Raw genomic sequence first — 281,483 nt, forward strand, 5'->3', positions numbered from 1 at the left:
GCCTCCCGAAAGGCGCTAATACTCTTATTCGCTTCAGCCTCCCACTCACATGGCCACTCTCTCCGGGCCTCACCCAAACTGCTCTATTCTGGAGATCGTAGACTCTAAGACCCCCAGAACCTCAGGCTCCCCCCGCCCGTGCCCCGCCCCCCCGCCACCAGAACTTTCTTTTGCTCTCAACCTCTTCCCCTCGTTCTCCTTATTCAGATTCTTGACACTTGGACCACTCGATAATGATTTCTGCACTGGCCTTCCCTCAACATCTCCACGGGCCCCGCCAGTCTTCTGCCTCCTGCTGAGTTCTGCTGGAGAATCCTCCAGCTACTTAGGACAGTGCTACTGAGAATCTGCAGCCAGTCACTAGTGTTGATCCCTTGAGCCACCCAGGCCCCGCCTTCGTCAAGACAGCTGAGACAGCCAAGAGTGACTCCTTCAATTTCCTGCCCCTAAAACTAAACTCATGATCTCTACCCAGAATCTCTTTCTCCCAAAGTTTTCCCCATCTTGGTAAACAGCAGTGAACCCGATAAACAGGAAACTGGGAGTTGTTGTTCATCCTTTCCCCTCTCTCACTTCCCACATCTACTCTGTTGGATCTCTCTTCAGACCATTTTGCAAACCCACCTTCTGCTCACTTCACTGCTACCACTTTAAGTCATCTTTGCTCCTTACCTGAGTGAGTATAAGCATCCCTGACTTGTTCCCGTTTCCACTCTATCTTCCACCAACACAGGCTTCACACAGTACCCAGAGAAAACTTTAAAAATTGTAAAGCAGATCCCATCACTCACTCCCTGCTTAAACTTTCCAGTGATTTTCCATCACATTTAGAATCAAATCCAAACGCCATCCCTTATAAGGTCACATCCCTCTGGCTTCGTCTATCTCCTCTCTCTCAGACTCAGCCTTACTGGGCTTCTTTCAATTTGTTGAGAACTCCAGACTCTCTTTTGACTCAGGGCCTTTGCACAGGTCCTTTGCCAGCTCGCCCTTCCCATAGCTCTTCACGTGGGCAGCTTCTTGTCTTCCTTTCAACATCAGCTTACATATCGTTTTGTTAGAAGGGCCTTTCCTGACCTCTCCATCTAGGTAGTGTCCCATCAGTCCATATCACAGCTGCTTTCGTGTTGTATTTGTAATTGCTTGCTCACTTGCTCCCCTACTAGACTCGAGTTTCTGGGGCTTGCATATGAAAGAGCCCCTTCTTCCTTTTACTAACCTTGCTCTCCCTGCATGATCTATTGCTAAGGTCACCAGTATCCTCCTAATCCCCAGGTTTTGTAACTCCTTTGTCTTCCTCCTTCTCTACCTGTGACTCTTGATCCCCTCCCTCCTCTCCTTCTTGAAATGCTTTTCTCTACTGTTCTGATTCCTGTTCCTTGTCCGTCTGCCTAGCTCTCCTCCTGGCCCTTAACTGTCGGCAAACCCAGAGTGATTCCTGTCCCTCTGCCTTCTCTTCAACTATGAGCTAATATAGATAAAAAGCACAATGTCCAATAGTAAGGAAAGTAACTGTGATGGTTAATTTTATATGTCCACTTGTCTAGGCCATTGTACAAACATCATCCTAGATATTTCTGTAAAGGCAAATCCTGAAATTAACATTTAAGTCAGTGGATTTTGAGGAAAGCAGATTACCCTTCATAATGTGAGTGGGCCTCATCCAATCAGTTGAAAGCCTTGATACAACAAAGACTGACTTCCCCCGAGCAAGACGAAATTCTGCCAGCAGATGGCCTTTGGACTCAAACTGCAACTACGGCTCTTCCCTAGGTCTTCAGCCTGCCAGCCTGCCCTGCAGATTTTGAACTTGCTAAGCCTCTACAATCATGTGAGCCAATTCCTTAATGCACACACATGCACACATACACGCACACACACACTGTTGGTCTTGTTTTTCTGGAGAACTCTGACTAATACAGTAAGTGTTAACTAAATGTTAACTAAAACTCTGCTAAACTCTCTTCCTTCATGATACTATTCTCAATGATCCAGTCATGCTTGGCCCAAGAGTCAAGACACCCACATTCTAGCCCCGGCCACTTGCTAGCTGCATGATCTTATTCAAGTTTCTTGCTAAGCTTGCTTCTCCCTGACTCTCCCCCATCTTAGTAAATAGCATCTTCAGCCACCTAACTGCTCAAGGTAAAACCCATGAGTTGTTAAACTAAGTTGGCATCTTTCTATTACTCCCTAGGTCTGATCCATCAGCATGTCATTTCACTTCTGCCTCCAGAAGGTCTCTGGATCCATGAACTGCATCCTATCTCCTGTACCATCATCCTGATCCAAATCCCATCATCACTGCCTGGAGATGCTGGTCTCCCAGCTTACCTTTTGCTCCCACAATTCAAGGCAGCCAGAAAGGTGACAATCATCATTCTCCATCTCTCCCTTATCACCGCTTCTGTTGATGCACCCGTGAAGACCAGCTTCTTCTGTGTCCACATGGCCACTTGTGCCTAACACAGCCTCAACTCTCTGTGACCTTACAGCATGGCTGCCCAGCATCTATTTCTGTCTCTCAGTGCCCCAGCCCATTCCAGGGAGAGAGCGTTCAATTGCCCCAAATTGAGTCCATTGTCGACCCCTGGTACAATCACCTATGGGCAAGATAATGAGGTCATGGGCTGCCTGGGTGATTAGAATTACCCCGATCCCCTCATTGTGGTATAATTTGTTCCTTCCAGGTATGCTATTTTACAACGATTATGCCACTCATCCCATAGAGTCTATATCAATTGTCATTTTGTTAGTATTGGGCTGTGTCATTAAAGATCTTTTAAAGTATCATTTCGAATGGCTTCTACATGTGACATGTGTGAATGTAACAACATATATGTTACATTGTTAGACACGTGGGTGGGTTTTCCCCCTATGATAAGTAATGCACAAAGGACATCACAGGTTCTGCCACTGACTGAGCAGTCACTCGAGATCTGGCGTTTTATACCTGTCATCTACTTAGCGCTAATGACAACTCTGTAAGCTGGATGTTACGATCCTCACTGTTCAGATCAGGAAACTGGTCTTGACTACTTAGGCAGCCCCCCACCCCTTGAGGTGTCAGAGCCACTAATGATAACTGGGTTTGGATCCACATCTGTGTGAACCACTACCTGGCTCAACCATGTCAGTTAGCACTGTAGACAAGACTTCTTGGAGCATTGCTGGCGTGAATGCTTTTAAGGCTCTGCATCTATATTGCCAACTGGCTTTCCAGCTCCCTAGAACAGTGCCTGGCACGAAGTGCATGTCTGAGAAATATTGAATTGATGAATGAAGGTGTTTGTGGTCTTCTTTTTCATTATAGTATTACCTACACGGGGCGTCCTCATTATGGAAATAAAAACGATGCTAATTTGATAGGCAGAAATGTTGTCATTGTTTTAAATTGTCTTTCTTTGATGGTTGATAAGATGAAATGTATTTTACAAATGTCTACTTTTCAATGTTTATAATTTCTCCCCTGTGAATTTTATATCCATATCATTTGCCCATTAAGCTACTGGGATCTCTGTCGGCTTCCCCACCTTAAGTTGCATAAAATTGTTATATGGCAAGAATTGTAATTATTTGTTTGTCATATACATTGCAACTATTTCCACCAGCCTGTTATTGGCCCTTTCCCTCAGATTACATAATTTTGTCCCACGGGGCTCCTGAATGTACATCCATTCTCCTCATTAGACCATGAGTCTCAAAAAGTAGGCAGCAATTGGACCTCGGACCTTCCTGTATCTCTCAGATCCTTGTCAGGAGCAGGTTATGAATAAATTGTTCTTCAGGGTCACATGACAGTGTGCTTGATGGGCACGCTCCCCTTTTTTTTTTTTTTTTTTTTTTACCAAAGTCTCCCCTGGAGGGAAGGAATTACCATTTCCAATTTTCTGATGAGGAAACCGATGCACAGAGAGGTTAAATGACTTGCCCATGAGCACACCAATCATAAGTGGTTGAGTCTGGATTTGAACTTGTCATCTGAGTCTATAACCCGCGCCTCCTCCATCAGACCAAGATGCTGGGGAAAGCCCCAGTCAGTAACTGGCAGCAAGTACCAGCCCCAAACTCCTTTATCCTGCGGGTTTGGACTGAGCCTCAGCTGAACTGTTGTTTTGCCCCATGCGCATGAGCGAGGGTGTGTGTGTGTGTGTGTGTGTGTGTGTGTGTGTGTGTGTGTGGTATGAGATGAGGCGAGGGAATGAAATAAAGAAGCATTTAGGGTTGAGACTGGATTATGAAAGGCTTTGAATGCCAAACCAGAGAGTCAGGCTTTGGTCTGTGGAATAAAGGATGCTCAGAACTCTATCAGCACACTCTGCCCCTCTCGGAAAATAAGGGCCCGGTCTCCCCAGACTGCAGGGACCACAACTGGGAAGCTTGAGACCCTGGGCACATGAAGTGGCAGAGTGGAAAGGGCCCTGGGAAGCAACCGGCCATCAGCTCTCCTCCACTTCACTGAGGAGGGAACCAGTCCCAGGGAGGACAGGTGACTTGCCAAGGTCACACTGCAACTTAGAGAACAGAACCCAGATGTCCCGATTCTAATCACCCAGCCTCTCCAAGCAAAACCAGGGTGTCTATAAGCAGACTATGCTGAAGCTCTCATTCGTTTACTCACTCATTTCATCTATTCCATTAGTATTGATTAAGCACTTACTACATATCAAGTTTTAAACTAAAACAACAATAACAAAAATAAAAAACAATGACAAACAAGATAGACTTGGTCTTTGCCCTTGAGACCAGCCCTTGAGGACAGAAGAGGAAAGAGACGAGTAATGCAGCAGTTAAAATCAGAGGAATGGTGCTCCCTTTGAGATGAATTGGAGGCAGTGGGGACCCTGAACAAAGGTGGAAAAGCCATCAAAATTCCTGGAGAAAGTGACTCTCAGCTGAGAATGGCACAAGTTGGTCAGGCCAGGAGTAGGAGGGAAAGATCCTGTATAAAGGCAAGGGCATACAGAAAGCCCTGGAGGATAAAGGTAAGTCATCGTCAGGGACCCAGAGGAAGTAGGAGATGGCAGGCTGTATACTGTGAGGTCGGCGCAATGAGAGATGGAGCTGGATAAGCAAGGCCGGTGGAAGAATATTCTCTTTTCCTGAGGGCAATTAGAAACTCCTTTTTTTAAAAAAAAAAAAATAGAGGTGTTACATAGTTAGGTTTCTATGACAGACAGACAATCCTCTGCAATGTGGAGGGCAGACCAGAGGGGGACAGCATGCAGGCAAGGAGGCAAGTTAGAGACAGGCACATGGACAGCAGAGGAGAAGGGGCGTGGCCGCGGTCCTCTGGAGACTGAGATGGAGAGGTGGCCTAGTGCCTGAGTTTGAGCACCTGTGCCAGTCCCTCTTCCTGCCAGCCTGCCTCAGACAAGAGTTACACAGAGCAGGCTGGATGGAAAGCCCCTCCCCCAACCTGCAGAGTGAACCCTCGGTTCAGCTCAGCCCAGGGCTGCAGAGCAGTTCAGGACCTAAGCGGGCTCAGATTTGATAGAGAATCATTATACGTGGAACAGGTATAGGAATCAGGCAGGAAGTCCTCTGATAAGACTGAATCTGTCTCTCGTGACATGTGTGTCCGTGGATCATCTGGGCCTGCTCAGGAGTAAAGTGGATAGAGCAAGGGCTTCACAGCCAGACAGGCTCAGCTCTGCTATTTACTTAACCTCTCTGAGCTCCAGGTGAAAATAATGCAACACGGAGATAATAATTATTCCTGCCTCATAAAGTTATGAGAGAATGACAGGTACAGGTCATTTAGTCTTTATATTTATTGAGTACATGCCATGTGCAAGGCACTGTGCTAGGCACTGGGGTTATAGCAGTGAACAAAACAGAAAAATCTCTCATGGGGTTACATTCTGGTACACACAGACTAACATGTAAATTGTCCTGATGCAATGCCTGGCACACAGGAGGTGCTCAAAAAATGTCTACTTCTTGATGATTAGACGAAGAAGCTGTGGTACATATGCACAATGGAATATTACTCAGCCATAAGAAGAGATGAAATACTGCCATTTGCGACAACGTGGATGGACCTCAAGATAATCATGCTAAGCGAAATAAGCCAGACAGAACAAGTTGAAAACCACATGATATCACTTATATGTGTGATATAAACCTAAAAACAACAAACAAACAGGACAAACAGTGACTCAGGGAAATGGACAATGGACTAGTAGTTACCAGAGGGTGGTGGGGGAGGGGGAAGGGGCGAGGTAGATGGGATAAAAGGGGTCAAATATGTAGTGACAGAAAGAAATCTAACTATGGATGGTGAACACACAATGCAGTGTGTGTGTGTGCGCGTGTGTGTGTGTGTGTGTGCCTAACTGTTGAATTGTACACCTGAAACTTACTAGATTCCATTAACCAATGTCACCATAAAAAAAAAATTGTCTACTTCTTACCCTCTCCTCCCACTTGACATTATTTCCTGGGTAAGGAGCAAGGCAAGAGTCCCTCTCTTCACCCCCTCTCCTCCTTCCACAGTTCTTAACTCCAATCCGAAAACCTACGGAAGTCTTCTTCAAAGGTAGGAACGGGTGGGTGCAGTAGTTAGAAGCACAGCAGTAGCAAGTGCTACCCTTGGCCTTGGGATGGGGAAGGAAGAAGACTTATGTTCTGACTGCCAACCTCATGGTTGGCAGGAGAGATTCCTACCAGAGGGCAGCGGACAGCTCCAAGTACCACCAGCACCACCTGCCACCAAGCAGCACCCTTCCTTCCCCAAGCGCCTGTGGTCTTTAGAATGTAGGAGATTTGACAGGAAAACTGGGAGAGCCAAGGGCAGCTCCCTGGGAGAAATGCTGCCCTCCTCATCCAGGAAAGGACCCTTCCTCCTGCCAGGGTGAAGGCCCAAATGCAAGTGTTTGCCAAAGAAGAGAATTCCCAAGGGTGCAGCCTGCCCTGGAGTGGGGACAGGTCACCTGACTCCAGCATTGAGCCAACATGTTTTCGCTGAGCAACTTCTCAGGGTCAGCTTCTTACTGGCCACGGTCTCCATGGGTCCTCGCCATAAAGCGTACATATCCTCTTATTTTACAGAGGAGCAAACCAAAGCTTGGAGAGGTTAAATACTTTGCCCCAAATCACAGAGCAAGTCAACACTGAGAGCATCTGAACTCAGGTCTGTCCTGACTCTAAGAACAGAGGAGAGAAGAAGGAGGCCCCAGTTTGCTTAATAGCCCAGGGCTCAAGCAGAGAATGAAGGGGAGCTGGGGAACTGGGCGGCCCTGGCAATGGGATTCTGACTCAGGCCCTCCAAAACACAAATGTACCAAGACAGCTGCTAGGCAAGAGGGTGCCCCACCTGCCCTGGCTCATGGAGCTCTTACAAGGAAAATCTCTCCTCCCACCTGCTTTGGGGTCTGGGTTAGGGGAGCAGGGGCTGTGGCTCATAGACACACTGTCATAGGCATAGACACTGGGGGGCAGTGCAGGGTGATAGCACATTGAACACCCTTCTCCTTGATCTCTGCTTCTCAGAGCTCCTCAGCCCCACAGCAGTCTACTGGGGGCTCGAGAGGCCTGGCGGAGGGGCTAGCTAAGCCCACTTGGAGCACCCCAGACAGGAGAGGTCTGGGGTTGGTCTGATGGAACCATAATGAAAGCCACATTTGGTTGGCAGGAACCGGGGCGGGGGTGGGGGGTGGGAGAGTTGGGCAGGATGTCCGAGAGAGAAGGGCTCTGATTTCCACATTCATGGCCCAGATCTGGGGGCTGAGGTTGGTGGACACAAGGTGCCAAGCAATGGACTATTTGGGTGAAGAAGTCATCACCCTGACCTTACTGATTCGCCTACCCCCACCTCAAACCTCTCTTTCACTCAGAGCTACTCGAGAGTTCTTCCAAAGGTGGGGTGTCTGGGGTGGACACTGCCAGGCATCGGGAGAGGTGCTTATTGTCCCCTCACCCTCCCCACCCCCCGGCTCCAGAGATGAGTGGGACTGGTCTCCCTGCAGTAAGCTGCGAGAGGTTGATTTTCTCCCTCAGTCCCCACCTCAGCAAATCCAGCCTTGGTCCCAGGAATCCAAACCTAACCCCGTCCCTGCTAATCCCCAGTCCCTCCCCTGGGCATTCCGGGGTATGGAGCTGGGTGTAAATGTGCAAAGGATATGAGAAAGGGATTATAAAGTGTACGTGTGCACTGTGGTGGCGTGCATGTGTTAAGGAGTGTGCAAGTGGGAGGTTTCGCTTCTGAGTACATGTACTTTTGTTTACATGCACGCATGCATGAGCGTGTGTGTGTGTTGGACTGGGTTGCTAAGCACACATGCATGTGCAACTGTGCACATCTGTTGGGGGGGGGGCATCATTATTACAGAATCTCAAGGTTCCCAGGGACCCTAGAGATCTTTTAACTCCACCCTGTGCCCATGTATTTAGTGCAGGAGCAAAACGTATGTGTGTGTGCATAGGGGAAGGGGAAATAGTGACAGTTACAATGACCAGGTGCTGGGCCAGGAGCACCAGCTGCCAGGCAGAAGGCCAGGTGCTTACACACAAGATTTTAACCAGCACGAGAGCCCCATGAGGTAAGGAAGGCGATGACCCCATTCCATAAACAAGGGAACTGAGGCTCAGAGAACTAGAATGAGGTCACACGACTCAGAGGGTCAGTGTCTCGATGAGAACCCAGTCTACAGGCCACCCTCTGGTGCCGTAAGGCTCACCTATAGCCTGTGAGGTGTGACAGCGGAGGACCTGGGGAAGGGGATGTGAGTCCCCTCAAGGGGACAGATGCAGGAGATGCACACACGAGGGCATGCACACTGCATTGCACTTGTCACCTGGAGTGATATTGCAGAAACATACCTCGGAGATACTGGAGGTTGGCTCCTAACCGCCACGACAGAGCAAGTATCGCAAGAAAGCGAGTTGTAATCTTTTGCTGATGGAGGGGCTTGTGAAAAACACATCTGTGAAATGCAGTAAAGCCGAAGTGCAACAAAGAGAGGTCTGCTCATGTTAGGGTTTGAGCACGTCTCTGGAAACCGAGGCAAGTTCGGGAGTGTGTGCGCCCGTGGACAGTGGAGTGAAAGCGAATGTGATCTGAGTGTGGGCGAAGATAACGGAGTGGATTGTGAGGGTCTGTTGGGGGGGGTGAATGTGGGGGGAGGGAGAAGGGGGGACTGGAACTTGCGAGTCCATGTGCATTTGAGTGAGGGGGTGCAAAATGCACCGAGTTGTCCTTTTTTCTTTCTCTTCTCTGACTTCAACCAGGAACAGATGTCTGAGCGGGCTAACGAATTGGAAACATCTGAAACAACTGTGTGAGCTAAAGTATAATAAATAGACCTTTCATCACATTCCCTGCAAGGGGGTCGCTGGGGACAGGCTCCAGGGAGCGTTGCGAGAGATTGAGGGTTAAGTGTGACCCGAGGATGGGTGGGTGGGTGGAAAGACAGACAGGCTGGCCTCCGCTCTCTCCGGAAGGACAGACTGCCGTGGGAGGATGGCCAGACAGACCTCCCCTAACCCCTCCTAGCATCCACAGGCCTCGGTTTTCCTATTTGTGTAGTGGGCTTGGTGTTCATTCTGGGGTCTGAGACCTGGCACCCTGAGGAAGAAGCATTTTTAACTTGGAAACAGACTGACAGTTGGCCAGACATGGTGGTGAGGACGATAAGCCAGGCAACCCCTTAGATACCAGTGTCCTTGCCCCCTGTTCTGCCCTCCTTGGGCTGGACCCCAGCACCTCCACAATCACATACAAGGCCTCCTTCTACTCTTCAGCTTTCTGAAGGGAGATATACTGTCCTTGCTGTTCCCGGATGTATCAGTTTGAAGAGTCTGGTAAGAAAATTACAGCTGGGCTGAAGGTGGCAGGCAGGGGCCTGGAGAGGGGTGTCGGACATCGGGTGTCCTGGCAGGCCTCAGCCCCAACCCTCATCATGGCCTCATCCCAGGCCACATCTGCCATAGCTGCAAACATGTGCTCCTGAGAACTGCCCAGGGAATGGAGGCCCAGAGTTCTCGCTGTGACAGAAGCCAGATGCAGCGCCCGGGGATTCCAAGGAGGGAGAGATGAGCGGAGGTGGGCCTGGCGAGCCAGGGTCTCCAGTTCAGCCACCAGGAAGGTGGGCACGGGAGGACGTCAGACCGCAGGCTCAGGATGGACAGGGTCTCCCAGAAATCTGGGCTCCAGAGATTTGGATCTCAGACACCTCAGGGGCTGTATCTCAAAGGAGAGGGCCTCGGGGGCCTGTCCCCAGCCTGCCAGTTCATACCTGGGTCTTTGTTCAGACCTACACGGTAGCAGCAAAGAAACATTCCTCCAATCCTCCAAAGCCAGATGAAAGAAAAGGTAGAGGATCCTGACTCTACCACTGGCCTAGCTGTGTGACCTTGGTCACCTGTGCAAGCTGCCGCGCCTCAGTGTCTCTCTCTGTGAAATGGGAGTACGTCAGCCCTCATCTCAGAAGGTTGCTTTAACATTTTTAAAGGCAACATTTACATGGCACGCACTTTGTGAGTTTCACATGTGAGAAATCATTTGATCTTACAGTTCTTAAGGAAGTTACTATTATTATCCATCTTTTAAAGAAGATAATTAACGGCCCCACATTATGCAGCTAGTAATGAATGGATGAGTGACATAAAATAGGGTCACCTAGTGATAGGGGCAGATAATTGGTTACAATAGAGACTAGTTGTAGTCCAAGAGCCATGGGAGCCTGGAGAAAGGCTCTAAGCTAGAAATGAATAAGGGGAGGAAAGTAATGGAGCCCGGGTGACCTGGGGCTCAGGCCCAGTGGAAGCCAGTCTTGTTCTAGCTGCTTCTCTAGGTGCTCCCTCTGGTCCTTCTGGCCGTGCACAGGGCGGGGCCTCTCCTTCTTCACATGACCCTTCTCCTTTCCCTCTCCCTTTCCCCCAAACCCAGAATACCCTTCTCCCCTCCAAACCACTCTGCCCAGACTAGGGGGGCTGGACCAGCCATCCTGCTCAGCTTTCCTGACCTGTCCCTGCCTTGGTCCCCACCCCTGCCTTTTTCTTCATCTGCTGAGGGCATCGCGGGGACAGAGGCCTGGGCCTCTTTTTCCTCCTCTTTTTGTTTAAGGAAACAAACCAAATGTTCTCATCTTGGACAGGACAAGGTGTCCTCCCTAATCGAAGTCAATGGTTCTCTTTGGCAGGGGCCCCCTGTGAATCTTCCTACCAGCTCACCCTTCCCCAGCACCCCTTTCCCTATGACTGCCTCGGGCTCCAGCATCTGAGGTTTTGAGTCACTGGAGGTTCTCAAAGGACCAGATCAACAAGGTCCATCTGACTAAAATCAGATGTCACGAGAACTCCTTGACCTTGGAGCCAGGACCAAGAGCTGGGTCTCTCTCCCTGGGTGATAGGGCAGCAGTTGCGAAGAGCTGGGGAGGGCCCACCAGGCAGGGACTAGATGAGGTGTCCCTTTCAAGGTCCCCTCAGCACGGGAACCCTAGGGTTCCTTACATGTCACCCTGCCCTGAACGAGAATGAGGACACACTTGTGTATGTCTGCAACAGGCCTCAGGGTGTGCGTCTGTGAGTGTGTGTGCCCCCAGAAGTGTGTTTGAGTGTGTACGTGACTCTAAGTGCCTACATTGGGTGGCTGTCTCTGTGCATGACCATGTGTGTTAGTACATGGCAGAGTCTGTGTGTGACTGTAAGTACAGATATCTGCGTGTCTGGGGAGAGTGCACCCGTGAGAGCATATGCATGTCAGTGACCGGCAACGAGGTTCCCAAGGGTCTCTGTGTGCCTAGGTGGCTGGAACAGGGCGTGTTTGTGTGGGAAGTGACAGGGAGCTTGGGCAGCTTGACATTCACACCGTGCTCTGTCCTGGGCAGCCCCTGCCTTGCCCCAGGCCTGGTTCTGCCTCTCAGAGGATTTTGGGACTTTTGAGAAGGCCGCATCCCAGCCCCTCGCAGTCACCCAGACAGGAAACCGGAGCCTTCCGAGGCTCCCGTGGGCCTAACTCAGTTACACGCTCATTACACAGCTTCTCCACTGGGAACCTAACACTGCAGCATGCCCCGCCCCAGCCCTGCAGCCCCGTGCTGCCCTTACCCTGTGTGTGGGGAAAGGCTGAGGGAGGGAGCCCAGTCCTGGAAGACTGGTCAGAGGAGCCCCGGTCAGAGAAGAGGTAACTAGAGGAGCCCAGGGCTGGGTGCTTCTTCCATCTCTGAATGGACTTACCAGTGCAGATGAAGGCAGTACGGCCTGGTCTCAGCTCCCACTGGACCCCCTGTCTAAGGGCTCCTCTGGGGAGGCCTATTCCGTGCCCCTCTGAGCTGGCACTCGCAAGGATAAGGGCACAACTGTCTCTAGTGTGCTGGGAGTCACCTGGGCAGTGGGAGAGGCCTGACTGCTTTCCCCCTCACACGAGATGCACAGTTACTCGCACCCCCAAACCTTTACAATTAGACGTGCGGTTTGACAAAACCCAACGCCAGCCTAATGTGAAGCACACTGTCTCCCAGAGGCAGCTGGGAGGAGAGGAGAGGGCAGCTCAGCACCCTGCCACCCTAGGGAGGGCCTCCGAGCAGCCTTCCTGAGGGAAGAAGGCCAGCCAGTCTCTCTGCACCCCCCCCCCCGCCCCCCTTCCCCTGCAGCAGTGTCCCTGGGGCTTTGGCCTTCCCTCCTGGTGTGTGCAGTGGGGGGGGGGGGGGAGGGTGGTCATTTGGGAGCCAGATGTGGAGCTCCAGCCTCTTCAAGGCAGGGGAGTGGAGGGAGAGTACGGCAGAGTGGCCTTTGGAATAGAACAGCTGCAGACACTGGCATTTAGGCTCCGCCACTTGCACACAAACTACTGATCTCTGACAAGTTTCCGAACCTCTCTGAGCTCTCCAGCCAATAGCCCCCGCGCTCAGGGCTTGCCCGAAGATGAAAGTGGGTCATGGACGCGACACCGGTGAAGCAGTGCCTGACACGGGCGCGTGGAGACACCGCAGCTGGAGTCTCCACGGGGAGATAGAGAAGGGGGAACTTTTTAGCTCATAGGGCAGCCGTTCCTGGGGTGGAGGCGTTCCCTGGGCGCTGGGAGCACAAGCCTTCGTGAATTCCAGCCAGTCCGCTGGGCAGTGCGCAGGTCTTGGCCCCTCTGCCCTGGCGAGAGGAGGAGAGAGGAGGAGAGGCTGCAGGGCTGGGCCCACTCCCCAGGCTCAGTACCAGCTCCACCCTTACTGGGAGTGACCGACGATAAACCAACCAGGCCCCTCTCCAAGTGGTGGTTTCCTCTTCCATAAAGTAGAGAGAATAATAGTCCTGCCCACCCCAGAGTGATGATACGAGAAATAAATTGCTATAAAGGGCCCCCAGCTGCGCCTGGCACTAGGCAAGCCTGCAAAAAATTTTCTCTCTTTCCTTCCTCCATTTAAAATTATCTGATATCCGCTGATCTAATCACTTTACATAGAGTATCTTATTTAACCCTTAAAATACCCTGTGAATACCCAAATGTCCATCAACTGGTGAACAAATAGGCTACATGCGATGCATTCATCAATGGGATACTACTCAGCAACGAAGAGAAACGAAGTACTAATACACGCTGTGACATGGAAGAACCTCGAAAATATTATGCTAAGTGAAAGAAGCCAGACACCGAAGACTACACGTTATACGATTCCACTCAAAGGAAATGTCCGGAAAAAGGCAGATTCGTAGACATAAGACAGATTGGCAGTTTCCTGGGGTTGAGGGTAGGAATGGGGAGTGACTGCAGCGAGGCGGGAGGGGTATTGTGGGGGTGATGGAAAGCTTCTAAAATCGGACTGTAATGTGGTCGCACAACTCTGTACATTTACCGAAGATCATCGAATTGTACGCTGAAAGCGGGTGGTTGTACCAGTGAATTTTATACCTCGAGAAGCCGATTTTTAAAAACAACCTAGGAGTTAAACTTTATTAGTTCTTTTACCCTTAAAAAATGTTTTATAGTAAATTTCTGGAATTCTACACCAGGTTTGTTTGCTTCCAAAGCCCATTGCTCGAGTCTTTTTCATTTGAGAGAGAAAACAAACAAACAAACAAACACTAAAAGTTTTGTTTACTACTCAGTAGCCAAAAATGGGCTCACAGAGTGATGTGAGGAACAGGGAGGGGGGCTGGACCCCAGAGACAGCCACTCCCCAGGAAGCCGGGGGGGGGGGGTCTCATGCACCACTGAGTTCTGGCTGCCGCTGTCTCCCACCCCTGTACACACACACACACAACATTTGCTGCATATAACGCCGTGTCGTGAACACCCATCGAGCTTCAGACTCGGCGCTCAGTATGGTACAGACGTTATTTCTACGCTTCACAGTGATACTATGAAGTAAGAATTAGTACTTCCATTTTGCAGATAAGGAAACTGAGGCTCAAGTTGATGAAGTAGCTTGCCCAAGGCCACACTACTATGGTCCAATGAGGCTGAAAGCTCCAGAGCCTCCTTTCTCCCTAGACTCTCTCCTCCATCGATTTTTCTCTGTGCCTCCTAGTGGCTCTGTCCACCTTCTGTCTCTGTCTTCCCAGCTCCCTCTTCTATCCACTGGTCTTTCTTTGTCTCTCTTTGCTCGCCTCTGTCTCTCAGCCTCTCTGTCTCTGTCTCTGTGTGTGTCTCTCTGTCTCTGGCTCATTTATTTTTTAATAACCACAATAATGAGAAAAGCTCCTTTCCAACCCTCCTGGAGAGGGAGACAAAAGGAGGGGAGCCCAGGGAAGAGGGGGAGGGATAACCTCCCCTCTTGCTCCTGAGAAATTTAATAAAGGGCCTGAGAAAGTGCTGGGCTCCACTGCTGGCCAGTACCCTGGGAAAGGGGGCGGCCCCCTCCCCCACTACAGACTCGGCTCTGCACGGGCCTGGGGTCAGGGGAGGGAATGTCTCCATGCTGGGCCCCCCTTCTCCAGCTCACAGGCTTTATCTCTCCCCTCCCTGCTGGTGGGAGAAGTTCCCCCAGCTAATCCGCCCCTGAATATGGTCCACACCAGACTCCCTCCCCTTGACCCAGACCTGCCAAGCTTTCCCAGGGGAGCTGCTCAGAGGAGAGAAGCACTCAGGAATTGCAGTCTCTGGGCTCACAGGAGGTCAGGCCATCCAGCCCCCTGCCTCCTGCCTGTTCAAGCCAGTTCCCCATGAGGCTGTGCCCAGCCCCCTGCCGATGTCTGGCAAGAGCGGGCTGGGCTTACCCACCCCATCTTGGCCTGCAAGGAACCTGATGTCCAAGTGCTTAGCTGGCCATAAACCCTCCCCAACCGCTCCCAGACCCTGGCCTGAGAGAGAGCCCAGGGTCTCCAGAGGGAGAGAGAAGGCTCCGGCCAATCCCCCACCTTCTTTCGCACTCCAGCGCCCTGGAGGACCAGCATTAGCCAAGACAGAGAGAGCAGATTAAGGTGTCTCTCAGCCATTCCCTAGTCCCACCTCACTTTCTGAGGGTGACTTGGAGAGAGGCTTAGCAGGTCTGAGGTGGGAGAATACCCTGGTCCAATCTCTTTATGAGACTTTTTGGGGGAACCACAGGGCTGAGAGCAGCTGGTTGACAGGTGAGAAGGGACTTTGCAGGCAAAGGGAAAGGAAGGCCAGGTGCTGCCACACAATAGACATGGACCCACAGCCAGGTTAGTAATGTGTGGCCACCTCATCAGACAGAACATCGAGCCCAAGTCCAATGGAGCAGGTGGGAACATCCGGCTCCCCACCCAGAATGTGCTCCAGGATCCTGTCTGCCCAGGGAGGCTGGGGGCCCTGAGGCTGCCCAGGCATAGTCATCCTGCTGTGCCCAGGTGTCTGGACAGCTTTGCCCATGTCGAGAAACCACACTCTGGCAGAGCTGACAGCATCTCTCACCTGGCGAGGCACTGAAAGGAGGGGCTGGGGAGCTGGGGCCGGGGGCCTGGGACTAAGCATGCATTCACCCACTCATCTGCTACACTCTACCAGGTCTGGTGCTGAGTTCCAGGGAGAGAGGGAGAGTAGTAACAGCTTATTCCTCAGAGGGCCTGCAAAGTGCCAAGCACTGTGTTAATGCATTATCTCATTAGACCCTCACCACAACACGATGTGTTATCTGCACTTTAACGATGAGAAAATTAGAGGTACAGAGAGATTGTGTCTCTCTGCACAGCCACTCAAGGTTGTACAGCCGATCAAGGAGAGAGCCACAATTCGAATTTGGCATTGAGCACACTGCTTAGAGAGTGGCTGACTCAACGGCCCAGGCAACACTGCTCATCCAGGGATAACAAAACACCTTTTCTGTCTCAAAAAGCTCAAAGTCAAGAGAAGAAGTGAAGTATGGCTGGGTGCTGGGAGGTACTGGGAGAGGCCCAAGGGTGGGAGCCAAGGGACAGAGGGTTTCAGAGATGGCCTGAGCTGGGGCTCAGTCCTACTTCATCAGAAGCAGGAAGGCAGAGCAGTGACCTCACAGGCATTGCTGACAGATCTTGGCTGCCGACAGGCTCTGCCCAGACTAATAGAGCAGCTGGTGCCCAATGGGCAGCCAGAAACAGCTCACATTCCAGCACACCTGGGCTGAAGGGCTGGCCTTGCCTTTCCCTTTGCCACGGGCAAAGGAAGGGAGAAGGGGCCAAGAGATGGAATGGAGAGACAAACACACCTGATCCTGTCTGTGCCAGGGCCTGCTCTAGGCTTTTGTGGGGTGTTAGATGAAGCAGCTGGGCAGCTCCCTACCTCACCTTGAGGAGCCGATTCTCTGGCTTCCCAGAACCTTCTCAGAGAGCTGTGGCCATGGGAAATGGAGTGAAGGCAGGCAGGACAACCCCAGAGCTTCCAAAGCCCCCTCTCCCATGTTGTAGGACAGAGTGGTGAGGGGAGGCCTGGCTTTCGCCTCTTCTAAGTCTGCAAGAGCAAAGACCAGAAAATCTATCCCAAGTACCTCACCCACCCTAGCTAAGCACTTCTGCCTTTTAAGACCCTTCCTTGTTCTCTCAGATTATTTTGATCCTCCAGTCCTTCAGGACAGGAAATAAAATCTCCATTTTTAAAAAGAACCTGAGGCTCAGAGAGGTAAAGAGCCTCACCTGAAGCCACACAGCCTGTAAGGATCAGTGTGCAGAAGTTGCGTCTCCCAGCTCCTCATCCAGTGGGTGGAGGCCCCTGGTATTTGCTAGAGTCGGTTGAATTCAAGGGTTCTGAACCCCTTGTTTCCCCATCAGGCAGCTGCAGGTGGATGGGCACAGCCTACCCCACCCCACCCCAGCCCACCTCTGCCCCATCCCCTGGAATTTAGCACCAGCTCCACGGTGGCTGGTGGGCAAGTGGAGGCTCTTCAGGACACGTGTTTCCACTTTCACTGGAGTTGGGAACTAATAGTAGAAAAACCTGTGAAGCTGCTAATGGGATAATGGAGAAAGTATTTATTTATTTTCCAAAGGAGGCCTGTGAGGATCTGGGGCAGGCTCAGTGTAAGGCCACGGAGGCGGGAGGTTAACGGGGATTAAAGCAGACACCGTGGAATGAGGGGGTTTCCGGAGCAGAGGCTGGAGGCAGGGTCTGGGCTGGTGCTCTCAAAGTCAGCTCTCCCTGGAGAGGGCAAGGCTGGGCCTGAAGACTCAAATTACTTCTAGGCAGGGGCATTCACACTCTGACTTTTCCTCCACACCTGCTTCCTGCCATCCCTACCCAAAATGCAGGCGTGTGTCCCCAACATCCTCCTGAGGAAAGCTTGGGTACCAGCCTCCCTCCACGTGAGGCTTCAGAAGGGAGGCGGTTCATACTGCTGCTTCAGCTGGAGCAAGACCCTCCCAGGAAGCTAGTTCTATTTGAGAAATATCTTTATGAGAAAAGACCACTGAGCTTCACCTCCCCCATCCCTACTATTGAACTTGACATCTTTCCAGCCAATAGCCCTGCCCTTGGATCTCCCAGTCCTAACCCACTTAAGAGTCCCATTGAACTTGAGAGCAACAAGTCCCTTAAAGGTCATGTGGTCCTATGGCTTTCTGCTACAGATTTGGGGGAGGTGCCCAAGGCTGAGCAGTTAGGACCCCTGGCCTCCGCCTCCCCCACTGCAACCAAAGCATATGGACATTCCACCTCAGATTTCTCTCCAAAATACTAAAGTGTCCACTACTGTAAAAAAAAATGAAAAGCATCTAAAAATCTTTGCCTTCGCCCACTCTGTGCAGGTGAAATAACTCGGAGCTCAGAGAAAAGAGACTTGCCCAGTCACACAAAGCTGGAACTTGACTGTGAGTCACCTGCCTCCTTACCTGGTCCCACTACCCTCTGATAGAATAAACAGCATGACTTCAGGAAACCAGAGAGAGACTAAAAACAGCTTCTTAGGGAGTAAGGACACGGGAAGGAGGGAGTGGGTTGGTGCTTCCTGGGGCCTAGTGAAGTCGGTTCATCTTTCAGGGCACAAGGCCTGCGCAGCAGAGGCAACAGTGAACACGAGTGGGGGTGGAGAGCATGGCTGTGGCTTATCTGCAGTCGGGCTGGGGCCTTTCAGCTGCCCTGGACTGGAGATGGGGCCCTTCCTTCCCGCAGAGGGCTCCTGCCAGCTCCCCCCGCCCCCCACTTATTGCCTAGTGGCGAGTAGTCCTGGCCCAGGTTCCGGGGTTCTCTATCCAGGCCAGGCTGTTTCTCCTTTCAGCGCCAGCCCAGCCCGGGAAGGATGAGGTTCTGGAAAGTCCCACACTGACTCCGCTTCCTCCACCACCACCTGGTAGGCATTGCAGGACTGGTTCCCACCGCCGCCGGGGAGGTCTCACTGCCCATGGCTTGCGAGCTCGCCCCTCTTCGGTGTCAATGCCCTTCCACCAGTAAAGCTCTTGAGATTCTGGGCAGACACAGGTCCACTTCGCAAAGCCCCACTCACCACATCTATGTTCTATTTCCTCGGGAACATGTGCTTGACATTTGTCAGTTGCACTTCAAACCTGCCCTCTACCCACACTCGCTTTGCTCTTCTGGTCCCTTGTGCAGGCTTTTCCTTGGGGAAGCAAGGAGAGGCATTCAGAGAGAACACCCATCTGCCTCCATGCTGTCTGGCTCTGGGACAACAGGCTTAAGTTATTCCTGGAGATTTAGGCAGACATTGGGAAGAACTTCCTGACCAACATGAGCTTAAGAACAGGAATAGGAGCCAGAAGAAGATGGTGAAATCATTGGCCCTGGAGACATTCCATGAGGGCTGGATTTGGATGGAGGCCTGATGGGCTGTCCAAGGGGGAAGTCAGTTACTCTTAGGGGCCCCAGTCCTACACCTGGCCACAGGCCCACAGTCTGTGCTTCACCCCTTTGTTTGACAAATATTAGTCGAGCATCTATTCCATGCTAGGCAGCTACTAGGTTCTGGAGAAGAGCAGAAAATAAGAGTCATAGTGCCTGCCCATTCTACATCAGTGGTAGACAAAGAATCAGGAGCTAAGGACAGGACACCTGACCCAGTCTAGGGGGGAGTTGGGAAGGGCTTCCTGGAGGAAGATGTTGGCTCAGCTAAGACTAGAATAAGAGGGAAAGCAGAAAACAGAAGATCCTAGAAAGAGGTCACCCAGGACTTGTGTCCCATTGAGATACACCCAGCAGCTGGGCTGGGTGGTAAGGAGCCTTCTCCCTTTCACTGGTGATTTTCAAAAACTGGATAGCCCAGTGAGGAGAAAAATAAAATCACCAGATCACACGAATGACCATAACCTGGGTGGATGTCCCTATCAACTCCCTATGTTTAGCCCAGCACTTGGCTAAACATACTATACAGTAGGACCTCAATAAACATTTGTTAAATGAACAAGACATTTGGTCAGTTGGGAACTCAGCCCTCCCCCTGGCTCTTCTCCTTCAAAACTGCAACATATCTCAGCTTAGAATCCCACTGAGGAAAAGATCAACCTCCAAAGCATCCCAAGTAGTGTTATTTACCAGCCCTTTTTCCTGTAACTATGCTCCTCAAAGAAATAAACAGTGATGGCTAATGTGCACCGAATGCTTACTACGTCGCAGGCACTTCTAATCACTTTACACAAGTTATCGCGTTTAGTCCTCACAACTGCCTTATGAGACGGACTCTACCATGGTCTCATTTCACAGATGAGGAAAACGAAGCACAGAGAAGTTATGTGTCTCACGCAAGGTCATAAAGCTAGTACATAATGAAAAGAAGCATTTTACGTTATCTGCAGGGTGTCAGGCATAGTCAAGAACTTTCATTCTTAGAATAATTAAGAAAAGCAGGTATTATCCCCTTTTACAAATGAGAAAACCAAAGCTCAGAGAGCTAAGTAACTTACCCAGCTGCTGGACGCTGCTCCTCTGGAATTTGGCTCCCAGTATAGTGCTCTCTCTCCCTTGTACCCCATCAGTTCCCTGGGGCCTTTCCCGAACTGGGGTGCAAACAGCTGTTCCTGGCAAGCTCTGGGAAGGAAGCAGCTCCAGGAGGAGAGCTGGCCTGGTGACTCGCCAGCAGGATTTATGTCCTGTCCAGGGTGGACAGTTTGGCTGCTGTATGAAAGGCTGAGCAGAGCTCAAAGATGGAACTTATTCCCATTAAATGATTGCAAATGTCAGGCAGCACGGCCTGGGAGCCCCTTGCGCACGCACCCAGATGGCTGGAGGCCAGGCCACCGTAATGAGCATGCCCGCTGACCTCATGGTCACTCCTAATGCAATTAGAGCCCACTGGGAGACAGTGGGTTCCATCACAGAGCCTGAACAACGTGCTCTCCAGGGGACCTGGGGCCCCTCCCGCCCAAGAGATGGCGCTGGGACAAAGGGTGTTGTTCTAATTAATTGAATGAGATCCGTTTCAATGCAGATGGATGCAGAAATTACCTGCAGATGTGACTATGCACAGCCATTTTAACTGTCTGGGCTGTCACGCAGGCGTGGGGAGCCAGGGCCTCCTGGAGCAGGATTCATTCCATGCAGCCCCCTGCCTCCAGGCGGGGCAGACTTGTGCCAGCCTGAGCTGAGGAGTGATTGCTACCTCTCTTGGGCCTCCTGGCCATCAGTGCCTCTTGGGGCTGGGTTGTTCAGAGGCCCCGCTGTCAGGGTGGGACTCCCAGGGGTCCTGGCTAATGCTTCCTGGAGGGCTTCTGCAGGAGCACCTCCGTGCAAGGTGCCAGAAGTCCCCTAGGCACACTCCGGAGGCTGGAGTCCTTTTCCATTCGCTCTGCAAAGGCCTCCTCCTTGGGTTTTCAAACCTTTGTGCATTTTCAGGTTGTGTAAAACCGGATAACATTTCTTTTGTAAAGATGGCTATAGCACTGGTTCCCACATTGATGACACAAGACGCATGAGAATACTGACTGATTCATTCATTCATTTCAGCACCTACGAAGCTCTAAACTGTTTCTTGCTGGGCCATAACAGAAGATCAGACCTGGCCTCTGGCCTACAGGAGCTCACAATTTAGGGAAAGGAAATGGATGTATTAATAGCCAGTTACCACAAAGTAGGATGGGCTGTCCTACTGAAGTACATGGTACTACAGGGCTCAGATGAGGAAGGTGCCTCAGTCTGAATGGTCAAGGCCAACTTCACAGAGGAAGTGATCTTTCAACTGAGTCATGAAAGGGGAACAGAACTCTCCCCAGGTAGATAAGAAGAGAAGGTAAAGAGTTTGGGTCTCTACTTAGACATGCCGGGAATCTTTGAAAGACCAGGAGTAAGAAGACAACACAGTCAGATTTATATTTTAGATCGATCCTCTTGGCACAGAATGGACTAGAAGGAGAGAAATGAGGGAACAGAGTTCCGCAATTGTCCTGGCAGTGGGAAAGGACGGATTAGTGAGAAGTGCGGACATTGCCGTAGTATTGGGGACTGGTATGCTGGAGGGAGGGGCAGAGTGGAATGAGGAAGCAGAAAAGAGGGAGGAGTCAGGTTGGGGAGCCTGGGTGGCCGAAGGGAGGGAGAGAGCCCTGGGGGCAGGAGGAGGGGGCTCCCCCAGGCTGTCCAGTGGGCCAGACTCAGGGAACAGAACCCCCACATGGTGATCCTTCTGCCTTCGGAAGTCTTGCAAGACCTTCTCTTCTATTTTGACACATACACCGGAATGTTAATTCCCAACTTTCTTCCATCCATTTCCTGCTTATATGAAGGAGATATTTGGGAAACATTTAGGGAAGGTATGAGGAGCTCTTTGAGGGGAAATTGCTGCCTAGAACCAGTTTATTTGGTGTGTTCTGAGTTCTCCAGTTCCATTCTGGGTGTGGGGACAGAGAAGTCCCAAGCCCTGGCTTGCCACTGAGCCTGGAACTTCCTCATCCAACGTCCTTAGTGGCTGCCTAAACCTTCCCCTCTATCTTTAAGCCTCCACCTGCCTGATGCCCCCTCAGCAAACCACACTGCCTCCTACCCGCCATCCAGATGACACCGCCTCCTTTTCCAATCCTCCCTTCAAACTCACTGTCTTACCCTCTCTGACATCGGCTTGGGCCATGTTATACAGGTTGAGTCCCCAGCAAAGTTCCTTCCATCTCCACTGCCATCACCCCGGTTTGGTCTTTTAGCTCACACCTGGACAGCCTCCCAGGCCTCCTCTGCCTGAAGCAGTCCTCCCTCCAGACGCATGCGTGCGTGCATGCCCGGTCTCTGCCCTCCCCGACCTGAGCCGCCACCGGCCCCCTCCCCTCTTCACTCTAGTCCCCTCACCCTTCCTGCTGTTTTCTGAACACACCAAGCTGGTTCCCACGTCAGGATCCTCTGGAAGGCTCTCCACCAGATCAGCAGTTTTCAAACTCTTTGGTCCCATGACTCCATTTCTCTCTTAAAAATTGAGGACGCCAAAGAATTTCTGCTTCTGTTCAGGTGGGTCATACCTATCAGCATTTGCCAAAATAGAAATTAAATCTGAGAATGTTTTAAAACACTAGAATACACAAGTACATGGCCTGTTAGCTGTCAGAACAATGATGTCACTTCACGGGGCAGACCCGCTGAAAGGGTCTGGAAGTCCCCAGACCACACTCTGAGAACTGCTGTACCAGAAGATACATGTCTCTCGCTTCGGTTATGTCTCAGTGCAAATTTCACCTCCTCAAAACGCCCTCTATGCCCCTTATCCAGTCCCCAAGTCACTCTATCCCATTACTACTTCCATGTTCTTCGTAGCACTTATTACCATCTGAAATTATCCATCTTCTTGCTTATTTTGTCTCTCCCCACTAGAATGCAAGCCCCAAGTAGGTAGAGATCCAGACCATCTGTTCACCTCGGAGCCCAACATAGCACCTGACACACAGAAGAAACTCAAGGAAAGATTCTTAAACCAAGTGTATAAAAGCAGTTGTTCTCAGCCTTTGCTGCATATTAAAGTCACTGTGGGGGGTGGGGGAATGTACTTTTAAAATTCCTGCATGCCGGCCAATTAAATCAGAATCTTGGGGTGGACACAAGCATTAGTGCTGTATAAAGCTCCCCAAGTGACTCTAATTTTAGCCGAGAATAAGAACCACTGGTCTAAATTCGTAAATCCTCATGATGGAGAGAGACTGTTCATTCCTCACTTAGTAGGAGTTACACAGGGTATAACTGATGGCAACTCCACCTCTTGCCTGTTTTGTGCTGGGCCAGGCTGCCAGGCCTAGGAATGCATGGTGGAGGAAGCTCTTAGGCTGAAGTCCTTCATGAGAGAGAAGCGCCCTCCCCAGATCCTGGGCCTTGGACCAAAGCGATGGGACCTGGAGCCTGCACAGGTGGTGCTGGTTATGCTCACAGACATCTGCGGGGTTTGCTGCACGGCTGCACGTTCTCCTGTGCAATCGTGTGGAGTTCTGGTGCTTCGGCGACTCAGGGAGAATGATGGTGATTTCAGTGGATAGAGATTGAAATGAGACAGGTCACCATATTGTCCTGGTCTCCACTGCAAGAGGGAGAAAACTGAGGCACACAGGGGTTTGGATGACTTGACTAAGCACACCTAGCCAGCTCGGTCTCAGACAACTGTGTAGTAGATTAGAGCGCTAGAGTTCACCAACATCTAGAATCTCAGAGCAGCTACATGACCTTAGAGAAGTCAACTGACCTTCCTAAATTAGTGTCCTTATCTGTAAAACCCTGAAAATAGTATCTGCCACACAGGGTTGTTGTAATGGATATAAAAGCACTAGACATAAGCATGAAACAGAGAAATGGCTTGATAAATAGTAATTATAGTATTATTCTTAGTGGCTCCCAAATCCTTCTTCTTTCCATTATACCCTGCTGCTTCTCAGAGGGAAATTACTTAAATTTGTACATGATTTAAGGTTCTTTCACGTGTGTGTATTAGCCCATTTAACTTTGGCAGTGGCCCTATGAAATTGAAACTTTTGTCTACCGTCCCACTTTGTTTTTGCCTTTTTGATGAAGACATGGTCCAGAGAGGTCAAGTCACCTGCTCAGGTCCCATAGGAGTGAGTGGTAGATGTCCTAGCTCCCTGTCCAGAACCCTCTCCACCACACAGCAGCAGCCACAAAGGCCCATGGCTGACCCCAGCCTCAAGCAGAGGCTACACCCTTAGTTCTCTGGGAAAGAGAGAGGCAGGGAAGCCTGAGGTGGGAGGGGGTGCAGAGAGGAGGGTGGAGCCGTGTCCTTGATGTGGTGGCTGGGCCCAGTTGGGGCTGTCACCACAGTCCTAGGGTTTGGCTGGGATAGCAACCGCGCTTCCGCTGGTGTGGCAATGCCGGGTGGCTCTGGGAACCCGAGCCGGGTGGAGTTGGAGAAGGGAGGGGGTGTCTTCTGCCCAGCTTGGCCTGGGGCTTTTTGTCATTGGAGTGGGAGTCCGCTCCTGCCCTATGTCACTTCTATCACCAGGCTCAGTTCCTAGGCCTTAGCCCCTCCATAGGAGCAGGTAGCTTCCTCCTGGTGGCGCAGGTTTAACTAGAAGTCTTTTCAGCAAGGTGATAAGAGGCCACACTTAATGGATTGGGAGTGGGAGGCACCTCTTTAGGGTGGTTAGAGATACTGTGTAATAGGGAAGGGCTGTAACCAGAAGACTGGGTAACAGGTTTTGGGAGTGGGGCAAGGCCAGATTCCTCATTAACAGGCAAGGAACCTGCTCTGTGCAGGTTTGGGTTTGGACTTGGACTTGGGAGGAGAGAGGGTCTGTCCACAGCTCTGGGGCAGCTACTTGCATAGGATTAGAGGGAAGCAGGGCTGGAACAGTGACATAATTTGCATAGGTAAGTGCAAAATGAAAATCTGGCCTCTTCTTCAAAAATCATTAAGAGTTTCAAGAGGGTGACAGCAGAGCATTAAGCCAAGCTGGGGGACCCTTGTAAGCACAGGTCACATGCCCATAGACCTATCCTGAAGGGGCGTCTACGGAAAATGAGCAAATGATGAGGCCACATGAAGGGCAGCCACAAGGGTCTTCTTCTGGCCTTGTGGTCTCCTGACCAAAACAAAGAGAACTTGTAAACACATAGGTGAATACTATGCACTCAGCTTTTCATAGATGGACAGCACATCTACTGAGGCATTTGTAGCTTTCCCAAGAAACCAGTCCATCCCAGCCAACCAGCATCCTCAGAGAGTCCAGGAGGAGGGGTGGCATTTAAATTTCATCTCCATCTTGGGGGAGTTCGAAATGCTGGGAAATGCTTGGAGCCCGTCTGAGAAAAAGGCCTTTGGAGCTGTTTCTTTAATTTACAGAACTGACAACCAAGGATAGGGACCTTTGGCGAGTACAAAGGGTGATGATCCAGAAAAGAATCAAAGTATTAATAACACGCTCGGCTGGCACTGCTCTCCAGTCCCCCACCGTGGGGTTCATGTGGCTGGGAAGCCTAATGTCTCCCTTCCACCAGAGGGATCAAAACCAGCTTTCAGAGCAACATAAGCCAGGGGTAATTTTTAGCACAGACATAACTTTCTAGTTCCTTTTTCCTACCCCTCATTTTTCAGTTGCCTTTAAAGAGGCCACAGAGAGCTGAAAAACAAATCCAAGTTTAAAGAGACAAGTGCAAAAAATGCAAACTGGGCAAGGGGACAGAGCCGCCAGCTGGACAAAATGTGCCTGGAAAACAGCATCTTCTGCTTGGCAGGTGCCGGGGATTTATGGTTAAGTTTTGCAGACGTTTCATCACGTTATAAGCCAGCTCAGGAGACCCTCATAAAACTCTCATATGAAAGAACAAACTAGCTGATAAAAGTCAGATGCTGCCTATAAATACGCTGTGGGGATTGCAATTGAGTAGTGGATTTATTAGTCTGGGCTCTCTGTGCAAATTAAGAACTACTGCACACATCTGAATCGGGAAGAGACGTGCCTGAGCGCAGAGGGTTGCTCCCTGCTCCCACGATGGCCAACGGGCCACGATGACCTGCTCCCCCATCACTTACTCCCTAAGAGACCAGAGGGAAGATTCTCTCTGTAATCAAATTGCTGGGGATCTGCTTTTTCATTCGCCTTTCTCACCTCCCACAAAAAGAATCAGTCATTCTCCATCCATTGCATTCCCTGTACATCCTTTATGATAGCACTTCTCACGATAGGCTTATGAATCTGCCTGGCCTGCTAAACTGTGCTTGTACTATCTATGACTTTAATGAGGATGATAAGGGCTTGCTACCATCTCCAACTTGTTTATAATTTCTCCTATGAGAATATAGGGAGAATGCACATTTGGAGGAGCAGGTTCATGGGAAGGTGGGAAAGGACTAGGGCATCGATAATCAACAGAAAGCTACGCAACTAGTTTAGAAAAAAGTTAAAGAAGCTCTTTATGTATTCATATTGAATGATCTCACAAGTAAAAAAAAAAAAAAAAAAACCAAGGTGTAAAACTGGATGTATAGTATGGCACTATCCATATAAAATTATGGAAAACACACAAAAACGTATCTGCTTGTTGCATTAGTTATCGATTGCTATGGAACAAATCACCCTACAACTTAATGACTTAAAACATTTACTATTTGTTTCCGCAGGTCGAGAATCTGGGCACAGCTTAACTAGATGCCTTTGGCTCAGGTCCTCAGGAGGTTGTACTCAGGCTGTTAGTTGGGGCTGTGGTCTCAACTTGGGGAGAGACAGTCTGCTTCCAAGCTCAACTCAGGTGGTCGTTGGCAGGCACTCGTCTCTCATAGGAGCACCCCACAGGGATGCCCCCTCAGCATCGCGGGGACTTCCCCCAGGATGAGCGATCCAAGAGAGGGAGCGACAGCACCCAAGATGGAAGCTGCAGTCTTTTTTTTTTATAACCTAGTTTTAGAAGTGGCATCCCACAACTTCTGCAGTGTTTTTTCCCCTAGAAGCAAATCTGTAAATCCAGCCCACACCAAAGGGGAAGAGATATACACCGGCGTGAAAACTAGAGGGGGGATTGCTGGGGGCTGTCCTACAGCATACCCAGCACTGTACTTATTTAGGCAAAGAAAATCTTTGAAAGAGTACACCAGAAACTTTTAACACTGGCTGCCTCCGGGAAAGGGAACTGAGAACTGGGGCCGGAGAACTTTTCATTGAACCTGCTCTTGTACCCTTCGAATTCTGTATAAAGCAATCAGTACAATGCCTGGCACACAGCAAACTTTTGATATGTGCTGCCTCCATCCTTCCTCAAACGCTGCCTTTACTTACACTGTCCCCTGCGCATGGATCGCCCTGCACTCTTCTCCTGGCCCCAAGTAAAATTAGCCTCAGGCCTAACTCAGATATCACTATCACTATGAAGTATTCTCACGAGCAGTTAGCTATCACCTCTGTTCTCCCAGAGCATTGTTTTAACCTCAAATATAACACTTTTATTACTGTATTACAACTTAAATCTCTTCAACTCAGTCTGGTCTTCGGATCATCAGCATCGACATTACCTGGAACCTCATTAGAGATGTAGGATCTAGGGCCCCAGACCTACCGAATCAGAATCTAAGTTTTAGCAAAATACCAGTGACTGAAAAACGCTGGTTAAGTCTTTCCCTGGTTCAACTATAAGCCTTTCTTTCTATAAGAACTATAAGGCTCTCTTTCATCTCTGTCCCCAAAACACATCATAAGACCTGACATTCAAATATTTTTTGAATGAAGTTTTATTTACAATTAATATGTAGGTAATAGAATAGATTTTTAAAAATACTTGTAAGGATACACATCATATTAAAAACATCTGGTAGGTGAACGATGTGCATTTTCACTTTCTGTAATACTTCAATTTTTTAGCATCAGAATGTATCTTTATAGGCAGGCAAACATGAAGATTCAGAAAAATATAGATAAAATGTAAGATATAATACATTCATAAAACGGTATACAATAATGTATATGATGGTACATAATTGTGTTGCTCTATATTCATTTACAACATGAAGAGACTATAACCAAACTATATTTTTTTTAAAAAAAGACATTTAAATAACAGTATATAGAAAGGATACATATCAAAATGTCTCTGATGAAGTTTGTTTTATACTTTTGTACATTAAAAATATTTTTTACAATTTTCCTGATTTTTAAAATATATATATCACTTTTGCTGTGAGAAAAAAAGGTCATTTTAATTTTGAAAAATATTTATATTCTTTATTAAGCCCCTTTACATCCAATAGCCCAGATTTTAACAACAGCCTAGGCAGTTGATGGGTCTGCAAGTACCACAACCAGTTCACAGATGAAGGCACTGAACCTCAGAAATACAACCCCCATTGCCTGACTCCAGGCTACCGTGTTCTCACTCACGCAGATACTCCATGATCAGAGGAATGTGGCAAGTCAGTTGCCCGCTTTGGTAAACAAACAAACCAACAAAAACCCTGTCATTTTAGGAGTCCCACTATCCCTGGTTACTTACTCCCAGATAGTAAGAGCAACAGGAGACACCTTCGAAGACAAAGCATTTAGAATCATTCACGCTGCACCACCTCCCCCATGTGGTAGGCTCTGGAAACTGAAACTGGCTTGATGAGGAGGAGCTATTGCAACTGGAAGGTAATCAGTTTTCCGTCAGAATTATTTCTTTTAATCATCAAAATCACTTTCTCTTTCTTCAAGGAGTCGGCCACTGACACAGATTCACAAAACCAGGACCAGGCTCAGAGCTCTGGATGATGCCAAGGGCGGTGTCACCCTCCACCCCGTCCTTTCGTTCCCTACCACTGCTGTAGCTGCTGTGTCTGCCGCCAGTGTTCTGCACTGCTTTTCCTCCATTCTCTCGGCCTCCGCCCACTTCCCTGAGCCTTAGGAAAGGGCGAGGGGTAGCCATGTACCCTCAGCCGTGACCTGGCAGAGAGAAGCCCCAGTGTCAGAAACATAAGGTATCATCCTCCCAAGAGCCAGTCCTTAGGCTGGCACTGATTTTTCAAATATGTCAGGGGGCAATACTGACATTTCTTCAGGAATACCAGAGCGCCACACTGTCTGTGCCCTCCGGTCTCCAGATAAACACACGGCTTCTTTATTCTTCCAGGAAGAAGGAAACATTCAAGAGGATATCTAGAATAGGAAGAGAAAGACTGTGACAAACCACCTCTCCAGAGAACATAAAACAGATTGATAAAAGATATAGAGGCACTGGGAGGGCATCTCTATGATGCTTCCAAAGAAGTGAGACACAGGTTAAGAAAGAAGCTGACGAGACTTGAAGGAATAAGCAAAAACCAGTACCTTGCACAAGGTCTTCATGTTCATCTTCTGAAATTCGGTCCCAGGCCTTGGGCAAAGCTTGGATGTTCGCCAAGTCTTCCCACTGGATCGAGGACAGGAGGTACTTCCTCTTCAGGTACCTTGCTGGAAGTTAAGGACTGCTTGAGAAGAAATTAAATATGCTGAAGGAAAGCAATACCCGGAGAGAGCTATGAGGGCCTAAAAGGGAGAGTGCAGCTATCATGATACTTTGCAGGTGGCAGGATCTGCCTGTACCGTGGATCTTTACTGAGTACCTCTTCACTCACACAGCTCTGTTCTACAGCGACAGAGGAACAGACGGAACACTGCAGCGCGATCTAGGCGAGGAAACACCCAGAAACTGAAAAGAAAGAATCGAAATGACATGCAAGATAAAACTCAGTGGAAGTTCAGAGACTGAATTCATCCAGTTTAGAGGGCAGCAGAAAGATTCCATCTGGCAGGAAAAGCGCAAGCAAAGGCACAGAAGTGGGAAGCCTGGAATGGATTCAGGGACAAGTAAATCTTCCAGTTTGGATGGCACGAAACAATGTAGAGAGTAGGCAGAAAGGTGGCTGAGAAGGCAGGCTGAGTCAGAACACAAAGAGCGCTACAGACCAACATGGGGATGCTACATCTTGCTTTCCTCCCAACAGAAGCTACTGAAAACTCCTATACAAGCAACATGATCAGAACTTGACCTCCTGAAGATCTATGGAGTGAGACTGCTCACTGGAGATACCTTAGAGGGAAAGAAGGTAGAGACAGAGAAACCTGACAAGAGGCTGCCTGTGATTAAAAGTCCAAGTGAGAGGTAAGAAACTATGGAAGAAGCAGTGGAGATTAAAAAAAAAAAAAAAATACAAAAAGCACCAGGGAAACAGAATCAAAGGACATGACAAGTGACTGTAAACATGCTTGGAACAGTACCTGGCACATAATAGGTGCTCAGTAATGTTAGCTGCAGCTACAGCTCTTACTGCCCGTGCTGCTGCTACCACCACCGCCGCCGCCGCCGCTGCTGCTGCTGCTGCTGCTACTATTGCTATTAAAAAGGAAAATAGGGAAACCGGGGAGATGCTGCTTAAGTTTCTAGACTGGGTGCTTGATTATACAGTGTTAATTCTACACCTAAAGGAAAAGTGTTGGAAGCAAGGGCTAGACAGAAGACTTCAATTCTAGATCTGAGTTTGCAGTGCCTTAAGCAATCCAGTTGGAGGCATCTCCAGGAAACTAAATATTAAGACTAGAGACAAGAATAAAGGTTGAAGTTATTCAGATAAAGGTAGAAACTTAAGTCAGTGGATAGATGCAGGTATCAGGCAAGATACATAAAACAGCCCGAACTCCAACTAACTGGTCTTTCCACTTCTACTTCTGTCCCATACCACCCCTAGTATTACCTTAGAACACAGCCAGGGTAAATCTGTTAAAAACATAGGTTTGATTATGTTAAAACCCTTTAATAGCTTTCTACCTTGCTCATAGTAAAAGCCAAAATCCAAAGACCTTCATGGTTTTCCTACAAGATCTAGCCCCGTCTCTCTGACCCACCCTCACCCCTCACTTTCCCTGCTTTATTTTTCTCTATAGCACTTATCGCCATCAGACATTCTGTTTTCCTCATTTATGGTCTATTTCCCAGCACCTAGCAATGCCTGGCAAGTAGAAGCTACTTAATAAATAAGTTAAGGAATGACTGTACAAGGGAATAACGGGAAGAACCCAAGTTCGGGAACCAAAGAGAATTGACCCATACTATAGTTTTGTGATCTTGTGAAAAATGAAATTCAAAAGCGTTCCTGGAACAGCTCTAGAAATTGAAACGTGAGCAAAGGATACGAACTTCGATAATGTCTCTCAATATCCTGCAACCATTCCAACATGTCAGCCACAGATGGGCTCACGACTGAAGCCTGCAGGACAGCATCAATGCTGATCGTGTCTGCATGTTGCTCATAGATCTGAAGCACTTGTTCCACGTGGCTGCTGACAGTGTCACGCACCTTGAGGAGGGTGGCTCTGGGGGAAAGGGTCTGATATTAGGCAATATCATGAGAAAGGCCTAAGGCAGAATTCCTCAACCTGGGCACACTGGCATTTTGCACCAGGTGATTCTTGGTGGTGGAGGGTCGCCCTGTGCACCGCAGGATCATCATCCCCGGCCTCCACCCACTAGATGACAGGAGCAACCATGCCCCGACTCTCCCCAAGTTGTGGCAATCTATAATGTCTCCAGATATTGTCAAGTGTCCTAATGGGAAAAAATGGCTCCAACTGAGACCCATTCATCTAAGGAGATTGGTTACAGTGGCTCAAGAATTAAGAATTGACTTAAAGATGGAGAGGCTGGAGAAATTACATAGCTTTCAAAGCTTTTTGATAAGCCCAGCTGCCAAAGAAAATAAAGAACAAGGGGCCTTTCTAAAGCTGCCATAAAGCTGCATAAGGAGAGTAACTGCTCATGCATAGGCCCATGCCATGTATGTAAAAGAGAATAATCAAGAATAAACTGAAGCAATAAATCAGCACTATCCACATGCTACCTAGCTCCATCTTGGTTAATTCTTAAAGTTCGCAAAGTTACCTATTCACAATCGTGTATAAAAATGGTCTGTTTTGCTCACTGCACATCCTAAGTACCTGGAATACTGAGTCTGGCAACAGAACAACAAACACTTGTTGAATGAACAAAAAGGGTTATTGTGAAGATTAAATACAATAATGCATATAAAGTGCTTAGGGAAGTGCCTAGCTTATGGTATCTTTATTATTCCATTGATGACTCCAAGAAGCCCAGCCCCCAAGACAAAGGCTGTAACTTTCCAAAGGGCAAGGCATTCCCTGGCTTAGAATCGTGGCTTTCAAAATGTTTGACCATGGCTCACAATTAAAAATAGACTTAATAACAGGCCAGTACCCACACACAAATGTGTAATTAATCAAAATCAAAGTTCACTACTTCCGTTAGTTCACTGATTGTCTCTCTTCTATTCAACTAAGAAACTAAGTCTGATTCATTGTTGTATTCCCAACACCTTGTGCTTGGCATCCCATAATAAATGTATTTTGTATAAATACAGAGAAGGTCCTCATTTTTGACAGTTTCCCATTAGTCTACAGTGCAGACTCTATACACCAGAACCTCCTTTTGTTCTGATCAAGAGAAAGGCCACATATGCCCTGTCTTTATCTTTGTAACTTATAAACTTATAACTCTGAAATAGAGAGTCTAACATTAGACATGGTAACAGCCAAGAGATGGGCTACCCCTGGGCAAAGAGGCACCAATGTACAGCAGCCCAAAGTGCTGGTTGAGAGCTCTGGCCTTGGTGCCAGGCACACCTGGGTTAGAGCCCTGGCTTTGCCATTGGCTGAGATGAGAGGCAATCTGTTTCCTTACCTGCAAAAAGGGATTAAGTGAGGTTAAGTCATAGAGGTGTTGAAAAGGTTTTATGAGATAATGGATTTAAAAACCCTTAGCTCTGGCACCCACCAAGTTTGCAGTATACAGCTGACCCTTAAACGATACAGGCTTGAACTCTGTGAGTCCACTCATAGGCAGAAGTTTTTTCAATTGACTCCCACAGCTCAAACCTGAGTTGTTCGAGAGTCAACTTCAAGGTTGCGAATGCACAAATGTAGAGGGCCCACTGCAGTTATACAAGGCTTTTCCACTGGAGGTCAGCACAGCTAACCAACCCCACCTTCATTGTTCAAGGATAAACTGTAGCTCCTCATTGCTTTTACCATAGAAAACTACAGAGGAGCTAATAAGCTTTCTCCACTGTTTTGTTTCACTTTCGAACCTTCTCCGAAGTCCACCACAGCCATGCCTAGCCTCTGGCAAGGGAAATGCCAGAAAAGGGCTTTCTGACAGAGGTCCCATTGCAACAGATGCAAAGGAAATAAGGCTAAGACACCTCCAAATGCCATGCTCTCAAGTAAAGAGAAAAACCCTCCTGACTGACAGATCCTAGCTATTTATAAACACTGGTTTTAAAATTTTCCGCCAAGAAAGGGCGCTGTAACGTCTCTTACAGGCTCTCCTCTAGCTTGTCCAGGACAGTGTCACCAGCCTCTAGCTGCTTGCGCCTCAGTCGTTCCTTTAAATCTGGAAAGGACCGGAGTGACGGCACATCCTCAAATCGCAGATTTTGCGCCGCCTGCAGCTGCTCAGCCAGATTGCTGAGGGAGGTCAAGAGGGGCTGGCAGTCCCTCAGTGTGCTCTGCCACAAGCCCTGCTGCTCCTCCACCACGGGAAAGCACTTCTTCAGGGCCTCCTGTACAGCAAGCAAAGGCTGGCCTTGAGTCATCTTCTGTTTGTATGTTTTTTAAAAAAGAAAGAAACAAACAAACAACAGTTTTTAGGGCCCATGTCTGTAGGGGAAGTACCGGGTCAAGGGTGACAGTCATTTCCGCTCTCGGTAAGTTTCACCTAAACCAGGGTTTCCTCTATCCCTTTTGACAGGAGCACCTGGAGCGAGGCGCTGTCTTACCTTTAGAGGGGTTCTCGAAAGGCAGGGCCCTCGTCCCTCACCTCGGGAAGGGTTTCCCGGCTATCCCTCGGAGGAGGCTCTTTGGGGGGCTAGGGCAGTCTCCTGCAGCAGACTGAGGATTCCCGGGGCCGAAGCCCAGTCTCGCCCGCGCCGGACCTGTGCTTCTGGAGCCAGAACCTTATCGCGTCTCCTCGAGACTGCCGGCCGCTTTCTTTAAACCAGCAGGGAATCTCAAAGATAAAGCCTAGTTTAAGGGCCCGCCAGAGCCTTCCCCCGCGCCCGCAGTGTTTCTGCGCATGCCCGAAGGCATCTAAGTCGCAAAAATTTGTCGTAAACCGCAATGCTTTCTGGGTGCTGCAGTCCCGAAAGTGAGCTAGCGGCCTAATTGCGGAGGTTCCTTGTGATTGGATGTTGTGGACCTTCTTATAAAACCGCGACTTCTCATTCGTCAGCCTGTGGCAGTTTGAATTTGGTGGCGGCCGCACGTCTTGTTAGCCACTGAGCCGCTCCCTTTCAGCCTGAGCTGCGAAGATTTTCTTAGCCCTTGTTTTGGGACCCGCAGGTACGTTCCTCGCCACTCGTTTAGCCCAGACCCCGCCCCCCCCACCTCTAACCCCCTGGGGCGTTCGTTCGCGCTCTCCCGCCTCTTCGCGGCCCCCTTACTTTCCCTCCCCAACCTCTGTCGCTGATCCCTTGTGGCTCGGTCCCCTGCTCCTGGCAGCCTTCACCGAAGCGTCATGGCTCCGGCTAGGAAGGGCGGCAGTCGAGTAACCAAGACCAATTCGTTACGGAGCCGGAAGCTGGCCTCCTTTCTTAAGGACTTCGATCGTGAAGGTATGGGGCGGATCTGGGTCGTCGCGACTACCTGGGGGGCAGTCGCGGGGTGCTGGCACATTGGGCCGCAGACCGCACGGATTCCAGGTCCCATTCACCCGCCGGGTGACCCATGTTCTGTTAACTTTGCCTTCTCGCAGTGCAAATACGATCAAAGCAAATTCAGTCAGACCGTCAGAACCTCCTCAAGGAAATGGATAACCTGTACAACATCGAGATCCTGAGGCTCCCCAAGGCGCTGCGCGAAATGAACTGGCTCGACTACTTCGGTAAGAGCTGCTAGAGTTTCCCCAGGCCGAGGCCTGGAGCCCCTCTGTAATCACCATGAGAGTCTTCACCTTATTTAGGTCTTCTATGATCACTATAGAAAATTGCTGCCCTACAGCTTCCCTCTCCCCGCCTCCCTGGCTCACTTTCTGCTTCCCGCCCCGCCCCCCTTAGCACTGTCATCTACCCCTCTGCTAGTCAAGTATTTTCTCTAAAAGACCATATAGTAAATATCTTAGGCTTTCTGGGCCAGAGAATTCTCTATCCTACTACTGAACTCTACTGTTACAGTTCCCAAACAGCTGTATGAATGGCCATGGCTGTTTTACAATAAAATTTATTTATAGACGCACTGAAATATGAGTTTCACATCAATTTCATGTGTCAGGACAGTTTTTTTTTTTTTTTTTTTTGATATTTTATCCAACCACTTAAAAGTGAATGAATGAATGAACAACTTGGTTTGTTACCAGAGCTTAGATGAAAGGATACGATGCTTTCTGCTCCTGTGGGGATTGCCAGTTTTAAATGGGCAAATCAAATTGTGAATTACAAGGACCCCAAGTGTTTCCCTGGCCAAAGAAAAGTCCCAGCGTGTACCCCAGGTCCTTGTTAAATGTCCAAGGAAATGCAAGAGACTGTTCTTCCTCTTGCGTTACCCTTTTTCTATTTTTATTATTAATTACCTTGTATTTAGCCTTCTTTCTGGGTAGAAATGCATATTCTGCTCCAATAGTAGACATTTTATGATCCTTTCTGCTTGCCCTTTTACTTATTAATCTGTTTGCACATTTCTACAAATATTCATTGAGCACATGTCAGTCCCAATCCTAGATCCTAAACATGGATTGGAAATAATGTAGACATTGTTCCTGCTCTCAGAAGCTTACAAGTTAGTAGAGAAAAAGCATTTAAAAAAATTCACACAAAGTTATAAATACTACAAAGGAGGTAGAATAGACTCGTAGTCAGTAGGCACATTCATATAGTGCTTCTTAAGCCAGACAGACATTGTACCAAGTGTTTTACATATACAGTATGTCCTCAGTGTTGTTGAATGGTTCTTGGAAATTGCACTTAAAGTGAAACAACGTATAACAAAACTAATTTTGCCATAGGCTGACTAAAGCAAGAGTTAAGCTTCTATGGCATATTTATTTCTTATCACAGAAACATCACCAAATTTCTAAACAAGGACCCGAAACACTTCCAATATTAAACACTGAAATAAGCTATACATACATTTAAGAAAAATTAATGAAAACAAGTAAAAGAATTATTTTCTAATCTATCCATTCCAGTTCATAGTCACAGGTGGCTAGAGCCTCTTCCAGCACAAGGCAGGAAACAACGCTGGATAAGATGCCCTTTCATCCAGAGAGCATTCACACACACACCCACACACACTCACTCAGAGTGGGACAATTCAGACACTCCAGTTTACCTCACATGCACATCTTTGAGAGGTGGGGCGAAACTGGAGTACCTGGAGAAAACCCATTCAGAGATGGGGAGGACATGCAATCTCCACACAGACAGTGGCTCCAGCCTGGAATTATATTTTTTTTCTAATCAACATTATAATGAAACCATGTTATTAACTAATTTTATCCTCATAATAACTGTGGGGATAATATTAATTATCCCTATTTTATAGATAATGAGATTAAGGTACAGAAAGATTGATTACTTTGCACAAGATCTCATGAGCTGGTTAGTGACAGAGCCTTTGAATGCAGGCATATTCTGGTTCCAAAGCTTGAATTCTTAACTCATATAAGATACTAAGAGAGTTTCTAGCAGGAGGGCCTAACCTAACTTTTTATTCTACATCTAACCTTGCACAGACCTCTTCATTCAACACATATTTACTGCATACCTACTATATGTCACATTTTTGCTAGCGACTATGGATGTTATCACTGTCCTCAAGGAATTTAGTTCAAGATGGGATGGACACTTAAACTGCTTTGAGTGGTTGTTGAGTATGGTAAGAGTGAACAACTAACTCAGCATTTTGCAGCAATCTATAATAGAACAATAAGCAGAATTTTGGGGTTGAGCTGAGTTTTAAAGGATGAATTAGAAGTTAGTGGGTGCAGAGAAGTATTTTGGACAAAAGAAATAATAAGTACCAGGATATTGAATCATGAGATACTGGCCATTTGGGGCGTAACAGGGACTTTGGTGTGGTAGAACAGAGACTAGGTCATGAGGGGGACAGGTCAAGCTTGGAGAAAGACTAGACGAGACGGTGAAGGGCCTTGAATGTTGGACCAAGTGGTTAATCTGGTCCAGTTTTAGAAAGATAACTGGTCTTATTAGGCAAGATGATTTATTGTTAAAAATCTGTTAGTAACTAAACAAAATGTTCTTTTTAAAGCCCTTGGAGGAAACAAGCAGGCCCTGGAAGAGGCAGCAACAGTAAGTGACATGTCCTATTTTGGAACTGTTGGTTAGTTTTTTTTAAGTCGAGTCTACTCTCAAAATCCAACTGGTGGGTGCTTACTGTTGGAAGAGGTTCCCTAAAGAACCTTTACCTGTCTGTGTCAACTGAAAAAAATCACACTTGTCAAGTGCTGAGTACATGAAGCCCAAATAGTTTTGAGCCCTATGAAGAGAGGCAGTTCTGTTTTTGGCAAGTTCTTTGCAACCCTTTGCCCTGACCTCTTCAGGAGAAGTAGAAAGCCTCAAGTCCAAGTTGTCATAATATGGCAACCTGCCCTCCTGCTAGGTGACAAAGAGACTATTGCTTTATAGTGTCATACTGTAGAAGCTGTACTCCTGTTTGGGACTCTTAGGATTCCCCACCCCCTCTCACCTCCTTCCCAGTGTCAGTATCAGGGCTAAAAGCAGTAAGATTGGAGGCAAAATGAAGAGTTAAATCTGTACTGTCCAAGGCAGTAGCCATCAGCCACTTGAAGCTATTTAAATTAATTAAAATGAGTAAAATTAAAAAACTCAGTTCTTTAGACACACTAGCCACATTTCAAATGTTTAGAAGCCACATGTGACTAGTGACTACCGTATTGGAACAGCTAGGAAACAGAACATTTCTACCCTTGCAGAAAGTTCTCATGGACAGTGTTGGGAGCTGGTCCACAAATGGGCTTCACAGAGACCCTAGACACTCTAACATCATGCATGAACAGTGTATGTGTCTCTATTCATTTGTGTATCTTTCTGGGGAGAAAGTTTATTATAGCTCTCATCAGATTTTCAAAACCCCAACATCTATATCCTCATAAGCTGTCTCTGAGCACTCTATGTAGTCCCTACCAATCCAGAGGTGAAACCTGTGTCATTTATCATCTAATAACTATTCTGATATTTACACATGCCCTACGAGGAAAGGCCTATGAATCATGCCTGTTCTTGGCTATTCCCATACATATGGGTAGTCACTGCTGAGAAGTTTAATTAGAATCGCCACTGGAAGCCTTTTTGAAGGGCCTAGGAGCACCTTATTGACCCTCTAGACTTAAAAAGAGAAAAATTAGAAGTCTAACACAGCACCAGGTATTGTAGAGAATGTGGGTTATTAGGAACTTATATTGTTTGCTGATAGGATGTAAACAAGTGCAACTACTTTGGAAAGTAATTTGGTATTATATCAATGCTGGATATTTGTATACCCTAAAACACTGTAACACCCTATCCTTAAGTATATAGCCAAGAGAAAATTTGGACATGTGCATCAGATATATGTATATGATGGTTCAAAGTAGTAGTGTTTGTAATAGCAAAAGACTGTGGACAGGAAATTGGACAAATCTACTGTGATGCAGTCACACAGTGGGATAGTATATAGCATTGAAAAGAGATTAACTACAACCACAAATAGTGGTCAGAAACAAAACCAAACAAAATATTATTTAAGCTCATATACATTTGTGAAGAATATGTATATGTACACACACATACTTTTTTTTCAAGCAATTGAAATAATGGTGTTTATCTCTGGAGAATGACAGAGTTAGGAGATTGGTCGGTCACCTTTTGGGAAGAGACAAGGAAATAGAATAGGGAAAAATAAGTAGCTAGGAGCAAGTTCTTGGCAATGTTTTGGGTCTTGGGTTGTATGGTGGGTTTGGGAGTTTATTACATTGTTTTAGAACTAACACGTAATAATCTTTTGTATGTATCAAATAATATATTATTTAAAGTAGTTGTTTTTCATCTTAAAATATTGTTCCTCATATTTGATGGAATATTCTTGGTGTTTTCTGGCTGTGTTTGCCCCAGGCTGACCTGGATATCACAGAAATAAACAAACTAACAGCAGAAGCTATTCAGACACCCCTGAAATCTACCAAAAGTAAGTACTTTTCAAAATCCCTTGTTGAACCGAGAGAGAGCTGAGGCCTAGGGTGGTTGGCCGGCTGCTCAGGGAGACCTCACTGATGGAGCCTCTTCTCTCTAATGTCTGCTCCTCGGTCTTACAAATCGAAAAATTTGATTTTGGCTGCCACATTCAGTTAATGGTATGCAAGACTAATGTGTGCGTGAAAGGGAAAGTGAAAGGAGAAAAGGTCTGGAAGGCCAGACTTGTTGCCTGCTTGCTTCCCCTGAGTTGGAGAGGTTAGCAAGAGTTGGGGAGCTGTTACAAGACATGGCCGCACTATCTGCGACTCCCTGAGTGATCACAGCATTGAGAGAGAATTATAGAAGGATTAACTTTCTTAGCATGTAATTCCACGTTACTTGATTCAGTGACCCATTCATGTAATATTCTCTCACATTCACACCCACACTCCAAGGAACACTGTTTACTAGGGAATGTTTGTGGGGGAATCCTGGTTATAATTAGTGAGCATGGATGGAATCAAGCCAGATGAGCTCTGTTACAGACTTGATGTCACTGGTATTATCTTTGGCAGTTCAGTGCAACCAACTCTTGTGAGGCCATCCTCAGCAACATCTTTAGAATTTGTTAGGTCCCTTTGGGCTATTTTTGCATTTTAGGTAATAGTTTCTGTTTTGAGTTCTACCAGTTTTGCTTCCTTAGTGTGTGTGTGTGTGGGGGGGGGGATCTCCTGATTTCACCCCCAGGAACTGAACACACCAGGACCAATGCCAAAGAACAGTAGCAATAGTTTTTATGCCCTCTTGATCGCAGCATTTGACTGCACTGTAAGCTATTTAAAAAAAAAAAAAAAAAAAAAAAAAAGCAAATGTATCTAATGTATCAAGGGGAAAGAAAGGTAAAATAATTTAGTCTGATCTCCCTCTCCCCTATGATTAAATGCAGAATTTTCTCTAGGGAATCCTTGCTCAGGGCTGTCTAGCTCCTAGCTATACATATTTAGCAGTGAGACACTTTCTAAGCCTCTTTGTGGTATCTATATAATGTTTTATTATAATAAATAATAATATATGTGTCCAGTATTGTCCAAGGGGCTTTACATTCATTCATCCATCCCACAAATACTTAAACATTTATCAGGACAATTCTGGGATTTAGGAATAGAGGAATAAAATAACAGACCCTGTTCTTTTGGAGCACACATTCCAGGTCTCACAGTATCCCTATTAAGTGACCACTCCCTTTTCTAGATGAAGAAACTAAGGTACCACCATGAAGCTATATGACCTAGTTAGTGTTAGGGCCAGGCCTCAAACTCGTGTCTGTTCAACTCCAGAGTCTACACCCTTAGTCAGAATTCTGGGCTGCCCATACAGAGTTTCTTAACCACTCTGGTTAGTTTCCTTTGTCTAAACCTTTTTTAAAAAAGTCACCTTTATATTGGGTCTAGTTCTTGATTACAGCCTAAGATTGCATAAGTGTTGTAAGAAATATGAATGCATGAAAGTTTATTCCCGTGAGAAATATCACTTTGTCAAACCATTTCTTATAGCACGAAAAGTAATACAAGTGGATGAAATGATAGTGGAAGAAGAAGAAGAAAATAAAAATAAGAAACTTCAAACTGCAAGAGTAAGTAGGTACTCAGATCTGTCGGCTGACAGATGAGGACATATAAAAATACTTAAAATACAGTGTTGCCTTCCCAGAGAAAAATCTCATTTAAATGGCTAATAAAAGCGATCACTAAAAGTATGTATAAAGTACATAGAACATAGAAGAGGAAGGTATTAAGTCTTAGCTACCCCCTTGGGACACAGCCAGGCCTTTAAGGTGAGTGAGACTTCATTAGCTGGAAAAGAAGGAAATTCCCAGAGGAGGTAAAAAAGTGTCCGTTTAAGGAACAGGAAGCAGTTTGGTATGGCTGGGATTTCAGCTGCAAGGGTAGGGGCCAGATAGTGAATGGCCTTGTGTGCCAAGCTTAGAAATTTTAGTTTCATCAGGTGGGCAACGGTAAGTGACATGACAAGATCAGTATTTCAGAATAGAATTCAGTATAAATGGAAGAGGGGAAGAACTAGAGACAAGAACACCAGTGGGAGGCTCTTAAAATTTTTGAATGGAGGCTCTGACTCTATAAAAACATTGTTTTGAGATAAGATTTAAAAGGGAGAATGGCAAGATCGGTGGAGGAAAGGAGGAACCAGAGATGACTAAATGGTTTCTAGCTTAGGCACCTGCCATCAGGTGGACTATGGGAAGAGCAGTGCTGAGTTAGAGCAAAGGGGAGCACTTTATGTGTCAATTGTTTGACCTGTCGAGTGTTTGATACTTTTCCAGGACGTCTAGCCTGGACAGAAATTTCAGCCTGGAGCTCAGGGAAGAGGAGGGTAATGAGAGAGACACCAACTCCCAGATCTTTAGGTGGTTGTCCCAGTGTGGGAATCGATGAGGTACAGGGAAAGCTGAGGGAAGAGAATGAAGACCTTGCGAGGCAGACTGCAGAAGGACAGCAGAGGAGCAGGGAAGGTGGGTCAGTCTTGGTAAGGGTGGAGAGGATTATCAGAAGATAAGGAGTGATTCTTGTCAGCTACCTCTGAGGACTCCTCCAAAAGGGTGAGAACTGCGGAGAATTCCTTGGATTGAGCACCTGGGACACTATTAGTGACCTTTGCAGTGCACTTTATGTAAAAGCATGGAGGGATAAGGTGACTAGCCAGGCTGCAATCAGTTCAAAAGACATGTATTCATAATCTTGGCCAGAATCCTCTATTTTGAAGACCAAGCCAGGTATAAGGACTTAGTTGATCAACTATGTTCTGAATTATTTAAGTCACTGAATTCTGTGGGACAACCCTTCTCACGTTCGATATTAGTTTTCTTTTCCAGAGCTGGTCCCCCTCTCTCTTACTTTTCCCCTTCGTGGGAAAGGCTTTTTGTAACCTCAGTTTTATTTGATTATGGCTTCAGGTCAAAAGATGTCCTCCATCCAAGAAGAGAACACAGTCCATACAAGGAAAAGGCAAAAGCAAAAGGTAATGGCTTTTCTAGATTCAGGTGTGTGTTGGTTTTTTTTAGAGAGCCATATTCATCATGGCAGTGAAAGGGGGTGAAGAGCTTTTGTGGCTCATGTTCTGGTAGAGCTTAAAGATGAATCCTTGAATATCTGAACTGAAGGGCTTCTAGCAATGACCTGACCTGACCCAGCACCTTCTCCAATTCTTCTGTCCACATTCTCTTTCCTCCTTCACTTTTTTAAAAGTGCACACAGAGAAGAATGAGGTCCAGAAACATATGGTAAGCACTGCATGTTTTGTTTAGTTGTGTAATGGTCCATGTGCAGGCTACCCCACGATCAGTCACAAAGTGCCCGTCACTTACCAGTAGTTAAGTTTATTGAAACGTTCTCCTGGTCCTGCTAAATAGAGAATCACCGTGAGCTTAACCTGATTCTGCTGGCCCCTACTAAACCGTTTGGGAGTAGTGGCTACATCTCAAACAAGCTTAGGAAAGTGGCCTGGGGGTGGAGGGTATCTGTGAGGGAGTGGACTCCTCTCAACTCTCCCCGAGCAGTGGTAACTGCGTAGCCAGAGGAGAACTCCAGCTGGGGGGCCTGCAGCTGTGGAGAGGCTGTCTCTGTCCTCTCATTCCATCAGCTGGATCGTGAAGTTGGATTCTAGAGGTTGACTACTTGGGTTCAAAGTTCTGGCTCTATCCTAATTGTCTGAGTGACCTTGAGCAAGTTATTTAAAGTCAGTAAGTTTCTGTGTCTGTAAATAAGGATAATAATGGGGCTTCTTGTAGGGTTGTTGGAAGGGTTTCACAAGTTTACATAAGTGCTCAGGACAGTATCTGACAAGGTCAGTGCTCTCCAAGTGTTACCTGCTTCTCCTACTGCTGTCATTGGACCTGAGCTGACGTACCTAATGGCTGTTTCTTACTTGTAGGTCAAGCAATTATAACACTATTACCCCAGCCATGGGCCGAATGGAATTGTCTATGGTCAAACCAACTCCAGGCCTGACACCCAGATTTGACTCAAGGTGAGTATGAAGAGCAGTGCTCAGATTTTGGTGGGAGCCCAACATTTAACATTAGTCAGAAAAGAAGGGTGTTTAAGAAAATACTCCTGACTCTTGGCCTGGGAAGCTGTCTCACTGTTTGCCTCTGGCATTCATTTATATGGAGCTTTTGACTTAAAATTTACATGGATAAGAATTGGCTTTTGCTTAATGTATGTTTGATAATTACAACCTCTTTTCTCCAGCTGTGTTTAGTCATTACTGCTTAGAAGATTTTTTTCCCTAAATTTAGAACTTGCCTTCTTAGAAATGTGTGATTTGGAAACTGCAGCTTGAGGCCAGATGGGGCTTGGAAGAGTTCATAGCACCTGGTGTCATTCAATCTGCCAAGCCATCTTTACAGAGATTTTCTCACTTTATAGGGTCTTCAAGACCCCAGGCCTCCGTACTCCAGCAGCCAGAGAGCGGATTTACAATATCTCAGTGAATGGCAGCCCTCTTGCCGACAGCAAAGAGATATTCCTCACTGTGCCAGTGGGAGGTGGAGAGGTAAGTGTTTCAGAACTCTGGAGGCCAGGCCACAGTGTGCTGCTTACTCAGCATTTTCCTCTGGTCTATTACCCACTCTCCCCGCCCCCCAAAGTCCTCTTAGTCGCATGGATCCTGATCTCCACACTTGTGTAGGACTCAGAACCCAGTTTCTTCTCCCAGGTTAGAGGCCCAGACTGCGAAGATCCTTGCCCAGCTCTGGGTTCCATTTGTTCATCAACTAATGCTTGCGCACCTGTCTTGTAGCAGGTCCAAGATGTAGAAGACATTCTTGCCCTTGAGAAGCAGTTCGGTAATCAAGATAGTCTCACAATGAAAGAGGAGTGTGAGCTGTCTCTTCAACTTTGTACAATTTTGAGGAGTTCTGAAGAAGGCTGAGCCCAGTTCCTCTGGGCTGAGTAGAGCAAGTTGCTGACCTCACCTTCAGGGAGGGAAGCGGAGTTTATCTCAGATGAGGTCTGCAGGGCATTTCATGCCCTGGTACCCAGGTGATCCAGCCATTGGCCCAGTGTTAAGCACCGATGTCACCGTATTCTGTGGCAGCCTGTGTCCCGCCTGCCTTCCCTCATCCCCCCTCCCCCATGTGCAAGACACCAAGGGGGCTCTCTGGGACACACTGGGCTGCTGGAGGGAAGTTCCTGCCCCAAGGGACATGCTGGTTTAACCCACTCTCCTGTCCGTACAGAGCATGCGGTTGTTGGCCAGTGACTTGCAGAGAGTCGATATCGCACAACTGGACCCAGAGGCCTTAGGAAATATAAAGCAGCTATCTGTAAGTCTCATGTTCACCTCCACACCTAGGGAACTTCCAATAGCTTTTGTCTTTTGGGTCTGGGCCAATGCTTTATACTTATACTTGTGTTGCCTTCGTTCCTTGGGGGACTTTGTTATCCTACCTACCTAGCAGCAATTCTGTCCCTAAATTGATACTGAGTTTCAGTCTATCCCAAAGCACCTGTCCCAGAAGTTTCATAACAGAATCAAAATTCTGCCTCATTCAGGCAGTTGGTGCCTGCGCATTAGGGCACAATTGACTTCCTTGACCTGAAGTTTCCTCCTAACAGTTCAGGAATGGGAGGAGGGGCTTGTTACGAGGAATCCCATGGAATCAAAGAAAGTGCTGAACAGCTGGGCCGGGGGTGGGGCCCGTCAGCTGCAGGAGTTTATGGAGCTGCACTCTGGTGCGCCAGCTCCTTCAGCTTGTCTTTGGAGCCTCATGCACTCATTTCTCTTGCACTTCTCCATCCCTCCCCCTCAGCAGATGACTTTCTCCACAGGGCTCTTAGTTCTGCCCTCCCTGAACATTGGGTTTTTTGTGGCTTTGAGTTGCCACACTTCCAACTCTAACTTCATTGCTCATTGCCCAACACTAACCATCCACTTTCTTTTCTTCATTTACATTCTCAAGAGGAAAAGTTTGATTGGCTCAGCTTTGGTCACATGAGCCTCCCTGGTCTAGTCATCATGGTCTTGGGTGGTGGGTGGGAGCACTTAGTGCCGTAGGCCTACCCTATGGGGGGGTCTGCGAAGGGTACAGCCAAGGGAAGGGAAAGGGGCAGGGCTGCTTTCTTAAACATGTCCTACTAAACACAGTCCCCGTAGTGAGATCACACACAGACCCAGCTACCCAAATCTGGAGACACTCATCACCTAACTGGACCTGCAGCATCACTCTTGCCAAATCATACCATCACTATCTCATTTGAGATGTTATTTTGCTCCTTTGTTCAGATGAGAAACAGATTCAGAAAGGTGAATTAGTTTGTGATATAAATAGAGAAGGGAGGGCTGAGATTCCCTCAGACCTGCCTGACCCTATGTCCAGTGCTCCCTGAGTAGTCTGTAAGTAGCTAACAGGGCAAGCATGCTCAGTGCCGTCTTCTCTAAATGACCTGTCTCCTATTCTTTTCAGAGCCGTCTTGCCCAAATCTGCAGCAGCATACGGACTCACAAATGAGGCTGCTATTCCAAGAAACCCAACTTGGCAGGATGGATCTTCAGTGGGCACTTCTGGGACCTTCTTCACTTAAAGTTTATTGTGTGTTTGAGTGTGAAGTTCCAGAGCAAGGAGCACTATTCCTCTTGGAGAATTCGGGAAGTGAGGAGACACTGTTCCCCCAGCATTTAGATAAAGCTTTGCTATTCACACCTCTTACTCCAGGTGACAGAGACACCGCCTGCTGCATCCATGCAATCGGAACTTCCTGTCATTCTCCCAGCTGAATTCTCCTTTCTGTTCTCAGAGCTGCAGCCTTCTGCCTCCTGTTACTCGGTGTCCTCTATGCCCTGCCCTAACTACAGTAGAGGTTGGCATGGCAGAACCTCATGTTCTTGGGAAGACTGCCTACTCACCCTCTTCAGAGAACACTCTGCATCTGGCATTTTCTGCTCTGTTTGTGCTTGAGGCTGGGAGTTTTGGGCTCAGAGAAGTGAGAGTGCCAGGCCATGAGAGGGCAGATCCAGAAAGCTGGACGGAACTGTACAAATGGGGCCAAGACAGCGGGACAGGACATTTCACAGCAGAACACCCCTCACCTCCCACGCCCATCCCCCTCTTCCTGTGGTGGGGACTCTGGGGCTTTGGAATCTCACTGCTATGCCCAGTAGTTTTTTTTTTCAGGCTGGCTTGCGGAACAGTGTCATGTATTTATCTCTCCTTACAGAAGACCAAAAATTGGTTTGGAGGCAGTTTCCATGTCTTGCTCTTCTACCTCTCCAGTTAGTGGGAATTGTAGGACTTAGATTAGTCTGGGTTTTTATGTGACTGGCAAAGAGGCGCTCTAAGCTCTCTGTGGTCCGGTGGTCCATGCCAGGTCCGTAGACTGCAGAGAGCACTTCTCTCATGGGTTTCATCAGGGCAATGGATATAACTTTGGTGATGGCCTCATTTTATGCATTTGGCCTGTGTCTACTAGTGTAAACTAGTTCTTTGGAGTCATCACTGAGATCCTTGTGTGCCAGCTGGCACCTCTGCCCCAAAGAATCATGGGATATGGTCCAAGAATATGGGAACTGAGAATTCCCACCCCAAGCTTAAGAGCACACAGTCTTCTTTATGTTTGGCTCTTTGCTGTACTTTGTAGTAGTTTGCTCTGTGACCGTTCTAGTAATCCAGTCCTGTTTAAGTTGTATTCTTTTCAAGTTGTATTCTCCCATTCCTGAGACTTTTGTACATATTATTTTCCTCAGTAATGGTATCGCTTAGCTGATTTCTTCTAATCAGCTATTGAAAAGTATGTGTTTTCAATAAACCGTGGGATTGTTTTAAATCAATATTCAGCCTGCCTGTTATCTTCAGTCTGTGCTACCTGGACTACAGGCAGTTTTGGAGCTGAAGCTATTGGAGTCAGGGATCTTTAAACAACTTTCTCACAAGATGCAAAAATATTTCAGGCAGAATCTCTCTGATGTCTGAAGAGAGGGCCCTCACCCCAAAATCTATGACATAGGTTACCTACCCCAAGTTTTCCCCCCAATATCTGTTCTGAGCTACAAATTTACATCTGGGAGGACAAAAGCTAGGGTATCTATATAGTTAACCTATATAGTCAAATCTCATTGGCCAGGAACAAAGCAGGGGCACAGATAATTCAGTGATATGCTTTTCATTTCCCAAAGTCCCAGGGCTTTGGCAGATCTGTCTTCCTGGAATTTACTACATTGAAAATGATTCATATGGAACTAATAGTGGAAGAGAAAACAATTTGGGATCACTATTTACCCATGTCATTTGACATTGACAGTTTATGGAGAAGGACCTTTTGGTCAATGATAGCATTTGGAATAAAGGTTATTCATTTCAAGTAACTAAGTCCCTAAACCTGAGGCTTCTACCTGTTCTTTCATCACCTGGTACAGTGTGAGGAGCCTGACATCAAGGAAACACTTAGGGTCCAACATGCTTTACCCAGAACTAGGCTTACCCTATTTCACCCCATTTGTTCCATTTCTCAAATGAACCCAATTATAGAAAGTGTGTAGTATGCAGCCAGTGCCTAACAAACACCAGTTGCATGACATAAGGTAGAGCAGTCTATTCCATTTAAGGGGCTGACTCGGAAGGTAATGAGTTCCCCATCCTAGGATTTAAAGCACGAACCAAACTATTACAAAGCTGGAATGTTGCAAAGAAAATTTAAATCTTACTGCCAGCCCACAGACAGACTTTCACTGGACTTTGTTTGTCTTCAGTTGCTAACGATGTTCAAATCATGGGGTTTCACAAAAATGATCGCTAGCCTCCAAAAAATAAGATCTGGCAACACAGGGGATAGTTTGGAGCTGAGTAGCAGCTTGGCCCTTACAGAAAATTCTTCCCATTGAAAGCAAAGAAGGAAGGATGGGGCCTGGAGTCTCCTTCACCAGGACCCCTGAGGCAGTTTCACAGAACCCTAGAATTTCAATAAACAGGTTCATTCTTTGCCCTACAAGCCCCCTGATCTTACCAAAAGCCCTGCTTGCAGCTTCCTATTGAAATAATTCCAAATATGTTGGCTTTAAAGAGATTATTCATAGGAAAAGCTAGTTCTTAGGGTGTTTGTGATAGGACAGCACCTAAACATCATTTATGTATGGCATCAGACATACCTTTTAACTCAAAGGAACTATTATCCCTGTCTCCACCAACGACTTTGCATTACCTCAATAATGTGTCTACTACACCCCTGAAAAACAAAGTATGTCTCAATGTCCACATGTGCACAAGCTCTGACAAGTATTTTCCTTTTTTAATTTTACACAATGACAATTGTTGACCCATACCTAAAATTCAGCATGACACATATATGCTGAAGATTTAAAGAAAATTCACGTGGCTTCAGAAATGGAAGGAGACGCTATGAGAGATCGGCACTGGGGCCTGCTTTGACCTCCCGCTTAATGGAGTCTGGAAGCCAATTTACCTTGGCTAAGGTGCCTTCTCCCTTTACAGGATTAAGCGTTTCTCCAGCCCTTCATCATCCCCACCTGCATCACTTTACCTATTGAACAAGTCCCCTCTCTCTCCAACTCCCTCCCCACCAGCTGTAACCCACGTGCCTTGCCTTCAATACTTTGCCATCAGCTTTCCCTTAGTTGATAGTAGCATCTATGTGGTTGGTGTTTTCTGATCCTCAAATGATGGATATGGTGGAGGACATAAAATACCCTTGGCACCGAGATACCAGGAGGAACTCAGCTCCCCATCTGCAAATCATCAGTGCCCACAGGCACATGCGGCATGTCACAATATGCTGAGAGCCATCAGGATGGAGGCACATGACAGCCTCCAAGGAAGCACCCGTTCAAAACTGATGCAAAGGTCACACTGGCAAATCTACTCATCTTAATTTTCCCAGCAAGTGCCCCTGCTGATTTTCATGAATGAGTGTGGCGGTGGAAGAAGGAGAAGGGGCAAATGGAGCCTAATTGGGAGGAATGTAAAGTGTTTACAATGGGGAAATAAATTTGTTTTTTTTAGTTTTTCTGTTAAATGTACACAAATGGTGTTGGTCAAAACACATTCCTGGGGCAAGGCTTGAGATACCCATGCTCTGCACGCAGGATGCTGGGAGGCATCATGAGCGCATCCGTGCACAGGAGTTTATGGCTTCTCTCTGACCCCAAGACCCCAAGACCTCAAGACCCCCGGGGACCCAGCTACTAACGTGGAGTAGGACACTTCCTGAGGAGACTAGCAGGGTTTTTTCAAGATACTGGCAGACACTCAAGTTCACATGGCAAAAGGTACAAAGAGATTTACAGTAAGGAGGTACACTCGCGTCCTGAGCAGTGTGATGTGGGTGATGTAAAGAGCCAAGACCAGAGCTCAGTCACTAAGGGCAGTGAACTCACTACCTGGGCTTCTCACACCTCCCCACCAAGTAAGACAAAGCCCTGCGCTGGACTCCACAACACCTGGGATTTACCCCTATTGCTGTGCCTGTTATGGTTTTTACTTAACTGACTCCCCATTAGGCGGTGAGGTCTTAACTCCCTAGTGCAGGCCACCCAGTAGGTGCTCCGTATGTGTTCACTAAATGAGCAAATAACCTTACCAAACCAGTCCGCAGCCTCACTGCCCAGGCAGGTTCAATTCCCAGCCATATAGCACAGCTACCTGGTCCTGACACCTTGCTAATACCATTCAGTGGGTGTTTACTGTGTGTCAGGCACTGTGTGAGTGCTGATGGGGGCCTCATTCTCTGGCTATGTGCCTCTGAGGGGACAGGCTTTAGCAGAGCCACACTCTTGACATCTTCACTCAACTCTCATTTATTCTTCCCTGTGGGCAAGGCCTATCTACTGGAATTGGGAGACAGAAGGAATAGCCTGCTTGCATTGGTGCCATCTGGCTTCCTGTAGGTCTGCCTGCCTGTAAGGGGGTGCACCTGGTCTGCTCCCCCATGATGCAGGAAGCTGGACGGGGCAGGCTTGTGAATCACTGGCTCAGCCTGGGCCTGGAAATCATGGGAAATGTACTTTGTCCCCAATTCACCACATCTCACTTACCAAAGATGTGTATTTTACATCTTTGTATATTTTAACATTTTTCAGAGATGTATATTTTAACATCTCTGAAATTGGGATGCATCTTCCAATCAGATGGCATGACATAGTTTAACTGGCTGTGATGTTTCTTTGTGGTACACCTTATACTCACTGGCATCTTAGATTCAAAGAAACACGGTGAGCAACATTCTTCAGGCTGCCTTATCAAAAAAACTGGCATCTTAATCTCCATCTGCCTCAGGGAATTATACAGTTGGTTCTGAACACAGGAGGGGAAAAAAGGGGTCTTATTTACTGCCACCCCTTCCACCCAATCCCCACCGCTAACGTGGACTAAATAGATGAATAAGATACCTTCTCCAGGCTATGAATACAAACGGCCCAGGTCAGGGAGAGCAGAAGCACTAGAGAGCCGACCAAGAAAAGCAAGGGATTATGTGGTACCAGTGTGTGTGCACGTATGTGATGTGTGTGTGATGTGTGTGTGTATGCATGAGTGCTCAGGCGGTGTCCCCACACTCTTTAGCTCACACCGCCACTCCACCCTGGTAATGGTCTCACTCCACCTTCCTCCCTTTGCAGCCCCCTCGAGAGATCCCCAAACACCACTTCTCAATCCTCTCATTTGGCTTCTGCTCCCTCAGTTACAATCACTGCTATGGGTTCAATAGTGTCCTCCCCCAAATTCATATGTTGAAGTCCTAACCCCCTGTATCTCAGAATGTGGCTATATTTGGAGACAGAGGTCATCAAGCTAAAATGAGGTTGTCGGGGTGAGCCAGTGGGGAGCAGTTCAGAATGACTGGTGTCCTTCTAAGGGGAAAGGAAATTTGGACCAAGAACCCACATAGAGGGAAGGCGGTGTAGAGAGAGGCGGGGAGAAGATGGACATCTACAAGCCAAGGAGAGAGGCCTGGGCCAGAGCCTCCCCTCCGCCGTCAGAAGGAACCGACCTGTCAGCACCTTGAACTCAGACTCCTAGGCTCCAGAACTCTGGGACAACGCGTTCCTGTTGTTTAACTCGTCTGTGGTACTTTGTCATGATACCCTGGGGGACAAATACCATCGCTGACGACATCCAAGCCCTCTTCCCTCTCACCTGGCTCCTCTGTATTTATTTAACATCAAAACTCGGCTTCCTCTGGCTCGACAGCATGACACGGTCCTGGCTCCTCTCCACTGCTCCCCCCAGGTTGTCTCTGCTCTCCATCATCCAGTCGCCTGAGTGTCAGTGTCCCCAGAGCCCCCTCTCCTCCACCTGCTGGCCTAGGGTGACCTTCTCACCATGGTTCCCACCCCGAGCTCTGCCTCTAGCCCACATCTGTGCCAAGTCCCAGGCACATACCTATGTGCCTCCTAGACACCTCTGCCTGCACGTCCCATGAGGTCTCAATCGTGTGTCCAAAACCAAGCTCGTCATTTCCTGCTCTCCCCCTATACCCCTGCCCAGCCCGCTTCCCCTCCCCATACACTGCCTGTTCCAAGGAACTGTTACCTCCTCTGGGAAGCCTTCTTCAGTTTGTTTACTGTTCCTGAGACCAGGCAACACCCTTCTCTACACTCCCAGGCCACCGAATGCTCTCCCCAGTGCACTGATTGCACTGTCCTGTCATGTTTCCTAAATGTGTCCCCTGCAGACTGGGGGATCTTTCAAGGCAGGGACAGTCTAATTCATCTCCAGGCAGAGAAACCTCAGACACATACTCTGGAGACCCTCCTCCACCCCCATGGGGCAGGGGTGGGTGGAACCCTCCCACACAAGCTACTTAATGATGAAGCAATTGTCACTGAAAGAGGCACCATATCACAGACAAGTTTTTATTACTTTGTCCTGCATATAGAACCCAAAAATTATAAAAACATCTCCAGAATTTAGTCAAAGAAACCACCTCCCCGACTGGCCCTTCCATCCCTGGGTGGGCTCAGAGAGGGGTGCTGGGGGGTTGCAGGCCACCTCCCTCTGTCCACCGAAGAAGTTTCATATAAAAATAGATTTCTAGAGGGCTCCCAGAGGGCCACCAGCCCACATCATACCAGCACCCGCGCAGGGCCGAGGCCTGGGACCCCTCAAAGTTCTGGGACCTCGCTCCTCGGTGGAGGGAGATCTACCCTGGACACCGAAGTCCTGCCAGCAGGGGCCCCTCTGCAGAACAGCTGGGGGAGGAGGAGGAGGCTTTGATCTTCAGTGGATGACTTTTGAAGCCAGAGCTGGAGATGAAGCCCCCTCCACCCAAGACTGGATTATGGTCCCCATGCCATGTCCACTCCAGGATTCTGGAGAGGGAGTGGGGGGTGGCACACAGAGCCTGAAGAGCACCTGGCATGGGACCCTCCAGCTCTGTCAAAGGTGGAAGCAGTATTTCAGTCTCCCTCAGTGCCCCCAAAATCACTGAGCTTGAGCAGGTGCCCAGGAGATGGGGAAGCAAGGGGGGTGGGGGGACTTTAAGGAGAGAAGAGCTGCTGCTGGCAGGGCCAGGCCAAAGGCACTGCTGTGAGACACTGTCCCCCACCAGGGGGTGCTCCTCAAAGATGCGCTGCATCTTCCAGCCTCCAGGTCCTTCTCTGGCTAGCCCCTCTGCTTGGACTCCTCTTGTCCAAGGCCCTCCATCTTGGCCTACTGAAAACTCCACCCACCCAAAGAAAGAACCCTCCCCCACCTTTAAGACCCTGGTCAACTTCCCCATCAGCCTCTCAGCCAAGAAGCCTTTGCAGACACCCCCTCCACACACAAGAATCAGCCCCTCTAGCCCCGCTGCCCATAGACCCAGGGTCTCCTGTGGGCCCTGCAGCATTACTGGAAGGCGCCTTTGTGGTGCTTCTTGGTGCCTGAGTTCATCTCCCCACCTGGTCTGAGCTCTCCAAAGGTCAGCTCTGTGTCTCATTCACCCCTTTCCTCTAGCCCTCGGGTCCTTTCCACCTCCTTCCCCCCCCCCCCCACACACACAGCCAAACCCAGAGCAGGCATGTCAGTGGTGGCCTGGGATGACTCAGCCCCATGGCCCTACCGGATCCAGCTGCCTTCCTGCCATTCTGTGAAAGCCTGGCCTCACAGTCACCACTGCTTCTGGGGAGCCCTCTGGATAAGGAACCCTGGAGTCGGCTCAGTGCACCCACTTCTCCCAGAGGCCTGCAGAAGCCAGAGGGAGGAGTCGCTCTACGGAGGCTGGGTGGTGGCCAGGGGATGAAGCTCCCAAGGCGGGTCACCTTGGAGTACCCCTGCTTGCCTCAGCGGAGATCCCTCTGGTCCGTAGGGCAGAAACCGGGCCTTTCCATCCAGAGCCGTTCCCACCCATGAACGGGGAGCTGGGTGAGCTGGGTCTAACCCAGGCTGGGCCCCAGCGCCTCACTGGGCCTTGGTTTTTCCCATCTGTGCAGTTAGAGTTGGACCAACTTATCAGAGAGAGGAGATCCATCTCTAAGGGTCTCTTTTTCGCCATCCCCCGAGGCTGACAGCAAAGTTCTTGGGTCTCCCTGGGGAGAAAACCTCTCCCCTCGTGCTCTTCCCACGTGTACTGGCCTGTGGGTTTATAAAAAGAATGCAAAAGGGAGGCTCGTGGGGCCTCAGGGGAGCACCAGGACCTTGAGTGGCCTAGCTGGGACCCTCACCCTCACCCTGGACTGTTGGCCTAAAGGCAGGGGAAGCAGAAACCAGCTCCTGAGTCTAGAACCCTCGGGGTCCAGCCCCTGAACTCAGCACCACCTCTGCTGCCTAGGCCCCGGGACTAATGCCCAGGCAAGGCTGAGCCCAAACCCAAGGAGCTGAGGACCCTGCCCCCCAGCGCCCATCAGGATGAGCTGCCAGGCCACTATGGTCACTGCCAGTTCTAACAGAAGCCCAGCAGGGACCCATGGTGCCTGCTGGCCAATGGTCTGTGGGTTGACGCAGGAGGCTCCAGCCCCCAGTGGGTGTGGAAGGCAGAAAGGCATGAGCCTGGTGATTTAAAGCTACGTCTTCCCTCCCCGCCCAACCTGACCTCAGTGTCTGAGACCTTGCATTTCCTCTGGCTGTTCTCTCAAGGGTCCTCTCCAGGGATCTGACCCTTTTTCCAGGGGACCGAGTCAGCCAAGGTGTGTCAGACTGGTGAAAATAGGAGGCGTAGGCAGTGAAACGGAGGGAAACTGGCCCCGGGTGGAGGAGAGCGCTCGCTGCCTGCTGCACAGCGGGGGCACCGCTTGCCAGGGCCGGGGCCTGGAGCCCCACTGGGGTCCTGGCCTGGAAGAGTGGGGGCTGCTCACACCTGCACCCCCTGGCCCTGCAGCTGGAGTACTCGTGCCCGCAGGGCGCTGATCCCACTGAGGAGAGCCTCCCGATGCTCCGCCGAAGAGATTCCCAGGCTCGCCAGGTCCCTGCGAAGAAGGGCTGGTCAGAGGGAGCTGGCTCAACCCCGCCTCCTACTCTCCAGCCCCTTTGCTGGACAGGGGAGGGCCCAGAGCCTGGACAGGCCCTCCACATAGGCAGGGGCAGTGGGTTCCTCAGACTCACTGGGCAGTCATGGTGGCCACAGCCTCCAGGCTCCCGTAGCCAGCTGCAGTGAAGCTGTCCTTGTAGCGACCCAGGTCCAGGGCCTCCAGCCACGCGCCCATGGAGCCAAAGGAGGGGAAGGTGGAGAAGGCACGGTCCTCCAGCGGGGTGGGAGGCCTGGAGGCAGACCACAGTGGTCAGGTGACAGTAGGGATCTGGTGCCCAGACCTGATCACTCTCCTGAGGAGAGGCCAGCTCGAGAGAACAGGAAAAGGGACAGCAACTGACCTGGCTCAGGTGCAACCCACTTTTCACCTGGCCAAATATGTCGAACCCTGAGAATGCCCAGCAGGGGCATCAAGTCACCCAAGGTGTTCAGACTGGGGAAAGTGGGAGGAGTAGGCAGTGAAACGGGAGGGAGCTGGCCCCAGGTGGAGGAGGACAGCGCTCACTTCCGCACAGGTGGACCCCAGCCCTGACGTCACCCTGGCAAGATGTGTTCCCCTCGTGTGGGAGTAAGTGTGCTCCTCTTCCACCTGGGGCCAGCTCCCTCCCGTTTCACAGCCTACTCCTCCCACTCTCCCCAGTCTGAACACCTTGGCTGACTTGGTGCCCCTGCTGGGCAGTCTCAGAGCAGGTCAGGGTTCGACATACTCGGGCAGGTGGAAAGCAGGTTGTACCTGAACCAGCTAAAGGTACTGGGAGTATCTGGAACAGTCTGGGGGGTAAGATATATCTAGGACAGTTTGGGAGGTGACTCATGGGGACAATTAATACTAACTTCACTAATTTTATTTACTGGAAATACATATTTGTTAGGGTTATTACCACATATATTTATCCAGTCAGTGGTCACTGTACATGGGATATGTGAAGCGAAATCCAGGACAAGTAGAAGTGACCAAGATGGATGAAAGATTACATGCATGTAAGGCAGGGGGACAGTAGATCTGACTTTGGCAGCTGAGTGAGCCGTCCTACCCGAACAGGTTGGGTAGGACAGATGGGGCAGCTGTACTTGGGGTACATGGGAGACCATTCATGGACAGTGAAAGGCCGGTTGAATCTGCTATGGTTAGGGATAGATGAGAATGTACCTGGGACAGGTGGTCGTGGCACACTTCGGGGGCTCTGGGTCGTGCACCATCTTGCTCAGGATGCTGTGGATCTGGGAGAACCTGGGCCGCTCACCTGGGTCCTTCTGCCAGCAATCGAGCATCAGTCGGTGCAGTGGGGAGGGGCAATTCCTGGGGGGTGGCAGCCGGAAGCCATCCTCTACAGCCTTGATTACCTGGGACATGGGGGTAGGGGAGAGCAGACAGGAGGCTTTAGGTTCCCAACACACACACACAAACACACACACACACACACACACACACACACTCATCCCTAGGAAGACTCGCGTGGTAGCCAGGAAGAACAAGAAGCAAGTAAACAGTGCAGAGGAGCTTGGGGCTGGGAGGTCAAGGGTCAGGGAACCGGGGTCTGAAGTCAGAGGGCAAGAGGATTGGAAGGGAAGGAGCTGGAGCCACAGTCACTCACGTCTTGGCCAGACATGTCCCAGTAGGGCCGCTCCCCAAAGGCCATCACCTCCCACATGACAACACCGAAACTCCACACATCGCTGGCAGAGCTGAAGTGGCCAAACTGAAGCGTCTCGGGGGCCGCCCACAGTGCTGGGCTCCGGCCACTCTGTGGGCAGGCGGGTGGGTCAGAGGCAGGAAGGAACTGGGTCAGACCCAGGTTCCCCACTGCACAGAGCCCCAGATCCCGCCCCACCTGCCATCCTCCCGGCTGCACATCTGGGGAAGGGACGCAAGCTGACCACAAGGTGATGTCCATCCTGGCAACTGGGTGGAGGGGAAGGGTCGGGGGGTGACCTTTATGCAGCAGGGAAGGGGGTGGAAGTGGGGAGATGGGGATTCCAGAGCAGTTTGACAGGAAACAGAGGAGCAGCCTTGCCTGGGGAAAGGAACCCCTCACCATGGTGGTGTAGACAGCCTCTGCTCGGTCCCGGGGTCCCCGCCCAAAGCCAGAGATCTTGCAGATGAGGCCACTGCTGACCAGCACACGGCGGGCGGCCAGGCCCCGGTGAACGTAGCCCATCTCCGACAGGTATTTCATGGCTGACGCCAGCCCAGGCAGCAGCCCCATCAGCTGCCCAGCCACCATCTGGCCCTCATGCCGCTGAGGGAGAGAAGGAGACTGAGGCCAGGGCTGCCCGCTCAGCTCCCCTGGTGCTCTGTGACCCAGGGAAGTTACGTGGCTCTCTCTGGGCTTCAGTCTGCCCTGTGACCCACCAGGTCAGCCTGGCCAGCAGGCACCTTCAGAGAATGATGCCAATTCCAAGTCCCACCAAAGGGAAAAGGAACCAAGAATAACATGGTCATCTCTACCCTCCAGGGCCCGGGCCACTTACCCTGAGGAAGCCGTCCAGGGCCCCATGGCTCATATACTCCGTGACAATCATCGAGGTGCTTCCTATGCCCAGGGAGAGGGAACACACATGAGCTAAGTTGTCTGCTCCTTTCTGCACACATGCTCCTCCCACCTGGGCCCTGACCTGGGCCAAGACAGCCAAACCAAGGCCACCCTCTTGCCCAGCCCAGGAGCCTCTATGATGAAGAACAAAAGAGGAGGCAGCTGTAGGGTGACAAAGGCCAAGGACAGAAGCTACAACGAGTTTTCTAAGATCGATCAAGGTCCAAGCAATCCACCTCACAAAGTGTCACCACAGTCAGAGAGGTCATTTAGGGTCAGAGTGGCCACCCTGAGTCAGTGAAAGAAAGCTGAGGCCTTCTCTCCATGCTGGGCATCTTAGGGGCTCCCTCTCACAGCTGAGGAAAGAGCCGGGAGGTACAGGAGCACCCCACCTCCCGCCTCACCATCTCTACTTCCCTTGCAGAGCATTGGGCCCCTACCTCGGGTGACGACACCTTCCAGCCGCACAATGTGGCTATGGTCAAACTGACCCAGGGTGAGGGCCTCGGCCAGGAAGCTGAGCCTCTGAGAGTCCGAGCAGCCTTCCCTCAGCGTGTGCACGGCCACAGGGAGCCCCTGGCGGCCAGGGAGCTGCAAGCAGCCACAGCACAGCTCCCCAAACCGCCCTGTGGGGAAACAGCACCTCAGACACCCCCCTGGAGGCCAGTCCCTGACTGACTCAAGCTGGGTGAGCTGAGGAGAGAGTAGTTTCTGGGTCAGGAGCTGTTTCTGGTCTGGGACTCAGAACTCCGGGGTTTAAATCCTGATAAACTGAGTACCAGCAGTGTGATGTGGGCTTCATCTCTCCCTCCCTGGGCCTGAGCTTTCTTCTGTGGGATATGGGGATTCCTCCCTGCCTGCTTCAGTGGGAGGTTTCAAAGCCTCAAAGAGAGGACTTTGTCTGTGTTGGTTCATCAAAAGCTATTACAGCCAGGTGTGACCGAGGAAGGATGACAGAGACAACCACGCTGCCACACTGCCTCTTTCTGACTTCTGCCCAGCGAGTCTGGCAAGTGTCAGGGCATATCGCGTCAGGCTCCTGGTGAAAGCGGCTGCCTTCTCTGCGCACAGGGTCTGATGGTTTGTAGACGGGAGGAAAGGAAGGCAGGAGACTGACCAACAGTTAGGGGGCGAGCACCCACCATCGGCTAGGCCTTGGGCTGAGCCTGTTAAGTCCTCACCTCGGCTCCACGTGAGGCAGCTATGATGCCCATTTTACAGATGAGAAACTGAGGCTTAGAGCAGAAGAGGGATGTGCCCTTGATCACACAGCTGGCCAGTGGGAGAGCCAGGACTAAAGCTCAGGTATGTCTGGCCCCTAAGCTTACAAAGTCCCCTCCGCACTGCCCCATAAAGGGCCGGACTAAACTTTTGCAGAGGGTGGCAGTCTGCAGGGGCTAGCCTCGAAAGAGCCTGAATGGAGAGATCTCAGGGACTTTGGGGACGGAGAAGGTAGGAAGGTAGGATCACAGACTCATCTGCCATCCCCTTACCCTGGAACCTGGCGGGTTCCACATAATGGTGGAGGTGGTGCTTCCTGGGGAGGGTAGGGGACTGGGTTGAAGACGGGACTTCCGGAAATGGGGGCGGGACTTGGGGTGGAGGCGGGCTTACAGGATTAAGGTGGGGCGAAGTGGAAGCGGGGCTTCCAGGGTGGGTGGGGCTAGGGCGGAGCCGGGGCTCCCCGATGGACAAAGGCTTCCTGGCCTCCCGGCTTGCCTGCTCCAAGGCTCTTCTCCAGAGTTACACTTTTCTCATCCAGCTCCTTGGCAAACAGGTGAACAGCCTGCAGGGGGTCCCCACAGCTCTGGGGGTCCACGAACGTGCGACGTGTCGGGACTTTGACTGGGAACGGAGAGAAAGAGATGAACCCAAGGAAAGGGGCCTCCGTGGCTAGAGGAGTGGGGGTTACACAATGGCAGCAGGGAAGAGGGTTGAGCGGTGAGGTGGGGTAGTGCCCGCTGTGACCTGGGCCAGGCTCGGACAACTCACAGTGGAAGTACAGCTCCTCCTCGTCATGGGCGTCCCGACCTCTTTTGCCGTAGGTGCAGGGCCTGGGGTGCAGAGTCATTCCTTGAGCCGGGCCGCCCCAGCCCTTCCCCTTTCACTGGCGACCCCCAGCAGCCCCTGTTTGTCCCTTCGGAAGCACTAGGTCTGTGCCCCAGGGGCGGCTTGAAAGCTCCTCCCCACAGCACACATGCGACCCCCCCCCCCCCTCAGCATTCCTATTTTCACTTTGAGACACGGTGCACCTTCTGGCCATTTCAGACAGGTCCAAATCCACACCCCTGACTCTAGGCCCAAGCTGCCCCCTTGCCTACAGGTGCACAAAACAGGCAGGCCTTGCACTCAGGGGCAGCTTCTGGTCTGGTCAGGAAAACGAATGCTGAGAGTCAACCACACGGCCCATTCCCAGGGCCAAGCAAAGGAGAAGGGCTGCACGCTGGGGGACGCGTAATGGATAGGCCTGACCCCCGACCCCTTCCAGGGCCGTTGGGGCCATCGGGGTGGCTTCCTGAGAGATAGAGGCAGCTATGTGACTGTACCACAATAACAAAGCCACAGGCTGGCATTTGGGGCCCCCTGAAGCAGAGCCTCGCTGGCCTGGCGATAGATAAAGACTTTGGCTTTTATTCTGGCAACAGAAGAGAGCCCCTAGGGGCTTTTGAGCAGGGGCATGCCACAATGCCATTTGCATTTTAGAAAGATCATCCTAGCTGCTGCCACTGTCCCTGCAGGAGATGCTGGTGGCTCAGGCTGTGAAGTGACCGGGAAGAGAAAAGTGAGAGGACTCAAGTGACATTTAGGTGATAGGGCCACAGGGATTGGAAATTGCTAGAAGGCAGAAAGGGAGAGAGAGAAAGCTTGCCCAGCAGTTTAAGGTGATGTCATTCACCAGCACAGGGAGACGACAAATTCATGTGCAGACACTTGAGTCTGCAGGGCCTACGGGATGAGCGGGGAGGATCCCTGAGTAGGGAGATATGTGTGAGTCTGGATCTGAAACAGAGGTTTGTTCTGGAGGTACAAATTCAGGAGCTGAGAGAAGTGTGACTAGGAACAAGTTCGAGGACCCCCGACATTTAGAGATTGGATAAGGGGGTGAGGAAGCTAAGGAGATCACAAAAGAACTGCCTGAGAAGTGGAAAGGAAATACAGGGAAATCGGGGGAGGGGGGGTGATGTCACGAGAAACAAGGAAAGGAAAAGTGAAGCAGGGGCAAGGCCACACGAAGATACGCGGAAGAGGGACTGAGGGGGGTTGGAGAGAGATGGTCACCGTTCTCTACCAATGGGAAAGAGGAGAAAGCCCCCCCCCGCCCCCGCCCAGTCAGAGAGGGCGAAATAGCCACACCGGGAAGTTCATAGCATAAGCTCTAAAATCTGACTGCACGAACTGACTTCGCAGTTCCTCCGCTTGGCGGCTGTGGGACTGGGATGGCTCAGCGTTCTTTTTGATTTAAAAAAAAAAAAAAAATCAAGATAAAGACAGCCCCACCTGATGGCTCTGTTGCAAAGAGCTTACTAAGAACTCGATAAATGTTAGCTGTTACACAGGGGAGAGAGGGACATTATAAATAGTAACGGGTTCCTGAGATGTAAGAGAGCGTGGGTTCGGGTCCTAGGTAGGAGGACTGATCCCGAGTAAGAGGAAGACACCTCCTCTGGAGCGAAAGGAGAGAGAGGAAGGGAGCGGAGAAGGCAGGCGGTGCGAAGGTACGGGGCTGATGATGTGGTTATAGAGCCGGTACAGCCGCAGTGGCTGAAGGAACAGGCTGCGAGGACAGGGAACCTGCGAGGCAAAGCAGAACTGGATCGGTAGTCGGGATGACGGCCAGGTCTTTGTCAGGATGTAGGAGCGAGGGGCAGAGGTGGAACAGAAGAGAGGGTCCTTGGGAATGAGGAAGTCAAAGAACTGAGAGGCCAAGGCCCGGGACTGGTCATCCAATGGCTACCGAAGTCACGCAGCGTGGTGATAGGACTTCCACGAATGAGGGAAACATCCCGGAGAGGTGTGGCAGAGGAAATGACAGGCGTCCAACTAACTGGACGACACCCTCTGGTGAGGAGTGGGGTGAGCCGTGGTCTCTAGGAGACTGCTGCACCGAGCAAGCACGGCAGCCGAGCCCTTTGGAGGGGAGGGCCGAGCGTGAGAGAAGTTACGGTCTGCAGAGTCGGGACGGGTCTGCTGCAGGAGCTCGCCTCCATGCCCAACAGCAGTAGACCAGCTGCTTCTCCCCATTTAACGGCCACTTGATTTTTGAGCACATTTTGAAATCCGCCCTTTGGCTTCCTCTGCCCGCCTGGTGCCTCTGTCTCCAAGCCACCCTGCAGCAGCTGCTCTGGGCCTTGTAGAGTCGTCCCAGAGACGTGCTCCTTATTCGCCTGTCTCCTCTCTCCTCTTTCTGCCTCTCTGAGCCCCTAAAGTCACAGCCAGGACAAGATGCTCTCAGCTCCTTTCCATGCCTGCTTTTCCAATAGGTCTAACGTCTGGTCCTTTCAGCTTTGTGAGGAAGGAGCTCCCGAGGTTGGTCCAGCGTTTCTGACTCACCTGGCCCAGGCAGAGCTGACTCCCAGACCCACAGGGCAAGTTCCTCCCCTCCTCATTCACTTTCAGTGCTTCCTTCAGGGCCAAGTAAACAGTGCCAAACGAATGTTCACTGGCCCTCCAGCCCGCAGGCAGTTCCAGGATGCTGAGATGGGGCTACCTGGCCAGCCCATTTCTCTCCTCCCCTCCCCACACTCCAGCCTTTTGCAAGCAGACTTTCCTTTACCTCTCAAGTCAGCTGACCTCAGCCCCACCCTAGTACCTGCCTGGGGTGGGTACTAGGGTGTAGCAGAGTGTGACCACGGGGAGAAGGGGGAAATCTATGCCAGGAGTTTCTGCTGTGCGCAAAGGGCCTGGGATCTTCCCTGAGGCGGACTCAAGCTCCACAGCTTTCCCCTCCTCCCACCCCCCACCCCCCACCCCCGTTCCTGCCCCGTCTCCTGCGAGCTTCCTTCTGATGGAGGGTGGGGGTTCTGGTTTATGAGTTCCCCCCCGTGTCATCTTCCCTCCCACACGCATACACACAATGCAATTTATGCCTTTCTTGCCTTTTCCTGTGTTCGAGGGCCTCAAGACCCCTTGGGGGCAGGGGCTGGGGGCCTCTGAGCGCCTCAGGAGAATCCTAATCACACTGGAACAGCCAGAGCTTGATTCCATCCTCAGTGATGCCTTCTGACATTTAACGAGTTAAGGAGCTAAATCCCCTTTATCCCAGAGCTGCTGAGCCAGCTGCAGTGCTGGCTGCGGGCAATGCAGTGAGTGGGGGGAGGGGCCAGGGCCGTACTAGCCACTCCTTATCTACAGAGCAGTGTGCTTATATGTGCGAATCCGCATGTGTGCAAAAGCTGGTACAGGTACAGGTGCCTGTGAGCATGTTAATGTGCATGAGGACACGACCCGCCAGGGGCCAGCCAGGCTGGGGCCAGCCACCTACCTCCTCCAAATGGCCAGCACGCTCATCACGGAGCCCAGGACAAGGAGGGCTGAGATGGTCACCACGGTGACGACAACTGCCGGGCTCTGGTCCCTGGACCCTGAGACAGCTGGGAGGAAAACCACAAGGCTGAGGCAGGTAGAGGACCAGGTTCCTGGGTAAGCCCCGGACTGACTCCTGTCTTCACCCCATAGCGGGCTTCCCGCAGCACCTCTGCACTTGCCAGGTCCGTCGTTCTGCGGCAGGGGACCAAGTCAGCCCCACCAACCGCAGTGGCACCTGGAGCTTCCTTCTCTCCAAGAGCAGGGCACCTCCACTGCAGCCCAGCTGTGAGAGAGAGGAGCAGGGGTCCAGAAGGGCAGGCCTGGGTCTCCCTTTTTGCCTTTCAGATGGGCGATGAGAGACAAGGTAGCTCCGCAGGGGGAATGGCCTTTCGTCTGGGTTCCCCAGCCCCAAACCAGACCATTCGCCAATAATAATGAGTTAACATTTAATGCACACTTACTCCCTTCCAGACACTGTGCCATGTGCCTTAACTAAATGATCCTGTTTCATCATCACGACAAGTCAGTAAAACGTTATCATCTCCATTTTATAGCTAAGGAAACTGAAAATGAGAAAAGTTGTGTAATTTGCCCAAGGTCACACAGCTAATAAATAATGAACCTAAGATTTGAACCTGATTCTAAAAGCCTCTACTTTGAACTATTTCACCAAGGGAGGGGCCTAGAGGACCCAGGTTCTCAGCCCTATCCATCTCTCCATCCATCCATCCGACTATGCATCCAACATGTGTGCCAGGCTGGCACTAGCAGTGAGGAGATAGCAATGAATGAGCCCGAATCCCTGCCCTGGAAGAGAATACAGACCAGTGGGAGAGAGAAAAACAAAAGCCTTAATTGTGGCATGAAAAAGAAACAGAGAAATGAACAGAGCTGAGCAGAGACACAATCATTTCTTCCCAAGCCAGTAAAGTGAGGAAGGCTTTGCGGAAGAGGTGTCATCGGCACTGGACCTGGGGGACTGACAGGGTTGTTGATGCTTAGATGCACATGCTGGGTCTGGAAAATGGCAAGTTGTCCCATATGGCTGGAAAGAGACCGTGTGGAGGCAGAGAGTGGCAGGATGTGAAGCTGGAGGGCAGGAGGATGTGAACCTGGAGGGCCTTGAATGCTAGGCCAAGGAGTGTGGACTTTATCCTGAGGGTCACAGGGAGCCAGGGGGCAATGGACAGAGCTCCTGCCCCATGGGAAAGGAAGGAGGGTATCTGCTGGAGCTGCGTGATGGAGGGGAGGTGCCTGTGAGAGGTGAGGTTCGAGGTAACTATCGAGAATGGGGAAAAATGCTGCACAGCCCTGAAGACTGAACTGAGATTAGAAAAATATACCTCCAGGGGCAGCGGTGGCGCAGGACAGAAGAGGATGGCCCAAGTCTGTAGACCAGCAGGGCCAGAGCAGCACAATGCCCAGGGGATGCGGGCTGGCAGAGCTGGTGAGTGTTCCTGCCAGGAGAATCTGCAGTGGCTGAGTAGAAATGGATGTGTAGCCTGGAGGGGCTGAGAGCCTGGGAAGTAAAGTCAGACCCAAGAGCTGTTATTAGGATGCCACAGAGCAAGTGAGGAGGGCCTTGAGAGGAAGGAAGCATTAGAGGCCAACAAGGCCAGGGTCAATGAGGGGATTTCAGAGCCCAGGGCTTCAGAGGTAGAGAACAGGGCCCGGGGTCTGGCCGGGGGCAAGGCAGTGATGTTGCTAAGAACTGTGTGACATGAGGTGCCCACGTGGACAGGAAAATGGAGAACGGAGGCGGGGCGGTTGTGGAAGGCGGCCTCTAAGATGGCCCTCCTGAATCCCCACCTCCTGGTAACCGTTCCCTTTGAGTGTGGGCTGGACCTAGTTACTCACTTCCGATGAAGAGACTATGATGGCAACCTGATGGGATGTCGTTCCAAGACTGCGGCTTCTATCTTGGGCACCCTTTTGCTCACCCACAGTCTCTCATAGAATCTAGTTGCTATGTTACAAGTACCCCCAGGAGGCCAGGAATTGCATGTCTCCAGCAAAGAGCCAGTGAGAACTCAAGTACAGGGGCAGGGTCTCCCCCAGTTAAGCCTTGAGATGACCGCAGCCCCAAAGGACACTTTGACTGTAGCCTTGTGAGAGGCCCTGAGCCAAGTGGTGCCTAGTTAAGCTACACTCACATTCCTGACCCACAGAAATCGTGAGATAACAAATGCTTGTCGTTGTTAGCTGCTAAGTTTTGAGGAAAATTTGCTATGCAGCAAGAGATAACTAATACAGTGGCGAAGCATGGTCTTTCATCATGATCCTGATTTGAGGTTCCAGCTCACTGGAAAAAGTACTCGGCAGATTGGGAGACCCAACACCCCACAGCCAGGGCCACAGCAGAGGAGGCTGGGGAGCTGCACAGTATCTACTAACTTAGAAGCGCCGAAAGAATGGAAGCCATCAGCCCCTTTCTGCTAAGAGCCCCAGCTCATGCCTCAGCCACACTCACTCCAGCCAACCCAGGACCCTCTGTTCAAATGGCTTCCTCTACCTAAAATTCCTTCCCTGCCCATCTCCAAACATTCACATGTTTCCCAGCCATCAAGACATGGCTCTAATCTCTTCTTGCCAGCACCTGGCTGAGGTCTGGCACACACAGGCATTTGAGCAAAAAGTGCTGTCTCCCTTCCCAGAACTCAAACTCCTTCAACATTTTATCTCTACCTCCCTTTGGGCTCAGAGCTCTTCCTAGCTTGGATTAGACTCATGTAGCAGGTTGGAAAGAATGATTATCTTGACAGCTGGTGCCAGAATGCCTCTTAGGGGGAATTGCCTTTGTCCAGGAAAATACTTTCATGAGCTGCTCAGGGTAGATAGAGGTGAGACCCCGAGGGGTGGGTTAGCAGCAGGTGAAACAACAAAAGAGGGAACTGAACGCTCCGGGTGCCTCCCGAAAGGGAGTTTGGGGGTGGGCGCGCGAGACAAAAGGAACCAGGATAGGAATGTGAAGGGGGGCAGTCGCGGCACAATGCGGTGGAGAAGCTGGAGCTGTTTTAGCATCGGGATTTCTAATGTTCAGCTTTCGTTTTCCTTTGTTTTGTTTTGTCTTGATATCATCAGCTCTATTGAGAAATTATTCACAGCACACACAATTCGCCATTGAAAGTGCACAATTCTCATTTTGCTTTGTTTTGTCGATTGCCGCAGTGCGACCCCCCTTCACGGCCCCGAACCTTTAGGGAGGTCTGCTCCACCACTCTAAGGCCAAGTGAGGAAAGGAACAGCATCCCGCAGTTGGGTCCACATCACGGCAGAGAGAAAGGAGCAAAATGGGAACAAGAATTTAGCAACGGGTGACCACGAGACCCAAACTGCTCTCATGGGGAGAGCAGAGGATGTTTCCACAAGACATGGGACAGGTCCTGGGAGGCAGGAGCCACCAGCTGAGACCTGCACTGTATGTGTTCATGGCTCCCTCTTCTGTGAGCTCCTCCAGGACAGCGACCCCATCTAATTCATGTCACTGATTGGCATCAATCAGTCAATGGCTTCCAAACTCATTAGTTAATTAGGTTGTAATTACACTGGTCTACAGACTCCCTTAATTGCACAGATAATGCCCCCCTCCAATTTATCTCATGCCCCAGCCCCGTGCCAGGTTCTCCCTGCCGGGCCCCTCTCACCCGGCATGCATCACTTACCCTCCCCTGGGGTCTGTACTTCAATGCTGGGGTTGAAGCTCTGGATCTCCCAAGAGGGCCCTGGGGAAGCGGCCCGGATCTGAAAGACGTAGCGGGTAGCCGGCTTCAGGTTGGTGACGGTGACCGCAGGTGCCCCCGTCTTCACCGTGGAGTAAATGTGCTCACTCTGGCCCTGAGGAGGATGGAGAAGTGAGGCCCAGACCCAGGGCCAGACCCATGCTTCTGGGAGAAGGACTAGAAAACGGAGAAGGGAGGTGGGAGAGTGCCCTTAGGCGAACGTGGGCCGCGTGGAAGAACCTGACTCCAGTCCTTTTGGGGGATTCCACAGGTCTCTTCCATAGGAGCCCCAACCCTTCTCCACCATGAGGTCCCACCCCACACTCAGCGAGCACAGCCCCACCTCAGAGTAAGAGAAACTTTAGAGAAGGTGCTAGATCATCCTTTTCGAGGGTGATAGGCTGATGAACATCAGGGCCTAGCAGTCCAGGGGGTGAGGTGGGCCTGATGCCTCAGAGAAAAGAATAAGGAAATGAGCCCTGACTCCTGCCTGGTCCTTGTCTGCTCGCAAAGCTTCTCCTTCCCCTTGTCATCTGATTTTCACACATGTCCTGCAAGGCACAGGACAGGAGGTATCTTTTTTGTTTGTTTGTCTTGTTTCACGGATAATTGAAATCGGGCCCAGAGAGGCAGAGAGGCTCATCAAAGGCCCCCACTGGAGAGTGGGGACAATGACAGCTGCCATGGAGTGAGGCCCTGCTCACTGCCAGTGGCTGTGCTAGACCCTTTAGATGCCCAACTTCCTGTGATGCTCGCGAAAGCATCTCTAACTTCTTTTTAGGTGAAGGTCACATCAAAGAAGGGTTAGGGTAACACCTTCCTTCCTTCAGATCTCATGCTTTGTGTTCTACATCCTGCTGCCCCCAACGCCTCTGATAATGGCATGTACCTGAGACACTCCCATCATTCTGTCTCTGCCCATACTCCATTACTAGAGCCCCTGCCACACCTGCAGTCCCCAGAAGGGCACCTTCCCAAGATCCTGTGGCCCCGGCCCCTTAGTCATGGTGCTCAGGAATTGAGGCAGACTCTGACCCAAATTGGGCCAATCAGAATCTCCCTTCCAGGCGTATGAACAATCCATTGAAACACAATGAGGCAATGGCGGCAGGACCTATGAGATGGGGCAGGCTGGCGACAGGGAGGAGGCGAGGAGCAAGGCTGCAACCCTGGCAACAGCATGCTGTGCTCTCAGTAAGCCCCTGTGCAGAGGAGGCCGGACCTGTGTGCAGAGAGAAGCCGAGATGAGGAGCACCGTGGCTCCAGCAATACTTCCCGTCACTGGGCTCCATGAGATGTTCCTGGAGACTTCAAATACAGTCCCTTTCGTACTACCTCCTCTTTTTGAGGGTTTTAGTTCCCAGCAAATTCGCACTAACTGAGGGCCTGGGAGCCTCCAGCTCAACTTCAGGACTCTGTCTATACTCTGATCCCCAAGTATCAGTTCAGTGAGCCTTTTCTAAGCAACTCCTGCATGCCGAGCTCCTTCCTAGAGTCGTTCACTGCTGTCTCCCAAACAGCAGGGTTCCTTAGAGCTCTGTCTTGGCCACTCTTCTGACTCATATTCCCCTCCTTGGTCATCTCTTCTGGTCCCTTGGCTTCAGTTACCATCTCCATGCTGAAAGCCCCCAACTCTCTTTCTCTAGCAAACACCTCTCCCTTGAGCTTCAGACCTGCAAGTCCCTTAGGGTGTCCCATGGGTCTCTTGAATGCCACACGGGCAAAACCAAGCTCATCATCATCTTACCCCAAATGTGCTCCTCCCCCTCAGTGGTTCTCAACCTCAGTCAGTGGCACCTCGTCCTTGAGGCTGCTCGGGAGTGACTCCTTTCTGTTCAATAGCCCCTGACCCCTGTCCCACTCATGACTCTTAATAGACAACTGATATTCAAAAACTATTATCTGATTCAGCAAAGAGCTCCCCTGAGTCACCGAGGAGTGAGTGAAGTTCTGACGCAAGTAGTGCTGAATTGAAAGCAAGGTTTTACTTTAACAAAATTTGCACTAAGGTGAGAAACAGTTCAACGGTAGATTACATATCAGATTAAAGACAATAAATTTATAGGGGGAAAAAAGAGAGTTGATCGGGATGTAACTCCATCTGTCAAATCATGGTTGAACCACAACCACAGATTGACAACAGATACAAGAGGTCAGCAAAACCAGCAAAAGTATCCTGCGAGAATCAATTGACTATATGGTGTTGACAGTAAGAAGCACTTTATTATTATTTTTTTTACTATTATTTGTAACTGATGCGTTACACGCCCTTTATGTCAGTATAATTATAATAATAATTCATGAATGCACTGTTCTGGAGAGCCAGTTGTCAAACACTTACCAGCACATCACTGGGCCCTAGCACACCACCTCCCCTAGCGACTACCCTGACAGTCACGCATTTTCGGAAAATTTGAAATGAATTTTTCTTTAAAAGGGCAACAAATTGTATGTATGTGATTTGGGCACACAGAATCTGGATCCGCCTCCAGGGAAAGCTTTTTGTCGACTGCAAACTGCAAACACCGGGCAAAGCGGTGAAAATGGAGATGATGCTCATTGATGAACAGAGACTGGAGGGAAAAAGGAAGAGCAGGGGACTCCACGCCGTGGAGGGAACGGGAAGAAACTCCAGCCTGGGAGGCTATTTAGGAGGCTAGTGCGTCTGTTTAGAAAGAAAGGACTTTTGCTGGGCGGAGGTTGTGAAGCAGAGGAAGTAGACTGGTGCGGGAGACAGACCACAGCCTGGCATGGAACCCCAGGTCCCTCCCAGACCCCAACTCACCTTCTCGTAGTAGCGGATCTCATACTCCGTGCTGTTGGCCCCTGGGGCGCCAGAGGCGATGGGCTCTCGCCACGACAGGGACACACTCTGGGGTTCCACTCGGTCCCTGCGAACCTCATCCTCCTCCCAGGGTCCTGAAAGTAAGTAATGTGGGATTCTCAGGCCAGATTTGACTGCAAGGCTAGGCCAGGGAGTTGGAAGGGTGGAGCATGCAGGGATTGGGGCAGGGTCAACAAGGCTGGGGGCGTGGTCTAAAGGGCTGTGTGTGGGACAATAGGCTCCTGAGGGACAGAGCCTGAGGGGTCAAGTCTGTGAGACCAGAGGGAAGATGGGCCCCTTGCACCCCACAGCTCCCCACTTCACTGGCTCCTAGCAGGGAAGGCACCAGGCATCCTGCTGCATACCCATCCCGTACATTCCAGCTCCCTTAGAGTGGTTGGTTCTAATACCCTGGGCTCCTTCTATACTTTCTAAAATTTAGAGATATTAGAGACTATAACAGGCAGAAATAACAGCTACTTAATTATTGTAATGATTGGTCAAGAGATAATATACTCAATATTCTAGAAATAGAAGGAAACTACCTCAACATAATAAAGCCATTATAAAAAGACCACAGCCTACATCTTACTCAAAGGCGAAAGGTTGAAAGCTTTCCCTCTAAGATCAAGAGCAAGACAAGGATGTCCGCTCCTATCACTTTGATTCAACATAGTACTGGAAGTCCTAGCCAGAGCAATTAGGCAAGAAAAAGAAATAAAAGGCAACCAGATTGGAAAGGAAGAAGTAAAATTATCTCTGTCCACAGGTGACATAATCCTAAATGTAGAAAACCCTAGAGATTCCACACATAAACACACACAAACCTATTAGAACTAATACACAAGTAGAGCAAAGTTGCAAGATACAAAATCGAGTGCCTTTCTATGCACTAACAATGAACAATCTGAAAAGGAAATTAAGGAAACAACCCCATTTACAACAGCAAAAAGAATAAAATATGCAGGAATTTTATAAACAAGCCTATGAAAAGATGCTTAATATCACTAATCATCAGAGAAATGCAAGTGAAAATCACAATGAGATATCACCTCACTCCATTAGGATGGCCACTATCAAAACAAACAAACAAACAAACAAAAACAAAAACAAAAAACACCAAAAACCAGAAAATAATTAGTGTTGGCAAGGATGTAAAGAAATTGGAACCCTTGTGCTCTGTTGGTGGGAGTGTAAAATAGTGCAGCTGCTAGGAAAATAGAATAGAAGTACCTCGAAGGATTAGAAATAGAACGACCAGAACAACTACCAGATTGAACTACCCAGGGACTTGGGGCAGGGGGAAAGGGAGTTATTCAATCGTTCAGTGAATTTGAGTTTTGCAAGATGAAAAAATTCTAGAGATCTGTTACACAACAGTGTGCATGCAGTTAACACTACTGCACCGTACACTTAAAATGGTTATGATGCTAAATTTTGTTAAGTATTTTTGCCACAATAAAATTAATATATTGATGCCCAAGTCACAACCCAAAGCAATGAAATCATGATCTCTGTGGGATGGGACTCAGGCATCCGTATATGTGTGCGTGTGTGTGCGTGCGTGTGTGTGTGTGTGTGTGTGCATGTGTGTGTGTGTGTGTGTATTTTAAGCTTCTCAGTAACTCCACCATGTAAACAAGCTGGAGAACCACTAGTCTAGATTATGTCGACGGACAGCACCAAAACAAAGAAACAAACAAGTACTAATACCTGAACTAAGGCAGGGACCACCAGGTCACTGGGAGGAAAGACCATGACTTCATTTCAGTGTGTTGAGCAGAGGGTTTTCCAAGAGAGGATGCTGGAAAGACAGCAGGGGTTCCAGGGCTCACAAAAGGTGTCTGGGAGGAAGATGGAGACCCAAGACCCATCAGAAAGTGATTGGGTAAAACTGTCCAGAAAGAGGGGAAGAAAAAAGTTTAGGAAATAAGCCCAAGAAACAACATTTAAGAGACAGACAAGGGAAAAAGGAGCTCGAAAAGGAGGAGCCAGAGTTAACAGGAGGACCAAGAGCAAACAAGGTCACGAAAGTCCTGAGGAGAGAAGATTTAAGGAGCGTCTCTCCTGACACTTCCAGGTATTAGCCCTGGGTCCATAAAGTAATAAATATGAAGAGCTTAAGCACAACACATGACACAGAGCAAGCGCTCAGTGCAAGTTTGCCCACAAGAGGGGCCGATGGCTGGCAGTGTCATATGCTGAGAAGAGACAGGGTAAGATGATGATTCAAAGTGCCCCTGGCTTTAACAATATGGAGGTACCTAATGACTCTGGGGGGTCAAGGGGAAGCTGATATCAGGTGGTGATGGGCCCAGGAAATGGAGACAGGGCATATGTGGCTCACTCTTTGAAAAGGGTGTGAATGTGGCTTCTAGTTTCAATGATATCCATCTAGCAGCCCCACCTCCGATCTTTCTCAAATTCCAATTAAAACATAGAGATATGGAAAGAGTTGAAAACCCATAACATCACCATAAATTAGTCTTGACAGCTGATTTCCAGAATGGGGGAGGGGGAGAAGCATTGGAGTGGCATGTTTCTACCTACGATAAAGCCAGTGGAACTAGGCTGAAAACCGCAATTGTAGTGAACCCCCGGGCTATGCTGCCCACAGAGTGGCATTGCCTCCTATCCTAAAAATAACTTGAAAGGTCCTTTATCCTTCCTCTCACTGTCTGACCCTTAAAAAATAGCAAGGTCTTTGTCAACTGGACAATGCGGAGCCAACATTCAACTGCATAGTTGCTTTTGAGGAAAAGTGTTCTTCCTTATCCCCAGGAGTGTCTCTCAGCCTAAAGCCACTTGGAGATGGCAGTTCCCAGAAAAAAAACAAGAGCACAAAGGGGAGAGGAGAGATGAAGTGTTCTAGGAGGTGGCATAGTCAGTCCCTCGTAGATGCACACAGAGGGTACACATAGGAAGGGCCTAGGAGCATCTTTTTTTTTTTTTTTTGAACTACATTTGTTGAAATCATCAGATGGCCAGAACATAGATTAAAAGAAAGTTCCATTTCAGGCCTGCAGATAAATATTAGATGAAAGCTTGATAAATGCTGAAAAGGGAGCTAAAAACAGAGAGGAAGGAAAATGAGGGAAGGGAAGGGAAGGATACTACACAATGAAAATGCTACACGTTGCTTTGAAGTAGTCTTAGAACAGTTAAAATGTTTACCATATATTAGACCACAAAGAAAACCTCAATAGTTACTTTAAAAAGTAAAAATAGCACAAACCTCTTTCTCGAATTATGGAGCAGTAAACTCAGGAGGCAAAAGATATAATAAAAGCAAGTCCTCCAGAAATTAAAACACAGTCTCTAAAATAATTTTTGTAGTCAAAACTACAATATTAGAAGAAAACACAGGTATAACTCTTTGTGATTTTGAATTAGGCAATGGTTTCTTAGATATGACACCAAAAGCACAAACAATCTAAGAAAAAAAGAGATAAATTGGACTTCATCAAAATTTAAAACTTTGAACTTCAAAGGACACTACCCAGAACGTGAAAGACAACCTACAAAATAGGGGAAAATATTTGCAAATCATATATCTGATAAGAGTTGTGAAAGGTTGAATTGTGTCCCCCGAAAAAGATAAGTTGAAGTCCTAACCCCTAGTACCTCTGAAATGTGACTTTATTTAGAAATAGGGTCTTCACAGAGGTAGTCAAATTAAAATGAGGTTATTTGAGTGGCCCTGACCCAATATGACCGATGTCTTTATGAAAAAGGGAAATCTGGACACAAAGACAGACACTCATATAGAGGGAAGATGATGTAAATATACATGTGGAGAAGATGGCCATGTGACTAGAGTGAGGCATCTACAAGCCAAGCAACGCCAAGGACTGCCAGCAAACACCAGAGGACAGAAGCAAGTTAGGATTATTCCCTGGAACAGTCAGAGGGAGCACTGCCCTGCACATGTATGTATGCATGTGTGTGTGTGTGTATGTATACACACACACATAATATATGCATATATATAATATATGCATATATATATATATATAATTCTTCAAACTTCAGCAGTTTCTCAGAAAGATTAAAAACTTACCATATGTATTAGTTAGCTTAGGCTGTCATAACAAGATACTCTAGGATGAAAGAACAAACATTTATTTTCTTACAGTTCTAGAGGCTAGAAATCCCGGATCAAGATGCTTGAAGACTCATAGTCATATTCCGATAAGGACTCTTTCTGACCTGCAGACAACGTGCCTGCTGTGTCCTCACCTGGCCTTTCCTCTGTGAACACTCAGAGAGACAGCAAGCAAGTTCTGGTGTCTCCTTCTCTTCTTATGATACCGGTCCCACCGGATTAGGGCCCCATCTTTAGGATCTCATTACTTTTAATTACTTCCTTAAAGCTCTTATCTCCAAATACAGTCACAATGGGGCTTAAGGGATCAGCATATAGAGTTGGTGGGTGGGGTGAAAATACAAGTCTGTCCGTAACACCATATGACCTAACCACCCCACTCCAAGATATATATGCAAGAGAACTGAAAACATATGATTGCACGACAGCTTGTATATAAATGGTCATAGCAGCATTATTCATAAGAGCCCAAATGTGGAAAAAGCCCAATGTCCATAAACTGATGAATGAATAAATGAAAGGGCGATATAACTACATAATGGAACATTAGCCATAAAAAAAAAAAAATGACATACCGATACATGCTACGACATGGATAAACCTTAGAAACGTTATGCTAAGTGAAACATGCCAGACACAAAAGTCCACATATTGTATAATTCCATGTATATGAAATGCCCAGAATAGGCAAATACATAGAGAGAGGAAGTAGAGTAGTGGTTACTAGGGACTGGAGGTATAGGGAGAATGGGGTGTGACTATTAACAGGATCCTTTTGGGGGTGACGAAAATGTTCTGGAAATAGTGCTGGTTGCATAACCTCAAGAACAGATGAAACACCACTGAATCGCGTACTTGAAAAGGTATGTGAAATTTTATAGTATGTGAATCATATATCAAAAGAATATTGACAATACTAACAATGCTATATATTAGGTATAAAAACATGTTAGATGTGCTCAAAACTATACTCAGAGGAAAACTTATAGGCTTAAAATATTACAACAAAAAAATAACTAAGGACTGAACTCACCTAGAAAAAGATTTCAGGAAAGCAGGAGAATAGTATCAATAAATGTAAGAATCATAACATAAGTAACAAAAGGGCAGTGAAATTTATAAATTCAAGAGCTGACTCTGTCATAATCAACAAAACTAACTTCTGGCAAGGGTAATTAAGAAAAAAAGAGAAATCACAAGTATACAACATGAAGGAAAACAGAGTTAACTCCAGATTCTGAAGAAAATTTTAAAATACACATTTTGAGGCTAATGAATTAAAAAAAGATTATCCAAAGATTTTCTATGCAAGTACAAATTACCAAAACTGATTCAAAAAGTTATGAAAAGATTGAGAATATCATCAAACTCCCCCCCCCCCCCCGCAAAAAGGTGCAGGTCCCAGAGAGTTTACCAGGCAGTTTTACATGCCTTCAAAGAATGTATAATTGTGCTCTTTAAACTATTCCAGAGCAGAAAAAAAGAAGACATTCTCTCTGATGCCTTTTCCAAAGCCAGAATTACCATAATGCCAAAACTTGACAAAGAACAATTAAAAAACACTAATCTCTCTTATAAATGCAGACAGAAAAAAAATTAACATTCAAGCAAATTAATTCAGCAAAATATTAAAAGAATAATACACACATATCCAGTAGGGTATAATCTGAGAATGCAAAGAGAGTTCACACTGAAAACTCCATTAACAGAATTTATCATACGAAAGAGTCAAAGGAAAAGAAAACGTGTGGCCGCCTTGAAATGCGCTTAGGTATTTTATAAAATTAACCTCCGTTCCTGATTCTTAAAAAATGTTCAGTAAAAAGTTAAAGCATTAGATGGCCAAGAGGCTTTGGTGGTAGACAGACCTGAGTTCAAAGATGGTTGTTAGCTAGCTGATTGACTTTGGACAATTCACTTGGCCTCTCAGGCCTCAGTTTCATCAGTTAAGAGATGATTATCACTCCGTTTAAATGAATGTAGAAAATCATATTGCACAGTGCCCAACAGAGCAACAATCAGTGGAAATTTAGTATTGTTATTAATAAATGGAAATAAGAGTATTTCCTTAACACAGTTTCTAAATCCATCTCTATCAAAACAACAGAATTGTTAATATGAAATATCAGATAAAAATTTATATTACATATAGTGTTATACAAAAGGGATTTTACAATAGATAGTTCTAGATATGACTATAGAGATAGAAAAAGGAAAAAATGTGGAAGCATATTAATAGTTGTTTGTCTCTGGGTAATAGAATTATGGGTGCTTTTTATTCTACGCTGAATTTTTAAAATGTAAATGTGACAGCAAATGTTAAATCACAACAGAGATAGTAAAAAGAAACAGAACTGTCATTACAGAAATCCAGACAAATGGGGCAATCTCTCCCCAAAGGCAGAGGAAATGGATTAAGAGCTAAAAATGATAAAGGAAGTGACAAGATTTGAGATTCAGAAAACAGATGTACAACCTAAGGCTTAGAGAGAGTCTTAAGAGAGATACTGGAGCTATCAGAAGTTCAAGTCAAAGCAATAACTGACAAAAATTTTTCCAGGACTAAGAAAAGATGTGCGAATTAAAAGTTTTACTATGTTTCAGTCAACCTCAATGAGAAGAAAGTGCTATTGGTTAAATTTTATTTTCATGAGTAGGTTAAAGAATTTTACACACATCTGTGTGTGTTTGTACATATATATGTATAAAAACAGAATACACACACACACACACACACGTTATTTAGAAAAGAATGACAATTATCCTGGCCTTAGTCTTTCTGCAATACAACTACCAGAAGACAGGGGAGCTAGTAACAACCAATTATATCTTCTCAGATATGAAAAAGACAGAAACCATACCACTCACTTATTCTCTTGTGAAAGAATATTTGAAGGTGTATTCCAGCTGAACGAGAGACGAATCACAAGTAATTTCAAGAATGGAGAGGGAGTGTAAAAGGGTGGTAGGTCTTCATTTATTCATCTCACTTCCAGACTCAGAAATGTGATTATTACGTATTGACCAGTGGATTCTATCGCCCCTACAGTCTGACCCTAGGTGCTTCCTTGGTCTTTTTCCAGAATCAGGAAAGAGGCTGACAGATGCAGCAAGGTTGAGGAGGCTGAAGAACAGAGGATCCCTCTTCTTAAACAGGAGAAGAGGAGGTATGATTCCGCTTCCTACTGAAATTTTTTTAATGGAGGACAAAAGATTGAGGGACTTTCTACCTCCTTGTCCCTGGGAAAGTAGAGGCAAGGCAACTGCAGAGTTGGGTGTAGGGCAAAATCTTTCTGCACTGTCAGAAGGGGGAGCGCCCACTGGCTCCTGCAGTCTCTCTTAAACGCTCCCATCCTTTCTGGTCCAGCGGCAAGGAGTCACCTGTATCCGCACCCCCTCCCGCTTGGCCTTCGGAAAGGGAGCCGAGACCCGGTGGGAGTCACCGGGGTTGGGGATTTTTGTGCTCTTTTCATCTCCTGAAGAGACGCCAGTTTGCTGCGGCGTTGGCAGCGATTGTGGTTTATGTGGAGTGGCTGCAGGGTATAGGGATGCTCTGGAGGGATGGAGTGGGGCAGCCCGGGGAGGGTGTGGGGGCGTGGAGGAGGCGGGAGCCTCTCTCCGGCACGGAGAGGTCCGGGCTCGCGGGGTGGCCTTACCCCCGGGCCCAGTGGAGACGGTGACCTGCGCGTAGGTGGCTCCCGCGGCGGCCGCTGGGCCCGAGACGCCGTTGAGCGCCGCCACGCGCACGGTGTAGCGCGCCCCGGGCCGCAGGTGGAGCAGCGTGGCGGCGCGCTCACGGAGCCCGGCCTGGCGCGGCACGAAGGCCACGCGCGGCCCGCACGGCTCGCAGGCGCCTGCCGGGCCCTCGCGGCCGCAGCGCAGGCACAGCAGCGAGTACGTGACGTCCGAGCGGCCGCCGGAGTCGGCCGGCGGCAGCCAGCGCAGCCTAAGTGCCAGCGGTGAGCGGCTCAGGCTGTACTGCAGGTCCCGCGGCGCCGACGGCGGCCCTGGGGCGGCACAGCGAGCGGGCGCCGTCAGCGGGCGGGTGGCGCTGCGGGGAACCGCTGCGCGGGGCAGCGAGGGGATGCGACGCGGAGCGTGGGGGCCAGCCGGGGGGCGGGACGGGCTGCGGGGCCAATGAGGGGGAGAGACGGCGACGAAGACCAGCTGAAACGGGATGACCCGCGTGGGGCCAGCGAGGGGGTACAGGGAAGGGCGTGGGAGCAGGGGAAGTGCGGAGGGGCAGGGGCGTGGGTGCCAGTGAGGGGGTGGGAGGAGGTTAGTGAGGGGATGAGGATGGGGGAGTTGGGACCCAGAACACAGTGTGAGGTGCTGGAGAGTAGAATGAGGTGAGGTGGGGTCGGTCCATTAGGTGATGTGTCTAGAAGCGCAGCCTCACCCCTCTGTCCCAACCCTCCCTGCTTTCCTGGTTCTTCCGACCCCAAACCCTGGCCCCCATTCCTACCCCCCCCAGGTTCTCCTCCCTCCACCCCGGGTCACTGACCCACTCTCCTCCTCCCCAGTGCGGAGCCCTCTGCCCTCACCAACACTTAGACCTCCCTTTATTGACCACCACCCACCCATCCACCCTCCGTGATGCGTGATGCGGTCGGGAGGGGAACTCACGGGTGCAGGAGGCCCAGGGCGGGTCAGTGGGCGAGCGCGCATAGCTGTCCTGGCACTCGCAGAACGTGGAGGCGTTTTCCAGGGCCAGACTGTGCTCTGGGCAGGGTGAGCAGAGGGGCCGCCTAGAGGACACCTTGTAAAACCCTGGGGGACAGGCTGTGAGGAGGAGCCATGTGAGAAGGAGGGTTATCCTCCATAGCTTCTCTCTCGCCCGCTTTCCTACAAGGCCTCATTAGGGTAGGGGTTATCTCCTCTAATTGTGGTGGGTAAAAGGAGGGGGATCTCAGCTACTACAGCACTGCCCTTTGGGGGGGCAGCTCCTGACTGAACAACCCCATACTCCCTAACCCTTAGTAAGCACTTAATGGGTGCCAAAACACTGGAGTGTTTTACTTCTAGTAATCCATTTAATCCTCACGACAACCTGTGAGGTATGTGCTTTATTCCCACTTAAAAAATGAGGACACTAAGGCTCAGAGAGGTTGGTGACTTGCCCAATATCCTACAGCTAGTAAATGATAGGATTCTGACCCAGCAGACTGGATGCAGAGCTCCAGTGCCCACTGGAAGAAAACGAACCAGAATGAGTCTTGATGTGAGAACAGAAGAGAGTTACCAAGGGACAGACACCCACTCCCAGTTACATAGAGACAAACACTCTGACACACACGTATTATTGCCAGCTCATCCTCTCACCACTATTTGGGGTTAATGGGTCATTGGTTCTCATCTCACACAGTTGGTCCCAGCCAGGTGGGAGGGAGTAGAGAGGGAACAGTGAAAGTTCCCTGGTTCCAGTCTTGACACCTTCTCAGTTACTTTGCTTCTCTCACCTCACTCAGAACATGGATTGTTGAGAGCACAGGCTTTTATAACTGAACCACCTGGGCTTACAGCTATTATACCACTTATTTGCTGTGTGGCCTTGGAAAAAAGGTGCTTGACCTCTGTGAGCCTTGTGTAGACTATCTACCTCAAATAGGTTGTTGGATAATTAACTGAGATAAGACCTGTAAACTGCTTAACCAAGTACAGAAAGCATTTACACACTAATGGAACTAATTACCGTTCCTCCATCACAAGCCTAAAGTGGAAACTGCTACACACTGCTAAGGAAGGAGGCAGTGGCTCCTGGCCCCTCTCACCTTCCTCCCTAGCCCCACCAGTACTTCTCTGTTCTTCCCCTGTAATTTAGCTGATTATAGAAAGCTGTCTGCTCTCCAGCCCCAAGAAGGCAGAGTACAAAGCAAGGGAAGCAGACTAGCCCTCAGGAAGGACTTTCAGCTTGCCTGGGAAAAGAGGGGAAGGGCTGAGGGTTTCCATCTTCTGGAAGGCTTAGGCTTGGGAGGGTCCATCTTGCCTAGAATCCTGGGAAACCCAACTTTGGGCAGGGCCTCAGGAGCCTTTGAAAGTCTCTGCCACAGAACAGTGCATAGCACCCACTAACATTGTGTGTGGTCTCATGGGCAGCAGTGACCTGGCTGGGACTCAGAAGGCCCAGATTCCAGTGTTAGCGCTGCCACTTCCTGTGCCTCTCGGGCCCCAAGAAACCCTCAGTCAAATGTAAATAACAACCATGGCCTGCCCACTTCTGTTGTGAAACAAAGGCGAGCCGTTTGTGGCGTCTCACAGCTATAGGGAAAGAATGCTGGAGGCTCCCTTTCTCTGTGTGTATGTGGGCATCTGTGTCCCAGAGATGGGTGGTCCCATCAGAAACAGCATTGGTTATATCTACTTTGAGAGGCTCTATTTAGAAGTTCGTGTTGAAGGGCAGACTCAGGAAGCAATTCCTGACTGCCAGCCCCTCCCTCTCTTCTTCCAGGTCAAAGTTTGAATTTCAGAGGTCATCTCGTTCCCAGCTGGCCCAGTCCTCCAGCAACTTCCCTAGCAGTAGTCTTTGCTCATATATTTTATAAAGAGGAGCTCACCCTCTTCTGAGCTGTCTCTGCTGAACAGCGTTAGAAAGGGCTACCTTATGTTGAGCCCCAATCAGCCTCCCTGTCTGTAATCCCCCTCGTGCCATCCCATTACAGGGTCTCATGGTGCCCTATGGAGCCTTAGAGGACACATTTGCTAGGGTCTCTCTGCCTCAATTTCTGTAGGCAGCCCTACAGAGATTTGAAGCCTTTTAATAATTCCTCTAGTGGCTGGGAGAGGGGGAACAAGAATCAAGATCATTAAAGAGAGAAACAAAAAGTAAAAACATTTTTGCTCCATCCCCTCAACATCCATCTACCTTTAGAGAGGGACCCGCACTTAGCTGCAGAAGGCACTTGGAAGGACTTCATTTCCTAAATACAAATCTGACCATTCCACTTCCCTTCTTAAAACCTTCCAACAGCTTCTCACTGCCATCACCCCACCCATGCCACACTGAACTCTCCTCCTTTACACCTCTGGGTCTTGTCCTATAGTGTCTCACACCTCTCCTCTTCTGGCAAACTCCTATACTTCTCCAAACCCCATTTCAAAATAATATTTCCCTGTGAAGCTTTCCCTGGCATCACCTCCAGCTCCCCAAAGCACAGCTGAAGCCATTGGAAATGGCCTTTGTCTCCACCTAAGGAGAGAGAGTTCAGCACAGCTCCGGAGTGGGATTAGGTTCCTGAGTGCATGTGTGTGTGATTACTCAGAGTGTAGATCCAAACCTCCTCCTCTAGCTGCTGACCCTTTCATTCAATAATTTTATTTTAATCTACTACAAGCCCGGCACTCCTCTAAGCTGTGGAGATACAGCAGTGAAGAAAACAGACCAGGATCCTACTGTTCACTGGTACCGATGCCCTCCCTCCCACTTATAGGAAGAAGAGAGGCCATCAGTTGGTAATTCCTTCAACATCTGGCCATCAAACCCACAAACACCTCCATCCACATCCATCTTCCCTCTCTTTCTTTCCAGGCCTAGTGGGGGGGAAGGAACAGCCTCCTATTGAAAACCAGCCCCTCCTCCTTCACTCTGGATCCTGCCCCTTCACTGCTTCCCAGCCTACGGCCCATCAGTCACCTAACTTACACTGCTCCTTCTCTACTGGCTCTTCCCAGCGACAGATCAAAGGAGTGGATCAGTAAAAGCAGCTCATTTAGGGTGTAGGCAGTAGGGCACTGTCTGTACAGTATCTAAAAACAATAAAACTGACTAAAACACGGCCTGCTTTTTTATTAGCAGCATGCGTCAGCAATTCTAACATCAGTCATAAAGCACTTCTTCCCCCTGAGGCAGACAGCTCCCACCACCCTCCACTTGGTACCCCACTGGCTCCTTCCCGCATAAGCAAGGCTCTCCCATCTGCAGTAAACACCCTCTTCCATCCCACCCAGTGTCCTCCTCAAGATACCACACCCTCTCCCCTTTCAAATCCCGCTTCTAGAGAGTCGTTTGCATTTCCCCAATTCTAGCTCTTCACCTTCCTTCACCCTTCAACCTATTGCAGCTGGTCTCTCTATGACTCAACTAAAATAACTCTCACCTGGGCCACTGAGCCGACATTGTCCAATCCTTGCCTTACCTGACTGCTCCCCAACACTGTAGGCCATTCCCTCTCAGACACCTCCGCCTCCCTTAACTGCCATGAAATCACGCTCTCCTCAATCTCCTCCAAACTCTGACCACTGCCTTTTTTATGGGCTCTGTTCCTTTTACTTCCCCTTAAATACTGCTGTTCTGTGAGTCTTCATCATTGGCCTTCTTGCTTCTTACCCCATACATTCTCCCTGGTCTGTCCCGTCCACACCCACGGCTTCAGGTAGCATCTCTTTCTGTCGCTGAGCTCCAGACCCACTTTCTAGCTACCACCACTTGAAAGCACCATGGACTCCATAAATCTAATATGTCTATCCATGTCCTGTGTTCTCTACAGCCAGAGAATGACCCTTTGTCCATTCAATCCTCCAGAAGCACAGGAGTCAAAAAAGACTCCTTTCTCCTCCTGTATCACATGGTCATCAAGTGCTGTGGATGCTGTCTCATTTCACATCCATCCTCAACTCTCAATGATCTCTCTCCCTCTGCCTTAGTTCAGACCTTGTGCTCTTTCTCCTGAGCTATTCTATCATCTTCCTTCTTCATCTTCTGGCATCTAATTTTTCCTTCTCCAATCCTTCCTTTATAATTCATATCCTCCCACGTGGTATAAAGCAGGGCCATCAAACCCCCAGGCCTTAGACTGGTACTGGTCCGCGGCCTGTTAGGAACTGGGTCACCCAGCAAGCGGTGAGTGGCGGGCAAGTGTGTGAAGCTTCATCTGTATCTGCAGCCACTCCCCACCACTAGCATCACCACCTCAGCCCCACCTCAGATCATCAGCCATTAGATTTTTATAGGAGGACCGGTCCCCAGCGCCAAAAAATATTGGATACCATTGGTCTAAAGCATAAACGCTTCTTTATCCCAATGTTCAAGGCCCTTCATGATTTGCCCCTGGCCCTCTCCAGTGTCATCACCCCTCACACCCCCAAATGCTCTCTGCTCTAGTCTCGCTGATTTGCCCAGCCCCTACCATGCTACATCTTCTCCTGCCTCCATGCTTCTGCACACAATCTCTTAGAATGCTCTCAGCTGCCTTGAAGAAAGGCTTTCTTGCTATCTCTCTCCACCCTTAGAACTGGGTTCTCCTTTCTCCAGGCTTCCTCAGCATTCTGTTGATAAAATACCACACCCTATCGTAACCACTCATTCACGGGTTACATTTCTACTGGTCACCTACCATATACCCTATTCTATTATGGGCACTGGGGCTGCTGAGACTCATTACCTGAGCTCAGAAGTTCCTAGACCAACAGTGGAAACGCACATAAGTAGAACACTGCATACCATGGGGTGAGTGCAGAAATAGAGGTTGCAACAGGTGCTGGAGAACAGAGGTGAATCCTTACCCTACCTGAAGAGCTCAGGGAGGTTCATTCCTCCAAATCCCTTACTAAGCCACAAGGTCCCCCATGGAAGAGATGGTGACGTATCATAAACCCTCAATATATGCAGATGTTCTCCGTTCATACTGAATGAATGAATGAACAAAGAACATTTCATCACTTCCTCCCCTATCTTCCTACCACTGTATTAATCCCTCTGTTAGAGCATGTGTCACCGTCTTGTGATTTTTAAATTTTTACATCTCTCATCTAGACTATGAGCTTAAAAGGTGAGACTATGCCTGATTCATTTCTGTCTCCCTACCACCCAGAAAAGGACATGGCTTAGAAAAAGCATCACTCGATCTTTCTCCATTAAGTGCACACATCCATACCCCACCCTTACCCTCTTCCCACAGATAGGGAAGGGAAGGAGAGGTCTGTTCCTGGTGCCTCCACAGACCTGAGAACCCATAGAAACCCCAACACGGAGGGTCTCCCCCAGGGGGTATGGTGACTCTAGTTGAGAGAGTTAGGTGAGACATTAGTAGTCATTTATTGCAAACTCCAATTTCTCTCGAATTCAAGAATCTCCCTGCTAGCCTCTGACTTGCATATTTTCGGTGACAGGGAGCTCACTCCCTAAAATGTAACCAACTCACTAGCCAATAGCTAGTAGAGTTGGGCTACTGTAGAAATCTTCCTTACGCATGGGGCGGGGGGGGGGGGGGGGGAGGTGCGGTTCACCATGGTGTAGTAGAACTTGAGAGTTGGGCACACCTGGATTCAAATCCTGGTTCCCCATTTCCTAACTTTGCAAGTGAGGTGTTAATCTCTCTGAGCCTCTGTTTCCTCATTTGCGAAACATAGATGATGACTTTATTGCCCTGAATAAATGAAAAGACCTGTGTGAGGTGCTTATCATAGTGCCTGAAATACAGGCCCCTAATGCCCCTTGTATGGGGTCGAATTCGCCTCCTAGTAATTTCACTCATCGGCCTAGTAACTTCACCCATCGGAAGCTCCACAAAAGCTCATGACTCAGGACTCCAGTCTCCACGCCCCTCCAGCCTCTTTCTTCTAGGGCACTCTCTCTTCCAATTGCCACAGGCGCGGGCTACGCTCCCGCACCACACACCCTAGTCCGCTGGATACCTTCACAGATGTCACCGCGCTCCTGGAATCCCGCACTGCAGCTGCAGCGGCCCACGGGCACCAACCACTCGCCATCCGCGCCGCAGTGCATGCGCGGGGGGCTGCCGGGCTCCCCTTCTGAGTGCGCCACGCATGTTCCGGTCACCTCCACCAGCGTGGAGAAGGCGCTCTCAGCCGCGGTGGCTGGGAATGCCGCCAGGCCCCGCACTGTGGCGCGGCACTGCTTGTAGTAGACGCGCACAGAGACCAGCGCCACGCATGCGCCCACATCCTGGAAGGCCAGGTGGAAACCCTGCCGGCTGAGCGGACCTATCTCGCGCACCTCGGTGTTCAGCTTCATCTTGCGTTCGCCCAGGTCGCCCTGAGTGAAGCTTTCGTCCGCTGCGATTGTGTCGATTTTGCGGGGCCGGCTGCCGCCAGGGATGGGACGCCCGCGGCCCAGGTCGGTCTCGGTTTCCAGGTAGTAGACGTTGAAAGTCTCCTTGCAGGTGCCCGCGGCGCCGGGGATGCTGCTGCAGTCACGCAGTGTGAACTGCAGCTCCACGAAGATGCGCTGTCCGCGGCCGCGGCTGATCCAGCCAGTCTGCAACCAGTTGTCCTGGTTGGGCTCCAGCACGTTGCACACTTGGTATGTACGGATGGGACGGTCGTGCTCGTCCACGCCGCTGATCTCCTCCCACTGAGGAGGAGAACGAAGATGTGGGCAGCTCGGAGCCAAGGCGCCCCCAGTAGCTCGAGCCCTCTCGATGACTCAGGCTGAACCCCTCCTGTCCCATCATTTAGCATTCTTCTCTCCCTCCTACCCCGCCTCCCCACACTACTCGACACACACACACCCCTGAAATTATAAGATGCAAACCCAGGAGAAACAATGAAGACAACCAAGTCCAATTCTTAATTTTTATAGAAGGGAAATTGAGGCTCCAGAGGGAGAGGGACTTGACTAGAGATACACACACGTGTGACTAGAAGAGGTAGGAATGGTGCCTGGAGTCTCCTAGCTCTCCACCCAGTGCCCTTTCCATGACACCAAGCTACTGTCACACTACTGCATCTCCACACCCCAACTCGGTTTCCGAGCCTCTTTTAGGATTCCAGGTCTTGCTTGTACTGACAATCCGTCAGTCAGCAACACTGCTTGGAGGAGGGTCTGCTGTGTGCAAGGCACTGTTCAGCTTTGGCTCCATCCAGAGGCCACATTTCTGTTCCTAGACACAGCCAGTTCTCTCCTCGCTTTTTACCATTATTTATTTATTTATTCATTCAGTCATCCATTTATTTATTTATTATTTTTGACTGACTGAAGAATCAACATTTTCTAAGAGGTGACTCTGGCTTGAAGCCAGGGCTGCTGCCATCCACAATGTTCCAGGGAGCATTTTGATCTGATGTAACCATGGGGAGCAAATGGGCCTGAGTCAGGACGACCATGGGATCCCTGGGACAGAGAGAGAGGTTTGCACTTACCCCATTACTTGGCAGTGCAGTCCAACCCAGCTCAGCCTGGGAGGCTTTGGAATCCAGGAGAATGACTAGGAAAAGGGAAAAACATGTCAGAAGCCAGGAAGGTGGACCCTTTAATGAATTCAGTGAATTTGCTAAGGGATGACAAATGTGACAAAGGACACAGACAAGTTTTTTCCACTTCATACATTTCCAGGAGGAGGTGTAAGTAGCTTAAGTCCAGAGAGGGGTAGACATATAATCAGGGTAGGAGCCTGTATTAGTTTCTTGTGGCTGCAGTAACAAATTACCACAACTCAGTGGGTGAAAACAATTCATTCTCTTACAGTTCTGGAGGTCAGAAGTTGGAAGTTAGTTTCACTGGTCTAAAGTGGGGGCGTAAGCAAGATTAGTTCTTTATGCAGGTTCAGAGGAGAAAATTCATTTGCTGAACTTCTTCAGCTTCTAGTGGCCACCTGGATCCCTTGATTTGTGGCCTTCTCTTCCATCTTCAAAACGCATCACTCCAATCTCTGTTTCTGTTATCACATCGTCTTCTCCTCTGACTCTGACTCCTTCTACCTCCTATTTATAAGGACCATTGCAATTACATCGGACCCATCCAAATAATTCAGGATGACCTCTCCATCTCAAGATCCTTAATCATATCTGAAAAGGCTTTTGCCACTTAGGATAACATTCACAGGTTGTAGGGATTAGGATGTGGACATATTGTGGGGGGGGAGTCATTATTCAGCCTGCCACAGAGTCCATGACAAGTACTCTAAGGCTGGCTCTAAAATGGAGGGGGGGGGGCGGGTTTGTCAGCGAAACTCCCCCCACGGCTTTCCTAGGTTTCCTAAATTATAACTAAGTGCCAAGAAGAGGGAGAAAGTGAGTGTATCAGAGGATTCCTGTATGTATCTCAGAATCCACTTAGACTGAGGGGCTTCTCTGAGGTCCAGAGTTACCAAAAATGGAGGAAACTTGAACCTTTTTACTTTGACTACCAAGGCCTCTGGGGAAAATGAAGTGGAGAGACCAGCCCAGTAGCAGAGGAAATAAAAATCTCTCATCTTCTCAGCCAGCCCCTTTCCCAGGGGCTGTCACCTCGACTGTCTTTGAAAGAATGTCAGTGGTCCTTTTATATGTATTAAAACCATGACCTCTCCTGCACCAAGGAGGCTTGGAGTCATTTTCTTCCCCCAGGAGGCATCAGCCCAGTGGTCTGAGCTCTGCTCTCAGTATTGGTCCCAGAGAAGCACAGGTTTGGACAGCACAGCAGCAGCTCAGAGACAGGGCCCCACGTCATCCCCAGATCTTGAAAGATTACTTAACTCATCTGGAGCTTAAGCGAGGGGATGAGGTTCCAGAGAGAGGGCTTCTCACATGATTGGCCCCAAAGGCATCAGTGACAGTGGGTAGGACCGCCAACAGCGTCCCGATTTCAGTATAACTGACGGGCATATTGAAATTGCATATCAGAAAGCTTCAGAAATCCAGCACCCTGACCAATCCTGCCTTCAAAACCTCAAATTCCAGCTCCTCGGGATTCTGCACCTGGGTATGACGCCTCTGGATTCAACCGAACGTACAGGTTCCCCAAATTCAGAATCAGAGGCAAGATTCGAGGCTCTGGTACCGGCGGGTAGCCCCAAACCCAGCAAAGCAGACCGCTCCGGGTCGTCTACGTTCCAAATCCAGCACTGCGGACAGATCCTGGACCAGCACATCGGGCAGCTCCTGGACCCAGCCCCCACTCCCTAACCCCACTCCCCGGCCCCAACATTCCACCTCTTATTGGCCGCACAGGGGTCCCCTAGCCACCGCTGTTCGGGCTCCCATCTCACCTGCGCACCTCTCTGTGCCCTCTGCTCTCTTCTCCCGCCCCCACGCCTCCAACCTCCAATCGCCTGTCCTCCTCACCGGCCCCTGGATTGCCGCCTCTGGCTCCCACAGTTCTCGGTCTCTTTCTTTCCCAGGCTTCCCGGTATCCAGCTCCCGAGCTCAATTCCCTTTTTCTCTGTCTCTCTAAGTCTTTGCTTCCCGCTGCCCGCTTGCTTCAAACCCCAATACAGACTCCAGTCTCTCCATAAGACTCCTTCCCAGCACCCCAGCGCTTCAGCCCCCTATCTTTTGGCATCCCAGCCTCCAAGAACAGCGACTAGTCTTCTCACCTTCCTCCGCGGTCCCGGGCCTCCCTGGTCCCAAAAGCAAAGAGAGACAGAGTGGCATCAGGCAAACGAACAGGCGCTGCGGATGTGGGCCGGCACTGGTCTCCATGGTCCGCAGACCGAGCTGTCAGTGCGGCGGCGGCTCAAGCCGCGCCAGCCCCAGCGCAGTTGAGCAGTGGCCCCCGTCCTCAGCTCCGCCTGGGGGCGGGATCTCGCCGGTTACTATCATCCATGGGGACCAATCACTAAGCACCGCTGCTGGAGCTCCACCAATCTCCGCCAGCAGAGGGTGGAGAGGAGGTGGAGTTTCATAGGCCAGGGGCGGAACAGCAAACTGGAGGGGGAAAGGAAGGGGTCCCGCCAATCTCCAAACCATGGGGGTGGGGCAGTTCCGAGCGCTGGCTGGACTCCTGGGGAGGGGAATGAACTGGCATCGGTGGTCCAGAGCGCTAAACCTTAGCCCCTCATTGCTGAGAAGTAGACGGTGTGGGCGTGGCTTAAGGAGGGGCAAACCTTGGGGAAGGCAACGACACTTGCAAGCCTCTCTGAGTTAGCCTGGAAGCTCCCTTGTTCCTAGGACTTGCAGGGGTTTTGATGTCTTGCCTCCAAGGTCCGGGGAGCTCCTTTATTTTCCAGCCCTTGGCTTCTTCCAGTGTCTGCGGCTCCTGGTGTCTCAGGGCTCAATCCCGCCCCCTTCTCTCCGTGTCCTCATCACACACACACACACACACACACACACACACACACACACACACACCGGCAGGATGAAGGGGCCAAGCCCGATCTCGGGAGCTGCTCAAGAAAGGAGAGCAAAGTGCGAAAGAGTACCACCCTACCAGCAACACAACATCTGGGAAACCATGTGAATGCCGGGATGGTGGTAGATTTTGCTTGAACGATCGCTGTCTCGGGTTCTTGCTCTAGCTGCCAGGACACAGGCAGCACTCTATACAACCACCCCTTTCCTCAGTCTGCTCAGAGCCTGGAGCTCTCCCCTTTTGATAATCCCTCTCCGCCCCCCCCCCCACCCCCAAGGGGACTGGCGAGGAGCACAGCTGCCGGAACAATCCTCGCAGAGTTCAACCAGCTCCGAAGAAGCCACAAGGAAACGTGGAACGCGACCTCTATCTAATGAAGGTCATTATGTGCAGGCTGAGGGTTTAAGGCGTTAGTGTAGGAAGGGTTGGGGCCCTCCAGGACGAGGGAGGCAGCTACTGAGCGCCACCAACTGGGCTAACTTGAATGCAGAAAGCTCCACCTACCCCGTGGCTTTTCAGAGCTCTTTTCTTGGGGGACCCAGCCCCGCTTCCTTTGGAGGCGATAGTAGCTGGAGAAGTCTTGAGAATAAATGTGAGTCCTGTTACCTGTTACCTGTCTGACCTGAGTGTCTACGTATTGTGTGTGTGTGTGTGTGTGTGTGTGTGTATTCCTCATCCCTCCAAAACAAATAACACTACTGGGCACCATGCTCCGTGCTGAGGATATGAGGATACCTGGTCAATAGCCCTGTCTCTGCCACAGTCCATACCTCTTTGAAAGCATGGAGGGCAATGAAATTTTCTGGCATTGTAGAACACTGGCTATTGACAAGCTGCTTTCATGTGTCATTTCTGTGTGTGCGCGTGCGCGCGCGCGCGTGTGTGTATATGTGCAAGCACATTTGCTTGCTCACAGATATATTTGCTGGACAGTAGCAATAAGAGTGGCTGGGAGGAATTGAGATCCTTTGCCTGTAGAAGAAAGATCATCGGGAGAAGCTGGGGGTTGGGCTGAAGCTTGCTGAGGAAGCAGAAGGAGACGTGGCATTTGGCCAGTCCTTGGATACTGATGGGGGCTTCTGAAATCAGATCTACCTGAAAAGGTCTCTTACATCTCCCACCTTCTTCCCATCTTCATTCTCCTCACGCTGGCTTTTCCCCCTCCCCCTTCCCCCAGCGCTGGGAGATGGTATTTTTAGAAGCTGCTTAGAGACCCAGGACTCCTTTCATTTCAAAACGAGTCTTCACTCCACTACCCCTCACCTCCCTCTCCAAAACCAGGTCTCATCCCCTTTGCAGTCTCTAAGGCGCCAGCTATAGCATCTTATCTGAGCTCCAGGGACCTCAGTGCAGAGGTTCTGATCCTATGTGCTAAAATAAAATGCAGACTCCCTATGAGCTTCGCAAGAATGGTTCTGAACCAAACCTATGGAGGAAATTGTCTGAGGAAACCGCTGACTGTCGAGAGTCTGGTTTCTACCCTCTCCCACCACACATACCTGCAGGCACCTGGGGGAAATCACGAGATCGAGACCATAGAAATGGAAGAAAGAAGAAAAGAAGTGAAATAAGCCTTCTCTTTCTTCCTCTGAACAATTCATTTATAACAAAAACAGAACGGTGTAGTCCCAGTTTATGCGGATATATGCACATCAGTCTGATCTTAATAAGAGTTGCTCCAAGGCAGACTCCACTCTACTAGGGGGCTGCAGCATAGACACTTCATGAAGAAATTCAGAAGTGTCTTAGAAAGAAACTAAGCCATGGTTTATTGAGATCTTAAGTGCTGGGGGCCATTCAGCGGAGAGCTAGGTTAGATTCCCCTAAAATAGCGAGCGCGGGGAGTGGGTTGGGGTGGGGATGAGGGGTGTGAAGGGGGGGGCTTGGTGAGTTTTCTGGCCGTGGTGAGGAACTATAGCAGCCCGTGGGCCAGCCTCGGGCTTGTTTCTGTCCGTGGTGCTGAACCTACCAGAGTCCATATCTTCCGCTTTCAACTAGACCTGAGACTTCTCTTATGGCGGTCTGATCCTTGGTCCAGGGCCCTCTGCCTACTTCTTTAGCCTATAACCAATATGCAGCGATTTGAGTCTCCAGGAGACAAATAGACTTACTTTCTAGGGTAAGAGTGGGGAGGGGAGCCTGGAACCCATCCAGAAACTCCACTTTTTTCCTTCTACTCCTCCAAGACCCCATCTGAGGTAGGATGAAAGGGATATTTCTCTTTATTTCTACCTCACTATCTCCAGGATAATGGAGAGAACACTAGATAATAAAAAAGATGCTTTCCGTGGAGCCGATTCAACTTTACTACAACCTCCATCTTCAAGTTACTGAAAGTTATGAATCCAGAAGGTGAAAATTTAGTCTCTTCCTTTTGCACAGATGCAGAAAGTACATTAAGCCTGGCTGGACAGGTAGAAGTTTCCTCCTCCATGTAGAAGATTAAGATTGTTCCAGGGAACTCAGGGCCAAGCCCTGCTCTTAGGAAAGAGAACAGAGAGGGACCAAAGGGCAATAGAAGCCCTACTGCTCCAAGGGACATCTCCAATTTGTCTCTTTACTCTTTCAGTCCATCTCCCACTTCTAGCCTAAGAAAGAAATATATACAAGGTGAATTCTTTTCTAGGTCAAGAGACTCACAGGCAAAAATAAGATGGAGGTTATAAATAAATGTTTAAACAGTATTTTTCTAAGATAAGGGAAACACAAAACATCTAACTTATTGACTTTGAAAATTAAGCAGAGGAAATCTTTAGATTATCAAACCCAACATAGCCTTTATGAGCCTCTACTTCCTCCTTTGTAAAATTGGAATGAAAACACTTTTCAGAGTTATCATGAGGTCAGAATATGATTTTAATACATGGCTCAGCACAGTGCTTGGCACATAGTTCTGGTACATTTCATTATTCAACTCCATGGTTAATTACAGTGAAAAACAGAAAGAAAAAAGGAAAGAATAAAGGAAGGTTAGGTGGTGAGGTAGGAAAAGAGAAAGAAAATTAGAGAAACAGTCATAGAGAAAAAGACAGAATGAAGAATAGAGACAGCTGGTTGAGATGAATATGGCTAGAAAGTAAGAAGCCTGAAGGAAATGTGTTTGAAGGGACAGAAATATTATCAGGGCAGGCTGGCTGGCCAGTTTCCAAGTGGCTTCAGAGGTGACATTTACCTGGCTAAATTCATCATGGTCCAAGCTCATAAACTTGACTTAACAGTTCTAAGAGAGAGCTTATATTTTGGGGGATCAGGAAGTAAATCATATTAACTCAGCTCTTATCCTGCTATCTGAGCCAAAGAACCATTGTTTTTAATATACTATAAGAAATTAAACAGCAAATAGGGCCAGAATGCTCACATTACCATGTCTAGCAGATTCTTCCCCTATAGGAAAATGTCCACAGGAAGCCAATTTATGAGGTGAGGGTTGCTTTGAGAATATGAGGAGAGGGAGTTAGATGGTTTAAATATTTGATGGCATCAGGCTCTGATAGCCTTCTGCCTTCAAATCCTCAGGAGGAATAAATCTGCTACTGGCACCTGAACAAATGTACTGGGGTCCAAGGCTAGGATGAGATGCACCAACATATGCTTCTCTGACTCTTAAAAAATTTTTAGTTCTATTTCTAGGAGCCCAATTAAGATTGAAGGAGCCCTTTTAAGTTTAAATTACTAAAGTAATATAAATTAATAAAAATTTCATAAAAAGTGAAAATATCCATTCATTCCATCCCACATAGTCCCACTTCAAAATTTAAACCAAGTTAATAGATTTGTATATACCTTTCATGGTATTTTACACACACACACACACACACACACACACACACACACAGACACTTTTACAGGAAAAAATACAGCTGTTGGCAAGGTGAAAACTGTTGATTACCCAATACTTCTCCCCTCTTATATTTTTTATTGCTGAGAAAGCCCCAATTTTATTTGGATGTTCATCTACCATAGACCTTTGCTCTGAGACGATGACCCTGTCCTCAAGTTCAAGGATGAATAAAGATTGTTACTAGCTAATTATTTTCCTCCTGTTCCATATTTCAGGGTTAGCTTAGGCATGGGTATGTGATACAATCCTGGCTTTCTGAATTGGGGATTCTAGAAAAGGTGCTTTCTCCTAAAAAAATAAAAGATGTACATCATGCAATATCCCAGTTCTTCTCTGTATGTCCTGTTTGCATTTGACACCTGGAGCTGCTGCAGCCATCTTGACATCATGAAGGGGGATTTCTCAACGCTCTTAGTTAAGATTTTTCAGTTGTATGTAACTGTACATCCAGCTAAAACTGGATTAAACAAAAATTAGATTTTATTGGTTCATGTAATCAAATGGGATAGTTCTGTTTAGAACAGTAAGATTCTTGCCTTGGAATTGTGTTAGAGTGCTAGCCAATCGCCAAACTTGGATATTCTGAACAGAAATGCAATTGAAATCCTAGGACTGAAAAATACAATAACTAAATTTAACACAATAGATGGATCTAACAACAGATTAGACCCAGCTAATTCTAGAATTAATGAGGCAAGAAGATAGGTCAATATAAAATATACATACTGAAGTATGTAGAGAGAGAGAAAAAATGGAAAATATAGATAAGAGAGTAAAAGACATATGGCTGTAGGGTAAAAAAAAGAAAGCCTAAATACCTGGAATTAGAGTCTTATAAAGAGAGGAGATATGAAATGGCAAAGAAGCAATATTTGAAGAGAGTTGAAAATTTTCTAAACTTGATGAAAGACACAAAAAAGTGCCATTAATCCTAAGCAAGATAAATGCAAAGAAAATCACACATAAGTACCTCATAGTAAAACTGCTGAAGACCAAAGACAAATAAAAGATATTAAAAACAATTAGAAAAAGAGAAAAAAGTCATATTATCTCCAAAGGAACAACACTAAGACTAACCACTGACTCACCAACATAAATGATAAAATCTAGAAGATGATGGAATGGCACAAATTGCTGAAAGAAAATAACAGTTAATCTAAAATTCTATACCTGGTGAAAATACCCTTTGAAAATTCAAGAAAAATACATGTGTTTTCAGACAATCAGAACCCAAGGAAACTTTTCATCCACAGACCCATGTTAAAAGAAATACTGAAGGGAATTTTTCAAGCAGAATGAAAATAAACCCCAAAGGGAGGATGAATATGTAGGAAGATATAAAGAGCAATGGAAAGGATAAATATATGGGTAAAAAGCAATAATATCTTGTAGAGTTTTAAACATATGTGGAATTAAACCACACCATAAAAATGGAACACAGTGTAGGAGCAGGTAAGTAGAGTTAAAGTATTTTAAGAACCTTGCATTGTACAGGGAGTGGTAAAAGAATTAATATATATTAAACTTTAACAAGTCAAAGATTCATGCTGCAATCACCATGGTAGTCATGGAAAAATAGTAAAAAAAGATATGCTACTAACAAGCTAATATAGGAAAATAGGAGAGAACAAAAACAATCTAAAAAACGTTTAAAAGAAGAGAGAAAAATGGGACATAGAACATATGGGAGAAAGAAATACTATGCTATCTTGAAACTCAAATATGTAAATAGCTATTTTAAATATAAGTGGACTAAATAGCCTTATTGAAAGACAAAGATGGTCAGGGTAATTTTTAAAAAGCAACTCTTCGTTGCTTTTAAAAATATCTTAAATATGTGGATACGAAGATGTTAAAGTAAAAAGTTGTAAAGGACATACTATACAAACAGCAACTAAAAGAAACTCAGTGAAGTTAAATTAATATTATACAAATTAAATTTTAAGGCAAGAAGCATTATTAGATACTGCATAATGAACAAAATGTCAATAAACTAGAAAGATATAACAATTCTAAATTTATATGCCCTTAATAACATAGACTCAAAGCATATTTAAAAACATCATATATACCATATCTCCATGTCTGCAGTATAAAGAGCAGTGACCTATGAGTCCTGGAGGTCCAGGAAAAGAGAAATTGTACAAAGGAATGAACATGGAAGACAGAGTGCATCCAGGGATATGAGTATAGCATACAAATATTAGTATAATTAACTGCTAGCCACTGCAACAGACAAGCTCCCACATTTCAGTGACTTAATTCAACAAATTTATTTCTAGCTTTCATTACATGTCCAATGTGAATTGGTAGTGACTCTGCTCCATTTGCAGTCCTCAGAGAAAGATGATTTGACACCTCGACCCTGCACCATCAGGAACATGTGACAGGATGAAGGGGATGGGTGAGACATTCGAAGTCTTTATTACCTCAACTGAGAAGTAACACTTCTGATCACAGGTTATTGGCTAGATCCAGTCACATGTCCCTATTCTAATTGCAAGGAGAGTGGGAAATATAGGGGAACACATGAAATATTTGGTGGGCACTCTGTCTCAGGAATGTCCCAAATCCTTAGAGAAAAATATGTTATTTCTTGGTATATGACACTATTTGAAAATTGTGTTAAATACCTTCCCAGTAATCTCTCAATTGGTCTGTCATCTGTCTTTAAAATAGCATCTATTGATACCTCTCTATCACTCTCTCTCTCTCCTACCTTCACGCTCTTCTTTTTTCCCTTCTTTCGCACATAACATCTTCTCTTAGACTGCTCAAAACTCCTAGGAGAGGTGCTACAGAGTTAAGAGAAACAGCTGTATCCTTTCACACAATGTGGCTTCAAGTACAGACCATAGACAACTGTTCAGACACAGCCCTTTCCTCACCCCACCACAAACATTAGTATCTATATTAACAAGGCCAGTAAAGAGGAGGTTGCACATTTGGTTCCACAGGACTGTGGCAAGACTGGAAGGTCAAACAATGAGTCAGGATTTACTCTCAGCTGCAGGCATTTATTTTGCTTTGGGGCCCTCTAAGCAGAGAAATGGAGTTGACATACGTCACCCCACAATAGGACAGTAGTCAGGAACAACATCCAGAACATTACAACTAAAAGGGACCTCAGAGCTCCACTAGTCCAAATGTCTAACTGCCCATTGTACAGATGAGTAAACTGAGAACCAGAGAGAGAAATATACTTACCTGGGTCTAAGAAAACTATTATTGCAAAGCTGAGACTAGAACCTTGGCTTCCTGACTAGAAATCTCAAGCCTATTTATTTAGTTAAACTTAGTTGGAATGGCAGTATATTAGTTTTCTATTTCAATGCTAACAAGTTACCACAAAATTAGCAGCCTAAGAGAATACACATTTATTATCTCATAGTTTCCATGGTCAGGTCTGGGCACAGCTTAAGGGGGTCCTCACAGGCTCTAATTAAGAATATGGCTAGGCTGCATTCTCATCAAAGGCTCAGCCAGGGAAGAACCTACCTGTTAGATTATTGGGGTTGTTGGCAGAGTTTGTTTCCTCTGGGGATTGAGGAGCCTGGCTTTTTGTTGGCTGTTGGGGGCTGCCCAAAGCTCCCTGCCAGGTGAACTTCCTAATATGACCAAGCTCACAACAGAGTCTCTCATTTCAGGGAGCCCAGTCCAACTTTTAAGGAGCTTTTCGTGATTAAGTCAGAATAATTTCCTTTTTAATTAACTCAGATTCAACTAATTTAGGACCTTAATTATATCTACAGAATGTTTCACCTTTGCCACATTCTATTGGTTAGAAGCAAGTCTCAGGTAGGTCCCACTCACACTCAGAGAGAGATTTCAGAAGGGCATCAACACCAAGGAACAGGACTCATGCGGACCACCCTACGGACTGTCTGCCACAGACAGAAATACTTAAACCTACTCAAGTGAAGAAGAGAGGAGTTATTGGGTGGATAGAAACCTCTTCAAAGAATGAACTGGAGAACCTGGCAGGCAATGGAGCTGGATCTAGACATTGTCAGGTACTGAGGCAGCTGCTCTATCCTTTTCTAAAAAGCCTTTTGCTTGTTCCCTTTTCCTCTTTTCTTCTGGGATCAAATATCTCTGATTTCTTCTTAGAGCAGAGTTGCTGCATTTTCTTCTTTGTGGACAGAGAACTCAGCTCAGCTTATAATAGCAACTTCCCCTTATAACTCTGGTTTGCCCATGATGTTGGCTTGTCATGGTGTCTACTCTGACTTCTGCTGTGGCTCTGATTGCATGATCTTTCAATTTACCTTCCCACGGCTAATTTTGGGAGAATCTTGGGGGAAGAATTTAATTGCCTAGCTTGGGTCAGATTGTTACTGGTCCAAAAAAGCTGTGGTCGGGGGTAAAGGATGACATGGCATAAAGATGGCCACTTAAGCAGGGAGCTGTGAATGAGGAGGTACCCAATTCATGTCTTATTTTGTTCCACTGCATTAAACAGGTCAGCAGCAAACAAAGGGGACTATTTTTGCCAGAAGCCTGCTTAAGTAGCTGCTCAGGTCACTGTGACATTGTATGTAAACTCCATGGAGACACAAAGCATATTTATCTTGTTTGTTGTTATATCTTCAGTACCTAGAACTATGCCTGGCACATTGCATGCACTCAATAAATATGTAATGAATGATTGAATGAGTGGGATTTTAATAACATGATTCAGTATTCCCTTATAAACTCCCTTTCCTAAAAACTTAAATGTCCCAGGAAAGTCAATTACTTTCCCCTCTGAACTACAAAATCTGACTGTAGATTTCACTGCTCCCTTTTCTCAGGGTTAAGGGTTGGGATGAAGTGGAAGCATAATGGGAAGAGGTATGATAAGGATGTGTGCAGAGGGGTTGGTGAGAATAATTGCTCTATTGGGTGGATTGGCTTGAAATTAAAATCTGGAGGAAGGGGTGAGAAGGATCAAAAGGGCCAGAGGAGAATTTAACATTGTTCTGCCTGGGTGGAGACCAGAGTAATCTCTAATTATTAAAGCCTGTCATTATAATGACGCCTCTCAGGTCTAATGAACCCATTGTGAACCTTTATCCCAAGTCCTGCTTCATGTTATAATAATTCTTGCAACTGGTTCTGTGCCGAACACATATTAAACGTCTTGTTTTACTTAATCCTTACTACAAACCTACAAAATGGCTGTTGTCATACATTTTCTTCTTCCCCCTACATCCAAGATTCTAAAAGGGTGGTAAATGATAAATGTTAATATTCATTAATCTACTTAATTTGTTTAAAGTCACTTTTATTTTAATCAAAGGAATATTGTATTTAATATTAAACATCAAATAGTACTACAAAGCTTACAATAAAAATAAAAATTCCCTGCCTCTCCAAGCCTCTATCCCCCATTCCTGAGTTTCAGTCCCCAGAGCCAACCACTTTCAACGCTCTGGGTATATCTCCTGGTATTTACTCAAACTTGCTGAATGAGGTACTGAGTTCACTGCCTCTCATAACTCTGGTCTGCCCATAACATTGGCTTCTCATGAACTTTCTGAAGGCGCAAGGTGGGCCTTTGTATGTGGGGTAATTTCTTGCTCTGACTGTGCTCTATAAGCTTCAGGGCATGGTCATTTGGGGTCATGAGGCCACTAACACATGTGATAGTTTATAAACAACTCAGTTAACATTTACTAGCACCTACTGTGTACCAGGAGAAAATATTACACAATAATTAAGAGCACAGGAAGATATAGGCTTGAATCCTAGCCCAGTGTCTTTCGACTCTGCTAAGCTTTTGTTCCTTTAACTGTAAAATGGGGAATGACAACACTCATGACACAAGACTGATGTGAAGATAAAGGTGTTGATGGGTGTGGGCAATCAAGTATCCTAAAACACGGCTTCTGCTCTACTCCACTAGATGGAGAAACCATGTCTCCAAGAGGCCTTGAAGGATGGGTGGAATCTGAACAGGAAGGAAAAAGAAAGGCTATTACAGAAAAAAGATGATTCGAAGTGTAGAGTTACAGGCAGAAATGAACGTGGTGTGTTTGAGGAACAGTGAAAGAAGACTGATGTATCTTGAATGTCAGGTTCTTTTTAGATATAGGAATTGTGTCAGATTGGCAGCTGAGGAAAGTCCTGCCGGGACAGACCAAAGAGTGTTACTGCAGGACGGGTTGGGGAGGAATGAGGCAGTGTGTGAGGAGCACGTTTGTGAGCAGCAGGCAAATGGACTGGATTCTGGCAAGGGGCAGACTAGATGTCTTGTAATCAAGCTTTGCCTGGTGCCCCAGAGACTTGGCTGAGAGTTCAGAGAATTAACTTCATTCTGGCCTCAGTCAATGGAGTTACACCAGATAATGTCACTGCAGTCCTAATGTTCTATAATTTCTATTATTATAGGATATATATGGTGACAGTGGGCACATAAAAAAAGAGAAAGAATTATGTTTCCCAAGTAGTATCCATATGACTTGGTCACTATGTGAATACTAGGAATAAAAAAGTTCATCAGTAGCGACTAAAGTTTGAATATGGGTGCCTGAAATATTGGGGTGCTCTTTGATGGGGAAATGAGTCATGGAAGTGACAGTAAAACATGCAAGGGGAAATTCTAGTAGATGCATGAAGAATATACCAGGCATGTTTCTGTCTCCAGGACTTTGAACTTGCTCTTCCCTTTGCCTGGAACTCTCTTCCTCCAAACGTCTATAATGGTTTCCTCCCTCTCTCCTTCAAGTTACCCTGGCAGTTTGGTCTTCCCCGACCAACCTACTAAAAATTATGAAACTTCCCCACCTTGGCATTTCCTCTCCCCTGTTCCCACTTTGCACGCATCATCATCTGACCACTTCGCTCTATTCACTGATAGACATCCTGATATGGAAACCGTGTAGAAAACAGTATTCAAACACGTTTTATAGTTGTTTTAGAGAGTTTAGGAAAACACTAATAAAGATATAGAAAATGAATAAACTGGGAAATAAAATTGTACAAGAAAGAAGTGTAATCATAGTTTGTGCTTTGACTCAATAATAAAATATTGTAGAGTGTAATGTATCCATTAATGACTTAACCTAAAATAATAATACAATCACGGGAGAAATGTAAAAGGAGAATTGGGAGAGAGTTGTATATCAGGATATTTATCTATTTCAGTTGTTCTTGGGGCATCCATTCTGGGGGGTCTTCTGGCTCCTATGTCGAACTGCTCTTTGGACTTGCACAGGTGTTACCCTTTTTTTTTTTTTTTTTTTTTTTTTTTTTTTTACCGCATCCCGTTTCCCCTCACGTTTTTTACTTGCCTCCTTTGCTGGCTTCCTGAGAAAGAAGGCGTAGGAGGAAAAAAAAATGAGACCTCGTATACTGAAAAATGTCTCTATTTTCTCCTTATACTTTAAAAATTGGCTATAGAATTCTAGGTTCAAAATTCTTTTCCCTCAGAATTTTGGAGGCAATTCTCCAATCCTCTGGTTGCCAGTGCAGCTCTGATTCCAAATCGTTGGTATACGATTTCTTTTTATCCAAAAGCTTTTTAGATCTTCTCTTTGTTTTCAATATCCTAAAATTTCACAATGATAAATCTCATGTGGATCTCTTTTTATTCATAATTTTTATTCTGCAGTCCAGAAAGACATGTCCTGGGAGATTTTCTTGTATGAGTTCTTCGCTAATTTCTCCCTTCAGTGTTATTTATACTTTCCTTGTGGAATTCGTATTAGACATTGAAACTTCAGGAATGAGCCTCGAAGGTTCTCATTTTCCTTCCAAATTCCATCTTCAGGGTTGTTTCACGCTCCCCCCACCCCCTCACTTCTTGGGAGATTCTTTAACTTTATCTTCCTAACTTTCTATTAAAATTTTAAATTTCGGCTCTCTTGTATTTAAATTCCAAGAGTTATTTCTTGCTCTCTGATCAACCCTTTCCCCTTTTATACAGCACTGTATTTTTATTTCATGAATGCAAAATCCCTGGGGTATTAAACACAGTATTTTCCCATTTGCTTGTTTTATTTGGCTTGCTACATTATTTCTGTTTCGTCTGATTTACACACTATCATTCTTTTCTTGCTCTTTTCTGTTTCCTTATTTTTATCTCTGTCTTTCCTGCAAGAAGCTGTCACTAAGTGTCTTGGAATCATTGACTGGTTATTCCTGTTTAGAGGCGCTAGAAAGCTGACTGAAAGATCTGAATGCAAGAGGCAGATTTGCTGACTCATGTATTTCACTCAGGATTGATCAGTGAACTGACTTCAGTATGTATAGGATTTTTTTCAAGATTTTTTTTTTTTTTTCTCAAGAGAGGAGTCACTCAGACTTCTGCTTGTAAGGAAGCTTTCTAATGGCTGGACTTACCACGCATTATGCATACTTTTATTTAGTCCCCTGGGTTTCGACATGGCATCTTATCTTTACCTCTGCTGTTGCCTGGTACCTCTGAATGAGGAGGCTCTTATTCCACTTTTCTGCAGAGTAAATTTGCCATCTCCTGCCACAGTGGGGAAAGGGTGGCCCTCACAACATAGTGAAAAAGAAGTAAGAAATAGACTGTGGGCAGATGTGAGAGACACCCTTGGCTGTTTACCCAACTCCCATTTCTTCCCTTATGATTTTATTCACCCTTCCCTGAATGGCCTTGGCAAGGGATTGGCTTAAGTGTGAGCACATGACACAATTCTGACCAACGAGAAATGATGATAAGTCAGCTGAGATAGTCTAGAAGAGTTTATCTTACTCTTTAAAAAACAGCCATTTCTTCTGCTTCTAGATATTATCATGTGGGAATGTGATCCCTAGAACTGCTCCATCCTTTTTCAACCATGAGGGGTAGGACAAAGAAACCATAGACAACATGAGCTGATGCCTACTGGATTAACCACCCCTAAAACCAGCCTATCTGAAGATTCCTCAGAATGTGGAATAATAAGCCCACCATATTTTAAGTCCTAAAATGTGGTCTGAGCATGAGAATCAGCATCACCTGAGATCTTATTACAAATGCAAAATCTCAGGCCTCACTCTTGACCAACTGAATCAGAGTCTGCATTTTAACAAAATCCCTAAGGGATTGATATGCTCATTGGAGTCTGAGAAGCATTGCTTTAAGCCATATTTAGCTATTGCCCTTCTTATTTGCTCTTGGACATATTCTAACTGATGAAGTGGGTATAGCAGACACCTTTAAAGTCATGCATCACACCCCCTTGACCCTCTTTGATTTCAACAATAGCTTCTGTAATATGTAGAATTCTAAAGATGTCCCCGTCCCCAAGTTTCTATCCTCTTATTCATTCAAACATGAATTTAGTAACTGCTGTTAAGGGACTTTGCAGATAGCATTAAGGTTATAAGTCAAGTGACCTTAAGATAGAGAAATTCTCCTTGAGTATCCACCTGGACCTAATATATCACAGGTGCTCTTAAAAGTAGAAGAAGGTAGGAGAGATGAAGCAAAAGAGGAAGTCAGAGATTCAAAGTGTGAGAAAGAATAGACCTGATGTTGTTGCCTTTGAAGATGGAAGAAGGCGGCCACAAGCCAAAAAATGTAGGCAGCCTCTAGAAGATGAGAAAGGCACCCAACTGACAGCCAGTATGTAAATGAAGACCTCTGCCCTGCAATTACATAGAATTGAATTCTGCCGGTGATATGCTATATGAATTAATTCCTAAAGCCTCCCTAAAGGAGCACAGTCCTGCCGACACTTCGATTGGGTCCTCTGAGACTAGACAAATAACCAGCTGAGCCATACTGTGCCCAGACTTTTGACTCAAAAAAACTGTGAGATAACACATTTTTGTGCTGTTTTAAGCTGCTAATTTTGTAGTAATTTATTATGACAGCACAGTTAGGATGGACAGTTTTGTGCAAGCCTAGATATACCTCTTACTAGCTGCATCCCACGTCAAACATACAATGTGTCTTCCTGTCTTTATGCCTGCCTCAGGATCTTCTCTGATATCATGGGAGCCTACTTGACACAAAGGAGACCAGAAGTATGAGGAAGTTAAGAGCCCTAGAGAAAAATGCTCAACCAGTGGGGGAGGCTTTAGCCTCACACCTCAATTCTGGGAGGCATTTGTACACTGCTCAGACATCTTGGTGGAACCAAGGCCCCATTATCTATATAGCAGCAACCTCCATAATACACCAATAGTTTGGCTTTTCTTTTTTGTCTCATTCTCCTTAATTCCTCACTCTTGCTTCCTAGGATTACCTCCCAAATGACCTCCCTGCTCCCAAGTCCCTTACTCAATCTCTGCTCCACAAGTTCGTCTTGCTTAGAATAAAAGGGTAACTTACTAGAAGATTATTTGTTTTACACTGAAATCAGGCCTCAAGGAAAAATGAAATCAGCATCTCTAATGCTACGAAGCTCCTCTCTGTCCCTTATTCCTTCTCTAATGGCTTTACATTTATAAAGACTGAATCTATCCTCAGCACCAGAGAGAAAAATCCCAGAGAAGGATTATAATTGATGACCCTTGGGTCAGTGTCCTTGATTGATACAATAGGAAACAAGGTACTATTATTGGTTCATCTTGAGTCACAGTTTAGCCCTGGATCAAAGCATTGTGGGTGGTTGTGTCAAGGACCCCAGGCATGGCCAGTGGGGGCCACCATTATGTGGCAGGGCATTTTCAGAAATAGTGAAATGACTGAGAGCTGGGGAATCCTTCCCACTGGTTATCTAAAACCATCATCACCCTCTCCCAATTCTCTTACTTCCTCTCTGGTGATTCTCAATTTCTTCCACATGCTCTCCTTCCTCTGCCCAACCCATAAATGGTGGTTTTCCTGAGAGTTCCATCCTTATTCTTTTTCTCATTGGATGAACTGGCCTAAACCAGATTAGATAAATGAGATTCTAGGAGATGCTTGCTTAGGACTTTGGGGGAAGAGAACTCAATCTTACTGTTGCCTATTAGATGGGAAAAGGAAGCACACAGCCTCAACTGCCCCATAGCAGTCATTTTTGTGATGTGAGGGAGCCAGCTTTAGTATAAAGTCAATGGTGGGGACAGCAGAGCAGTGAGAAAGAAGCATCTCAAGTTCCTAATAATGGTGTTGACCTAGGGAATCTACACACTCTGCCCTACCATTTGGACATCCTGCATTATAAGATGATGCATTTCCACATTGTATAAGCCAGTTTGAATCAGGCGTCTGCTACTTGGAGCTGAAAGCATCCTATTTAATTCATACTTATTACTATGAATTCTCTCAAAATCATTTCCTGGGCTCCAGACCTACCCACATTCCCCAGCCTTGCTCCTCCTCTCCTGAGTTGCCTACAATTCATTTACTTAAGAAATAAAAATCAGGTGCCCACTATTATGCCAAGCCCTGTTTTAGACACTGCAGAGCAGCTGATGAAATCAAGTTGCTGCCATCATGTGAAGGAGGCAAACAATGAACAAAACTATTTTCTGAATGAATGAAATAACGAATAACGCAGAGTAGAAACTTGATTAATGGTGAGGAAAAACTTATCATTGTCTATAGAATATCACACCAGAGTCTGGTTCAACAAATAACCCTGGGAACTGAGAGCTAGTCTCTCAGTTCTCTGAATCTAAGAGTAAATACGACCCCCTGGAGCTCAGCGTCTAGAAAGAACAGCAAACGTGCATTGAGTGCTAATTTTGTCAGGCACCGTAAAAGGTGCTTTATAATCAGTCGCCCTCTCATTTAGTCTTCACTGATTCTAGGAGGTTGTCCAAGGACAAACTGGATGGCTCAGGACAAGATGCCTGAGACCCAGGTAGTCTGAGCAGTGACAAGAGCTCTGTCGAGCTAGTCCTGACCCTTGGGTTTAGCCTGGGTCCATGCGACCTTGAGCAAGTCACAATCTCCCTCGTCCTTTGTCCTTCGGTGTTCTAGCCAGTGTGTGATGTGTAACTCCTGGGTTTTCCTGATGCCTCCTTCAGCAGGCTTCAGACTGCCTGGGGTGTGTGTGTGTGTGTGTGAGGGGGTCCAAGGGTTGCGGGGGGGGGGGGTCTGAGGGAAAGAAGGGAAGTCACTGAGACCAGGAGGGATTGAGGATTGGTGAAGTCAATACAGAGCCATAGACACTCGTTTTCTCCCCCACACTGCCCTCTGCTCCCATACCCTCCGGCGCCGCCGCCAGGACGGACCTTCTCTCGGCCTGCAGAAGGAGGGCATTCATTTCGCCCGCCGGGCGCCTCCAACCCGCTGGCCCTCTCAAAGGCGACAAATCCTCCGCGGGCCAGGTCTCTTGACTTCGGCCTCTGCGCCTTTGGCCCGGGAACTCGCAGTTTGGCCACTGCTCCGTCTCCTCCGCGTCCACTCCCCCTCGGCTCGCGACCATTTGGTCTGCGCCGCCTGCATTCTCTGTGTGCTGGGCCCGCCCGCACTGCGGGGGAGAGGCGGGGAGCCGCCCACGCCGCGCCCGGCGCCCGGCGTCGCCGTCTCCCTGGGACGCGCGCGGGCTACGCGGTGCGCGGGAGCCGGGCGGGCGGCCATGGCGCCGCGCGCGGGGAGGTAGCGGGGCAGGACGCGAGGAGCGCGGCGGCCGCCATGGCCCGGCGGCGGCGCCGCGCCTGCATCGCGCTGTTCCTGGTGCTGCTCTTCGCTTTCGGCACCCTCATGGGCCTGCGCACGCTCAAGGCTCCCGACGGACTCCCGGCTCTGGGCCCAGGCCTGGAGCTGGCGCCCTTTGAGAGACGCCCGGAGGGGGCCCCCGCACCCCCCGCTCGGGCGCCGGCCGCCCCCGCCGCGCCGCCGCCGCCGCCACCTCCACCCCACACCGCAGGCCCAGGCAGCCCCCCGGGGCTAGTCCCCGCGGAGGCCGAGCCCGCTCCCGGGCAGAGTCTGCGTGTTTACTCAGACCTGCACGCCTTCTACTACTCATGGTACGGGAGCCCGCGACGCGAGGGCCACTACATTCACTGGGACCACGTCATGGTGCCGCACTGGGACCCCAAGATCTCGGCCAGCTATCCCCGGGGCCGCCACAGTCCCCCCGACGACTTAGGCTCCAGCTTCTACCCGGAGCTGGGGCCCTACAGCTCCCGGGACCCTGATGTGCTGCGGGAGCACATGACCCAGCTCAAGGAAGCCGCCATCGGTAAGTTCCCCTCACTCCTAGGCGGCCCTGTCCCCCAGCCTCGCCCTTCTTCTTCTTACCCCAACTCCCGATGGTCCAGTCACCGGGCCTTTTTGGCTTCACTCACCCTGGCTTCTTACCCTTTCCCTTCTACTCTCGTTCTGCGCTCCTCATGAGGCACCGCTCCACTTTCTAGTATTTAGACTCACCCACCTTGCCTTCCGACCCCCCACAATTCCAGAGCCCCTTCATAGGGCGGAGCTGTTGGGAAGGCCAGTGGAAAGCGTCTGCGCCAGATTTGTCCCAGGTAGGGACAGCGAGGAGAGGGAGGCAGAGTCATCATGCCTATTGGGCTTCCAGGTTTGGGTAAATGAAGTCTGGGTATCTTGGCCCCGCAGGAGTCTGAGATTCAAAGGATTAGCACCTAGGATGGTCTCTGCTTTCACAACGGGTCCAGAGTAAAGCAGCAGCTCTTCCTGCTTTTGCTGGCTGCTGGAAGGAACGTTTACCCACATTACATGATGGACCCTGCTCTGTTTGCAGGAGGGGGTCCAGGAGGTTTTCATCAAGTACCCTGCTTGAAAAGAAGTCCCTGGGAGCCTCTTTTGTAAGCAGCCTGGGGTAGAAGGCTCACTTGTTTCAGATTTTGTCACTGAATTCTGCTGGATTTTACGATACATTTCAATTTATCTGGAAACAATTGGCGAGGGAAAAAATTGAATGCCAGAAATAATGGAAGTATTCACAGATAAATAACAGAGTCTACCCCTCAGGATTTTAGTCTAGAGACTCAGTCGAGACAAATGCTGTTTCCTATGGGAAGAATAAGATAATCTCCGTTCGGGGCTTTTCTCCCTGAGGGACCTTGTAAGTGCTTCTCTCCTCCAGAGACAGGACTGTGGCTTCTGGATGAGTGGGTGTGGCATCGTCCACCAACTTCCCTTTGTTCTACTACTTGCTAATGTCAGCGGAAGCCTGGCTCCTACCCGGGCTTTTCTCAGCCTCTTTCCAGGGCTGGTGCGTTAAGGTTCCGCCAGCGGCTTGCTTCAGCACCGCGGGCATGGACAGCTCCGGGGCGCGAGGCTCTGGAATCTTATCTGCAGGAAGAGAACCTGGCAGGAGCCTCGCTCTCGGTTTCATTCAGAAACCATTTTGCAGTTGGAGATGGTTTGTGAGGAAACGAATCTCTGTTGTGGGGATATTATGTGTCTCTAAAGTAGCTTCTGTGCTGTGTCTCAGGTGTCTTGGTCCTGTCCTGGTATCCACCTGGCATGGCTGATGATAACGGGGAACCTTCAGATGACCTTGTGCCCGCCATTCTGGACACTGCCCATCAGTATAATATCCAGGTGAGTCCTCAAGAAGAGCTAAAGTTCTCTCTGGCCCATTCTGGAGATTTCCCCTCTTCTGCCCACAGGGATAGTGCCTCTACTGAAGTTCATGGCACTTGCTCAGGTATGGCAAATACATAGCAAGTGTGGTGTTGGGGGTGGGGTTCTAATAAATAGTGCCTATGTCACTCTTATTTTCTTCAATTCTGAAAAAGAAAGTTCAAAAAACTAAATATAGGAGAAATCAGAGACTAAATATCACAATAATAGAAGTTAGGTTCAAGACCCTGACCCTGGATAGAGAGCAGCCGAGAGCCGAATAGGCGCACAAACAGCTTCAGCCTCAGCTCCCTAGTGGGAGGCAATTCTGGGCCTCAAGGAGCAGAGCTCACATGTGTTTTGACAGGCAGGCTCACTTTCAAGAGGAATGATGCAGCTGGGCTAAGGATGTCCAGTTATTTCCCTCAAATGTAATCAGGTGGGTCATTCCCCTCTCCTGTAGCAAAGGAAGAAAAACAACAGAGTGGATCCCCACTCCTGTCCCTGAGCCCATCACCAATATGTTTAATAGATCATAGCATATTTTCCCATTAATAAAGCTTCAGTATACTTCTTTCCCATAGTTCAGGCAGCTAGTGCTGATCACTTAGAGCTGGCACATAAGCAGAAACCTGTTAGCCACCAAGCAACAGCCCATCAGATTGATTCTCAGAATGCCTAGCTGTGGTAGGTGGGCGAACTTCTTGCCCCTCATTGCTAGACCCTCTCCTGAACTCAGCCTCTCCTCCTGGCTAAGGCTGGAGCATGAGCCTTGTAGGTTGTGACCCCTGGACAGATTCACCTGACCAGTATCTCATTTGTGGCAGGTGGCCTTCCACATCCAACCCTACAAGGGCCGGGATGACGTCACTCTGCATGACAACATCAAGTACATCATTGACACGTAAGGCTGCTCTGGGGCCTGGATTTTGTTGGGGATCAAATACAAGTATGGCTAGATGGCTTGGATGAGCAGGTCAAGAAGCACAAGGGCAGAATGCCTTGTCCACAGCAGCTATTTTATAGGAAGAGAGTACTGGGCTTGGAGTCAGCAACCTGGGTTTGAATTCTGGTTCTGCAGCCTCAATCTGTGAGTAGAGGCAAGCCTCTTAACTTGAGTCTTATGAAAGTTACATGAGTTAACATATGTGAAAATGGCTTGTACAGTGCTTGCATGTATCATTCATTCAATCAAAAAATATGTATTGAGTGCCTGTAGGTGTCTAGGTACTTTCCTAAGCTCCAGTTGCACAGTAATGGGTAGGACTAGCTAAGTTTACATTCTGGTGTGTTTGTTGGAGGTGCAGAGTAGACAGTAGTTACACGTGGAAAATCAAATAGTGATACATACTATGAAAAAGTAATAATAAAGAAAAAAGGATGGTATTGTGTTAGAGTGTGTCTAAAAAATACTTTAGAATGGGTGATCAAGTGAGCTCTCTGAGGAGATAACATGTGAACAAATACTTAACTGAGGAGTTGGCTCTGCAAAGATCTGGGGCAGGCAGAAAACTCCAGGCAGAGGGTTGTCAGATCCAAAGGCCATAAGATGGGACAAGCTTGACAGCAGAATAGCAAGGCCAGTATAGCTGGAGTATAGAGAAAGATGGGATAAACAGCAAGAGTGGAGGTGAGGACATGGTTCCATAGTGTAGCAGTTAGTATGTCTGCTTTACATGCAGAAGGTCCTGGGTTCACACCTCAGTAGAGCCATGGTTCATGGTCTACGGCCATGCCACCCTGAACAAGCCCGATATCTGATCTCGGAAGCTAAGCAGGGTTGGGCCTGGTTAGTACTTGGATGGGAGACCACCTAGGAAGACCAGGTGCTATAGGCATAAATAATAATAAAAAATAATTAAAAAAAAAAAAAGAGTGGAAGTGAGCAGGGCTTGAGCAAGGTGAGGCCTTGCAGGTCTTGGCAAGGAGCAATCAGTTCTGATTTACACTTTAAAAACAGAATGGATTATAGGGAGGTAGAAGTGGGAGCCTGGAGACGTTACATGGCTGTTACAGTAGTCCAGATGAAAGATAGGAGTGGCTAAACCTACGGCAGAGATTTGAGTAAAGGAATGACAAAGCTGGGGAGAGGAGGGAGGGAACTAGGTTCTTGCTTAGAGGCATGATGACTCCAACTGTGCAGGCTGGCTGAATCTAAAACTGTGCTCTGGCATCAGGGAAGTTCTCATCCATGGCTGGTCCTACGGCTGTGCTGGCTTCTCCCAGCCTAGGCTGCCAACTCAGGGTCTCCTTTTTCCTGTTCCTCAGGTATGGCTCCCATGGTGCATTTTACCGCTATAAGAACAGCATGGGTAAGAGCCTCCCACTCTTTTATATCTATGACTCATACCTGACATCCCCTGAGGCCTGGGCCCACCTCCTGACACCAAATGGTCCCCATTCAATCCGCAACACCCCCTATGATGGGGTCTTCATAGCACTGCTGGTGGAAGAGGGCCACACCCACGACATCCTGACTGCTGGATTTGATGGCATGTATACCTACTTTGCCTCCAATGGTTTCTCCTTCGGCTCCTCCCATCAAAACTGGAAAGCTGTGAAGAACTTTTGCGATGCCAATAACCTCATGTTCATTCCCAGTGTGGGGCCTGGCTACATTGACACCAGCATCCGGCCCTGGAACAACCACAATACACGGAACAGGGTCAATGGCAAGTACTATGAGACAGCCCTGCAGGCAGCCCTGACAGTGAGGCCTGAGATCGTCTCCATCACCTCTTTCAATGAGTGGCATGAAGGTACCCAGATTGAGAAGGCGATTCCCAAGAAGACACCAACTCGTCTGTATTTGGACTACCTGCCTCATCAGCCCAGCCTGTACCTGGAGCTGACTCGCCGCTGGGCAGAGCACTTCATCAAAGAGAAGGAGCAGTGGCTGATGTGAGGGGCCTGCAAACGGGCATGGTGCCGATGTCCCCGCCTCACTGGAAGATCACCGTGTGGGGCTCAGCTGAGGTTGTAGGCACTTGCTCATCTTCAAGTCAGCAGCTGGGTGCTTCTGGGTGGGCCTTCAAGCCTGGGTCCATGTTCCTCAGGCAAGTGGTGCTCAGGTGTTCTGCAGTGACAGGAAACTAGGCAGTGTTCCAGAGAGGGAACCATAGAGGCTGGGCAGGTGACTGGAATTAGCCCAGGGCAGCTCTACACCCTGTTAGAACACCTTAAAATAATCCCTTTTAGCTTTGAACTCAGTAGGTTGGTGTGGTGTAGTGGAGTTGACAAGTCACTACTCTTAGAAAGGTGTCAGGGTTCTGGGCTAGCATGCACCCTGCTCCCTTCTGCCAGCCTGCGTCATCTCTTCAGGCCTCCTTCCTACCTTGTCTTGGAGTTCTCCAAGTTAGGAAACCATATTTGAGACTTTCTAAAAGGGAAATTCTATGTTTAAGCCTTTCCCAATAGATTCCTAACCCAATTTTCAGGAAATAATCCTGAACATTCACATAGTCATTCAACACAAACAGAGCACCTTACTATGTGCGGGGTGCTGGATGCAAATGACCAGGAATAGTTCTTGTCTTCCTGGTGCTTGCTCACAGGACCCAGCTTCCCTTATTTGATGTGGCCTTGTAGCTAGTGCTGGAGCACAGCTATAGGTTTTTCCTTCTTGCAATTTTACCCAGTGCTGGGAGTTCAGTTCTGGTTCCTTTAAGAAAATACCTCTGTGCTCCAGAGCCTGTTTTCCCAGATGAACATTTAGCTCCAGGGAGAGGATTAGGACATCCCCCTCCCTTTAGCTGCCTAACCTGAATGAGGCCCATTCACAAGGGCCATTTTCAGTGCTACTGTGATTTGTATTAATTAAATGACATGGTATTCTCAAGTAAGCATTCCTTTGCCCTTCAATACTTCACAAATTCTGACCCTTCAGATCTTGACAAATTGATGTTTGGGATAGCTAATGTTAGCACAGTAAAGAGTTGAATTTGCTTAAGAAATTAGTAGTTTAAACAGGATTTCTAGAGGGAATATTTAACAAACCACTGCTTCTTTATAAATAAACTAACATGCTAATTGCAGAGACCCTCAAAGCAGGCCCTGGAATATCTTCTTGGCACGTTTCTTAGGATCTACTTGAAAATCTGTGTTGGAAACCACAGTTTTGAGCCCGTACTTAGTTTACGGGCTCAAGACTGAATCCCAATTCTGGGAACTGGTGTGCAAGGGTGGAAGGGAGAGAGTGGGCCCTACTGGGTACCAAAGGACTCCCACCTGCAGTTAGGTAACTGATACTAAACCCCACTGATGGATGGGGTAGGCCTGGTCACCTTACTTGTGACTTAGCTAGGGAAAACAAAGCAGGCACTATAGGTGAAAAGGGCTGGATAGTGACTTGTTTGTAGTAATTTACAGAAGGAAGTAACACTGAGGCCCCATTTCACAAATACATAATCTGAAAGACACTATAAGTATGGCAATGCCCTAGGCAACAGGGGCAGCAATTCTCACATGTTGCTGATTGCAATGCAACCTGATTCAGTTCTTAAGGCTAATCTGTATCAAGAGCCATAAAAATGTTCATACACTTTGACCTAGTAATCCTACTCTAAGGAAATAATTCAAAGAAAAATAAACCATTTACAAACATGTTTAATAGCAGCATTATTCTTTAGTAAAGAAAAACAAAGTTCAAATGTCCAAAGATAATTATGTTTAACCTTGGTATACATATGAATACAGGTAAAGGCTGCTGAATAGATACTGGATTTAAATAAAGGCATTATAGGTACAAATAATTATAATTTATTTTATGAATAAGAAAAGTCACTAGTTGAAAGAAATAGTAAAGATTTTCTAATATGCTTTAATTTGGACCTCACCCTGCCAATTGAGCTGACTTCCTATCATTAGACCAAAACAATGACTCTCTACCAGGCAATTACAGCATGCCACACAGCAGCCTCTGGTTCAGAGGCAACACTGGCCTGTGGCTCTACAATCTTTATCTTAACCTGGTTCAGAAACTCATGACTTTGGTCACTTGAGACTTTTAAACAGCATCAGCTGGTGCTCTAGCTCATTTGGACATTAAATGGCACTACCTACCAGAGAGGAGGCTCTCACTAGGTTCCAAATCTGTTATTTAAATTGGATTTCAACAATCAAAAAAAAAAAAAAAGAGAAGAAACTCAATAGAATAACAGCATCCTAGGAATGTTTTTAAAGTCTCTATTCAGCTTTTAGCTGATATGTGAAATTACAGGTAATAACTATAACTGCCCCCCCCCCCCGCCCCAACCTCCCGAGGTGTGAGACTAAACCAGCAGCTCCTGGGGCCTGGTTTACACTGTTCAGACATACTGCCTTAAAGGGTCAGACTAGTGACACTGCAGCCCCAGTGGCCTCTGCAAATGAGGCCCTGCCAGCTGCTAGTGGACAGACACATAGTGTCTAGCACCAGTCCCTGGGCCCTGCCTCCTCCTGAGTTTCACAAGCAGGATCCATGTGAGGGGAGCAGCCCGTACTTCTGTTGGAGGACAGCCGTAGTACTTTCCAGGGCACTGAGGAGGAAATGGAGGACAGTTAAGAGTTTGACTTTACAAAGCCCTGAACCCACCAGAGTATGGTGAACAGGGACCTCTAAACTCTGCTCTTACTATGCTCTGTTCATTAAACCCTTGATGAATCCTTTTGAATCCTAAAAACAGCAAGCTTAGTTTAAGAGCAAACTCAATCCCACTCTATCTACCACTTCTTCAAAGCCATTCACCCCCATGAGAGCAAGAGAATGTGACCACCTTTATTTTGTCAAGGCCTTTTCTGTATCTCCTACCGCCCTCAAATTCTATCCCCATGCCACAGGAAAGAGACTCACCAGCCTGGACGGATGATGCCAAACTTTCCAGGCACAGACAAGTCAACTACAGTTGAGCCTAGGCGACACTCAGGGCTCTGGCCATCCCCAATTGGTCCCCCGTCAATCACCAAGGACAAATGAGGCCAGAGGTCCTGGAACTCCTAAGAAGAGGGAGAGGAAGAGCATGGACACTACACCTTGCATCTGCAATGATGTCATATTGCAGGGAGGGTTCGTAAGGAAAACAAAGGCTGCAGAGTTCGAAAACAGTAGGCATCTTCCTCTAAGCAGAGGAAGGAATCTCATCTAGTTAAGGCCAGCTGTGCTAAGGACACTGCATTAGCATCTAGGACACTACATCCAAATCTCTCTGTGACCACATTCAAATTACTTATCTAGAACTGTAAAATAAGGGGACTGGACCAGGTGGTCTCTAAGGGTCCTTCTAGCTCTGGTACTCTGATCCTAGATCTCAGTGGAACTCTGGACCAGGGTAGGGAGAGGAAAAAAGGGTGGACTCTGCAAGTGTGTGCCATCAACACTCCCTGGGCTATGGGAAGAGTATTCTTCCCACCCCTTATGATGACATTGCAATGACAGTTAGGCCTGGGAATGTGGGATGAGGGATTATGAATACCAGTTACTGTGTTGAATAGGTCAACTGCTTGCTGAAAAGGTAAGAATTACCCTTCTCACCAATCCTTCCCCAGTGCCTCAAGTATGGCCACCAGGACCAAGTAAAAGTCTGAGAATAAGAAGGGATGCTGAGCGCTCCCTTTCCAAGGCTTCTGAACTCACTCATTAGGTCTGGGCTTGGGAAACCTCATCACTTTACTATGTTCTACATTTAAATTCAGTAAGAAGAAAACTGTGGGATAAGTTAAATTTCTGTGTGTTCTCATTTGTTCTAAGTTATGCAACTAAAACAGAATTAGGATAATTCTTTCTTTGACCTGGCTTATGGCAAAGGTAAGAGAAGAGGGGCAAGTCCCTGGGACAAGTGATTTAACTTTTCAGAGCCTTAACTTTCTTTACAGCACCGCTGCAAAGACTTACTACCTAACCGTATTTTCCAACCACTACTACCCTCGCGAAAGGGAAAAATGTTTATACTTATAATGTTTATTACTAAAAAGATAGGAAGAAAAAGCCAATTCTCTCCCTTCCCTTTCTAGCTCTGAATAAAACCCTTTCAAAATTTAACTTGGATTTCCCTGCCAACTAGATTTCCCACAATTGGACTCTCCTGCCAGGTAATTCCAGCAAACCATCAACTCTGTGGTTCAGAGAAAACTGTGTTCGGCCTGGTGATGTTTGGGGCTGGGAGGAATAATTGGGTAACTCACCTCAACATTCAGAGAACTGGCATGGGAGCTGAGGTTGGCACTGGTGAGAGCAAGTGGTCCCCCAAACATCTGGGCCAACTCCTGCATGAAGGCATGGTCAGGAATGCGGATGCCTACAAGCTATGAGGCGAAGGGAAAAGGGGATCATCGGAAATGTTGGAAGGGGTGAGGAACGGGTCTTGCCTGGATCCTGGTGAAAGCCAGATGACAGGAGTCTGGGAACACAAGAGAAAATCTGACTCACAGGAGTTAAGGGATTCAGGTCCTTATTGAGTTCTTCTGAGCGTTCCATCACCAGGGTCACTGGTCCTGGTAATAGGTCTTTCAGGAGCCCCTCAGGTACTCTCACGTGGCAGTACCTGGGGAAACAAAGGGACCACAAATCCATCCAATGAAGGGCCACTGCGGGTCCTAGTCCAGACTCCAGGCAGATCTAGAGAAGGGGGTCCTAAAACCCACATACATGCCTCTGGTCTCCGAGGCTACAAGAACAGCAAGCACCGCTATCATACTCCGTGTTTTATTTTCTTCGAAGCATTCTCTACTAATTAAACTACCGTATTTTTTCCCTTTTTAAAATTTTAAACCGTGGGAGTTCCCCCATTATCACAAAAGTGCCAGAAGAATAGGGACCTTGCTTCGTTCATCACTGCGCCCGAGCATCTACTTCAGGGCCTGGCAAACAGTAAGCGCTCAATACACACTTCCAGTTCCGGATTCCTGGGTGAGCTTGGACAAGCCCCTCCCGCTCCCTGCGCCTCAGTCTCCCAAGCCTGTCACCGGAAGCCCCACCCGCGGTGCCGCCCCCAGCGGGGCCGGGTCGGGGCGGCTTTACCTGTAGACGTCGGCCACGCGGCCCAGGCACACGGCCAGCGGCTTGGCTTCGCTGCGGCCCTTGAGGCGGTACACAGCGCCCAGTGCCGCCGAGCAGTTCGCCGAGCAGGCCAGGCCGTACAGCGTATCGGTGGGGACGGCCACCACGGCGCCGGCGCGCAGCTCGGCCACGGCAGCCCGCAGCGCCTCGGTCCAACCGACGCGCTCCGGGCTTGCTGCCTGCACGGACCCTCTCCCCGGGAGCCGCAATAGCCGGGCCCCCGGAGCCGCCGGAGTGGGGCTCGGAGGACGCAGGAGGCGGCCGCTCCGGGTGGAGCCCGCCGGCCCCTCGCTCAATCCCAAGCTGGCAGCCACCGCGGCCCTCAGCCCCGTGCAGGGACGCGCGGGAGACATCCGCCCTGGCCCGCTTCCGGGAGGAAGTGACGCGCCCAGCCAGCTTCCGGTCCGGGAGGCTCGGCCACACCTCCGCGCCGGGCAACTTAAAGGGACCACGAACCCCAGGAGGATTGAAGGAGACCGGTGGGGACGGGGCGGGGCGCAGCTTCACCGAGTCTTAGAGCGGCGCTGGGAAGGGGGGGGGGCGGCCGAAAGGGAGGCAGTGGTCGGGCCGCGTAGGCGGAGATGGAATGGGGCCCGGGCTCAGACTGGTCACGGGGGTGAGAGGGGGCCCGTCGGGGCGGGGGGAATGGGCTCGGACCCTGCGCCGCGCCGGCCCTGATCGTCTCTCTGTCTCTTGCTCTCTCTTCCGGACAGGGAGGCTGCCGGCGTGGACCGTGGGAAGGCGGGGCTGGGGCTCGGGCTCGGCGGGAGGCCACCCCCGCAGCCGCCCCGGGATGAGCGCGCCCAGCAGCTGCTGGACGCGGTGGAGCAGCGACAGCGGCAGCTCCTGGACACCATCGCCGCCTGCGAGGAGATGTTGCGACAGCTTGGCCGCCGGCGCCCGGAGCCGGCTGGTGGCGGGGTCAGTGCCCACCCTGAGCTGGGCCTGGGAGGTGGGGATTGCCCACTAACTAGATTTGCTAAGTCCTAGCTTCCCCTAGAGGGTGAAAGTGTCCCCACTTCTTTACCGCCCACCCCCACGCCCCTGCCCTTTCATTTGGGCTTGAGGCTCTGAAAAAAGTTAAGTGCTTTCCACATGCCAAGTGGTCATATCCTTGCGGGGCCTAATCCAAGGCCTTTCCTCCCAGCCTCACTTTTTTTCCTTTCTGTTCCAACCAGAACGTCTCAGCTAAACCCGGAGCGCCCCCGCAGCCAGCTGTCTCCGCCAGAGGTGGCTTTCCAAAGGATGCTGGCGATGGAGCTGCGGAGCCCTGACCATCCCCAAGGCGGTCGCTCTGAGCTCTCTCTCTCCCCTGGGCTGGTGGCTGGACTCTGAACAACTCCCTTCAGTAAAGGGGCCAGTCTTCGCTGGCAGCAGCCGGAACTTGGCTCTCAGCCTGGGGTGGCAGCTCTGCTAACAGCTGGGTTCACTCCCACTTCATCCTGGCTGAAGGCAGGGCTGAGTTTTGCAATGTAGCCAAGGAATACCCAGTCTGATTATCCGGATTTGGGCAGACCAGCAGTGCTTGCCAGAGTGGTCTGGCCTGCTATGGGGATCCAGGTGGTGTTACATGTCCATTTCATGCTTTGGGGGCACCTAGTCCCACAAAACACTTTTAGCAGAGCCTTGATTAAAAAGGAAACCTGCAGACTCTCCTGGTGACCGACCTTTCCTTTCTGTCCCTTCTCTTAAGACTGATGGCTAGGGAGGGGGAAAGTGGTTGACAGTTGTCAACAATGAGCAGGGTTGGGAAGAAATGCCACAGATACTACCAGATTTAAATAAGCATTTAATTAGGATTTCATTAGTATTTAATATTGCTTTTTCAATTCCAAAAAGTTAAATTTTCACTTCTTAGCAGATATTTTAAAGTACAACATTAAGTTTATACAAAATGAGCAATTAAGCAAACACCATTATTTCACATTCTTCAAAAATACAAATTCATATTTACTCTTTTTTGGGTTTGGAGGTTTCTTCCTTTGGAAGTACTGAACCTGTAACGTTTTCATATCGCTCAGTGGAAGTCCATTGTTCCCATGTTTCACACTTAAATGAATTTGATAGGCTTTTACATAATCCAAATAAAATAATTTGGGATTTAAATAACGATCACCGAGACCTCCGGCCAATGACTAGTGTATGTCAAAAAAGAAGGCTCTCCTGGGTCTTGCTGTTCCTGGCCAGAAGATCTGAGCCAGAGATTCCGCAAACACCTGTTTCCAGCCACCTTCCCGAAACAGAGACTAGGAGTTCAAAGGAAAAGGAAACGGCCATCTTGAACTCTGACCCTCACACTGACATTCTCCAAAAAACTAAAAAGGATGTAGACTGTTGAGTCAAACAGCGCCCTAGGGGAGACCTGAGGACACAGGGGAGACAGGCAAGAGAGGCCTCTGACTTGGCACCACTAGAGGATAACGAGGACATTGCAAAAAACACCCCTGGGTTTTGGTGAAAAAAGGTTTTATGAAAAATTTTCCCGTAAGAAAAAGTAGAAACTGCATTGAGCTGAGAAAGTGACACTACATTATCACCCAATTTTTGGCCCAGCAGGCACACCACCAAAAGGGCAGTGTGTGGTTTTAAACTGTGCATCCAGTAAAAAAGCTTGTACTATGTATACATTGACATAAAGATCCAGTTTAATTTGCATTTTTCAGTGCAGACTGAGAAGCCTTCTCCTGAACAGGAGTAACAAGTGGGAAATGCCCAAACAGTGATCATCAGCTTCCCCAAAGGGCATGAGAAGAAACACAGAACCCTTTCTCATCCAAAAATATCTAAGAGGAAACAGGCTAAACATTACCAACCAGAAATATGCATAATTCAGTTTTGCTGCCTCCCCCACTCCCCGTTTTTAGGGAATGGACAATTCTATGTCACAGCAGAACCATTTGCATATTGAATTTATGGAAATCTTTCTGCTTTGGCTGAAGTATATTTTAAAACTTTTTTTTGTATAGCAGCCTGAGAATGAAGATAAAATGGGATGGGAAGGGGAATGGGGGGGGGGGTAAGGGAGGAGGAAAAAGTTGATAAAGCAGATAATTAACATTTTTGTTTATACTGGATTTAATGAAGGCTGGAGGCCTTTTTGCTTAAAGAGCCAACGGGGCACTATGGGAGCAGTATGGAAATGGCTCATTTTGCCCTGCCTCCCATATCTCCCCAAACATATTTCTGATTGGTGGTTTCGGAAAATTGTAAACTCTAGCAATACCGTTGCAGTTCCACAAATCAATGGTTTCAGTGACTCAGTGTTTAAGGACAATGGACATGATTACAAATATAAAAGTCTAGAAGGTGCCAGGTTTCTACCTAGGAACAACCTGTTCCTTCCTTTCAGGCATCAGTTTGTAATGGTGAAGGAGGGAAAGATGGCAAGGGTGCAAGAAGTGATGAAAAAGGGCCTCAACAGTCAGCAGAAAACAGGACCCGCAGCAGTTCTTCAGAGAGCCTGAGGGGGCACCCTTGAGCACACAGGGAAGGCTTGCATAGATTGAGCAGTTAGTTGCTGAGAATGCATAATAGTGTTTCCCTACAGACAGCCTCCTGGTACAGGGCTGATGGAGCAGAAAAATGCCGCCAGGCCAGGGCCACATGGGACAATGACCGTCAAGCTACACATATTGCACCAAGGTAAGTGCTTTTCTTTTCACACCTCAATTTAACTTTTTATTCTGAGCAAAAAATAAAACTTTGTGGAAAGTATATATATCTGTGTCTGTGTGTGCACACACACACAGACACACATATACACACACATACACACACACACAAAAGAAATTGCAGCAATTGGGTTAAAGATAAAATAACCTAAAGTGCTTTTTTATTATTTCTTTAATATACCAATATGAGGTTCTGCAAACTCGTCCCTCTGGACACATTCAGCATTATACAAAATCTCTCAGGAAAATCCACCCACCCTCCATTATTCCCATCAATCCACTGCCTTGACCCTGAAGGTAAAACTCTCCAGTCTCCTGACTCTCCCAGAGGTGGTAAAGAGAAGTCCCCTGCTTCTACCCAGAGAGGTCTTCAAACCTTAAGGCCTCTCCTAGGCTTTGTACCATGATCTCCTTCTAAAAGGGATGGGGGGAGAATTCAATAAATGACACCAACTCCTGTCACCAAACTAGTAATGCCCCCATGAGGTTGGCAAGACCCTGCCAGGAAAGGCAGGGCTGCTTCTCTCAGAGCTCCACCCACGTGCCTGGGAAGGGCCAAATTCACTAAGGCAGTTTGGCGGTGCCAGCCAGTTTCCTACTGCCTCCTGAGCCCGTGAACTCCAGTTCCTGCTGCTGACTAGCACCCTGTAAAGGGGTGGCATAACTAAAAATGCTAGAAGGAGCCGGAAGTATAAATCTGCAGGGTGAAATGGTTACGGTTACCACGGGAAGATAAAAGGTTTGATTTTTACCTGCTGTTAAGTCTGCAGACCTTCTTCCCTAACATTGCCCTAGGTTCATTTCCGGGTTTGGGAAGCCGCACTCTCCATGAAGGCGCTTTCTGGCTCCACTTTAGTCGGTGGCCCTCTTCTTCCGAGGTCCTCAGCATTAGTGACCAGGCTTACTGAGGGGGTGGGGAGGGAGAGTACTGGAGGAGGAAGGAAAGACTACCTACCCTGTGGAATAAACCTGCTCTTCACAAACACTCACTAGCATTTTAAGCACACTCCTGATTTTTTCAAAAGGTGATTGGGTCTGATAGTCCCCCTTGTAATCTCAAGTCACCCTCAAAAGGCAGATACTTCAACCAGAAAAATTTGGCAGCTCAAACACTGTTTTAAGATGCTTCAGCATCACCCCCAATCTTTGGAGAGTGGAAAAGCCACTGACTTGGGAAGGCCCAACATGATTACAGCCCTGGCTAAACAAAAAGAAGCAATATTTAAACCTGGAGGCTTCCACTGGCTTTCCCTAGGCTCCTGTTTCCCACCTCAGCCCCCAGGGAGCCAAATCCCAGGTGACCCTAGGTATGTGAGAGGTCATTCCTGCCCTCTAGTATGAACTATCTTTAGGATCCCACTGTGCTGCTCTCTCTCAGAAGTTGCAGAGAAAACAGCAAGGGTCCTACCTCAAAGCTCCCCATGGGTGCAAGGTCCAGAGACAGCTAAGGTTCTGCATACTCAGCAGCTGATTTTCCAGAAAGACTGACCCACTGTGGTAACAGAAGATTCTTCCTGCCTTATCAACTTCTGCTGAGGTCAATGGTCACCAGAACCCACCAGCCTTTTGAGGAATGCAGAAGGCCAAAAAGAAACTGATTCTCCTGCCTAATCTCCTAGAATGAGAAACCAGCAGCTGCTAAGCCCATTTCTCCTGATGGCAGTAACAACATTAACCACCAGTGCCCTCTTGTCCAAGTCTGTCCCTGATCAACTTGTTAAAGGCAGGGACTCTGGCTCCCAAAATGATCTGTTTTGGATACTGTCTCGCCGACCCTGAGTAATGGCTCGAAGAACAGAAGAGTGACAAATGCAGATCTCTCTACATTAGCAAGTGAAAAAAGAAGGCAAAATTATGGCTGCTTTCTGCCTGACATCGAGTTCAAAGAGCAGCCCTGTGTTGTGGAACCCTGGTCCTCGCTCAAGGCAGTAAAGGGCTCTTGGGAGGCAGAGGCCTAGCCTGGACCCTGGGCCATACCTAGTTTTCTGAGCTCAATGAGCTTAGTGAGCATTCATGACTACAACAATAATATAGCCAGCTGAGAGAAACTTTCCATTTTAGTGTGGATTGTATTTTATGTTTTATGTTTAGAGGCAATGACTTAGAGCCAAAGGCAGACAGATGGATATAATTCTATACACAAATCAAAATACAATTCTTCTTTCCTATAACACAACTTAAACATTCCAAATGAGATAACTTATTGCAACATTTCAGGCTTTTTGGTGGAAGGGGAATTTTTTTTTTTTTGTATTGTTTTACCCTGAGTAGAAGATCATCGTTTTGTGTGTGTTTTTTTGTTTGTTTGTTTGTTTAGAAATCATATAACTAAGCTGAACAAGCCACATCCTTCTTTGCACTGTACTAGGCTGTATGCAAAATCCAGAGGGGTGAGAGGCGGAGATGGGAGGGGGCAACCAAAAGCCCGGCTAGAATCTGGAACCAGGACACCTGGCCTGCTAATTATACACCACCTTAAAAGATCTCCTTTAAAACCACACTTTCTACTGATAAGCAAAATGCAGCTCTTCTGCTCTGAGGAAGAAAATACCATCAAAGGCAGAACATTAACAGCAACTGGCCATGTAGCCACATGTCCATTCCAGGACAAAACGGGGATGTTCCCCAAGAAAAATCCACTGTGATCTGCAAACCCTGGCAACCAACTGAGACCAAAAAAAAAAAAAAAAAAAAAAAAAAACAGGAAAAGCAAAGACTGATCATGTTGCTATAGCCTGCTCTGCTCACGTGTTGCTGATAGATAGGAGTCAACAGGGCCTCACCCAGGGCCCCTCCAGAACCAGATTATCCCCACAGCCCTGGGCCAGGCTTTTAGCTGCCCAATTGTGCTGCAGCTGGCTGCACAATGACACCTGCCACAGTCACTCTGAGCTCTACCAATATCAAGCGCAAACAACAAAATCATCTCACCCAATTCCTGTCTGGCTCATAGCTGTCTGACCTGTCTTTGCCACTTCCCTCTCCGATGGAGTGAGGGTCTGGCCTGAGCAAGTTTCAGCCTCAGACTCAAAAGACACACTGGGAGGAGCAACACTCAACACACTGAACTCTACTGCCCAAACCACAAAGGCCCCAGTGCAAGTGATGGGCAGCATCAGACTGATGGAAACCACACCCTTTCATTTAGAATTTTTATGCATACAAGTAACCTTAATTTCCAAGTTCACATGACAATAAGCAAAAGTGACATACAGTGCAGCCAAACAGTTCATTTATAACTTAGCTTTTTTTTGTTTTGTTTTTTTTGTTGTTGGTTTTTTTTTTTTTTTTTTTCCGAAGATCAGTTCCTTAGAATGGATGCTCCTGGGATATGAATAAAGAAAATACATCTGAAAGGTGAGGATTTCAAACAGTAGATTTCTTCATCCTTCAAACTGCTGACCCCATGATGGTAGGCATCACACCTGATGCTTCCTGCTCGCCCTCTCTTTCTGGAGGTGAACACATCCAGGCCTTTCACTTGGAGAAGCAGCTGGTCAGGCCCAGCTCCTCCTCCCCCTGCAGTAGTGCTTCAATGGGAATCAGATTGGACGGCGTGTCCAGGCTCTGGAGGGATAGAAACTCTGAAACATCCATGGCACTTAACGTTTCTGTCTGAGGGTCTGAAGGAGTCTCTGCTTCTCTGCTCTGCTCACAGGAAGAGGGTATGGCAGATGATGATGACAGGGGAACAGAGGGTGGGGGAAAAGTCTGCGGTGGTACCTTCACGCTGGGCCCATCGGGAGGCTGGGGGTTCGGCTCTGGAGGGGGTGGGGAAGAACAGCCCTTTTTCCTGCCAGCCGCCCGCTCCTTGGCAGAGTCCCGGCATGCACACTGACACTGACATGCCTCCTCTTGCTTGATGATGATCACGGGAACACTGAGGCCAATCTGCTGTACAGAGCTCCCTGCGAGAGAGGTGAGAGAGACCGCTCTTCAAGTGGCTGCAGGGCACAGAGGGATCTAGACTAGGTGAGAGCTGAGTGCCATGGAGGCAGGAATGATGGAGAGGGTGGATGCCATTCTCCAAGACAAAGTTCTTCTTCCTTAGAAAACCACACATGCCATGTAGATTCATCCTAAATTTCCAGCCTTGTCTCCAGCCATCCTCCCCACTGTATCCTGCATCCTCCATGCCAGCCACAGTGGATACCTCCCTTTGCTTGACATGTTCTTCTTACCTCTGAGCCTATGGGTGCTTCCGCCTAAAATTCTCATACTCAGCTGTTCTTTTGGCGAACTTACTCTTATCTCTGAAGACTCAGCTCACTCTCCTCCTTTCCTGATGCCTCAGGCAGGTTTCCAACAAGCTTATACCCAGGGCTGGGCAGAGGGCAGCTGCCTGGCACTGTGCAACAGAGCTACTGTATTCCTCTAGCCCCTCTCTCCACACAGCACAGGACTTATTCAGTTTCGCCTGCCCGAGAGGCTCTGAGCTCCTCTAGGACATCTTGCTTGTCTTTGTAACCCCAGTCCCTGACACACAGTAGGTGCCCTTTTACATAAACAGCCTTTCGTGCACATACACTCTGAATTCAGACAAACTGTGTGTGTCTGAAGAGAGCTAGAGACCAAGAAGCAGGAGAACAGAGTGGGAGTCAGGAGACCAGAGAACCTGTGCTTTGGCTCTGCCATAAACTGAATTCTGACTTTGGGAGAGTCATTTAATCGTTCGGGGCTCCAGTTTCTTAATCTATGAAACAGAATTGAGGGGTGGGGGGTGGGGGGTGGGAGTTATTCTATATAGTCTCTGACCCAGATGCTATTTTCTTCATTACTGTAATTAGGAAAGAGTCCAGTGAATTAATGACTGCCCTCTTTAGCATTAACTGTGATTCAAACTTTTTTCTGGCTACATTTAAACGCTATATCTGAAAGAAAAGGAACCATTACCAAAGAATGTTAAACATAGTATTTATGTTGTATGTGCACTAACTTCCATAGTTGGAAAAATATGAAATACTCTAATAAATAAATGTGACAAATACAATGTGACAAATTTGATTTTAAAAGTTTAAAAATGGGGGCAAAGCAACTGTGCCTCGTGGGGCCCAGAGAGTTGACTTTCTTTTGATGTTAACACAGAATTACATACCTGTGCTACTGGCTACTGGTACTGCAGTGGTAAAAAACACCTTCTCAACTTTAGATGCTTGCTGCTGGAAAAAAAAAAAAATTCACATTGATGGCCACTCACATATGGCAGATCTCCAAGGACCTGAAGCCTCCCCAGTAGTAATGGTCATTCAAGAGGACAGAAAACCCTCAGTGTTGAGAGATTTTTGCACTGAGTGATGTTTTGTTTGTGCTCTGACATGAGGTCACCCCACTGTTTGACATTCAGTTCAGACAATGCAGCCAGCTTTGTCCCCCACTACTTGGCTGTCTCCCAGCTGCCTAACCCATGGCTCTGTGTGCCCAAAGCCTCCTCCAAGGTGGCTTTTCTCAAGCAATCCTCTAAGCTCTCCACTCTCAGCTATCCCCCAATACTTCTATGGGGCTGGAAAGTTTTTATTTTCCTCCCTCAAGGATTAAGCTGCATGCTAAGGACAGGCTAAGATTTCCTCTCACAGGCAGAACCACCCCAGTGAAGGCCCTGGGCAGTGTGTCTTAAGCTGTGCAGGTTCCTTGCTCAAAGTGGGCCCTGGACTGTGCCACACCTGGACTTAAGTCCAAACTCTGCCACTTATTAGTTGTTGAGGTCAGGCAAGTGATCTAACTTCTCTGAGTCTGCGTCTTCCTCTGTAAAAATGGGGATGATAACCAAAGAACCTCCCAAAGGACCTGAGAGGATGAAATGAGATGATTGATGCATGTAGAGCCCTTGGCGCATGGTGAGCATTCAGCAAACATCAGCTACTTATGTTATTATTAAGTAGGACTATAAAGTTATTCCCAGAAATCACCCTTTAGTACACTTCCTATTAAATTTGCTATAGGTTTTCTACTTTCTGCAAGTCTTATCTCAAAAGGGCTTTGTCTTTTATCCCTTTAAGGAAAAAAAAGTTCCTCTAAGATGAGTCCAGGAGGAATGTGAAAGCTTCTGGCTAAGTTAGGAGATGACACTATAATAGAGTGATGGAAAAATGAGACTCATATTTAAATACATGAAAATGAATGGTATGGAAATGATACCCGTTCCAGAAAAAAAACAATAAAAACTACATGGAGGCGGACTGAGTCATAACACTGAAAAGACCTTTCCAGTGATTCTGGCCATCTGAAAATGAAATTCGTTTGCCTCCAGAGGCAGTTGGCACCCCATTTATGGATTTGAGTGCTCTCACTATTTAGCCCTAAACTACCATTCCAGTTTGTTTGAGAGCATCATATATCCACCCACTCTCTTACTTGTTACATCCTTTTCTCCATCTAATTCCTCTTCCTAACTCAAGGCTCACCTGACTGTATGGCTGCCCAACAAGCCCTTAGTCTCTGAACCCCCTTATCGAGCAGCACAGTGTAGTAGTCAAGATCACAGGCTCTGGGATTGGCCGATGCTCAAAACCTAGCTCTGCCACTTATGAGCTGTGTGATCTTAGGCTGGTTGCTTGATTTCTCTGGGCCTCCGCTCTCCACTGGTAAAATCCCACATACTTAGTAGGATTGCTGTGATTAAATGAGTAATGCATTAAAAAGTGCTTAGCACAGTGGGTGACATCTAGAGATCCGAACACGTAGAGGCACTAGAAAGATCAGTGGTTGCTAGGGGAGAAAGAAGGGAGGAAAAAGTGACACAGGAGATTTTTAGGGCAATGAAACTATTCTGGATATTGTAATGGCAGACAGAGGAAATGTATTCGTCAAAACTCAGAACCATACCACACAAAGAGCAAACCTGAATGTACGAGTAACAATAATGTATTAATAGTGATTATAACAAACGTAGCGTGCTGATGCAAGATGTCAATAACAGGGGAAACTTGGTGGGGGGCACGGGGTGTATGGGCATTCTCTGTACTATCTGTTCGATAAAATTTTTTTTAAAATGTAATTTAAAAATAATGTACACAAAGAAAATGACTTACACGTTAGATCTTCAAAGTAAAAAAATGCTTGGTTAGCAAAGTAAGCCCTTATACATTGTAAGAACTCAATAAATCTGCTGTTATTTTTTTCTATTATCATTTTTATTATTATTGGCACTTTACCTACTACTGGTAATGTTAACTTTCTTTCAAGCATTTTAGCTTCTTTAACTAGAATGTAAGCTTTTATGAAAGAGAACACGGTTTTCACTTTTCAGCATTCCCAAGAGTATCGTGCATGGTATCTGATGAAAAACAGGCTCTCAGAATATATTTAATTGAATGACCACGTCATTTCCTTAGTCATTGAGACCAAATACTTTTGTGGAAAATGGCTGTACGTGGGCTCTGGGAACTTGTTATTTCCCTGAAGTGGCCACTGCTGTCTGGTTCCATCTGACAGTCCCTTGCAGCAGCGTGACTCTGCCTTGGAGACAGAATCCGCTTTCCTGCAATGTTTGGGTCTCTGGAGTTTGCTGACTGCTCTTCTGTCCTAGATGATGGGATTAGATTGCAGATGGAATATTTGTTCAAGTGCCTACTGCTGGGGGTTGTTGCGCCAACCTGGACCTATACCACTTGATTCTGGGGAAAATGACTAAAAGGCAAAATAACGTGTTTCAGGGCAGATATGACAGCCGTTTTCCTTTTTGAAGTAAATGCCTCTGAACATGTCGCCTATGTAAATACACTTCACCCCAAGGGATCTGTTTATACATAATACTTACAATTTGTTCTTGGTTTTGCGGTGAACTGGTGGCACCATTCAATATCCACTGCAAGTTCTGTTCTCCCATGACTAGGCTGGACTGCAGGATGGCCGTGTTGGGAGTTGGGGTGATGGTTATAGTGGGATTATTAGTTAGGACAGAGTTGGCACCCAGGGGCAAAGTCTGGACCATGGCTGGCAGGGGCTCAGTAGTACTTTGTGGTTGGGGTGGCGCTGCCACGGCTGATGCCACTGCTGCTGCTGATGCAGAAGCCCCAGCAACAACGGAAAGTCCTGGTACGATGGGCGGCGGTGCCTGGGGGTGCGGAAGAAACTCTTGATGATTAGCAGCAAACTGTGTGCTGTGGGGAACAGGCACTTCTGGAGGTTGTAAGAGAGCAGGGGGGTTGCCATATGCAGCTTGCTGGGAACCAGTTCCTAGGGAGGGAGCAGGCGGAGGAGCAGACGGTGCTGAGGCTGGTAGTAGAGGCTGGGGTGGCTCGGAGATGCCAGGCTGCAGTACAAGTGGAAGAGATAAAGATGCTGAATTTCCTGGGGATGGCGGAACATCACTGACTGACTCTGCATCACCATTAAAACTTTCAATCAAGGCAGCTGGCAAGAAAAAGAAATAGAAATATATATACATATCCCAAGCCTTATATGAGCCACAAAAACACGGTCACTATGGGCTAAACCAAAGACAGCTGAAGTCTGTCAAAGCCAATTCCTTCGCTGCCAGCAGGCTGGCTTTCTGCTGTTCACTGAAAGATACCTCTGGTCAAAGTAACAGGCTTCAAAATCAATCTCACTTTCTATATGTGAAGACCTAGTATAGGTCTTAACATAAAAAAAAAAAAAAAATTGTGTCCTAAGGCTTTTCTAGAATGGGACTAGACACACTTTTTTTGCATAAACAGTGAACACACTGAGTATTGTGAAGTTTCAGAGAAAGATTTCCTTCAAATACGGTCTGATCTATGTATCTGATGCTAAGTCTGTGGGTCCTGCTCACTCATGAATGGGGTGTCACATCACACAGCTCTTCTCATTTTTTAAAGCCATCCATAGCTTTTGGAAAAGGAGACCTTTTTCTTTGAGAGTCTAAGGAAAGAAGACCCTCACTGATGGAAGTAAAGGAAAAGATGGAATTTAACTAAAAGGCCCATACTTTTCTAACCCCTCACTGAGAGACACTTTATTCAAGGAACGGAAATAATATTTTACCGTGCCCGTCATTCGGTATGTCAACAGTGTGAATTCTCCCTCCCATTGCTCGAAGAGAGTCTGTATAACAAACCTGTCTGTTGAGGATCTTCCTGAATTGCCGTATCATCTGAATTCTGGAACATCGATTTAAAGATGCTTGCTGGTGAAAGTGTGCTGAAATCCTGGCCCTGTGTCTGATGATGGACAAAAACAGGATGTAAGAGTCCCCATAGGATGAAATTCTTCACCATGAAAGAACACAGAACAGTAGAAGTGCAATAATCTTTTGATATGCTTCTTGTTTCTAACTTTTTCTTTTTCAGGTGGCATATATGCCCCTAAACTTCAGGCACTCAAGATTTGCATCCTCAAATACTCTAAAACAGGATTTGACAAGCTCACTTACAGGTCGAATGCCTGTATTTGTAAATAAAGTTTTACTGGAACATAGGTATGTTCGTTACTTATTGTCCATGTTGCTTTCTGTTATAATGGCAGAGTCGAGGAGTTGTCACAGAAACCATATGGTCTATAGAGTCAAAAATATTTATTATCTGGCCCTTCACACACACAAAAATGTGCCAACCCTTGCTCTAAGAGACCAAATTCTACATAAAAATGGGATTGAATAATATCCTTTACTGCAATACATTGTTAATATCTTTCAAGGTCATCACATAACATCTGTAATATTCCAGTATGTACACATGGTAGTGAATCAAACCACATAAAGAAACTTATAGACAATAGTGATTGCCTTATACCCACTATTGTTTGTCATTACATTGATTCCTTGTAACTTACAATTAAAAAAGGTCAGAGGCATTTATAAAGATAAAATATGAAAAACACATAATGCCCTGAAGATCTTACTCTTGACAACTTTTTTTGTCTGCAATCCACCTCCAGTCCACCTCCACCCATGCACTTCGTAGGGCAAGAGTGACAAAGGCAACCTCCAAGCGTCTACACGAGCAATAGTAAGAAGTGAAGCAAGGTGAGACAGGGCCTGGGAGACTGTGGCAACCTGGAGCGTGTAGTTTCCAGTCCACAGGGAGTTAAGAATCACAGGCAAGGCAGTGGCCCTCAAAGTGTTCATCATGACACACAGTAAGAAATACATTTTACATTATACTTCATATTACGCACATATTCAAATGTGTATAACTGAAACAAAAGTCTGAAACAGAGTTTACCCTTACTGTATGCACTGTCTTTTGATACTTTTTATTCTGTTGATGTCCTTAAAATGCTGATTATAAACTATTATTTTATAACCCAATAAAGAGGTACAACTCAGTTAAAAAAATAGCGGGCTAACAACTACTGCTAAACTATAAACTTCGCAACTTCCTCATAGTTATTTTTGTTCTACCTGTTTACAAATCGTCAGCAATAAAACTGTTATAGAGGAATGAGCCTAACTGACTCCAAAGGATTATTATGTACAAGAGTGTTGACAGTAGTGCTATTCATACTGATTCCAAACTAGAAACTATCCAAATATCCAAGGGCAGTAGAAAGAACGAATTGTGGTATATTCATTTAATGTGAAACTGAATGTTCAATGAGAATGATCTATTACTATATGCAAAAATATGGATGAATTTCTTAAACATAACGTTGCAAGAAAGAACCAGCACAAACGAATAGATACCGCATGACTTCAAGTATATAAAACACAAAAATAGGCAAAATTCATCATAGGTTGTTAGAAGTCAGGATAGTGGTGGAAATGTTCCATTTCTTGATTTGGGTGCTGGTTACACAGATGTGATGAACTGTGATGGTTCATTAAGCCATACATTTGTAACAGGTATACTTTTCTGTGTGTATATTAATATCAGTAAAGTTTTTATATTAAAAAAGAAAAAGAAAGTACAAAAGAAAGTGCTGAGGAGACTGTGACTCAGCCACTGCCAGGTTTCAGGGCAAAAACCCTGGGAGCAGCTCCCAAATGTAAAGGAGACAAGAACAGGCGGAACCTCTAGGACCTGGAGCAAAGAGATGAAAGAACACTGGGAGCTGTTTGGGACCAGGATCTGTCCTGAAACTCAACAGTCAAGAGGCCGCCCAGCAGGTCATTCTCTACTGGCTTTGACCCTCCTTTACTGAAAGATCTGAGTAAATCAGAATTTGCTTCTTGGACGCATACATATGCATCTGCCTAAAAACGCACAAAATGATGAACACACAAAAATTTACAGTTTGATTTTTAACAATTCATAATTTTTTTAAAAAGCAGGTCAAAGCACAGCAAAATCAATCTTATTATTTCAAGGAATTGTAGCCTTAGTTTGAAAGACTAAAAATGAGACTATTTCCAATTCTGGGATAAATGCTGGAAGACAGAGGCACAATATGTAATTTATCCCCTAGAGATAGAGCAGCCTCTTTCTTGCTGACATAAATTATGATAGAAAAGGATCTTCCTTTTTAAAAAAGTACTTAATGTTCCTTAGTACCAGGATTCCTCATCTGGGGACTACAGGGCTCCAGAAAGCTCCTCAGTGATATGCCATAGCCCTAGCCAGGGAGCGGACTCCTAAACCATTTAACACAATCTCTGAGATTAGGCTGTATAGCTCAGAGGGCATCTAGGCCACCCAGTTATTTTTTATAGCAATAGCTCTGAAACGTGAATATGTATAACAATCATATGAGATGCATATTTAATGTTTTTCTTTCTTCTTCGGATTGGTTAATTTTTATCAACCTATCTTCAATTTAACCAATTCTTCTGTAATTTCCAATCTGCTGTTAAGTTCATCCAGTGAATTTATTTCAGTAAATTTTCAGTTCCAGAATTTCCATTTAGTAGATTTTTTTTTTACAGTTTCTATTTCTCTGTTGAGATTTCCCATATATTCAATCATTACAAGCATATTTCTTTATGCCCTTGAGCATCTAAGAGCTATTTTAAAATCTTTGTCTGCTAAGACTAACATCTGGGTCATCTTGAGGCGGGGCTCCATAGTTTACCCATTCTACTGAGGAATGCTAATGTTTTCTTGTTTCTTCTTATGTTTACTCCTTTTGGGCTACCCAGTACATTGAGAGGCTCTGGGTTCTGTTACACTTCTTGGAAGTACCCGCTTTAACATTCCATTGACTGGACTGTGCTCCAGCTCCAAACCCTTTCTTCCCTGCAGTGGACCACGGCGACAATCTTCATCCACTTCTTTAGCCTTAGTTGGGCTGCTTAGGGTCTGCCCTATACATCCACAGTTCAGAGGTCAACTAGAGATTTGGAGAGAGATTATATATAGAACTTGGGGCTCCCTCTTTGTGGCTCTTCCCTTTCCAGGCTATGCTCCCTCACTTTCCAGGTGCTTTGCTAGCCCTGACCTCTGTCCTCTGGTTTATCAAGCCAGTAAGGCTATTTGCTGAGCTTTGGCCATCTTCTTTGGTGTCCACCAGGGCTTTCTCTTAGTGGATAAGCCATAAAACCTGAAAATCCATCCAAATGCTTTTGCTATCTTCCAAGTGGTCTCTTATTCCATGTGTTACCTCTACCTGTTTGGGTTGCTCTCTGGTGCCTACAAGTAGTTGTTTTATATATTTTTTCCCAGCATATATAGTTGTTTGCTATGGAAGAGTTGGTCTGATAAAAGCAGCTCTGCCATTACCAGAACCCAGGCCTTGGAGTGCCCACATAAAAATGCAGTGTCTGATGCCACTCCCAGAAGAGACTGACTCAGTAAGGCCTGGGGTGAGGCCTTAGAACCCATGTTGTCAGAAGTGTTCCAGATGACTTGACTTTGAAAAACACTTTTTCACAGCATTCCTGAGTCATTTAGTCTCTATTCAAATACTTCCTGTCACACTGCTTCCTTCTTCTTTATTATGCATATACCCAGAAAATCTAACCTAAGCTATATCTATGCCACAGAAAACAACAAAAAATGCACTCTAAACAACCAGTGCTGGTGACACAGGAAAGCAAACAGATCCTCACGATGCGGCAGCAGCAGCAGCTCAGGCTTAATGCAGTGGTCTGCAAGGCGCAAAATGGAACCATGGGAATGGGAGGGAAATTCCAGACAGCGAACTGAGCAACCAGATATAGAGATGGTGGCGTTCGTTGTCTTTTAACAGAGGGGCCTATAGAGGAGGTTTCCTTCAAAACCGCAATGTGGTGAGCTCGAAGAAAGAAAAAGACTGACTCACGTCAGACCATCAAGACTTGAGAAAGTCTGGAAACTGGAATTCTGGCTCCTCCTTACATGGGACTAATTTTAAGCTCCTTGAGGACAGACTACACCTACATTTTTACCACTACGAGCTCAGCACCAACACACTGCATGATGGAGTAGGCACTCAATAAATATTTGCTAAATGAATAAAGAAAAAAATGTTCTGGGGCCAGGAGGTTATCAAGTGAGTGACCTTAGGGTCAAAAGGCATCAGAGAGAACAATCTCTCCTATGGGAGCTCTTATCAGGAAAAAACAGAAACAAAAACAAAAAACCCTAAACATTTTGCCAACCATAATTGAAAAATAAAAAAAAAATTTATAAAAACAATGTGTAAACAAAATTATATACCACAACCAAGTGGGATTTATTCCATGTATGGAAGGATGGCTCAACATTAAAAATAAAAAAATTAATTAATTAATGTAAATAAATTAAACAGTCAGTAATTAAACACAACTAAATCTAGAAGACTTCAAAAATTGGTCTCCCTCAATTTTCCCACTAAAGGGACTGGTTAGTTCTTGCACTTATTTCTCTAGCGCCCATATCACAGGTATACTTACTGTATTGGAATTTTCTCGCAATTTAGAATCTGTGGACAGAAGGCTCAAGTCACTCAGACCAAGTGAGTGATTTGCATCCTGTGTAAGAGAAAAAAATTCTAATTGAGTAACAAAACTTCAGGATTTATAGTAGCGTATCATGTAATAAAACATTTGATTTTAATATCCCAAATGTCTAGATATGTTATCTGGAGAGGTATAAACCACCTAAAGCAAGGACTATGTGAATTATTTCAATTTTTAAAATCCTGATATTCTTCGAAGAATCTTTTGTATTTCTTAAAGATGGTTAATAAAGAGTTTAAGAATTATCTCACAACTCAGGCTCTAGGATAAAAGGTGTGATAATGTGAAATTAATATTTGTATAATTGGCCTTATGATTTACGAAGGGATTTCCGATGACTTCGTTTGGTATTCATATAAAACTCTGAAGTATTATTTTACATTCTCATTTTAAATGTGAGAAAATTAATGTGAAGACTGACAGTGAACTGTCTAAAATCACGTAACTAATTAGCAGAGCACAAACCCAGTGATTCTGATTGAAAGTCCATCTTCTTTCTGCTTATCACTGTGTCTACAACATGGGCATCTCAGGGATCCTTACTCAGAGCAGTACCGAAGATGTACTATTCAAATACAGCTGCCTAGGGTAAAACTGAAGCTGATTTTTAGAATGCCAGTTGCAATTCACACGCTTTATGTGGTAACCCTGCCCACTTCATGGATCAGATGTTGCCATTCATGAATGTGTTCAGCAAATATTCACTGAGTATCTACTATGCATTAGGCTTTGTTCCAGGTCTAGGGATACAATAATAAACAAAACAAAGTCCCTGCCATCACAGAGCTTGCATTCTTATCGGGGGAGGTTTGAGGAGGGTACGAAAGGACAAACAAACAAATATGTAGTATATAAGATGATGATAAGTGGTTTGGAGGATAAGGGGAATAGGGAATGTTCAGGTAGGAGCTGCCCTTTTATTAGATTAGGGAAAGCCTCTTACATAAGCAGCGTTTGAACAGATTCTGAAGGAAAGGGCATAACCATGTATGTATCTAGGGAAAGTGTTCCAAGCAGAGCGTACAGTAAGTACAAAGGCCCAGAGGCAGGAGTGGGCTTCTTTTGTTTAAGGAACCAAAAGGAGGACAGTATGGATAAAGTGAGAGGAAGAGAAGTACATTAAGTCAGAGAAGTGTCCAAGTCAGAGTATAGGACATTGCAGCCCTCTATAAAGGTTTTGACTTTTACTCTAAGTGATATAAGGAGCTACTCGAGGGTTATGAGCAGTCGCAATCCTTGTGACTCTGAGTGATACACATAAAACAGTCTGTGTCAGGGCAGAGGGGAGAAGGGGGAAAAGATGCCAAGAAGACCACTTAGCAGGTTACTGCGATAATCCAGGCAAAAGAAGATAGCAGCCTGAATGAAGTAATCAGAGGTGATCAGTTTCTAGATATATTCTCAAGATAGAGCTGATAGGAATTTGCTAGTGGATATGGGTATGAAGGGTAAAAAAAAAAAAAAAAAGGAATAAAGAACAACTCCAAGATATCTGGCCTGTGCCACTAGAAAAACAGAGGTGCCATTTGCTAAAATGGGGAAAAGTGCAGGAGGAACAGGTTTGGACATGTCACGTTTGAGAAGAGGAGATGATATCAGGGTGAAGATGTAAAGTGGGAGGTTGAGTACATAGGGCCCAGCAAGAGATCCAGGCTGGATGGAAGTTTAGGACTCAAAGGCAACCTAGATGGTATTTAAAGCCTGAGACTAGAGGATTCCCTCCACTGAGAGTGACTTGTGATCCAGAGAAGATGAGATCTAAGCACTGTGCACTGGGGTCCTCCAATGCTCAGAGGTGGCTGGCACCTAAACTGTCTTTGGATTGTTACAAAAATGAGAAAACTGATCATGACTTAATAAATGGAGCTTAGCAGACAAAGACTCTCAAATCTTAAGCTTAGATCTGAATTCAGGCAGCTGAGCTCCAGAGGCTGCAGTCTTCACAACTTATGTTATTTTGCTTCTTAGAACAGAGATGTCAAGAACCAGGCTCTGGAATCAGATTGCCCGCCTAAATTAGACTAATTACAAGCTTTGGATACGTAGGCAAGTTATTTAATTTCCCCTTGTCTCAAGTTTCTTTATCAGTTATATGGGGATAAGAACAGTACTGACCTCACAGAGCTTTTGTGAGATAATAGATATAAAAGCACAGTACTTGGCAAGTAGTAACACAGGCAGAGTCCTTTTAAAGGATTCCTTTGCTGTTTAAAATTGCAAACCACAGAATTAAAGTATGCTGTCTCTCCCCAAATCAAAATTATTATACTTTAAGAACCTCATTATTCAAGATGGATACTAGCTTTACTGGGGTGATCACTTCGTAAATATATAAATGCCTAATCACCATGTTCTAAACCTGAAACTAATACAATATTGTATGCCAAGTGTAACTGAAAAAGAAGTTAATTTTTTAAAAAGCACCTTATTCAAAAGGGAGTCAGTATGTTTCAATTTCTTTGTCGATTAAGTAGTAAGATAATAACAGTATTCACTTCCTAGGTTTAAAAGACATACTGGCAAAGAACAGACAAAGCTGCTGTAAACTTTGCAGAGGCTTGTTCTGTGGTTCACTGCCTTAAACCAGTGGCTCTCAAACCTTTTGGTTTGCAGGTAATTCAAAAGGACAAGGGACCACCCAGACTCTGCATGGCTCTCCAATGGATGTGTGAAGCAAAGCACTAATTTGTGTTCCAAATTCAAGTACAGATATACCATTTTATAGACGTGAATGGGAAAATAACACAATTTTATAGCATCTGGCTGGCCCATTGGAAGCCATTCTGAGACCTCTAGTCTCAAGACACCTCTTCCACTAGACCTGATGGAACGGAGGTGGAGGTGAATCAGAGGCTGAAGCACAGGGAGTGTGGTAAAGTTTCTGGCTTCTACCACCCCATGACAAAGACATAGATCTTGGCACTGATTTCCTCCTTCTCACTAACAGATACATAGAGAAAGTGTTTTGACCTTGAATTTTGATACACAAATAACTACTGTTCTGGGGTGCCCAGATCAAAACCAGAGACAAAACAGTGCTCACCTCTGCGCCATTGTGATTTGGAAGTGCATTGTATAAGTGTCCTTTGTTGTCATGACCTTTCATGTGACTTTTGAGACTGTATTGAGTGCTGAATGTTTTCTCACAGCCGTTACTGGGGCAGAAAAAGGGTCGTTCGCCTGCAAGAATGACAAGTAGTGTTAATTTTACCATAAAGTCATTTCACTAGATTAAAACATCTACTATTCTCCAAAAGGGAGAAGTAAATATTCTTACAAGGGTTCAGGAAACAGCTGTTTTAAGTTGGATAAGTTATATGTTAATCATCTCACTCCTAAACTTAACGTAGAGGAAAGCATGAGAACGGCCTGCTTCTACGAATTTTAAAGAGAAAATTAGTAGTTTTCCCAGGTTCTTTTTTTCAGTATCTTTGTATTTGTTTAATTTCTTAAGGTTGGATTCCTGAGTCCAACCTTTAGATCCTTTTACCTCTGAAAGAAAGTTAAACATTATAGGTGAAGACTAAGCTACATAGGCTCGCTCCCTACACAAAGCTCCAGAAATACAGATATTTATTGGCTCGATGAATGTTAAAATAAAAAATAAAAATTAATCAAACTCACCAGTATGTGTACGGACGTGAGTTTTAAGGTGGTGGCTTGCTGCAAATGCTTTTCCACAGCCATCATGATCACACCTAAATAAGTGGTTTATGTAAAAAGAAAACAGTAGTCATTAGCTAACAGACCTTTATCTTCAACATCTCTTGTAAATACAAACTCAAATGTTCAAAGCACCAAGATCATATTGGTAAAACTGGTTTTAGAGATGGGAGTGACGACAGGTCCCTGGAAAAGCGAGGTGACAAATCTGGGATCAGAGGGAGCTGATGGCATAGGGTAAGTATTTCTTGTCCTACAGGTAAGGTACATGTTGAGAGCCCTGACAATAAAAGCCTTTTGATGAACTGCTTAACAGAATTCTGATGATGATGAGAACGTACTCGAAGATCTACTGCCAGTGCAGTGTTAGAAACATCTACAGTGGGTCGAGCCTGAACTATAACGCTAGAACAAAATCAGTCAGAACATCTTGGCTATAATAACTAATCTATAATCGTCAATGTCTACTCCAGGTCTACTACTACTTTTACTTTCTTGATAACCAAAGCTAGAAGTAATCTCTCCTTCCTTGAAACTCCTACGGCATTTATCTACATGCTTTTTTTTTTTTTTTAATGGCACCTGTCATTTTCAATCTCATTTTATCGACATTGTATACATTTGGTATCTGTTCCCCTAGACTATAAACTCTCTGAGGGCATGGTCCATGTAGTTCTTTACATTTGCTGCAGTTCTTACAGGCATTCGGTTACTATTTAGGTGAATGAGTGTATTTTCTTATAAGCCAAAATATTTTATTTCTTTAAATAGAAAGCTTCTCTAAAGTGCTTTACTTTCTAATTACATATAATCATTATGTCTAAAGGGCCACCTAATATAAAAAAAATTAACAGTATTAATCATCACATATATTTTTGTGATACACAAAATAGAAATCAGAATCCCCTCAACAGTCTTAAGGGGGGAAAAAGTAACGTAAACATCAGAGCATCTAGAGAATAACCAACTATAATCTAAATACTCTTCCTTTTAGTGGGGCATGGCTCAGAAATGCATCTGTAATTTTAAAACACAATTACATTTAACTAGTGTTTAGGAGTTGACTGTCCCTGAAGACCTTTTAATTTCTTGATATCCTAATGAGGAGATGAGTGATTTGAGAAGGGAAAGGTAGCATATTTAAAGCCATGAATATAACAAGCAATCTTTCTTGCCAGAATTCGAAGACACTGTTTATGAGCAGTTTTCGGTAACACATCTATATGATATTTAAAGGAATCTTTACAAACTGATTATCTTATTTAAAACATCACGTAATCATCCCTAAGTTGTTTTTGAATCCCTACCAAATGCCTGGAACCGTGTTACGTGCTGTGAACACAGAAGAAAGTAGATGATATGAGTCCTTAAACATTTGTACTTGCATCTATTAAGCATACATAAATATATATGCATAAATTGAACAATACAGATAAAAGTATATGCTCCTATATGTTTGTGTATACACAAACATATGTAACGAGATGTTACAAAGGAACTGAACAAGTAACAAAATGAAATACTTGCACCACTAGCCTAAATGTTCCTGCCCTTCAGTGTCCTCCTCCTCTTTCCTCCTTGATGCTTAGGTAGGTACCCCTTCCCCTGTGCTCAAAGCACTTTGACCATCTCAGTCTCAGATACTGCCTGGTTACTTGAAGTTCTTTTCTACCAGACTAGGTTTCTCAAGAGGAGAGCCTGTGTCTTAGTATTTCTCTAGCACTGATAAAAATACCTACCACATGAGTGAGTTTCAACAAATGCTTCTTCAAGATAAAGGGGACAATGAGGCAGAAGGCCATCGTTCACAGAGTGGGGATACTCCTAGAATCCATCGCCCTCCTTCCAATCTGCAGTAGTTAGTCATAGCTGTCCTGGGGAGAACTAATAGAACTAATACTGTCAAAGAACTAGGGAAGGGAATTTTATTTCCATTTTGAAAAATTTCAGAGTACAAGATATCCAGCGGAAAGCTGGTCACTGACAAATAGAAAACAGTAAGACGTACCGAAATGGCTTTTCTCCTGTATGGGTTCGAATGTGCTTCCTCAGATCACTGAGTGTGGTGAAGTACTTGCTGCAGCCTTCAGATTCACAGTTAAATGTTTTCCCTGTGTGAAGCCTCTGATGTGCTTTCAGCCTATAAAATACCCCAGAGAAATTCCCTTTGTCATAATGTACTACAAAGCTTCCCCACATCAGCTTAATAGGCTTCAAGATCAAGTGCATAAGCCTAGGGCAAATAACGAGACAAAAGTAACCTTATTTATAGCTAAGCAAATAGTGAATACTAATTTAACTATATATATATATATATATATATATATATATATATATATATGTTGGAAATAATTACAATGAAAGCATGGGCTTTGGGGAAGAGTGCCATGTGTGATGGAGATAGAGGAGGAAAAAATAGAGCTAAATCCTTAACTTCCATATTGGGAAGTCAATATCCCAAAATGGAAAAAATCAAGAAGAAACAACATAAGCCTAATACTTAAAGGCATAAAAGTAAATATAAAAATGTTAATATTAAGCTAAAAGAGTAGAAATCAATTGCATATGAAAGGGCAGGGATGGGGAGGTGCATCTTTTGTAATAAACTATAGAACGATCTACTCTGTAAACACTGAGGATTTATAACCTTGTTAAAATTAAAAATGATTTTACAAGATAACAAAAGATCCAGTGCATAAGAATTCTACATCCATAACATATCAGCATCTAAAATTTCTGGCTCAAAGAGAAGTATATAGCATAGTGGTATTAGCGTGACTCTGGAGCCAGACTGCCTGGGACTCAAATCCAGGTCTCACCTACTACTGGACGGGGGACATTGAGCCAGTTACAAAACCTCTCTATACTTCCATTTACTTATCAGCTGCTGTGAGGATTAGCACTCAGAACAGTGCCCAGTGCACAATGAGTGTTTTTTAACTGTTAGCTATTGTTCTGTTTGTTATTTTATACTCAGTGTTGAAGACTAATATGTCTCCTTACACAAATGTTGCAAAAGAGTAATGGTTAATGAATGAACCACTCCCCATTCTCAGGGTGGAAAGAAGTTAATTTTTAAAGTGAAGTAGGAAAGAAAATGACAGAAGCCTTAGTACCAAGATTCTGAACCAAGGGGAGATATTACGCTATGCCAAATACTAAAATCCCCAGGCCAGAATGTCACTACAGGAGATGCGAATCCAAACACATGTACTATCATTTTCGACCAACCCAATACATATCGATCTTTAAGTAACAAGTTCCTCTAATGAATTTTAAGCATAGCTGCGCTCTTTAAAGCCCCACAAGTGAACATCTGTATTGTGCAAGGAGAGAGAGCTTTGCCGTCGTGACAGCCAGGGCCAGAGGCCGGTGGCACAGTGGGAGAAGAGGCTGACCTGTATAGCGTATTGAACGCCTTCTCACAGCCCTGCACGTCGCACTCAAATGGCTTCTCCTTCGTGTGCACTCGCACGTGGATCCTGAGGCTGTAGGAGGTGAGGAAGGCCTTACCACAGCCCTCCTGATTACAGACAAAGGTGTACTCTCCTCGGTGAGTCTTCTGGTGGGTGCGCAGGTTACCTGCTGTGCTGTAGGTGCGGGGACAGCCCTCAAAGGTGCACTGGTACCGCTTTACCTAGCAGACAGGGGACACCTCATCAATAGGACGAAAGAGCTGCCCAGGTCCAAACTCCCCCCAGAGCTTGGCTCCCAGGAAATGTGGATGCAATAGAAACACAGAAAACTACCTCTAACAACGAAGCGGGGATATCTTGCCATTGATCAAATCACACCTAGACAACAAATAATAAGCAATGGGGAACAGATAAGCCTGTAGTGAATATACGAAGGGTGTTTTCAGGTTCTAGTATATATCCGTCCTCTAAAGATGGGCATATACTGTTACACTTACTTATATTCAAATAAAATTTGACTTCGTTTTAAGGCTTGATTAAACATCTTGTCCTGTGGCACTATATCTTAATTGGAATGGACCAATGTTCAATTTAGTCTAAAAATCCTGAAATTTATATACTCAGTCATGTATATACTAGCTCAGTGATACACCGGCACAGTTTCCACTGAATATTTTCAAGTCTACAAAATGAAAATAATGTATCTTGGACTATCTGACAAAATGGCATTGCTCAAACTGCCAGCCTCTTGGTTTCCTTTCACTGCCAAACTTCTTGAGTTTTCACTTGTGCTTCCATTTCCCTCAGTGTCCATGTAGTCCGCATCACTTGGTAAGCTGCTTCATTGTATGAAATTATTCTCTTGAACTTCCTGGTGGTCAAACTCCTTCATCCTTCCTCACTTTCCTTCCCTATTTGCAAAAATATCTCATGGGTGAGGCCCTCTCCTTCTGAACACTTGACCTTCACCACAAAGTAATTCCTCCGGGCTCTCTTTATCCTCTTCTCTGAGCCACTCCTTTCCTTTAACCTCTAAATGTAGGTTTATTCCAAAACCCCTCTCTCGTCTTCCAAACCCCATCTCTCCATTGGTGCAGGGGAAGCGGCATTAGATTTCGCTAGAGAAGACTGAATTCTGGCACTTATGCTCAAGACTTTGGGCAAGTCGCTTCACTTCTCTGAGTTTCAGGTTCTTTATTTCTAAAATGTAAATATTCATGCCTGCTCTGACTGTCTCACAGTGCTACTGAGTGGAACAAAATGAGACGAAACATTTGTAAAAACACTTTGTAAATTCTCCGATGTTATACATATCAGGGTGCTAGTATTGTCTACTTTTCAGCTTTAGCGAACATCCTCACCCTTTAATCCTAACCTTTCCCTAAAGCCTCACTTCATATCTCCAACTATAGCATAGCAGTGTTACTCACTCAACAGTTACTGAACCACTGCGTCTCAGACAATAAGCTAGATACCAGAGATAAAAAAGACTAAAATCTCTGCTTCTAAGGAGTGCCAATTTTAAGGAAGTAGACGTGCACAAATTATTACATACTGTGCTGAGTCTGACAAAAGATATACACCCAAGGTGCTAGGGGAGCATAAAAAAGGGAAACCTAACGCCTGTTGGAAATCAGTGACGGCTCAGAGGCTGAGGTGCTCTCTGAATTGAGGGTGCTGATTTTTTGTTTGTTTGTTTGTTTTGCCTGCCTGTTTTCCTACTTTTTAGGGATAAACATAAAAGGTGTTCCTCAAACTAGGAAGGACATTCTAAAAAGAGGTAACACCTTGAACACTGCATGGAGAGATGAATGGGTGTACTGGTACACTGAACCACAAACACACCTGCAGTATGCGAGAGACTGGAAGAAGAATCTGGAAAAATAAGGCAAGGCTTTCTTAGTTAAGCTATAGAGTAGAGAAATAGTACAATGGGGAGCCACCGACAGGTTTTAACCAAGATAGCAACATAATCAGATCTGGGGTTTAGGGGAGATCATTCTGGTAGCCTTGTAGAGGATTGACTAGAAAAGACACGAGAGTAGAAGAAGGGATATGATTAAAAGACAACAGTCTAGGAGATGAAAAGAATCTGAACTAGGAAAGTGAAAGTGGACAATTTAGAGGCGAATTCCAGAAAAATTAAAAGGGGAGAAATGACTGCCTATAATGACAACTGGATGCCGAGGAGCAGAAGGGGTCAGGGAGGGGCAAAGTCGAGATTAACCCCAAGACTATGGCCTCGATGACTAAAGAGAGGGTCACGCTACCAATCTGGGGCTGACTGGGAGTCGAGGGAGAGAAAATGAGTTGTGTTTGACATGTTTCCAAGACTACCAGATGGATATGTCCAGTAGCCAGTCAATATAGAGGCTGGAAGCTAAAAAAAAAGTTTGTGACAGGAGTCTTTGGTACATAAGTAATAGGTGACTTTACCTGTATGCTACAGCAGGCTTGGGTTCCAGCCCCAGCTGCCACTTCCTGTGTAGTCGTGGGAATATTGCTTAAGCTCACTGAGCCTCACTTTCCTTATTTATAATATGGAGAAAACAAAATCTTTTTAAAGTTGTTGCAAGAATTAGTAATAATTTGTGTAAAACATTTAAAAATAGTCACTGGCATACAGTAAGTACTCAATAAACTGACAGCTCTTGTAAGAGGAGAAAAGAAAGCCCCCCTGAAGTCCATCAATGTTAAAGGTACTAGTAAAAGAAGAGAAGCCATTGATAGGTGAGTGGGAGAAAGGGCTGGAAATAGGAAGAGAAGTGAGAGAGAATGATGTCACAAAAGCAAAAAGAAAAAGGATCTCTAGGAAAAGAGAATGATCAAAATGTTAAATGTCAGAGAAAACAAGGTAGATAAGGACTGGGAAAACTACTGGATCTCGCAGCTAGGAATTCACTAATGACTTAGCAAGACTAGTTTTAACAGACTGCTGGGGTCAGAAGTCTAGGCGAAGGTACTAAATGAAAGGCGAAATGGAGATAGAGACGAGAGAGGGACAGCAGCAGCAAAAGTGGACTTCTGAGTTGATGATGTGTTTTGTTTTTGTTTTTTAAGTAAGATAGGTCTTGAGCCTATTTGGGAGGAGAAAGATCCTGGAAGAAAGAAAAGCTGAGGATCTAGGGAGGAACTTAAAGAAAAGAAGGATATTTAAAAGCCTGGGTAGAGGGAAAGGCTTCGGGTAGGACACTGAGTTTCAGAGAAGAGTTATGAGATAAGGATGGGTGTGACTCAAGGACAAAGTTTCAGCAAAGAGCCAAGCAGTAAGTACTTTAGGCTTTGTGGGCCATGCAGTCTCTGTTGCAACTACTCAGCTCTGCTGCTATATGTGAAAGTAGCCATAAGCAATACAGAAATGGACAAGCAAGGCTGTGCTCCAAGAAAACTATTTATGGGCAATGAAATTTGAATTTCATGTCATTTTCATATATCATGAAGTACTCTTCTTCTTTTGATATTTAAAAAATCTTTTAAACTCACAAATATAGTGGACAATTTGGTGACACACAGTGGGGAGGGGCGTTGAGGGGCTGGGAGAATGAGGTGAAAGGTTAAATACAAATTATTAGTTGATAGCTGGTCATGGGGATGGGAAGCACGGCAGAGGGCATGCAGTGAGCATTAATATGATAGCTAGGTGGAGGGCCAGGGGAGGAAGGAAGCAATTGGGGGGATCATTTTATGAACTATATAGATGTCTAACCAATGTACGGTATACTTAAAACTAATTTAATAAAAAAATTTTAAAAAATCCTTTAAAATGTAAAAAACCATTTCACCAAAACAGGCATCTGAATGGATCTGGCTTGTGGGCCACAGTTTGCCAACTCCTAAAACCAGTGGGGGGGGGGGGGGCGCTCTGAATCCTCCTGTCTCCCCTTCCACGTCTTCTCTAATCTCTCCAACCCTCAATATGATCTTGCACACGTCTTTAGGTTCCTCACACAAGTGCCCCCTCACTTATTCATTCCTGACCCTTCCTAATGCCACACAGGAAGTGCTCCATAAACATCTGTTAAATTGAATTGCCGACCCACTAGTCCAGGCAGGCATTCTCATGTCTCAATGCCTAGTTTTGAAGCCACTCACTACCAGATTTGTTCTAAAACAGTGTTCTACATATGCCTTCACTCTGCTCAAAGGATAAAGTCCCAATTCCTTAGCCTGATATCCAAGGTCCTTTCTAGGTCCTCTCCCATCTTCTATCACATTACTCCAGTACAAGAGTAGGCTCTGTCTAGGCCTATAGGCAACAGTACACCCCTTCCCTAATTGCAACGCTGAACTTCCACTTCCTACCTTTGCTTTCTTCTTTCTCTCTACTGGAAATGCCTAGTTCCTTTCTTCTCTACTTTTCTGAGTCTCTTTTTTTCTTCAGGTCAAACTACACTACCTCCACGGCTCTCCATGATCACTCCATGTCTAAGTGACAGTGCCCCTTTCTGAATTCCAATAATACTTAACTATACTACTCATTGGACACCTAGCTTACACTGTTAATTATCCTCTTGAGCATAGATCTTGATCTCTTATGAAGACTAAAAATCTCTTTGGTGCTGCCAGATGGAAATTTCAAAATAATCACTGACCAGGAAGGAGAACCAGGGCTGTAAATGCTGCAATAAAGGAGTATGCATGTCTCAATCATAGAACTTACAACAATGATGAATGATAAGAGCAGAATTTCATTCTTAGGATGGTACAGCAGCTGATAACTTTCTAAGTAAGAGTACAATCAATAATTAACTACCCCTCCCTATCTCCCTGCCCTGCCAACCCCAACTCCCATCCAGGGTTTTTACTTGGCCAACTCAAGCTTCCAATAAACATTCTCAGAAACTCTTTCCTGACTGACCCCTATCCACACCCCCAACTAGAATAGGTATCCTTATTATATAGGTCCTCATAGCTTCCTCTATTTCTTTAAAGCACATACCACTAAGATTAAGTTATTACATAATTAAACAATATATATATATCATTATCTATTTAGTTGCTAGGCACAGCAGTAGCTGAAACACAGGAGGCACTAAATAAATATTGGCTGAGTTAAATGAATGAATGGCTACTCTCCATTTGGACTATAGGTTCCATGTCTGTCTTGTTCACTGCCATAGCCTCAGGGACTAGCCTTGTGGAGAAGTGACACTCAGTTCATATTTGTTAAATGAAGGAATAAATGACTAAACAAACAAAATAAAACCAGCAGGACTTACTGCTGAGGAAAGTAGTGATAAGAACTATAAGCAACATGGGAACAGTTTCAAGGAGGATGATTAACTAGGTCAAATGTAGCAGAAATGACTGATAAAGCATTTTCTTGGATTCAGCTGATTCACAAGATCATAATTGTCCCGGCTAGACTAACTTCATTGAAGGGGTAGGATCAGAAGCCAGAATGTAACGGGCTGAAAAGTCAGGGAAAAGCAAGGAGCTGCAGGCAAGGAATATAGCTACTCTTGTCAAGAAACTTGCCTGAGAAGAGAGAGAGACAGGATGGAAAGTTAGGAGGTGACATAGACTAAGAAGATATTTGTATTTAAAGGTGGGAGTGATGGCTGACTGACAAAGCAAATGCCCGCTCCCCTACAATATGCTGAATAAACAAGTAATCTCCCTCACTCCATATGGAAGGAAGCAGTAAATGGAAATGGCTAGTCTGTCTTTTAGAATCATTTTTAAGCAGCGTGAATTTTCACACACAAAAAGGAAAACTAAACCTCCTCAAACTAGATCAGAACAGGAAGTTGCAAAAAACATGTATGTTTTCATGGTTACACAGAGCAGGTATTGCAACATGTGATACCTTTAAATACCATTAAGGCTTCTCAGGGATGCATGCATTCGAAAATTATCTTTCATGGATTATTCTGTTGCAAGTGCCAGGAATACAAAAAAAAAAAAATATCCCCTGCTCTCAAGGGGCTCAAAGTCAAGAGGAGAATCAAACAGACAACAAGAATGTAGTATGAGGAGTTGTGCTGATAATGGATATCAGAATATAGAGAAATATAGAGAAAAAGCATCTAACTTAGACCTGAGGATGAATAAGAAAAGCTTCTCAAAAGAGGTGATCCCAAGCTGAATTTAAACGACTTGAGAGATGACACATAATTAATTTGCCTATTGAAATTAGAGTATCTACAATAACACTGAAAATTCCTTTAGATAATAAAACATGTTTCTCCGAATGAGTTTAAAAACTGCATCACTTATTTTCTTGCGTGGCCTCAAACAGCTGTCAATGACTAATTTAAGGAGCTCGGGGAGAGCACAGGTTAGACTCACTGAGGATGGGATCTGATACTAGCAATGGGCAGGAAGCAGGAGCTCTCAGAGAACTGGTGCTGATTTATGAAATGTTCTAAGCAGTTCTAGAATCGAGAAATATTTAACAAAGATGATTGATTGCCCTGTTAACAAAATCAAAAAAGGAAAGGTAAGTGAAATAAGCAAAAATGAGAAAAACAAACACTGGAACTCCAGGAGACAAAAACTTTAAAAAATTCAGAAAAGAAAAAAAGGCACCTACCATATGAACATTCTTAGAAAGAAATGCTTGGCCTGGATATTGCGGCTGTAGGCGCTGCCCTTTCCTCCCCATTACTAGAGACTTCTCTTCCCTCTCCCCAATACCAACTGTTCCTATGCTGGCACTGATCTCATTCCTTCTACTCCATAATGTGCAACCACAGAGCTTGAAGCAGAAGAGCTCTGAACTGCCTTCGTTTCTTCACCAGGCCTCCCACCGCCCGCCATCAGAGCTGAATTCATATACTGTTCCCACCTCTCAATCCTGTACCCTTACACAACTAATGCCACCTGCTGCCCCTCTTTTCTCTGCTCTTTTTGTGACTAATGGCTCAGTGTCTGATTCTCCCCTGCTTTTGCTAAGGTAGTATGTTATGTTAGAAAAGCATAGGCTTTGACATCGAGAAAGTCCTTAGTTCAAATCTCAGTTGTACCACTTGCTAACTATATGTTTCTAAGCCTCAGTTTTTTCCCTTTGTAAAGTGAGGGTTAATAGTACTTCTTTTATAAGATTGTTATGAAAATTAAATACAAAACTGTATTAAAGCCCCTGACACAGTGACTACTAGTGCACAGCAGACACTCAGCAGATGCTATCTCACCCTCTCGCTACCACCACTGCCAGCATAATGGGAGTCCTCGTTCTTTACCTCTATGGGCCTCAGCTTTGCCTGGTGCCCCAACTGCTCACTACGTAAGTAACTTTCAGTAGCCTGGTTCTAAGGAAGTCAAGATGAGCCCAGTATGAGAGCAGATTAGCTGTGGCGAGGACTGTTATCCACAGAACCCTTGCAATAAGACTACGAAGCTGTTCTCATTTTAAAACATGGTTATATATGATGGTTCACATTCCAAAGAGGCATTATAAACACAACAGTTCAGCTAATTAGGAATTATTGGGACTCTGGCAGGCTGTTCTGGAACCCAACCACAATTTATAACCTTGTTTTAAGGAGAAAATGCTTCCTTAAGAGTTGCTAACAAAGACCATTTTAAACTTTTCTTCAACTAGAGATTATCTCCGTACCTCCTTCAAGAACCACAAGAAAGAGTAAATGAACATTCACTGAACAACCACGATGCACCAGACACTATGTTAAAGGCTTTTATGTGTATAGTGATGTATATTTATATGTGAATAAATCTCACTTAGCCTTCACAAAATGCAATGGGATATTTTTACTTCAATTTTACAAAAGTGGAAACAGAGCAGCTTGCCCAAGGTCACATAGTATATATCAAAATAAAGATGGAACCTAGGTCTAAATTCTCGCTTTGCAAATCACAGAAGAAACAAGTTTAAGAATCAGTTTGGTTTAAATAATAGAAAGACATGAAAATACAGGTTCTTTCTCCAATGTTCCACAATAGCAAAATTTTAGCAATACCCAACGGGTACAGCCTATATGAAATGTATATTTGAGACCTGTTATTCCTGCAGCACCATGTTGGGAAATCAGTACGTGCACAAAACCTCCCTGTCCCTTTTCCAGTCCATCAGGCCTCCATGAAGGAAATGCTAGTGACTGTGGGTAGGTGTGTAACACACATGCAGGCATGCAGGGGACAGCAGTAAAAGAGCTTCATCTGGTGACAAATGGAAAATGCTTCCTGTCCTGGATTCCTACAGAACCTCGCACATACAGCCTCCACCAGTCTCCTTATGGATTGTAAGCCTCCAGGGCAGGAATTATTCCTTTTTCCTTCCTGATATTTGACAAAAGTTGATACCCAATAAGTAAAAGCTTGTGCGAAGAATGAATGGATCCTTAACACTAAAATTTCAAGCAAAAAAGAGTCTTTGTCTGTCCTAGTTCTGAATGGGAGTTCTGTGGAAGTTCAGAAAGGAATCTGTAAAGTAATGTAGTGACAGCATGCAAAGACAAAGTGGGAGGTTCCCCTATGCGACAGTCAGCATCAACCTGGTTTGTCTGAGTGGATCATTTCATGGCCTGAGAGACTGATAATAAGGAATGAGATTGGAAGTAGGTCTCCCAAAGTAAAGGATCGAAGACACTGAAGCCAAAATTTCCCCCTTATTCTTATACTTAAGATTTGTTACACTAAAAAAAAAATAAATCTCCTCTCAGAGTGTCACTGAACAATATAGCAAGCAGCCTAATTCATAAAGTATCACTGTAACTGTGCTTCTTGGTAAAAAAAAGATATTCATTCTCAACAATGAACTGGACTACTTCAGTGCATCATGAAGAACATATCTGGTATATGATTTCTGGGTTTTTTTTTTTTTGTTCTTTTTTCATACTTCTTGGCCAACTATTCACCAGAAGAGCGACAAAGTCAGTTAGCCATGGGGAGTGGGAGTAGGTATACATTATGTTCACCAATGTGGTTCAAATAGAGGTGGATGAAAAGGTAACTAGAGATTCCTGGCAGGTTCTCAGGAAGGGCACAGATGCAAGAAAGTTCAAGAAACCATGGACTGCTAAAGGAAACGCAGCTTCTTAGAAGCCTGGAATGGAAAGATATTAAAGGAACAACTCTTAAGGATGCTGTTATTTTTCAGAATGACAATATTTTGATTGGAAAAATTTCAAATCTACCAAATCAACAGGTATGCAGTAGTGAAACAGCAAGTATGAGAATAAGATACATGAAATTAAGAGTCAGAATAACCAGTAGTCATGTGGAAAGAAAAGGCAGTATCTGTAGCACCATTCTGGTTAGTTTATTTTTGTGCAAAGCAAGCATAAAGGAAAAAAAATGAAGTACCATTACGTGCCACTTAACGATGGGGGTATATTCTGAGAAATGCATCGTTAGGCAATTTCTTCGTTAGCGAACATCACAGAGTGCACTTACACAAACCTAGATGGCATAGCCTACTATATACCTTGGCTAGGTGGTATAACCTATTGTCCTAGGCTACAAGGCTGCACACCATGTTATGGTACAAAACATGAGATTAAATCAAGCACAGGAGAAAACGATGCAATTAACAGATGTAAACACGAGACGTATGAGGGTGCTATATGACGCAGCATGGTGTTTTACTGCAAACTTTTTTAGTAGAAAGTATATTCTAAAATAATAAAATGTATAATAAATATATAAACCAGCAACATGGTTATTATCAGGTATGTACTATACATCATTATATATGCTATAGTTTTAAATGACTGGCAGCACAGTAGGTTTGTTTACACCAGCATCACCACAAACATGTGAATAATGCATTGAGATAGAATGTTACCATGGCTATAACATCACTAGGTGACAGGAGGAATTTTTCAACTCCATTACAACCTATGGAACTGTCACTGTATGTGGGTCCATCATTGATGGGTCCAATTTGAAATCTGACAGAAATGTTATGTGGAACATGACTGTAATAAGTAAGCCAACTACATACACACTGTAAACAACAATGGAGCAATCAGGGATAAACAAGAAAAACAGGCTAAAATCTGACTCAGAAAATAAGCTGCTTAGGAAGCCAAGAAGACTAACTAGTTTTCAAATGATTTGATTTCTCAGGAGTAACACCTGGGCATGGAGCGGGAGAAAAAACAAGTCTTTTTTTTTTTTTTTTTTTTTCTTAAAAAAGAGGAAAGGATAAAGGAATGATGAAGAGTATTATCAAATAGTCATAAATATTGGCATCATCAGGCCAATTAAATGAATTTAAATGCCAAAAAATAAATGAAACACTGTTAAAGCAAAAGCTAAGGTAAGATAGTGCTTCAGGAAGGCAAGTCTCTGGAATGCCTAGTCATTTAGCAAGATTTTCAAAGACTGGAAAGCCACTGCTGCTTCAATCTCAATTCCCAACCAACCCCACATCTACTGATTTCAAAAATAGTTTATAGAATCTTCCATGTTGGTCTCATGAATAGAGTGGAAAAATGTGGTGAGAGGAAAGTACAGTGAGCTAAATCTACAGTAGCCTGAACAAGGTGCTCATAGTACCCTTGACCTTGTACTACTCAACATGGTTATCAATGACCTGAAGACATGAATGGTAAACCAGGCCTGCAAGCAGAACGAAGTGGGAAAGTGACAGAGGACATCACCGAATGCATAATCATTCCTTCCCTACTACCTCCTCTTCTGCCTAGACCAGCATTTCCTAAAATGTGTTCCACAAAACACTGACCCTGGAAATGAGACTGAAAAATCGTTTTCCAAGTTCAAAACATTTGAAGAATTCTGCATTTCCTTCCTTCGTAGTTATTAGCACATCAAAAGTTCTGAGAAATCCCACAATAAACAAACCTCTTGATTTAACTTAATGTTTCCCAAACATTAGCTCTTGAAACACTTTCACTAGTAATCATTAACTGAAGATGACCTAAAGTTTAGGCCCTAAACTGTGTTCAAATTTTTCTGTGCTAAATAATGATTCAATCCCTTTAAAGTTACTAATGCCTTATCACGCTTCTTCCTCCAACTACCGTATCAAAAAAAACAAAAAACAAAAAACAAAAAAACTTGACACTTCCTGCCTCCTGTTTCCTCACCACCCACTTGCTTCTCCATCACTTGAAATCTGGCTTCAGCTCCCAGCATTCTACTGAAAGTCTTCTGATGATGGGATCAACTGCAGATAGTAGAACTAATGGCTTCTTTTGGCCCCTCAATCCCTCTGCAGGTTCACACAGGAATATTCAACACTTCTTAACACTTTCTTCCATCAGCTTCCACAACACTGCATTCCACGATCTCTTTACGTGATCTTTGGTTCCTCTTTCTCACCCTTGTATTCTCAGACCAACTCTTACTTCTCCCTTGAGTAAACTACCCACAGTTTGAACTACTGCCCCTTCACAGATCCACAAGACATTTCTAATCCTGTCATTTCCTCAACTTTAGATTCATATTTCTAATGGGCTTCTCAACTTGTTCAATCTACTTTTCTCCAAGGACTATACGTTCAATGTACTCCAACCAAACTCACCAATTTCCCCACCAAACTTTCTCCCCTTGTCTTCTTGATTCTTGTTATGAAATCACCATTCTTGGAGGGTGGGGTGGGAGCAACAGAATCAGCCACTTTTCTTTAGCATACACACAGCACTATGAATGTGACTCAGTTAAAGTACCTCTCACAGTTGACTAACCACTTAATTCGCTCCCTAGACTTGAAGCTCCAGGTCAATCTTTGGGGTGGCCCCTGTGCTAAGACACAGAAGAAACTCAACACATTTGGAAAAATAGACAAATCTTTTGACTCATACCAAATTTATCACTCATTCTTCATACTCTAATAACATACTAAGTTCTCTTATGCGTCAAAAAATAAAAAGCTCTGGAGTTTTCCACATTCAAGGCCACTATCCTTCATTAGACTCAGATGCAATCCCAAACCTAAACTACAAGTATCTCCTAACTGGGCAATCAAGCTACCACCGCTACCAGAGCAACCTTTCTAAAACGCTACTCTAACCACGTCACTCCTTGGCTCAAACTTCAGATTCTAGTCCAAACCCCCTAGCATGCTATCACTGCCTTTCCCTGTCTGAATATCTTTCCATCCTTCTCTCCTACTACTATGTTCTAGTCCAGGGGTAGGAACCACCACAGACAGTGGGCCAAATCTAGCCCACTGCCTGTTTTGTAAATAAAGTTTCATTGGAACACAGCCAACTGACATTTTGGGACATATAATTCTTTGTTGTAGGGGGCTGTCCTGGGCATTGTAGAAAGTTTAACAGGATCTTTGGCCTCTACTGACTAGATTCCAGCAGTGCTTTGCCTGTGCGACAACCAAAAGTGTCTCCAGACATTGTCAAATGTCTTCTGGGGGACAAAATTGTCCCAATAAAGAACCACTATTCCAAGTATAAGCTAACAGGACGATGTCATTGTTAATGGAATACAAACTATATAATAATTGTAATACAGTGTACAGATTATAAGTCACACATTATTCAGTGCTGGTTGATTGACACTTGTGAGATTGTGCTCAATTATGAATTTTAAGAGGAATTTGGAAAACTGGAATTCATATAATCAAAGGTGATCAGGCTGATGAGAAACTAGGGGGAAATGTCATAAGAGGAATATTTAAGTAAATGGAGATGTTTAGCTTGTACAGACAAAGATAAAGAGAAATCCATGATCTTTAAATATCTGATGGGTTGTTCCATGAGAAGCTTTAACTTTCTGTTATTCAGGAAGACAGAACTAGAAAGAGTGGGCAGAAGCTGAAGGAAGGCAGATTTTGGCTCTATACAAGTAAAAGCTTTCTAATAATCAGAGCTGGCCAACAAATCTATTAGACTGAGCTGTGAAACACTGTGCTTTCATCATTCTGGAAGTGTTCAAGCAGAGACCAGATGAATTGATGTCAAAGATGCTACAGAGCTTCTTGCATGGGGTGGGTGGTAGGACAATATGGTCTCTCTAGGGTTCCTTCCAGCTCTGAGATCCTAAGGCTAGCAAAGGAAAAGCCATATGCCATAAATAAAATTCCTCAGTTTCAAGAGCTTAATCACAGCAAAAGAGATAATATTTTGCCAAACAATTTACTCAATGTCTGTTTGCTAATATCTTATATTTAGTCCCTGGCATTTCAACTACCAGTGATCTATTTTTTCCTAATTGACCTGCAATCAGTTCCTGGATGATGTGGATGACTACCTTTAAACCATATTTTCTATTCTGTTAATAATCACCATTAGCATAATTTGTACAATGTTTTACAGTTTGCAAAGTATTGTGACATGCACATTTTGCGTGAATTTCTTATGGAAAAACCCAGCCTTTATTATTCATTAAACATTCACTAATAAAGCATATTCTAGCAGATACTCATCTCCAAAACTCAATCTATTTATTTCAGCATCAGAAATAGGAATTTACTTCAATGAAATTTCTATTTTATTTATGGTTTGGGGAGGAAAATTTGAAAAATTATAATTTAGTTTTCCCAAATTTCAATGTAGCCTTACAAACCAAAAGTTCCAGAAAGCAGTCACAACAAAATGTGAAGCATATGTATTATTGATAAGCAAAGCCATTGTAGGTCCTAATTCCAGGGACTCCTTTACTCTCCAGCTAAAACTGCCAACACGAGTTGCGTAAGAACTTCCCAAAGCCAAAATGAGCCTTCACCCGCTGCTTTACTTACTTCTTTACGTTTTGTTTCTGGACATTCCGACTGTAGAGTGAGGGTTGCACCTTCGATATTTCTTGGCATGGGCGTGGAACCAGGGTTTATTGTTAAATGAATCTGATCTGGTGAGATAATATGTTGCACATAACCCTGGGACATTGCTTCATGATCTATTAGATGAAAGCCCTCTTCACCCCCTACTAGAAAAGGCAAGTGTTCTCCACACTGTCCATCGTCATCTTCATCCTCCAAAGTGCCAGGGTCCTGCTCAATAAGAACAGTTGTCCTATCATAAACAGTTCCAGATGAGGAAGGCACCAGTCCGTTTTTATCCACAAACCTGAGCATCTTGTCATCGGGGGTCAGCTCATCTTCCTCTGCCTCAAAGTAGATGATGTTGTTGTCTGGACTGTGTTCCCCCATGGTTCAATTGTGCTCAGCTCAATTGTGAGAAATGGAAAGGTAATGACCTATCTGCAAAAGAACAAAGCCAGAGTCAGAGCCACACTACATGACCTAGGGATCTCCTCAGAAACCACGGGGCTATTTTCCCCTCTCATTTCAAGAGCAGCACAAAGTAAATGAAAAATCAACTTCCATGGGACTAATTTTTAAGCTTTACTTTGAAATCATCATTTTAAAAGCAATGCCTTTTGTAAAAAAATTGAAGTAATAAGTAGCAGTTCACAAGACCTTCCAAATGTGCCTACTGCCAAACAATTTGAAGATTGGTCAAAATACCTAAAGGGGATAAAGGGATAAAATGCTTCAAGTCTGAGTTGCTTAAACTTTAAAAGTAAGGAAACCCCACTCAAATATCCCCCAAATCAAACCACAAAGCAGTGTAATCTATGGTGCAAGGAGCAGAGTTTTGGAGGCAGGGTCACCTACCTACAAATTCCAGCTTTGCCACTTACTACTTGGGGAACTTTTCTGTGCCTCATTTTTCCTATATGTAAGGTGGGACTGGTAATTTCTGTTCTCTCAAAGTATTGTTATGTGGTGTAAGAGATAATGCACAATAAAGCACAATGTCATTCTGACAAGAGTAGAGAAAACAAGTGTGAATTCATTCTCTCCTTCCTAGAACAGATGTTTCAGCTCCTGTGTAGAGAGGGTGATCTATAATCAGGCATATCTAATGAAAAGCACTTTATCTATTTATCTCCTAAAACAATCTGGTATCCACTAGAAGCCATGCTCGTACAGTGGGCTCTCTGCAGTGAGGGAATGATGAGTCTTATTTTTGTTTCTAGTACTCCTAGCACAGTACACTGACACTAGGAGTTCAGAAGATGTCAGCTAAATGAATGAAAGGCCTGCACGCATACTCTCTTGAGAAGATATGCTCTCTTGAGAAGATATGCTCTCTTGGGAAGATATACTCTCTTGAAAAAGAAAAAATACCAAATTTCAAGCTTTCCTGTTCTGGAATAGTGATTCTTCCTTTACCTGCAAACACAGGTTCTACAAATGGGAGTCTGGCAGGCAGAAGGGAAAATTTAAAAATAAGCACCACATCACTTTCAGTTTTCAGTCTGGCTTTGAACTTTATCTTTCTCTTGTGATCTGGATTAGAAAGTGAACCTTTACGAAGTGGGGCGGCTAGACAGATAGTTACGAGACAGGCCAAGGGATCATATCCGGGAGGAACCAGCCCGACTCCTTGCTCTGGCTTACGCAACCCAGTAGATGCACAATTCACTGCATCTGAGAGGAGAGAACTAAGAGGAGACGGAGGAGCACCGGAGGCCCCACTGGGCTGCCCAGGCACCATCGGCGGCAACGCGGAGGCTAACTGTCCGGAACAAACAAGACCAGGAGCTTTGAGGATGGCAAACGAGTACAAACAGAGCACCCCTGAGAGGAGGCTGGGAAAAGGAACCTGTGTGGGACAGCTCCCAGGCAGGGCTACACGGAAAAATCAGAAGACAAGCTGGGGGGTCTCCAAGCGGTGCGAAGAGGGGCAGGGTCCGGGTCTCCATGGAAACAGGGGAGGGGGGCTGGATACCCATCCCCATGGAAACGGAGGAGGGGTGGGGTCCCTATGGTGACCGGACTGGGGTCTCTACTGGGAAATGCTGCAGGAGGGAGCCTAAGTCCAGCGCCCCCCGGGAAGTCCCCAGCCCAGGCCGCGTCTAGTTTCGCCTTTTACCTCCGCGGCTCCCGGCAACGGCGGCAGCGGCAGCTTCTCCCCTCCCCAGCGACACCATGATTGCCCCCACCTTCCCCGAACGTCACTTCTGCTTCCGCTTTCCGGAGGAAGGAGGAGATACCGGTTCCGCCTCTCCCTGATGCTTCTGGTTGGGTTAGGCCGCGTGGGGGCTGAGCTCGAGCCTCCAATTGGCGAGAGGGAGGGGCGGGGCACCGCGAGGCGCCGCGGGGCCGTGAGATCGTCCAGTGCTAGGAAGCGCGGGCCGCGTCTTTCCCTCGCAGGGCGTCAGAGCGTCACTCCTAAGGCTCCAGTCGCATGGAAAGGGGATCGAACCTCTGCCAGTCCAAGTAGACTTAGCCTGGCTTGCGCTGGCCGCCCTCGCAGCCACAACCGCAACGCGAAGGACCACAGCTGGGCATCCGAATACCAGCTGGAACCCTCAGAGGGAGCTCGGAAGGTTGTGATATTCCCTCATTTCTCCCTCTGTGGCCCCAGTATCCCCTCTTCTCCCATCAGAGTTAATATAGACAGGAGGTTCCGAGCTAAGAAAGATTGGACCCGAGTGGCAGAACGAGGTTGTATTCCAATCCCAGCCAGAGCACACCGCCGCCACTTCCCCACTCATGTTCTCATAAGAAGCCCATCTCTCTCCTTACACTCCTGCCCAGGATGTCTCTCCCAACTTTTCCCCTGCAGAGGATTGTTATCTCCCACCGGACTAGTACCCGGGCCAGTCAACGCCACCTACTGGTGCCTTTAACCGTTCACATCGTCATCCTTCTGGCCGATATCTAAATTACATTTTACACTAATACTAAGTGGTGTTCCAGGACCCAAGAAGCGATTTTATTTGTTTTTTTTTCTAAATCCCTGGAAGCTCTTAACTGTTAGAACCTCCCAGCAGCCACTGCCTGTTTTTACCGTAAGCTACTTCTCTGGAATATTCAGAGAATAACCTCCAGAGACTGGAGCAGGGGGTCAAGGGTTTCAGGCCATTCCTGTATCCTCTTGCTTGAAAAATGTGAATAGTGACTGTACCCACCAGACACCAGGCAAATATCTCCTTGGCCCCTGACTAGCTGCCCCAATGCTTAAGCCACAAAAGTCTAGCTGCGGAGAGCTGTCATCCCTTTAGAGATAAAAACATACAAATAACCACCGTTAAAAATACATTTATCATTAAAATATATTACACATATGAGAGAGGAAATGCATCATATACAGTTCGGAGGACTTGCTGCCCAGAAAATTCCACTCATTTCACCAGAACACCTAATTTCTTCAGTATTTTCATTTTCAAGCCACTGTGTTGCCCTCAGAGGCTGAATGGCCAGCCTCTCAATTGCTGAGCCACATCGGAGTAGGAAAGGGGGTAGGGCTTGCATATACATGTACACATGTCCTCAGAGAGCTGGAAGTATCTGGAGTGGCTGTGGCCTGTTTATCCAACAGCTTCCACTTGCATTCTTGCCGTCCAACGCATTCTCCCTTAGGAACTCCAGAGTTTGCTCAAATATCTGATCATGGGGAGGTCAGCCCAGGGTACAGGGAAGGCACTGACTATGCCTTGGAGGCAGGCTAAGTGACCACAAGTACAGTTATTTCGACATTTTTAAAATAAAAAAAATAGAGATCTATCTGTGTTAAATAAAGTTGAACATTGGAATGTCAGTTTTATTGTGGTGGATTTCCCCTCATGTCTTCACAACTCACAGCAGCACTGACTGTAATAGCCATAGCAGGAGAAGATGGCCTGGGCTCAGAAAATAGGCAATTGCCACTCTTGCTTCCAAATGGCCTCACATCCTTTTAAGGCCACTTTTGAACAGAAATAGGTGAGACTGGAAATTGGCTGCCTCAGATAAAATAGAGAAGAGATGGAGAGGCTCAGGGTGAGTTGTAGAGAAACTGGCGAATAAATTCTTGAGCCTTCTTCTTCTCTGCTATTTCAAGCTTCTGGTGACCGGCTGGGTTTCGAAGCAGTAAGCTGCCAAATATGCTAGCTGCATGAAAAACAGAGAAAACAAATGATTCAGCAAAAGCAGGTACTACTTATTCTTGTGTTATTAGGAGTGGGGGAGGGTGCCCCAAAGCAAATTTTCTGCTTTAAAAAAACTATTTGAGGGTAAACTGCCAGATTTTAGTTCTATTGCAGTGGACTTAGGACTTCCCTCAACAACATTTCTCATGAGTCTCTCAGTTGGCAGAGATGCTTTCCATAGTCACTTGACTGCTTACCTAGAATATTTCCATCCAAATGATTTTTTGCTGAATTTTTCAGCAGTTCTCGCAAAAACTTCATCAAGTAGTCGAAAACATTTTTGTGGAATGTGGGGAGAGTAGAAATGACCTGAAAGAGGGAGAATTGGGATTTATTTTTTCAGTCATTCAATTATTTTGTCAAGTGTCTGCTACATTCCAGGAATTGAGTATATCATCTAAGTACATGAGTAAGAATGTGCACATAAAAACCCTGACCACTTACTACTTGGCATAAGTGCCAAAAGAGAAGTGCTACATGAATTTAGAGGTCAAACTTCTGTGTGATCTCCACAGATTTAAAGGAATAGAAGACATTTTAGTTAGGTCTTGAATATAACACAAGATTGGACTTGCAGAGGTAAAGACTAGGGTATTTAGGGAAAAAGAGAGTGTAAAAAAGGCAAGAGAAGGAAAACAGGTAAGGATCAGGCTAGAATTCAATGAGTACTCCAGCTATCTGCATCTCAGAGTAAGTTGGGAAGCTTGTACAAAATATATTCCAAAAGAGATTTTGATTCAGTGGATATAGGGTGTGGCTCTAGAACCTGTGTTATTAGCAGGTATTCTAGATTATTCTGCTATAGCCTGTTACATAAGTGAACAAATAGAGTAGATCATAAAAAGTCTTGAAAATTTAAGAATATCATTCATTGGCAATGGAGAGCCAAATATGATTTTTGACCAACAGCAACATCATGAGAGGCTTACAACACAATCTATGTCAGTGTGCAAAACAAATCAGCAGTGGGAGAGTCTAAATGAGGAGCCTTGAACCAAGGTAAGCGGTATGAGAATGAAAGAAAAATGATGGGTGATAGATCAAGGGCACTGGGCATGTAGGAGGTGACAACTGGAGGAGTCAGAAATGACTCAGGTTTCTGGGTTGAGTCACTGCAATTAAGGATGATGACATTAAAAGAAAAAAAGGACATGAACAGAAGAACAGGTTAAGGAAGGAAAGATATGAAGCTGTTTCTAAGACACTGCATTTGAGGGGCTGTGACCACTCCATCCCCTCAGGCCCCATGAAGCCTGGGCTGCAACATGTGTACTACTAATGCTCAGTGCCTCCCTTCACCTGTTTACTTGCAGTGTAGTTGCCAGAACACTCCAAGCAGTTATGATAAGCGCTGTAACAGATGACGGGCTCTGGCAGACTCTCCAGGAAAAGCAGCAGAGCCTCGGCTACGGAATGATTGCTAGCAGCTTTTGGCCCATCGTTAAGGAACAGGTGATGTTGCTGCCCATGGTTAGGAAAAGGCCCAGGAGTGAGCACATGCCAGAGTTCTGCTTGCCCAGTCAGGCTCTCTGCTCAGAGCTAGGGTGCCAGCCTGATATCTTGAAAGGGCGAAGCTGTTTGTCAGCTTAGCTGGGCCCTCCTGAGTTCCTGCTATATTGGTTGCTTAAAGTTGTAAAGTCTTCTCTATGCAAACTTTAAGAAAAACATGATAGCTGAGGATACAATATCTAATTTTTGAGCCTTAAAATATTATTCTTTCACTATTCTCACCTCTTTTACTCATAATTTCTCCATCCTTCTCTGTCTCTCCACACACAATCTCACACACACACACACACACACACACACACACACACACACACACAATCTGAAGGATACAGAGAGTATCAGTCGTTCCAGTATCCAAACAGTCTCTGATATGCTCAAATTCCGACCTAAGGCCTGGCTGTTGAAACAGATCTTCCTGCAAAAGAGAAGTCACAAAATAATTATGTTCTCAGAAAATCAGCAATGATTTCTTAACCTAAAAATATAATCACCAGCAGAGAACAAAAAGAAGCAGGGTAGTAAGGCCTTTGAATCACCTGGTACACAATCTGATTTAAGCTGGTGTGGCTAATTTATCTTGCAGGCCTTCCAAGCATGCTTCCACAACAGGTCTTTTGAGTGATAAGATATCTATTATAAAACTATGGGTAGGGCATACAACACACAACAATAAGATCCAACATAAGGGAAAACCTAAAAGAAGCTATGTTTCCTGCAGTATTATAGAGGGATTAACCAGAAAAAAAAAAAACTTGAAGAAATTATATCATTCATAAGATGGAGAAAACTACAAAGCACCTCAGCGCTTTGTGAAAACAAGATCATGGCAATAAAGGTGTCTCCAGTAGTCCTAGGGTACTTTATGTTGATTTGTTTTATAAAATGACTTAATGCCATTTAACTATGTTAATAATAACAGTATTATATCTATAGCTCAAAAGTTACACTTGGAAGGTGCTCTGTAGAGAAGGCGGAAGAGCACAGTACTTGAGAATGTGACATCTATAGCCAGACTTTCTGGGTTCAAATCCCAATCCTGACCACTTATCAGCTTTGGGACCTTGACCAAGTTATTTAACCCTCTAGAGATCTATTTCCTCATCTGAGAGCTATGTGAGAACTAAATGACATAATGCTATGAACATTTAGAACAGTGTTTGGAATAATGTAACACACAATAGATGTGAGGAAAAAAAGGAAAAGGAAATCATAAGAATGTATGCTGCTCAGTCTCCCTGGGATCTATATAAAGGAGTCAGTGAAATTGGCCAATTTGATCTCATGAAGCCCGCCCAAGTCGCTCTAAAAATCAGACTTCTTGACTCATGGCCTGGGAGTCCCATCTGGTCCCCTGTCTCTAGTTTGTCAACAAGTTAGTCCCTCCCATTCCCAGCAGCTGAGGAGAGTTCCTCAAAAGGATAGCAGGCTGACATCCTGGGAAGTTCCAGATGGCTTTCTACCTGGGGGACTTCAGAGGTCAGAGGAGGGAACACGCTGTGCTGGGAAGGCCATCCTGTGCAAGGCTGCTTTCCTTGGGAGTAATCAAGTGCTGTATGTAAAATCGGGGTACCACAGGGGTGTGAAACATGAACCTATTTAGCCTTCATTCACTCCCTGGGGTAAAAGCCTCTTACACCAAAAGTTCTTGGACCTGATGTCCTTTCTCAAGGCAGCCTGGCCTCACTCAGGTCTGATTGCTTAATTATAACCCACCTGCTGGATGGCATTTTGGTATAGGTAATCAACCATCATCCAGAGTTCTTTGGGGATGTCCATGTGGTTCTTCAACTGGCTCCCATCATCTTCAGTCTGCAGTGGCATCAGTGTCTGAAAAGAAATAAAAGCATGATAAGAAACCCTACCAATGCAACTAATGCCAGGCTAACTTCAGAACACATGCTATGGGGACAGCAAACTCATGGAGAAGGGAAGCATTTCGGTGCCTCTAAGCAAAACATTCCGTTGTCAAATGAAATCAGGTGGCACAACATACAAAGATGACTTTTGAGAATTGGGAGTAGGTTATGGCAGGAAGTTTCAATGAATCAGGTGAAATATGCATCATCTTAGAAAAAATTCTGCCTGTAACATTTCACTGTCAGAACCAGAGAGACAGTATAATCTGGTGAAAAAACAGCTCAGACTTGGGAGTCCAAAAACCCGAGTGCAAGGTCCAGGTCCAGTGTTAATTTGCTATGTGACCTATGACAAGTCACTCTGTTTTCATCTATATAATGGAGAGGATGGAGTTCAAGAGCACTTAAATTAAAAAAATGAATCGATGGGGAAGCATACATATTACCATAAATCTGCTCTCAACTAGTTCCCATGTATTAGAAATGTCTCCAGAGAAGCCTTTTGGGTCTCAGAAAACTTAGTTTAGAATAATAAACTACCAAGTGATGATTAAAACAAACCCAAAATAGAATAATACCATGGGCCAGGGAACCTTCATTATCTTAGTATCCACAGCTGAGTTTCTCTAATGCACTAGGTATGAGACTGAAAAACACAGCCTCATTTTGCAGCTTTTCCCATCAAGTGGTGGAGTTTCTCCCTGCTCCTGGAATCTGGGCTGGCTTCATAATTTGCCACCATCTGATTGCAACCACACAAATGAGCCTAAGCAAGACCAGCAGAAGAACCACACTGGAAACTCACAGAGTCATGAAAAGCAATAACTCGTTGCTGGGAAGGCCATCCTGTGCAAGGCTGCTTCCCTTGCGGGTAATCAAGTGCTGTATGTAAAATGTTAGGGTGGTTTGTTACACAGCAATATATAATTGATGTAGTAAGCTAGCTGTAGGAAGGCTGAAGAATTCTCAGGTCCCTGGGAATGTAGGCATAGACATATCTTGTTTGACTGGCTTGGCTGCTACACAGTTCTAAATGTTTCCTATGGCATGTAACTCACCAGCTCTCGGATAGCTTTAAGTGGCAGGTCCAAGATTGGCTCCTTCAAGTAGCACAATGTATGAATGGGAGATCCAAAACAGCTGGGCAGGTAGTTCCCAGACACAGACAAAAAGTAATCCTTTCCCCTGTCCAGGTGCAAAACCAGAATGTCCTCAATTTTGTCTTCACCCGAGTTGAGCTTTGTAGCCGTGGTCTTATTTACAAATAGCTCCAATTCAATCTTAATGGTAGAATCTGAAGAAAAATTTAAAAAGTAATATTGGCTGGTGGGAGACCAAGAGGAAAGAAGGAAAAAGATAGTAGGGAAGAGAGTCAGTTATGAGAGGTCAGGGAAAGAAAATGAGAGGTATCAGCCAACCAACAAGTATGTATATGCTCAGCACTCAGGAGACATATGAACAAGGAGTTTACTGTCCAAATGGGAATGTGGAAACAAACAAAAATGTGAATAGGCAACTGCTATAAAATCCAAGCTCTAAGTAGCAAAGCTCGGACTAGAAATTATTAACACAGTAAGAAGGCATGAATCAAACAGCTCGCCCTGAGCCAGGTCAGATGAGACACCAGATCCAGTAGAAAACATAATGCAAGTATCAGCCTGTGAACTGTCTGGAAAACAGGCTTCATCCCTCTGTCACACAGCACAACTCAGAGTGCAGAGGAGAAGTCAGGAGAAAGACATGTATTGTACATTCCAGAACTAGATATAATTTCTGGATTACCACCTCATTATCTTTCCCCACAAGAGCAGATACTTGGGAGTTAATTATGGTGAGGCAGCCAGTGAAAATGGTTCTTTTATCAGCATTAACAGCTTCATGGCAATCGTATGTTTCTCTTTCTGTGAACTTATGGAACGAATATGCTTTTGAAACTGTACTCATGCTCCTCACTATTTTATATTTTCTTTATGGATGGTTCATCCATAGAGCTTTTAAAAAGTTTTAAGTAGACAACAAAAAACTCAGAAACAAAAAGTTTATTTCAGGAAAATAAGCAAAGAGAGGGTAGAGTGTTCCCCAAACCACTTACCAGGAACCTGAGAACAGAGGCCTTACCTGGCAGCAGGAACCCTCTGCTGGGGTTGGCATTCAGCCACTGCTTACAGTAAGACTCTTCATCAGGCTTGTTGATGAATTCAAACTGACAGGGCACTTGTCCATTATGAATTGTAAAGGATTCTACTTGCAACTGCATGTACTTCACATTCTGGAAAAAGAACTGGGAACAAGCCCAGGACCAGTGAGACCAGTGCCCTCTGCTCAGTCCCCTGCCCAGACACCCCAACTGGGCAATCCTTGCCTTTTCTGGAGAGAAGAGGAAGGACCACCTATTTCGTATTATGTTTCTGCTCTAAGTATTTACCTGGGAGGCTACAGTACCACTAAAGTTGTCTGTGTAACCCAGAAACCCCCTAAAACTCAAAGAACTCATGTTGTTTTATAAATAAATTTCCTAAAGGAATCAAAATTTACATCTTCTATACCCAAAGACCATTTCCAAAACACACTTCACAAATTCCACCCCAAACATGAAGACCAAGCTCATCTTTCCAAGTAACTGGACATCTAAGGAAATAAAGATACCCCCACCAGAAACCCCCATTTGATATTAGTATTGCGAATTCCAAATGATCTATGTTGTGGCTCTTCCATAAAAAAATCTTTAGCCCTGACTCAACTTCTCCCACTGCCCACTGCTTTTCTATACTGTCTTCCCTCCCATCAACTCATACATACCCAAGAAATTCAGACTCAATTTAACCTCGAAGCAAAGAATCAGTAGGAAGACAAACCCAATGCAAAAATACATACCAGTTATACTAAAATCAAATAAAACACATTTGGATCACCTCTGCCATTAATTAACTCATCAATGGCCTACGCATGGGTGAAATACATGAACCATAGGTTCTGGTTTAGAAGATCGAGAGATAAACATAATCTAAACCAATGACCCCTCTCTTTTTGGCTAGCATCATCAGCCTTACTTTATCTAGAAAGACCAGAGTCAGGTAGGTGCCTCCTGGAATTCTGAGCCTTATTAGATGAGACTTAAGTTCTATGATTAGAAGAGCCTGATGCCAACATGTCCTTCCTACCTCCCGCTTGGAGAGGGACACAGAAGGAATGTTGGCATTTTCCATCTTATCCAGGGAGCGAACAATCTCCTCCAGAGTCTTTCGGTAAAGCTCTTCATTTATAACCTTCACCTGGAAGGGAAACATTAGACACTGAATGCCATGGCTTCTGCCCATTTCCTCTTTTTCAATACAAAGGACAGAACCAGCAATGGGAAATAGTTGACAATGAAGCAGAAAGTGAAGACTAAATAGATTTAATTAACAAAGAACCCAATTCACAATAGTCATAGAAGGGTCCCCCAGAGGCAAAGCTTGTGGTAAAACCAACTACTTCCTGATTAGCAGGCTAGGCGGGAATTAAGGCATGCTTTTCAATTCTGCCTGGTCTCAGTCCCAGGGCAGAAAGATGATCATGCCTAGCTCTACTTTGCTGCTGCTAACAGACTTACAGTGAGAAACTTCTCTAGGGCTTTGATTTAAACTAGTGTTTTTTAAAAAAACAAAACAAAACAAAACAAAAACAAACAAACAAAAACCCCAGCATTTCTCAAGCTTTTTTTTTAAACCTCTGCGCCATAAGCCAAGAAGATTTTGTCAGGTTTTCCCTTCTGTGTTTTTTAATTAAAAGCACATTTTTTTTTTATTTTCCAATAACAAAACTTTAATTATTACATTCATTAGGCTTTTTTCTAACCACTCACACTTCATAGATTCTGATATGCCTCTACCTGCACCATTGAGAATTGATAACATAAAGAAATACACAGAAGTCACTGAAGAAGCGATAAAAATAGAGAATAATAAAAGATGTTCAACTTCACTGATAATCAGAGAACTGTAATCTAAAACAAATATCTTTATCTTTTGGCTCATTAGGTTGGTAGAAATTTAAAAATAAATAAACTCATATTAGCCGGGGTATGGGAAAATAAGCTCGCACATGGTTGGCAGAAGTGTAAAATGGTAAGGACTGTCAGGAGGATAATTTAGCAGGATCTAACACTTTATTTGAGCCACTAATTTCACCTCTAGGAATTTCATTCTATAGAAATACTAACACTGGCAAACAAAGATACATGCGAAGATTGGTCACTGTAAAACTGTATATAATAGCAAAACTGTAAACAACTTATGATCATCAACATGTACATTATGGTTTATCTATACTATGGAATATTTTGCAGCCTTTATGAATAATGAAGAGGGAGTTCTATTTTTACGGACATGGAAAGATTTCCTAAGACATAATCAGTCGGGGAAAAAGATGTTCTCAGAACAATATGCATAATATGATCTCTTTTACAAAAAAGAAATAACATCTATGTTACATATAGAATAATGACACACATTTGTAAATACATTAAAAAAGGTCTGGAAAGATTCAGTCCAAAAAACCAAGGGGAACTTCCATGTATGTAGAAATGTGTAGTAGTATGACATAACAATTATGAATTAAATTGAAATGAAAAGTTTTTAAAGGAGCTTCCTTACGCTCAAGGGGGAAAGAGGAGACTAAAAAGACAAAAGTGGTCTTGGCTATGAGAACCTACTCTCTACAGAATGATTGCAACAAGCACCAGCTGCCCACCTACCCCAATGTCAAAAACTGAGCTGACAGGCTTGTGATCACTGGTCTTCAGGGCCATGTGGCTCTGGTAGCTCAGCTGAGTGATGTTCTTGCCTTTCCAGAGGATCCGGTCACACCAGGCAGGAGCACGACACTTCTCACTGAAATGCAAAGTCCACAAGGGGGGCCCTCACAGGCACAGTAGCACCCACTGCCTGGCTAGCACCCTGGCTCTGCTGGGGAATGATGGGACAGAGCCTTCCAGTCCACGTGGCCCAGTGATCTGAGAGGGCAGGAGTGATTCAGGCTCACCTAGAGATAATATGCATCCTGTGTATCATCCAAAATAAGTGTGAAAGATCAAAGCCAAAACAATGTTCAATATGATTCCTTGCTCTTTATGCCCCTAAGGGGATAAGGTGAGAGTCAAAAGGCAATCTGAGAGTAAGTACTCTATGATCCTTAAAAGAAGGTAGTTGAAACAGGTTCTGAATTCCTACTGCCTGGGTTCAAATCCTGGTTCTACACTTGCCTGTTTCGGGGACTCTTTAATTTTTCTATGCCTCGGTGATCTATAAAATGAGAATAAATCATACCTTTTGAAATAGGTTGTTGAGATTAAATGAGAGAATATAAGAAAATGTATGGAATATGGTGTGGTATACCACAAGCACTAATAGAAATATGAACTATTATTAATGACCAAGTACAAGGTAAGTTAGTTATAATCATCTTATCACCCTAACCATAGCTGAAAAGTAAATTGGTCTCAAGAATTTTTATGGAGCAATGGCTAAGGTACTCAAATAGAGAATATGGAAGAAGGCAAGCTGCTTAACGAGCAGATACTGAGAGAAAATGTTTGACCAGAGTGCAAAACATGGAGAAAAAGACACAGGAAACCTACCTTCTTTAGGTTCATGAGAACAAACAAAGGCTTCCCTAAATTTCTGGGTTTTCATTTGCTCAACCTCCTGAAGCAACCTCTGACCTACCTGGTATCCCACTCGTCAGAGCCAGCATCATACTTGTAGGTAGGTTGGAACGTGAGCTCACCTTCTGTGAACCCTTCAAAGATAGCCTTTGCAGCCACCTGAGTTTTCAGCTATACGAAAGGATGAAAGAAAAAAAAAAGAACAACACAACACTTTAGAATAAAAAGGTCTAAACTTGAATTAGCAAGGGAAAGGAAATCAATTTGAAATTCAAACCCTAACCCAAAGGGAAAGACCCACGAGAAAGTTGAGCTACAAGATCTTGAGTTAACTAACTTCTAAGAAGAGGAGCAAGCAGACTATTCCTTCACCTGTTAAACAGTTTCTAAGCCTCTTTTATAAGAGTTACCTGCATCCAAGGGGCCTGAGTACCATCTTACTGAAACATTCCTAGGAGGATTAGATAGCAACAGACTAGAGTTTTCCCTTCAAGGTATAAAACACTTCATCGGTGTAGCACAGTTGTTCCAGAAATATAAATGCACAGAAAAGATCTGGAAAGATACATTCCAAAAAGCAAGGGAGAACTTCCACATATATAGAAATACATAGTAGAAGTACACTAAAACAATTACGAATTAAATTTAGATTAAAACCACTTTTAAAAGGAGTCTGTTCAATTAATTACATAAACTAAAGGAAGCCGTGTGCCTTGGTTTCCCCATCTGTAAATTTTGGATTTATAATAGAATCTGCCTCATAGGATTGTTGGAAAGATGAACTGTCAATTTAGAATAGTGCTTGACACATTTGATAACAGCTAGTGCAATAATTGTAGGAATACCTTCCAGATCACACTCTCAGCAAGAGATAAAAACCATCCCCTCCTCACCCCAGAGCACCCAGATTGGCACTAAGTGGACTGGTGAAGAATTGTCAGCTCTAACACTGAAGACAACAGTTGCCAAAATGTGGATTCCTAATATACACTATTAAAAAAAAAAGCAACAGGAAATAATAAAAATGTAGGTATTAATATAAACTGATGCTTCTTGAATGGGTATATATAGACCTTAAAAACCATCTGAAAAGCAGAAAACATTCAAAACAGGTAAAATTAGCTAAGGAAAGACCAGAAAAGAAGGCAAGAGGAGATAAGTATTAAACTCCCTAAGAAATTAGAATGCCTCAGTTCAGAATACAGAGGCAATAATAGATACAGAACAAACCAGGTTAATGCTAAAATGGGGATTAAAGGGAATTTACCAAGGAAAGGGCTAAAGAAAAAGAATGGGTTAAATAAGAGATTAGTTCATGATGAAAGATATAACAAAGTTGAGGGGTTTTTTCCTTCAATTGATGTGCACTAGGGGAAAAAAGATATCAGAAAGATTTTAACTAATAAATACTAAGGTTCTTAAAGGGGGACACAGACTAAAAAGAAAAAGGACTTTAACATTCTGAACAATTCCTACAACTTGAACAGGTTTTAAATCTATTGAGGAGTAGCCTGAAGAGGGTCAGAGAAAAACAGATTTCTCTTGTCCTGTGAACACTCTGAGACAGAAACGCTAACCCAAAGAATGGCAGAAAAAATAAAGGTTGCAGAACTGATTCCCGCTGGAAGGAAAGAAAGCCACTTGAGGAAAAAAGAGTTGTATTCACACTGGACAAGTCTGGGGAGGAGATGGAGAGGAGAGCAGGAGGCACATCCAAAAAATTAGTAAATCGTTTTCGATATACCGAGTATCTCCTTCATAAGAAGCTGGGTACCCATTTAGCCCTAACTTGAATGAATAAATGAGCACACAGAGACAGGGGAGAGAGAGAGGGAGAAAGAGCGCATGCTCCAGCTCCCAAGAGAGACTAGGTACCTCAAGGGACAAGCTGATGGGGAGACAACTGTGCAAGAGGGAGATGCAGGTGAAAGAAAGATTTGGCTGGACGTTAGCTCTTCAGGGAAACCTCCCAAGCTGAGGAAGAAGAGGCTGAGAGTTGGGAAGCCAGGCTTTTCTCTGCCCTGACAGTGTGAGGACAGCTGCCTGAAAGGGCACAGGCGGCCAGCCATCCATACCTGGTCATATGCATACAGGGTGTGAAAGGCCTTCTCTTCGATGAGCTTTTTTACTTTTTCCACATCCAGTTCTTCTATCCTGTAGTTGAGGTCCCCCAGCCACAAGATCACACTGTGAGGACAGAGCACAAAGGTCACAGGGTTTAGTAGGAACTTCACCTGTCTTATACAGTGGGCTTCTCACAAAAGGACCCTGAAGCTTAGACTCTGGGGAGCTGGGTGGGAAAGTGACTCAGCGGCTCGGAAAATTTTTTTCTTTTGTTATCCCATTTAATACCATGTCTAACATGCTGGTTACTCAATTACTTTTGTCCAGGTTCATTATAAACCACCTTGAGTCCTCCTTGACTATTTTATTCTTGTATGATTGGAAAGATAGTCTAATAAAATCTAAAAGTAAGACAATTTTTACTTTGTTTCTGGGAAGAGGCAAAAAGATCAAGTATTAGGAGCCATATCAATAAGCCAGGGACCCCAAAGTAGATGATGCCATGATGTTGCCTCTGCCTTCATGCATACTCTAGTCCACAACACACTCTCAGCCTTTGTTTTTAGAGCTTAGTTCCTTTGAAACAAAGCTCAATCTTCATAGTGGAGTCTGGGTTTAACCACTACTATGGCATCGGCTGGCTCTATTTGCAGTGACAGGTGTTTTATTATACTGGATGCTTTGGGAGAAAGATAACTGAATGCTCCTAGATGACATCACACATCTCATGAAGTCCAATATTGCTCTATTAGAAGCCAACGACAAAGTCATTGAGAAAATCTACACAGCAGTACACACATCAAAATAAACGCATCCACAAGCTAAAAGCGGACAAACTGACATGCAAGCTGCAACCTTACAAACTAGGATGCTGCAAGTTCAGCAGAACGGAAGACACACTCCCTGCTAGGTTCCCTGGAGAAGGAAAGCCATCCTGTCACCTTCCAGAATACCAGTGAGCTCAAGATAGTTCCACCATGGCAGCAGGCAGGATGAGAGGCTTGACTCTGTATACTCCCTGGCAGACACCATGGCCCAAGTGGTTTCTTCCTCTTCATAAAAAAAGTGACACAAGCTTCAAGCGTTATTGTCAAGTGAAATTCTAATGCCTTGAATTTAGACATATAGGAAGTTTTAGCGATAAAGAGAATAGACCAAAATTAGCACAAGATGCTCCAAACAGCTGCAACTATAGCTTTATAAAGTTGAATCAAGTGGTATGAAAGACTAAGTGAAAGCAGACAAAGGCAGTCATTCTCCATTACATATGCTTTTGTTAAGAAAAGACATAAAATCCTAAAACATACTTCTAAAACCTGGGTTTGAGATGCTTGCTCTTTGGTTGCTTTCTTTGGATGCTGTGTCAAGGCGGACCCATATTAAAATAAATCTTATGTATTTTCCAGGGACAAGTGATTCAAGAACGATCCTAGAGGTCTGCCATATGATAAGTTAGGAAATTAAGCATTTCCAAGGGACGTAATCCATATGTAGACCAGAGTTGGCTAAAGTTCCCACTCCAGCAGTGGGAAGCCGCCTCCAGTTACCTCCCTCACAAAGTAGAGAGCCCACAACTCTAGTGAACTGTTTAAGAAAGAAGCCCAGACTCACTCATGCTTGCTGATGGTGAGAGGAGGAAGGCTGGGGTCAACCTGACAAAACTGCATTCGAGAACAAATGTCTTTATAGTCCTGGTTTCTCCTCTCATACTCTTCTGTGTGGGCTGCCAAGTGAGAATTCACAACGCAGATGCTGGTATTGTGGAACTGGAACCTGATCGCCACTCCTCCTTTGTTACCCTATGAAAAGGAGCCCCAAAAAATCCAATTCACAACATAATTGTGTTAGTCGTTGAAACCCACAAACTTTCTAAATGTTTTCTCTTAATTAGTCTTCATGATAATCCTCTGAGATAAGTAAAGCAATGTTATTGTCTGTACTTTACAGGTAAGAAAACAAATCCGAGGGGCAGAATGACTAGCTAGTCCGTGGCAAAGCTGAGTCCACTTTTCACTAAAGCACAGGTAAACCACATGCTTTCCCTTCTCCACAGGAAGCTGAAGTCTTGCAGTAGAACCTAAAAGCAGGACTTTAATAGCCTCAAGAAGAAGAGGAAATTGCAAACCTATTATCAGTATTCTTTCTTTTCCTTGGCGACCTAATATAGCTTCTTCAACCTATTTCATGGATTAGACAGGAGGCTCGACTAGAGGCTCTAGGGTGGCATGAACATGAGGACATATGTTAGCGTGGCAAATCAGCCATCCAGTCACCCAAGCATGATTTATAAAAGATCTGCTCAAACTAGTCCTGATTGAGGGTAAAATTCAACTTGTAGACAAGCACCCACAAACTGGGATGCATGCACAATGAGAAGTAGAGTCAAAACCTTAGAGACCAAGGGCCTCGGTGTGCCAAACATACCAACCAAGAACTCACCATCCTCCCCATGATGCCTGTCCCCACAGTCTCAGCTTCCACTTCTGAGATGTGCGCTGCATGCTCCTGTTTGACATATAGCAGCAGCATAATCCCAACCAGTCGGATGAGCTTCACCTGAAAAACAGAGTCAAACATTCACATCATGGCATTAAATAGAAGATGAGAACAGGAATAACTCTCCCAAAGAAAAAAGTGGTCTCAAAGCTGGCTGACAGTGTTAACCCATTTCCCTCTCCACAGGAGGGCCCAGGATAATCACCTGTTCAACTCACTGAGCTTGCTACATGATAAACTAAACAACCTACAAGTGCCAAGCCTGCATATTTCCCACCCATAGGTGCCTCTTCTGGAGCACCTGGAACTGAAAATAGCAGGATAATTAGGACTAGCTTATAAAAAAAAAAGTGAAATACTGTCTTAGAATTTCTCTTCGTGGCAACCTAAAATTCGAAGGTCTCTGACTCCTCTCTTACCTTTGCATACTTGGCATCTGGATGAAGGCTCTCTGACACGGCTTTAAACCACTCTTCCTCCTTGGGGGTATCGTGGAAGAAAAAGGCCTCTTTGCTCAGATCGAGCTCCTGGAATCTATTAGGAGAAGCAATCAGTCAGACGGCAGAGAAACATAATGTACAAGATGACACATTCTCAGATTGGTTTAGGCGCATAAATCCTAGCTTCTAGTTAACTGCAGGACCCTCAAGAGGAAAGAAAAACAAAACACTTAGAGCCAAGGGTCTACATGCTAAGCAACTTACCAGTGCCTTCACCAGCAGCAGCCCATTTCTTCTTCATAACCAGCCTGTGAAGCAGTTGGAAGCATCTGCGTTTTCCATCTGAGTTCACTAGTTCATACAAGCACCCAGTGGCAAACGGGTTCAAACCCACGTCTGTATAAATACCAATTTCTAGGTCCTTTCCATTTTCTCATGCCAGCTTCTTTACTGCCCTCTCCCATCAATAGTGCCCAGTACAGTGGTAAGGAGACAGTGTGTGTGTGTGAAACAAAAAGGACTGACTGAAGGGGCTTTTTTTTTTTAAAAAAAAGCTAACTTTCTTCTCTGGCAAAAGATAATTTTGTTTTGTGACCAACAAAATATTAAAAGTCTAAGCAATGAAAGTCAATTCAAGGTGCAGTGATATTAACAGAAGACTGCACTAAAAAATAAATGTTAGCATTTAAATGCCAAGCGCATCACTTTTATGCTGCCAGAAATTTATTTACTCTGAGGAAGAACATCAAACAGGAAAGCTGCTGTTATTAAGCACATGTTATTTTTCCATTCCTTCACCTGCTGTGAAGACTCATGTGTATATTGCTGTCCCCATTCCTTCGACCACAGCTATACACTCCCGAGAATGTAGAGGCTGCTGGAAGAGAAGCACTCACCCTACACAGTATATATCTGGGGCCTGGATACCATGGCTTAGCCAGGGCTGGAGGCATTCCTTGGGGGACTGTCCATTGACGTTGTATGTTCCCACAAAAAACCTGTCACCAAAGAGAATCAATCAGTCACTCGGAGGACTAAGGAAATGACAGGAGAAACCAGCATTTTATGCTGGTTTTAGTCTCTCTGGAGTGGAGTTTTAAAGCATAAGAAATGTCACATCTAACCTAGACTGAGGATTGTAGCACCAAAGGGTGACTTGCAGTCTGCCGTGGTATTTGCTACTTTTGTGATAACGTCAAACACTATAGGCCTACTCTGAACATTCCTACTTAGCTTTAATAACCATTAGAGAGCCACAACCCATAACACGATTTACCCCATGTATGCTTCGGAAATGAAAAAAATGAAAAGTACCTTGATGATTACTTCCAGAAGGAAAGTAACAAAAGTGTTTACCATAATTGACTATTTCTGCCCCTAGAAGTAATGTCATTTTGTCTTATAATCGCAATGCCATGATTTAAGAAGATCAAGCAGAATTCTGCAACCTTTATTCATTTAACTTTCTGTCTAAAAAGATCACCAAACGCTAACTTCATTTTACTAACTTCAATTTAAATGACTTTCTTCAAAGGCCTAGAATGACAATAGGATACACGAAAATCAGGATATCATTCCTTCTTCTGTACCCATACAGCTCTTCAAATATTTCTGAAACTATTTGCAAGTTGTGTCACTCCCACTCCACCACGCCTACCACAGTGCCTGGCCAGAAAAGGCACAAAATAAATGTCTTCTAATAAAGAGTGAAAGGAATCACTCATTTAGGAAATGATGAAAGAGATTCTGTGGTAGGATTTGTTTCCAAATCCAGAGTATAGGGAGAAGTGCTTAAACTTCAGAGGGCTGAATGATCATTTTGTTTTGAGAACAGCCTAAGACCCAGTTAGTTAGTTACCTGAAGTTCTGGATATAGGTATAATCCTCTTCTTTCTGCACTAGATGTGATTTCACCATTGTATCTCTCAGTCCAAACTTCTGCATTGATAAAATATGAGCCTTGTCTGATACCGTGATAGTGGATGAGCGAACCATGTCGGTAATTTCAGACTTGGATTTATTCTGTCTAGAAAAACAAAAACAAAAAGAAATTTATCATATTTTGACAAGACTTCCATGACAAAATACATAAATATAAAACTAGAAGTTTCCACACACAAGCATCTGAGTCACAGAAGACTAAAGAAGGCTAAAGTAAAAGTTATTTGCTAAAATAATAGTGCTTCTATGTGGAATTAAGTAAGCTTATATGCTGTTGATTATATAGTACACTGGTCCAGAGATCTGATCATAAATTCAAAGAAGGGGACCTTCATTCTTCAAATGACAAAAATGAGCCCCGACATCATCAATGATTCAACCAGCTGGATGGTAGCAGAGTACAGATTAGAACCCAGATTTGACAGTGCTCTTTCTGGACTCTACTGCCTCACATAACAAGACTATAAAACTATCCAGATCCTTTGTCTTGATAATTCTACTTTATCTCTATGCCACAGAAATAATCAAAATAAAAAGGCGATGAAAATTTGTATTTCATTATTTGTATAGTTTTAATAGTCATATTAAAAATTATTTGAATGCCAACATTAAAAGTTAAGCAAAATTTGACATATTTACTTAACAGAATCCTAATAGCTCAAGAAGCTTTTGCTGAAAATTATTTAATGAATTAAGATATACTGAAGTAACTGGCACTTGAAGTTCTGACACTGAATAAATGCCACATAAATGTTTGATATTATTATTGTTATGTACATACTATTTAAGGCTAAGTAAAAATGTATCTATGTATCCCAAGAATGCACAAAAGTTAACTGAGAATGATGGGTCTAGCTACATTTAAGGTTCAGAGATTATTCATTGCTGCTTAAGTGCATAATTAAAATATTAACACAAATAAGGGAGTAGTTATATCTTGACCAAATAATTCTAGCTATGATCAGTAGAGGGCACTGGAGTATAGACTAAATTTAACAGTACCTCAGTTAAATAAAAAGAGTAAACAAAAATGAATAAAAGTATCTTTAGAGTCAGAAAACTCCTAAAAGAATGGGAGGGAGAAATCAAAACATATCTAATCTCCTAAATTTCTAAGGTAAGGTTAGACTGCCAGTTTCTAATTCTAGATTTGCTACTTGCTAGTTCTGGACCTTGGGTGAGTTATATAACCTTTCTTCTTCACCTGTTTTCTTAGCTGTAAGATAGAAAAAATAATAGTATCTACTCACAGGTTAAAATAAGGTAATCCATGTAAGTGCATGGTGCCTGGCACACACAGTAAGTGCTCATTAACCATCCAAGTTTTCTAAGGCCGGCTATCCTGGGACGACTGACATCCACAGTAATGGTTTCAGTTCGATAATGAGGAAAACCTCGGTCCTAAGAGGTGCAAATGAAGGAAGAGCTGCTTTACCTTGTGAGCAAGCTGTCTGGCTTATCCTGACCCCGGAAGCTTTGGTCCACAAGCAGGCCTTTCCCGTCTGGCCTCAAATCATCAGACTGAGAACCACCTAAAGGGTGGGGAAAAGAAAGCAAACATACTTACATACTCTTTAATATACAGACCACAGCTTCTCAAATCATACTATGAATTCATGGCAGTCCATTCACTGCCCAAACGCACAGGAAAGGGCTATGCTGGTGTCTGAGTGAAGCTCCAACACAGTGTACCAAAAGGAAAAAAAAGTATTTCATCTGGATGTCTTTACTGCTGAAAAGTAACTCTCACGGTGAGTCTGACTCCCTTTTCATGGAGACAGAGTGCATTACAGAAAGAATAAAGCTATGAAATCTGCTTTAGACCTAAGTTCTATCACCAGCTCTATCGTGTATTGGTCTTTGATTTGGGGCAAGTCATCTATCCTCTCCTAAGCATAGTAATTTGACCTGTCCTGCCTTCCTCACAGGTTTATTGTAGGGATCAAATGGTTGGCATGTGAGTAGGCACTTCGAAAGCCACACAACATATTATAAAATATAAGACAGTGATCTGATTACCATTTACTGCAACTGAGACTTCAATTCCAAGGGAAAAAAAGGCAAGGGTCAGAGATATAAAACTGAAAAGGGTCTAAATGCTTTAGAGAATGAAAAGCGCTTGTCATTGTCAATTAATAGCCTTGAAAACCAAAGAGCCCAAGGAATTGCAACAAAGAAATATTTTGGGGAAGTTGTCAAATCAAGATAAAACTGAAAAGGAAAATTAATCTGCCAATAGCTTCTCTCCTCCTTAAAAGCCAGATCTCTTGTCAACAAGGAATAGCATGAAGAGACCACAGAGAAATGCTTCTTCAATTTACAAGTTAGAAGGAGCACCAGTGGCATGAAACGTCACTAAAGTTTGCTCTGAAGTCTATTACTTAACATGAACTTTTCGACCATGCATTCACATGATCCAGAACAAACAAAAAAAATTTGGAGTTGAAAAGAAAACACTATCATTTAAACACGAAAACACTTACATGTCAGTGCCTCCAATGAATCACCAAGGCCTTCCAATCTTGCTTCCTAAATGCCTCTCAAATCAATATATTCCAATCCCCAATGTCACTATACTAGTCCAAGTTACCAACATCTTCCTGAATGACTTCAAAAACCTCAGCTAATCTCCCCACCTACGTTTTCACTCCACTCTCTCTAACTCAATCTCTACACTGTGGCCAGAGCATTTTTTGAAAAAGGAAATCTGATTGTACCACTTAAAACCTTTTAAAAGCTCCCTATGGGATAAACTCTGACCCCTTAATATGGCTACCAGGTCTCTTCCCCATCAGAATCCTGCCCACGTCTGGCCCTCTACCTCCTTGCACACCATACTCAAAATATATTAAAGTTACTACAATTATACGAAGATCTCATTAGAAACTGACTTCCTTCTTCTTTACTCTGCTTTACACAGTGGACTCCAACCCATGCTGTGGCCAGGGTCAGCGAACTTTCTGTGCAGGACCAGAGAGAGTAGATGTCCTAGACTTTGCCACACATATAGTCTCAGTCAACTATTCAGCTCTGCTATAATAATGCAAAAGTAGCCATGAGCGTGGCTGTATTCCAATAAAACTTCATTTTGTGGTCACTGAAAATTGAATATTATATAATTTTCACATGTCACGAAATATTATTCTCTTTCGATTCTTTTCAAACATTTTAAAATATAAAAACTATTCTTAGTTCACAGGCTGTACAAAAGCCAGTAGCAGGCTGGACTTAACCCCCATTGTAGGCCACATCTTAGAAGTCATTTCTTCTAAGAAGCCTCTGTGACCCCTCCTAGACTGGTCAGATGCCTTAACACCGGTGTTCCCATAGCTCCCTGTACCTCTCCCATTGTGGCCTCGACTGCTTTGTATTGTAACTGTTTGTCCCCCCAGTTAGACTGTAAGCTTATTGAGAACAACACTACATCTAATTTATTCATAACTTCATCACCATCATCCAGCACACCAGCTGGCACATTATGATCCCTCAACATTTCAACAGAAAATACTGGATGAACATGGATTCCTTATGTGCCTTATATATAAATATATACCATCAGTATTCTTTTGAAACGTTTCAGGTCATCTTCTCATTGTCTTCAGCATACAGAAAATAAAAAAATAGAGGGAAAACTAGAATTGGTTGTTTCTAGACTTCTACGACCCCAAGATTAGTTCATTATTTCTAGAAACCAAATCCCTGCTGGATTCTACCTCTCTTGCTTTACTCTCACTGAGCCCTCAAGCTTAGAGAACCAATGTATTTGAGTTAGTGAATGGCATACAGGGACACCTATTAGAATAGTTAAAATTTAAAAAACTGACAATACCAATTGAAGGCAAAGATGTGGAGCAACAGTACCTCTCATTCACTGATTGTAGGAATGGAAAATGGTATAGCAATTTGGCATTTTGGCAGTTTCTTACAAAGCTAAACATAGTCTTACCATATGACCCAGCAATCACACTCCAATGTATTTACTTATTTGAAAATTTATGTCCATATAAAAACCTGCAAATATTTATAACAGCTTTATTCATAATCGTCAAAAACTGGAAGCAACCAAGATGTGCTTCGACAGGTGACTGGATAAACAAACCGTGGTACATTTATATAATGAAATATTATTTACCAATAAAAAAGAATGAGTTATCAAGGCACAAAAAGATGTGAATGCACATTAAAAGCATATTGCTAAGAGAAAAAAAGGCAGTCTAAAAAGGCTAAATACTATATGATGCCAATTATATAACACTCTGGATAAGGCAAAACTATAAAGATGGTAAACTGATCCATGGTTGCCAGAGGCTCGGGGGGAGGGGATTAAATAAGTGAAGCACAGAGGACTTTTTAGGGCAATGAAACTATTCCGTAAGAAACTGTAATGGTGGATACATGATATGCTCAGTCTGTTTCAAAACCCATAGGACTTTACAGCACAAACAGTAAATGTTAATGCATGTTAATGAAAATCTTTAAAAATCATTTCTGAAGTCAGGGGATCCTGGAAAAAATGACAAAAGAATCTAACTATATTGTAAATGTATGAAACAACCTCACTGAAGGGGGTAGAAGAAAAAAATGCTTACCTAAGTAACTTCCAAAATGAGTGGAGTATGTAAGACTAAAAGCGAAAGCACTGCACTCTAGCTGATGATGCTGTTGATTAACAATTCTGACACCTATACATGTACACTGGAACTGAACAATTAAGTAAATGGGTGGTGGACCGCGGGAGCCAGATTTCTCACTGTTGGGGTAGGAGGTTCCAGATAAGCAGGAGGAAGAAGAAAGGATGCATGTGGTAATGGACTAGATAGTGTTGGAGATATCAGTATAAACTCTTGTTTACCTTAATATAAATACAGATGGTTACATACAGAAATACACACTCTCAGACACAGGTAAATACATGCACTTGTATTTCCTTACTTTGTCAGCTAAGAGAGCCTAGAAGCCAAGAACACACCAGTAGTAATGGCCACACTTAATGCCCAAGTCTTCGTTTCTAATATTATTTTCTAATATAAGGAACCAAGGCCCCTTGAGCTATGGTTATGCCAGGAATGGAGGAAGAAATATAAAAGATGAGCCTGGAGCAGTTTGTAGTACCAGAAAATAAGAAAGTGCTCAAACAAACAAAAACAAAAACCCCACAAAGATGAGAGTATATCAAAGGGACACAGGAGCCAACTGAAAGAGCTCCCATGGCCACAGCTGGAACAATTTGAGCAACAAAATATAGTAGTACTGGATTATAATTTAAAGCACAAAATAAATACTCATCAGTCCATAATGATATAAATAATTGAATAAAAAAGAGAAAAGACAAATCTATGATGAATTACAAATAATTTAAGTAAATATCCTGCCTTCAAGGAGGTGAAATGCAACTCCCCACTCCTTAAGTATGAGCTGCACATAGTGACAGTTTGGAAAGGGGGCAAAAGGCTAAGTACAGTGGAGAAACCTGACCAGCACACTTCGACCAGGTGCTTAAGGTTCACACCAGCGGTGATGAGTCCTGTTGATAGCACATCTTACAGGATGTGATGAGGATGATATTTTACTTCTGTTGTCTCCCTCCCCAAACCTACAACCCCAATCTACTTGTGAGAAAAATACCAGACAAATCCAAATCGAAGGGCATTCTACAAAACACCTGACCAGCACTCCTCAAAACTGTCAAGGTCATCAAAAACAAGGAAAGTCTGAGAAATAGTAACAGCCTAGAGAAGCCTAAGGAGACATGATGACTGAATGTAATGTGGTACCCTAGGCGAGACCCTGGAAAAGAAAAGGGACATAAGGTAAAAACTAAGGAAATCTGAATTAAATATAAACTTCAGTTAATAATAATGTACCAATATTCATTCATTAATTGTGAAAAATGTGCCATAACTAATGTAAGATAATAATATTGGATATATGGGATCTCTTTGTACTATATTTACAATTTTTATGAAAACCTAAAACTATTCTAAAATAATACCTAAAAAAAAAAAAATGTATACTGGGACTGAAATCAAAACTCTTTCAAAGGCTTATCTAGTTTCTGCCTCATCTCTCATTCTCTTCTCGACCCTCTGCAATTGGGCCTCTGCTCCCCACTACAGTTAAGTCCTCACTTAATATCATCAGTAGGTTCTTGAAAACTGCCTTTAGGAGAAAGAGCATATAAGGAAACCAATTTTGCCATAGGCTAACTGATATAAACAAGAGTTAAGTTCCTACAGCGTATTTCTGGTCACAAAAACATCACCGAACTTCTTAATAAAGACCCAGCAGCTCAGTGTGCAAGGTGGGGACCCATCCTGGACAGGACACACTTCTATCTCAGGGCCACTCACTCCCACCCCGACACTCACTCAGACTGGGACAATTCAGACACTTCAGTTCACCTCACACGCACATCTATGGGATGAGGGATGAAACTGGAGTCCCCAGGGAAAACCCACACAAACATGGGGAGAACGTGCCCCCTTCACACAGACAGTGGCCCTGGCAGGGAATCAATTTTCTTCTTCTCATTAACATTATAATGAAATGATGTTGAACAAAACAACATTATTCAAGGACCTGCTGTACCCCACTACAACTGCTAGTGTTGTTACTGATAACTTTCATGTCGCCAAGTCCAGTGGTCAATTCCCAGTTTTCAGCTAAGTCCACTTTGACTTCTTTAGCCCCACTTAATAGATGACCATTCCCTCCTTCGGTAAACACTTTCTTTAGTCCTCTTTTTCTCTACCCACCCCCATCCCCAGGAATGACTCCAGGCAAGGTCCTAGGGTGACCTCTTCTCCACGTAAACTCTTTCTCATTTAGGTGATCTCACAGTTTTAAAAACCACCTCCATGGTGATGCTGATCACACCCAAATTTATATTTCCAGCCTGGATCTTTTATCTGAGCTCCAGAATCTCATATTCTGCTCCTCCACTTAGCCTTCTTCTCAGTAAATGGCACCATCATTCAAACAGCTGTTCAGAATAAAAAACTAAGACTCACTTGTAACTCCTTTTTTTTTCTCTTATACCCACATCTAATTCATAATCAATTCAGTCAGTTGTACCTTCAAAAATATACTTGGAGTCTAAGGCCGTGCCACTCTGAACAAGCCCAATCCTGTCTGATCTTGGAAGCTAAGTAGGGTCAGGCCTGGTCAGTACCTGGATGGGAGATCAACTAGGAAGACCAGATGCTGTAGGCATAAAAAATATAAAATAAGAGATTATAAACTGACGAGGTCCTTGCAATCTGTGAGGTCAATCAAGGGTTGCCTCACCTAAAATATATATATATATATATGGAAGTTCTCACTAAGACTACGATGGCAGATTCCTAACTGTTGTTGAGCTTCTGTGCTTACACTCTTATGGTTAGTTTTTCAAACAAGAGCTACAGTGAACTTGGAAAAAAAGAAAGTATATTACTACATCAGATGAAGTAACTTCCCTGCTTAAAACTTTCAAATAGCTTCCCAGGCAGTCAGAAGAGACTTGATGCAGCCCTACCTAACCTGGCCTCCACACCTCTCCGGCCTCCCCTACCTTGCTCTATGCTCTACATCACTCAGTTTGATCTTGGCACATTTCTTTTTTCACTGTTCCTGCAACATGTCAAGCTCATTCCCAACTCAGGGACTTTGCTCTTGCTGGTCCCTCTGCCTGGAATGTTTTTCCTCCAGATCTCCATGTTGCTCACTCCATTTCATTCAGGTCCCTGCTCAAATGTCAGAAGCTCTCTCTGACACCCCATCTAAGCAGGCCCAACTGTCCCATATCACTCTATCCCCTGATTCCAGAGGTTCCTGAACTTTCTTGGTCTGCAGCATCCTTACTGTCTCAATAATTTTTTCAAAGTGCCCCTAGGCCCAAAGAAATACCTAAGAGTTCTGTTTCAGTAGATAGGGCCAAATAAATTACTAAGTATGTAAGCCCTAATGACTTAGTATTAATTCAAAAATAATAATACACATAAATAGAAAAAAATAGTACTTCTATTTCATTTTGAATGAACACACCTACCTACTAATGAGATGTTGGGTATCACACAACTTCTCAAACCTTGGAATCAGAGTGGAGAACACACAACGTTCCATGTTGATTTTTGCATGGTATTTGTTTTTAACCACAGCAGCCACCAAAATATCCAGCTTCACAAAGGTATGATGTCATCAAAAGGAATGCAGCACCATTTAATGTTGAAACTGTTTATGACTTCAAGATAGAAGTCTGTCTTGTGTTGCAAAAGATGTTAAGTATCCTGGGTTTACCTTCGGAATTTTAAATGTCCCACAGTGTCCCTCTGAGTTCATTGGGGAGCCCACGCAGCTTCAGCACACAGTTTGGGAACCACAACCTTGCTGTCCACATTTTTCCTCTTAGTATTAATACTATTTGATGTTATATCTTATATGTATTCCTTGGTTTATTGGATGATATTTCCACTAAAATGTAAGCTCTATGAGGCAGGGACTTTGTCTTCTGCATGCTATTTCCCAGGGGCCTAAAACAGCATCTGCTGCACTGTACGTCCACAATGTGTTAAATGCATGAAAATACCAGGAAACTTAAGCTGAAGTCTAGCTCTACCATTACTTTCCTGTGTGACAAGTTACTTCCTCTCTTTGAGTCTTAGTTTCTTCACCTATAAAGTAGAGACTTTAATATAAATACCTCATGGGGCTTTACAATATACAAAGGCAAATTGAGGTATAAGAGCTCTGTTTCTGCATGCCAGTGCTTTCACAGTGCTTTTTTAGGAGTTCCTACTAACAGCCAGACTGAAAGGATAAGTGATTTGTCCCTGTGGATTCAGCTTAGGTCCATAGTAGGCAGTGTACTGACTGGAAAATTGCCTTGCGGACCTACATCTCATCATCGTCTGTCTGTCTCAGGACTCAGTCCAGCAAGGACTGGAACATCTTCATTCCTAATTCTATGTATGGAAACTTTAAGGCATGGTTCGGGGATTTCCAGCCACTGGCGGTCTTCTCGGAATCTTTTCTCTCTTGAATCTGGCACGGAAGCTGGCTGTCAGCAGCTCTTCACCAAATTTACCATCACACAGTCCTACGGTTCCCTCTCTGGCCACAGCTTCCTGTCCTTCCTCCTCTCCTGCTTCCCCACTCCCGCTCTGCCCCTTTTCCAACCTCAGGCCACCAATCCTTTGTCACTCAGACTAAGAAGGGACATCTGGGATTTTTCCCTTCTTCCCATGTCCAGTCACCAATTCCTAAAAATCCTCTCTCCTAAATATTTTTATACCTGACCTTCTTCCCTACCCTACTGCTATGTCTTAGCTTAGGCCCTGAACATTTCTGGAATGCACAGAGATCTCCCTGCCTTCATTCTTTCCCCCTCTCACCCATTCTGCCAACGCCTAAAAGAAAACACAAATGTGAGAAGGTAATTCTTGTGCATAAAATCCCGCAATAACTTCCATCACCTTCGACTAAAACCCAACGTCTGAGCATTACATAAAAGGGCCTTTTTAGCCCCAGATTATCTTTCCAGCCCCATCTCCCACCACCACTCCTACCTCCCCTGCCCATCCCCCAACCCAGTCACACCAAAACAATTTATCTTTTTAGATGTTGCCTCCTTACCCCATCCCTGATCCTGCATGTATCTTAACCACCTTCAATCTAACTTCATATGGTAAACTTCGAACTCATCCTTCAAGATTTAGGGCAAGAGTCATCTCCTTCAAAAAGCCTTCTCTGGCCCTCTCCTTATATTCTCATATACCCAGTGCTTCCCTCTATCAAGGCATTTATCATAGTAGAACTGTACCTGTGTTTCACTCTTTTTATTTGTCTAAACTCTTTAGCTAGACCACAAGCTTCTGGGAGCAGAATCTGATGTTTTTTCCTGTGGTCCCCGCTGACCGCAATATATGGAACAAACCAAGCAGTCAATAAACACATTGACCAAAGAGCCACAGAGCAGAAGCTCACTGCCACTTCTGGATTTCTTTCTTGATGACCGCCTTTCACACCTACAACTGAAACCATTTCCCTGTAAGAGCCCACTTACTAAGTGAACCATAGTAACAATTGCAGCTTGATCTATAAAAGGGCAGAAGTGTTCTATATTTCTTGCAAGTTCTGTGCATTACACTGTATATCTTACAGAACCAAAATCTTTCTCACATGCCTCACTAGATAGACAACAATGACCTTTGGGCTACTTCCTGAGCACAGGCAGCAGTATAGCCTGATACAGATCCACCACCCCTTATTTGAAAAAAATAAGAATTGGGGCTAAGTGTATTTTGGGATTCAGAATTGGGGGGACTTTAGAAAAGTTGTATAATATATTGCTTGTGCAATATATTATACAACATTTGCAGCAGAGTCTGAGCCAACACCCAGTAATCAAAACTTTAATATTTCCACACTGCAATTTATGAGTGGTAACACTTAGTATGATAAATAAAGCCTATAAATAGTCTCATGTCAATTCAAGCAAGTCTTACTGCCAAATCGAGCTTGGGCCAAACTTACAAAAACATTTTTTCAGTCTTCAGAGCTTTAAGGACTTCAGAATGCTGATAAGATTGAGGATGGTAATGAACAGCATGGCCTAACATATCTGAATGTATCAGAAAGGACTGAAGTATATGTCTATGAATGTATATAACACATGTTTACAAACGTACATATATATTTATATAGACAATTATATATACACATAGGAAAGGCTGAAAGGGTATACACCAATTGTCAATAGTAGCCATTTCTAATGGTAGGATTTATTTTTCTTTTTGCTTACGGGTACTTTTTAAGTTCGCGATAATAAGATTTTTTTATGTATATATAATCTCGCATAGGTTTTGGAGTCAGACTTAGGTTCCATTTCTGACCTTGCCACTTACTAGCTGTATGATCCTGAGTAAGTTAACTAACTTCTCTTAGCTTCTACTTCCTCATCTGAACAAAGATAACAGTATCTACCTCATATGGTTGCTGTTTTCCTTTCCTATGGTTAACTCAAAGCTTTCAAACTACATGGCTGAAAGATGCCCTAGAAACCAAACCAGACCTATCCAAGGCCCAGATCTACAAAACAAAATGAGGAGACAAAGCCTCAGTTTCAACGTCTTTTAGTCAGGACTAACACTGATTCGGGGTCTGGGATTTTTCTAAAACATGACATCACATAGGGAAAAAAGGTAAATTCACGCCAAAATCCAAATACCCCAATTCTTTTGAAAATTGTATGAGAAGCAACAACATTATTTCTTAATTCATTTGCTCTTTCTGTCTTCTCTTCTTACAGTCCTCCAATCCCCGCAGGTCTTCTAGGTATTTGTAGGTACTCCCCAAGATCTAGACCAGTGTTGCCTAAAAGAACTTTCTGTGATGACAGAAATGTTCTATAACTGCACTGCCTAAAATAGCAGCCACTAGCCACACCTAAACACTTAAAAATGTGGCTACAGTGAATCAGAAACTGAATTTTTAATTTTATTTATCTAGCCACTTATAGCTAGTAGCTACCAAGTTGGACAGTACAGATTGAGATCTTGTTTTTTATCTTTTACAAAATCATCAGTAAAGGGGGTCATATATACGGTGATGGAAGGAGATTTGACTTTGGGTGGTGAACATACAATGCAATATACAGATGATGTATTATAGAACTGTACACTTGAAACCTATATAATTTTATTAAGGAATGTCACCCCAATACATATTTTAAAAATTAGTCATCAGCCACAGTTAATTCTAAAAAAAGCTGTCCAGCTCTGCCTGAACTCAGGTCCCTCAACTGCTTCCCAGGCATTTCCACAAGATGTTGTGTGCATGGGTGGGTCCCAGGAAAAACTGTGCTTTGACTTCTGGGCCCTTTCCCTAAGCTCTCCCTTCTATCACCAGCACCATCATTCTCCCTGTCAGTCAGGTCTGCAATCCTGCCACTCACTCACCCCTCTCCTTGTGCCCCTAGAGCCATTCAGTCATCCAGTCAGTCATTGGTCCCTTGATTCTCACGGCTGGCTTCCTCCAAGTCATCCTCTCCTCACTTGTTACCTCAAGAGTCTCCCGACCAAGAGGTCTTCCCATTTCTCTCTACCCAATTCAGTCTCTGGACTTGGCCAGATTAAACTGTGACTTCATCTCTCCCTGCTCTAAAGCTTTCGGTATTACACCACTGCCTGAGCATTAAGATCCAGACTGGCTGAACTGGCATATGAGGCCCTTTGCAAACTGGCCCTACTATCTCTCACCAATCCACCACCAAAGACAAAAGCCCAATCTAAACAGACCAGTTCCCTATGCGTGCCACCCTCACTCCTGCCTCCATATAAAGTCCCTCCTACTTTTTGGCCACCTCTCCTTCAAAGCCTAGCCTCAACTCCTGTGTCCTCCATCACAAAGCACTCTCCAACCACACTAGTCCTTGGCAGTCATTTCTATGAATTCTGTAGGCCTTCTTGTCCATGTAACTGGTTTGGCACTTTAAGAGAAATTAGAGTCTTTTGGAAAAGCTTTGGGCCTTGGAACACAATAGACCTGGCTATTTTACTGGCTATATCCACTACCTCATATGAAACCTCAAGCAAATTACTTGTTTCCTCATTTGTAAAATGAGGATAACACCACCCAACTTATAAAGAAATCAAAAGAATAAACAAATGAAATCTAAATGAGTTAAGAGTCCAACACAATGCCTGGCACACAACAGATATTCAAGAACTATTAGTTCTTTTCTCTCTGCTCTACCACTCCAAACTAATCTCCCACTGCTCTGATAATAATGACCACCACTTATCTAGTACCCTGTAATAGCTAGCTACTGTGCCAAGTGCTTCATGTTTTATTTCTGATTGTTGGCCTCATTTTATAAATAAGGTTATTGAGACCCAGAGCAGATAGCAGACATGCCCAAGGACAATTAACACCCAGATCTGCTTGACTCCACAGACTCCCCTTTTGCAAACATGAGCACAACATCTTCAATGAAACTATAAACTCTTAAGGGTAAATACTGTATGAAGAGAAGTGTTGAGTCTGTTTCAACAACAAGGCAGTACCATCATGGTCTCCACAGGATATGTGGGTGTGTGTGGCTGTCATTGCTGGGTGGGGATCATGGCCTATCCTTCCTGAGCAATTACAAAACAGGTCTAAGAGGAGGTGCCCCTTCCTATCTTCTCAGTCACTGGCTTTTGCATTCCATTTCGAGAATGCTGTGAGCAAAATACTACAAAACCACGTGAGCAAAATACTGACAATTCAAACTGGCAGGAGTAAGTGGGTTGGTTCAATGCTACTGACAATGCTTAGTGACACCATGCTATGTGCTCTCTAGTCTAAGACAGGGCAACACATACCAGCAAGAGATATGTTCAATTCATGGGGAGATAAACAGATCAAGATCCAACTACCCAGAACCCAAGTCAGGCTGTGTTCATTTTGACAATGATAATAACATATCATGAATAATGGTAATAGTAAATATTTAAGGCTTACTACACAGCAGGCATGGCTTTAATCACTTTACATATATTTGGTCTTCACAGCTTTTCCATGAGGTATGTGCTATCATTGTCTGCACTTTACAGATTTGGAGATAAACACACAGAGGTTAAGTAACTTGCCAAGAACACACAGCTGATAAATGGCACATCCAGAATTCAAAAACAAGAAATCTGAGTCAAGAGTCTGTGCTCTTAACCAATAAACTATATTATCTATCAGGAAAGCATGAGGTTCAGAAAGCATTTCTGATAGAGGAAATAATTTCAGCACAAAGACATGCCACTATGGTATGGTCAGAAATAATAAGGGATAATAAGTAGTATAAAAAGGTACAAATAAAAAGTTCTGTTTGAGAAGCATTAGGGGATACAAAAGAATAATGTAGGCCTGTAGAGGTGAGGGCTCAAGCACTGGTTCAGAGGACCTGAGTTCTATTCTCAACTCTGTCATTGACCAGTAAGTGATCACAGCCATGTTATTTATCTTCTCTGAGCCTTGATCTCTTCATCTGAAAAATGGACATCCTCTTAGAGAACTTTCGTAGCACACTGTGAGGCCCACAGACCATTAGTGAGTGCTTAATAAATGGTAACTGCTAATAATAACAATAATGAATAATCATAACAGTAATATATTTTTTATAAATAAAATTTTATTTTATGTATTAGTAATAACATTTTATTACAAATATCAGAGCCAAACTGTAAAACTTTGAATGCTAAAGTTTGGATTTTACTTATGACAAAGGAGAACTAAGTACATGGCTCATAGGACATAAGGCAGGGAACTCTTGAGACAAGCCTAAAACACTGGTCACCCAGCATTAAAAAGAATGGAACTACTTGGGCTGCGAACCCAAGTAGTTCTGTTACTTTCTTAAAAGTCAAATAACCATTATTCTTAGGTACTTTTCTTTCTTTTCAACATTTCCCATTATCTTATGGCTTAAAAAAGTGCCATAGACTTTGGCATTTAAAATGAGCAGAGACATCTCTAAAAACACATCCTGTGCCCTGCAAACCTTTGAGCCTGGGACTCAAAATCCAACGTGCACCCAGTGTAAATGCAACTTGGGTTAGTTAGCAAGGACTAAATAGGATTAGTTTAGCTTTCAAGAAGGAAAATTGTGAGTGCGATCACGTTCCAGCAACAGGTTGTAGTGGTGACAGGCTATTGGAGAGATGACTTGACTTTTTCCTCCAGGCTCTCCCTTTACTGGGCCTTCTGTGAACTTCCTGTGGTCTGATGATAAAGCTGAAAGAGAAGTGAACAGGAGCAAACCAGGAAGAGGGGAGAGAAGTGCAGAGCATGCTCAAAGAGGAAGGGGACAGGACTTGTGCAGGTCCAAAACACTAGGCTATGAGCTCTAAGGGTCTCTACGGTTCAAAAAGGATAAAGACATTTTTTGAGCACCTACTGATATACAAGGCATTAGGTTGACATTTGGGGAGAGAGGATGCAAAATGCTACCAAAAGCAAGTTTGAGCTTGTAAAAATGTAGCTGAATGACCAGTCAACAAGGGGATGAAAAAGCACAGGGCTTATCCAGTAATAATGAACAGTCGAGTGTGAAGTCAGAGGAAATGAAGGTGCATTAAGGCAGATAAGACTAGAAGCGGGGGATAAGCCAGGCTGCGCAGGACTTGAATCTGAACTAAAGAATCTGAACTTTATTCTGTAGACAACAGGGAAGGATGTAACATTCAAGTTCACATACAAAATTGTAAGGCACAATAAAAGTCATGTTCTAAAGAGATCCCTAAGGGAGAAGGAGTCTTAAGGTTAGGAAGACTCATCACTACATTAGTTCTGGTAAGAGGATACCAACATGAACTATGGAGATTAAAAATTTTTTGGACAGAATTTGGTTATTAGACATACGAAGGGAAAGAAGAGTCAAAGATGACTGAGGTTTTAGTGATTGCCTCTAGAGAAAAGAAAATGGAGGGAAGGAAGGAGTAAAGAAGAAAATGAGTGTAGCTCTTTGGAAGATACCAGCCTAGGATAGGCCCTGAAGAAGGCAGCCAGTTTCTAAGGTCTTGGAGGCAGGAATCTGAAATTCTTAAATGTGTTTCCTAAATGAAAGTACCCCTAAGTAATTTAGCATTCCTTAAGTCCTGTGCGACCTTTTGGGAGGCAAACATTCACTTCCATTTTACAGGTGGAAGAAAGGAAAGTGAAGAGTCATGTCCAATATTGTACTAAGGTGCAATAATGAAAATAAAAATAAATATAAAAATATCCAGGCCACTTGGACATATATTTTTCGCAGGTTCTCATCATTCATACTTGCTAGCTTTAGTTCACATTTGCATCACTGGGAAGGCCTACAAATTTGTTATCGTATATTTTAAGCAACAAAGAAAACATGCAAATCAGTTAGCTTCTATGTTCCAACACTGTCTTTCCTCTAATAAATATTGATGCCTCCCTATTCCTGAACCTTCCTTCTCCGGGGATTTTTCTGTGCAAAGTTCCACTTCTAACTGATGTTTTTGTGGGTCACCTCTCTTGCTCTAGACTCCTACTGTAGAATTCCAAAACTAACTGTTTTCTGAAGGAAAGACGTTTTCAGGGGTTTCTCCTGTTCTAAAAACAAACACAAGGTTAAATGGGACAATGAGGGAAACTGGAGAAGGGAACAAGAAAAGGAGGAAGAAAAGTAAGCCATTCTCTTTTGTTTAAAGAAACAAAATTATTCAAATTAATTTGCTTAGCAGCCTGCAGAGCTTGCCACAAAGGTGGCAATGATGGGTGTTATTTCTACTTGTAGGATAAAAATCCAGGAAAATCCATTTTCTCTAGGCTAAAAGGATGTTGGTCACGCACACTTTACTTGAGAGAGAAAGACAGACAGTCAAATAGACAGATACACCCAGGGGCTGTTTCTCCAACATTCTCTCCGGCTTCTACCCTGATAAATCTAGGTTACCCTTTATGCTACCCTGAGATATAAATAGCATCCATTTCCTTTCTCAGGCCAAACAAACTTTAATATTTTGTTTCCTAGGTCCAAAGGAAAAAAATACTCATAGTACATCTCATTCTTAATTTGAGTTACTACAAAGCTGCCTCACTTTGAATCAACCATGGAATAAAAAAAAAAAAAATCACCTCAAAAAGACCAAAGTTTGTTTGCTAGCACCACTTTGTTAAACTGGCTTAGAACTGCCCCGGTGAGACTTCTAAGTAGCTATTTCCTTTCTGGTGCATAGCTCAGAATCCTCCAGAACACAGCCCAGGTCTTTGCATGTGCTCAGGATGAAATGCAGGTGAATACTTTACACAAGGACATGGATGAGAACTGAGCCCTGAGCCAGATCCTCCAAGGAGTTTTCTGGATAAGAGCACTTTCAGTTGCTAGATAGAAATAAGGAGGCTTTTCTCCTATTTCTTTTTAAGGAAAGAAAAAGCTACACAAGGAAGAGCAGTTAAGTAAGTGAAGAAGTGGAAAAAACCTCTCCCTACAACAGCTACTTGTCTGACACTAGCACAAGGTCTTAGCAGCTGAAGAGGCCAATCAGATGAACAGGCTGCCTCTCAGCTCGAAGCATTACATTGTACTTTAACATCACGACTTAGCTCAAAGACACGGGTCTGAACCGGAAGACATGGACTCCAACCTAAAACTAAAGGCATTTCGCTTTTCTACCACAATCCGTAGCAAGCTTGCCCTGACACCCTGAATTTAGCAGAGACAAAAAGAAAGGAATAGATGTTTTGGAGGGAAGCATCACAGTGAGTTCTTTGCTTTCGCTACCAAGACAAAGACGAGGAGAAAAGACCAGATTCACCTTGTCCCCCAAACACCTAGGCCTTTAAAGTGGTCACTCTACAAGGACCACCTCCTGCTGCGTCGACCCTACACTCTCTTTCCTCTATTTATGGACTCACTGATCCCTCTCTGTCAGACTGTCCGCTCCTCAAGGGAGCCCTGTTTCTCCTGATATGCATTATAAATAGAATTTTAATGCAACCTTTGGCCTCAGGTTGGTCCCCCCCAGGCTACCGAGAAGTGGATATTTTGATCATATGCATATGGAGAGAACCAAATCCACTACTACCTGTTTCCCTTGGGGTCTAGACTCTCCAGAACATCCAGAGGAGGCCAAAAGGGTTCTTCCCACTTGTAGAAGATGCGATTCTCCTCTGAGGCCAGAGCAACTCCAGAAACAGAGCTGACCCAAACAGAACAGGGGGCTTGATGCTATTTCTTCCCAATTTTAACACGAGCAATTTAGCAATTAATACAGTCATCCCTCTTACTGTAAGTATTACAATGAAGACAGATCATTTCAAATTAAAAATAAAACCAAAACCTTGACAGCATGTAGCTAGTTTTCTTTTTCTCTCTTTTTTTTTTTTTTTTTTTTTTTTTTTAAAAAAAAGGAAACGAAAAATTCTGAGATCCCAGCACCATTTACCACGAGGGGCTTCAGACCTGTGCTGACTTCTCACCAAAGACCTCTCTCTACTTAGGGACTGAAACACTTCAAGAGCCTGGTTCTGCTGTGCTGGCAGAGAAGACAGAACCCACCTTTTTCTGTTGCCATTGGGCCTGTCATCCTCTTTTGAGGAGCAAGGAAAGGATATGTTCTTAATCTTAACTCTATGGGTCCCAGCACCATAGCCCAGAATGTCATGGAAACTGAAGCAATAGATGTCTCCAGATCATCACTTCAAGTGAGCTGAGATAAGCACATGAAAGATACAAACTATCAGCGTCGTCAAGTGCTTTGACCATGTCTTGTGGTGGCTGCAATGAAGGGAAAGCACAAGCACTGAGGAAGTCCTTCTCTCGCCTCGTTTCCTCTCATTCTACAAACTTATGCAACATGCCATTCCACCCCACCCCACCCCTCATAGGTTCCAGGCCTTGTAAGAGCAAGTGGAGTGCTGGCCACACTTTACATGGCTACTTGACAGATTCTTCATCACTAGCAAACGGCAGAGAAAAGAGGCACAAATGGGGACTAGCGGTCATGCCAAAGCTCCCACGTAACTCGAGCTGCATGAGCACACCCAGGAGAAAAAAAATACCTGGATGCCCTGGCGACAACCTAGGAGCTGGACAGAAAATACAGATCTGCAGGTCCTCCCAAAGCACCAGATTGACCCAAATTTCAGCCCTGGGCCTCATGCTCTCCAAAAGACAACCTCCTGCTCAACAATCGGCCTTTTGTGCTGCACGACACTGTCCACCAAGGGATGGGTGGAAAAAATTTAATCCCCTTCACCTGTAACCTCATTCTGGTCTCTAGTCCCAGGGTGGACCGACAGGGCTCTCCCGGACTCCAGGTCTGGGCATAGACCCACCCATCACAGGGGCTGAGGACCTACACGAAAGGAAGGTAGTCCTAACGCACACACCATTCCTTACCCAAAAGCCGACTGCACCCCCACACAAGCCAAACTTGAAAAGTCAGGGCTGAAGAACTCACCGAAGGTTAGGATGGAGAAATTGAGGCTCAAAGAGGGGCAGCGACTGGCCCCAGGTCACACAGAGAGTTAGAAACGGAGCTTTACTACAACCCCAGTCTCGGGATTCTGAAGTGCCCCCACTGCCACACGCCTGCGCTCGTCACGCTCGGCTAAGAATAACTAATATCCCCACAGAACTTCAGCCCGTGTCCCCGCCTTCCCAGGGCGAGGACCTTGGTCTTCGCCCAGCGCGTCCACCCACCAAACCGCAGGCCCTGCCCATTCGAGGGCCAGGCCCCGCCACAGCCCCTGGTCCTGAGCCCCAATCCAGCTTCCTATCGCCCCTCAGACCTGCAGGGTCGCGCTCCCGAGAGCCGGCGGCGGCGGACATTTCCCAATCTGCTCCTTCAAGCTCCTCATCGCACCGCTCGCTTCGCCCCGCCTGCACCGCCTCCAAGAGGGCCCCGCCCCATGAGCCACCTCCACCAATCGAAGGCTGGTCTGCTCCATGGCCCCACCCCTAAACAGAGCGAAGCCCGCCCCTGCAGCCGAGCCTCCTCCAATCCTCACCACCCTTTCCAAGACGGATACCTGCCTTCGCCTTTTCTGGTGCACTCCGGCCAGGTGCCTGAGGCCGAATTCCAACCGCGCTGTGAGGGTTTCTGCTCTGTGCACTTGTAGCGAGACAGCCAAAGGAACTCAGGATCCGGGGTCTCGGGGTTGAAGCCTGTGGCAGAAACAAGGAGGAATACTGAGCCAAAGGCTCGAAGAGCCAGCTCCACCTCTTCATGATTGTGTGACCGTGAACAAATCGCTCAGCCTCTCTGGAGTCTCCAAGCCTGTTTCCCTCTGTTTGCCTCGCGCACACAGTGTGTCTGAGATTCAAATGCAATGTGCACCAATAGGTGCACTTCCAAGGTAGACCCGCGGCACTCCTTCAACCTCGTGGCAACTGTGTGCCAAGGTCTAATCTATGCTTTATAGGCTTATTACCTCTTTAATCTTCACAACAAACTTTAGGAGGTAGGAAACTGAGCTCAGAGTGATGAAGGCTAAGGTTGGTTACAGAGTGAGTGAGTGGCAGAGTAGGGACTAAATCAGATGTCAGTACTAGGGAGTGGATTGGGTGCTTTAACTACCCATAACCTCTAACAGCAACTCAGCGGTGTGCTTGTTATGAAATACATTTTCAAGACAAGCCCTCTGGTTCCCCCTTAACCACATTGCCATTCCTTCTTCCTAGAAATTCTTCAGTCTCTTATGCCTGTTGCTCAAACCCAGGTCTGTCTGGCTTCCAAACACTTGCTGTTACATCCTATGTTATCCTGCCTATTCCCCTTGTAGAACTACATGAATCTGACCAAACTGAAATGGATTTGCATGGATGTCATAAATAAGAAAGTTTGGGGCCCAGTCCTGAAGATGGCATTACCAGACAAAGTTTTTAAATTATTTTCAGCATTTATATACTGTTAACCTATATTGGGCCTCATCTGATCCTCACAAAACTCTTAGAGTATTACTAGGTAAGGCAAGTTTATATTTTCATTGTATAAATAATAAAGCCAAGACCTAAAGAAATAAAATATATTATTCACATTCACAACTAGGAAATGGCAGAGCTGGGATATGAACTGAAATCTTCAGACTCCATGGGCTTTGGAGTTAGAATCTGGGGTTCCAAACCTGGTCCTATTACTTCAATTGATAAATGACCTTGGGTAAGTTACTTACCTTCTCTATGTCAGTTAACTCATCTATAAAACAGGATATCACTCTAGAATTGCTCAAAGACTAAACAGGAAAATATGGTTGTTATGCATTGTCTAGATAAATGTTTGGCACATAGTAGATGCTTAATTAATGTTAGCTAATTCTTTCTCTAACTGTGGTCTCCTGACCAAGGCACTGCCACTCCTTGGCCTTTTGTCCTGCATATTATCAGCCAAGAACTGGGAGGGGAAAACCTAAGTACTTTTATCTGTAACTTCATTCTGGACTTCAGTCTCTCTATCTGTAAAATACAAGTTTGGGGCTGGTGGATATCCAAGAACCTGTCAGCTCTTATAGTCCCCTCTCACTCAGGCCCCTGGCAACTGTTCAGAGAAGTTGAGTTAGCACAATTTCCCTGCTGGTTACCCCAGGTGTGGACCCCAGAAGAAAGAGCAGTTCAGGGAACTGCAAGGCAACAAAGCCTAAAAGAGGGAGGTCATTCTCAACTCTCGTCTCTCCTTCATTCTCACAGCTGGGTTCCCATTCAGCACATATGTATTAAGTGCCTGGCACATGCCAGGCACTGTTCTAACCAATGGGGCCAAAGTTGTGAATACTTTGTGAACACCCAAACTCATTGCTCCCATAGCGCTTTCATTTTCATCTGTTTGATCTCTCCAATCCATTCTCTCTTCCCCATCCCCATTAATTACCAAGTGCTGGTTAAAGACTCATTTTTTATGCCTGACCATTGCGACACATTCCCATTGATCTCCCCACTCTAGGATCTCTTCTCCAGCACCAGCTGCCAGATGAGCTTTTCTGACCTGAAAATCCTGCCTTGTAGTTCCTCTTTTAAAACTCCTAAACTCCCACAAGCTAAAGGGCAAAGCTCAAGCTCTTTGTTGGTTATTTAAGACCCTTCATGAGCTGCCTCTGTAGACCTCTCCTGATTCAGCTTTCTGCACCCTCCTCCTACTGTGAGTTCAGCCCCACCAAATGACCTGCTATTCCCTCCAACTGTCCTTTTTTCCTTGCTGCCTGCCTGGAAAAAAAAAAAAAATTCATCCTTCAAGTCTCAGATTGAACACCACCTCCTAAATGAAGCCTTCCCTGAATTGTTTATTTGGGACAGGGTGACAAGGAGCATAGAAAGCATTAGAGCAAAACTCAAGAGCTCAAGTTCTGGCGTAGAATATCTCATCCTGTCTAATCCTGGCTCTAGAGTTTACCAGCTATGTACTCAGGCAAGGCACTTCACCTTTCTGAGCCTCAGTTTCCTCATCTGTAAAATGGGAACATTGCTAATACCTACTGTGTAAGGTTGTGGTAAAGATAATGTGTGAAAAGTTCTTAGAGTGGTGTCTAACACACAAGTCAACAATAAACATTACCTAAGTTAAGAACACTCTTGTATGGAAGGGGGGAAAGTGTTCTGAGCTCCTACTATGTGCGTGTACTTTTCATGTGCATTATCACATTAATTCCCATAGCTCCATGAGAAAGATATTCTTTACATACAAAAGTTTACAAAACAAAGGATCAGAGAGGTGAGGTGATTTGCCCAAAGTCACACAACTAGGGACCAGCAAAGATATGTTTCAAATGCAAGGGGCTGTGTAGCTTCGAAGTCCAAGCTCTTTGCTGTTATTACTATTATCACCTCTCCAACAACTACTACTAATAATCATAAGTTATCTTTATTAGTTGAAGGCTTGGACATAAATTTCCCCCTGCTTATAAAATAAACATTAAACCCCTTAACCAGGCAGTCAGAACTCTATAATCTTGTTTTTCCTCCTTTTCCCCATACCCCAGTTTTCATTCAAAGCCAGTCCTGTTCCTGGCACATCCTCCCGATGTTCATGCTCCATGGTGAGACCACGACAGAAGGAAAGCCCTCCCTTCACTCCTACAGAGACAAGATGTTAGCCTGAAAGGAAACAAGTCATGGTGTTGGGTAAACACCTAAGCCCCAGCACCTGGTGGCTCAAATTTGCATGTTCCATGGCTGATCCTCTGCTCTATACAAACTCTCCTTTACAATATGCCTGGCTGATTTCCCAGTCTAAACAAATTCTGCCTTAGAGGCTGCTAACTTCTCCTTGCTAAGCCAAAGCTAGAGCATTTTCTCAGCTGCAGTGGGGGACAGAGCAGAGTTCAAGGGGAGGAGGGCCTATATGATAGATTTCTCTTGGTTCTAGCTGGCAGAGAGAGAGAAAAGATGGGACTCTAGAAGCTATTGACCCTGCCAACTTGTAAGAGATTTTGCATCAGAATCACAACTACCTTGTGCAGCCATGCCCAAAGCCAAGAGGACAAAGTGGACCTGCTAGAATTAAAACTCAGGTCCAGAAACAGAAAAATTGAAAAGCAATCACCATGATTGGCTGGTGGCCTGGGGGCACTGTGGTCACATGACAATAGCTTTGAGAGAGAACAGAAACTGTGGAGTATGAGTCCAGAGTATAGAAAATCAACTGGTAGTGGGTAGGTCAGTGCCCAGCCAATTGCCCCAGGGAGCTTGGGGTGTTACCTACCTGGACAGGCTCTAGCAACTTCCTGGAGGAACGTCCTGGTGTGTGAACCAAAGGGTAACTGGAATATGAGGTTGAGTTCTGCTGTGTCCAGCTGGACAGTCACATCTGAGCCTGCATAGAAGAGGCCAGAAATGAGCCCTTGACCTTCAGGAGCTGAGGATGGCTGCATCTTAAGGCTGGAGTTTTCTGAATGGAGAATCAGCGGCCCAACCTCCCCAGATCCCTTCAGCCCTTAAGCAATTCACTAAAGGCCGCTGCTGGAGCAATAAGGACACCCTCTGTACCATCAGTTCCAAATTAACATCATCCTCACTCTATAGAGGGTATGGACCAAGGCTCCAAAAAGTCAGTAAGCCTTGCCACAGCAGAACTAGACAAAGCTGAAAGAGATGGAGCTGCAAGTTCTCTGACCTGTATGGTCTATCCCTCTGCAAGTGGAATGAAAAGCACAGAACAGCAGACAAGAGGGGCCGTCCGTCAGTCAGTCTATCCAACTGTGCCTGGCAGGAGTGAGGCACTGGGAATACCGTGGTGAAGAGAACAAGCGTGGCTTGTCTTCAGGGAGTAGACTGTGGATTGCGTCTTGTTCATAGGAGAACCCCAGCCTCTGGCAGCCATATGAAAAGCATCCCAAAACATGTGCTGAGCTAACGAGTGACTAGGGGCAATCTAGCAGAATGATCAAAAGTATGGGCTACAAAGTCTGGGTTCTGAGTAAATTATTTAATTTCTCTGGGCCTCAGTTACCTGGCCCATAAAATGGGGATGAAAACAGTAAAAACCTCACAGAGTAGTTGTAAGGAAAGCACCGTACAATGTGTGTAAAGCTCTTGGCATAGTGCCTGGTATAAGAAAATTATTGATTAAATATTCATTTCTATTCATACTACTACTCCTATAGTCTGACAAAGAGGACAGACATTAAGTAGGTCACTACGAAAAATTAAATCTCTGTGAGTGACAGAGGCAAGGATGAGACAAAGGAGTGTGTATCAATGAGATATAATTTCAGGAGTTCAACAAAGGCTTCCTGGAAAAAGTAAAGTGTGAACTGAAGCCCTGACTAAGAGAAAAGAGGTGTGAGAGCTTTCGGGAAGAGGGAACAGCATGTGCAGGGACTTCGTGCTGAGAACCTGTCATGTTTGAGATGATGGAAGCAATCCAGAGGATTCCAAGCCCGGCAAGCGTGGAAGCGAGTGACAGGAACTGAGGCCAGAGAAGTGGGGAGTCTGGACCCTGCAGGGTCTGATAAGGGTACCAGAGGGTGCTCTTACTTCACATCATTTCTCTCTGCAGAGCCTGTACCCCCGACCCCGACTGGGACCCAGACTGAAAGGTCCACTCACCAAGAATGTACAGTTCACCATCTGGGAACACTGTGGGAAGGGAAATGAAAAGGCCTTAGCTATTGAGCACTGAGTGCCACAGCACTGTCCTTGCTCCCAGTGTCCAACCTCAGCAAGGGCAGAAATGACCTGGGGGCCCACCCAGCCCCCTGTGGCACCTTCTTCCAGCGTAAAATCCCTCGAGACCGGCACTATCTGGTCCAAAGAGACATCATCCCCGGTAATGGCCATCCTCCGGTGGTTATACAGGAAGAGACTGAGGGCAGAAAGCAGAGGTAAGGACCAGACCCACTGGCTGTTCCTCAGGCCCATCGTGAAGGCCTTGGGGTGCTCACACTCCCTCATTAGTCCCTAGGGCTGTGCTGGTTGTACCCAGCTCTGCACAATCATCATACTCTCTCTATCCATGGTACTTATTAGAGACTGTGATTTATGGATAGGTCACCAAAGATGAACTTGTCTCCTTTTGAGGAGACCATGCTTTATTAGTAAAACATGTGCTTGATCTATCCATTGTACTTTCTAGCACTGCCTGTGGTAGAGCAGCGCAACCTTAACCACCACCTTCCCCTCCCTGAACCTCAGTTTCTTCATCTGTAAAGTGAGGGAGGTGGATTGGAAAATGCCTAAGGTCCCTCCCTGCCAGCTCTGAGCCCCTAAGGTTCACATGCTGGCAATGAGACCGTTGACAAGCATTATTATTCTCTCTCTGTTTCTGTGTAATATGTGGGTGTTAGTGAGTACTCTCTAGGGTTTTAAACACTTTACGTGTGATAACTCACTTTAATCTTTAATCTAAGCAAACTGAGGTACAGAGGAACAAAAACACCTTGCTCAAGACTCCGTGGCTCAAAAGTAACAAAGCCTGTATTTGAACCCGGGAAGTCAGGCCATGAGGCTCAAGATCCAGCATGTTAAACTGCCTCTTCTCCAGATGGTTGAGGCTTATATGAACTGATATATACGAAGGGCTAAGAATATAGCGTTCATTATAAATTTATAATTAAATCAATTATATATAGTGTTCACAAAATATTAACTATCATTAATATAATTATTCTCAAAGATTCAGACTCTGCCCCAGAGGGATGGCTGAAGTCCAGCTGGAAGGTATAGGGAAGACTAATGCCATGGCCCAGACAGGCAAGGACCGAACCCCTCACTCACGCATGTTCCTGGACTCCACGTTCTGGGCGGTAGCGCACGAGCCCCAGGAGACGACTCTGCCTGCTGTCTCCCTCACACAGCACACCTTGTACCGCCTGCTGCTCAGGGTCAAGGGAAACTGAACAAAACAGGAAGCCAGAGCTCTACCAACCCAGCCCACACCACCTTCCCTGCCCTTCCCTTGTCCGCATAGATTTACTGTGTAACCTTGAGCAAGTCACGTCACCTCTCTGAGCTTGCCCTATCTGCGAAATGGGGATAATAAACCCCAAATGCAATGGGGGTTGGGTGGAGAACTGCATAGTTAAAGCACCTGGCAGAAGAGAAAAAAAGATTAAAAAATGTAAATAATAAAATGGCAATAACTACATACCTATCAAGAATTACTTTAAATGTAAATGGATTAAATGCACCAATCAAAAAACACAGGATAAGAAAACGAGACTTACTTGTCCATCAACAGACAATTGGATAAAGAAGATATGGTACATATATACAATGGAATATTACTCGTCCTAACATAGAATGAAATTTTACCATTTGGACGAATATAGATGGACATAGAGGATGTTATCCTAAGTGAAATAAGTCAGAGAAAGACAAATACCATATGATTTCACTTATATGTGGAATCTAAAAATCAAAATAAACAAACGAACAAAACAAACAAACTCATAGATACCGAGAACAAACTGATGGTTGTCAGGTGGGAGGGGGGTTGAGGAACTGGTAAAAAAGGTGAAGGGATTAAGAAGTACAAATTGGTAGTTACATGGGAATGCAAAGTACAGGATAGGGAATATAGTCAATAATGTTGTAATAACTATGTATGGTGTTAGGGGGTGCTAGATTTATTGAGGGGATCATTTCATAAGTTATATTAATGTCTAACCACTATGCTGTACACCTGACACTAACATAACATTAAATGTCAACTGTAATTGAAAATGAAAAAAGAAAAAAAGCACCTGGCAGAGAGTTTAGTACTAAGTACTTAGTTAATAGTGGTTTCCTTCCACACTGATGGTGCAGAGAGAGGGAGAGCAGATAGACACATAGACACATTCCCTTCCACTTCTCAAGGCCAGAGCAGGCTCTGGGGCTGGGAAGCTCAGCGCTGGGAAGGATATAATGATGCAGTATTCCCTCTCAGCCAGAGTCTCCTGGATCGCCACAGACTGGTCCATGCTGGCGCTCGCCGAGCAGACTCACCCTGGTGGGCAGCACAGATGGGAGCCCCCTTTGGTCAATAAATTACCCAGGAAGTGATAGAGCTGCCTCAGAGGGCTGGGGTCAGGGAAGAGGGGGCTTTGTGCAGGGAGAAGATAAAAGAGGCCTGACCCTCTTCCTCCCTAGAAAGGGCCTTGTAAAGTTTTTTGTAAAAAGGAGCTGACTCTTTGCCCCTGGTAGGATGTACAATTTGTTGTATTGTCTCTCGTCTAGGAGAGTGTCCCATTGTTCCTGAGTGGGATCCAGTCTACCTGTGGGAAGTGGGGTGCCTGGGCCCATTAATGGAGAGAGAGAGACACGTTCTCATTGCTCCGGGGGTGAGGCTATGCCTCCCTTTCAGAGAGCAGTTTTAGTTCTGCGGGCACCTCTCTGGGAAGTGTCAGTGGTGTGTGTCTGTGTGGGGTTTGGGGAGCATCCTGTTACTCCCAGGAAGGGAGGGTCTCATTCTGGACAAGAAACCCAGTTTTGTTCCTCTCTCTCTGAAGACAGGAAAAGTGTCCCATTGCTCCCTGGCTCCCACCCCAGCCCAGCAGGCCCCATTGCATCAGCCGCAGGCCAATGGGGGCATCCAGTTCCGCAGCCGCAGGACAGGGGTCTCAGCCCTCAGCTGGCTTTCTCCCTCCGGCCCAGCCCTGTCCTGGCTTCTCTGCCCCCAGCCCCCTGTCATTGCCGCCTACCTCCTGAGCTGTCACCGCTGGACACCCCGGCCCCTGGCCACCAATGACTACATTTCCCAGCATCCCCTGTGCACAATGGTCACTCAGCCTTCAAGTCCCAGCATGCCCAGGCCAAACATGGGGGGCTCCCCCGCCCCCATTAACTCCTTAGGTCCTGGGGTGCACTGGGCTGCCTGTTCCAAAAAGGTTTTCCTCATGAATGCCCTAACCTCCACCCCTGATCCTCTAAGTCATGGGGCCAGATTTATCTGTCCAGGGCCGGGAAGGGAGATGGTCACATCTGTCTCAAGAGAAAAAATAGTGCATTTTTATTTTCTCTGCAATTCCTTTCTCAACTCCTTTCATTCATGTGGGCCAACTCTGGCCTCTGCTAGAACTCTTCCTCCCCAAATAGGTACCCTGTCCTAGCTTAAAGGGGGAACAACACTATGAAGAACCATTATCCACTTTCTAGCTGGAGAAACTGAGGCTCAGGGAGATTCCCCAATTTGACCACGGCCCTGCAGCTAGCAAGCGCAAAATTGGGCCTCAACTGATTAAGTCTGACTCCAACTTCTATGCCATTGGCCAGACACCAGTACATGCTGCCTGTGTTATTTCTTCCCTTAGCCTCACGTGTATGTGTATGATGTATGTATGACATATGATGGGGAACACCCGACCTGTCTGCCTCATGGAGCTGTACGAGAATAGGTGTGAATGTACTTTGTAAAGGGTGTGGCACTGTTCCTTGTTCCTATGCTGGGCTGAGTTCCAGTTCTCTCTTCTCCTCCTCTGGAAGCAGTGCCCTTTGTTGTTCCCAAGCCCCATCCCGATTCACCGAGTCATGTACACTTGGGCAAGGCCTTTCTCCTTTTGGTCCTCAATTCCCCATCTAAGATGAGGAGGTTGCTCTAGATGGACAAAAAAGGGCAAGCTCAGATAAGAGAGTCCAGCACTGGTCTCTCAGCCTATTGGCCATTTCACTAAACTGTACCCTCCCTGAGGATGAGACTATGTCTTTTCCTTACCACCCTGGCACAATTGGCCCTCATGTTTATCGAATTATTAAATTAATGCATTATCCTAATGACTACACCTGCCCTCAAGCTTTGGCTCAAACCGAAGGGGCCATGCTGGGGAAGAAGTGACTCTGTAACTTCTAACCAGTGTCCTTTCTTCCTTTCCTAAGCTGGGAGTTGCTGCCCTGACGACCAGTACAACTTTGTATATATAAACCTCTTCCAGAAACAACTATCACCTTCTTCTCGATCTTTTCCTTTTCCTGGAAACAACCGTGGCACAAATGAATATCAAGTTTATTTGAAGTTGTTTTCAGAATCACGTGGAGGATGAGGGGAAAGGGAATTGATATAGACCCTTAGAGATAAATGGGTTGGGTGTCACTGCAGGAAAGTGGGGGAACCCCAATCCCAGCCCCACACTTTAATATCAAAGGCTTTTGGGGGAGGATATGGAAAAAAATAGATGGGGCCAGGCTCTTTTTATAATCTTTCCCCTGCAGAACTTTGGGGTCTTCCCACTTGATGAGGGTCAGGTGGGGAAAAAAAAAAAGAAAACAATTGTTCTGTTTTTTTCAGATAAACCCCAGCCTCTCCTTGGGACTGGGGCTAAGGTAAGGCCCTGACTCCTTAGAGGACACGATGGTCAGGCCTGGGTCCTGGGAGGGAGAAGTGGGGAGCCGTGAGCCCAGACAAAATAAATCCCTTTTAGTAAAGATACAGCTATAGGAATCAGAGCTGGGGGTGGGCCTGGGGGCTCGCTGGATGCTGCTCCCCAATTCGGCTGGGCTCAGCTAGGGGAGCAGGAATAGGAGCAGGGCAGAGTGGAGGAGCAGCAGCATTGCCCCAACCAGGGACCAGTACAGGGGGTTCCTGGTGGCCCCTGGGGCTGCTTGGTTGAAGTGGAGGTTCCCATCCAGCTGGAGGCAGCTGCCTGAGGTTGAGGCTTGGCAGCACTCCTGGGAGCAGGACTGAGCCACAGCCCCATAACACCTGTGGATCCCTGCCATACAGGCCTGGCTGCAACCTGCAGTGTAGCCTGAGCTGAACCGTTTCAGCTGCAAGAAGAAATGGAACCATTCATTCCCCAGATCCCTTTCCCCAACTCACGGAAGCAGAAAGTATTAAGTGGGCCATGGCTGAGCTGAACCTATCTGGACCCCTAGCTCCCACCCCATGAAATCAGCCAGCTAGTCTCTAGAGGGCATACAGTGTGATTAGTAACAAGGGGGCATGTCATGGAGACTTGGAAAATTCCAGCATAATGCAGAGTTGAGAGGGTCAAGCATGCTAGACTCCAGGCAACCTGCCTCCCAGAGGTCTAGCTCCAGACAGATTCATCTGCTGACCTACTCTGCCCAGGCAGAAGGAGAAAGGCCTGCAGTTCTGCAGAGGGACAGCACCCCAATCCTTGGAACACTCTGGGGGCCCACCTCACAAAAGTCCACGCCAACAGGGCACATGGCCACAGCTTTCTGACCTTTGAAGCAATTACTGCCTTGGCAGGAAAAGGTGGCACAGATTTTCTTCTGGAAGAGAAAGTGGAAGGAAGGTTGGGGGTGGGGAGCTGTTCGGACTGAACAGGCAGTGAATGCCAGACGGAAGCATGCCTACCCCACTGGCTCCAGCCACCGCACAACATCCGTCCCTGCCTCCACCTCCCAGAGCAGGCAGGTGTGAATGAGACACTCACATTTCTCACAAGGGCTGGTGGAGTGAGAACCAGCTTGTCCTCTTGGATGGTCAGGTGGCCTAGACCTAAAAGCAGAGCAGGGTTGCCTAGGGGAAGTGCTGTAACACCTCAGCTATGGGGCAATTCCTCTGCAAAGTCCCAGCCTCTGCCCCAAGGGAGGGCATCTTGTGTGTGGGACAGTCGCAACCTGAAACTTCCCCCTCTGCTACCACCCTAGACAAGCACAGGAGATTGTTCTGGCTGCCTTAAAGCTTGCAGGATGTGTGGGGGGGGGGGGGAAGAGGTGGAAGGGAGCGCTGGCTAAGAAGGCCTGGGGAAAGGTGGGAGTTAGGAAAGAGAATCTAGTAGTGGGATGAACACTGAAGGTAGAAAGCTCAGACTTGGAGAGTCAGTAGGATAGACCACAAAGATAAGGGTAAGCCTGGAGCTAAGATTTGAGGAACTATGAAAAGGTGGGATTCAGAGTTGAGGGTTAGTGAGTAGGCAAGGCTCAGGGCTGGGGAGAGATGTGGTGGGGCTCAGAGCTTATGGGGCCAATGGGAGCAGGAGTCAGAGTCGGGGCTCGGAGTTGGAGGGCAATGGAGGATAGGCTCGGAGCTGCGGGCGAGTGGGGCTGTCTCACCGGAGTCCAACTTACTGAGCACCAGGCAGAGTGGGCCACCACTGCAGCACTGCAGAGAGCAGGGTCCTGGGCTGGGGGCCGAGTTGTTGGCCAGTAGGCAAGGGCTGTAACTGGTTCCAATTTCCCCCTCACACCTGGGGCTGCACCGGGCCATGTAGTGAACAGTAGTGAGTTGAATCAGCTGTGTAAAGAGAGTGCCAGAGAGTCCAGGAGGATGGGGATGGGGGGTCGAGACAGAGTCCTGGGCTGTATCTTGACTTCTCCCAGCATCTCAAACACGGACTCCTCTCCCTCCTCCTTCAGTGTCTCTCTCCCAGCACCTTCCTGTATGTCCCTGAATGCCGGCCCCACTTCCAATGGCACCACTCCCAACCCCTGCAGCAGCCCCTCGTGGTGGCCTCCCACCTGGGCCCCACAGCAGCCCCACGCCACACCTCACAGTGGTGCTCCTCAGGTTCACACTCTGCGATTTGGTTGGCGAACTCTGCCTCCTGGTAGCACATCTCTCCGAAGCAGTGGAAGCTGTGGCATATCTGTGGAAGGGTTTGAACACCACGGCCTCACTCCCATAGCTAAAGGGATCCAGGAGGCTCTCTTTCTCCATACGCTGCTTACCTGGACAGGAGCAGGGGTCAGCTGACATCTGGCCAGGTTCTGGGCTACCAGTAATATCAGCAGGACTGGTAAGAGGAAAAAGAGAGAGGGGATCACTGCAGGGAGTAAACAGGTCAAGGGTTACAGGTCAAGGAAAGGTCATGCAGTGGTTAGGTGGAAGGGAAAGAAGGGGCATATCTAGGGCCCAGCAACAGTCATGGGTTAGGGTTGATCACAGAGTCTGGGGAAGGCTGGGATCCCTGGGCTGAGGACAGCTACCTCTGAGCAGAGCAGCCCTGTGACTACTATTGGCCACAGACATCTTCTGTTGAGGTGCTGCAGGAGCTGGAGAGAGTGAATGACCAGTCCTCGGCAGCCCGGGTGAGGGCTGCAAACAGAGAGTCCCATTATTACACTACGCAGATGGGTAAATTGAAGCTGGGGAGCAGGGGAGATCAACCTGTAAGGAAAAAAGGGCCCCAGGGGCTGAGCTTTTGCTTCCTGCAAGTCATACTGTCAGTGATATTAAGGCAGACACAATGGGGCCTCCAGCCTAGTGACAGCCCCTCTGAAAGTGAATGTTGTTGGCCTGGCAACAGCAGCAGCCCAGAGAGACAGAGCTGGCCCAGGCCAAGGAAACCCTGGCTCACAGAGAGGGTCAGAAGTCAGGGCTCACCTTGTCCAGGTTCTTCAGGTTCAGACCCCACTCTGTTCCCAAATCAGAGATGAACCAAGGGAAGGAGGTAGCTCTCAGACCCTGGATGTCTGGATCCTGGCTCTTCCCCCAGGACTGGGGCATCAGAACTGTAAGAGTCTACTAGGCCTAGTTCAGGTTTTTCCAAGGGCAGAATACTGCTGGAGATGAGAAATGCATTCTCATCTTCCCACCCAACCCTGGGAGGCTGAGCACAACTCAGCCCCCAACATTCCCAGGGCATGTTTCCTTATCTTCAGGGCTATAGTCCTCCTTTAGCACTTGGATGTGTCTCTTAGGTGACAACCAGAGCTGGGACCTTCTCTGGGCTGGGCCCCTTCTGGCTGTGATCTTTAATGCACAAATGGGCCAGTGCTCAGGATCCAGGGTGCTGAGGTGAGGCTGGATAGGACCCCTTAGCAATAGGGGCTACTTCTTTCTCTACTCTTCCTCCCCTTCACCACCAGGAGCCTCAGCCCCTCCACTGTTCTCTCCAACACTACACTCAAGAAGCAGCTTTCGTCCAGTCAGCACCTCTTCAAGGGGCCCTCCATCTCCAAAATGAACAGGTTAAGGGAAGGTCCCTGTGTCTTTATGAAAGGAAAGGTCCAAGCCCCCCACACAAATTCCTCTTCCTCCTTCCTGGTTTGGGTAGATGAGGCTGCCAGGACAGCTCAGGAGTGTGAAGGGGCCAAACATTCAGGCACTCAACAGAATCAGAAAGCCAGCAAAGCCTGGATAGTTATCTCCTAGTCTGTATTAGTTCTGGCTCCTTGCTCATCTACTTTAGTTTGTGCCCCTCTCCACGACTGGAGAGAATATACCCAACATTCCCTGTGCCCCACTCCCTCCAAGCTGTAGACCTACCTGCACACCTGCAGGTGCAGAGGGCAGAGAGCGTGTGTGCATGAGTCAGGAAGGCTGCAAATGCAGCCCCTAGAAGCTGGCAGCTGCTCCTCCTCCCCTCCAATCATTTGCCAGCTCTGGGAGCTCCCTCTGATGTTGCTGCCACTGGGGACACACAGGGGTCACAGGCAAAAAAAGGAAGCACAGCCAATGTCTAGACTGTAGCCAGAGGGAGAAAATAAAGCCAATCAGCAGCTTAGGCAGATCAAAGGAACCCCCATCCCCACATCCCACTGGGATGTGCTTTGTATAGATCAGAAACATGGCAGGTAGAGGGCTCTCCGAAGAGAGCAGAGGAAGGGGAGTGGGGTGCAGTGTCCTCCCAGAGCCCGCCTGGAATGGGAGAACTGTCCAGCAGCTAGTGGAAACGGTAGTGTGGCCCATTCCTGCCACGAGAATGTTGAGGTGAGGCTGCTGCTGGCAGGACTTGACGGATGAGGTGGGGAAAGAGAATATCACTTAAGGATAAAAAAAAAAAAAAAAAATCATGAAAGAGGAAGAAAATCCTCAGAACTTTGTGTGCCTCTCACTCCCCCAATGCATCGGTTACCTTTGGGGTCCTCCCTCTGTGGAGTGTTCCGGGCAGAGAACAGAAAGTGGAGTGGGGGATGACTGGTTGAGGCTGGACACAGATTTATGCACTTTCCTCTCAGAGGTAGGGAGTGAGGAGACTCCTGCTTCTCGGAGGGTCATCCCAGGATCGACCCCCGGGTTTAACACCACCAATCTGGGAATCAGTCCCAGGAATAACTCCCCAGATGCTTTCTGCCTGGGCTGGGAGCAGCAGGAGTCCTGTAGTTTCTCTGATGGGGTAGCTTTCCTCCCTGAAGAGTGAACTGAATCATCTATTCTCAGCCGGAAGCACCCTGGCAGAAGTTCAGACTCCACGTTTAAAGGAGAGATTCTTATAAGACTCAGAAACCAAATATGGACTTCTGGAGATTCATGAGCCCTGAAAATTGTGTGTAGAAATATCTATGCATGTATATTTTCCTAGGGAGAAAGTCCACAGTTATCTTTGTATTTCTAGAGGAACCTATGATCCTAAAAAGATTAAGAACTACTGATCTAAACCAAAAAATGAAACCCTCCACTCCTTCCACAGCCTAGTCAGGGGGCTCAGCTGGAATCCTGTTCTACCTGCAGCAGACCCCCTCAAGTCCAGACTTTGAGGAGTCACCTCTGGGGAGAACCACTTCTGATGTCAAGTTTCACTGAACATTAACAGCTGTGCCCTTGGGGCTGCATGGAGTTGGCCACATGGTTCTTCCTGCCTGACCAGGAGGTTGTTGACGAGCCTCATCTCTGATTCTGCTCCCACCATCTCACCTCCACCTAATCTTCAAGGTTTGCAAACCTCACTACCTGGCACATAAAAAGCATGAATAAAATATTTGGATGGAGGTAACAAAGAAAAGTAGCCTTTGCTATAATAGGGAAGCCCCAGGTTCCCTCTAAGGCTGCTCTGGTATGTGTAGTTCACGAGACTGCAGTTATCTGGGCAAGGGTGAAGGCAGGACTCCACAGAACCAGGTCCCATCTCCCCTGCACTCTGTGAAGAAGAAAAATAGGTTCTTGGCATAGTACCTTAACCCTCAAGTTCTAGGTACCCACACCTCAAGAGGGGTGCTAAGGAATGTGACAGCCACACTCCTTCCAGGCCCCAATGCTGCTCTAACAGGAAGTCTGAAGGGAAGTCTCCTCACATTTCCCATTTCCAAGGTTATTAAGGTCTCCTTGTACTTTGGGCTGGTTTTCGGTAATCAATGTTTCTAGATGGCTCAATCGGGTTTAATTATCTACTCACTCTGCTTAAGCAGCTCGGGCCCTGGAGAGGTTGCCCAGCTGGGATTTTAAGTGACTGGACAAGCCAGAGCACAGATGAGCATGTGAGGAGTTGCCCTAGGGATAGGCGGAACCAGAAAGGAAAATATTGAGAGTGAAGTACCACAGGTGCCGGGTGGTGAAAACCTACTGCCATGGAGGTCACCAGGGCAACAGGGAAGTATAAGGGAGAAGGCCAGTTCTGACTCAGTTCTACAAGTAGATATATCACAGACAGACTGAAAGTCTGAGTGCTGAGGGGCAGACCTTCGGATGATTGTGGGCAGATCGGAGCCTCCTAGGCTCCCTGTGTTTTCCATTTGGGATAGCAGATCCAGCTCCTGGGGCAGCTGCTCAGCTCCACCCAAATCCTGGCTATCTGAGCTTGGAGGACACAATAATATTAGCCACTTCTCAGTAGAGTAGGGATCACCAAAGACATTTGTTCTGAACTAGCAAGCGAATGAAGTCACAAAGTCACTGTTGGTCCTAGTTCCACGGTAGGCCAGGCTGCTGAGGCTTGGGAAAGGGACAGGGCTGCAGGCCTATTCCAAAACAGCCCAACTCATTTCTTTATGCAAACAAAAAGGGCAAACCTTAGTGCCAACACCTTTGTCCTTAACAGAGGCCCTGGCTTACCCTCCCCATCTTTCCCTTTTATGTACATGAATGGCTGACTCAACTAAGGCCAGGGCTTATCATAACTGGGGTAATGCTATTAGCTATTAGGTCCTCATTTGGGGAAGTGGTGAAGAGGTTATGTCAAATTTACGTAACAACATATGTAAACAGGTGCTCATTACCTTAGTTGCTACTGAACTTGATGAGAAAGTAGTAGGGAGGTGTTAAGAACCAAAGGTCTGAGCTACTCCATAATCCAGGGCTTCAGAACAAGACACATTCAGAACAAGGGCTAGTTTTATTTTTGGAGAGAATCTTTTTTAATATAAAACAAAGATAAAACCCATCTCAACCCTGCAATACCTTGTCTCTACAAGACACATGCTAGACCATAAGACTAAGTGGCAAAGAGTCTTTAGGAGCATTTGGTTGAGAGAAATAGAAAAAGCAGGTCTTAGGGAAGCCTGGGCAAGCCCAAAGGCTGAAACACGTTCCTGACACTAGAGCAGTCCCTGTCTTTTCAGATCCTCATATGTCTTCTTATTCACAACATTCCCACTGGAGTCTTCATACTCTTCCTAAAAGAGAAAGGGTACACCGTTAGCTACACCTCCGAGGAACCAACATCTGGGTACCTGAGCTCACCCTGGCCTGATTCCACAGTGTTCATCTAAGCCAGCCCTTCTCACCGGCGGTTCTGGAAAAGAATTAAGCCCCACTGCCCTAAGGCACCCATTGTGTGTAATGAACTAATTTCTCTCCTAGGGATCTAGAAAAGTACCACTTATGACCCATCCTTGGGACATATGAGAAAATAGTTCATTCACATCACTTTCTGTGTTTAAGATGAGGAACCCTGGTTGAGAAAGGCTAACCTACGATGAGTTTTCAAATGGTTAACAACTCTAAGTTTCTGCCCAAGAGGCCACTGCAGAAAGGGAGGTTGAAAGGAAGGTCCTCATTACAGTGTGAAAAGAGCATTGGTGCTGAAAAAATAAAGAAAAAAAAAACTACCCAAAACCACTACCCTGAAAGAAAAAGAGTGTCTACCATGCCTTATATGCATATCATCATTATTTCTGAAATATCTGCCATTTGGGATGACTACTTAAGACCAATAGGGATGTCTCCCCATCCCATGAGAGGCCCATCTCTCATTAAATGCTATCTTCAGAGGAGATCTAATATATAATACAGATTTTCAATGTCTTAGTTTATAAATCCCCATGGCAAGACATTGAGTACTCTTGTTTGCCACTTCAAAATTTCAGTGAGAGAATACAATTTGTCTGAAGACACAGATTTAAGTCTGACATATTTGATATAATAACTTAGGCTTACATGTCAAGGGCCAGTTTATAGACACTATCTACAATATATTTGCTACTGCAGTAAACCAGGAACCATTTTTCACCTCCCTTCTACATGATGAGTGAGCCCTGTCACTTGACGCTATCCCTAACCTTATGGTGCTACCCACCTCAGTGTCAGGCTGCCATCGTTCTGATGCCTTCTGCAGTTTCAGCTTGGCCCACACTGCAGGATGAGAAATGAGCAGACTGAGTATCCATTGGGCACAAAGTGTTACAACACACCCACCATCAGGATTACCCTGGATGACTCGGCCTTTAAAGGTTGTGCTTGCCCCAAACTGGAATTTTGGTTCTGGATCACCTATAGATATCCAATGCAAAATTTACCATCATCTTCTTTGTTTTGCTATAAAAGAAAGGTTGGATCAAATATAACCAAAGACCTCTTAGAATACAGAACTGATGGTCTCGAAGGGAAGAAGTAAATGTGGTACATTTTATAAGAATTACTGGACAAAGTGAACTGTCTTAAAGTTCACACGGAAGAAAAATAAAACACCAGACGTTATCAAATACGTTTAAAGTCTGGTGGATATTTTTCAGACTTCAGAGGAAAAAAAAGGTAAAATAATATGGCCAAAAAGTCTGAAAGATGGCTCAACATATACTGGAGACATTAAAACAAGAATTCTGACAGCTCAACAACAAATTATCCCAATGAAGACAAAAAGGGGAAGATATCTACAGATACCACCATGGCTTCAGAGGGAGGGACCAGACATGTATATAAGACAGGACAGTAATAAAACCAGACTTAAATCTCTACGAATGGTGTCAGGAAGGTGCACTCTCAGGTCCACTGGTAGAGAAAGAAGGTGATAAAATATTAATAGATGAAGGTAGGAAGATACAACTACTTGCTTCCTATATTTTACATTTCCCATCAAGTAGATCTCTAAATTTGACAAGATTAGAAGGAACATCTCATAGAGAAAGTTGACGCTCAAGATGGGTCAAGAAATAGTAAATGAGAAAATAGTAAATGAGAAAGTGCTTAGCTCTGTGCCTAGCATATAGGTGCTCAAGTAATCATCTTTTCCTTGCTTGCTAATTGCTTTAAGTTAGCTGAAGTCCTCTGGCCCAAATAACATGTACATCACCAAGGAATAGAGAATTTATCATGTGACCATGTGCCAGAGCAAGGTCCTGTCATTCTTCGTCCAGGCCATTCAAGAATCCAACCCAGAGTGACATTAAAATACTGGAGATTGGAAATGCTGTCGTAATTTTCTTAAAATAAAAAATGGATGTAGGAAACTACAAACCAGTAAGAGAAATGTTACTTTTCGGAGAGATCTAAAAACAATTAGAAAAGAATGGGACCACCTCTGGGCACCAGCATGGGCTCACTAAGAATAATTGCAATAAAGCAACTGAATTTCCTGTTCTTGATGGGATAGCTGACCTGATAAAAGGCCAGAGACACATGGCATTGTGATTTTAGCAAGGCAATTGCTTTCATAAGCAATATCCCTAGAGTTCATTAAGGTGTCTAAATCTCTTACACTATTATAAATAAGATAGCGCTATCTGAATGTGATGCTATTAGTTTATTAATTAGGTGGATTTCTACCTAGTGAATATTGGTCAATTGTGCCTAATCACTCAAATGGGGATCTCTGGTAGCAATTCCACAGGGTTCTTTCTTAGATGTCATTTCTTCAACTTTTTATAAAACAATCGTAAGTCTGCAACAACAGAAAAACTGACACAATAAATTTAAAAGTGAAATCTTTCATTTAAGTAAACAAACAAACAAATAAAAAAATTATTTATAACTGCAATCAAAATACTGAAACCCTCCCATCTGGCTATAAACTCCAAAAGAAAAACTCCACAGAATGACTTAAAACAATGACAAACAAGTAAATCCAGTGTAACGTCTGTGCCAACAGGTTATGGCCCTGCACACTCCATTCTTAGGACATACGTCCTCCTGACGTGTTCTGGAAGGAGCAGTCCCATCGAACAAGAAACTACGTTAGCCGCTGGCTACTGGAGACACAGCTGACTGGACTACAGGTAGGACCTGACCCGGCGGAGCCCACCTTGTCTTTCCCATGTTTTAGAAGTTGGGACACTGAGAGAATAAATGGACATTAGATGACAGCAGGCTCTGAAAAGAAAAAGGTCACACAGAGCAAGGACTGGAGCTGCCTTCGTAGTGAGTTAAGCTTAGAAGATATAAAAAAAGCGAAGAAGGCATACATATACAGAGAGGCACAGCCGGATAAGCATATTCTTGCAAATAAGATGGAGGGCATGGAGTTAGTTTCAATTGGCTCGCTTCCTTATAACCAAAAATCCCTAAGATGTCTAGTTTAATGCTTAAAATAAAAAAATTAAAAGCAAAATCCAAGTTTAATTAAAAAAAATTATTCCAATAGGAAATAAAAACTGCAGAAATTCTACAGAATAAGATAATTCACTTAAATCTGATAATTAATTGATGCTTACTACTAGTAAGATGCCTGAGATAAAGTCTGTGACAGTCTTGTGGGAGCCAATACATAAACAATCATCTATCTGTTACTGAAAGTCTAAAAGGAAGCCAGAGAGTTAATTAAAGATGTTTACAAGGAGGAAGAATGTCTGGGGAAAAAAAAGGGAGGAAGGTGGTGATAATAAATTTGTAGTATACCTAAGAATGATCTATTGAGGATGGGGGAGAAAAAATGAAAAGAGACAGCGATATTGAGATAGAAACAAAACTCTAAATGCTACGCAGAACAGAGAACCGAAAAATATCAAGGGAAGTCATGATGGGTGGAAATAAAACACTAAATCAAAGAGGTGGCAATAATAAAAGCACCCTTGTGGGAGAAACTGATTAACCCAGACATTTGAACGAGGAGATAAATTCTGAAAATAATATGGATAATGGAATGATGACACTGCCAACAATATTCTGGAAAAAAAAACAAAATTTTTTTTTTTTTCCCTAAAAAATCTGTGTGTGGCTAAATGAGAGAATGCATGAAGTTTCTTTCTGGAATAACCCTCAATGATCAATTCTTTAAAAAATTCTACTTGATAAGCATGATTTAAAAGAAGGCAGAAAAGAAGGCAGGAAAGAGAAAAGACTCTGCTATAGGACAGACATGGGTTTGATCCCTGGCTTTTTTCTCCTTACAAACTCTATGACCTTTAAAAAGTTACATAACTTTCCTCTTCTGAAAATGTGAATGACCTCCTACTTTACTGGTTGTTCTGAATATTAAATGAGTGTAAAACATCTCCCATTTACCTGGACCAGAACTGGCACTTGATATATGGTAGCTAATGATGCACTTGATACATGGTAGCTAATAATACTACCATCTAACTCTCAATGAAGAGATGAAAGTAACTTTGGATCTCAGACTGTAGAGCAGCCCACAAGTGAAGGTGATGATGATGGCAGCTTATGCTTACTGAGCACATTCTATGTTGCATGTCAGATATGGTTGTAGCACTTGACTTATATTATCTCATTTAAACTCTGAGACAGCTCTATGAAGTAGGTCTATTACAACCCACATCTGATAAATAAGGAAATGCAATTATATTAGGAATGTGGTACTGAACCAAATTTCCTCTCGAAGGATATCATATCATGTAAAAAACTTGACAGAATCCATCACCAAGTCCTAGAGTAAAGATCATGATGAGAGATTATAAAAGTAGAAAAACCATGTTTTATAAACAACGTGAAAAAAATATTGATAGGCATGGTAAGATTAAAGACATAAAAACTACTGAATCATGAGAGTAAGAAATAAGTACTTAAGATTTATAATTCTTGAGCATTAAAATATAATCACCTCCTATAAATAATTCAATTGAACATATTAGTAATAGAAAACAGATATTAGAAGCAGAAATAAACTCTTAGTTGAAATAGTAAAGTTAAAAATATTAGAAAAATACCTGTATAAAAGGAATAGATTCAAGCTTATTATATAATCTATATAAATGAGAAATCTAAAACAAAACAAAACAAAACAAAAAAAACAAGAAAACCTTTCCAGCAAAGGAGTTAAACACAAATAGATCAATACGTTGAGTGTCTAAGGCTTAGTATCCCTATACAATGATTAATGACCGAAGTAAAAAACAGCTCACATTTGCTGCCAAAATTTTGATAATTGGGAAAATGGTCTAAGTTTATGACAATAGAACAAACAACCTATCGGATAAAGGAAATTTGAAAAAGAAAATGGGAGTGGTCAATATGGTTATAGTATAACATTGAGTTTATGTGGCTCACATACAAAACAAAATACATACAAAAATGGAAGAAATCTAAGAGACAAAATTTAGTTGTATTTAGAAATGCCAACATGTCCCCATCAGAGTTCGAAATAGATATAAGTATGAAATTAAGGACCTGAACACTCTAAGATTAAATAGCTTACATGTAGAGAAAGATGCTTCTTTTAAGGTATACCTAAACTTTAACAAGACACTGATTATACAGTTGGACACAAGGATAAAATATATTCTAAATTCAGGGAGTATCTCACTACATAGGCAAAGAAAAATAGGAATAAATAAAATAGTTAAATAGTTCAATCAACTAGAATTAAAAGTACTCTTAAATAATTTCTGAATTACTTTTAAAAAATCAGAAAAAAATCTTTACAAATAAAGTTCTAATCATAACATCGATTGAATGGCTATTCCCAATGGATTCCTAACAGAGGGACATCTAGTTGTAAATGCTTGTATTAGAAAAAAAATAATAAACAAAGAGAAAAAGTTCTTGACTAAAGACTTAAAGAAATAACAAGATCACAGCAAGTATTAATAGAAAAAAAGGAAATAATAAAACTCAGAACAGAAAAAAAGCACTTGGTTTCCTACTTTGTCATAATAAATCTAGGAATTATATGGGTTATTAACTAAACAATTTTCTCAGAGTGGTCCCTTTGTATGAAGATGTAATAATTTCTATTTAAACATAAAGTTTCAAATGGCAGGAGAATATAGCAATGTAATACTTCCGTTTTGTCATATAGTTTTGATCCCTAAACCAGGCAAGTGTCTCAAAGGAAAACAGGAAGCTCATCTTTTATTTAGGAACATCGATATAAAACTTCTAAACAGAATCCTAACAGAATAAATACAGTAAAAGAATAGTTATTACCCAGCATTATCCAGGAACACTGTTTTATCCAATGCCTGACAGAAGTAATAAAAACAATCTTTTTTAGAATAAACTTATAAGTCAACTTAAAATGAGCGTAGGTGCATAAGTATCGTTCCTTTTAAAAATAGCATCCGGGCAAGAATGACCTGCCTATTACATGCTCCTACTAAATGTAAGACTTGAAGGTAATGCTTGGGGATAACTATCCATGAAGAAAAATAAATACATGGAACAAAATTAATAAAAGTATCCCTGTGTTTTTGCAGTTGGCATGACTTTATGCCTAAAATGATATAAATCAATCTTGAGGTATTGGAATAAATTAACTCAGGCAAATTGTAGAACATAAGAAAACACACAAAAAATAAACTGTGACCTATTAGTGGTATATAGCTAGAAAATATAACTAAAAATGAGAATGCATTCAAAATGCAGCATTATAGTTCTAAGGTATTTCGTTTCTAATTTCCTCCCAGAAAGAGAATGACAAAAAAAATGAAAAGAGGCCAAATGGATAACCTGGCAATAAAGATACATTATAATTCTGATTGGAGGAACTGTATGATCCTGACTCCTAAATTAATAAGGGAAGACATGAAAGCAAGGAGTCCTTGAAGTGACTACACACAAAAATTTTAATGAGAGTCTCTAGAATCCATGGCTAATCAGGGAGCAGGGAGCTCCTCAGAAGGTCATTTCTATTTGGCTCTGCCATGAAGGATATTTGAACAGCCTCAGAGATGGGAGCCAAACGAGTGAGGTGGCCAAGCAGCTGAGCAATGAGAACGAGTGCCTAAAATTTACAAGAGTGGAGTGGTAAAATCCCATTCTTCTCAGTCTAACCAGCTGCAAATTGAAAACATGACAGAAGAGATAAACTTGAAAGAAAACAGAAAGCCTACGAGGAAGATACTAATGGCAGAAAAAGCTGCCACTGCCAGGTGAAAAGGAAGCCTGACTGAGGCCCTGGGTGCTTTAACAACACATTCCCTGACATCTGCTCACTTCACTTGTCCTTCAAGAGGTATTTTGCTGCTGAATTTCTGTGTATCTCTCCTGTCACTTCAGAAATAAGCTTACTGAAACCAGTTCTATTTTTTCCTTCCTATCAGTGGTGCTTAACATATTAAAATCAATTCAGTAAAATATACATATACTCATTCACTCAAAATCTTGCATACAGGGGAGTTCATAGCCACTAGTTAAAAGACTCGTTTTATACTCAGCCTAGGGCTCTTCTCAAGGGAGAAACAATCGGTACAGCTAACTCATACTCCTCAGAAATATAGTAATTACATGACTGCTGTAGCTTTTACATATCCACAACCTGCTGCCCTTAGGCGTGGATACACCAGGGTAACGGGAAAGTGAGCTGTAAGAGTGGCCACCTAATGTGGCCAAGGGAACAATAAATAAAGCTTACTTACAGGAGACAGCATCTTCAATTTGTGTCACATTAGCAAAGTGGGCAGTGTTTGGGATGCCCAAACACCTCATGCCATGAGCATGACGCCATTCCTGAAAGAAGAGAGAAAAAGGACAATGTAAAATGGGAAGAGCTAAACACAGGACACTAACTCCACTCTCCTCATAAGCCCTGACCTGACCCTTTGCAAAAGACTCCACTTAAAAGCAGCATTTCTTTTGCGGTTCATGTTTATAAACAACTGGCCATGACTGACGAGATGCAGCTATTTCAAAGCAGCATCGCACTGTTTGCCTCACTGGGGTGGTTTATAAAACCGAGATCCTAAACAAAACAAAACAAACAAACCTAGATCCTAGATTTAGCACTCTTTCAGATAAAACCTCTCAAGACTATGGAAGAACATCACAACCAGTCACCTATGCAATTTGCACCATCGGCATGAGTAAGGGTTATTGGCGGCAGGTCAGTGCCATCTTTGTAAATAAAGAAGACTGTTATCAGATATAAGGATGTGAAAAAGAGCAGGGAGAGACTAATGTAATGACAGTTTGGGCTGAGGGATGGCATATGGCATGGGCTTTATCCTGGATGCCAATTCCAATCCACTGGAAGTGATGTTAAGAAGGATTCAGACTACTCAGGGGCTCAGCAGAGAAGACCCAGGATCAGTTAGTACTATGTCTGAGGGAGGCGAGGAGGGAGGGAGCGCATATAAATTCACAATCCTTGGTCTAGCAAGTCTTTTTCATTCTTAAAATTTCCTTCCAAGTACTAAGAGCAGAAAGCAGAAACAAAATGAGGGTGAATCCACTTATTGGAGTACCACCCGGAATAACTCGGTAAATGTCATCCCTTTAGTATCTTTTTTCAAGGAGGCAAAGACCAATTTAAGACCCAAAGAAGGAGGAAGTCAGCCCTTCCTTGTTCCTGAGTACTAGCAATGGAATAGAGAAATGATCGAAGAGTCAGAGATTGGTCTAAGATGCTGGCAGAAAGACAAAAAGAGGGAAGTACAAGAACAAGTGAGAGAAAACCAAAATGAGGTTCAAACAGCAAAATGGAAGAATGCCGCTAGAAACTGTCTCAGGTGTTAGCCAAGGGGCAGCACTGGTGCTAGAGACCACATGCCACATGCTTGACTGTAGACCTACTCCTTCTCTGATTCTCTTAAGCTCTGGACACTAGCCATCCTCTCAGGCTGCTCCTATCCTCTTCTCTAAAGACTCATGTTTCATACTACAATTTCCAGGAGAAATGACTCTGAATTCCTTACAGCAAAGTGCCGCTGAAAGGCCTTGGGACCTCGGTAGGTGTAGTTTCCACAAATCTCACAATTGTAGTTGATGTTCAGGCCATGAAGCTTATATAGCCAGTAGGGAATGGGCTAAAATAAATCAGAAAAGAAACAGCATTAGAACAGTGTCTGCATCTGCTTCCAAATGGAAAATGGGGAGAAAGATGGTAGTGCTGGGACTTACTTTGCCATCCCAACCAAGCGGCAGGTTTTTGGGGTTGTAAATGATCTCGTTCTCTTCATCTTCACTCTCACTCTCACTGATCTGCTCTTCCTCCTCTTCTTCTCGCTCTTCTCCAGTTCTTGCCTGCTTGCGCTGTACATTTTCATGAGTGAGATGCCGCTGTTCCTAAATCAGGTTCATAAATGAAAAGTGAAGTCACAGAAAAGAAGTGCAAAGCAAGAAGGGAAATTTCCTATTTTCCTACAACCCGTGCAGATCCTATTTCCAGGGATAAGGTTTTCTTTCTTATAGAATAAAGGGGAAGTCTGCCTTCATATCAGAACTCCTATCAGCAGGCCTTCACTAATTCCTCCCCAAAGATTTTGTCACTTGCCTAAATTACTCATCTGCAGCCAAAGACTATCACAGAACAGAGAACAGTCTCTAAAATATTTCCTAACCAGTCTTTTCTTTTCCTTCTCACTATTATTGCCTTCACCAAGATGAAAACCTTCTAACTTGCCTGGGTCTCTCCTCACTCCAGTCCAGCTTCCATTTTGTTCCCAGATTTATCTGCTTAAAAAACCCAATTTAATAATACACTTTGTATAAAGTGCTTTTATTGGATTTCTACTGTTTACAGGACAACGTTCAAATTTCCAACATAGCACCAAGTTTTTCTCTGACCACTCCCTCCCTCACAAGACACTCTCCATACACACTGAATTTCTCATTTCCTGAACATCTAATTTCCTATTGTAATATTTTACCTTGACGCTTGCCATTTCCTCTACCTGGAACATTTTTTCTTCCTTTCTACTGAGAAAACTCAATCTCAACGTATTATAATATGAATCACGCTCCACACATTTATTTGTCTCCCAACCATAAAGTGGGTTTTTCAAGGGCAGAAAGCTGAGTCATATATACTACTGTATCCAAAGATTCAGCACAATCTCTGGAAACCAAAAGATTATCAATAAATGGTGAAATGGTGACAAAAACCTATCAGTATACTCTCGAAACCATTTTGGCTGAAATTCCAAAGAGAATGGTGCCACCTCCTGGCATAGAAAGCAAAATGCTCTCAAAGGAAGGGAGAAAGTAATAGGTAGGTATGTACACCTTATGTCAAGGGCACAAATTAGCTTCCCAGTCATCTTCAGGGAACTGGCAACTCAGACTGCTGCCCATATTAGCAAAGCCCAAGTTTACTATAGAGAATATAAGTATTCCCAATGTCTAATGCCTAGCCTCCTTTTATTGAAAGCAGTTGTAACAGATGCAACCAAATGACTAAATTTAGTGATAATATTGACTAGATTTATAGCTACTATATATCTAGTCCTTAAACAAGAGCAGAATGAAAACATCCATAGCAACTGACAAAGATACATAAACAAGCTACCTAAGCCAGAGCTACCCACTCAGAACACCATGTGAGCATCTGTAAAGGGAAAGGCTCTGACAACAGTTGAAAATCGCACAAAGCTGACAGTCATCAGAAAGTCTAGTCTGTTGCAGGACGCCCAGAGGCACTGCCCACAAGTGCTGCCCTTTCTTCCACCTTCCCTTCCCTGAAAGAGAGCTATTTTCCTCCTATTCCTCCCCCTTTCTGACTGAGATAAGCATTCTGGTCAGGTTAGGCCTTTTTCCACTCCAACCAAGCCCACAGCTCCTTCTTGAAAGAATATTCAAGGAGTAGCTCATAGCCAGCTTTGAACCACTAACATGCTAGCCCCAATAAGTTTCTCACAATCTTGGGAATATGTAATACCTTTTCATGGTCACTGACACCTGAAGAGCTGCTGTGAGTAGCCTTTCTCTTACTTGCCTTTTGAATGTCTGCTTCTTGGGTTATCCCCTAGGTATTTTCCAGAGCTCAAGCAAAGAACATGCACCATTGTGAATACTATACTGAGAGGAGAGTCTAGTCTTTCTGCCTAGCCTCATGAGAATTAAGCGACCTTGGGAATATCGCCAAACATGGAGTCCTAAGAAGAAGACCTCACTGAAGGGTCAATTACCTTGAGAAAACTATTATCTCTGAACTAGGTTAACACCTACCCTTCTTTTATCAAGTAAAAAAAAAAAAGATCCTATGAGTTCACATTTCTCTTACTAGCATACTCTAGCATTTGTAGTCCTCAGCAGAGTCAGTTACTCACCCCAAGAATCTCTACATATTCGTAGATCTGGGCTTCTAGGAAAGCAATGTCTTTGTTCCTTTCAGTGTCTCTGAGAACAAGAAACAAACTATCACTCTAGGGTTCTTTAACCTAATGCCTGTTCGCTATATCTGAGAACATTTATTACACCAGTGCATTAAAATTACAAGCACATGAGAGACATCATGCTCTGAAAGCAAATGCTCTGTTTGGCTCAGGACTCGCTCATAGAAGTACCGAGGTTATTTCTTAGAATGCATGGAAGCGTCCTCTTAGACCTCATTCTAGAAGGTAAAAGACATACCCAGATATTTAAATTTCCATCATTATAATCTATAAAGAAAACGTGTTACAGAAGAGTAAGCTTAGGAATAGGCAGATTTGGGCCCAAATCCTGACTTTGTTACTTACTAACCTTGAGAAAGTGGACACAGTTCCAAAACTTTTCTGAGTCCTTATCTGCAAAAACTCAGGATAACAACTACTTTACGGGGTTGTTGTGAAAATTAGAAACACATAAAAAATACCCTGTACAAGCCTGTGGCTCAAAAATAGATTCAACTGTCATCAGGAAAAATAAACTTAGGAAAATAGTTTTTGAACCTATTCAGGCTCCATAAGCTATTAATGCAACAAAGGGTACCTAAAGCACAGTTTCAGCCTTATGGACTTTACCCACTCTCAATCACCTGAGCACAGATTGTCCTCGGTTTATAACAATAACAGCACTCTCTGTCATGAACTGAGAAAAAGAACAGATTGGACTCTATGGATGAAACAGGCTTTAAAATCTCTTGTGATAAAAATCCTGCACAGGAATAACATTTAAAAACTGTGCGCACAGGTGCTATCCCAGCCACTCACCGCTTGGTGCCCTTTGACTTGGGATTTTTGGCAAACAGGGAGGTGTCAAGTGACTCCAGGGACTTTCCTTTGGTGCTGAATAGCCTCTGGGCTCGCTCTTCTAGGGTCCTAAGGAGAAAGGAGGGGCAAAGGATTTCAAGATTACCTTACCACACAGACTTGCTGCTTATTTTCATAGTCAGAGATGACTTTATCAGAGTCACATAAAAGATCATGCAAACGCACAGTAAATGCACAGTTCTGACAGAAAAAAAACAGTCTCTTACCCGCCGCACTTCAGGCCTAAAGCTAAGAGTGCAGATTTTAATCTGTCCAGACCCAGGGAGGCCAACTCCTGTATAAAAAAGAGATGAGTTATAATTTTGTAGATTTTGAGAACAATGAATGTTCAAACCTAGGTCTTTGAAGGCTGGTGTGTGGGTATTCCTGAAGCTGTGACAAGACCACACGTTCCATAGCCAATTTCCTGGCAGTAAGCTCACACTCTCCTATGGACTATGTCTGCGGTCAGGTTCATACGTAACCATACTGGTAGTGTTTCATACCTCCACTACAACTGAATATAGTTAGAACTATTATTTTACAAATTTCAAAGTAGCTAGATAAATTTTTTCCCCCAATCTTTCCATATTCTTTATAGATCCCTGGTTCGAGGAACTGGTGTCTTATCATAAGTCCATGGCATTAAAAACAGGAAATTGAGTGGTCCCTCTGAGGAGTGAACAGGCAAGACCAGTACAGTGGCTAAAGAAAACATACCTCCCAAGAGGAGAAAGCAGAGAGGTCAAGATGGGCTCCAGCATGGGTCAGGGCACTGCTAGTCTCTTTCTGGCAAGAACAAGATGATGTTCATTAAGATCCAGGTTTAGAATAAAGGCAAGGGAGCCATCTAAATTACTATCTAAATTACACACACGTATGAATAAGAATCAAATTCCCAAGAGCAGAGCAAAAAACCAGACAGTCTATTCTCCCCAAGAGAATTCAGGAAAACTCAAATTTATCCTCAAGACTGAACATACATAGTAGAGATTGCTAGCCCATAATTTCATCAGTTTTTGGTCACTAGGAACCACACAGCAGTAATGACATGGTTGGTGAAAATCCTGGACCCAGCCAATGGCAAGTGGGCCCTGACAAATCTCACCGCAGAGTGCGCAGAGATAGCCTAGCATACTGGGCAGAGAACTCCTCAGGGCCGCAACTGATCCCGAGGGATCAGCATCTAATGCCTTAAAGCAGAAGCTCAAGATTATAGTAAAACAATTACTTCAATTCTCTGGGATGTCCTCCCCGATATCCCTGCTGAAGCTCACCGGCCATCCAGGAAAGGTACCATTCTCCCACTTCTTCTCAAACTCATTTTGAATCTTCCCGAAAAGTTCATTCTGATCTTGGAGGGGCTTCACTCTATCTGTGTAATCCTGAAGGTACTCAAGCAGCATCTCCAGGTATCTACAGAGAAATGAGCAATACAGAGAAAGATGGTTTCTATTTTTGATATACTATTATGCCCTGTAAAATATACTTATAATTCTAGTGATACTAGTTTTTAAAATACTACTTTTTAATATGAGCTTACAACTGACTTTTTTCCCCAACATGTCATCTCAATTCTGATCTTTCCCATCATATTTCTTCCTCGTTATATAATTCCAAATAAAGTCTTAATTCACACGTAAAATATTTCAGTTAAAAACAAAATTGATTTCAGGTCAAAATAAAATGTTACTTTATCACTAACCAGAGGTGTAATAGTACAAACAAAACTTAACACCTTACTTAGTCACAATCTGAGAGTTTAATTTTTTCACATTAAACTCCAAAGATGCAGACGTACCTGGATGGGAGACTTCCTTCTACAATGAGACAAAATTAAGAACGCATGGCCATAAGATTGCAGATGTGCTCACAGACACATGCTCTTCCAGAGCCAGAGTATTACAAATGTTTTAAAACTATCGTTCAAATTCCTAACCTCCAAAAAATCTGGAAGTCATTCATGAATGCTTTTTAAGCAATGAAATTCAGAATTCTGCCCTCAAGTCATTACAATAAATAATCTTGTAATCAAATCCAGAGAAGGCCTAGAAGTGGTAATGCTTACCTCTTATACTCTGCATTCTTCCTTTCTTTAGGAATATCAAATAACTGGTCAAAGATGGATAGGTATGTGATGTAATCTAGCTTCTAGAATGAAAAGAAACAAGAGTTTCAGTTTGGTGTTTCCATCAAGTTACAAAATAATCTCTAATACATGAGATTAAAGTTGTCACCTAACAAAGTACCAAGGTCTGGCTCATTTAGCCTCTTTTTCCCCACTGTTTAATTCCTACACAGTTTTCAGACACACAATTAGCTCTGCGAAATAAAGATCAAGTTAATAAATAGTAAATTAAAAAGAAATATTTGTTAAACACTTACATACCAGGCACTTGGTTAAAGACTGACACCCATTACATCCTAAAATAAGGTCCTGGAAAGTACCATTTGTTCCCTCATTCAATCATTTATTGAGCAACTTTGGAACAAGGACATGGATACAGATGAGAACATGACAGACATGGAATCTGCCCTCACGAAACTTTAGTCACTGAACTTTTGGGACATTTCCTCACAACTTCAAGAGGAACTTAATCATATACTTGTGACCTTTCTGAGATTGTCATATTAAATGTCATCTCTTGTGAGAAGTTAATGTCTTTAAAGACGTTAAATAGCCCTGGTTTGTATTTTCCATGTACCTAGTACTATGTGTGCCTAAACAGGAGTTCGATATGTATTTATGAATTTTTTAAAATTTATTTTTACAAAAACAAAATATGCTTGTATTAAAATATTAAAATTTATTAATAAATTTATACTTATTATATTCATGTAGAAACTTGGCTTTCACTTTGAATACTGTTTTAGTCTAAGCACATCATTCTTTAGCATTCACATAACAATTATAAAACATAAGGAAAATACTCTAGTTGCTTCGTCTAGTAGGCCTAGTCCAGCATCATGACTCACCCCTAGAATCAAAACCTCTCCTCCTCGTCTTACCTCAGAGGCTTTCAGGTTAATGTATTTGAGGTAACAGTCATGGAGATCGAGGTAACGACCGTATCCCTCCTCATCTGTGAACTCCACCAAATCTGAAGGAATCAGAGATACCAATGATTCAGATATTAAAGACCACTTTCTTAGACTTGGCTTTTCAAACGGACTGTTAGTCCCTTGTTTCATAAAGTAGCCCTTCACCCAAATGCTGTCTCTATGTTCAGGGAGTGAAGAGATCTCAGCTTTCCAGGCCAGTGAATCTGAGTTAGGCTAGCACAAAATTGAGTATTCCATCCAAGGCCAACTTAGAAGGTCAATCTAGCCCAGAGACCAGCAAAAAAAAAAAAACAGTAAGAAAATCTGACTACGAATTTCTCTGGAGCCCTGTTTTCTGGGCTCTCAGGGCAAACTGAGCTGTTATTAACTTGTACTTCTGCTAGTGCTAGATGATTTGAAATGCTAAATCCTACTTAAAACTCTACTTACTTTGTGCTTCTTCACTTGGATTCTCTCGAGCCTTTAGGAGCTCCTCAAATTCCACTGACATTGGCACACAGATCTGATAAAAAAAAAAGAGAGAAAAACTCAGGTGGGTTTTTCAACATAAAAGTTGCAATATTACAGAAACAGGCTATGCAGCAAATTAGACGTTTGACCCTTTGGCCTTGATTTTTCTTCAGGAGCCTACTACTATTTCCCAATTCCCTTGCTTTTTTCTTTTCCTTTTCTGTATTGCTTGACTAAAAATTGCTAAAGTAACACATGCTCACAAAAACTCAACACAAAAAGACAAAATTAAGAATCGAAGTCCCCATTTATTCTCCTGCAAATAGTTAACCACTGTTAACGAAACTTTTTTTATGCCAGCTATTCCCAAACTTTGCTGCACATTAGAATCACCGAAAAGTGTGTTAAAAAATTCTGATGCATCTGATACCAACTGAATTAGAAAGAGAGCAGGTATCAGTACTTTAAAGATCCCCAGGTGATTCAAACATGCAGCAAAATTTGGAAACCACTGTTCTGTTTGTATGTATTTGTACAAGCACACCTTAGCGGGAGCAACGTTATTGTTTTTCACATAATCGAATTTAATTTCTTCTGCTTAGTATATCTTGGGCAACTTATCAATCCTTTATATGTCACCTTTCCACTATGGCTGGAATATGGCTAACACAGTGGAATGGTACTCATGTCTTCTCTCTTGATTAGCAAAAGACTTCAAACTCTACCCTTCAAGGGAGGGTGGTGGGAGTCGGGGAGACATGTAGGTACGTGAGATTACATTCATCTATCTCCACTTAACTTCAATTGCCTTTCCTTTCTGGTATTTTCAGTCTCTTCATTTTTCCATCTGTTCTTTTAAACATGTACATCTTTCTCATCTTCCTTATGACCTGTTTCTCCTCTTCTATTTTCTGCCAGTCTTTCAAATCCATGTTCTATACTCCATACTATTTCCCCATTACCCACTCTTACCATGACCAGATTTTCATTCCCAATACTTCAGTGGAGCAGCAATTCTGGCAGTTATCAGCGAATTCCTTTCTTAAAATCTCTTTTGCTTAGCATTGGTAAGATAACATTACCCGAAGCTGTAATTTGACCTCTGTGATGGAAGTCTTCCAAGGCTCCTTTTCAGTCGGTATCTTATTGTAAGTGTACCCCAAGGCACACAGAGACACTCTGACACTCTCCCTTCACACTGTCTTTCCCACAGCTCTATGATTCATGGCTTCAACCATCAAGTTCACATGATAATTCTCAAATCTAAATCATGATCTTTTACCTCTTGCTTGAGACCTAGTTGCTTAACTTCAATAGGTCAGGGGACATTTCTACCTAGAATGAGTTATCTCTTTATTCCTTATTTATATCAAGGGAGCAAACAACTTTCAAGTTACACAGCCATGAGAGCTCAGTCATTGCCGACCCATCCCTCTCCACTTCTCCTACAGCCATGATTTGCAACCCCTCCTCCCCAAATTCCTCTGATTAGCTGTGCAAGATACTTAATGGGTTCTAGATAATTAGGACATAATCCCTGCTCCTCATAGTTTTACGATATAGTGGGGCAGACATTCACTGTCATAAAATAAGAGGCTCATAAAGAAAGAAAAGATCAATGGCAGGGGTAAGACTAGGTAAGATATTTCATGTGAGTTGGCCTCTGGGCTGAATCTTAAATGTGTAATGATCACTGGAAGTGAGTAAAGCCTCTTTGTGTTAGCTGGATCCTCTAGGCAGCAAATTTAAGACAATTAGGAGTAGAGGTGAAATAGCCATGAAAGATAAAATGGAGAGGACTGGGCAGGGAGAACCTAGACCATGATAAAGATAGGACAAAATCTTAACCGACCCAATGGAGCAAAGATTACTCCTAAGAAGAGTCTCGCACTGGGCAGAATAGCCAGGCTACAATCCCTACATTGTGCTCAGTCACTGGCTGGGGGATGCCCAGCAAAAGAAAAGCTTTGGCTTAAATCTGAGGGGGATCCTGAAAGAACTGGAGTTGTAGGATGTCCGCTAACTACGCTCCTTGCAGCTAAACAGCAAGTTCTTTATTGAAGGAACATGAGAGTAGCACATCTCCATTTTCCTTAAACCTTTTCTTTAGCAGGCTCTTAGACAGGTTTGGAGAAAATAGTTTTTAAGGCCATACCTCATTTGGGTGCTTCCGGTGGAATTCCTTTATTTGTTTGAGTCTATTGTAGAATTCAGCAAACTCATTGGGTCCTGAAATGGCATTGAGCTCCTCCTTTCGTAACCTGCAAATTCAGAAAAAAAAACAAAGAACACAGAGCACAAAATAAGTTCTTTAACCATAGCTCCTCAGAAAAACTAACTCCTGGATTGGCTGTCACTTACTGTTATGACTGTCATGACTGTCACTTACCCATCCTTATCATCATACAAATCCCTCAGGTTCCCACTGACTTCCATATACCTCTGAAAGGCAAACACAAACCCATGAGAATGAAGCAATATGTACGATTATAGAGCTAAACAATCAACAAGGGAAACTTTGAGCAATGTGGTGTTAAAAGTTCCTGTGTTTTCAGGTACCTTTAATAGATAGCACTGATTCCTGGTTAGTGTTTAAAACAGATCAATTTGAAGACTACCTAAGCAATGTGATTCAAGAGGTGGCAGAGAGTTCCTATATTTACATACTACTGAGATTTAACTTTCCCTAGAAGAGTCATAAAAGACAGCCATATGGTAAACAGTATTTTTCACACCTAAGACTCTCAAAGAGAAAAAGGTGGCCCAAGATGATCTTCACTACTTCAAAAAGCTTGATTGAGGAGTGCACAGGCTAAATAAAACATCACACAGCTTCCTGCAGATTCCAACTCAGGATGGAACAGGTACATTGTCTCTCCTCCAAAACTTAGGGACCAGATCTGCCTTGGAATTTGGAATTTTCAGGTTTAGAAAGGTATTATATATTATGTAATATCCCTAGTGGAATCTGAAACAAATATTAATAGTTCTGCAGTGAAATCTATGCATTATTTACTAAATGGGATAAAGACCATAGCAAGCCTCTCATATGTTCGGGTCAGGTTTTGCTGCCAAATGAGATCAAGTCAGTTATTACCAAGTAATAGCAAAACAAAGAAACAATAAACTGTTTTCAGAATATTTTGGATTTAGGAACTCCGATAAGGAACTAGGAGCTGTGATACTAATTGTCTAATACAAATCAGAAACTGATTAGGTCTTTTATTCTTTTCTAAACAGACTTCAAATATATGCAAGAGTAGAGAGCATAGTATAATGAACTTCCACATACCTGTACCTATCACTCAGCTTTAATGAGAATCAACATTTCGATTTTGATTAGTTTTCTAAAAGAAACTGAACTACTACTACACAAATGCAGACAATGTAGGCAAAAATACTTCAAAACGGTGCATTCTCTTTTAGAGTGAAGAAACAGTACCTGAGTCATAGACTCCTCATAACTTATCTAAGCACTTCCATGAGATGCAGAATGCTATAAGAAAGGGCGTCTTTCCGAGTAACAAAGAATTCTGCATTCCGAGAGGTGATGAAGGGCAGTTCAGACCCTCAGGCTTTAATAGCCGCGTGGACGTCTCCAGGCAGACAACCCTGGACTAGCCACTCTGGTTATTTTTGGCCAAGGCTCAGGTGACCCCCGCACCCCGCCTTCCCTCTCTTTCCCAGCTCATCTCGACCCAGAGAATCGGACAGCGGGGCACTCACATCTTGCATGGCCCGTGTGCGGTGGTCGGAATTGATCTGGTCCCGAAGCTGAAGAAAGGCAAACAGTAAGTAACACAGACGCCGTTAGTCGGGAGTTCTGGAGTCAGAAAGGCCGCCCGAGGGCGGAGCTTACCCGCTCAGATCTTAGGAGCTAAAGCAAATCGGCCTTTGGGGCGCTGGACCTGGGAGGTTACCAAAGCCAGAGCTCGAAGAGGGAGACCAGGAGGGTACGCGGGTGGAGGTGGGGGTGGGGCAGGCGCAGGGAGGGTCCGAGGATCAAAGAACTCTCGGAGGTTACACACGGGGATGGGGCCCAGCCGCAGATGGAAGCCCCTGCCCAGGCCAAACTCACCGTGGACTTCTTAGTGAGCATCTCTTTGGCCATGACGTCCATGAGCCGTTCCTTCTCCTCGTGATATCGCCTTTGTTGCTCCAGAATTGTCTCCATCTTTCCTAAGCCACCGCAACTCAATTCAGACCACTTACAGGGCCGGAAACAACTCCTGCCGCCTTGCGCGCCTGAGCCCCCACGCAGCCGGTCCGCCTGTACCAAAGTTCCGCGGTGCCGGAAGTACCTCGGGGACTGAAGGAAAAGTGAGCACCACAAGGAGATTCCCGTCTGTGCCATTGAGATGGCAGCAGTGCCCCCTCCTGGCCGGGGGTGTGGTGGAGTGATGTCGCTGGGTTTGCAGGTATCTACCTGTAGAGGGCGCACAGAAATCCAGGAACCCTAAGATTCGCGCGGCTTCCTGAGGCCCACCACGCGGGCAAGGAGGACTCTTGAGGAGTAGCTGAAGAGCAAGGATGGGAGGTGGGAGACAGGAACTTGAGTCTCTAGCTCTCCTTGGGACTTCTGACAACGTTTTCTTCTTCCCTGGCCTTGTCAGTAAAATGAGGACGATAGTAGTTTTGTGTTGTTTCTTTTGTGAACGAAGAGGGCATTCTGTAATAAAACTGACAAGTCCAGTGAGGAAGGTAACTTTACAGGGTGATCTGATCATAAATTCCAAACTGGGCAAGTCAGGGTGGGCATATAACTTTTTTAATAAAAGGTTTAAGCAGACTTGTCCATTGTTGTGTTAGCACACCTTTGGAGTTCCAGAGCAATCCTCTTTTTTAGACCCCTCTTGGCCAGCAAGTAATTGAGAGTTATGCAAATGACAAGGACCACTAGAGCAAGGGAATTTAGGGACTTTTGCTGGGCAGCAATAGTTTTAGCTGCTGCTGCTGCTGCTGCTGCTGCTGCTGCTGCTGCTGCTGCTGCTACTGCTGCTTCTTTTCCTTTTCTTCTTCTTCTTCTTCTTCTTCTTCTTCTTCTTCTTCTTCTTCTTCTTCTTCTTCTTCTTCTTCTTGTCTGATGGCAGTGAACAAATTCCTAATCATAGTCCTATTGACATATATTCTGGCACCAAGGATTAGTATGCTGAGTATACTTTGTCCTTATCTTGTCATCATAACTGGCCAGCATTTCCCTTTTGGGCCTCGTGATCTGCCTTTGATCCTGTTGAAATAGTTTTTGTTAAAATAATTTGTCTTATGGAAAGGAGGGGGGTCCTTATGAATAGATAAAGAAGTGACAAATTGCCCCAACAGGCAGAGAGTCCTTATGTTTGCCAACTGTCTAAATTATCGATGTGCCCATCCTTTAGTCCGGGGATCTTCTTCTATAGTGAAAATAAAATGAACCTGGATGGCGCATATTTCCTCCTCTCTCATGCCCTAGTACTGTCGTTTATGGATTCATTCATAGGTATGACTGAGAAAATTTTTGCAACCAAGTGTGAAACTGTTTATATGCTTTGCCAAATCCATCAGAGTGGCATCCAATACAAAGAACAGGCTTACATGATTTGGCTATATCTTTCTAATTTTGTCATGTAGACATTTAGAGATCAAGTAAGGAAGAGATGCGGGGCAGATTTAAATTCAAATTCAGTGGACACAGATAATGATAAGCAGGAGATAGGTGCTTCTGATTTTTAAATAATATCTACCTAAAAGGCTGAGTTAAGTATGTGTTGGTCTGAGAAGACAGTGACGTCGGGAATGGTATTAAAGTTGGTAACTAGAGCAACTAGTGCCAGGTATTGTTATTTTATCAATTTAGGGATTTGGTGACATATCCAAGAACTAGTTAAATTTCCTCTCTTAGCAGCACTTTGAGATAGTTTGACTAAAATATTATCTTTCCAATCATCAGAGAGAGAAATGAGGGAGAAAGTAAGAAAAAGGAGAAAAACTGGGCTCGTTCTTATGTTGATAATCTTCCCTAAAATACAGTGTAAATTTATAAACAAAGGTCAGCAAGAGAGAAAGACAAGCAACTCAAGTTAGGAATTTTTGTGAGGCCTAGTGTGGTACAGGCCTGGTCCTGTTCCTTGGGAACATTGTCTGCTTCAGCTGTCATCTTCTCATCCTGTTGCCTGGATTTTGGTCAATTAGAGTTTGGTTTCATTGATAGACTGGGAAGCCCATTCAGGAACAGGGTCTGGGACCTTTTTTAAATGAGAAATGGGAATTCATGAGTACACATTTATAATGTAACAGCAGGTGGATTGGTCAGAATTACCTGATAAGGCACTTTCCAGCTTTGATGAAGAGTCTTTGAGTTGGAGTTTTTTCGGGGACACAAAACTCCAGAAGGCACTGATGAAGGAACCTTTAACAAGGTTATTGTTATGTTAAAAGGGTGTTGATAAAATCCTTACAGTAATGTAGGAGATCTCCTTTGATAAGTCCTTCATCTAGGTGGAGAGGATGACCAGTGATAATCTCAAAAGGGGAAAGTTTATGTTTTCCAGCCTGGGTAGAAGGAAGGTGAAGGAGGACCTTAGGGCATGGCAGACTAAATGCCATGCAAATTTTTGCCAATGGAATCTTTATTATTCCATTGGTTTTTCTACTAATCCAGAGGATTGAGGATGGTAAACACTGTAGAAATGCTGATAGGCTAATCATTACAAACAATTGTTTTGAACAATCGGTCCTATACGATGAGTTCCTCAATTACTGTGAAGCTCTTGAGGGACTCCCCCAAGATGGAATAAATTTTCCTAATAGAGGTTTAGCTACAGCCAAGGCCATGGCTTGATGGCAAGGGAAAGCCTCAACTTGATGTGAAAACATCCAGATCATGACCAGCACATATTTATAACCCTGTGAAAAGGGAAGTTGGATAAGTTCTAATTGCCATACCTTGAAAGGACCTCTTGGTAATGGAAAGTGGCTCAGAGAGGCATGCAACAGTTTCCCAGAGTTATATTGTAGACAAATTTTGCACATTCCGATATGTCTAATGGGCAACAGTGAGGGATCCCAATAATATTGTTTTCCCCATTGTATCATTTGCTCAGTGTTCTAAGGAGTTAAATCATGGATGAAGGTCAAAAGCTCCTCCTTCTGGAGACCATTGGGGCGGACAGGGTAGTTGTTAGGGCATACCCATAGTGTTGAGAAGAATCAAAGGAACAACTTTGTTTAATCCATTTCCCCCTTCATCCTTGGAGAAATGGCCTGAGATTTAGCTGGTCTTTGATATAGGTGAGAAACCAGAGGTAAGGCAGTGATGAGTTTTAAGAGGTTGGGTTGTTGTTATATCCTGTAAAGTGGCCAATTTGGCAGCGATATTGGTCATTTCATTTCCTTGTGCCTCTACATTTTGGACAGACTAATGTCCCTGAACATTAATAACTACTAAGGCTCAGGGAGTCAGTATGGCATCTAGGAGTGCTGGGACTTAGTCTTTGTTTTTAATTTTCTGTCCAGATGAGGTAAGGAAACCTCATTTCCAGAGCATAGCAAAGGCATGGGTTACTCAAAAGGCATATCTGCTATCAGTATAAATACTGGCAGTTTTATCTTTGGCTAATAAACATGCCTTAGTAAGAGCATGTAGTTTTGCCTGTTGGGCAGATTTGGTATTAGGTAGAGTGCCAGATTCTATGATTTCATTAAGGGAGACAATAGCATACCCAGTTTGATAATTGCCGTTGAGTCCCTTAAATAGGATCCATCAGTGAGCCACCTGTAGTTTGCATTGGGAAATGGGGTTTCTTGTAGATACAGTCATGGGGGAAGAGGTTGGTCCATCATTGTAATACAGTTGTGGGAGATGTTATCATCTGGAAAAGGAAGTAGGGTAGCAGGAGTAAGTTGCATGGGTAATAGTGAGGTGGGGTGAAGGCAGAAGGAAGACTTCATATTCGGTTAGATGACCTTAAGAAAAATGCTGAATATAATAGGAATTAAGGAGAGTTTCAACAGTGTGGAACATAGTTAAAGGAGATCCCATAGCTATCTTCTTAGTAGCCTTGTAAGGGAGGTAAACAGCAGCAACAGCCTTAAGACAAGGGGAAAGTCGTAATATGACTGGATCTAATTGCTGACTGGAATATCCTATAGGCCTGTTCTGTCCTCCCCATAAAATTGAGTAAGAACCCCCCCCTAGAGCAGGGGTCCCAAACCTCCAGGATGCAGACATGGACTAGTCCATGGCCTGTTAGGAACAGGACTGCATAGCAGGAGGTGAGCAGCAGGCTAGCAAGAAAGCTTCATCTGTATTTACAGCCACTCCCCAGTGCTAGCATTACCACCTCAGCTCCACCTCAGATCATCAGGTGTTAGATTCTCATAGGAGCATCAGTCCCTGGGGCCAAAAAGGTTGGAGACCACTGCCCTAGAGCGTTCTCTTAACATTGATGAGTGAAGAAGTGAAAAGGGGGGCGATAATTTGGATGCTCTGAGGTTGGAACTAAGATAAGCTGGGTTTTTATTTTCTTTAAAAATATTGTTGGGCATTAGAGGTCCATTGTAGAAGATCAGGAGAGGAATTCTTAAGTAGTTCATAAAATGGTTGGGACATTAAGGAAAAATTAAGAAGCCAATTCCAACAATAACTTGCAGGTCCTGAGAACCCCCTGATATTGTCTTTTTTGTTTGAAGTTGGAGGGAATTTAAAATGTTGCGTAGGTATGCGTGATCAAGATTTAATCCTTCTGGAGTTAAGAGCTATCCTAAGAAGTTAATGGAGATTTGACAAAATTGGAGTTTCCTTTTAGAATCATTGGGTCTTTTGGAAGCATGAAGTAAATGGAGGCTGTTGGCGAGGCAAGCCTCTTCAGGCGAACATAAGAGTAAATCATCAGTGTATTAGAGTAAAGTGAACCTGCATCAGAAGGAAATGGTGGCTAGATCAACCTTAAGGATTTGAGAGAAATAAGTGGGGCTTTCTGTGTATCCTCAAGGAAGAACAGTACAAGTGGACTGTCGGCCTTTCCATGGAAAGGTGGAAAGATACTGGTTGTCTGAACCTACTGAAAAATGCACCGTGGAGGTCTGTAGGCGAAAAGTATCAACTTTAAGAGGGAACTTTAGAGAGCAGGGTGTGGGGGTTGGGAACCACAGGATGTCAAGGAATGACTATATTATTTATGGCTCTGAGGTAGTCAACAAATCACCATCATCTTCTGTTGGGTTTGCAGATTGGTGAGATGGGAGTATTACAAGGGCTGGTCCTAGGAATGATTAGGTGTCTTTTTTAAAAAAAATATATAGTCATCTATTATAGGTTGTATTCTGGCAAAGGCCTCAAAGTCTAGGGGGTATTGTTTAATATTGGGGAGGGGTTTATTGGAGCCTATCTGTATTTTAATTGGGGACACTGAATGGTAGTCAGCTTATGGTAGTCCAACTCCAATAATTAAAAAGAGATGCCTCAGAATACCAGCCCATGTCAGTGTTGGACTGTGCTTAAAGGCTCTGTGCAGCCCTGGGATAACAGCCTCTTGATGTATATTGCTGATGAAGCTAGCTGAGTTTATATGGATTTAGGTGAGAGCCACCTCAGAGAAAGGATCCTCTGGCGAGAATAATTAAAACATCACTTCTCCCTTTCAAGAAAAGGAAATATGGATTTGGTAGGTTTCTTAAAAAATCTCTTCCCAGGAAATGTATGAGAGCTGATAGAACAAGTAAAAAATGATGATTACTAATAAGAGGCCTCAAATGAAAAGGGATGGGTATAGATTTAGGGACTGTCATAGGTTGGTTGGCTACCCCAACTATCTGGATAAATTCAGAGGTCTGAGCAGGGGACACTGAAAGCATGTTGGAGTTGAGGACAGACAGGGTGGCTATAGTGTCAATTAGAGCTCTAACCACTTCATCCTTAATTTTTATGTCTAATTCCTCTAATTGTGGTTTTGGTTTGTTTGTTTGTTTGTTTTTTAAGTAGAGGAAATGTTCCCAGAGCATTCCTAGCCCTGCTCAGACAAAAAGGGTTGGGAAATGTTATCAGGGTTTAGTTGCAGTTATCATATGTATTTGAGATAGTCCCTTTTAAAATTTCCAGGGCATTTACAGAAAAAGCAAAATTTTCTGATTTTGATTTTGAGGGGCTGGTAACTGAGGCATCTCTTTTTAATTATTGGAGTTGGACTACCATAAGCTTAGAGGTCTCTTCCCTGATAATCTAGGTCTCACATAGCCCTAGGTTTCCTGTCTTTCTCTGAAGTCTTAGATAGCTGGTTAGCCAAACAGGCTATCTCATGCGGTCATCTTTCAGCCCAGTGAAGGTCATCTTGTTTTCCTAAGGGGTTCAGAAAGACCAGCCACAAATATGAAATTGAACAGATTGAGAGTTTCATCATTTAAATTTTTTATTCCTAAATTTTTTGGAAAGTCTGTTCGAATCTGTCAAAATAGTCAAGAATAGGTTCATCCTTTTTCTGTATACAATGGCGTATGGCTTTCCAATAGACTTGGTGAGGAAAGATTTGGGGAATAATTCTTAGTAACTTAGTGGCCTGTTGTTATGCCTTCTCAGAGTCCTGCATACCAGTTCATTTGAAATCCTCCAGAGGTTCATTCCAATTGGTGGCCAACATCCATTCCTGGGCTAAACATTTCCTACAAGCATGTGAATAAGTTGATAAAGTTAAAAAATCTGGGCTTATAGGCATTGATAATTAGGTTGAAATGCCATTCAAATTCAAGAGAATTAATCATAGGATCAGAAAAGTCCTCTACTAGGGCCAAAGGTTTGGAATTAGTCCATGCGGCCTAAGAACTTTGGTGGTCTACCATCAACTGATTCGACCTTAAAAGGAGCTATTAAGGAAGGGGAAGGGAAGTCTGGTGCATTAAGAGAAGTAGGACTATCAGGAAGGAGAAAAAAAGAAGTTTGGAAAGAGCAGAAAAGGGAGGGAAAAGTGGGGCATGTGGTGGGAGTGGTAGAAGAGGTGCAGAGGGTGGTTTTTCTTGAGGCTTGTTAGTAGGTCTAGCTTCAGAATCAACATGTGTGAAATTTAGAGGAAGAATTTCCCAATGGTTCCTCTTAACTTCAAGGCATTTATTCAATTTAGGATTATATTCTTTAATAGAGGCTATCGATAACAGCCTCTTGATTTTGTTTAGAGTTCTCCACTGTCTTTGGGAGGTTCTTTATTTTCTTTCTTCCAATTGTGCATATAAATAAGCAAGTTTTGAAATTCCAAAAGAGCTCCATCTGGGCCAGCAAAGTTCAAGATCATCCTGGGTGATATTTGTCTTAAGATCTAGAAAGTTACAACTTTCTGAGCCATAGGTCTTGTGTGTAAAGAAAGAGCTTAGAACATAGGCTATCCATTTGCATTCATTTAATGAAGGTGTCCATTCATCCCTTTGAAGGCCACTTAAGTGTGACTCTCCCTACAAAACCTTATGGACTGGGTCAGAAAAACTGTATGAATCGAGTCTGAGCGTTATGAATGAGATCCAAAGAGCTTTGTAGACCAAGTGCAAATCAAATGTTATAAAGAGTCCCTGCCCTAAAGTGAACAGAGTCTCCGAGACCTCAACCAAAAATATGGGAAGTCTGAATTTGAGAGGCCACTTACCCAGCACTGCCAGGAAAATAACTGTGTGCAAAGGGCTCTTCTGGTACTGGGGTATTGATTCCGAGATGGCGTTAGAAGGAGAGTAAGGGTGCTGCTTCAGATCCCACTGCTGCCACCAAAATGTAAACAAATCCAAAAGGCATTGGAACAAAAAAAAAAAAGGAGACACTTTATTCAGGCAAACAGTTTGCAAATTGGGGAGACAGGCTACAGTAAACACCCAAAAGTGTGTGCTCCCCCAAGTCAAAGGAGAGGCCATTCTTTATACTGAAAATTCCCACTCACTTTCCTACTTAGATCTGTTTTATGTAAATGAGGCATCTAAATTTGCATGGTTCTAATTGGTCCTACTCATGCAGTTCTGATTGGTTAGGGGAGATCTCGGTTTCTTGGCTGAAAGGCGAAACCAGGTACTCCTTTATAATAGTTGACTTTGATGGTATAAACGAGGGCATAGTGCAAGAAACGGAGAGTCTTCCTGGTATACAGAGTATATGAGAAACCGCTGCTGCCAGCAGATGAACTCTAGACTCTTGCTATTTGTAAAATTTGGGCCCTTGGTTGACCATGAGGAGTCCATCTCAGCAGGTAAATTCTTTTTTGGGGGTTTACATCAAATGAATCTCTCTTCCTGGGGTCCACTAATACCTTGATAAAACTGTTTTAAAAATCTGTATAAACTCATATGGAAAAAGATGGTCACATAAAGTGAAAAAAAGCTAGATGTACAACAGTGTGTGTAAAAATAGATGCCTAAAGAGATTATTTCTCTGTGGATAGCCAAGTAACAACAAACAGTGGTAGTTTGTGAGGTAGTCTGGAAGATCTGGTATGGGAGGGAATTTTTCTTTGTACCCAAAGTATAGCATGATAAGTTTTTTTCTTAATGTATACATATATTACTTTTTCAATTTAAAAATAAACTTAAAACTAAAAAAGAAAATACATACATGCACATGCATGCTTGTCAAAAAAGAACTAAGAGACTATTATACATGAAGAAATTATTGACTTACCTTTTCTTTTCTTTACTTTTTGAAATTCAACTTTTCTACGAAAGCATACGTTTCTCTTTGATTGAAAAATAACATAGAGATAATGACTCTTTGTTTTAAATGCTCCTGGGGTGTTGTGATTATGTCTAAAAAATTTAAGTAAGACCTCAACCTCAGGGAGAGGACCCCAAGCACAATTTCTCACCAGAGGCTTTTCCTGTACTACTAGGAATAGAGTAAGAAACCTCCATTCAGGGTTGCAGAAACTCAGCATTTATTTTTTTATTGAGGGGAAGGGATTGACGGCTTGGGATCTACCATATTTTATCTAATTCGAGATGACATCAAATGTTAACCTCATTAACCTATTATTTTATGTTCCACTAAGAATAAAAGATACTCTTTGATTATACAATGAATCTGAGTTTCTGAGATGTTAAATCTGAAAAATGTTTATCTTGAAATCAATGACACAGTACTGCCCCTGCACACTTCTCACTCTTAGGTGGGTAGATCACCTAAGCAATGCCATTCACCTGATGCCTTCCTTTCCTTTAAAATTTCTCCTGCCCTACTCTGTCAAATCAATCACTAAGACCTGCATTTTCCACTCTTGCTGCCACCTGCCTCATCATCGCTCACCTGGACTACTGCACTAACTAGCCAGCCTGCTCATCTTACGCTCCAATCCATTATTCATACTGTAGCCTTGAGTGATCATCTCACACCCCTGGTTAAACATTTCCACTGGCTGCTTTACCCTACAGCAGGGTGAGGTCTGTTTAACTTGGCATTTGGCTTTTCATGCCTGGCCTCTGCCTGCCATTTTAGTCTCTTGGTACTTTCTCCAAATGAAAGTACTTGCTGCTTCCCCAAAGTACAATATGTTTTTTTTTCAGGCCTCCAGGCCTTTGCACCAGCTGTTTTCTATGCTTGGACTACTCTTCCTCAACAAGTACTTTATTGAACATGAAGTAAATGCTGGGAGCTGAGACTAGGGGGCAAGCAAGGCAGGCGTGAGCCTTCATAGAGGCTGGTGGAAAAGACAAAAATGGAGACATATGATTATTAATTATAAGCATTAAGGGTAGGCATAAAGGTTTTTTTGAAAATGTCAACCGTGGCCTCAGAAAATTTAGAATTCGAATTGGGCCAGGAAAGCAGTGTGAATCGGACTAGAATCTGAGATGTACCAATGACTACCTATGTGACTTTGGGGAACTGACAAGCAGCCTCCACCTCTGTGAAGCAGGAAAATGCCCGCCCCATAGGATTTCTGGGAGGATTTCGTATGAGATACACATAATTACGAGGTTCTGCCAGACCCAAAGGCCCCTCCCCTACAGGGTTTGAGGGTCTCGCAATCATGGGGGCAGGAGCAGGGACAGAGGCGGGGAGGGGTGCGGGGGGGGGGAGGCTGGGGAATGGGGCGACGGACGCCGAGTGAGGAAGGGCAACGCTCCGCCCCATCTCCCCACTTTGGGGGCCAGCCCCCTCGCTCATTCCCGTCCCCGCCCTTGAATCACTGGGGGGCGGGGCGGGGCCATGACCCATTCATGCCGGGAATCGGATCCAGATGTTCCCGCGGCGCGTGCAGCTGCATCCTTGCCTTTTTTGGCAAAAAACGTGCGGCTGCGAGCGGATCCCGGGCCGCCTCCGCTAATCCTCGGGAAGAGGGGGAAGGGGACTGAGGGTCTGGGCCCAGTGTGACGACCCACACCGCATGCTCTGCGGGATTTGAGAAGGGCTGTTAAAGGAGGGGGTGTCGTTTGTACCCAACGACAGCGCGCACCGACACTCCAGCTCCCGCTGGGAACCCCACCTCCCCAATCCCTCCCTCCTCCACGGGAGGAGAAAGCCCTGAGCCAGCAGCGGGAGGCTGGTTAAAACCGAGAGGGACGGTAGCTGCGACGGGGATCCCCTTTCTCCCAAGAGATTTCCCACTCCATGGCCAGGCAGCTCCCCTCTTTGCCCTGCACGGAGGAGGTCCGGTGGAGCCTCTGTCTTTGGGTCTGTGAAGGAACCTTCCTTCCCCTTCCATCCCGAGACAAACACACAGAGGCCTGGGCTTCCTCATGCTGCTTTATTGCAGAATCTCAAAAGGGGTGAGGCAATCCCACCCTGCTGCCCATCTCTGGGCAAAATGGAGCTGAAATTAAATGATAAAACACTCGACGGGCAAAACCCTGCACCCTAGGACCCTCTAACCAGTGAACCTCTGATCTGCTGCTCAAACAGCCCCAGCCCAGGAGTAGGATTGGAGTGGAGAGGGTCAAGCCTGAGTACAGTTCACTTTTAAGGACTTCTCAGGTACCCATAAAAGACCTAAAGTCTCTGCAGAGAAGTCTAGATTGAAGGAGGCCTGGGTACCAGAGTCCAGGTTTGAAGGGCTGGGGGTCTAGAGCCCTGATTTGGGCTTGTTCTGGGAACCCAGATTATAGGGTAGAGGGCTGAGTTCTGGAGTCCTGGCTTGGGAGGGGATTCGAATAGAGGCTCAGTAAGAGCCCAGGTTTGGGGCCCTGGGTCAGGGAGTACCAGTTTGGGGATGTTGGAGTGGGGAGGCTGAATCCCGGAGCCCAGCGGGAGCCCCAGTTTGGGGAGGGGCTGGGTCCCAGAGATGGATTGGAAAGGAGCCTTAGTCCTCGAGCCCTGGTTTGGGAGGGCCTGAGCCCAGGAGCCCTGGCTCAGGGCCCTGCCTGGCTGCAGCCCTGGCAAAGCACTTGGTCTCCGTCCGGCACAAAGCCTTGGCCCACCAGGGAGGTGGAGCAGCGGGCGCAGGCGAAGCAGCTGTGGTGCCAGTGGCGGTCTTCGAAGGACACGTACTTGCCTCCACCAAGTCCTGGAGGGAGGCTGGAGGTTAGCTCTGCAGACCTAGAGGGCAGTCCTGGCCCTCAGCCTCACCCAAACCCAGATTCCATTCCCTTGGCTGCACCCTACCCACTCAGTTCTTTGACCCTGGTCCCACCTGTGATCGGGCGCTTGCAGCTGCTGCACTTGGGTGCAAAGAGTTCTCCAAAACAGGCCACACAGTAGGGATCTTCATCCCGGGAGGTGAACTGCTGTCCTGCCAGAGGTGTCTGGCACCCGGTGCAGACCAGGCATTCTCGATGCCAGGGCTGGTCACGGTATGTCACACCACCCTGTGTCAGTGTCTGTAAGGATGGCATCTGTCAGCAGGGGGACCTGGGGATTCCCACCCCACAACAGAGCCTTGCTCGCCCCCACCCATGTGTGCAGTAGGGTTCAGCACCCCGACCCCACTGGCCCAGCTCCCACCTTGCTGCAACGGGCGCAGCGAGGAGCAAACTTGTTCTCATAGCAGGGCACACAGTAGTGGGCACCCTTGTCCGGAACGAAGGAACGAGAGCCTAGCGGCTGCTCACAGCCACTGCACAGGAAGCAGTGTTCATGCCATGTCTGGCCTCCATACTCCAGTTTCCGGGACCCTGTGGGGAACAAAGGTTCCACTCAGAGGCTGTGTCCTGAGCTCCTGAGTGCCACTATCCTCTGCTACCCCGAGTCTCCACTGCTCCCATAGCCTGTGCAGGCTGGTGTCCATGTATATGCAACGAGAGACCCACAACATATGTTATACATGCTAACCTCCCCCAAACACTGGATGTGCTGGCTGAGCAGGTGCTAGGTCCCCATAAACCAGACATGAGGGTCTAGCATATGTGAAGTTCCCACATGGACCAGATATGACTATCTCAGCACACACCGGGCCTCCATGTCACAGGCATGATGACTCAGTATATGCTAAGCCCTTGTCCATCTGAATATATTTGCGGTCATACAGGGACTCGCTGCATTTTGCACAGACATGATGGTTTTAGCAGACACACAAAAACTCCACTTATGCTAGCCAGGCAAGTCTCTGCCCACACAAAGTTCTAATGTCCTGGACATGACAGGTTCAGTACGTGTTACCCCCTGTATAGCCTAATCATGCCATTCTCCACATATTCTAAATCCTCACATGTATCTAATTAGGCATGCAGGTCACCACACGTGTTAAGCCGCCTCTTTATCTGTCGCCGCACACTAAGCCCTAATGTACCAAGCATGACAGTCTCAGTGTACTCTTAGCTCCTATGTGTACCAAATATGCAAGTCTTCATACATGCTAAGCCTACTGGTGTATATTGAGCCCACTGGTCTGGCACACGTTAAACCCTCAGGAATGTACCAAACTTGTCAGTCCTGTACATGATAAGCTTTCATATGTATACTTGGGCATGCCGAGTCCTGTGCATGATAAGTTCCCAAGAGCATACAGGCAAGACAGATCCTGCATACACTAAATTCCTAGGAACATGTTGCATGTGCAGGTTCTTTACTATAGAAACCTCTATGTATGTATCAGATAGGCATGACAGCCCCTTGCACATGCAAGAACCCTACACAGATGCCAAGCATGCCAGTCCCACATACAAAGAGCCCCCGGAGACGTACCCGGCATGACGGTCTCCCCACAGGCAGAGCACTGTGAGGAGAAGGCACTGCAGTAGCAGTCATTGCAGAGCAGCTCACTGTCCTGGCAGGTGAAGGGCTCGTCTGCTAGGGAGCGCTGGCAGCGGCAGCAGCGGAAGCAGCCCTCGTGGAAGTGGCGGTCTTCATAGAACAGCTCCTGCCGAGAGAGCACGGCAGAGGCACTGGCACCTTTGTCCCCTCCCGCCAGCCTCCGCCCATTCCCTGCCCTATCTGGTCCGGTCCTTACCCTCGAGTCATGCCCGATCAGCTGCTGGCACTCGGCGCACGTGTTGGCGAAGGTGTTGTCATAGCAGGGCACGCAGTAGGGGCCATTGTCCGTCTGAATATATTTGCGGCCATACAGGGACTCACTGCATTTTGCACAGTCAAAGGTCTCGCTCATGATGGCTATGAGTGAGCCCTGTTAGGAACATAAAGTACAGCAGGGTCACCCAGAGGGGCTCTGGCTTAGCCCTTTGCAAGAGCCCTTGGCATTTAAAAAAAAAAAAAAAGAGCAAAAGACCAGGCAAAGAAAATGCCAGGTAGAGTAGGTGACGATGGAGAAGGGGTGCTTCTGGGAACCCAGTTGTCTGTTTATTTCAGTATTTAATGGTGGGGGTAGAAGGGGGCCAGGAAAATCAGGAAGCAGAAGTTGTTTTCTTATCTGGGCCCTGGCAGATCTGGGGGGAGGGGGCTTTTCCTGGGTCAATGACTCATTTCCTGCCACAGTCTGAGTTTAGCCTCCACTGTCCCTACTGTCCCCAAGGGGGCAAGAGCATGGCCAGAGAGCCACCCCATCTTCTCCCATATGAGCGGTACTCCCACCCTCTCCTGACTCCCAGGAAGGGACCCTTGGGGTATGAATAAAGGAACCCTTACCCAGACAGAGGTCTGTGGTGGGGAGCTTAGGGATGGGAATGGGCTGTTCCTGCCTCTGTCCCCATCCAGGAAACAGTGGCATGTTAGAGAATGCTGGGCGGATGAATGGTGAAGGTGGAAGAGGCGATGTCATTGAGCCTCACCTCCCAGGAGAATTACCCAGCAACAAGGACTTCAGAGGCTCAGCCTAGGTTTAAGCAGGAAGGAAATCCTGCAAGCTGGATCCAGTCAAGCTTCCCCAGCTGGACCCTCTGCCCTCACCCTCTTCCACCCCCTGCTGGGTCTCTGGTCGCACTAGCCTGGGCCTCCTTGGCCTGCAACATCTGCAGCAGCTGTGGCAACCCAGATGGCCAGATGTCAGGTTTTGCCAGCAACAGGGGAGAGAAAGGGGAAATGAGATGCCTGGGGAGGGAAAGGGGAACTGGAGACAGAGATTACGCAGTGTGCCTGCTTGCCACCTCCTGCTGGGGGGCATCACTCCTGGCAGCATCTGGCCAAGCCCCAGGATCTTTCCATCCCCTCGGTCATGATTTCCCTGCTCCCTGCCTCTGGGAGGGACAACCTCACCCCAGCTTTTCTGATTTCTAAGAGTTTGGGGCAGGGGGAATGAAGGGTGAGAGTGGGAGCCATTGTAGACTTTTTCCCCCATCAGGCCCCCTCTCGGGTGGGGAGTCAGGCAAAGGGGAGCCCTGAGAGCTGTTGTTGCAGACACCCAGCCCCCCACCAAACCTCAGACACTTTCCATTTTCTCAGGAACAAAGCATGTTTGTGGGATGAGGTCATCCACACAGCTGCCTCTGGAACAGGAGTGTGGGGAGTGGGGAGCGGGCAAGGAAGTGGGGTTCCCGGTCCCTTCTGGTGCCCCTGGTTCCAGTTTCTAGCCTCAAATTCAGAGCTCTCCACCTCCAACCTCCTCCACCATAAAGCCTGCTCTCCTAGGACTGGGATCCTGAGGTGGGAGGAAAGGAACCACCAGGACCTGTAGGAAGGGAGTGTTTTCACAGCTGCAGATGAACCTGGGGTGTACAAAGGAACCCACCAACCCAGTCCCTCCACATTAGACGCTAGGAATGGGCACTCCCCAGGGCCTGCTCTGGCTCAAGTTAAAGGAAAAGCCCTCATCTCTAAGCCACCCCCATCGGAAATTCTCGCCAACAAGCATTGCTCTGGCTTGGAGTTCAGACGCCAGGCGCCAGCAGATGCCCCAAGCGTGGAGGGCCTGGTTCTTCTGAAGCAATGGCTCCTGAGCTTGTAGCTGCCCTTTTGTGTAATGGGAGGACACTCAGTTCATACCCCAGGCCATGGCACAAGGCTATCAGGAGCTGGGGTCTTCAGAGCAGAGACTTCTGTGGTAGGGACTATGCTGTAGGGTGGAGGGTTAACTGCCCTTCTTGGTCTGCTCCCTGCCATCCGGCCTGGGTTTCCTCTGCCCCAACATCTGATGGCTGCCTGAGCTGTCAGCCACTGGGCAGCAGGGGGACACACAGGTGGAGTATGACCATGCCTATCCTGGAGTGCCCTGGGCCTTTTCCTTCCCTCCTTGCTTGGCCCGGAGCCGCCACCTTCCCAGGCCCAAGCTAGCCCTAGGCCTGCCCCCTGGGAGGCAGTCATCATTCTGAGACAGGAACACCCCAAATAGGGTATGGGCATGGCTTCTGTTTCCTTCCCAGAATCCCCTAGTCTGTCCAGATGGGCTCTAGTGAGGACAGAGTGAAGGGCACTATCAAGGCCCACCTGTCTCTGCCCATTCCCCTCCTCTTCCTTTCCCTGGCAGAGCTGGGGAACTGAGGGAGCCAGTCTTGTGTTCCTTCATGGCTGGTAGGGAAGGTGCAGGGGGTGCTGCTCAGTCTGCCAGATGGCTCTAAGCCTCGGCCCCCCCCACCCCTACACCTGACCCAGACACACACACCTGGCACCTCTCAGTGAACCTCCTAGAACTCAGAATGGCTGTGGCATGTGGTGTATAGAGGCTCCAACTGTGAAATATAAACCCGGGTGATCTTGGGTAAGTCACTTAAGCTCTCTGAGCCTGTTTTCCCATCTAATACCACCTCCTACCTCCTGGGGTTATTGTCAGGCTTAAATGTGATGATACTTAGAAAGCGCCTGGCAGTTAGTTAATCGGCAAATGGAGACTATTAGTATTTTTATTATTAGCCACTCCACTCATACTGAGGTCAGACAACAGGTTTCTGGCCAGCCCTGGGTCAGGGAGCTGGCTTGGAATTTGAACTAGACATTCTCAGTATAGGCCCAAGGAGAACAAAGAGGGAACCCCTAGTTCTGCTGGGGACAACAAAGAGGCCCAGGCCATGGGGCCAGCTTGACTCCAGTGAGCATAACTCTGAGATTCCTCACACAGGTACACAGATGTATGCACCTGCAAGCTGCTTTCCCTTTCTCGAAATGCATTCCCACCCACCCCATCATCTCATCAGATCTCACAAAAGGCAGAATAGTGTGTCATCACCATTTTATAGCTGAGCATAAGCCAGGAACAGGGTAGGAACATGCTCAAGGTCACTCAGGTATCAGAGCCCAGGAGCCCTTTCCTATTTCTCCTTTCCTGGAAAGGCTACAGTGATGGTGGAGGGAGTGGTCAGCATTTACGAGCAGGGGACAGGAGATGCTGGGTGACATCAGTAGCACAGGAACCCGACTCTTCTCCCAGCGGCCAGCCCTGAGACTGGAAGACACCCAAGAGCCTTCCCGAGTACCCATGCCAACAGCTCAACCCTTTAGCTCCCCTCCAGCCCCCACTGTCCAGGAGAACCCTCGCCAGGCCCCACAGCTGTGAGTCAGGATCAGAAATGACTCCTCCCCCAGCTCCTGGAGCTGACAGGAGACTAAAGGGGAGAAACTGAACTACTCCAACCCCCACCCTCTGCTAGCAGATACCAACCCCAAACTCTCCATTTTCCCCTCCCCCCCCATGGGGCCTGGAAGTCAGAACATTTGGGGGGTGGGGTGGGGGGGTTGGAAGCAGGATCCAGTAACTGCTCTGGGGACATGAGAGGAACAGTTCATTCACCCTGGGTCCCCCAGGGCTGAAGCAGCCTGTCCAAGATCAGAGTTTAAAAATAAGTTGGGACTGTCTTGATGTATGCATGAGGGCTCTTTCTTGATCTCTCTTATTGTCTGAGGTCCCCTCCTCATGGGGGACTCAGTTGGTCCAGAGTTTGTGTTTTCCCACATCCTTGCTTTCCAATCTTGCAGGCGTGAGTCTCTTAGGTCTGTCTTGGAAGCTGTCAGTGAAACTCCATGACATCTGTCACTCGCTGTCTAGCTCTGTTCCACTCAGCGTGTGCCTATGTCTCTGCACACTTCAGCAGCCGTGTGTTGTGGGTGTCTCTGTTATGTCTGTGGATTTCTACCTCTGAACACCTACATCTGGTCTCTTAGGGCCTCTATGGGGAGGGATGTCTTGGTCCCCACTCCACCGCAATTCTCTACCTCTTAACACCTCTGTATGCCTGAGTGTCTCTCCAGTCTCTGTTTCCATAGGCCTCACAGAGGCTGAATGACCAGGAGGCTAAGGCAGCTTAGGCTTCTGGGACCCTCACTTGCCCAAGACCGTCCAAGGCTCTGGGACAAGAGCTCTATGGCAGGGTCACTGTACAATTTTTTTTAAAACGCTCTACAAAATTTGAGTCTGTCCCTGTGCCTCAGGTCAGTCTCTCGGTGACTCTACGCCCAAGTCTCTGTCCCTGTTTCAGAGAACTCTGCAGCCTCCTGTGTAAGCCTGTCTGTCGTTCGTGTCCGGGTCTCGGTCTGGGTCTCAGTCTGGGTCTCTCGCTCCACCTGGATTTCTGGGAGCCTCGCTTTCTCAGAACCCTCCATTTTTCTCTCCACTCTGGCTTTTCTATTTCAAACTTGGCCCCCTCCCCCGCCCAACTCTCGCGGCAGCACCCGCCCCGCCCGGTGCCGGGAGCAGCGCGGAGCCGGGCTCAGCGCCCTAGGCGCCCGCGGCCGGATTCAGGCTGGGGCAGGGGGCGGGCCGCCTCCGCTCCCTTCCCGGCCCGAGGGCGGGGGCCGGGAGCTGGGATCCGAGCCGGGCTCGGCAGGGAGCTCACCTCGAAGCCGGCAGCCGGAGCGGGGCGCGGCGCTCGTCGCGGGGGGCCAGGAAGCCAGGCCCGCGTCCCTCGGCGGCTCCTACCTGCGGGCCCGGCCGCGCGGGAGCCGAACGAGCAATTTCCAACGCTGCCGGCTGCAACCGGACCGTGTGGGCGAGTGGGAGCTCGGCCCCAACCCCTCCCCGAGGAAGTGAGCACCCGGGCTCGCCCCGCCCGGACCCCGCCCCCCGGCCGCCCCTGCCCACGGGGTGCGGACCCCGCCCCCGGCCCCTGGTCTGCGAAGCTGGGGGCCAGACCCCGCCCCCACCTCGCTTTTAGACTGGAACCTGCCCCAACCCCCGTCCTCGGGCCCAGCCTAACCTGGCTCTCCAGACCTTCTTGGGAGGCCAGGACCCCGCCCCTGTCCCCTCCCTGCAGCTTTTGCTGTCCTCTCTTCTTGCTCCCTCCAACCCCCCAGCTGCAGGCGGGAGACTGCTGTATTCAATCTCAGGCAAGGGGTATAGGATTCAGCCCACCAAGGTCTATTTGCGGACTAAGAGTCCTCCTCCTTCATGTCCCCCTACCTCCCAGTTTACCCCCAGGGGTCACACTCAGCTCCAATAAAAAGAGCCTTAATCCAGCTTTGAGGAGAGGGTAGTTTTGACTCTGCTGTCCTGGCTCTGTCAGTGGGGACCTAGGTGTTCTCTGGAAACGTGGAGTGAGGAGAAGATTTGCCCCTTCTCAATAGAGCCTTGACCTTCAAAGGGCTTTATTCTACAACTCTTGAGTGGCAAAAACAGAAGTAACTGCCTCCTCACCTCCAGCTGCAACCTGGAACAGAGAAGTCCTGCCTTGGTTTCCACAGTGCCCAGGAATAGTTTTGACCTTTGAGGCTCAGGGGAGATCCTAATCCTTGGTCTCATGATTTTTGGACTTTTGGGAGAGGACTGTGAGGAGAGTGCACAGTCACACTGCAGGGGTGGTGGAGGGAGGTAGAGGGAACACCCTCTCCCTCACCTCTATGGTTTCCAAACTTCTGGCTTCCTCCCTGTGCCCTGGAGGGAGGACTGGCGCCTGCCAGGGACACAAGGCCCCTCTAGGTCCTTGAGGCCACCCCCCCTGGGATTCTCAGGCTTGTCACTAGAAATAAATAGCTGAGATCTGGAAGGGCGGGGGAGGAATGAGGAGGCTCTGCAGTGCTGTTTGGAAAACAAGAGACAACAAACCAACCCTAGAAATAACCTCAGCATCTAGAGTAGAGACTCGGAGGCTTTCCCATTCACCAGGCTGGGTCAAACGAAGCTCTCAAAAGAGATTCATTCCCACCCAGGCTGGGACTCCTGAGTATCCTCCTCTTCCATCTCTGAATTACATGCTTGCCTTCCTGGGTCCCAAGTCACCCTCGAGTTCAGGTTTCCTTTTAAAAGTAACCAATTGTTTGTTTATTATTTAGTTCCTGATGCTTTAAACTGTAAGTGTCCGTGAGGGCAGGGAATGGGTTCTTCCTGTTGACCACCACATTCCCAATACTTACTCCAATGTCTAGATAATAGATATCTGATGAATGAATAAATGATGGATACTGCTTCAGTTTGGATCCCCACTTTCCCTCCCAGTTTGGATCCCAGACACTTGCTATCTCTAGTCTAGGCAGTGAGTAGCCAGCTGGGTGGGCCCTTTCTCTGGGATTTGTCTTGCTGGTGTAGGAAACTCCCAGGTCTGGGGAGTGCAGGGAAGACTGCCTGTTTGGAGCAGATGGCAAAAAGGGGTCTGCTCTGGGGGAAGGGCACAGGTGAACAGCCTCCAGAAAGGGAGGGGTTGTGAGTGAGTAAGGTAGATCAAAGGTAGAGTTGGGGTCTCTGGTTTTTACTCATGGCTTGAATCTGCTGCACAGCCTTAATAAGAGCCCATCTTTCCTGAGTTCTTACTTCACACCAGATCCTGTCTAAGCACTTTACATATATTGGTGCACTTGATTTCCCAACAACTTTATGAAATACATATTTTTATACCTGTTTTAAGGATGGGGAAATGAAGGCACAGAGAGAGAGTAAGTAACCTGCCAAGGGTGACACAGTGAATAATGGCAAGCCTAGATTCAAATCCAATCAAATGTCAAAGCTTCTCATGCCAAAAAACAAAAAACAACAACAACAAAAGAGCTTAACTGTTAGGCTGTAAATCTCTGTAGGCATTTAAACTCTTTAAGCCTCAGTCTCCTATCTGTTGAGTGGTTGACTCCTGTCTCACAGCGTTCATGTGAAGATTGGATGAGAGCGCATGGTAGATATTTAATATGTGGGGCTTCGCTCTTCCCCCCAACTCCCTTTCACAATCAACTGTTAAGGTTCTGCTGCTGGACTTGGAGTCTGAAGGCCAGAGAAAGTTAGGATATTTCTGACTTGGCCCAGACTGGGGGAGAGAGACTGGTATAGGGCAAGGGCTGTTTATCACTGTTGTTTCTGATGCCTAAACTGTAAGAGCCCCTCTGGTTCCCCTCCACATATCCAGCTCCCCAATGGTCTCACATTTCCCTGCCCGCTCTATTTTCGTTGACCCAGGAGAACGTGCCCCAGGGAGGTCTAGGGATCAGCCACACGGACTCCCTGTTCCCATTCCCCATCAGTCTCTCCACCCCCCACCTCCGCTCCGCCTCCTAGGGAACAGGTGTGTCTGAGCTGGGGCTGGAAGCAGAGTCTCAGTGCTGGATGAATTGCCTTGAGTGAGTGGGATCTGGTTGTTCCTTCACCCAGCCAGTCCCCACATGCCCTTCCTTATCATGTGGTAGAGGGGGCTCGCTCAGAGTCTCCCAGTTGTTCCCTCACCTTGGAAGCATTTTTAAAAGGAGGCCCTGGGTGATGACTGACGGACCTCTCATGGTTTCCTCTTGGGTGCTGAATCACTCTCTTATGCTTGTAATCAAGAGCCCTCCTTCCCCCAATGAGAAAATTTCCTTCCTTGTTTGGGTGTATTGCTCACCCTTACTCTTTGGGGTACCTAGAGCCCTGCAGGCTGATTCCAGGGTTTCTTCCCCATTCCAGTGTGCAGAGCTGTCTTCTCCTGGGTATGCTCATCTCATAATGCCTTTTTCAGGGGAAGTGGCAGGAGTGACTGGGGCTACCACCATGTCACCCTGCCTGGTTGCTGGGCTTTTTAATCAAGATGAGGCTGGAAAGGTGACAGGCCTTGTCTTTGAATGGTTAATAACAAATGAGATGGAATTTTGTTAATGCATGTGGCCCTAGTTGGCATGAAGCTTAGACTCAGAGTCAGAAAAAGCTTTTCACTTGCAGATCTCAGCTACTTTAGGCTTTTTTTTCATGCCCATTGGTCTACTGGACTTGCATCCCTGAGGACTGAGGAGAGGATTTCCTCAGAGTTCCCCAGCTGGAGGAGTGAGCCCTGTAATGTGGAATGGGTGCCAATTACAGAACTCGCTGAAGGCTAGCTTTACATGGTGGAAAAGAAACCAAATGCCTCTGGAGTGTTCTGTTGTGCCCAACCCTCTCTCTATCTTTACAGTTAGGTTTGGTAATAATAATATAATAAAATAGTAGTTCCAATTGATTGTAAACTTGCTAAGGGGTGAACACGGCATTTTAAACATATTATTTCATTTTATCCTTACAACAAATCAGATGGGGCGACCAAGGTTGAGTGAAGCTAACTTTGCCTTGGCTAGTAGCAGTTAGGATCAGAACACATCTCCATGGTTTATGGTCCTAATCATTTACATTGTTCTTCATCTGATAATACTGGTTCTGTCAGCCAGCCATTCCCTTGAGGGTGTAAGGCTCAGAACTTTACAACTACTGCCACAATATGACTTCTTCATTCAACTGAGAGCCCCTTGAAGGTCTTAAGAGGCAAGCAGAGCATGCTATTAATATTCTTGTTTTGTGGATGAGAAAAATGCACATTAAAGTCAAGTGACTTGTCAAAAGTCACACTGCAAAGCGAGACGTGGTTTTAAGGTCTGTTGTCTCGCTATAGAGTGCTCTTTTCTGGTACCCAGTAAAATTAACACAGGTCCCAGTTTTAAACGCACCGCATACAGACGGCAAGTGGAGCAGAGCCGAAGGTGACTGCGCATGCGCACAACCGACGCCTCGGCGGAGGGCAGTGCCAGCCATGTGTTCCCAGGTGCCAACGCGGAGCCAAGCGCGAAGGCGAGAGAGAGTTCGGTACACGTGGACTAATAAGAACGGGCTTTTGTGGAGTTAAGAGATCAGACTTAGGTAACTACACTTCCCAGAAGCAGCCAGTGATGGACGTCTTTGTTAGAATACGTATTTCCGGAAAAGCAGGCCCTGCATAGGCTGCGGAGGGGAAGTAGGCGGTTCTAAGCCTCTGGAGGCTCGGCCTGTTTCCGGTAGGGTCGGTGGATTCGGCGTCTGAGGTGGTACGGCACCAGCGTTGTCTATTGAGCTTTCCCAGGCGTGAGCAGATATGTCGGCGGCTTTTCGGAAGGCGGCCAAGTCCCGACAGCGGGAACACCGAGAGCGAAGCCAGGTAGGACCGCACAAGCTCCACGAGCGCTGGCCCATGTGCTTCTCTCTCCCCAACCCCCTCTCCGCCCCGGGTCCTGCTCTCTTCTGTACGTAGTGTTCGTGTGAAGTAAATGCAAGTCTATGCTAAAGATGCTGGCGGGGCTGGGGCGGAGCTTCGCGGCTCTGCGAAGAGAACGGGTTATCGTTCTCTCTGGGAAGAACAGAGAATGGGCCGCTCCTCTTTTCTTGGCGGTAATCAGAGCTATCTTGCAAGGTTTCAGCGAGGTAATTAAATGAGGTACTGTGTGTGCCAAGTGCTTGACCTTCTCTGAGAAAGCTGAGATCAAAGCTCACACAGCCAATACGTGCGCGGGCTGGAACTGGCAGCCACATCTAAAGGTGCTCAGCTCTGCTCGCTGCATATGGGGGTTGTGACCAAAGAGATTGGTGTTAGTGATAGAGTATCATCGCCGTGGGCTTTGTGGTCCATGAAGATCTGCCACATAAGCTTTTTGTTTCTGTCTCACTCTGTAATGTTTTTCGGTGTTTTCCATCCCCATTATACAGATGAAAAAACAGGTCCAGAGAGCTAAAGTGACTTTCCCAGTCACAAACACCAAATTCAGGGATAATAAACAGTTGTAGGACTTCTGTGGAGGATGTATCTGTGTGGAGAGGTTGAATAGAAATTCGTTTAATATATGCAGAATCAATTTATTCCACTGCTCTCAGGAATCTCAAAATATCCAATCTCCAGAAAGGCCCTTAGAGATACCTGGTCCAACTCCATTTTACAGATGGGAAGAGAGAGAGATGTTTCTTAAGTTGTGTCGCCAACTGATGGGATGGAACTAAAGCCTCTTAACCACAGTTTAGTCTTAATGTTTAATATTATTTATCAGATATTTGTTGTTTATTTGCTGTGTGCTTCGTGGTGTGCCAGGAGCAATTGTGTAATATGTCACTTTGTTTGGACCTATGTCTGGACCAATCTAAAAGTAATAATAGCTAGAAGTGGTTACTGTGTGTCAGAGCCAGATAAAGTACAAAAAGCTTTCCTTCCAATATCTCATTTAACTCAACAGTGTGTGGAAGTAGGTACTATTATTTTCTCACATTTGCAAATGGGAGAACTAAAGTTCAGATAAGTTGAGCAATTTGTTCAAAGATAGAGAGCTGGTAAGCAGCAAAGCCAGGAATCAGACCAAGTATTTTGAATCCAGAGACTACTAAAAGATGAATAAAAAGGCAACTTTATAAGAGGTAGCGCATAAAAAATGCCAAATGAGGCATTTGAGTGGGAAGAGTAGATATGAAGCATCATGGTGAAATTTGTTGGACTTGGAATGCAATGATAACAACTGTCTCTTTTTGAGCCCTAACTCTGTGCTAGGATATAGCCCAATAGACTGTACAAGGATTATTTCATAAAATCTTACAGCATTCCTGTGAGGTGGGTGTTAACCCTCACTCTTACAAATGAAGAATCTGATGCCTAAAGAGATCGAGTAGTGTGTCCAAAATCCCAGTTGTAAGTAATTGATTTGGATTGGCAGAGAAGGCTGGCTATGAGCATTACATAACCGTATCTGAATAGGAATAGCTGGTCTTGGGGAGAGGTGTGGGGAAGGTCATGTTGGAAAGGTGGATAAATACATTAACAAAGCACTCCTGATTTGTGTAAAGTTTGGGTTTTATCCTCTAGATCCTTTACTGAAGCAGTGGGGACACTATTGAAGATATTTTGTGTGGAGGGATCATGTGTAATTATTGAACTATTTCAGATGCAATGCCAGGTTTTTTTTCTATAATGCCAATGCACATTCAAGTGGACATGACAACTTTAAAGATTTCTGCCTCATGGTGTTGCTCTTTTGACCCTCGAGTTTTCTTTTTCCACTCTCTATCGGTTTCCCTTTGTGTGCTGTGATTAAAATCAAAATTACCAGAAGTTTGAGTGTTAATTTAAATATTGACTTATTTATTCTATCACTTCAAGGATGAAAAATGAGAAGGGTCACTGTTAAAAACCCCACCTGAATTGTTATACAAATTTAAACAGTAGAGGAGTGTATGTACTTCCTTAAAAGTTGAGATTATTCAGAGCAGAAGAGGATGCAGTCTAGTGGGGTGGGGGAAGAACACAGACTGTGGCCCCAGATAGAATGGGTTCTATCTAGTTCTAGCTTAGCCATTTACTAGTTCTATGCTCTAGGGCAAGTCATTCTCTAAACCTCATTCCCCTTTGGAAAATTGGGATAAGCAATTCTTTGTTTGCTTTACCTACTTTACATGATTGTTGTGGGGATTAAATGAGATTGTGTGTAATGAGGTTAGACTGCTTTGTAACAGAGTAAGAGCTTAATAAATGTGGTCTGTTATGATGATGTAGGCAAAAGCATCTAGCACAGACCCTGACATGTTTTAACTGTTCAACAAATGGCAGCTTGTAGAACGATAATACTAAGACGTAATCCTTGTACCTTCTGAGCTATCCAAGTTCTGTGTCGGAGAAAATATTTTCTGTGATACTTGGTTTTCTCTCATACTTTTTATCAAAGATACAATAATAACAGCAAACATATGCTGGGCACCTGCTATGTGCCAAGCCATGTGTAGGCGCTATTGTTTATATAGAAGCTCAGTTAATCCTCATGATAACCAGAGAAGTAGGTACTGTTATTCTCATTTTATAGGCAGGAAACAGCAGCTCAGATAAGTTAAGTGACTTGCCCAAGGTCACAGATTGTTAAGAGGTAAAGCTTGGATTTGAACCCAGTTCTCTTGACTCTAAATTTAGCTTTCTTACCACAGTTGCCTCCTTGTTACTATATATTCCCTTCATAGTATTTTGTAAACCCTTGGATTAAGTCTGTAGTAATTTTAGTACAACTGGCAACTGCTTGCTTAGTGCAGAGTCATTGTTGCCTCTCTCTGTCCTTAATAGGCCAAGAAACCTACTATGACAGTGCTTGTGACCTTTCTGGCGCCTGCATGGTCTTTCTTATCCTTGGGTAGAGCCCAGTTAGGGGTGGGGAGAGAACAGGGTAGTGAGTTGGCTCTAAGGACAGGGATTTACTGAGTACCCCAGAGACGTTTGTTCTAGTCAGGTGTTATGTTGAGTTGGGTATGTGTTGGCTGAAGAAGCTTAACACTTTTTTTTCTTTTGTCTTCTAGCCCAGCTTTCGAAAACATCTGGGCCTGCTGGAAAAAAAGAAAGACTACAAACTTCGTGCAAAGTGAGTTCAGTCTTTCTGGTAGAGCTGCTGCCAAGAAAGCTTACAGCCTCCCTGTATTGCATTTGAAATGCTTGAGTGTCCATAGGGGATAATTTCGTGCCATTGATAGAATGGCCAAAACTCTGGCAGCCTGTCAGATACTTGTCTGTGACCCTAAATTTCCTTCTTTGTTTAGGTGGAGCATTATTTATTTAACAGTAGTTGCATTGTGAATTTTTTTTTTTTATTATGTTGTTCCAGATTGTTTTCTCATAGTGGCTTTCATTTGCCCCTGCCTTGGTGTTGGTGCCAAAAACTGAGTTTTTTCCTCTTCCTTTTCTTGAAGTGCAAGATATAATCTAAAATTCCAGCTGTTGAGTCTCTTACATCACCATGTGTGTGGTATGGAATGAAGAGACATGAAAGATGGATTCATGAGACTGAGCGTGGGTGATAATGAACTCTGAAAACATTTTATAAAACAATTATCCCCATTCTTCTTCTTTTTTATCACTTTATTTGCAGAATACTTTATAATTTTTTGTTTGCCATACATGTCAGCTGAGGTCCTTTTTGTGCTTCTGGTACAGATGGTGGGCGATGGCTTGCTCTCTCTTGATCTCAGAGTTTCTTAAGGCGAGTGGTAATAACCAAGTGCTGTTATTGGGCCAAACAGAGTTCTAGGAGAATTATAATTTTTACACTCATTTTTTTTCTTCCTAACAACCTTCTGTGATACTATTATTATCACATCCATTTTACAGATTAAATTGGAATACAGAGTAATTTGTCCAAGATTACCCAACTGGCAGCGGTAGAGCCAAGGTCTGAACCCAGACAGTCTGGCTCCAGAGTCACGATTCCAGTCATTGTGCTATACTGCAGTGTGTAGTTTCTTATTTGGTCACTTGGCACCCAGGCTTGCCTCAGAACCCTGTCTAAGGAGTTTTAATTTGTGCTTTGTTTTGTCTCTCTGTGTTATAATGTAAATGGTACTAAGAGATATGTGAGATGGGGACAGTTAATTTCAGGTAGATTGAGATAGGAGGGGGACCTATAGAGAGGAGCTCAACATCAGTGATAGTGGCATATGGATCAAATGTAGTCATTGCTTTGGCTTTTTTGTTTCATTTTATGTGAACTTGAGATGCTTGTAGTTTGCTCATTGTGGGTTTGTAAAAAGCTTTTTCGCTATGAACCTTGTTTAACCTGCCTTTTAGTGACTATCGGAAAAAACAAGAATACCTCAGAGCTCTCCGGAAGAAAGCTCTTGAAAAAAATCCAGATGAATTCTACTATAAAATGACTCGGGTTAAACTCCAGGTGGGTCCCTAATGAATCAGTTGGTGTTTTGAGCTCCAACTCAATAAGGAAAATAAGGATGGGGGAAGAAATTGAGAGAAGGAATCTTGGCTCTTACTCAGCCCTTCTCCATTTGGTCCAGGTCAGGATCCAAGGCAAAACTGCCCCTTCATGAGGAGCATGCATTTCTGCCCCTGGCTCTGAGTTGTCTTACGCCTGGAGCTGTTCTAAAAGGGGATGACTGGACGTGCTAAATTGACCAGGTGCCTTGGGTGCCTAGAGCATTGAATTGCTGTTACGTATAGCATTTGGTTTTCTTTGTTCCAGCGATGAACTTTGCCAACAACTTAGTAATGACTTTCATCTAATAGGAAATGTATCTTTTAAATTTGGATTTTAGGATGGAGTTCATGTTATTAAGGATATTAAGGAAGAAGTAACTCCAGAACAGCTGAAACTGATGAGAACTCAGGATGTCAAATATATAGAAATGAAAAGGGTTGCAGAAGCTAAGGTAACAACTGAAACTCTTTGTTCTGATGTATATTTTTGTTGGTTAAGAAGAGAAATATAAATATCAATTTAAGTTATAAGTTGATTTCTTCTGGTATTAAAGTCTGTGACGTATGCTTAATTGTGAAAATAAGCACGGTAGAGTGGAAAGTTCAGTTTTTGGAATGAGACAGACAGGTTTGAATTCTTGCTCTGCCATTTATTAGACACAAGATTATGGACAGATTAACCTCCCTGAAGCTCTTTCCTCACTTCCATCTCAGGATTAAATGAGTTTTGGGGGATGCCTAGCCCCGCACCTGACATGTGGTTGGTGCTCGATAAGTTTTAGTGGTCTTTTCTTTTAAAAGAATGGGGCAAATTCTTTGCTGGCTGGTGATAGTTATGTGAAATGGTTTAAACTTTTGCAAATTCATTTCTGATACCTTATAAGAACCCAATTTAAAATGAGACCATATTTTGCGTTGTAGAAAATTGAAAGACTAAAATCAGAGCTCCATCTGCTGGATTTCCAGGGGAAGCAACAGAATAAGCATGTATTCTTTTTCGACACTAAAAAGGAAGGTATGAAATGTTTGCAGGTTCCTGGGACAGTCTAGCATATTCGTCTGTGTTGTCTGGTGTTAGAGACAGTACCTTAACGTTTGTTTTGACTTTTAGTTGAACAGTTTGATATTGCAACTCACCTGCGAACAGCCCCAGAACTCGTGGACCGAGTCTTTAATAGACCCACGATAGAGACCTTGCAGAAGGAGAAAGTGAAAGGAGTTACTCATCAGACTCAACTTAAGGTAATTGTCTCCATTTTTCTTTAGGTCTCAGTTTAGGAGAATCTAGATTCCTTTTTTGGTCATTGCATTTAATATAATTATTGTGCAAACACACTGAATTCCCTTAGAAAAGCAGGAGGGTTCGGTGATGGGGATGAGAGTGGAGGAGCATCCTTTGGTTTCTAAGATTGGAGGAAGGGTGACATAGTGGTTATTAGCAGCTTAGGCTTTGGCCTTTTGATCTGCATTTGAATCCCACCTCTAACCCTGGGTTTTGTGTTTATAATGCTTGTAACAGATGCCAACAGTTTTAAAATGCAGAGAAAGAGGGGGCACTGAAGATTAAAGGATTAAGTATACTTTGATATTGAACCTTTAGCAGTGAATACACATATCAAAAATTCTTTCATGTTACGCATTTGTAACCAAAATTTTGTTTTGACTTTTCCTTATGTTGGTTTCCATCACTGTAGCTGGGTTTGTACAGAAGATATGCTTTTTCTCAAAGCCTTCTGGAGTTGAACTCTCACTTCTGACTGATTCATTTAAAAAAATGCTGTCAATGTGTTTCAGTCAGACAGCTGTTCTGTTTTGATTTGAATCATTTACACCGCATCAGCTTTGCTTCCAATGTTTAATTTCACAGCAGTTTCTCTAGCTCAGAGGCAGCTAAACTTGCTTTAGTAATATAAATACCCCTAATTAGTTTGACTATATTGGGTAGTGCCATAAATTTGACAGTCTGTGCAATAAAGTGAAAACAAAAGCTGTCTGAAACCACTGCTGGGAGACTATGCTAGAATCGGGGGAATTGTTTAAGTCTGAGGCCTAGTAATATTCCCCTTTATGTAGATAACACTTCCAGCTGAGAAGCCCGTTGACTAGTTTCTCATGATAACTCTGTTTGTCAATTAGTTGTATTTTCAATTAGCTGTGTCACTGATAACTTCTCAAGAATTGTGGTAGTTCCTAAAGAGATTAGTGTTTCAAACTCTGGAATACTTCACCAACTTATCTTTTGAGAAACTGGGAAAGTTTGAATCTTGCCATTTTTGTCTAGTAGTGTTATTTCTTTTGATTGTTTTCTTTAAAGCAAAATTATTTTTATTAAGGGACTGCTGATGTGTGAATCACAGGAATTTTCAGTCTAATTTAGAGGGGGTGGACAGTTCGTGAATGGGCTTTAGGAAGTCTATGAATGCCCTCTTTGACACACTGAAATTTTAAGCAAATAGGTATATATGTTTGTACAAATTTAGATCATTTTGTTCTTCCTTTCTCAGTTGTTGTTCTGTGAGAGAATAAACCCTACAAATTTGTACACATGTACATTTATTTCAAGAAAGAATCCAAAGCTTTCATCAGTTTCTCAGAGGTATACGATTCTCTTAAATTTAAGGACCACTAGTCTTTGAGGAGTCATCAGCAGTGAGAATTTTCAGGTCAGCTTCTGCTGACAAAGCCTTTCTCCTTTCTGAGATCTATGGTTCTCAGACACTGCACACTGCCTGGCGCCCTTCTCTACTCACTTCGTGTAGGGTTTCCAGTACTGGTTCATTCCTGCGTCACCTTAGGTAACCAGGACACTCATGCAAGGGTTGAAGCAGCTTAGTGTAGTAGTGGAAAGATTCCTGACATCTGTGACTCCCAGGATGGTTCTGATTCTGCTCCAGGTGAACCATGTGTCCCTGGGCAGGTCTCCAGGGTTCCATTCAGCTCTAGAATGTGATGTTCTTAAACCGACAATTTTAGTGTCTCGTTATGTTGATTCTGGAGTAAGGAGGGAGTTGATAAACCATCAATAAATTTGGGCTTGATTGGATTAAGATATAGTTTCTTATTTATATTTTAATTTAATATTTTATTGAAAATGTGTGTTTCTTCTGCAGCGGATAGCTAAAGAAAGGCAAAAGCAGTATAACTGCCTGACACAGCGGATTGAACGCGAGAAAGAATTGTTCATTATTGCACAGAAAATTCAAACACGCAAAGATCTTCTGGTGAGGAGAGAGAGCCTTGGGCCTTCATCCCCCCCCCCCCCCCCCTTGTAAAGGTCTTAACCGAGACTGGATTTCAGCTGTGTGTAAACCAACCCCAGTGAAAATGTCTGCTCCTCAGGGGCAGTGGTTTGAGCCAGTGTCTGTTACTCTGACAGCGCTGAAATATTCCTTGATTAAGAAGGTAATAAGAGGCTTATTAGTCAGTGCTTTGGAACAGCAAAGGATAGGATCAGGTAGCATATGAACTTTATAGCTTATGAGTAGCTATCTTTAACATTTAAACAGGTTAACAAAACAGTGCATGTCACTCATTGGTGTTTAAAAATAGACAGCATTGTGTAGTTAAATAACAGCTGAGGAATATAAGATGCCCCTTTCATATTATGATTCCTCTAAATGTCAAATTCTTCAGCTTTGTAGATCCTTTAGTTCTTCCTTTCTCAACTGGGGTTCCATGTAAGAATAAGCCCTACAAAAAAAGAAATGACTTGAATACCTTTTTTAGTTTTCCCAAGAACCTCTACATGCTCTAGTACCTTAGTAGGTGCCCAGGGGAGAAGTTGATTTTGTGGCATGGAGGAGGTGGGTGGGATGCCTCAGGGCAACTGGGCTTTGTTTCTCTTGCATTTTGAGAAGGGCTGAATTAGGGGCTTGCTTTTTTTTTTTTTCTTTTTTAATTTCCCCCCTCTCTGCCTTCCACCCTTGACCTAAGGGTGTTGCCATCTCCCCTCAAGAACTGGATCTCTGAAGGCGGGGTGTCTCCTCCCACATGCTCAGGGCAAGCCCGGGGACTGGCACACCCAGGGTATGGGCTGTGGCTCCGCTGGGACTCGAACCCAAGACCTTCTGCGTGTGAAGCAGATATGCTAACCACTACTTTATGGAATCACCTGAGGGCTTTCTTATAGGCAGTTTACGAACTTTCCTATTTTACAAAACCCCTGGTACAATTTACTGGAGTAACCTTTTTACTCTTTTATAGGATAAAACTCAGAAGGTGAAGGTGAAGAAAGAAACAGTGAGCTCCCCAGCTATTTACAAATTTCAAAGTCAGCGAAAACATTGACGTGTTATGTTATAGATAAGCCTCGTCATTCTACAAGGAAAAGAGTTCTATATCTCCTCCCCCCCGCCCCCAATAATTTCAAGTCCCTTCGGTCTAAATGACATGGTTTCCTTGTTTGTAACCATAATTTACTGTGATCTGTCATTTGATGTGAACGACATTAAAACCCCTTCCCTTTTCTTATTGTGTTTATGTTGTGGTCAGTCTTAATTTTATATATTTACATTTTTTCCATTATGAAAGTTCCGTAATCTCATTACAGCAAATTTGGAAAATAAATGAGTTCATCCTTAATCCCAGAGTTTATTCAAGAACAACAAATAGTTATTGCATACAGTGCTGGGAACTAGGACAGTGAGCATTCTGGTATATTTCCTTTGTTTTATAAAGGTGTGCACTGGATTTTTTATATGTTTTTGTGTTTTGTAGTTGAAATTATAATAAACCATTTTATATCAGTTTTTTCATTTAAATCATGAGCTCTTTTCCATTTTGTTACATCACTAAATTTTAAAAAATGTTCAGTAAAAAATACTATTTCAGTGTATAATGTTTATCCAGTGGGTAGACTGATTTTACCCTCATTTGTTCTAAATTTATTGGATATTCACGTAGCTTCATAAGTTAGCCATGGAGGAATTTTTTTCTTACACTTTATAGCTTCAGATAGAAACCCTTGGAACTAGGAACCCACAGGGGCACCTCTTCTTTATTGAAGCTCAAGTCAGAACAGACCTGCCTCTCTGTTTCTGCCCTCTGCATTCCTGGCCAACTCATGAATTCAAGGCCTTTCTTCACCCTGAAGATATGGACCCCAGGTTGTGTGTGTGGCAGCTTCCTTCTTTTCCAAGTCACCTTTCCTTTACCTACCCATACAGGGATGGTAGGTCAAGGCTTTTAGGACAAGACTGAGCATGCTCAGAGCATATGTCGGAGGAACAGGATTCCAGAAGACTTGCTTAAACTTTGTCCCCTAGAAGAGAAACAGCTGTGCATGGATATTAAAGATAGGAAAAAAAATAATTGTTAAAATTTAATTCCCACGATTGCTAGTTTCTTGTATAAATCCTAAAATGAGAGCCTTTTTTTTTTCATGGTGTACCCAGTGGGATTTGGATCTGGGGTCCCTGGAAAGTAGGAAGAAGGGCCACAGGAATAGAAGCTAGCTTTGCCTTCAGGAAGGAGGAGCTTCCAAGTCTGCATATGAACTCTCTTCTGGGGAGGTGTTAAGTAAATGTTGATAGTCTTAGGACGCAGGGCTTGGGGGCACTTGAGTCCCAGACAGGGAAGGAACTGCCACATAGGTGATAGAGGAGTGAGCTGACCAGTCAGCAGTCTGTTCCTCACAAAACAGCTTGACTGCTGCTCTATCCCTTGTCCCTGCTGGCCAGGAAGGTAGGAGACAGTGGGGAGTTAACTTGAATGCCTTCTCCTTAAGTGCCTGTCCACACAAAGGTACACATACTTCATAGGCTCTCCTGTTAGTTACATAGGCACATACTACTCAGGCCTCATAGACAAGTGAGTGCACGTCTATGTAGCCTCTGATACACGGACACACCACCAGGGTTTCACATGCAGTGGTTCCACTCAAACGAGTCCTCACATGATAGGTACACAGTGATACCTAAAGGGACGTGTACAGGCCAAAAGCAGCAGGAAGGTGCATCCTCTTGGAGTAGCTAAAGTTCTAGGCTGGAGGTAAGCAGAACCACAGGGGATAAAGCTAGGTGTTTGGGATGGCTGTCGTGTTGAGGGCTGTCTGAGGCCCAAGGAGTCCAAGAGGAGAGACTGGCTGCCCCTTAAGATTAACCCAAGACATAGGCTCCAGCCTCATGGAGCCTGGAGTCCTGAAAATAGGTCAGGCCTTTGAAACTTTGGTGTTCAGTGGAGCATCAGACTCCTGGATCATTGCTTAGAGGAAGAGTGTTGGTTCTGAAGGCTCCTCCCCTTTGGGCACAGAGGGTGAGCTGGACTTTTGGTGGCCTCCTGCTCTGCATGTGTCAAGGGGAATGTGGGTAGCCTACCAGGGTGGGGAACATTTCTGTGAGTCAGGACTTGTATGGTTCAGGTCTCTTGTAGAAGCCCAGTCTCCAAAGCAGCTACCTGGATGACATGGAACCCTCCAGTCTCCCCAGCAGAGAACCAACCAGCCTAGCCCAGTCTTGGTCCATTGCCACAGCTTAGGGCTCTTCTGAACAAAGCAGGAGAGTGTCAAGCCCTAGCTTTATTCTTGAATAAAATCTTAAGAGAACTGATTCCTCGCAGAGCTGATTCTTGGCGACAGGGTGGGAAAGGGACCAGTAGGTGGAGCTGCTGCCCCTTCGCTGAGGTTAGTTCTCAGGGTGCTAGTGTCCATCTACTTAACACACTTTGCTCCTGTTGGAAGCATCCTGTACTCCGTAGGTGCTTCATATGTATTTGTTTATTGGATTCAATGCCATGGGGAGAGCGCGTGTAAAAGTTTCCTCTTGCCCCTGTTCCCCCAGCTTGAGTTTAGTGTGGCCCCAAGACAAGTACTGAGCAGGAAAGGGCTTTTTCCCATTTCTCATGAGGACCATGGAGAAAAGAATGTCTTGGAGTCCCAGGTTGTCCAGAGGGTGGTTCCATCAAGACGTGGTGGGGGTCTCCCCGTGTGCAGTGTTGAGTGTTTGTTTATAGCTGGCTGTGAGGGAGGGAGCAATTAGAACTGCACATCCTCCAGCAAGGAAGGCAGCCAGCAAATGCAGACTTGCTCTGCCGACCTGTGGAGGCCGGTGAGGCCAGGGCCTGTTGGGACTTGAAAGAGTGAGGCAAGTGGGTGGATGGTGTTGGCCTCCCTTCCTCCTCAAGCTCTCCCAGTGTGTCAGTTCACAGAGCCTGTGCCCAGGGTTTTGGGGAAGGGCAGGCCAAAGCTTGGGTGGGAGTCTTGGCCCGAAGCCCTCAGTGAGTTGGAGGAATTGGGGGCGGACCTGAAATACTGTCTTAGGGCTGAGCTGGCAGGTTTCTTGGGCTTGTGCAGCTGCCTCCTGGGGTCAGAGGGTGCTCTGTCTCTTGCCAGCCAGGTCATGGGGCCTCTCTGCTGGCGGGGCTCCCACCTAGCATCATGGGTCTGTCTCAGCAGAAAGTGCCAGGAAAGATCAGAGAGAAGCTATGAAACTCCAAGAGGCAGAGTTTCCTTTCTCAAGCCCACCACTTAGAGTTAGGAGGCTCAAGAGGCTGCCCATGTTATGCTTCTACTTATTCTTTCTCAAATTGTTTAAAAGAATGAAATTTCTACCGCTTCTTCAGACTTCCTATAAGCCATCTCCCAGTTTCTTATTCCTGGATCCATCATCATTGCTTTTGGGAAGTGCTATCTAATCTGTGTCTCTTCTAACTGAAGTTTGTACTTAGTTCTCCCCGTCCAGTCTTGCCTGCTTTACTAATGGCAATGGCTGTCTCTTCTCTCGTGGGAGAGGAGCAAACTGCTTGAAGCTGGGGCAGTAGAACAGTCTTGAGCCCCCTGCTTCGGTGGGTGGTAGTAAGGACTGGTCCAGAACAGAGCCAAGGACCTTGTTGTTTCCAGGCAAGAGAAGTGTATCTGGGGACTGCTGTGTTTGGGGTGAAGAAGAGGGTGGGAAGGAAGCCCTTTCCTTTCCTCCTGTCGTCTGTCACCTGACGGCCATGCTCAGATCATAAGTGTTAATGAAATTGTGGTGCCCTGGAGGCACCTGGGCAGCCCCCCTGCTCTGAATCAGCCTGACTCATTTACAGCCTTCTCCCAGTTACCCCAAAGGCTCTGAGGTGACAAATGTTGGGGGGGGGGTTGGTTTCAGGTTTCAGGTTTTCACATTACGGGGTGGAAAAAAAAAACCCTTTCCAAACCAGAAAACCAGCTTCTGCAGCAGAAACAACATGTCCTGAGAGCACCGAAAATTTCCCCGTTCTCTCTCTGCAGTTACTCAGCAACAGAGACCTGTCCCAGAGGCGTTCAGAGGAGGGGGCTGGAGCCAGGCTGAGAAGCGATTTGGGGACAGCCCCTTTGGAGGTGGCAGCACTTGCCTTCCTGCTTAAAGACAGGGGATGACCTTTGTAGGGCGCTTTAGCTCTGGAGCCTATGGTCTCCAATGTCCAGCAGTGGATTGCCAGGTGCCAGGGACAGTCAGCTCAGGATGGGCAGTGGCCAGGGAAGGAAACCATTGTATCACATCTCTAGTTAATTTGATCCCAAGAGGTTAGGGGCAAGTGTCCCCCCCTTGGAGAGGGCTCTTTAGGTGGAGTGGTAGGTGGGAAGATGCAGGGTCCATCTGGCACATGGAGATGGGGGTACTACCCCTTCCTGTTACTGGCTGGTATTATGATAAACCACCCCCACCCCCCACAAGGGCAGATGGCCTCCATGGCAGATGGAGACTAGGCCGCCAGTGGCTGGATGAGCTTTCTAGTCTCACCCTGGCCTCCCTGGCTAATAAGGCAATCCAGAGGGGTAGTGACAGGGCTGTGTGTGTGTGTGTGTGTGTGTGTGTGTGTGTGTGTGTGTGTCTAGGAGATGGAATCCTGGCCTTGTTGGGTCATTCTGGGGGAGAAGTCAAGAAGGAACCCCAGATAGAGTCAAGGGATCTTGGAGGCACAGCTAAGTTTGCTGTGTAGGATTGGCAGGGGCTCAGGGCCCTGACACTGCCCACCTGCCTGGGCCTTGGAAGCTGCCCCAGTTAGTTCTGGAGTAAAGGGGTTAGTCCCAGGGGTGGGAGTCTCTATGGCAGCTGGATCCTGGTGGGCTTGATGCAGACCCCCTGTCAGGCCCCTGGAGCTCAGGGTCTGGGCAGCAGCTCCTCCCAGAGGATGCTCCGTTTGTTATGCGCTCGGGCTCCCTCACTGCGCAGGCAGGCAGCGGCCTTCATTAGCGGAGGAGCTGGGGTCTGTTTTGGCTGCCTCATCAGCATCAGTGAACTGCGTCCCTGCGAGATTTGATACAATTTAATTAACCTAATTAAAAGCTCTGATTGCAGAGATGATTGGGGTAGCGCCAGCAGCGACTGCATATTTATAATGAGCTGCAAGGTGTGGGACCGCAGCCAAACGCCACGCATCCTAATGAGCGGGAGCCGGGAGCCAGGAGCCAGGGAGCGGGAGAGAGAACGTTTATTTTTGGCAATAATGCCCAGTTCCTCCCTGCCAGGGAGTCAGAGACCCAGGGAGCAGAGACGGAGCTGGTCGCCGAGTTCTTCTGAGCAAGGTGGGGGCAGGATTGTGTGTGTGCTTCCCGCGAATTCTTGTGCCTTTGGACGCACAGTACCTCTGTTTTCTGCCTGCAGAGTGGGGGCTGAAACCCCAAGCAATGAATGCACTTTTCCTGCCTCTCTCCATCTTCGGGAATCAGGGGCTGCCTTTTGAACTACGAGCCCTGACATGATGAGATGGCCCATGAGGAAAAGAACCACTTGATTTCAAGACTTCCAGATCCCTGGGCTGTTCTCTCAGACTTGCCAAGGAAGATCAGAGAATGACAGGATTAGGCTGAAAAGCTAGGTCGGGGTCAGCAAAGGGGCTCGAAGGTCTAAGAGACTCCAGTGAGGCTCCTGGGCCTGGAGCAGACAGGAGAAATGGGAGATGAACCCCCCACTCATTTTGGAGCTCCATCTCTTCCCTCTCTTCTGAGGACCCTGCCCAGAGAAGGCCACCTGCCCTGGACTTTCCTCTGCTCTCCCACTGCCTCTGTCGGGGGAGTCTTGGTTTGTCTGACTCAGCATTTCCGCTGTAAATCACATCTAATAATAACGAGAGCAAGAGCTGTGGCAGAGATACTGTGGGTGAAGGGGGCACTGGTGAGAAGGGGCACACTGCCCAGGTGCAGAGGGGTGTCAGGCAGGGAGGGCGCTCTGGAGTGGCAGGAATGAGGGCTGGGCTCTGAGAGCCACTGTCCTAGGCCTTGGGGGAAGAAGGTAGGAGGAGCCCCCCCTCCCTCCTGCTTGGAGCCTGTGTAGGTCATGAGCTCAGCTGAGCTGGCCCAGCCCCCCATGCTCTGAGTGCCGCCAGGACAAGATGAGATTTGTCCCCAGCCCACCTTGCAGAGCTGCAGCTGTTTAGCTCCCTTATCAATCTTCTCTGTGGGTTTAATCATCTCTCTGTCATCCTGCTGGGGCAGCCCTCCCCTTACTGGAGCCCCAGCTTTCCTCCAGTCCTCCTCCCCCAGACACAACCATCTTTCCCTACCTGACTTTCCTTGTAGGAAACAGAGGGTGTGTCGGGCTGGCTTTGCCCCATATTTAGTCCCAGTGGCAGGGGTGTGTGTGGGGGGGATATCCTTGTTTTTGCAAGAAGTAAAAATGGATTAGGGATAGGTAGGGCTGGCGCTGGTAGAGAATCTGTCCAAGCTGAGTCCACAAGATCTTTGACTCCACTCCAGGTTGGGTAGGACAGGGCCTAGAGATTGGCAGTGAGAGCCTTCAGCCCAGCTCCAGAAGATTCTGGTATAGGTGCAGTATCCATCTCTTCCTTCTTCCTCCCTTCCATCAGCCCCTTGGGAACTGTGTCCACCCACGACCATCCAGCCAGCCAGCTCTGGCCTCCTTTCCTGGGTGGGTCCTGTGGGGCCAGAGGCCCGTGGGCAGGAACCACGAGCCCACAGTTTTGCATGCATGCTGGGAAAGAGGGTGCCCAGGAGTCAATGGAGCCTGTGTTGTGGCCCAGGCTGGGAGCCAGGGTGCAAGGGGGTCTGACGTGCACGATGACCTTCAGGGCAAGTCTTCGGCCCTCTCTGCTTTGCTCTCTTTCCCCTCCAGAGCACTTGGGAAAGGGAACATGAGAAAGAGGGTCTTTCCTCCTTCTGCTCCCACCACAGGCACTCGGTGCAAATGGAGAGTCACTCCTTCCCATTTCCGAGAAGGGGATTCAAAGTCTCAAAGAGGGGTAGGATCTAGCTGAGGTATCACTCAGCTTATCCTCAAGGTGGGGCTTAGAGACCCTCTCAGAGGGCCTCCTTAGCCGGGGCAACAGGTTTTGGAGGGGGCACTGACTAGCCTTGGGTTGGAGGGGGCTTATCCTTTCAGCCTAAGCCTGGGCTCTGGAGGACAATGGTGTGTTGATGAGGCTTTGGTCCTGGTCTCACATGACCCGACGGGGGTGGTTGGACCGCACGCGGCTGAGCCGCCTGGGCTGACCTTTGGTCACTGGCTAGGGAAGAGAGGAAGCCATGAAGATCTCCTGCCCACTCTATGCCCTGGGCGCCCTGCCACGCCCACCCCGGGAACTGCCCTCTGGGCGCACACACTGTCTTCACCTACCTTCTTTTCATTCTCTTCCTTTCTCTTTGCTTCGAGGTGTGTGTATATTGCATGTGAGAGTGTCTGTCTGTGTAAATGTGAGAAAGGGGGCACCTAGAGGATGAAGGGCAGTGAGAGAAGAAACTCCCTTTGTGTGGTGAATCTAGTTTCTTCCATTGTGAGGACAACACCAGGGTAGGGTCGAAGTGTACATGCGCAAGTGTCTGTGTGTGTTCATGGGCAGGAGTGGTCATGTGCACACAAGCAGAAGAGTGCCTCCTACTCTGCCTTGTCCTATGACCTATGTCCTCCTCTGGTGGGAGGAGGCGACTTCTATGGTTAGCATCTTCCTGCTTGGGCTAGAGCCATACACCCCTCAGGGTCAGAGTGTCACTTTCGGAAGGTAAAAGGAAGACTTTTTTGGGTTGTATAATTATTCTAATCAATCGAATTAACTAAAAATTACCATTCAGTGAGTAAGCAAGACGTACAGGCATGCACACATATGCAGACACACAGACACACAGACGTGGATATACAGAGGGCAGGTCAAGATACAGAGAGACAGGGATATATCACAGGCATCCCTATGATTCTTAAAAGGGGTTGTTGGTTCTTCCTCCTCTTCCTCACCAAGATGCTAAGGTAGTATAGCAAAGGGGGTTTTCGCAAGAGAATCTTTCCCTAAATTGCCCTGGGGGTTGAAAGACAGGGCTTCTGAGATGGGGAAAGTTGGTACAAATGACTCGACACAGCAGTTTGAAAGGGAGCTCATAGCCTGACTTTGTCACATAACATTACAAACATTACCTGAAGATTTCTAATGAATTCTTTGTTGGTAGCTCCATATAATTCTTTTTTCACTAGGGCTAGTCCACCGCTACACCCTCTTGGCGGCCCTGGGAGTATGTGCAGAGAAGTTAAACTCCCAGACCTAGGATTAGATGAGGGTATGTTGTCCAGATGCTGGCATGCAGGGGCCTGTGGGTGAGAAGGGGTCAGCAGGTGTGCCTCAGAGTTAGTCTCCAGGTGTCTCTCAAATTAACAGTTTTGAGTGGTTTGACCGAGGAGTTATATTTCTGAACAATCCTGCCTCCTTCCCCTTTGTCCCTCTCCACAACCTCCTTCCCCAGATGTAGTCCTATTAATCTCAATGGGTGCTGGGAGAGAGAGTATGGGAATAGTCCTTAGCACTGAAGCAGAAAGGACAGAGCCTAGAGGGGCTGGGATGGAGGCTGGGGCTGAGGGTAGAGCTGGGATTTGAAGTTGCAGCTTAGTTGAGCATGGACTAAAGTGGGGTCGTTGGAGGTTGGGTTGGCAGGATATATCTCTCCCCGTCTTGACAGGATTCTGAGAAGCCGATTTTTAGAGTCCAAGGCAGATGTTTCCCACCAATGAAGAGAATGTTTGGTGTCTGCTGTCCCCTGGAAGCAGTGGGACAGGCCCCCTCCCCCTGCTCCCCTCAGCTGAGCAGAGTCATACATCACCAAGGGGCCAGGACTCTCTAGATGTATTGCCCTAATACGTCGCTATAGCAACTCCATCCTAATCCTGCATTATTCTAATGTGGTCCCCCTTCCCACTGTGATGTATAGCTTGGGTCTCAGTGCTTCAAGGCCCCTTCTCTGAGTCTGCTCCAAGTACCCCGGGATTGAATGGGTTGGAGGCAGTCTTTCCTTCCTTAGGTCCTGTCTTACTTCTCGTCCTCTGCATGGGATCCTTTGTGAGGCTGTGTGTGGAGGGGGGGTGGGGTCTGGCCCATTGGCTCAGAGAAGGGAAGCAGCCAGCCATGTGTCCTGGCCCTGGCACACGAGCGCCTGACGCACCGACCCACGCCAGCCTGCCTGGCCTGGGGACCTGAGGCCTTGGGGTTGGCAGCCAGGGCAAGACAATGGCTGCATTCCGGCTGTCTGCCACAGGCCCTCATTGTTCCTGTGGACACTGCCTGCTTGAGGGCTGTGATTCTGGCCCTCACCCCGCAGGGGGCGTAGGATGCTCCCTGGACCACTCCCCTGGGGGACCATAGAGGGGTGATTCATGCGGTGGCCAGGGCAAAGCAAACCCCAGCTGTGCCCAGATTCTGGGGTGTGGGAGGGGGAGGCGACTGAGGGTTGTTTGTGTCAAGTGAGGGAGAGTTGAATAGCCAGAGGACTCAGGGCTGTGGACACCAACAACGTCATCTCTTACCCCTCCTCGTGTGTGGGCTGGTCAGAGAGTCCCCTTTGTCAGAGGGGTAGGCCCACTCGGCCTGGAGGGGAACTGGGAATTGAGAGTGGCCATCTCAGAGGTGGGATGACCCATCAACCACCCCTCACACTGCACTGGTGGGGAAATCAAGGTCCAGAGAAAGGCAGAGACTTGCTCATGGTCACACAGCTAGGTGGTGACAAGGTTGGGACCAGAACATTTCTTCATATCTCCTTGGTGCCAAGATGCTGCTTCCATTTCTGGTAGAAAAACTGAGTCCCAGTGGTGACCTCCAGCCTTAGGAGATGTTATGCTCATACACTCCTTCCTCTCTCCGACTTCCTTTGAAATCCCTCTAGTTCAGGTCAATACCTGGCATCTCTAGAGTGAGAAATTAGAGCTAAATGGATTCCTCGGGCCATGCAGAGACCATACTGGCTATACCTTCCTGAAGGCCCTGAAGACCCGAGTAGGACATTGAAGTTCCCAGTGTTCTGACACAATAGACTTCATTGTTTCCTCCCAAACAATGATCTCACTTGGACCCTCACATGCCTACCCTACATGACTGAGAGGTAGGGAGGGAAAGAAGCTAATTTAGAAGTGTTTTAAGGACAGGGGAACCAGTCTTATTTATCTCTGTATTCCACTGCTCAGCACAGGGCTTGATTGTCATACTGGACGACTGAATAAGGAGATAGTTGGGTGGATGGCTGAAGAGGTAGTTCAGGGTCGCATGGATGAATGGATGAATGGATGGGTGGGCAGATGGATGAATGAATAAGGTTATATGGATGAGTGGGTGGTTTGATGAATGGATAAATGGATAGAGATGAGTGGATAAATGAGGGACCGCCTATTTCATATATCGAGGCCTAAAAATGACAAATGACCCAATTTGGGTCATACTAAGGATGAACAGTGAGTGCAGTGAGGCCTGGCTGTATAGGTGACTTGCCTCCACCTCTGAGGCTGGGATGCCTCATGGCATGGTTTGGTAGTCAACTGTTGGGTAGGGTTGCTGTAGAACCAGGAGTTGGGACCTGAAGGGATCTATAGCTAGACTTAGTCTCATGTTAGGTGGCTCCACAGAGTCTGGTCTAGAGTCTGGTCTTAGTTGAGTCTTTTGTGCTGGGGTCAAAAGAGGGGAGCCCATGGGTAGAAGTGTCCTGAGCAGGTCAGGAAGAGGCACTGAAGCTTCAGGAAGGGGGAATGAGTGGGGTCTGAGGGCTGGGGCCGATTGGCTTTGCCTCCTTGGATCAGGCTCTTAGCTGGGAGCCCCCGAGGCAAACCCCTACTTATTCTTCATGACCCAGCTAAATGGTACCACTGCCTAAGGACTTCCCTGACCCTCTGAGTGCTTTCTCTCCAGAACCCAGCACAGAGCCTTAGGAGGGGCTCAGTGTACCTGATCAGAGACACGGGATTGCCACAAAAAGGCAGGAGTGGGGAAGAGGTTGGGAGACTGTACCTGCCACTGATTTTCTGGGTCATTTTGGGTGAACCTCGCAACATCCTTGGGCCTCCATTTCCTCATTTGTGAACTGGGAATGGAGAGCTCGAACTCTTCAGAGAGGTTTTGAGAAAAAAAGAGGAATAATTCTGAGGGAAAAAAGTACTAGGCATTATTTTTTTGCACTGCTTCGGCCTAGCAATAATATAATAATATATATTGTACACATAAAATTAATGTTATGGCTAACATTTAATGCACTCTTACATCTGCCAGGCTCCTGTCTATGAATATCAGCAGCCCTATTATTTTCTTTTGACAGATGAGGAAACTGAAGTGTGGCAAGTGTTAAGTAGCTTGCCCAAGGTCCTGTGGGTAGTAGGTGGTGCAGCCAGGATAATGTCTGGGCAGACTCTGGGGCCCACATTCTTAGCCACTATATGAGTTGCTCAGTACACAGCACTCTGAATGGATGCATCAGAAGGGCTTACTGACCTTCTTGGTGATCCCAGGCGAGTCATCCAACTTCCTTGAGCCTCATGGATTTACCTGGTGGTAGGGCGGTAGAGAGGGGCGCGGATTCTAACCAATTAGCTCCAACACCCTTGGTCCCCAGTTTCTCTCCCTGGCCCAGTCCTAAGTTCTGGAACTTCCTCTGCTTTGTGCACATGCCCCAAGCGCTAGATGCTGCTGTTGACCCAGGCAGGGAATATAAAAAGAACATGGACCTGGGCATCAGGTAAAAATGGTTTTATCCCAGGTCCTATCATTAGTCTTGCTGCCTTGGACAGGTCACTGAAACTCTCTGGGTGCCAGTTTCTTCATCTGTGAAATAGGAATAATTAATATTAAATAATGAAAATAAAGCATAAAATAAGTGCTGGATAGGTATTATGTCTGAGCGACTTAAACAGAATGAGCTCCATGGTAAAAGTTCATTACGTTTTGGTTTTCTTCCCCCATTCATTTGTTTTGGCACAATGCACCGCCCAGGCCCTACAATAAAACAGCTTTCATTCATTTATCACCTACTTATGCTAAGCACTCTCTATATATCTTCCCACTTAATTCTCAAAATAGCCCTATGATGCAGAAACTGCCACTGTCACCATATCAAGAAACTGAGGCACAGAAAGGCTAAGTATCTGGTCTAAAGTCACACAGTTGATAGGAGGTGGAGCCAGGATTTGCATCCAGGTTTGTCTGTTCTCACAGCCCGTGTGTTTCACCATTCTGCTTTCTGCCTCCCCCTGAGACACGAAGAGCTTCCCCAGTGACTTTGATGACAATGAGGGAAGGCAGGTGACCCATAGTGGCTGGAGGGAGCCTTGATGCAGAGCCAGCTCTGTCTATGAGCTGCTGCGGTCAATTCTAGCAGCTTCTGCGTGGAGGGAGCTCTCCCTTCTCCCCAGGCTGCCCAGCACAAGGAAAGGCCAAGGACAGTGACAATTTCCCACTCTAAGCAAGGAGAACAGCGTAGGGTCCACGTCTGCTCCTGTTTAGAGCTAAATATTCTGGAGCCTTTGAAGAAGGATTTCTGAAAAGCCATCAGGAGTGAATCATTGACTTAGGGAGGCGATGAATCAACGAGGAGTTCATAAAACGGCAAATGAATCGGGTGTGAGAACAACGGAGCCACTGCTATTCCCTAGAACCCTCTGGGGACAGAGAGCCGAGAGAAAAGAAATAAAAATAACATGGGGTCTTACGCCTGCTACAAACCTGAGTCAGCCCCTCCTTTCCATGTGGAAAGACAGAGGAGAGAGAGAGATGAGACCCACTGGCGGGCGAAGCGGGGCACAGGGCACTCTCGGCTCCCTGGGTCCAGGCTGCGGGTGCAATTAGCTAACGCCTTTCCCCCTTCTTTTCAGAAGCCCTCACAAGAAAGAACACTGATTTTGACGAACACCCAAAATAATGTGAGATCAGGCACCATGCATTATGCATGAGGTCTGATTTAACATGAACATTATTTCTTGTGTACGAGACCATATGCCTCCATGCTGTCTCTGCAGCCTAATAATACCCAGACCCACCCTGGTCAGGCTCAGCCAGAGACAAGTCCACTGGGTATATGTGCTTGGGGGGCCTTGAAGCGCAGCCCCCCTGGTACTTAGCTCATCCAGGGAGCCCTTTCAGATGCCCTGAGGTGGGTCGTGGTCCTGGAAAAATATCAGGGAATGGGGGGTGGGTGTACCTGTGTGAAAAGTACCAGTGTGTGTGTATGTGTGTGTGTGAAAGTCATCAGGAGCCCGTGACTAGATGATGCTGGATTCATCGCGTGGCGATGTGGGGACATGTGCGTAGCTGAGGTTTCACTGAACAAGAGGAATGATGGCAGGAACGGATAGATCTAATTGCTGTGTGTGTTTGTATATATACACGCATATGTATGTGTGGGGGTGTGTGTTTAAAAAATAAGATCACACATACATACAAACACAGCCTAACTTTAATTATCTGAAGGGAGCAGGAGAGAGGTGGGAGGAGCTGAGAACAATGATGGGCAGGGATGTGTTTGGAAAGTGGTTTGCTGAATAAGTGATTGGAAATCCTGAGAGAAGGAGACCCCTTCAAATGCTGCAAAGGTGTGTGCTTAATCAAATATTACAGATGCCAGGTACCTGGTGACTCTGGAGAGCTCAGCGTCAAAGACCACAAAACTGGTACAGGACAGCCCAACAGTGGTATGGGTGTGATGAGCGTGTTAGCATGTGTGTGAGTGAGCAAGCTGGTGAGAGTGTGCATTGTGGTTTTGGCTGGCTGAGAGGAGGAGTGATGGGGATGGGTGTGAGTGGGAGAGAGACAGAGGAGGTAGCTGAGATGGTGAATTTCTGAGAGTGGCTGTGGGAGATGGAGAAGGAAGGGTTGCGGGCAAGCCCGTGTGTGTACATGAAGCAGAATTCCTTCCTAGGAGGTGATAGTTGCCTCTGCTCTACCTGGTGCCCTCATACAGTAGGCAATTTGAAGCTGGTTATCCTGGGGGGCTGCGCAGCTATGAGGTGGCCCTAGTACTGCTACCATGTCCCAGCTCAGGGACCAATAGAGGGCAGTCCTCCCACACAGAGGTCTCCCAGATAGCAAGGAGAACCCGGATCTGCTGGCCGGACACTAACTCTAGGGCCTTAAAATATGCCAGGCAGGGGCAAGATCGACGGCTTCTCTGGCTTCAGTCACTAAGCTGGAGGCCTGGTGACTCCTCTTCACTAAGCTTAGCGGGACTTTCCACAGCTCCTTCCTCTCCTCAGGTGGGTTTCCTATCTGGAGCTCAAGCCCTGCCGGGGAAAGCGTGGGCCTGGACACATCACTGGGGGCTTGACACTCCTGCATGCAGGCCCAGAGCCTCTCCAGAGATTTGATTCCAGCTCTAAGTGTGTAGCTGTGGTTGGGGGTCAGCTTGTCCTGTGGACACTCAGTCAAATCCTGGGGTCGAGGGGTAATTACACTGAACCTAAGCCGGGCAACATGTAAGCTAGCACAACTTCCTGGTGCAAGAGGTGAGCATCCTTGAGGTACAGCGCAGGGCACCTTCTAGGTTTGCCTTGATGATCACAAGTGACCACGATGGCCACCTTCCTTTTCCCCGTTGTTGGCCAACTCCCAGCCTGCACATGTTCTCCCAGTTTAAGGCATTAGCAGTGTAGTACAGACTTTCTTTTCCCTCTCCTACCTCTGGGAGGGAGCAGGCACAGTGGCTCACACCACTGTACACATATTCATATACCAACACACAGAGGTTCACACGGGGAGAGTAAAGCTCTAATAGAATCTGTGGCCACATGATCATAGAAAATAATTTTGCTCAAATGAGAAAGGAAGACGGAATAAAAAAATTTCAAATCTGCTAGGGAAAGCTTGGTCTTCCTTGGAGGTCGATGCTAGGAACTTCTGCCTCTCTTGGACGAAAGGAAGTCTGAAGTTCTAGGAGTGAGCAAGTAGATAGATGCACAGACACATGGATGGAGAAATGGCTCGGTCAAGCTTACAGCAACACGCCTTTCCTAAACTCTATTCTACCCAGGGAATAAGATGCTCTGGTAAAATATTTCTCCCTATGTCTTCTCCTTACACGGTCAAATGTACTGTGGTTCCCACTCTCATCCCAGGCTGGAGACCGGGGGGAGCTCTGGGGGTGGGGGAGGCTTCTGTGACCAGGGGCTGGTCACTGGGTAGCTGTCCTGGGCTGCTGTCTCATTAAGCAAAATCCTCATAAAGTGGGAGATTTCCTTCCGTCCCCTTTTCCACCTTTTTTTTCCATCTTTTTTGTTCTACTCTTCAGCTGCTACTGGTTCTTGGGAGGCTACATTGTTTTTGCTGTTTTTGGGTTGACTTGCTTAAATAATAAATCCACCCTCTTGTACAGGATTAAGCAGACAATTAGGAAATCAATCAATCAATTGGTGTCAGCTGCCAGTGAAAGGCCTTGTCTTCCTGGTCGCCCTTTCTAACGTCCAAACCTGCTGAGGCTCAGGGCGACACAAGCCGCAGGGAGCTCTGAACTTCCTTTGCTTCCATTCCAGGGACTGAAGCTGGGACAAATCCAGGAATGGAGAAAGAAGGAGGGAGTGTAGAACTGGTTCGAAGTTCTACAGTTAGTGGAGCAGGAAATCAGAGACCGAGATAGGGTGGCCTGTGGCTCTGGGCCACACTGTCACCGTGCTGGCCTGTAAATTCCTGGCTTTCTCTTTAGGAAGCACAGGGAGGCTCACTGGCCTGCCAGTATGGGGACCGGCTGGGACACGGGTGCCAATTACAGGGCTAATTGCTCACTAGGCTGGACTGAAGGAGGGAGAAAAAAAAAAGGAGCAGTGAGTGAGAGGCTGAGCATTTGAAAACCATGGTAGCCTTTGTACTTACAGAGACAATTCCCCCAAGATTGACGAGCAGAGCCCAGAAAGTCACTGGAATTCTCAGTAAGGCATAAACATCTTGAGGCCTCAGTCCAGCTAGGGATCCCCAACTCAGGGGCCTCGGGGCACCTCTCCGGGTGCCCTAGAAGCTGTTGGCTAGAGCCAAGGCTTCTCACAGGCTTTCGCTTGGGTAGCTTCCCTGGGCCACACAGATACCCTCACTGGGGACACAACTTTTTCCCCCCAATCGAGTGATTGTGTCTTTGAGCTTTGTCTCCACGAAGAGTCAGAGAGACCTGATGTGGTTTCTCCTGAGAAGGGAAAAGAACCATCTATGGAAGAAACAGGGAGAGCTATTTTATTAGTATTTTTAAGAAGAGTAGTTTTAGAGGAAAAAGATCTTGGCTGAGACACAGGTAGTCTTGGGCTTCGGCCCCGGAACCCAGATCTGCCTCCACCATCCTGACTTTAGGGAGGGGGTGTGTTGCTGCTGAAGGTTTGAGAGGGGGATGTCTGAGGATGTCTATGCCCCCCACCCAGGTCATGATTGCACAGCCTTGGGGTCCTCCCATAGGCATATGCAGCACTCCCTGGGGGGCATGGTGCTTGGGTATCCATCCCTAGAGAGGACATGACAGGGTTTTTGGTGGCACAGTTGTTTGTACCCCCAGTTTTCTACAAGAGAACTTAAGGCAGGTTAGTTGTTTGCTGAGAAGTAGGACAGGTTTTGCACAAGCAAACAGGCAAGGATCTCTCCCAAGGCCCACTCAACTCCTGCAAGACCACTGCAGTGGACCCAGGTAGGTTTGGGCACCATTTGCTAGTGGGTGGAGAGCCGGCTGGGGCGGTCTAGTGAGGCCTGACACAGCTTCCAGATGCCCCAGGTTCTGGAATGGTAAAACCGGCTCAGACCCCACATGTGGAGCGCAGAGTAAAACTAAAGTCAGGGGTTAGGGTATCAGGTGGGGGACACAAAGATGCCAGGCTGGTGGTCCAGGTCGATGTAGGGTTCTTCCTCGGCTGAGAAGAGCAGTCAAGTTGTGCCTGAGGAAAGACTGACCCAAATTCACTGTGGTGTCTGTGGTTCACTGTCCTGGCCCTGGTCTGCTCTCAGGACAGTCTGTTTATGGGAGGGGACAAGAGGCAGCTTCATCTTTACTAAACTCATTCACTGGTGGAAGGCACCCAACTGTTGCCCAAGTGACAGGCGGTCCCGATACTGGCCTGGAAGAAAGTCTGTGTGGTCATCTTTCTCCAAAATAGTGAGGCTAGTACAGGAGGTGAGCCAGGGTATCCCGATATTTTACCCACGAACCGACCCAGCCCTGGTAGTAAAGAGGACAGGACACAGCCCTGGGGTACATGTTTATGTGAGTAATAAAATATTTACTATAACATAAATATAAAGGGAACTTCCCAGTCTACATTATTTTTTTTGCAATAAAGATACAAAGAGAATGCACCAAAACATTGTTCCAAAAAATAATAAAAATAACAAAATTTAAATTCAAACTGTAACAAACGAGAAATGGAGAAGGGGGAAGCTCCAAACACATCCAGAAAATAAATAGAGATGGGTCAGAAATCTGGAAATCATATTAAAATATCTTTTTCGGATTAGTCCGCGTACAAAATCCTGTAGGATGGGGACAGAGGGCAACCCGGAAAACCAAAAATAAAAACCAAGCACAAAATGTTTCTTCTCCCCGCCAGTGTGTACATATCTCACATATTTACATGGTTCCCACCTCACCCCAAACTTGGGGAATTTCTTTCCCAGACTCCCCCAGCACCCCGCAATCCAGGGGCTGCAAAGGGAGCAGAAGGAAGCTGCAGGGACTCAGGCAGAAGGCTCTCAGGGAACGGCTTATTTCTACAGCTGGTTAAAAAATACCTCCAACTTTTCCAAGTTTCGTTTGTTTGTGGCCAGGGGGGCAGGGCCCTGCGGGGAGCGGGGGCCCTGCTGTGCGGTGGTCAATCTGCTGCGGGGCTGAAGCCCCTTCCCATCCGGGTGTAGGTGGGAGCGCAGACCCCTCCAGCGTGGCCGGGAACCGAGCTGAAGCTCGCATAAAACGAAACGAAAATGGACACTCGAATTTTTTTTTTTTGTTAGTTTTTGTTTTTGTTTTTTTTTGTTTTTTTGTTTTTTGTTTGTTTTGCTCTTTTGGGGTAGTGTAGGGAGAGGTAAGGGGAAAAAATAAATTAGGCTAGATTAAAGCTTTGGCTATTTCCTGCTTTTATACACAGACGCGGCTCTCGCGGCCTCCCCTCCGGGGCCCCGATAAATACAGTATACAGCGATTTAAATTAAGGGCGCGGGCGGAGTTAGAAGGACCTCAGGAGCCGAGAGGCTCCATGAATAAATAAAAACCGTAAAAAACCAAGCCCGGAGGAAGAGTAAGGGGGTTGTGGCCCATCCTCACGGGAGAGAAGAGGCGCGGAGCAAATAAAGTGACAGTCCCCCACCCTCGATTCGCAGGCTCGGGCGTCCGCTCCGGGGAGAGCGACGGGGAACCCTCCTCTCTTCGTCCTCTTTCCCGGGGAATCCCTAACCCGTACCGCGTTACCTGTCGCTGTGGGGAGGCCGCTGCCGGGATCCGGCCCCGAACAGCCCGGGGGGCAGGGGCGGGGGTCATCGAGGGAATGGGGGCAGGGAGCAGGCGGTGGGCCGGATGCCCGGGGTGAGTCGACGCGGTCCGGATCTTCCCTTCTCTCCTCCGGGGCTCGAGCCACGCAGCCTATCCGTCGTCTTCGCCGCTCGCCGGAGAGGTTTGTCCGGGTGTTTGGTTTTGTTCGAAAGTTTCTGGGCTTTTTGTAAAATCCAAAGCAACCGAACAAAAAGAGTACAGGCCGCGCGGCGCCTCGCCGCGCGCTGGCAGGGGACCGGCCCGCAGGGTCACTGCACGGAGCCGGGCAGTGTGTGATGGTGGTGGTGGTGCAGCGCGGCCGGCGGGGGTGGCGGGGGCGCCGAAGGCGGCGATGCACCGCCTCCGCCCGGCCCCAGCTCGCCTGGCGCGTAAACGTCGTCCATGGGCGGGTGGCCTGCGCCGGCCGCGGGGGTCATGCGCTTCTCCTTTTGCCGCCGGTTGCAGAACCAGACGCGCACCACCTCCTTCTCCAGCTGCAAGCTGTCGGCCAGGCCCGTGATCTCGTGCGCCGAGGGCTTGGGACACTTAAGAAAGTGGCTCTCGAGTGCGCCTTTGACCCCCACCTCAATGGACGTGCGCTTCTTGCGCTTGCGGCCCTGCGCCGCGATCTTGTCCAGGTTGGTAGGACTGCCGCTGGACGAGTCGGTCTCCTCCAGCCACTTGTTGAGCAGCGGCTTGAGCTTGCACATGTTCTTGAAGCTCAGCTGCAGGGCCTCGAAGCGGCAGATGGTGGTCTGAGAGAACACGTTACCGTACAGCGTGCCCAGCGCCAGCCCCACATCTGCCTGCGTGAAGCCCAGCTTGATGCGCCGCTGCTTGAACTGCTTGGCAAACTGCTCCAGGTCGTCAGAGCTGGGCGCGTCCTCGTCCGAGTGCTCGCCCACCGACGAGCCACCACCGCCCGGGTGCAGGTGCGCCGCCGCCGCGTGCAGGCCGCCGGCGTGTGCATGTCCGTGTGCGTGTCCGTGGGCGCCCAGGTGAGGTGGAGGCGACGGCTCCAGCTGCGCCTCGTGGCCATCCTCATGCAGCGCGTGGTGGAGGCCCGGCCCCGCGCCACCGCCGCCTGCCGCCAGCATCCCAGCCAGGCCGCTGCCGCCGCCCCCCGGGTAGGCCGCCTGCGCGTACAGCCCGAGTGGCTGGGGCTGGTGACCCCCTCCGGCGCCCGGCGACGGCGACATGGCGGGGCCCAAGTGGTGCGCCGTGCCGCCCTGCGCCCATGCCGCGCCCGCGTGGGCCGCCCCCTGGTGCACCAGGCGCGCGTGGAAACCGCCGCCGCCGCCGTCGTCGGCTCGACCGGTGCCGCCACCGCCCGCCTTGCCGTGTTCCAGGTGCGGGCCGCCAGCCCAGTCGCCGCCGCCTCCTCCTCCCGTGGGTAGCCACTGGGGGTGCGCTAGGCCCACGGGGTGGCCCGCGCCCGCGCCCAGCCACTCGTGGTGCATCAGCTTCTGCACTTCGCGGTACGCGGCCCCCGCGTGCAGCCGCTCGGCGGCCGCCGCTGCCGCCGCTGCCGCCGCGGCGTCCGGGTGCATAAGCGGTCCCGTGCCCCCGGCTCCGCCGCCGGGGCCCCGCGGCAGGTACTGCGCGGTGGTGGCCATGCCGCCCCGCGCCCTGCGCCGCGCCGCCGCCGCCGCTCCTCTCCGTCTGCGGGCCCTGTCGCCGCGCTCCGCCGGCTTAAAGCCCCGACCCGCTCGGCGCTCCGGAGCCCCACCCTACCCGCCGCCCATTGGCTGCCCGCGGAGCCGCCTCCCGCCCCCCCGGCCCCGGCCCCCGCCCCCCGCGCCCGCCTGCCGCTCGGCCTGGCCGCCCAGAGCTAGCCATTGGGCCTTGCTCCCGGGGTCCCGCGCGCCGGCCGTGCTGATTGGCCGCTGGGGCTTCATTCACGGCCCCCCACCGTCCGCATACACACTCACGCCCCGGGGGCGCGGCCGCCACGTGGGGAGTGGCGCGGGGGTGGCACTGGGACCGCACCCCCTCTCCTCCTGGCTGCGTGGGCCCTGCTTTCCCCCTGCGTTGGAGGCTCGGAGCCCGGCGGATCCCACTCTCCACACGAGCTGAATTCCCGCCCGTCTCCCGCCGGGGCGGCCAGAGGCGGCGGCGGGGATTGCAGGCTCCGGGAGGCGCTCGGGCTCCGAGAAGCAGCTCGGCTCAGCACTCTTCCGTAGTGCCGCTGCCGACAGGCTGGGACTCTGGCGGGTCTCTGTGGCTGCGAGTGGGAGGAGGCGCGGGTCCCTGACTCGGTTCCGGCGTGGCTGCTCACCTTGCCCGCCTCGCTCCCGTGGCTTCCAGCCGACACAGAGCTGTCCTCTGCGCATCTCTTCGGCGTGTCTCCTTTCCCTTCTTCTCCCTCTAGACCCAGCGTCGCAACTCTGCCGACCTCCGCCGCCCTGAAGGCGCGTCCAGCGCGGGCAGAGTCGGACCTGCTCGCTTCACGCCTCGGGCGGGGTCTCCTTCTCCCGGGCATCGTGGCCCAGGTGAGTACAGCGCGGGCGGCTCGAGGAGGAACGGCCTGCAGCAGCGATGTAATCAGGCGGCGTCCCGGAGTTTCGGGGTTTCGGAACTAGAGGACCTTGACTGTAGTAGCTCTGGGAAGACGCCGCGGACAGGGATGGTGGACACACTGGGCTCACTGGTATCTGTTCCATGCCGCTGCCTCCTTCTCACTCCTTCTCCCTGCCTGACCCACTCACTGTCCCGGGTCACGGAGGGGTCACGCCCCGGGAAACTTGCTGTAGGTGAGGAGTGGCATGGACTTGAGGAAGGGCGTCTGGCACTGGAGAAATCCAGCATGCAGTCCGGGAGCTGTCCAGCCTGGAATCTAGCCCTGGGCTGGATTTAACTCTACCTGCCTGGGGCTGCTGAAAAGGGAAATGAGATGAAGGAGGCCTTTTTGGAAAAGAGAGGCATGGAATTCTGGTACCTCCTCTCTCCCCTTTGAGGACTCTGAAGGATCCTGAATGGACTCAGATCTCAGCAGCAGCTGGTCTGTGCCTCTAAACCGCACATTGGGCTCAAATCAAGGCTGAGTGGAGAGAACTGTGGCCTCCACCTCTTCCCTTCACTGAGGTTTGGCTTGCACAGAGTCTTCCA

The 281,483-nt window shown here is 46.0% G+C and overlaps 13 protein-coding genes and 1 pseudogene across 27 annotated transcripts; 5 read left to right on the forward strand and 9 right to left on the reverse strand.

The window, feature by feature from the left end:
• Positions 1 to 26,659: 26,659 nt before the first annotated feature.
• CUNH1orf109 (chromosome unknown C1orf109 homolog) lies at positions 26,660 to 34,526 on the reverse strand. Of its 4 annotated transcripts, XR_001598437.2 has the most exons (6): positions 34,014 to 34,522; positions 33,556 to 33,833; positions 31,357 to 31,536; positions 29,515 to 29,633; positions 29,237 to 29,343; positions 26,660 to 29,130 (listed from the first exon to the last, which is right to left on the reverse strand). XR_001598437.2 is itself a non-coding variant. In XM_016157406.2 (5 exons), exons 2-4 carry the CDS (start codon positions 33,828 to 33,830, stop codon positions 29,535 to 29,537), a joined length of 558 nt encoding a protein of 185 aa, XP_016012892.2. In that variant the 5' UTR covers positions 33,831 to 33,833; positions 34,014 to 34,526; the 3' UTR covers positions 26,660 to 29,343; positions 29,515 to 29,534. The 4 variants fall into 4 exon arrangements, 3 of the variants coding, with proteins under 3 accessions (XP_016012892.2, XP_036087825.1, XP_016012891.2); XM_016157406.2 differs by having other exon boundaries at positions 26,660 to 29,343; positions 29,515 to 29,637; positions 34,014 to 34,526; XM_016157405.2 differs by having other exon boundaries at positions 26,888 to 29,343; positions 34,014 to 34,521.
• CDCA8 (cell division cycle associated 8) lies at positions 33,923 to 47,264 on the forward strand. Its single transcript, XM_016157403.2, has 12 exons — positions 33,923 to 33,941; positions 34,466 to 34,575; positions 34,735 to 34,847; positions 34,988 to 35,116; positions 37,498 to 37,538; positions 39,360 to 39,432; positions 40,973 to 41,052; positions 42,391 to 42,455; positions 43,368 to 43,463; positions 43,865 to 43,991; positions 44,677 to 44,763; positions 45,904 to 47,264. Exons 3-12 carry the CDS (start codon positions 34,751 to 34,753, stop codon positions 45,946 to 45,948), a joined length of 840 nt encoding a protein of 279 aa, XP_016012889.1. The 5' UTR covers positions 33,923 to 33,941; positions 34,466 to 34,575; positions 34,735 to 34,750; the 3' UTR covers positions 45,949 to 47,264.
• A 4,756-nt stretch (positions 47,265 to 52,020) lies between these two features.
• EPHA10 (EPH receptor A10) lies at positions 52,021 to 87,969 on the reverse strand. 4 transcript variants are annotated; one of them, XM_036231944.1, is made up of 17 exons: positions 87,847 to 87,969; positions 85,694 to 85,758; positions 84,227 to 84,905; positions 78,224 to 78,379; positions 77,254 to 77,604; positions 69,454 to 69,587; positions 66,612 to 66,783; positions 62,906 to 63,014; positions 59,416 to 59,477; positions 59,143 to 59,268; positions 57,864 to 58,049; positions 57,362 to 57,423; positions 56,926 to 57,129; positions 56,485 to 56,634; positions 56,134 to 56,233; positions 54,964 to 55,119; positions 52,021 to 54,827 (listed from the first exon to the last, which is right to left on the reverse strand). In XM_036231944.1, the coding sequence occupies exons 1-16, from the start codon at positions 87,950 to 87,952 to the stop codon at positions 54,971 to 54,973; spliced, it is 2,811 nt and encodes a 936-aa protein (XP_036087837.1). In that variant the 5' UTR covers positions 87,953 to 87,969; the 3' UTR covers positions 52,021 to 54,827; positions 54,964 to 54,970. The 4 variants fall into 4 exon arrangements, with proteins under 4 accessions (XP_036087837.1, XP_016012895.2, XP_016012896.2 ...); XM_016157410.2 differs by having other exon boundaries at positions 52,024 to 54,827; positions 56,040 to 56,233; XM_016157409.2 differs by having other exon boundaries at positions 52,023 to 54,827; positions 56,040 to 56,233; positions 59,143 to 59,477.
• Positions 87,970 to 104,853: 16,884 nt separating this feature from the next.
• Positions 104,854 to 111,983, forward strand: MANEAL (mannosidase endo-alpha like). 2 transcript variants are annotated; one of them, XM_016157385.2, is made up of 4 exons: positions 104,854 to 105,500; positions 106,719 to 106,828; positions 107,677 to 107,753; positions 109,118 to 111,983. In XM_016157385.2, exons 1-4 carry the CDS (start codon positions 104,951 to 104,953, stop codon positions 109,752 to 109,754), a joined length of 1,374 nt encoding a protein of 457 aa, XP_016012871.1. In that variant the 5' UTR covers positions 104,854 to 104,950; the 3' UTR covers positions 109,755 to 111,983. The 2 variants fall into 2 exon arrangements, with proteins under 2 accessions (XP_016012871.1, XP_036087881.1); XM_036231988.1 differs by lacking the exon at positions 107,677 to 107,753 and having other exon boundaries at positions 105,363 to 105,500.
• LOC118606557 lies at positions 108,572 to 108,687 on the forward strand (annotated as a pseudogene).
• On the reverse strand, positions 111,437 to 115,255 carry YRDC (yrdC N6-threonylcarbamoyltransferase domain containing). The gene is made up of 5 exons (XM_016157387.2): positions 114,843 to 115,255; positions 114,252 to 114,366; positions 114,008 to 114,127; positions 112,680 to 112,822; positions 111,437 to 112,365 (listed from the first exon to the last, which is right to left on the reverse strand). Exons 1-5 carry the CDS (start codon positions 115,232 to 115,234, stop codon positions 112,293 to 112,295), a joined length of 843 nt encoding a protein of 280 aa, XP_016012873.2. The 5' UTR covers positions 115,235 to 115,255; the 3' UTR covers positions 111,437 to 112,292.
• CUNH1orf122 (chromosome unknown C1orf122 homolog) lies at positions 114,846 to 116,536 on the forward strand. 2 transcript variants are annotated; one of them, XM_016157389.2, is made up of 3 exons: positions 114,846 to 115,497; positions 115,595 to 115,802; positions 116,060 to 116,536. In XM_016157389.2, the coding sequence occupies exons 1-3, from the start codon at positions 115,463 to 115,465 to the stop codon at positions 116,153 to 116,155; spliced, it is 339 nt and encodes a 112-aa protein (XP_016012875.1). In that variant the 5' UTR covers positions 114,846 to 115,462; the 3' UTR covers positions 116,156 to 116,536. The 2 variants fall into 2 exon arrangements, with proteins under 2 accessions (XP_016012875.1, XP_016012876.1); XM_016157390.2 differs by having other exon boundaries at positions 114,846 to 115,360.
• A 968-nt stretch (positions 116,537 to 117,504) lies between these two features.
• Positions 117,505 to 155,272, reverse strand: MTF1 (metal regulatory transcription factor 1). Of its 3 annotated transcripts, XM_016157384.2 has the most exons (12): positions 155,173 to 155,272; positions 153,358 to 153,491; positions 153,033 to 153,281; positions 139,388 to 139,626; positions 137,998 to 138,129; positions 135,951 to 136,024; positions 135,370 to 135,506; positions 132,261 to 132,338; positions 127,590 to 127,692; positions 126,309 to 126,904; positions 123,648 to 123,711; positions 117,505 to 122,460 (listed from the first exon to the last, which is right to left on the reverse strand). In XM_016157384.2, exons 3-12 carry the CDS (start codon positions 153,174 to 153,176, stop codon positions 122,030 to 122,032), a joined length of 1,998 nt encoding a protein of 665 aa, XP_016012870.1. In that variant the 5' UTR covers positions 153,177 to 153,281; positions 153,358 to 153,491; positions 155,173 to 155,272; the 3' UTR covers positions 117,505 to 122,029. The 3 variants fall into 3 exon arrangements, with proteins under 3 accessions (XP_016012870.1, XP_016012869.1, XP_016012868.1); XM_016157383.2 differs by having other exon boundaries at positions 123,648 to 123,708; positions 153,033 to 153,491; XM_016157382.2 differs by having other exon boundaries at positions 153,033 to 153,491.
• A 1,056-nt stretch (positions 155,273 to 156,328) lies between these two features.
• INPP5B (inositol polyphosphate-5-phosphatase B) lies at positions 156,329 to 200,830 on the reverse strand. 4 transcript variants are annotated; one of them, XM_036231955.1, is made up of 24 exons: positions 200,749 to 200,830; positions 199,972 to 200,054; positions 198,842 to 198,936; positions 197,833 to 197,930; positions 197,675 to 197,704; positions 196,329 to 196,439; positions 192,671 to 192,802; positions 174,599 to 174,695; positions 173,081 to 173,248; positions 172,119 to 172,220; positions 171,202 to 171,316; positions 170,726 to 170,842; positions 169,898 to 170,085; positions 168,298 to 168,409; positions 166,284 to 166,393; positions 165,314 to 165,449; positions 163,740 to 163,850; positions 162,697 to 162,847; positions 161,637 to 161,872; positions 160,436 to 160,549; positions 159,053 to 159,137; positions 158,513 to 158,640; positions 157,411 to 157,522; positions 156,329 to 157,175 (listed from the first exon to the last, which is right to left on the reverse strand). In XM_036231955.1, exons 2-24 carry the CDS (start codon positions 200,026 to 200,028, stop codon positions 157,060 to 157,062), a joined length of 2,721 nt encoding a protein of 906 aa, XP_036087848.1. In that variant the 5' UTR covers positions 200,029 to 200,054; positions 200,749 to 200,830; the 3' UTR covers positions 156,329 to 157,059. The 4 variants fall into 4 exon arrangements, with proteins under 4 accessions (XP_036087848.1, XP_036087844.1, XP_036087857.1 ...); XM_036231951.1 differs by having other exon boundaries at positions 162,697 to 162,859; XM_036231961.1 differs by lacking the exons at positions 156,329 to 157,175; positions 157,411 to 157,522; positions 158,513 to 158,640 and adding an exon at positions 158,649 to 158,866 and having other exon boundaries at positions 162,697 to 162,859.
• A 1,554-nt stretch (positions 200,831 to 202,384) lies between these two features.
• LOC107517061 lies at positions 202,385 to 206,706 on the reverse strand. 2 transcript variants are annotated; one of them, XM_036232012.1, is made up of 7 exons: positions 204,938 to 206,706; positions 204,680 to 204,744; positions 204,499 to 204,597; positions 204,080 to 204,245; positions 203,443 to 203,507; positions 203,183 to 203,278; positions 202,385 to 202,807 (listed from the first exon to the last, which is right to left on the reverse strand). In XM_036232012.1, the coding sequence occupies exons 1-7, from the start codon at positions 204,978 to 204,980 to the stop codon at positions 202,544 to 202,546; spliced, it is 798 nt and encodes a 265-aa protein (XP_036087905.1). In that variant the 5' UTR covers positions 204,981 to 206,706; the 3' UTR covers positions 202,385 to 202,543. The 2 variants fall into 2 exon arrangements, with proteins under 2 accessions (XP_036087905.1, XP_036087901.1); XM_036232008.1 differs by having other exon boundaries at positions 202,725 to 203,507.
• Positions 206,707 to 208,982: 2,276 nt separating this feature from the next.
• Positions 208,983 to 228,948, reverse strand: SF3A3 (splicing factor 3a subunit 3). The gene is made up of 17 exons (XM_016157378.2): positions 228,756 to 228,948; positions 228,404 to 228,451; positions 227,067 to 227,119; positions 226,833 to 226,938; positions 224,657 to 224,729; positions 224,174 to 224,265; positions 223,233 to 223,315; positions 222,442 to 222,580; positions 221,885 to 221,953; positions 221,392 to 221,459; positions 221,126 to 221,233; positions 220,262 to 220,331; positions 218,115 to 218,279; positions 217,910 to 218,020; positions 216,635 to 216,725; positions 210,184 to 210,239; positions 208,983 to 209,281 (listed from the first exon to the last, which is right to left on the reverse strand). The coding sequence occupies exons 1-17, from the start codon at positions 228,849 to 228,851 to the stop codon at positions 209,204 to 209,206; spliced, it is 1,506 nt and encodes a 501-aa protein (XP_016012864.1). The 5' UTR covers positions 228,852 to 228,948; the 3' UTR covers positions 208,983 to 209,203.
• Positions 228,949 to 239,336: 10,388 nt separating this feature from the next.
• Positions 239,337 to 246,879, reverse strand: FHL3 (four and a half LIM domains 3). The gene is made up of 6 exons (XM_016157415.2): positions 246,698 to 246,879; positions 241,993 to 242,166; positions 241,728 to 241,902; positions 240,549 to 240,718; positions 240,238 to 240,424; positions 239,337 to 240,111 (listed from the first exon to the last, which is right to left on the reverse strand). Exons 2-6 carry the CDS (start codon positions 242,146 to 242,148, stop codon positions 239,957 to 239,959), a joined length of 843 nt encoding a protein of 280 aa, XP_016012901.1. The 5' UTR covers positions 242,149 to 242,166; positions 246,698 to 246,879; the 3' UTR covers positions 239,337 to 239,956.
• A 4,146-nt stretch (positions 246,880 to 251,025) lies between these two features.
• Positions 251,026 to 260,225, forward strand: UTP11 (UTP11 small subunit processome component). Its single transcript, XM_016157408.2, has 8 exons — positions 251,026 to 251,188; positions 254,344 to 254,405; positions 255,605 to 255,707; positions 256,087 to 256,200; positions 256,670 to 256,763; positions 256,860 to 256,990; positions 258,859 to 258,969; positions 259,952 to 260,225. The coding sequence occupies exons 1-8, from the start codon at positions 251,126 to 251,128 to the stop codon at positions 260,033 to 260,035; spliced, it is 762 nt and encodes a 253-aa protein (XP_016012894.1). The 5' UTR covers positions 251,026 to 251,125; the 3' UTR covers positions 260,036 to 260,225.
• Positions 260,226 to 277,279: 17,054 nt separating this feature from the next.
• On the reverse strand, positions 277,280 to 280,020 carry POU3F1 (POU class 3 homeobox 1). Its single transcript, XM_016157360.2, has one exon. It carries the CDS (start codon positions 279,989 to 279,991, stop codon positions 278,645 to 278,647), a length of 1,347 nt encoding a protein of 448 aa, XP_016012846.2. The 5' UTR covers positions 279,992 to 280,020; the 3' UTR covers positions 277,280 to 278,644.
• Positions 280,021 to 281,483: the final 1,463 nt, after the last annotated feature.

Source organism: Rousettus aegyptiacus, unplaced genomic scaffold (assembly GCF_014176215.1).
Source record: "Rousettus aegyptiacus isolate mRouAeg1 unplaced genomic scaffold, mRouAeg1.p scaffold_m13_p_1, whole genome shotgun sequence".
NCBI lineage: Eukaryota > Metazoa > Chordata > Mammalia > Chiroptera > Pteropodidae > Rousettus > Rousettus aegyptiacus.

Excerpts from the sequence above, each read along its gene's own strand:
- YRDC (XM_016157387.2), bottom strand. The coding sequence starts at position 115,234 with ATGTCTCCCGCGCGTCCCTGCACGGGGCTGAGGGCCGCGGTGGCTGCC. Across the intron at positions 114,367-114,842 it reads CGCGTGGCCGACGTCTACAG|GTACTGCCACGTGAGAGTAC; the intron begins GTAAAGCCGCCC and ends TTGTTTCCCCAG. Across the intron at positions 112,366-112,679 it reads GGCATCATCCGTCCAGGCTG|TGCCCTGGAAAGTACTACGG; the intron begins GTGAGTCTCTTT and ends TTTCCTCCTCAG.
- EPHA10 (XM_016157409.2), bottom strand. The coding sequence starts at position 87,952 with ATGGAGACCAGTGCCGGCCCACATCCGCAGCGCCTGTTCGTTTGCCTG. Across the intron at positions 78,380-84,226 it reads GCGCGGTGACATCTGTGAAG|CCTGTCCCCCAGGGTTTTAC; the intron begins GTATCCAGCGGA and ends TCCTCCTCACAG. Across the intron at positions 58,050-59,142 it reads GGAGAAGAGCCTTGGAGCAG|GGCGGTTTGGGGAGCTGTGC; the intron begins GCAAGCCGGGAG and ends GTTTCCCCACAG.
- SF3A3 (XM_016157378.2), bottom strand. The coding sequence starts at position 228,851 with ATGGAGACAATTCTGGAGCAACAAAGGCGATATCACGAGGAGAAGGAA. Across the intron at positions 224,266-224,656 it reads TCCAAGTGAAGAAGCACAAA|ATTTGGTGGAGTTCACAGAT; the intron begins GTAAGTAGAGTT and ends TGATTCCTTCAG. Across the intron at positions 218,280-220,261 it reads AATATGTAGAGATTCTTGGG|GAACAGCGGCATCTCACTCA; the intron begins GTGAGTAACTGA and ends AACCTGATTTAG.
- POU3F1 (XM_016157360.2), bottom strand. The coding sequence starts at position 279,991 with ATGGCCACCACCGCGCAGTACCTGCCGCGGGGCCCCGGCGGCGGAGCC.
- CDCA8 (XM_016157403.2), top strand. The coding sequence starts at position 34,751 with ATGGCTCCGGCTAGGAAGGGCGGCAGTCGAGTAACCAAGACCAATTCG. Across the intron at positions 41,053-42,390 it reads AGAAACTTCAAACTGCAAGA|GTCAAAAGATGTCCTCCATC; the intron begins GTAAGTAGGTAC and ends TTATGGCTTCAG. Across the intron at positions 43,992-44,676 it reads TGCCAGTGGGAGGTGGAGAG|AGCATGCGGTTGTTGGCCAG; the intron begins GTAAGTGTTTCA and ends CTGTCCGTACAG.
- LOC107517061 (XM_036232008.1), bottom strand. The coding sequence starts at position 204,980 with ATGTCTGTGGCCAATAGTAGTCACAGGGCTGCTCTGCTCAGAG. Across the intron at positions 204,598-204,679 it reads TGACCCCTGCTCCTGTCCAG|ATATGCCACAGCTTCCACTG; the intron begins GTAAGCAGCGTA and ends ACCCTTCCACAG. Across the intron at positions 204,246-204,498 it reads CTGAGGAGCACCACTGTGAG|CTGATTCAACTCACTACTGT; the intron begins GTGTGGCGTGGG and ends CTCTTTACACAG.
- MANEAL (XM_016157385.2), top strand. The coding sequence starts at position 104,951 with ATGGCCCGGCGGCGGCGCCGCGCCTGCATCGCGCTGTTCCTGGTGCTG. Across the intron at positions 105,501-106,718 it reads GCTCAAGGAAGCCGCCATCG|GTGTCTTGGTCCTGTCCTGG; the intron begins GTAAGTTCCCCT and ends GCTGTGTCTCAG. Across the intron at positions 106,829-107,676 it reads CCCATCAGTATAATATCCAG|GTGGCCTTCCACATCCAACC; the intron begins GTGAGTCCTCAA and ends CATTTGTGGCAG.
- CUNH1orf109 (XM_036231932.1), bottom strand. The coding sequence starts at position 33,830 with ATGACTCAAGGCCAGCCTTTGCTTGCTGTACAGGAGGCCCTGAAGAAG. Across the intron at positions 29,634-31,356 it reads GAGAGACATTATCGAAGTTC|GTACCTGAAGAGGAAGTACC; the intron begins GTATCCTTTGCT and ends ACTTCCAGCAAG. Across the intron at positions 29,344-29,514 it reads ACATGAAGACCTTGTGCAAG|ATATCCTCTTGAATGTTTCC; the intron begins GTACTGGTTTTT and ends TTCCTATTCTAG.
- MTF1 (XM_016157382.2), bottom strand. The coding sequence starts at position 153,440 with ATGGGGGAACACAGTCCAGACAACAACATCATCTACTTTGAGGCAGAG. Across the intron at positions 139,627-153,032 it reads CAGAAACAAAACGTAAAGAA|GTAAAGCGGTACCAGTGCAC; the intron begins GTAAGTAAAGCA and ends CCTGTCTGCTAG. Across the intron at positions 138,130-139,387 it reads GCGTTCAATACGCTATACAG|GCTGAAAGCACATCAGAGGC; the intron begins GTCAGCCTCTTC and ends GGTATTTTATAG.
- FHL3 (XM_016157415.2), bottom strand. The coding sequence starts at position 242,148 with ATGAGCGAGACCTTTGACTGTGCAAAATGCAGTGAGTCCCTGTATGGC. Across the intron at positions 240,425-240,548 it reads GCTGCGCCCGTTGCAGCAAG|ACACTGACACAGGGTGGTGT; the intron begins GTGGGAGCTGGG and ends CCATCCTTACAG. Across the intron at positions 240,112-240,237 it reads CTGCAAGCGCCCGATCACAG|GACTTGGTGGAGGCAAGTAC; the intron begins GTGGGACCAGGG and ends GCCTCCCTCCAG.
- CUNH1orf122 (XM_016157389.2), top strand. The coding sequence starts at position 115,463 with ATGGAATGGGGCCCGGGCTCAGACTGGTCACGGGG. Across the intron at positions 115,498-115,594 it reads GGCTCAGACTGGTCACGGGG|GGAGGCTGCCGGCGTGGACC; the intron begins GTGAGAGGGGGC and ends TCTTCCGGACAG. Across the intron at positions 115,803-116,059 it reads CGGAGCCGGCTGGTGGCGGG|AACGTCTCAGCTAAACCCGG; the intron begins GTCAGTGCCCAC and ends TGTTCCAACCAG.
- UTP11 (XM_016157408.2), top strand. The coding sequence starts at position 251,126 with ATGTCGGCGGCTTTTCGGAAGGCGGCCAAGTCCCGACAGCGGGAACAC. Across the intron at positions 251,189-254,343 it reads AACACCGAGAGCGAAGCCAG|CCCAGCTTTCGAAAACATCT; the intron begins GTAGGACCGCAC and ends TTTGTCTTCTAG. Across the intron at positions 256,764-256,859 it reads TTTCGACACTAAAAAGGAAG|TTGAACAGTTTGATATTGCA; the intron begins GTATGAAATGTT and ends TTTGACTTTTAG.
- INPP5B (XM_036231951.1), bottom strand. The coding sequence starts at position 200,028 with ATGGACCAGTCTGTGGCGATCCAGGAGACTCTGGCTGAGAGGGAATAC. Across the intron at positions 172,221-173,080 it reads ACCTATATCCAGAACTTCAG|GTTTTTTGTGGGAACATACA; the intron begins GTAACTAACTAA and ends CTTTGGTGACAG. Across the intron at positions 163,851-165,313 it reads GCTCAGTTTTTGACATTGGG|GTGAAGGTTATAAATGAAGA; the intron begins GTAGGTGGGCAG and ends TTTCCCTTCCAG.